Source organism: Mustela putorius, unplaced genomic scaffold (assembly GCF_011764305.1).
Source record: "Mustela putorius furo isolate JIRA1106 unplaced genomic scaffold, ASM1176430v1.1 tig00000166_pilon_pilon_pilon, whole genome shotgun sequence".
Taxonomy (NCBI): domain Eukaryota; kingdom Metazoa; phylum Chordata; class Mammalia; order Carnivora; family Mustelidae; genus Mustela; species Mustela putorius.
In genome coordinates this window covers 4,206,692-4,495,049 of record NW_025421301.1, presented here as the reverse complement: position 1 = coordinate 4,495,049, position 288,358 = coordinate 4,206,692, and the positions used below count along the sequence as shown (strand labels likewise).

The window sequence follows — 288,358 nt, the reverse complement described above, 5'->3', positions numbered from 1 at the left end:
GACTAAATGCAAGACTGTCATTTTCCGCAAGGTGGTGAGAGTCAGCTCTCACCTTTCAGAGGCGATGTTTTTTTGCACTCATTGGTATCTTACACATTTTAATGCAGACAAAAACACTCCAAACTTCAAGGACTTAAAATAACACTTATTATTTCTCATGACTCTGTGGGTTAACTGGGCTGTGTTTTTGGTCCACACTAGCTTGGCTGATCCCTGTTGTTAACTAGTGACTCAGCCGGAACTTGTTGGTCTAGAACAATGGTGGGCAAACTTCATCTATATAGAGCCAGATGTGAATTTGTAGGCTTTGCAAGCTGTTCTCCCTGTCACAACTACTCAGTTCACTGCTGTGGTGTAAAAGCAGCTAAATACAACAAGTGATCAAATGGTTGAGGCAGTGTTCCTTACTGACCCCTCATTCTAGCACAGCCTCATTCATGTGTTTGGCAGTTGGCGGGCTTGTTGGTCTAGAGGATGGTTCTCAAACTTGAGCATGTACTAGGATAACCTAGATAGCACATTAAAACACAGACCACTGAGCCTCCCATTCAGAGTTTCCAATTAAGTGGGACTGGCGTAAAGTTGCAGAATTCACATTTAGAACCTGTTCTAGGTAATGCCTTGTTATTGGTCTGGGGACCACATTTGGGGGACCATTGGCCTAGAACTTCTCTACTAGGATGGCTCATCTCTGCCCAATGGATCTTTCATTCTCCAGAAGCTAGCCTGAGTTTTTTTCTTTACAAGATGGTCTCAGGATTCCAAAGAGTAGCCAAAAAGGCCCAAGGCACAGATGGTATGCAAATGAAGGAGACTACCTAAAGTTGTGGGTAAAAGAAGTTCTAACAAGTTGGATGCCATTATTGCAAAAAACTACCACACTGCACTAAAAGAAGTTATAGAGCAGAAATACATCTTTAGAACAAAATAAATACTGAGCACATGAAGGCTTTGAAAAACATGGAAATAGCTCACATGCACCATGGATGGAAGAATCCTAGAAGATACTACCTTTCTGTCTCTCTCATTTGAAGGATGTTCACAAAGCAAAATATTTTGGGTTCATCCACTCAGGTCATACAATTCAAATTTGTTCCATGTGATAGATCCTCTTATTAGAACCTTCTGTTGTCAAGCAAATCAGTGAATGAGTCTTTGCCTGAAATTATGTCAATACATGACTTCTTCTAACAACATTTATTTAGTGGGCTTTGGAGTGAAAGAGTTGTTATATTGAGAAAAAAAATTGACTGAAAAATAAAAAGTGGCATGACCTTTTAAAAACTGTTTTAGTAAAAGGTTAACTGGTAGTTGTTATGTGAGATGAGTCTGGTTATATTAAACATTTTCACTATTTCTAATGAAGAAAAATGGAAGAAATTTTTTTTGGTCAAACTCACAAAATGCATATTCTAAAGATGACAAATGAAATTAATGTGTCTCACCTTGAAGCACTTTTCAGGGAGCACCCAGGAGAGGAACATGGGCTGGAAGCCTGAGATGCCCTCTTTATGTTATTAAAGTCAGTGTATGGCTCCTCCCCATTGACCTCTTTCTGGATTTCAGAACGCCATAGTTTTGTGACTTAATGGCTTTGATTTATAAAAGGTGTCTTGTCATGGTTCTATTGTTTTTCCGGAATCTGCCTCTAAATGAAACACTAACACTAAAATGAATGATGTCAAATCCAAATGGCTTACAATATGCCTGTGTTGTTTCTTATGAGACACAGAAATATTTATGTATTTCGGTGTAAGCTGAAGCACATTGAACTTTTTTGTGCTTGAGTTTACTTTATTGGGGATTAGAAAAATTGATTTTGTTTACATAACAGTGTGCCTCCAAAAACTGATGACAGACCAGATCACTCTATGGAAAGTATTCTCTCCTAAAACCAGGCACAGAATTGAAATACAAGTTGGAGAGTAAAATATGCTACCTAGAAGGAAACCCTAAAAGGGCCGCAAGACAAACTGATAGTACGCCCCTATTTATGGCTATGAACGCTTGGTTAAATCCAGAATAGAAAAGACATTAACCTTAACCTCAAGAGACTTACATCATAGGTGAGGGTCAGACAGGCAAACATCACATGGGCTAATAAACAAAATATTTATGAGACTGGAAAAGCAGTAGGTTGAAAGCTATGCTGCAGGTTGCAAAAAGGAAAGGGATGAACAAAAAAGCTCCCCAGTTTTCCCCCAGAGACAGAAATGGAGTTGATCCCATCCAGTGTATGTGGTGACTGTGGGGGGTCCCATGGAAGCTACCACCTGGAAATGCCGGTCAGTAGAGCTGACCCTTGAACAGCATGGGTTTGAACCATGTGGTGCCACTTCCATGCAGATTTCTTTTTATAAATACAGGACAGTACTGTAAGTGAATTTTCTCTTTCTTATGATTTTCTTTTTTTTTTTTTTTAAAGATTTTATTTATTTATTTGTCAGAGAGAGAGCGAGTGAGAGTGAGCACAGGCAGACAGAGTGGCAGGCAGAGACAGAGAGAGAAGCAGGCCCCCTGCCGAGCAAGGAGCCCGATGTGGGACTTGATCCCAGTACGCTGGGATCATGACCTGAGCAGAAGGCAGCTGCTTAACCAACTGAGCCACCCAGGCGCCCCTTTCTTATGATTTTCTTAATGACTTTTCTCTAGCTTACTTAATTGTAATAATACAGTGTATAATATATATAACATGCAAAATAAGTGTTAATCAACAGTTTACATTATCAGTAAGGCTTCTAGTCAATAGTAGGCTATTGGTAGTTAAGTCTTTTGGGGGTTAGAAGTTACACGTGGATTTTTGACTGCAGCACCCCTAACCTCTGCATTGTTTGAAGATCAACTATATGGTGGAAAAGAAAGAAGCAAATCAGAATTTGTCCCTAGATAATAAGTCCTCTTCCTCCATAATTATCACCTTCAATGTCTCCATCAGGTACAACTACCATTTTTGTCCTTTCTTCCCTAAAAAGAGCATAACCTCTAGACACCCTGGAGGTTCCCAGAAAGACTAATGAAAAGAGGGTCCCAGCCAAGGTGCTTTACATTCAGCCTCTGAGTCAAAGGCCAGAGAAGAGTACTGGTTTACCCAGCTTTCCTCCCCTTACCAAGTGGCATAAATGATCTACTGAAAGATAAACTAAGACACGTATCAATTTTGAAGAGTTTGCACAAACCATCCATTCTAATTGGGCAGTGCTAAACAAGGAATGGTGAGGAGTGCTCCTCCTACAGGACCTTGGGGCAAGATTTTTATAGAGAAGATTCCAGAAAGAAAGCATAGGCATTTGATTCAGTATAGCTTGAGCAGTTGTCTTATTTGGGAAAGCCTCGTTGGTGCTTTGTGATTGGTTGTTTTTAAGTTTCATTTTCCCCGGATTCTGGGCACTGACTGGCTTAGGTTTCAGTTTGCTTACATAGACTACTAACATATTAGGGTCATTGTGGTCTAATGGCCTCCTGGTTTAACTACCCAGCATCTCTCTTATCCTCTGGATAACTTCTCTCCACCTGAGGCTGTCATGGAGAGCCATGGCTCATTGTGGCACAACTTTCCAGCAAATCACATCAGGGGACATAAACCCTAAGTTGACAACTTGCTGCAATGCATGGCCGTGAGAAGGGGGCTACTTCAGGCAACTTCCCCAATAAGACAGGCTTTCTCTTAAAAATGAACTGTGTTATAGGATTTAAAACAAAATGTTATCTGCCGATGGTCATAAATTAAAAAGTACTATTTCCTCGTGTTTCATTTTGATATGCTGTGACCTTTCAGTACTTAGCTTCTATGGGTTCTTCTTGCCAAGTATTTATTAACAGAAGGGTATTTGGCATAGAGGATAAATTAGGAGACAGAACCCCACAATGAGAATTTATGGGAGATCGGATCTTGCAGCTTGTTTATTCACAAAGTTCTAGAGACTTGTTAACTGCTTTGGGTGTCTCCAGGGTGTCATCAATTAATTGAACTCTGGCCTCGCAAAAGTTGATTGATAGGCAGGTGATTGAAGCAGAGGCTGTGTCTCAATATTAATTACCCTTTCTGAAAACACCGACTTTTTCTCAGCTCCTCCAGAGAAAGGGAAAGCCTGCTTTTTCAAAGATCATGTGTTACCTACTCATCACTTGGGATGTGGCGCTGGTCAAGGATAAAATGGAAAAAGATGTAGGAAGAAAGAAATTTTAACGCGGCAGCACTGTTGAAGACTTGTCATTAACCCATTTCCCTTAAGATTTCGCTTTGTTTAGGAAACCAAGCCTTGTGGGATTTAGCTGGAGCCTGCATATGGGGAAGTGTTGAGGTCTAAATGCAATTTGGTCCCTAACTTCCTTATAATAACGGACCATCATTCATTAAGCACCTTCTCTGTGAGAGGATACACATGTAAAGGTTTTTCTATACATTTCTATACACATTCTATACATATTCTATACATTTCCTATTTATTTCTATACGTTTTCTTAACTACTCTTCACAACAGCCCAGATGTAGCCAGTAAGAAAACTAATGTTCAGAAAGTTTCCCATGATCTCAGAGTGAGGAGGGGCAGAGCCAAGATTTAAACTTAGGTCTGCCCCATTTCAAAGTCAATGGGAGATTCTTGGGAGTTTATTTTATTGCTTCACTTCCTTACCTTTAAAATATGAATGGAAATGGAGAAGAGGCACAGTGAAAGATGAGAGGTGGGAGTTTAATACGTTAATTTTCTTGACAAGATTGTCCTGAGACTTTTATAAAATATAGAGAAAGGTCGAATGTGGGTTTGTGAGTGTATGTATATAGTTTCCGCACTCACCAACTGCAAAAATCCCTCAGGACGAGGATAAAATGGATCAAGACAAAATAGTCCTTAATAGTTTTTGATTCACTCCATGGAAAATACCCAGCTATATTATGATTCAAGCAAGGAGAGGTGGGAGGGGTTACTACAAAGAGAAGAAAACTCAATTTCCCTTTTTATATAAAAAGTTTTAAATCTAAAAAGAAAAGTTTTAAATCTGTGACTTCAAGATTGTTAAAGTACTGTTTGTTGTTGTTTTTGTTTTTGTTTTATGGAAAAAAATCTGCATCACATGAAATCTTCTGTCTTTTCCCCATGACAAGTGGCCTCTGTCCTTTGGAGGTGACACAAACATTTCTTTTGAAAGCTCTGAAGATTGCAAACAATGACCATCACATCCTCTCGCCAGGACTGAAGAGCAGAGGAGACTGGTTGTCTATGCAGAAGCCATTCTTTGTCCTGATCAAGACATTAGGTCCAGCTCTAGAAGAGCGACTTTGGGATTTATCCCATGTGTGGCGTAAACAATTGCACTTAAGAGCATTTTTTAGTAGAGCATTTTACTCAAGAAAATCGACTTTCTTCTAAGGAGCATGAAGATGGTGGGGTCATGTGGTGGTTGAGGGTGGAGCCACCATCACTCAACCATGTGAGTGCTCCCCCATCCCCATCACTTGCTAACTGTGGTGGTCCAAGTGAGTCACCCAATCTCCCTGGGGCTTCTTATTTCTAAAAGAGAGATAATAATTCAAGAGTTGTGAGGATTAAATAAAATATTACCTGAAAAGCATTTATACTTGACCCTCAAAAAATACTACCTATCATTAATATTGGTAAAGAATTCAAGACATATTTTCCTTTCTAATATTTTCCTTATTTCCCCAAAGTTGTTTTCTCTTCCTACTCTTTAATCATCATTCCCTAATTCCCCACTTACCTTCACATCCTGGATGAGTATATGTGACTCTCATGATTTTTCTCTATTTACTCTTGGTCCCAAATTAAGAACATGTATCGGTCCACACCAAAATAAATCATGTACGGTATTGCAATTTTTAAATCCAAGTCAGAGCCAATATTTCCTGTTCCTCCTCCTCCTTCTTCCCCCTCTTCTTCTTCTTCTCCCCTTCCCCTTCTTCCCCTCCCCCTCCTCCTCCTCCTCTTCCTCCTCCTTCCACTTCTTCTTCTCATCACATTCCTCCTCTAAATTTGTCCACGTTGAGTGTGACGTATTAAAGTAACAAGATTATTTAAGGTGAATTGTCAACTGACACCTTATACAGGATCTTTGTTATCTGGTCTTTTTTTCCTCTCCCTCCAGTTCCACACTCTATTCCAGAGTCTGGCAGTACTCTGAAGGAGATGATACTGGGAAACACAACTGCCTACTCCAGTGATGAATGAGGAGGTGGTGGGTTACTCACTGTAGAGTTTACTTTTTCAAGTCTGAAATGTTCAAAGTAGACATGTGTTAAGTCATCCATCAGAAATGTGGAATGCAATGACAGAAATAACCAGATGCCCTGTAACAAGACGCCATTGGGCAAACTTGGAAAAATTAAATAACGACACTTTTCTCTCCTTGTGTAATAAAATCCTGCTTGTGACCCAAAGTTTTACGCATTTGTGTACAGCAATTACTTCCCAAAAGACACCGAAAAAACTCCTGGGAAGCATGGATATTCTCAATGTTCGCAACAGGCCTTAGCTTTATTCTAGTTACTTTTTTAAGGTCTTTATAAAAGAAAGGAAAAAGGATTATTTGGTAAGTCCAAAAATATATATTTGAAAGCAGAATGGTTCTTCGTTGCCATGTGAACACTAATGTTTTCTTGCTTATGGTATTGCCTGGTGGATCTGTGGTGAAAATTATTTTTTCAATGCATAACTTTATGTTAACACATATTGTTGGGCAATGAGGAGAGCGATCAAAGGAACCCAGCCTAGGGAAATCATAACACACAAGGACAAATATAAAATTTAACAATAACGAAAAGAAAAAAATAATTTTTCTCTTGAAAATGACCAACTTGGTACAAATATAATACACTTTTTGAAACCCAATAGTCATTGTCCCCCTTGTTAATATTTGCTGAATTAGAAATGCCTTGTGAAAGTCCTCTGTCAAAGTGAGACCTTTCGTGACCATGGTCAGCAATTACTAATAGGAGTTGCATTACCTGCCATCCACACAACACTCCACTAGAAGCCTTTCAGAACTTATGAGGCTCTCCATTTTGGGAATTTAACTGTAGTGAAATGAACACCTAAAACCCCTGAACCCGCAGGAAGATCCAACTAAGCCTTGGGGTATGAGGAGTGGCTGAGAATCCCCAGTGTGTGAGGTTGAGTAAGGATCCACATTTTATTTCTTTTTGTTTTGGAAAGAAAGCCTCTCTCTCTAATCTTCCCATTTTAAACCTTCTGCAACTTGAAAGCCAGTGTTCTCATAACCTCATGTTGCTATTGACTAGAATGCCTTACCCCTGCCTCAACTTCCCTTTAGCTATTGTGTGATTGCTTATTCACTCAGCAAACTGTTGCTGTCCTTCTCTTGATCGGCCCTTATTCCTGAAAATAGGAAAGTGGAACATATGGTGGCGTATGGACCTTTGTTGTCTTGCTGGGCCCTCAGAAATACTGAGAACAGATTAAGCACTGCAGACAGGTTTGCAAGTATTGAACCCAGGATAAAAGCTGCTTGCCTTTTGCCTCCGTTTGATGTTCCCTGCTTGCTTCCCATTAGTCTGCCCACTGTGCTTTTGCAGTTGGAGGAGTGCACAGATACACAGTGGCTGGTCTACATTGGAGCTGGAGCAGAAATTATTGTTCATTCTCTCTATCTATACAATATGCACCAGGACTTCAATAACCAAGCTGAGCTGCAGTCAGTTTGGTCCTATATTAGGCATCCCTGCCATGATGGTTTCCTAGCAAATGCTGGCAATCCTGATGCCTGTAATGGGAGGGAAAGGGAAAGAGACGTTTCTGTGTGCTTTTGATCTACATATTTGCTATTCCTGTATGTCTTCCTTTACCACATACCTTTATTTTTATAGGAAAAGAATTGTGCCAAAGCCATGAGTTTTATTATAACCAATAAATGACGTCTCTGGAATATCTCCGAGACAGCTAAAAGGTAAGTTTAAGAATGTTGGTTCTTGGAAAATACTCAAATGGATTTGGCAGTTTACTGTCTGAAAAAAATGGCATCTAAATAATGAAATAATTACCTCCTCTTCCTCACTGTAAGATAGCCTGTTTTATGGGTTTAGGAAGGAAGGAAGGAAGGAAGGAAGGAAGGAAGGAAGGAAGGAAGAGAAAGCGAAAGCACAGTTCCGCCACAGGGCAGGAAATGAAGAATAGCTTTATACCAGAAATGATGTGGGAAACTCTTTATGTTGGCAATGCACAATTTCCCAAAATAGAAGCTGGCCAGAACCAGTTTAGCTATTTTGGAATAAATATTGTGGCATTTTTACTAACTCAGAATGGTCAGTGAAGACTCCAGACTATGGAAAACAAATGCCAAAGAGTACTTGTCCAGGCTATGGAGTCTCTTCTTGTTGTCATGCCCCAGAGACAATAGGATTGACACAGAATTGCCAAAGGTTATTTGAAAAATTACTTTCTTCAGATCATTAGAAAAATGAAAAGTATGTCTTTACAGGTGTTAAGTGTTTTACTTCGACAATTTGATTATCTCAATTATGTTGAATTCTTTGGCGTAACATTCCAGATATCTGTAAGAACTTGATATATTTCATCTACTCCCTTTTCCTTCTTTAAAGCAATCCTTTTCCTAATGCTTATAGCATCAACATTAACCCAGATGCTATATATGAAACAGAGAAACTATGGTAATAATCTCTTCCTTTCCATTTTACATGTATTAAGTTGACTTAAAAATCATGTGTGTCAGTTTTTCTCAAAACAAGGCACATACTGAGTTCCCAGAAACACTCAATAATTTCATTTTTCAAGTTTTATCCACATGCACACCTGGATTCTCTTGTGTTTATGAGGGTGGATTTGTGACACTACAGGTCCTGTCCCAGCAGTTTATGGGCAAGTTAACTGCCTGAGGAGGCATCTAATATGTGGCCTGGCTTCCCAGACACCTTCTGGAACCACAGTCCTCACATGCCCTTGACTGTTGAAATGAACATGTTTATTCACTCATTACAAAGTGAGTGCTGGTGAAGGCTAGGAGCTTCAGACCCAATGGACATTGTTGGTGTAATTATCAAAGCTCCTTACCTCAGGGGAAAATGAGCTCAGTGATTCAAAGGACAAAAGAGCACTTAGAATTAAAGGTGAGAATATGTATTGAACATTCACCCCAAGGACAGTTTTTTGAGAAGAACTACAAAAAGCAAAATAATATGTAAAGATATACAAAGCCAAAATGGTATTGTAAGTTACCACTATTCTGGTTGTTACTGAAAACATACCACACTTACTATTTTTTCTAAGACACTTGAATTCAACTATCTTTCAGAATCTCTAAATAATGATAATCTATATCTCTCTCTCTATATATATATATATAGAGAGAGATCTCTATATACATTATCTTTACATGTATACTATACACATGTATATACATGTGTATCTTTTTAATTGCAAGAAACAAAAAGTAATGACCTTGGGCTTGAACTTTGAGAGTAATCCCACTCCTGATATGCCAGCATTTACCAGTTAATTTGAAAGCTTGGGAACAAATCACCCTTTGATTTTTGGTGAAATGTTCACTCCCCGGCCTGTCAACAAACTCCTCATGAGATAGTGTCCTTTTTGTTCTCACATTCAGAGCGGCTCTGTCTCCACGAGGCACATAGCGTGGCCCAGGGCTGTGTGAGGAATCCAGGGAGCTGTGAACGTCAGGCACGTTTAAGCATGATCCTGAGCATAGGAACTTTCAGCTTAGTCTTTTGTGCAGAGATAATGGTTTACGTTAGATTGATTATATGCAGACCGAGAAGTGTATCTTGTGCAGCAACTCCAAGGCGTGCTGAAAGATAAAAATCCCATTTGCTGCATTTTATATTGGTGGTCGATGACGTGGGCAACACTGGACTGCACAGTCCTTGTAAATCACAGATATAATGAGGGCCAGATAACAGCTTGCTTAACTGCTGAATGAAGTAAGTGTTTCTTTACTCCAGACTGAAGGATGCCATATTTGCTATCTAAAACCTTAGGATATCAGGTTGAAAGAAGTCTTTTATTTTTATCTCTGAACGCAGACCAGATAGCTGGTTAGTTCTGTGAACGCTCCTGATGTTGCCCAGGAAAGTTGTAATGGGAGTTTATTTATCTGCTTCTATTTAATTTTTATAATGCTCTCCCTAGTAGGAAGGATAAAGGATGAGCTGCTTTCCTTTTGCCGCCCTCTGGGCAAAGAACAAAGGCAACCCCGCGGGAGCTCATCAGCATAATTCTTTAACTGGCGACCAGCTTCTCAGATGGAAAAGCAGTGTAAGTCCCGGAGCAAGAACAAATCCAGACCCAATAATCCTGCCTGAGTGGGAACATAAGCCTCACGAGTGAAAACACCTTCGCTTCTAATGTTTCATTAATCCCACTTTTATAGGCAACAGTTTACTTTATGTCTAACAGAGCTATTTCCAAGTGTTTTATACGATGATGCATTTCAATATCTACAAGACAAATAGTCATTCCAGGTTTATAAGCAGAGAAACAGGAGCATGGAGCGTTTACAGGGACCTTGTTGTTAGTATCACCGGCAAAGTTTTCTATTTGTGCCATAAACACACACACAGGATATATACGTACACACAGTCACACAAATACATACACATCACACACATATACTCACAGACTTACATACACACTCTCATATAGAAATACCCATACCCTCACACATACGCATTCACACGCTTGCACAGGGACACACACACGAACAGTTACAAGCATGAAACTTAAAAGGAAAAAGCTCTCCGTTGGAAGAAAAGCAATCTGATTTATGAACATTTTGTAACTTAATACTGTTTAATTTTTTCTTTCCAAACATTCAATATTCATTCAATGTATCCAAACATGCCCCCAAAAGTCATTTATCCAATGTATTTATTGCTTAGCAGAAATACTTGGGGGATTTGTTTTATTGAAGACTGAAATATATTGTAAGTGTTAAAAATTTAAGTAGCAGCTCCCAACAAGAGTTTTGCATATAGTAGGCATCTAATAAATGTCCTGGATTTTTTTTAAATGTCTTTTGAAAAATACTAGAGTCTTTAGGTTAAACATAATAGACTGAACATATGTTTACCTTTATTCCCTTCTGAAATTCTAATAAAATGATAGTAAAACAATAAATAGATGAAACACAGATAACACAGATAACTTATAATCCTCAGGGAAGATATCAGAGAAAGAAAAAAAAATATCAGAAAAAATGAAAGCAAACAAAGACATCCACAAGAATTGAAGAAGGAAATCTGAAAGAAGAGTGAAAATGGATTTCGCAGCGTAAAGAACTCAGAAACCTACATGCTTGCAGGAGAGGAAGCCATGAAGACATAAGTAGTTCATGCCACTGAACTGGGACAAGCCCAGGAATTGGAGGTGCAACATTTCTACAGAAGCTAAGGTCAGAGACAGAAATGAAAACAGGATAATTGGTTCAAAATCTGCATTGAGACCTCTCCAAGTCCTTTCCCTAGTCCAGAATGGTGGAAATTTACTCTCCGGAGAAGCCTCTTCCTTGGAAGACAGAGATCTAAGCAAACAAAAGTAAACAGAACTGGAGGAAACAGAACAATGGACAGAGCTGAAATCACTGTAAAATAGTAATATTTGTCAATAAGATAAACTAATGTAGCCATGAAACAATAGAATGTTATTGAAAAGTAATGAGGGCCATTCAGACAAGAATAAACTCATTGAAATGTGAAACACATTAAAATAAAGATTTCAACCGAAAAGATGAAAAGTAAAATTGAGGAAATATCCCCAAATTAGACAAAAAGACAAAGAGATGGAAAACAGGGAGCAAAAGATATGAAAATTAGACATTTTATTTACAAGGTGGTCAATGTGTAAGGAATAGGAGTTCCAGAAAGGACAAACACACCAAAACTAGAGAAAAGTAAATATTCAAAAAAAATTTTAAGAAAACTGCTCCAAAATAGAGAATGCGATCTCTAGATTTAAAAGGATCTCCAAGTGTCCTGGACAATTATGAGAAAGAACTGTATTCAAGCATATCTCCATGAAATACTGCATCATCTAGGCATTGGGGGAAGACACTAAAAAAAGTACCAAAGAAACAAAACAAAGCAAAGCTAGGTGCCTGGGTGGCTTAGTCATTAAGCTTCTGCCTTCAGCTCAGGTCATGATCCAAAGGTCCTAGGATCCAGCCCCGCATTGGGCTCCCTGATCAGCAGGAAGCCTGCTTCTCCCTTTCCCACTCACCCTGTCTGTATTCCCTCTCTCGCTCTCTCTGTCAAATAAATAAATAAAATCTTTAAAAAAAAAAAAAGCAAAACTAAACAGAGACAAAAATACACAAACAAAAATCAGTTTACATACAAAAGAGGGGACGTGGAATAGCATCAGACTTCATGAAAAGAAACTCTAGTCACTGGAAGAAAGTAGAGAAATGCCTTTAGGAGATAGTTCAAGATGATAGCCCAGGACCATCCTAAACTCACCTCCTCCCATGGGCACACAAATCTATAGCTAAATATATGGAAGAGTTCCCTCTGAAAAAGACCTGAAAATTAGCTGAAAGCTCCCTCCAAGACAAAGGATCAAAGGACCACATCAAGACTGGAAGGAGGGGTACCTGGGCAGGTCAGAATAAGTGTGTGACTCTTGGTTTTGGCTCAGGTCATGATCCCAGGGTCCTGGGATCAAGCCCCGGATGAGGCTCTATGCTCGGAGGGGAGCCTGCTTCTTCCTCTCCGTCTGTCTCTCCCTGCCCCACAACCCCTCTCCTTCTCTCTCTCAAATGAATAAATAAAATCTTAAAAAAAAAAATCTTCTTTTGTGTTCTTAATACCTTGAGTTTATTTATTTATTGCTTCAGTCAGGTATGAAAGTCAGCCAGTCTCAGATGAGAATAGACTGAGAAAGGGACATCACGGTCATCAGCGACAGCGACACCCACTCACTTAGAGACCCCGAAAAAAATTGTGGGTTAGGACTAAACTACTGAGAGTGTAGGCGCAAAGTCTGAAAAACTGGGAAGCTGCTTTCCTGGCAGCTACGGACCCAATAAAATCTTGACATGTCGACATTTCTCAAGTCAATAGCAGTCAGGCGGGAGCATGCCAAACAAAAAAAGGCAATAAAACCTGAATAGATCTCTTTGCATATCATCCTCTGTGCCAGTGTCCAATATATAAGGCAACGAAAAGGCAGCAAATAGGCTTTCTCATTCCCAATCAAAACCTTCTCAAAGATTCCTGGACACACATTCCCATTGTATTGTCTAAAGCCCTGGGTGGGCTCCTTCACAAAAGAAGCATTTCACAAGAGAGGGGAAAGACTTGCCAAGGCTCTAAAACTTTCACTTCCTATATTTGTTTTTTAATGTATTTATTCCAATTTTAAGATAGGGTTTCACTCATTCCTTCCTTATCCGCTCCCCCCAAATTTAGTGGAGGAGAAAGAGGAAAGCCAAGGAGACTTGCTCTTTGTACAGACCTCATGTTGCGGGGGGTGGAGGGTTGTTTGGGGGTTCTGTTTGGGTAGTGTCTTGGACAAGGCATAGGATTGGTTATGTACACACAGAGTGGGGAAGTAAAAGCATCACTGATCCTTTAATGGGAAAAGCTTAAAGTAAACAGAGTTTTTCATCCTCGTTATGCCAAGAGCTGGAATAATAAATACAGATAGGAGATAGCCTCATACTTCAAATAATTTGTTGAAACTAGGTTCACAAACTCAGCCCGTTCCTATTTGTGCAGTTGCTAACCATAAGGACAGTTGTAACCCTTGCTGGGCCCTGAACAAGTGCTTGCCAGTCACCATTCACACCATCCCAGCCTTGGAGACTAAAATTAGTTGACACTGCCCAAGTGTCCAAACTATGATCGATCGTCTCAACTTTCAGGGCAGACCCTTGAGTTTGATTGGCAGATCAAAATGGAAACTATCCGGTTGGAGGGTCAAAGGTTATGCCGTGTCTGTATCTTATGATATAAACAATGCCGCCAAGAAAAGAACAGAGAAACCAGAATAAAGATAAACTGGGAAAAAAACACCAGAGTGACAAAAATATTCATTGCTTAAGTTTAACTATGTAAGGTATTTCATAAAACTGCCATTCTGAAGTTTATGTATTAGCAATTCCTCGTGTATTATTAGGGACAAAATAATTCAGAAAGTTTCAAAATTAGGTTTATGTCTTAAGCTTTTGTTGTCAGTCCTTTTGGAAATGAGCTAAGATGTATGCTCTACAAGGCTGGGTCTACCAACAAACAAGTTTTGTAGGGGAAGTAAAATATTGAGTAAATGAAAGAAATAACGACAAATTCCTATATACAGAGTTTTGCGAATAGTGAGATGTTTTGACAGTAGATGGGTCAGAGTATCTGACCCATAAATATATTTCAAAAAAATAATTATTTTTTTTCTAAGCAGAGCCCAGCGTCCTCATCTCTTGGTCTTTCCTTAACCCAGTCCACTTGGGGTTTTATTCTTTCAGTAGAAATGCATTTATCAAAGTCATAAATAAATTATAACATGCCAAAATCAACATCAGTTTATCATTCCTTAGCCTCTAGACAGTATTGGATATAGTTCATCAGTCCATCCTACCCAAAATATTTTGTGTTATAGCCCATAAGATTGTGACTACTGGCTTTCCTCCTTTCTCATAAGTCAACCTGGGAATGCTACTTGGGTCTCTCTTCTACCACCTTCTCTCTATAATTCTCCCTGGGCATTCTTACCTGTCCATGCCTTTCAATAGCACTTCTAAACTGCTGATTCTCAAAATCCTGTTTCTGGCTCAACAAATCTTTTAAGCTCTAGATTCATATATCTAACTACTACTTGACAACTCTGGTTGTCTGATTTTCACTGTATACTTAACATGGACCAAACAGAGCGATCAGTCTCATCCTTCTCCCCTAATTCACTGCTCCCAAGTCTTCTCCATATTGATAAATGAACCATCATCCACCTCGTTGCTCAGGCCCAAAGCCAGGATCCCCCCTGCCTTGCTTTCCACATCCTATTTCCACTTCATCAACGAGTTCAGTTAGCTTCACTTCTAACAGATAGTTTGATTCTGATCACTCTTTGCCCTCTTCAATCCTACCACTTTTGCCCAAGTTAGCCCCAAGTCTCATCACAACATCCTTGTACTCAGTCTTTCTCTTTCCACCTTTCTCTCCTATAGTCCATTCTTCACAGAGATAGTAGTGAACTCTTAGAACATAAACCAGACCTCAGTACTCTTCAGTATTTCTTTGCTGATTATCATATGTCAGGTCTGTGCTTCTATCTGTGAATAGAGAAAAGCCACAATTCAATACAAGAAATAGACATGCACACTGTACCTCGAAACGAGAGTGACAGGTGTTAAACTAACAGTATGAACAAAAATGAAAAGACTAATTTTTACTAGAGTGGTGATAGTTGATATGGAGCCGGTCTGGAGACATTACTGTCTGGTCACTCACTCATTTTTTTTTTTTGAACAAACACTATACCCTGAACTGTGCTTCACAGAGAAAATTGAGTCGAGCAGGATAAGCAGGACCTGAGAGGAATATTCTCTGCCAAGGGACCAACATGTGCAATATACAAAAGCAATTTACATGTACTTTTGAGAATCATGAGTGGCCCAGTGTGCTGGAACCAAGGCCATGGCTGGGAAAAACCACAAGGACAGAAAACAAGAAGGTTGGAAGGGTCCATATAATGTTGGGCCCAGAAAGTCCAGACAGGCCAGAAAGTCTAGAATTAATCCAAGGGGCACTAGCAATCATCAAACGGGCTTTGTTTTGCTCTCTTTTCCTTTAACAGTAGAGTGATACGATCAACTGTGTATTTTAAAATTTCTACTCCGGAGCCAGGATGAAGGATGATTTAGTGGGAATAGGACACAAGACAAGGAGAACAGTTAGGAAGCTGTTGTAGTATTTTAGACAAAAGATGGGACAGACCTAAATTGGAATGGGAACAGTGAGAATGGAGAACAAGGATAGTATTAGGCAAAAACATCACAAACTGGCAGCTTGCGAATCCAATCTTGTCATAAATGTTTTGTTTGAATTATGCAATGTAATTTTGTTTTGCCTGAATTCATCGCCAAGATCTTACAATCCAGACACTTCACATAAAATCGAAATTTCCAACTTCTCTTTTAGAAATCCTACATCTGCAGTCCTGAGCCACGTTCCCTTATCACAACACTGTCCTGCAGGAAGAAGCACAGGCTCTCTTTAGACAGTAGACAGTGCCCTCTCCACCTGGCCACATCCTCTTTGACCTGTTTTATTTGATCTGTCAGATCTCAGATTGACATGATCTGAGAAAATTACCTGACCCAAGGGGTTGCTGCGTGTGGATGATAAGGGAGGAGAAGAGATTCACCTTCAGGCGGTAGAAACTGGAGATGGGACTACCTGAGGTAGGGTGCAGAGGAGAAGGAACAGGTTTGAGGAGTAAGATCATTAGTTCAGTTTAGGACATGCTCAGTGAATATATTATTAATCAGTCTTCCGGTTAAGCATTATTAAAGGAAAAACCATCTTCTATTATAAGCTTTTAAAAACAGATGACTCTCCATTAAAGCAACCTGCTAATTCTCTTCCATTCTGCCAAAAAAAGGTCTTTGATCCAAAACACATAAATGTACTGTGTGCATAAAGAGATGTCATTTTAATCAAATTTACATTTGAAGTGTCATAAGGAATTTTTATTCTTCCTGTCATTATTTATGTAAAGGAAAGTATTGCCAAAATTAAAGGGAAAGGAAATTAGCTTTTCTAGTTAATGTCATAGGACATGAAACATTTTCACTCTGATGGAATGAAGAATTGGAAGATTTTTGAAAAACTGTACAACATTCATTTCATCTTATTAGAAAGGACTATAGAGCAAGATATTGAAAGGCTGATTTTTTTCCCTAATGAGGAAAAATGCCAAGATAAATGAGCTTTAACCCTGAAATGAGAAACAGATTGTTTATGGAGAGTTCATAGGTTATTCCACATTCCGGAATGTTCTCTCTCCTCCTTCCTCCTCATCACTCATAATACTTAAAGGTCCAGCGTCAGCCACACCTAGTTCACTGAGATGTCACAGAATCATCCAATCTACATTCACCTCTTTCTCTAAACCCTTTCTTCTAGTTTCTATAACCAAGAGGTCAGCACCCCCTTTCCCTTTCCCCTAATGGTTTCATCTGTCTTCATTGTACTTCTCCGACAAGTCAGTAACTTCATCAAATAAAGAAAACATAGCTACCATTCCTCTCTGGTACCCAGAACACTGTGCACACACTAAGTGTCTGGTGAATATTTTTGTCTGGTTGAGTGATAAGATTGAAGGCCAATAGAGCACAGGTTCTCCAGACAACCTGAGGGCAGTTCCCTCACTTCCTAGCATGTAATGTGGGGAAGTTGTTCAACCCCTCCCTGCTGCAGTCCCGCCATTTGGTAAATGATGAAACTCGTGTCCCAGGCATGTTGGGTGATAGGAGTAAACATATGGCATGCACCTAATGTCTAGCATGCAGTAAACTCCCAAGAAATGTTGTTATTATAAAGGTAGACTCTGATGCAAACTGTCTGATTTTGGATAAATTATCGCATCTTCCTCTGACACGGTCATTTCTTCTGGAAACTAGGGGTACTAGGAGTCCCTACCCCATAGGGTGAATGAAGTGATACATGGAAAGTGTTCTTTGAATAATGGCTGGCATATAGGAGGAGGTCAACAAACGTCAGCCACTGTAATTATCACTATGAGTATTTGGTATTTATACCAAAGCAACCAGACAAAGGACAGAGGTAGGGGTCTGAAGAGATGGGAGTAAGTGTACGGAAATGGACAAAAAGCAATCAGGATTTCTGGCACCACGTAGAAATCTTGTGCTTTCCAACAGAGATCTCATATATTTTTAAATAACCGTTTTGCCAAGGAAGAACCATCACTTTCTACAATAAATGAAAAGCTGGCTCCATGTGGATAGTCCAATTTAGTAAAGCAGTAAGAGCTTGATGATTTACTATGCCCTCATCAGTAATCATTTGGACAAAGACAAGGCTGAGAATTACCAGTGCAAATCTGGGGAGACAGTTTGCTAAGCAAATCAAATGCATGGAAAATAGCTTTAAAATATCTAATTATTTTATTTTTTAGGTATAATTAACATACAGGATTATGTTACTTTCAGGTAGGCAATGTGATGATTCAACAATTCTATACGTTTCTCAGTGTTTATCAAGATAAGTATATCTACTAACTTTTTAGAATAAACTGAGTTTCCGTATGTTAGACATATATACTCATGCATAGGAAATTGATATGCTAATCCCAATCAATTTCTCAAAGCTTATTATTTGGAAATATTTTTACTATCTAGTTTTAGAGGTCATGCATCTTAAAACTAATGAAACATCTTTTTAAAAAATTTAACAAACACATAACCATTAGTATTATTTTAAATTAATTTTATTAGTTTAATATAAAACCATTTTAATACCAACTATGTGTCAAGTTCTTTCCAAATACTACTTCATTTAACCTAATAATATCCTTGCCAGTATGTATTATTATCCCGGATAACAGAGGTTAAGCAAGCTGCCTTGTGCCATTCAGATTATGCACTTGAACTGGGATCAGAAATCAGGTCTGTTTGTTATAAAATCCGTGTTCTCTTTCTATATCATGTTCCATTTAGAAAATAATTGACCCAAAATATGCTGTCCTCCAAATAAGTATTTGACCAGCTTGTCACCTACTTTATTTAGTATACTAGACTGATTAAATTCTGGCTATTTAAAAACATTTATTCATTTATTTATTTTTATTTACTTGAGAGAGAGAGCACAGAGGGAGAGGGAGGACCCCCGCTAAGCAGGGAGCCCAACTCAGGGCTCAATCCCAAGACCCTGGGATCATGACCTGAGCTGAAAGCAGATGCTTACCCAACTGAGTCACCCAGTGCCCCCTAAAATTTTTTAAATGTATCTTCATGGGGCAACAATTTTCTCCTATAGAACACATACAAAGAATGGACAATACAAGCCCATAGGCTAGATCTCAAAACTACTACACTGAGCAGAAAGAAACAGTACAGGAGCATGGAAAAGAGGATTTCATTTATCTGAAGTTCTAGAATACACAAAACCAATCTATAGTGGAATCAGTCATACTAGTGTTTGCTGAGGGCAGTGTAGTGGTGGAGATAGGCTGGGAAATGGGTGATTACAAAGGAGTAGGAGAGAACTTTTGGGGATGAAAGAAATGTTCTCAACTTTAATTGGGGTTGTCATAACATAAGCATATACATTTTAAAAATCATCAAATAGTACATTAGAATACAGCAAAATCTTTAAATGAAACAGAAAAGGCAGCTTGATATGTAAAAAAATTAGATAGAGAAATTCCTAATATTTAAGCAAATACAATAAATTGTAAGGAACAATATCAGTCCCCCCGAAAGTTGTGTTATTTTGATATAAAAAGCAGAGTTTAAGACAATAAATACCATAAAGTCTAAAGGATACTATATATTATATAGAAAAAATCAGTAATATAAAATATAAAAGATAGCACATATGTATGTATTTAAGAGACAGAACCATGGAAATTAATTAATTAAGGATCTAGAGATTCAGAGGTTTAACACACCTCTCTCAGAATGTGATAGATCAAGCAAATAAAGAAAATGAGATAGAAGTAGCATTACCAATAGGTTAAACAGCTATTAAACAGAGAAACATGTTTCTTTTTAAATTTAATTTTATTTTAATTCCAGTGTTAACATACAGTGTAATATTAGTTTCAGGGGTATAATATAGCAATTCAGCAATTCCATACATTAGTCAGTGCTCATCAAGATAAATGCACTCTCAACCCTCTTCCCCTCTCCCCCATTCCCTATATCCACCTCACCTCTGGTAACTAAAGAGTTTGTTTTTTGTTTTCTTTTTTTCTGCCTTTGTTCATTTTTTGGTTTCTTAATTCCAATATGAGTGAAATTATATGGTATCTGTCTTTCTCTCACTGGCTTATTTCGCTTAGCATCACACCTTCCAGGTCCATCCATGTCATTACAAACAGCAAGATTTCATTCTTTCTTATGGCTGAATAATATTACATTGTATATATACATACCACATCTTCTTTATCCATTCATTGATAGATGGATGTCATTTATGTTTATTTATGTCGCGTCCATAAATTGGCTATCATAACTTATGCTGCTAAAAACAGAGGGTGCCTATATCTCTTCAAATTAGTATTTTTGTATTCTTGGATTAGTACCCAGTATTGTGATTACTGGATCAAGAATAGTGCTATTTTTAATTTTTTAAGGAAACTGTTTATGGTTCCACAGTGGCTGCACCAATTTACATTCCCATCAACAGAGAAGAGATTCCTCTTTCTCCACAACACCTATCTCTTATGTTTTGATTTTAACCATTCTGATAGGTGTGAAGTGATATCTCACTGTAGTTTTGATTTGCATTTCCCTGAGGATGAGTGATGTTGAGCATCTTTTCATATATCTGTTGGCCATCTGTATGTCTTCAGAGAAATGTCTGTTCAAATCTTCTACCCCTTTTTTAATTGGGTTATTTCTTTTGTAGGTGTTGAGGCATATAAGTTCTTTATACATTTTAGATACTAACACTTTATCAGATAAGTTATATACAAATATCTTCTCCCATTCAGTGGGCTGCCTTTCAGTTTCATTGATTGTTTCCTTCCCTGTGCAGAAGATTTTTATTTTGATGTAGTCCTAATACTTTATGTTTATGTTTGCTTTTATTTCCCTTGCCTCAGGAGACATACCTAGGAAAATGTTTCTATATCATTTGTTTCTACTCTAATCTTTATTGTTTCCTTCCTTCTGTTGGTTTGGGGTTTTGTTTGTTCTTTTTCTAGCTGCTTTAGAGCTAGAAAAGCTGTTAATTGGAGATTTGTCTTGCTTCTCCAGGTAGGGCTGTATTTGTATAAACCTCCCTGTTACAACCATTCTTGCTGTATCCAAAAGATTCTAGACTGTTGTATTTTCATTTTAATTTGTCTCCGTGTATGTTTTGATCTCTTTGATTTCTTGCTTGACCCATTCATTGTTTTGTAGCATGTTGTTTGCTTCCATGTATTTGTGCTCTTCCCATATTTTTCCTTGTGGTTCATTTCTAGTTTCATTGCATTGTGGTCAGAAAAGATGCATGGCATAACTTCAATCTTTTTGAGTTTGTTGAGACTTGTTTTTTGCCTTAATATTGATTGCTTCTGGAAAATGTTCCACGTACACTTGAAAAGAATGTGTATTCTGTTTTAGGTACACTTGAAAAGAATGTGTATTCTGTTTTAGGATGGAATATTTTGAATATATTTATTAAATCCATCTGGTCCAGTATGTCATTTAAAGCCATGGTTTCCTTGTTGGTTTTTTGTTTAGATGATCTGTCCACTAATGTAAGTGGGGTGTTAAAGTCTCCTACTATTACTTTATTACTGTTGATTTGTTCCTTTTTATTTGTTATTAACTGTGTCATGTATTTGGGTGCTCCCATGCTGGATGCATAGATATTTACAATTATTATGTCTTCTTTTTGGATTGTGTCCCTTATTATTATATAGAGTCCCTCTTTGTCTCTTGTTAACAGTTTTTGTTTTAAAGTCTATTTTGTCTGATAGAAGTATTGCTACCCTGGCTTTCTTTTCACATCCTTCATGATAAATGTTCCCTCATCCTCTTACTTTTAATCTGCATGTAACTTTAGATCTGAAATGAATCTCTGGTAAGCAACATATAGATAGGTCTTGGTTTTTTTTTGTTTTTTGTTTTACCCACTCTGTCACCCTATGTCTTTTTATTAGAGTATTTAATTCATTTACATTCAAAGTAATTATTGGCAGGTATATATTTATTGTCATTTTGTTATTTTTGTTTTTGTGGATCTTCTCTGTTCCTTTCTTCCTTTGCCCTCTTCTCTTACCATAAGTTGGATTTCTTTAGTGATATACTTAAATTCCTTTCTTTTTATTTTTTTGGATATTATTACGTTTTTTTATTTGTGGTTACCATTATGTTTATATATAACATCTTCTGCATATAGTAGTCTAAGTTTGAGTACATTCTTCACTCCTTGCTCCCCTACCTGTGCTTTTGGTATATGGTGTCATACTTTACATCTTTTTATTTTGTGAAGTTATTGACTGATTTTTATACATATACTTATTTTTATTGCTTTTGTGCTTCTTACCTTTTTTTTTAAAAACTCTTCTTTTTTTTTTTAAAGATTTTATTTATTTATTTGTCAGAGAGAGAGAGATCACAAGTAGGCCAAGAGGCAGGCAGAGGCAGAGGGAGAAGCAGGTTCCCTGCTGAGCAAGGAGCCCTATGTGGGACTCGATCCCACGACACTGGGATCATGACCTGAGCCGAAGGCAGCCGCTTAACTAACTGAGTCACCCAGGCATCCCCTTTTTTTTAAACTCTTACTTATGGTCTTTCCTTCCCACTCAAAGAATCCCCTTTAACATTTCTTGTAGGGCTGGTTTAGTGGTCATGAACTCCTTCAGCTTTTGTTTGTCTGGGAAACTCTCTTTCCTTCTATTTTGAATGACAACCTTGCTAGATAGAGTATTCTTGGCTGCGGATTTTTTTTTTTCCTTTCAGCACTTTAAATATATCATGCCACTCTCTTCAGACCTGCAATGTTTCTGCTGAAAAATCTGCTGATTGTCTTAGGGGGTTTCCTTTATATATAACTGTCTTCTTTTCTTTTCTTGCTTTTAAAATTCTATCACTACGTTTTGCCTTTCTAATTACTATGTGTATTGGTGTAGACATTCTTGGGTTGAGTTTGGGGGTGGGGAGGGAACTCTGTGCCTCCTGGATCTGGATATCTCTTTCTTTCCCCAGATCAGAAAGTTTTAAACTATTATTTCTTCAAATAACTTTTCTGCCCCATTTTCTCCCTCTTTTTTAAAGATCCTTATAATGTGAATGTTATTACACTTGATGAAGTTACTGGGTTCCCTAAGTCAATCCTCATTCTGCATAATTTTTTTCTCTCACCTGCTCATCTTGATTACTTTCCATTACTCTGTTCCCCAGGTTTCTATTTATTCTTCTGCTTCCACTATACTGCCCTTTATTCTATCTAGTGTGTCTTTAATTACATTTATTGTGTTATTAATCTCTAATTGGGTCTTTTTTATGTGTTCTATCTCTTTGTTAAGGATTTCACTGATGTCCTTCACCCTTTTCTCAGATCCAGTGAGTGTATCTTCACTATCATTACTTTAAACTCTCTATCAGGCACATTACTTATATTCATTTCATTTAGGTATTATACTGTGATTTTGTCCTGTTCTTTCATTTGAGACATATTTTTGTGTTTCCTCACTTTATCTAATTCTCTGTGTCTGTTTATGTCTGTTAGAAAAGTCAGTTTGTCTCCTGCTCTTAAAAGCAGTGGGCAGGTCATGCATTTTTAACAAGGTGGTACTGTTCCTTTGCCAGAGGGAGATATGCCTCCACTACCAAGACAGGGCTGGCTGGGGCCACTCTGCAAAGCCTGCACCGGTAAGGTGCACAGTACCTGCAATTTGTGTGTACCAGTCCTCTTGCACAAGGGACACAGAGCTGCCAAGGCCAAGGCCGCCAGAGATGTTCTGCAAAACACACATAGGTGGGCATGCCCTTTGTGGGAAGTGACTGGTCTCAGTGACTACAGTGGCACTAGATAACACATCAATGTAAATAACCTCAAAGACTGGCAGAACAAACTCCACAATTTAATGTAGAGAAGAGGCCACATCAAAGAGGATGGGAAAGGCAGAGACGCAGTTGGGAGGTAATCAGACTTGTGGGCCATCTGCAGGTGGGAGCCACAGGCACAGAGAGGGGAAAGAAATAAACCCTCACATTGGGGAGCCCACACAGGGAAGGCAAACCACCAGAGTATTTGGCTTTGATAACCAGAGGGGGCAAATTTTGTGAGTTCTTACAACCAGCGGGGCTTAAAGCCTCAAACTTTAAATATCAGAGGGCAAAAAGGAACAGAGTCCACACCCTTAAAAAGACAGCACATCAAATAGACCATATATATATAGAGAGGGGGGTGGAGTATAGAAGCAGCAGCTTGAAAAATGCCTGGGATATATAGAAGGAAGAGTTATTTACTGATTGCAGAATCTGTCCCAGAGGGACAGATCTACCTGGGACACTCCTCCAGGAAAAGGAACTGGCAGATGCCATTTCCCTCCCTGACTCTCAGCATAAATATGGTCCCCTATGGCACCAGTAATCACTTTCAACTTGCTTACATCACGCCCCACCCCTTTCAGCCTGGCCTGCCTCAGTCCCAGCAGCTGCAGGCCCCCTCCCCTAGAACACCAGTGCAAAGCTGGCCAACATCACACCCACCAACTGTAGGTTATCTAGTTGTATCTGTGGGACAGGGTGAGCTTGTGGTCCTCCTACTCTGCCACTTTTTCCAGAAGTTAAAATATATTCTTTTTGAGAATAAAACATTCCACAAGATTGTACTAGGAAATATGTAAAGCCTAAATCAATTATGCAGAATTAATTTCATACAGTTCAAACAGAATGTATTCTTTGACACTAATGCAACAAAATCAGAAATCAATAACAAGAGATCACCAAAATAAGCTAGAAACTTATGGGGGGAGAAAAACTACAACATAAATCTTAGGTTAAAAAGGATTTTTCAAGGAAAATATGTAATATGGAGAACTGAAGGACAAGAAAGCACTATATATCAAAACTTCTGAGAAACAGGAAACTTAAATGACCGAAAGCTTTTATCATAAACTAAAACTCAAAACAGTAAGTTCAAACATCAACACAGAACCTAGGAAAAGAACAACAGAGTAGGCCGCCCCCCTCCAAAAAAAGCCATCCTGATTCCCAAGAAAAAAACAAGAAGGAAGAACACAAATAATAATAGTAACTAATGGAATAATCAATAAGTACAAAAGATTAATAAAACTAAAATTGGCTCTTACAAAGATCAAAATGATAAAATTTTGGTAAGACTGACCAATGGCAATAGAAAAATCTGTAAATAAGCAAGTTCATACAAAAAAGAGAAAGATAACTATAGAGATTTTTAAAATCACAAAGAATGTTCTAAATGAACCTATGCTAATAAATATGAAAGGACAGACAAAATGGGATACATTTCTGCAAAAACAAACTATCATAATGAGCACAAAAAGAAATTTAAAATATTGAAAGCCACATAATCTCTACAAACATAAAATGATTTTAAAAACTGTATTTTCCCACCTCTAGTTGAACCAAGCTTAGTTATTTTAAAAGATGAGTTCTGTTAAACTTTTAAGAAACTCCCCGAGAAGCTGGGTGGCACATTTGGTTGGGTGTTCTGACTCTTGGTTTTGGCTCAAGCTGTGATTTTACAGTGGTAGAATCCATCTCCACCTTGGAGAGCAGAGTCTGGTTGAGTTTTTCTCTCCTTTTTTCTCTGCCTCTCCCACCCTTCCCTGCATGCACACTTGCTTTCTCTCTCTGGGATAAATAAATAAATCTTAAAAAAAAAGAGAAAGATACAGAAATCCCTATTTTTTATACAAGTTATTGTGGGAAAAAAAGGAACTCTGCCTGATTTAAACTTAGAAATTTGAATGAAATGCATTGCAAAAGTAAATCTTAACTCTAAAATAACATAAAAGCAAATCAAGAAAATATAGGCTCACTTTACTTGTGAACTTAGGTATAAGAATTCTAAATAAAATATTGTGTAACTAAATCCAATAGAACATTAAAAATAATTTTAAGGATTCAAGGTTTAACATGAGAAAATTTATCCAGGTATTTGGCATATCCCTGGGAAAAAAACAGGAAATCACGTCATTATTTTAATAAATACAGAAAATATTCAATAAAGCTCAGCATATATTTATAGTTTCTTTTTAAAGGTAACTCAAAAATAGGAATAGATGGGAATGTTTTTAACATAACAAAGACAATCTACCCCCCCAAAGTAGATCGAATTACAAAAGTGAGAAGGGAAGTTTTAGAAATACTGCCATGAAAGGCAAGAATAAGTCAAGGATGGCCTGTTATTATTTACCAAAAACATAAAAACAAAGGAAGTCTTCACAAATACAATAAGACAAAGAAGTTATAATAGGTGTTTATAGATGTAGAATATTAACTCTACACACGACTCCAAATAAAATCAATAGGCATATAATTAACATTAGATTCAGTAATGTTGCCAGTTATGAGGTCAATTTAAAAAATTTATTTTATATCAGCAATAACCAACAGGAAAATATCATATTATGCAACAAAACTTCTAAAATGGCTAGAAAATTTAAATTATTTACAGTAAAAAATATATAAACTCTGTTCAAGGACATAAAAGAAATCCAGGAGGAAAGAAAAGATGTTCAAAGGTGAGTTGATTGAGCAGTCAGATCAGTTAATTTTTTCTGAATTAATATAAAGTTTTGTTGCAAAATCAAAGTCATTTCCATACACTGCTGGTGGGAATGTAAAATCGTATAACACTTTTTCCATCTGTCTGGCAGTTTTTAAGAAAGTTACACATACATCCACCATATGCCCTAAGCATTCCACTCTAGTTTTTTACCCAAGAGAAATTAAAGCCTATGTCCACAAAAAGACTTTATTTATAAAAGCCAAAACTTAAAACAGTGGAGATGTCCTTCAACAGGTGGTTGTTCTTCAGCTGGTGGTATATCTATACAAATGAATACTACCCAGCAATAAAAAGGGAATGAACTACTAATACACACAATGAGGAGAAATTCCAAAATAATTTTGCTAAGTGATAGAGCCCATCAAAACAAGAGTGCATACTGGACTTCTTTTACATTTTTTCCCCTTTTCCATTTTTCTAAAACTCTATAAAACACAAACTAACTGATAGGGATAGAAAACAGATCAGTGATTGCCTGAAAGTTGGAGGGGTAGCAGGGAGCGGGGAAAGTGATGATAATGGCATACAAAGAAATGCTGAGGAAAGATGGATACATTTATTATTTTGATTGGGGTCGTGATTATATACTACCCTATATACAAACCCTTGATCCAACTATGTACTTTAAATATGTGCAGCTATTGTATGTCAATTACATCTCAATGCAGCTTTAAAATGAAAAGTCGTGGCTAGGTGTTTTTGCAGGCAAACTTGACAAAGTGATTTTAAAACTTATAGGGAATATTTGAGGCAAAAAAAAGAGATTCATCTTACCAGATATTAAGACACCTTTAAAGTCATTATCCTAAATATACTATTGGCACAAAAACAGATTAATACAAAATTAAACTCAATAAATAACTCAGAAATATATAATTCAACTTTCTGTATAATGGATGTGGCATCGCAAAGAGTGGATGATTCACTATGTGCCGTTGTGGAAACTGGCTTACTATGTGGAGGAAAGTAAAATTGCATCTTTGGTAATTAATGGTGAACTCTACCAAATTAAAAACAAATGTAGAAGAAAAGACCATGAAAAAAATGGCAGATAGTATAGAATAAATGCTTATCTTGGTAAGAAGAAGGGCTATTAAAACAAAATCCTCAAAAAATAAATCACTAGGGAAAAAAATCAACATACTAAAATATATAAAAATTAAGACAAAAAACAGAAATCATTGACAGATGGAGGAAAGATAATTGTATCTTCCAAACCCATGTAAGATCGATTTGGAATATACAAGAAACTTCTATCTATTAGTAAGAAAGTCAAGAAATTATTCTAAAATGGCAGAAGTCTAATATGACTGGTTGACAAATATCAGAATGTCATATTTGATCAGAGAAATTCACAACAGAAACAACAAAATTTACCACTTTACACTGAACAGATTTGCAAAAGCCATACAATCAGACAATACATAGTGTTGGCAAGAGTATGGATGCTGTTGAAGAAAGCTCATACTCTGTGGTAAAACATAAACTAGAACCACCATTCAATTCTCAGTGAGATGTCTATGCAGAACCACCATTCAGTTCTCAGTGAGATGTCTATGCAAATGCCCGGTAACTCAACTATCTTCTTCCTGGATATACTCTTATGACACTCTCACAGGTTCACAGAAAGACATTTATGAAGATCTACACATCACACTGTTTATGGTAACAAGTTGGTAGGAGCAATATACATATATAAAGTAACAATGTGTATTAACTGAAAACCTATTACTTTCAGCAAAGAGCATTATATATTCTTCCAGGATATGTTCATATCCAAGAATATATATGCTAGAACAGCCGCTGATGGTAGAAAGGCAGGAAATAAGAGTAGATTTCATGAATGACTGAATGATGGAGGAAAAGTAGTATTTCAAGAGAGAAGCTTCACACAGACTGATAGACACAGTGTGTCACGAACTAAAGAGTCTAATTAGCTCAAGTTTCTGCATCTGAAGTCCAAATAAATAAGAAAATCATCTATATTCTGCATCAGTGGTCCTCATATGAATGAGTAGATGTAACGGTAACAGCTCTTGCTATCTTTCCTTTAGTTAATGTGCTAATTTGGGAAAGCAATTTCAAAAAAATAGTCTTACAAAATACTTGACACAGGAAAACATTTTTCTTTTAAGATTTTATTTATTTATTTATTTATTTATTTAGAGAGAGAGAACAAAAGTAGGGGGAGCAGCAGATAGAAGGAGAAGCAGGCTCCCCACTAAGTGGGGAGCCTGATAACAAGATTCAATCCCAGGACCCTAGACTCATGACCTGCGCCAAAGGCAGATGCTTAACCAACTGAGCCACCCAGGCATCCCCAGAAAAACATCCTTAAGTTTTACAAAGGCAAGGACCATGACTGTTTTCTATAGCCTTTTTACCTCCTGAGAGCTCACTGACTGGCATAATAGTTAAGTGATTTATAAATACATGGAAATGATAAACAGAACAAAAAGAAATGTACCTGAGTGCTTAATGTGAAGTGTAGTTATAAACTTCAGAAAGAATTCAGCTTGTTGAACATTGAAACCTGGGAAATTTCCAGAGATTCCTGTCTCCTGAGAGACTTAGGAAATAGGAGACAGCTTGGGTCAAATTGTTCTTGACACATCTCCTTGATAGACAATATGGGATTAACCACAATTGCAGACACATTTGCACACATACACAGACACACTATGCCCCACTGCCCTATTTTTGTTATTGTTGTTCTTTTGGCATTTGTTTGTTTTCTCTAAAGAAGCTTAATCCAGATCTCAATGTGAATGGGGTTATGCCAGTTCTACTACATCTGGCACCATGATCCATCCAGAGTAAATGATAAGACGTTGTTCCCTGGGGCATTTCTGTTGTGAGAAGTCACGGAGAGAAGGCTGGGGAAGACCCTGACTCTGAGTTCCTTGAAATAGAGACCCAGTCTTAGCATTTCTTTTCTTTTCTCTCAAAGGCACACAGCTGATGCTCCAAAAATGTTCTGAACATTTTTGAAACATGAGGAACAGCGACTGATGTTTACTACATGAATCTGATGTGGACTACAAAACTATTATCCCCATTGGGCAAACTGTGAAGATCCAGTGTGTGTGGACAGCACCCAGCCTGCTTCTGGGGCCTGTGGCAGGACTGTTTTGTCAACTCAGCAAAGTATAGAGGCCCATAGGCATACATAGTAATGAAATATATGCAGGTTAAAAAGAATTGTGGAGCATAACAAAGAGCATGGAGGACAAGGGGAGTTAGAGAGAAGAAGGGAGTTCGGGGAAATTGGAAGAGGAGGTGAACCATGAGAGACTATGGACTCTGAAAAACAATATGAGGGTTTTGAAGGGGCGGGGGGGGGGTAGGAGGTTGGGGTACCAGGTGGTGGGTATTCCTCATTTTCCACTAGATTTTAACTTCCATGGGAGCCCAGACTTTGTCTTGTGTATTACTGTATCCCCAGAACTAATCTTCTACCTGAAACATTGTGGGCACTTAGGTTAAACAAAAAATTAAAAATTAAGGCTCAGATACTGTGATTTGCACAACATGGGACCACCAGGAAGAGCTTTTTTACTTGACATATTACAATACAGAATAATATTACAGTTGAATGCCTTGTATAGGAACTAAAAAATAAAACTATTTCATTTATTCTACCTGAAACTGATTTGGATAATCTACAACCAAATAGCAAGTAGATAATTCTAAAGGATCTATTAATATTTGTTAATGAAATCACTTTGGGAAGTATACACAGAAACGAATAAGGTTTATCCAGAGATTTTTTTCCTCTCTAAAATATATTTAGAAGACATGGTTTCCAGACTTAATAAACAAAGCCTATCATTTTAACAGTGTTTTAAAAGTTTAAGGTTGGGTGCCTGGGTGGCTCAGTGGGTTAAGCCTCTGCCTTCAGCTCTGGTCACGATCTCAGGGTCCTGGGATCCAGCCCTGCATCGAATCTCTGCTCAGTGGGGAGCCTGCGTCCCCCAGTCTCTCTCTGCCTGCCTCTCTGCCTACTTGTGATCTCTCTCTTTATCAAATAAGTAAATAAAATCTTGATAAATTAAAGTTTAAGGTTTTATTGAAAACAAAAACTCTGAGCTCCCGTTAGGAGACAATGAATAGAAAGAAAGCAAATTGTGACACTGTGGGCTGAGTCCAGATATGTCCTTAAAAAGTAGCTGGGAAATAACAGATTGCATAATATGTGGAGGAAATTTACCAGAGTTTTAGTTTTAAAGCTAAAAGCAGCTTGTGAATAACCTACAAGTAACCTTTTTTTTTTTTTTAAGATTTTATTTATTTATTTGACAGAGATCACAAGTAGGCAGAGAGGCAGGAAGAAAGAGAGGTAGGGAAGCAGGCTCCCTGCTGGGCAGAGAGCCCCATGCGGGGCTTGATCACAGGACCCTGGGATCAGGACCTGAGCCGAAGGCAGAGGCTTTAACTCACTGAGCCACCCAGCACCCCTACGAGTAACCTTTTTGTAGATTGCCAAATCTAGTACTTGTCTTGTAAATATCTTAAGAATAAAAAGAGGAAAGCAGAATAAAGTTAGTTATCATTGCACAGGTTGAATAAGAGTTAATACAGTATGCCTATATTATATTTTTATTTACAAAATTGCTACAGCCTTTCTCTGTGTGCATATCATCTCTTACCAACATATTCTAATTTGTTGGAACATATTAATGAATAGTCTAATTTTTCCAAAAACTAACTGGGCTCATTCATATTTTCAGGTAACTTCTCTTCTCAGTTCCCTCACTGAGAGCTCCGTTAACCACAGTGCAGTGGCTCCTTTGTCCGCCTGGTGGAAATGCCTGGAATTGCAGGAATAGTTTCAGAGACACAAACCTCTCTAATACATAGCTAAAGGAAACCCAGATGTCCATTAATGTGTTTAACAATTATTATGTACTAAAAAACATGAGATGTTAGAACATAAAGATGGATTTCACTGGCAACAAAGATGTAGAAAGTTTAAAAGTATAAACCATAAGAGACTTAATCATAGGAAACAAACTGAGGGTTGTTTGAGGGGAGAGGGGGGTTGGGAGGTTGGGGATAACTGGATGATGGGTATTAAGGAGGGCACATGATGTAATGAGCCCTGGGTGTTATAGAAGAGTGATAAGTCACTGACCTCTACCTCTGAAACTAATAATATAATAGTTAATTAATTGAATTTAAGTAATGAATAATACATTTTTTATTTTAAAAAATTGATTTAAAAATACATTATATATTGATGTAGCAATGGATTTAAAATCAACTGTGAAGTGCCTAGCATATCACTCTTAATTACTAAATTCAAAGTACTACACTCTAATTAATGCTTGCATATCTATCAGCATGTTAATTAAGGCCTTATGTCTGTATATGTGCTGCCGAAGCAAGCACTAAGGCCTTATGTCTGAAAAGAAGATTTCATGAGATGAATTTAGCCCAACACACATCTCACAAAGGTTTCTTGTCTACTCCTGGTTGTGTCAGGCCAGTTTGCATAATGGTTGCAACTGAGAGTTACAAAAAGGAAAAAAAAAAAAGAAGAAGAAGAAGAAAAAAAATTATGTGTTGTGATGAGCAATTTAACACAGGATAAGCATTATTCATTTTTCTTGGATACTGCTCAATTTCATCACTCCTCAGGGGAGGAAAAACCTCAATTTTTTTTTTTTTTTGCAACAACATAATCTAATGCACTCTAACCTGTGAACTGCAATGCTTCTTTTAAAACCTGTTGAAAACTATGATTTTGGTGACTCGTTCAAAACGGTTGCAAATGCATAGTCTATAATTTAGGGCCTGAGCAAATTAAGACTACTTCCTGGCCTGCCCAAGGCCACAGAAGATGCTCTAATAGGCTCTGGAGCCAGTTTGCAAGGAGACTAGTGGATGCATGAAAGTTTTCTTAAAACGCACAATTTCTTTTTGTTTGTTTCTGTATCACTCAGGGATACAGAGTGAACCAAGAGCCCATACACAGAACTTCATCTCTTGATTAAGATCAAAATGCTTGATTCCGAGATGCTGTTCTCTTGGGACCCAACTCTGCTCTTGAAATAGGAGGCACTGATGTGCTTGTCTCTGTGTAACCTGCCTTCTGACGAAGGGGATAAAATGGCCACACCAGAAATCCACTTTCCAAGCAGTCTATTTGAAAAGTCCCAGGCAAACACATCCAGGAAGAACATAGAGACATAGGGAAGATTTAGATCCATATTCATTCATTCAGGATTTTTTTTAATGTTTTACTCAAACATTTACTGAGCATATACCGGGTACCAGAAACTTGGTCAGTTCTTGGGATACAGTGAGGATAAAAATTGCACTCCAAGAGCTTCCTGTCTAGTAACTGAAAGCCAAAGTTTTATTCTTGCTGAGCTTGTTAACACGGACTGTAGAGCCCTTCAGATCTGCCCTCTGAAGCACACTTTCTAGCAATCCTTTGCTTAGCTTCGAAGGGGCGTATAAAAATAATTCAGTGGGAGAATCTTACTTGGAGAAAGGATTTCATTCATTAGATCCTGTTCACTGCCCATCTTTATAGAACAGGAATAGAGGGGAGGCATTAAAAGAAATACACGGAGTGCCTAGAGAAAATCAGCCCCCCCCCCCAAAATGGCATAAAGGGGAAGAATGGACTTGAGAAATTGTTCTTGTCTCAGGGCAAAGCGATCCCACTTCACGAGACAAATCTCCAGGGTACACGTGCTCCAGTTGCCTCAGTACTTGGCGAAGGTTTTAACCCTGCAAAACACCTCTTAGAGCTGAGCGAGGTCCCCAGGTAAAAATGGTGAGTCCCAGCCAATGGATGAGAAAAAAGGAAAAAAAAAATTAAAAGGAAGGAATTATAATGTAGTGAAGTGAAAAAGGAAATGAGGAGAGTGGAAGGGAAGAATAAAAGGAAAAAAGAGCTCAAAAGACAAATTAGAGAATAGCCGTTTGGACGAAAGAGGTCACAAGTGAAAGAATGATGAAGTACTAAGCTTGACGGTCTAGATGCTGGGCCAACCCACCTTTGGATCACCATCCTGTAGTTTATTCTTCTTGCAGTATTGATTTTCTGTTGTTGAGATCAGTCTAAACATAAATGAGATATCCTTGGGCTTTAAAAAGTCACCAGAGAAATATCATCTCCTCCCTGAAGCCCTTCCCAACCTCCAAGGGAAAAGCATGGTTCGCTTTGTGCTCTTATAGCACTGAGTTTAGATCTGCTAGAAGACCGAATTTCTCCTATTGTCCCGTTGTTCCTATTGTAACTACGGTATCTACCCGGGATGCGAGAAGGTCTCAGGTACCCAAATCCTCAATCCAGGAAATCACTAGGAATCAGAAGCAGACACCACACTCCTCTCATGAGAGGCTCCAGAACTGAGCGAACGCCGTCATCAGCACCACCCAATGAATCTAACGGGAACTTGTAAAAAGTGTTCGATATTCACGAAGAGAAGATATTACCCATCCCCAGAAGACAGGAGGATGAAGTCCTCAAAGAACCACTCTGGAAGTTTGGGGATGCTTAGTGGAATTTTGTTTCCTATATTTTGTTTGAATTTTGTTTGAATATAATATCCTGACGTTGTACCACTGGAATGGGGGAAGAGGGAGAAAAAGGAAAGATGGAATGGTAAAGGATTGCTAGCGGGAGGGGGCACAAATAGCATGGTTTGGCATTCTCAGAAGTTACAGACAATCCGTCCTACGGGACCTGGAAGACCCAGCAGTCGGCATTTGTGGGAAAATGAGACAGAAAATAGTCTTTCTGGGGGCACCTGGGTAGCTCAGTTGGTTGGGCCACTGTCTTAGGCTCAGGTCATGATCCCGGCCGGGATTGAGTCCAGCATCGGGCTCCCAGCTCCGTGGGAAGTCTGCTTCTCCCTCTGGCCTTCTCCCCTCTCATGCTCTCTCTCACTCTCTCACTCTCAAATAAATAAATAAAGTCTTTAAAAAAAAGAAAAGAAAATAGTCTTTCTGGGATACCAGAAAGAGGCAAGTGTTGGGGGGGCCAAAAGGACATGCAATAGAAGAACACAGTGGAATTCTACCACCTAGGGCTGGAAGACATAGTGCAATCTCAAAAGGGATCAGCTGATTCACAATATAGAGTTGTGGGAGCTAAAGTGGCACCTCCGCACCACTCCTTTTCCCATCGAGCCCAGAGAACATCAGCTAGAACACTGGTCTCCTCCCATCAATAAAGGGAAGAATGGCAGCCTTGCCCTGCTGACTGATGAAAGGTTTTTCCCTCTTCCTCTTCTGCAGCCCGCCAGGGGAACAAGAGCCCTGAAGCGGGCATGTGCAGGTGTCAGAACCAGACTGCACGTGTCTCTACTTCATGTTGCTGGAACCACAGCTCAAGTCTGCACTGGCCTGGGGGGTAGGGAGCTTCAGCTCAGATAGATGACAATTGTTCTAAAATGCACAGGGCTGAGTATTAAACATCACACATAACTGTTCTGATAACTTAAAGAGGATGCCAAGAGAATCGCCAATTGTTCTTTCAAAAGCAGGTATATTGCAGGAAAGGTAAGTTGGGTAGAGTACGGTTGGGTGGTACACTGTTGAAAGAAATAATTTTATGTTTTTATCTTGAACCAGTTGAGGGTCCTCCCTAAACTGGTTTCTCATGTCCAGGATGGAACTTTTATAAAATCTGACCTGGATATATGCCTAATGGCCCTTACATTGCAATGTAAATTCCTAGAGAGCAAGAACATTTCTTAGTCATCTTTGTATTTGGACTATCATGCCCCGAGGCTGGCACTTAGTAGATATTCAATACCTATGAAGTCACCTAAATTTTAAAATCCATTTTATAACAAGGTGAAATGAGGTTATCTGTGAGTACTTTTCACATCCTGTAATTCAATAGTTTCTCCTATTAGACTCATCTAAGAAAGTCTATGAATGCTGTTGGGACTAAAGGCCCTCATTAACTTGATGACACCACTGTATTATCTTTCACCAGGTATGGCAGATTGGGCCGTAATGATTCCCAATTTGTTTACTCTTCTTTGTATTCACCAGGAGGTAGTCCCCTCCCCCACTGACTCTGGGGTTGGCCGGTTATGATGCTTGCATCATAACTACTGTTGTCCCATAAGCAGGGACTTGAAGAGCACTTGGGAATGGGCTCTCTCTCTCGTTCTCAGAACCCTGCAACCTCCATTAAGAAGCCCGAGGCAGTCTGCTGGATGGTTGGGAAAACAAGATCCAGTCACCACCACCACAGCAACCAACAAAGACCCAACTGTCACATGTGCTTGAGGCCATCCTAGATCATCTAGCTGTCTGCAGAGGCAAGAGTAGGCAGTTTAGCTGAGATTACTTAAGCTACCCAGTAAAACTGTCCAGCTGACCCACAGAAAGATTTTAAAAATACATTTGGAAGCATCTATTCATCTTTCCTAAAGAATTCATTGCTGAAGCAATATGAGTAGGGAAGGACTATAGGAACACAGAGGCCAATTATTATTCTATTATGTCCCAGAAGAAAATCACTTTCAATGGCATATGCAGGAATTGTAACCTCGGATGGATTCAGATCTACCGTGCACCCTATCTTTTGATTCCATTAAACAAGTATTTTTTGAAGGTGTAACAAAAAACTTTCATACCTATTTTTAGGAATCGTCTCTCTTTTTTTGTACTTTTGGCTTTCAACTTCCTCTTAAATTGCCTTACATAGATTTCCTATTTGTTAATTGTTCTTATCTCATTAAATAAAAGAATGTCAAAAAGTTTGATCAGCAGAGAAAAGTTCCTCTCTACAAAAAGACCAAATAACACATGATTCTGAAATCAGAAACTCCCAAATATTTTCCTGCACTGGCCCTGAAGTTAACCATTGCTGGGGCCCAAGTGCCTGGGAGTAAATGAGGACTGAAGGAATCAGAGTTGGCAAGAAAAATGTCTCCCCCTCTGAAGCTTCCAGCTGCACATTCAGTAAAACAGGACATTTAAAGTAAGAGCATAATCTACCTGTCAGAAACATTTTGATTTCACTTAAACACCAGGCAAACTGACAACCACTTTTCCCACAACTGAGAAGAATCTCCTGAAGTGAGAGGCACTTGAAGACGTGTTAAAATTTTTGCAGCCATTAACACATTCCTAAGAAAAATACTGCTGGAGACACAAGAAAGCCAAGGATAACAATCTCCTCTCTCCAATGAAAACGTTTCGTCTGTTTGATTAAAGGAAGATAAATGAAAGGGCCAGGGCAAACTCACCTCACATTCTGGGCTATGGTTTGGTTTGCCTTGAGACCAAGTTGTCTAGAAAAAATGCAGCCTGTCTTCAAGTTCCTGCATTCCTGGAGGACAGGAGCTGAAGAACCACTCAGCATTCATCAGAAGAGACCAACTGGCTCTCAAGGGCCTCATTCTCTAGCCATCTTTGTCAGGGGGGAAGCAGAATAGAGAAGGTAAGACAGAGCCATAAGTGTATGTTCTGCTTATACTGATCCTTATTCCAGGGGAATCAAAGAGAGGTTGCCTTAAGAGAATATAATCCTATACACCAGGAGACCTGAACTCTGGTTCCAGATCTGCAATAACTCCATGACTTGGATAACTCTGTGTCTCTGAGTTTCAGTTTTCCCTTCTAGAAAATGAGAGAATTGGTCTGAAACAGTAGTTCTCAAACTGTGAGTTGTAGTTATTAGGAATATAGAAAATCAATTTAGTGAGCTTCAACAGGTAATTTCTATAAGCATAAAATAGGATAGGATAGAAATAAAAATACACATATTGTTTCATGAAATTTTATTTCAGTTATTTGATTGTGTGTGTGTGTGTGTGTGTGTGTGCGCGTGTATCGTTAAAGTCCTCCATTGGGGTGCCTAGGTGGCTCAATTGTTAAGTGTCTGTCTTTGGCTCAGGTCAAGATCCGAGGGTCCAGGGATCAAGCCCCACATTGGGCTCCCTGCTCAGCAGGAAGCCTACTTCTCCTCTTCAATTCCCCCTGCTTGTGGTCCCTATCTCTTGGTCTCTCTGTCAAATAAATAAATAAAATCTTTGAAAAGAAATAAAGTCCTCCATGTATATTGTGTTTTTGAAAAAGTTTTGATAAGTGCTGGGTTAGGAGATCTCATAAGTTTTCTCTAATTCTAGCCTTTTGGAGTTTGGTGAAATGCACAAGCACCATTTTGATCAGCCTACCTTCTGGGTCCATCCAGATCTTAGTACATTTAGTACTATTCAGTATGAACCCATTTTATGTGCATTGAAACCACCAAAATGCGTATGTGTATTAATTCATATGTGTATTTGTGTTTTCATCTCTCCCCATACAGGACCTATGCACACAGCTAGCACTAAAGTGCAGTGTGACTGACTATGGTAAAACAGAGCAATACAAACCAATGGCCTTCAATACTGAAGGCATCAGTTTTCCAGAAGAGCATCCTGGATGCCCTGTGTCTGTGTTTGCCTGATGCACAGGAGGAAGAGTGGGGGCCAGACACAGACTGCTGTGTTTAGTAACCGGCAGGAATGCTTCTTGGGAAAAAAACCACTATACCATGAAAGTAGTTATTTGTAGAAGCAAGATACATGGTCTTGTGACTTAAAACACATTTAAAACAGGAGTAAAAGCTTACAAAAGCATTAACATGCCTAATTTATTCAGTGTTTCTTCCCTTGTACCTGTCACTGTGCCCAGGATATAGTAGACATTCAGTAGATATTGGTTGGTGTCCTATGTGACTTCACTAGACAGTTGGAATCTTCTATCTCAGGAGCCCTTTGTCCCTCCTAAGGAATGGAGAGCACGAACAGCTGTGATATCATCCTACTGGCCAGATTCCAGTCACAGTGCCTACAGGACATAGAAAAAGCTTGAAATGAACACGGATATTCAGTGAACACTACTGGCCTCTGTTAAAATGAATGCTATCTCCTTCTTCAAATAATTCATTAACTTGACTTCCAGAATACAACTTTCTCTTGGTTTTCCTTTTATCTCACTGGCCTGTCCTAGGTATATTTTGTGATTACTTTTGCTTTAGGTATGTCCTTTATAGATAGCCTATAGCTCAGTTTTTCAGCCCATTTACATTTATTGTCATCATTAATATATTCAAGTATGTTTTAGTCATCTTACTTTTTGGTTTCCATTTGTACCACTTTTTCTATTTCTTTATTCTTCTATTAACTGATTTCACATGAGCTTTTTGGTTATTACCTCCCCCCATTTCATTTTTCTCTCAATATATGGCTTTGGGATTTTATATATTCCATTCAACGATGAGCTCAAGCTAGCTTGCAATAACTCGTGAGAATCAACCGTGCACATCTCTTCCTAACTTCAAGTACAGTGAAATTCACCCTGGTAGCTTAAAATTGGCTATGGAGTATTTGCATCACTGAAATTGGCAAATGCCACAAATCAAGGCTTTGTTTTCAGAGAGAAAATTGTTACACTATTTATCATATGACCACTATATTTTTTTTTAGCAGTTATGCTCAAAAGTTTGGTAAGCATAATTAACTTAACAAAATATAAAATTAAGTCTTGAATTCCTTCTGAACAATAGAAAACTTTAGAACAACTAGTCTTCTCCCATTAAATTTATAAACTATTATTTTCCAATATTTCAGTCCTATCTTCTTTTGCAGAACCATAAATTACATAGTTATTTTTTTATACACTGTCTAAATTTACCTGCCTATCATTTTAATTCCTATCATTCATTTTATACCTTCTGAGATCATTCTCCTTTTTCTTGAAATACATGTTTTATGAGTTCCTTTAGAACAAAATCCTTGGTAGTAAATTCTCTCACATTTTTTTTTATCTGTAAAAAATTTCATTTTACCTTCATTTTTGGAAGATGGATTTTTTTGGGTAAGAGGGCAGAATTATAGTTGTTTTCTATCAACATTGTCTTCCACAGTCTTCTGGTTTCCATTGTTGCTGTTGAGAAGACTGAGGTCATTCCAATTGTTGTCCCTGTATAGATAACCCACATTTTCTCTCTGGCTATTTTTTGTATCTTCTCTTTGTCTTGGTGTTCTGAAGTTTTACTATGATATGATCAGGATAGGTTTCTTTTTTCTACATTCTACATTCTCTTTGAGCTATATGGTGCTCTTTGTAGGTATGCCATCATAATTTTTTATTAGTTCTGGAAAATTTATAGTTATTCCTTGTTATAAATTCCCTCTCCTCCATTCTCTCTAATTTATTTGAAACTCCTACTGAACATGTGTAAGATCTATTTCTATCTTCTGCATTTCTCAATTTTGCTAACACATTTTATGTTACTGTACTTCTGCTGTATTCTAGGTAGATTTTTCACGTAATTCCAGTTTGCTGATTTTTCCTTCAATTCTATTTAACGTGCTCTTTTACTGATCCATCGGGATTTTAGAAACTAATGTACTTTTAAACATTTATCCTTCTTTGGTTGTCTTTTGCTGCATGGTTAACTTTGTAATTTTATTCTTCTTGTCTTTGAATATCTAACAGTAGCCCATGGAGGTCCAAATCTGTTGTTTGTTCCTTCTACCAACTCTCCTTCACAGTAGTCTTCCTTCTTGTGTGTTTAGTAATCTTTGCATGTGGACTCACAGCTTTATATTATTCTTTGAAACTCCTGAAGCCCTAATTTGGGGAAACATTCCTCCAGAGAATGTTCGATTCTGCCTCAACTGGTCATCAGTGAATACATAAAACCTAGAACTACCTCTGCCTTTCTAAAGAGTTTTAGCTCAGAGCTAGAGATCCAGATTCAACTTCTCACTACTATTCCAAAGCTTAGTATCCTTACAAAGTGTTACTATACTAACATAGGCTTTAGGGTATAGGAACTCATTCCTCTCAGCTATCTGCAGAATCTAGCACTCTCCCTACTGCACAGACACCCTGCTTTTCCAACTCACCTATTTTTTTTTTAAACATTTTGTTTTTCTTTTTTTTTTTTAAGATTTTTTTTTTTTTGACAGAGAGAGAGAGGGCTGACAAGTAGGCAGAGAGGCAGGCAGACAGACAGAGGGGAAAGCAGGCTCCCTGCTTCCGAGCAGAGAGCCTGATGCGGGACTTGATCCCAGGACCCTGAGATCATGACCTGATCTGAAGGCAGAGGCTTAACCCACTGAGCCACTCAGGCGTCCCTCTCCAACTCACCTATTACTCTTACTTTAATCCCTACCTCTGCAGTCTTGATCTCAGTCACCTATGCTTGGTCCAGCCTCACCAAGTCTTCTGGCTGCCCTGAACTAAGATCGGGTTGTTCATGCTATGTGTTTCAAGATAGGCAAACAAAATATAATATAAGAAAAAATGCATTAAATTGGACAAAGAGCAACTCCCTCTGCCTATGGTTTCCTGCCCCCACTCCATTCCTGATTCTTATCTACCTGGAAAGCACTGACCATTTTTCAAAACCCAGATTAAACATCTCTTCTAGGAAGGCTCTGATGACTATTGTGTCCCTACCTACCCCAAAGGGATTTAGGACTCACTCTCTCCTCGCTCTGAGGTGGTTTCTTTTCCTTTCCTTTCTTTTTTTTCTTTCTTATTTTTCCCATTATTTCTTCTTTTTACTTTTACTTTGTTTTAGAAGAGGAAATGCTCAAAAAATTATGAGCAACTATACATAACCAATAACAAATTTTAAAAACTGCTCCCATGTGCAACAAAATTACCAATATATTAAAGAGAAGCAATTGGGAATATTAATTTCTGACCAGTTCATTATTTTACTAAATAAGCACTTAATTTGTTTTCAACAAAACTGATTTTGACCAAATTATCACTTACTACTTTGAAACCTACTAAATCCCACATGCATTTTTTCATAGTATTTCCAATCTTTTATTTCTGTAGTTGTTTCCTAGAGTACTAAATTATACATTTCTTGGAGGCAGTAATCATTTCCTTCTATTCCCGGCCCATAATAGAAAGCCTAATATTCATTACTCATTTAAAAAGATTAGAGTAATGAATAAATAACATGCAGTATGATTGCTTTATGTCTAAACAAAGTATGTTAACCCTAAGGTCTTTGTAAGCAAATAGCTTTGTACACTAATGTTTATGGTCTCTAAAGTTGGATGCATGTTTTAATGCTGGATAACTGCTTATGTAAAAAGGTCTTTGGACTACTGTGAAAATGATGATCACAAAATTTAAAACCATGATCATTTGCATAGTTTAGAGTTTTTACAAAAGAGAGCACCCAAGGGTAAGAAAGTTCGTTTCCACTTCACTCAGATTTGCCTTCTCAGTGACTACAATCTACCTAATTATTTATTATAAAAATATACAAACCCGCCAATTACTAGATCCTTGTGGGATGAATCTAAGAATGATCAGTCAAGTTCCAAAACATATCAAAATGAATGTTAAGGCTTGGGATTTATCATGTTGCACCTGCTTTACAAAATCCTCCTTAACTGATTTGTTGCCGGTTTTCTTAAATTAATGCTTTTTTGGGGTGGAAGGAATGGAGGAGATTGTTATTTTTTTCAGGATGTATCTCAATAAATATTTACTAAATTTAATATCAGTCTTTATTTATGCTGATTTTTTGATGTATTGCATGGAAATTTTTAATGTATGCATTCTATTAAAAGCCATTAAAAGCTGAACCTAGTAATTAGGACCCTCCAAATATTATCTATCACTTCCAGTAGTGATGGATTTGGATTTCTAATTCTGCAAACTTTCTATATTTGATGTCAAAATCTTCAGAAGTATGGCTAATGACCATGTCTAGGTATATTTCTTTAAAAGATATGTAACCATTTCTATACTGAAATGTCCAACTCATTGAGTGGAGGAAACTTAATTTCATATTGATCCCATTCTTAAAAATAAGAAAGGAGGCTGAATACATTGTGAAACAGAATCTGAAGTAATCTTTAAAAAAAAAGAAACTGAAGTAATCTTACCAATTTGTTATGTACCAATGTTGGCAAAGATGACGGAATCAAATACAACTCCATTTGGAACATAGGAGCCAAACATTTTTTGGATTAGGTGATTTCCCATTTTTAAAGCTCAATTCCATTTCATGTTTTACAGTGGCAAGTGGAAGTGACAAGTAAAGTAATGAACAGATCTGGTGAGATCTAATGGGCATGTCACCTTTCCCAGGGACTCTCAACTAGAACCAGGAGGAAAGAGTGAGAGATGTTGAGGGAGCAGCCCATCAGATTGAACCATGGAGGTTTTTTCATAATACATCTGCTGGACCCCCCAAGAAATATGACAATGGGGCATGTAAGAAAGATGGTTACTGTTGTATGTTTCTCCACCTCTCATGCTTATGAACCACGTATGTTTAGAATCTAAGCCATCCTAGATAATATTTAGGTACACTCCATATTTGAATGTGCAAATGCAAATTGATACACTAATGAATACTCTTTATAATGAAGATACAATGGCCTCAAATATAATAGTTTCCATACTGTAAACTTTATAGTTGGCATATTGGCAGCTTTCCGCCCTAATTCTAGTTAATCAGATACCCTAGAAAACTTGATAAATAGTTCATGTCTAATGGCACCCAAACCTCTACTTTATGGAAATCCCATTTATCAGCGTATACACTTAAATTAGTAATGCTGTGCTTACATAGTGCTGATTATGTACCGGGCACTGTTTATTTGCTTCACATCTGAGATGATTTAACGTCACAAATCTCTGTGAAGTAGGTACTATTGTTGTCCTCTTCTTACAGATAAAGAAGCTGAAGCTCAGAGTTAGAGAACTTATGTAAAGCCTCAAAACTAGAACACGTCAGGACCTGAATGTGCACTTGAAATTTCAGCACAAAGTTCCTTTCATAAGAATGTGATACAGAAACCAAATGTTTTCCTCTGTACTTACAGAACCAAAAGAACAATCTGAGAATGTCAGATGAAAAAAATGATAATTCAGGTCATTTTAAAGACAGATAAGGAAGTCAAAGCTCAGGAGAATTTAAGTTATAAAGACTATCAACTTTCTTCAATTTTTCTTCTCTTCATGGATTTCTATTCTCTATTTGTAAGAATAGGAAAGCTGAAAGAATCCATGAGAAGTTAAAAACAAAATACACCTTCCTTGTTAAAAGCTAGGGTGGAATCAAGTATCTTCTATCACTGTTACTCTTCCAACAACTATTACAGAATGGATCCTGAGTGACTACATATTAAGTAGCATAGAGTTTCCCCCCAATGGATAATTGTTGGACATCCAGTCTTCACACCCTCATTCTAGATTCTTTCTCTTCATAAAAAGTCACAAGACATGTAATGGGTGAGCAGCTTGAGTTTGCCCAGAAGGTGTCTCTATGCCAGACAGTGATTTTCTCACTCCTCTTGCTGGCATTTTTATTGCCTAAATAGTAGTTTTGTGGTTCACAGTTCAAGAGCCAATGACACAACTGCAGTTATACTTAAGATTTTCAGATATGACAGACTACCTCCACTCAAGTGGACAATAGCTTTCACACACCCGATAAAGCGCTGCCCCATGATAGTTTTATGTAAGAGGAAAGAGGCAGAATGGGTGTGCTTAGGAATAATGCCATGCATTCAAATACCATCAAGATATATTATGTATGTATTTTTCAACTAAATGCAATCATTATTATTGTTAATGTTTTATACTGTCTTGCTTTTTCTTTTCTCATCCCATACAAACATGAATCCTTGACACCCAATCAGGTTGACTGGAAAAGGAAGGCTCAAATCACTATCTTCATAAGTGTAGACCTAGTCTATAAAACAATTAAGTTAGAAGATAATAGTGCAAAAATCAAAATATAAGCAACAAGTATGAACAACGCCTGGTAAACAGTTTATAATGCTGAATTTCTACACCAGATAAAATTTATATTCAAGATGACAAAGCTATTAAAGAAGAAATATTTATGGATCTCAGCCATGGATGGATCATGAGGTAGGGAGGAAGGGCAAATATTCTTTAGACAGGACAGAAAGTAATGGAAAAGCATTTCTACCTCAACAACTTTTTGAGGGAGTTTAGCTCAGGAAACAGATTTCTGATGGACTAGTATTTGGGTCAGCCAAACAATCAACAAGGGGTAATCAGGGGAGGCCATTTCGTCCTTCATTCTGTTGGAGGCAAAACTGTGTTGATGTATAAATGTGCCTCCTGGATTCCAATTGTTGTTCTCACTCAGCAATGAGGCATGAAGCCTGGGAAACCACAGATATTTGGAACTAAGAAGGTATTTTATTTCCCCTCTCCCGGGCTGTAGAGTGGAAAATACACAAGGGCACTCTATCTTAGTCTTGCAAATTCTCACAGACATAAAACCTTCTTCCTCTGAGATTCACCTTCATCAACTTGATCTGTACATAATTCTATTATCAAAAAGATCTCCCTGGTATATACATCCCAGGCCAGGAAGAAGATAGGTGGATTTTGTCCCTTCTCATGGGCCACACATCTCATCCTTTTAGCTGTTTCGGTGCCAGAAGTAGGCCATCTTGAAGTAAAGCAGCAACAATCTCTTTGTCTATTTAGCTTTTATACATGCTTTGTTTGAGGAAGTTTCTCACTGAGAAGAAGTAAAATGGTCCTCATTCCATCTAACACACACACACACACACACACACACACACTTTTTTCCCCCTGAAATCTCCATATCATCTTAATTCTTTCAGGATTGAGTCAATCCCAATCTCTTCGAGGTGAATAGTGGGGGGCAGGGTGAGACCTAGCAATGAAGTTCAGGGTTTCCCAGAATGGTTTTTACTTTCCTGAATCCTTAGAGACCTCCCTCCACAACTTTTTTCCCAGCTGTAGTTGGAAGCTGTAACAGATCCAGAGACCATTTTAGAACCTCATTTGTATTGTCCTGACACTTAGGAATCCAGTTTCTGTTACAGGGATGTCATCAAAGTTGGTGGGCTCAAAACATGACCTACTTTTTAAAACCCATCTGTTAGGAGCCTATAGATTTTCTTGGTTTGTTTGTTTCAGGCTGTCTAGAGAAAGAGCAATAGCAACGTTCTCACTTTCCAAGCCCACCCCCTAATAATGACCAACTGAATGCTCACCAGGAAGGAGTCCAATACCTTCCAAATATGCAGCAGGCAACAAACAAACAAACAAACAAAATTAATACGGAGGGTGAAGAGTGAGGGCAGGAAGTAGTATTCAGTTTAATTTATGCACATCTAGGTTATTTCCCACTCCAGACAAGACAGCAACTTTAGAAAGCAGATCACAGCATCTACCAGTTACCCAGCCAAGCTTTTGCCACTGTGGTCTCACAAGGTTATGCTTCCCTCCAACAATGAGGTTCGCTATACTTTGCAGACCAAGAAGAGAGATTTGGGGACTGCAGGCTAAAGGTAATTAACTCCTCCTTCACATAACCCCCTACGGCCCTGGGATAGTAGCTCTTCAATCGCCCTCTCTGTTGATTCTCCCCTGGCTCAATGGCTAGATGTGTGCATGTGCCAACACACACAAAATGAAACCTCTATGTTCCCCAAAGATGATCATTCCTGAATTGGAGGAAAGCTACAAATAGAGAGAGTGAACAGGAATGAAGGAGGGAGGGAGACAGAGAGGATGGGACAAAGGGGGAGAGGGAAGAACAGAAGGGAGGGGGAAGGCAGGAATTAAAAACAGGATATTCATAGATTATGACTATTTAGCTAAACCCTTCATCTCTACCTAAAAGTCAGATACCAGATTCCATTAACATTCAATTTCATGTCAAGTGGACCCCAGCCCAGTTTTAGATACTGACTCAGTAGTTCACTGTAATATGGTTCAGGAGACTACTTTAGTGTCGTTTAATTAAAGCCCAGCCCCCTTATGTTCTTGCTTCTAATCTGCAAGTCTGTAGAAAATCTTCCTTCTCTACAACTGACCCCACACTCACTTTACTCTTGCCACTCTTACGATTAAAACCTTCCAGGGGCTGGCTCTGCCTGGCCCACTGGAAGAAGTTCAGGGTTTATGGCCTGACATAAAAGGCACTCTTCGCCCGGCTCAGATCTTCCATTTCAAGCTCATGTTTACTGTGCCACAATGTGGACGCTCCCAGAACGGCTCTTCCCCCTCTAGGATTATATCTGCATTCTAAGTGAGAAGGAAAGTGGGAGGGAGTAAGAAATGAAAGGTGGTACCTGGACCAAGAAAACAAAAATGTTGCCAGAAATCCCTGAAGCACATTCATGTATATCTTATTGGCCTCAAGTGTTCACAGGGCCACCAACAGCTACCAAGGCATTCAGGAAGGCAAGTAATTCCCAAAAGACAACTGCAGTTTTGACAGTGAGGAGGAAAGGGAGGATGGTTATTGGGCAGGCGAATTGCAGTGTCTCCCAAAGAGCCCCAAACCAACACTTCCAAAACTACGATGTACTTTGGTGACAGGTTAGACAAATACTAGAGTAGCCTATGAAATTCCAGAGGATTCTGTTATAGCAAGTCAACCCTAGACAGATGGGGCATCAACTATACCAAACCATTTCATCTAAATATAAATATGTTTTGTAATCTTCGTGCTCTCCTTTCGGAGTTCTGAGACCAAATCATGAATGTTAAGAAACAGAAGGTGATACACCAAACGGGTTAAGGTACTAGAACACTGACTACTTAGCTATTCTTTTTAATTAACTTAGTTCAGGGTAAAAAATTAGTATCAAAATTATCCAACATTTTAGCAAACAGCTTAAACCCAGGCACAGTAAGCTGACTGATATTTTTGCGTTGAGTCAAGCAAAAATCACACCAATATTTGCATAGCCTCAGTCTGCAGGCAAAGAATCAGAACTGATATAAATTCCTTTCTACATGAGAAAATGGAAAATAAACGCAAGGGTGGTATTTTTTTTTAAAATTATCTCAGTTGCTTTCAGATAGGTCAACTCTAAAGGTGAGGATGGATGGAAACAATTGTCTTTGTGACCCAGTCCAAGACCTGAGTGAGTCACATTCTCTAAGAACTCTGGTAAATGAAGCTGGACTGTTGCCGGGAGAAGGAAATGGGAGTCTTTTTCATAAGTACACTGAAACACCTGACAGATTCCTTAAAGGAACTAAGGAAAAGTCTCCCCTGGGCTTGGCATCAGCCGAGAAGCTTCCCTTCCTTCTTCCACTTTGTCACCAGTGTCTACCAGTTTGGGCTGGTGCCACTTTTTGGTAACTTTACTTTTGGCTTCTGCACTATCTTCTGTTTAAAATGTGAGCTCCCAGAGTTCTGTGGGGTTTGTTTTAAGTTTAGCATGCTTCTGAGCCAACCCCAAAGATAAGTGTTCCATGCCCATATCTGAAGAAACGGCAGAGCTCAGGCACGGTCCAGGGACTCAGCCTTCCGAGCTGCATCTTGAGACTGACTTGCCGTGTGGGCTTCAAGGCGATTCATCTCTCTCCTTCCATTCATTCATCTCTGAAGTGGGAATAATTGCAGCCGTCCGCACTTACAGCACTGTTTCCTTTGTCATTAAATATTTATTAAGCATCCACATGCATGACACAAAGTTGGAGCTGTACAGGCTCCACCAGATAGACATTGTCTCTGGCTTTAGAGAGCTTTCATGATGCAAAAGACAGGCAGAATCTCGGGACATAAGTACAGGGCCGGAGAGTGAATATTTGTGTGAGTGAGTGACTCTGTGTGTGTGTGTGTGTGTGTGTGTGTATGCACACGCACATGCTGAAGAACAAAAGCTGAAACCATATCTTGTTCGCCATCTTTCTTTGATGTTAGGTTATCTCTGGCCATTAATATAGGAAAATATATTTGAATTTCAAAGCCTTTGAATTTCACACTACAGCATAACCAGATTCCACCTCCTTTTCTACTTCCACAAAGAGCCTTCACTCCCATATGCCCAGAAGGTATTCACATAACAGGTACGGGAGATACGCCCCTCAGAAGAACACAGAGCAAACCTTCACAGCACCAACGAGATTCTCATGTGCTGGTGTTACCTAAGCGTATAATAGCTCTACGGCATTAATGTTGGTGGTAGGGTCAACGTGTGAGACTGAATTATAATTGCTCTTGCTGCTAAGAAAACACTTTCTCTGGGAGAAGAAGGTATTTAGAGAAGTGGTAAGCAAGAGGGCGCCAAATGAAAGTCACCGTGTTATAATCTGTACCCAGCTATGAAACTCCAGACCTTCCCATTAACCTTGTGTCAATCTGTATTATTAAGAGACAGTCAATTATGTGAGGTACATTATAATTTTTTTTTTAAAGTGAGCCATAGTTGGAAGTTTTCATCTGGGCCCTAGCTGTGTTTCCCTTGTTTGCTTAATCTGGGCGTTTGGTCTTCCTGAAAGATGAAAGCCTGCCATTTTAGCCTCCGTGCCTCATAATATGTGCGTTAAACTCAGCACTGCCTCATTATTTATTAATGTCAAGTTATTATACTTCAGGGGAGGATGGGGGCCGGAGCCGCAATGGTGACAGATGTTCCAACAGATCAGCTTATATAATGAGAAGTTGGGCCAAATCTGTCGAAAGAGGTGTTTTTTTAAAAAACACCCTGACTTCAAAGAAATGAGCTGTGGCATCTGTAACATCTATGGAGCCGTGCCAGTGGACGCGAGTGCGTGTGCAGCCGGGGGGCACAAGTCATGCGATTATTGGAGCTTGTAGTGCAGTGACTGGAACAACATCTGGGCTGCAGCAAGCTGGCCAGGACATTTAAAAAGAGCTCCTGCAGTGCCTCAAACTTTGATTTTACAGAGCTGTGGGGAAAGAAACAGGCTGCATTCAGAGCTCATGTGTTTTGGCTCACACATTTCATCCTCGGTCACCGCGGAGGGCCCCACTCAGCCGGGGAACCTGAGGGACACTGTTGGACCGTCATTCTCTGTCCACTCGGGCTCTGAGGATTTGCACTGGGGTCCTGGGCAGGTGAGCCCCCAAAAGAGTATAGAAATAAGAAATACCTCTTGCCAATCCATGAACATGACACTTATTCTTTCTCAGCAAGAAACTCTCAAGAGAGGCATTTGTGCAAGAACTTGACACTTATCAGTTGGTTTTGGGTAGTATGCCATTTGGAAACAAAATAGCATATTGTGTGTGCGGGTGTAGGGAGGGAGTGGGAAGACTGTGTCCTATAGCTGAGCATTAAGACTATCCATTCCTAGTGCCATAGTTTCCCAGTAACAATTTCCAGCACCACGATGTTTCAAAACACTTTTTCCATTTCCCTTCTAGAATATTCATTTGTTCAACAAATATTACTGTGAAACTACCATGTGTGACATAGAACAGACAAGAGTACTGGACAGAGAGAAGGTCTGGGGAATGAACTGGCGGTAAGGGAGCCTCACTTACTGCTCAGATGCCTTGGAAAGCATTTATGAGGCGCTCAGGAAACTCTAAAATTCTCCAGCCTAGTGCAAGAGGCGGAAGAGCAGGATAACGAGGACTGTGGTTTCTGGAGCCAGAACTCTTGGGTGCAAATCCTGACTTTGTCACCCACAGGTTGTATGACCTTGGGTACATTATTTAATCCCTCTTTGATATGCAGTGTCCAGGTGATGGAGGTGATAATAATAGCATTAATAACCTAATACAGAGGTTCCTTGGGAGAAAATGTGTTAAATTATATATCATGCATTTAGAATTCTACTTGGCACACAGAAAGTATTATGTAAGTAACTGCTCCTTTAAAACACATGTTTGCGCGTGTGCACACACACACACATACGCACACTCAAAAGATGTTATTTCAGAGCCGAAGCCATCAAATGTAAAAACCGAAACTTGCCACTCTTATTTCTGCATCATTCTCTTTTCAGCCCTCACTTGGCCAAACTCTTTCCTGGACCCCCTGATTCCAAAGTTGTTTTTCCAACTCTTTGTGTGTAACTTTTAATCAACATAAGATTCCTTTGCCAACCTTTTGTGTATTACAAGGTTTGGAAGCGTTCTACTCTCAAAACACATGCAGCAGCCGAACCCAAAGTGCATGTTGTACCTGTAAAATAGAAAAAGAAAAGGAAGCCTGGGAGCCTGGAGAGAAGTCACTCAGCAGAGAGAAGTGAACTGGGGCGGAGGGTCCTGGCATTAAGGCTCTGACGTCCTAGTGCTAACTAACATTTAAGAACCCTTGATAAAGTGGGTTTGGGCCAAATCATACCTGCTATGAGTTCTGTCCTGAGTACTCACTAGCTGTGTAACTTCAGGAATGACATAAACACCATCATGTAAAGTAAGTAAAGGACTTAATAGAGTATCTGCAACACAGGGAGTGGGTGATAAAGAGCAGTTGTGATTATTAACACTGGCCGCCCAGTCGTTAGGGAGGAGTGTGAGGAAGGAATGGCCCGCACCGGGAAGAAGAAAGAGAAGAAACCTCCCAGCTCTCTGCCTTTCTTCCTTCCAAGCCACAGATGCTTAACAGTGCCTGCAAAGCCTACTCTTCACTGCTTGATAGAAGAGGGGTGGGCTAACAAGAAACCCCAGGCTATTTACTCAGGAAAACAGAGACATACCTATAATGGAATCAACATGAAGACCAAATTTCTAAGAACTTAGGAAGAAAACACTGTTTTCTTACAGGTCCATGAACGCGGTTCTTTGTGCCTGAGAACGACAAGGTAAAGACACCAACAGAGCAGGAGGAATTAAAGAATAACTTTAACAGGACTATAATCCTTACAGGGCTATTGCCTTTGTTCCGATCTCTCAAAATAACACTCATCCTGGTGGAACAGTTCAGTTCACATGTTTCAGGAACTTACAGAATCGTCTCATGGTTCAGGAACTTACAGAATCGTCTCAATGCAGAAGCCCATAAATGAGTCACTTTGGCAACAGCGCATTTTTTTCCTCTTCTTCGAAATTCAGCAACAGCAGAAAGAGATCAGAGTCTCTGGAAACCACAGTGATAATCCTTCTTATCCAACCTATTTTCACTTTGGGAGGAAAGATGGTGTCAGGGCCCAACAGATTTTTCTTGAAGTTTATGGTGGGTCAGCTCAACAGACATGAAGTCCAGCTTCCTCTTTGATAGCTCCCTTTTCCCCTTATCTAATGCCAACTCAACTTTGCTTTTATTGGATTTCCATTACTTCAATGTTCTTCATGGAGACTTGGTTTCTGTAACCATTACAGCTGATGGTAGTTTAGTACTTTGAACATCCTTAATTAACTCGCTCCATCACGCAGACCAGGCACATTTCCATCAGAAGTTGCTATCTTGTCCTTCAGCCTAGAAACTTTGGCACAGTGCCCTCTTGGAAAGCCTGGACTGCATCTAAATCCATGTGGTGGAGAGAGAAGCCAAAGACATCCGTTCTGGGAAGACTCAGGCTGGGAACAAAGCTCTACTGTCCAAGCAACAGGGGACCAGCCACACTCAGAACTGTTCCATGGGCTGCCCACAAGTCTCCACGAGTCAGTTTTACTTGCCCCTATACAACTTGCACCATCAGACCCCCTCCACTTCTCTTACGATGACAAATAAATCCAAAATCCAATTTCAACTGTCTGTTCAAAATACATTCAACTGTAGCACACCAGGTGTACCTAAGGCTTATCATAAACCAATAATCATTTTCATAAAGTATAAAAGAAATTCCTCTTTTCTCCAATAATTATCCAATGGTTGTCTTTATGGAAATCTATCCTGAGTCACACCCATTAGCTGCCCATAAGTATAAATGACTTGTTTTTATCCTTTAGCTGAGGAACTATTATATGGCTACTACAGTGGATATGAGGTACCTGTTAGGTCCCATTCTGTGACTTCAAGGATTTTGATTCATAAGGTCAATATAAAGCTACCAAATTCATAATAATGGCTATTACTTCTTAACTAACTGCTTACAGTGATCCTGTGTTCTGCTTTTCTGAACTTCTCTTTTCAGTCCTTACTTTCTAAAGAAAAAATGCCCTTTTAGCTTGAAGACCCATATAGGTCCTCCTAGGGATCTCAATGCTCATACATCTCATTTTCCCAATAATTCAGGAATAAGACTGAATCCACTCAAGTGTGTAACAGAATTAAATTAAATCCCTAAATCACAGGGCTCTGGCTCTCACTGATTGAGAACTATGCTAATATGGTAGCCAGTAGGCACCCATGGCCATTGAGCACTTGAAATGTAGCTAAATTTATTGCTGAAGTAGATTTTTAATTTTACTCAAACTTAATTAAGTTTAAATTTAAAAACAGAATCAATGTAAAATATTTTCCATTAAATAAGACATTATTGTTTGGGAAGAACTACACTGAAAATTTAGCATCCAAACTGAGAATGTGCTGTTAAGTATAAAATCAACAGCAGAGTTCAAATACTTAGTCCAAAAAAAAAAAAAAATGTAAAATCTCCCATTAATAATTTTAATATTAATTGCATATTTAAATAATAATACTTAGGATATACTGAGTTCAGTAGAATATTTTATTAAAATTAAGTTCACCTGTTTCTTTTCTTTTTTTTTAATTTGGCCACGAGAAAATTTCAACTGACATATGTGGCTCATTTTATGTTCCTATTGGGCAGCAATGCTCTAGAGAATAATTATAAAGAGAATAAAAAGACTAGTTTCTACACTAGTTTCTACTGAAAAGCAGGGAGAGAAAGAGGAGAGAAAAATTTAGTCCATCTAACTACATGAAAGGAAAATAATTTTATCTGAGATCAAATCACTGGCTCACAATTCCCTATAGGTTTCGTTTTCCCGTCTCTGTTCTTAATCCAAACAGTGCACTGGCTACTTCTGAGTGATGAGATTGCTCTGCGAGACCTTGGCTACCCAACGCCCGGGACATGACACACGCACACCCCCTCCCCTTACAAAAGTGCTTGAAATGCTGTAATAAACACACAGCTTACAGCAATGGCACGAAATGCTCCCTTACATGGTATCTGCGTGGAGCTTAATTAGATGGAAAGATTACAGAAAAGTTTGTGTCATAACGATTCTTTAAAGTGAAACCGTAGATCAAAGTTCACTGCTGCCAAATATACAACTTGAGAACAAACTCAAGTGCTGCTATTAATCATGGTTTCTGGGGATTTGATGACACAGATTAAACTGCTGTAAAGAATACTGCTGTGCTTCACATTCTTGCAACTGTCATCAACGCTTCTGCCAAGTGTTCACAGAGCAGGAAGGAAAGCTGTTGAGCATTTACTGGAGGTGCCTCTTTCCCTGAGCTTCGTTAAAAATCTGGGCAACAGGTTTAGGGACATGACAACACCTCTGAGGTATCTGCAAAGCCTCCACTTTCTTAGAAGGCAAGAGAAGTCGTGGAAAGATGGAGAGGCAAAACGGAGGAAGAGCATGGAGGCTGGGGCTGGGGGGCACAAGCAAACTGAGAGCAGACACCACACTGAATTTCATTTCCATTGAACTTTCAGTCAGACAGAAGATTTTCCATAAAGATGCTATAAAATATTTTAAGTAGCTTATAATGTACCATATTTCAAAGATATGGGGATATGTAACTTTTTTGCTTCATAATCTTCATTGGAAGATTAATGTCTTCCAAACCTAGATGTTTCTTAGAGTTGATGGCATCCCAGAGGGAGCTGCTCTATTAAGGTTGCCTGTGAGCTGCATGCCCATTCAGCCATGCTGGTCCGATTTTAATCATTTTCTTTGAGTGCACTGTTGGTACAACAAGGATTGAGTTTAACTGCAAAATATTATGTTCTTAAGAAGAGTACATAAGGATACAATATTGAAACAAAAGGCTATTGTGCATGTAAAAAGGCAGAGGAACAGAAAGGTGTGGGCATAAATTGGTAGTATAAAGTCTTCAGTGGGCGAATGACATCAATTTCATGTGCCTTTACAAAGCAACAACCAAGTGCTTTATGGGACTAAACAAGTAGAAGAAGTCACCTTAGAGTCTGTTGAAGACAGGTTCAAAGGGGCACCTGGGCGGCTCAGTAGGTCAAGTGTCTGACTCTTGATGTCAGGTCATGGTCATGATCTCAGGGCCATTAGATTGAGCCCCGAATCCAGGCTCTGCATTGGGCGCGGAGCCTGTGTGGGATTCTCTTGTTCCCTCTCCCTCTGCTCCTCCCCTACCCCTTCCTCTCCCTCTGAAAAGAAACATAGCCTATCGCATGTCAAACAATGCAATGGGTGACTGAAGAAATTGCAAAGCAACAAGAAACTAGTGTGATTGACTTGTGTGTCGCACAAGACCATGGATAAACCCTTGTGTCACATTTAATTAGTATCATGTTTCGTACTTAGTGATTCCAAAACTGATAACATGTTTGATTCCAAAAAATTACATATCATCATATCTATATATAGACATAGATATAGATAAATATAGATATAGATGATAGAGATAGAGAGAGAGAATGTGGGATATGGAAAGATAGTAAAGAGCTTGTGCCTTCAGTTTATTTTGGGTTCCAATGATATGCTCCTAAGGGACTTCCTTGTCCTTGGTAAATAATAAGTTGTCCCCTGTTCTCCCTTCTAACACAGAGGATGCTTGGATGAAATTTATGTGTTTCCTTATTTAAATAACTGTTTTAAAATATGAATTACTTGGGTTTTTATAGGGGAACCACATTCAGTTACAGAGATGATGAAATCTCCCTGTACCCTCTTCACAGTAAATAAAAGAATCTCCCCTTCTTCCTTACTTAAGGTCTAATGGACCAGAGGGATTTACTAAATAATACTGAGAGGCTGTCATGATTGCCGGGAGAATCAGAGGCTTGCTAGTTTGCAGACAGGCGAGAAGCAAACACACACCAGTTGCATCTGTGTGTCAGTCTCCTTTTCTGAGAAGGCTTGTGTTTTTAATACCACCCTCTGGTCGTTGCACGAGAGATGTTCCCCATCCTTTCCTGGCAAAGCAGTCTCACAAATGTACTTGGTTTACAGAAACAAGAGACATAGGAAGCCCGAACAACCCACACTGTACTAGGGGCAGCAGTACAGTGTGCCCAGGGTACAAGTGTGTGTGTGTGGAAGGTCTAAGCCTAAAACTTAAAATCAAGACCGAGAGTATTCCTTTCTTCAATCGCGCTCTTCCTAGAATATGCTCTCCTAGCACCCCCGATACCCCTTGCATGGAGAACACTTACACTGTGGTGATTTTTATATTTGTTTGAGTTGGTGAATGTCTGTTTTCTCTGTTCAGTCAGACACTGTGTTCAGCACATTCTGTGTCTTATTCACCACAGTGTTCTTAGTGCCCACAAGATGTCCACCCCACAACTGACGGCTGTGAATATTTGTTAATTTGGAAGTTAAAACATGTCAAGGAGACTTGGGATCACAATTCGTGCTATCAGAATTCTAGGCAATGACATCAAACAATCTTAAGATTTACATTTGAAGCTGACAGGGTCTTCCTTCAACTAAGACAGTTCCAAGATCAGAGAACTTCGGCACAAGTAAACTTTTCCTTCAAGAGACAAGTTGGTATCATTCTTCTTCTCTGATTTTTCACTTTCCCAATATATTTTCTACTTCTTTTAAGAAGCGTGGAAAAAAACAATCTTCTCAAATGAAAACCGGACTCTTAGCAATCATTTCCCATAGCATTTAGAAGTTCTGGATACATGTTTCCAGAGAGATCATAGGAGGGACAGCTGACAGTTTCATTTGTCCTCTTTCCAATCTCTAGTAGTAAACTCTGCTGATTAAAGAGGCTATTGGACTGACCTGACCCTAATTCTGTGGCAAACTATACCAGCAGATCAAAATCTGAGCCTGTAAAGCTCTACAGTTAGAAAATCAAAATACTAAGGACAACCAAACACAAACAGCCCCTAGGCTTTAAGCTACATTCAATCAATAATTTCCTTACTTGGCCTCTGCCTCTCATCTGTAAATGTTTGTCTCCAAGTTCCTGTCCACGGAGCGCTCCTAACCATTTCTACTGTCCATCCAGAATTATTTTGCTCAGATAAACTCTTAAGATATTTAATATGCCTCAGTTTATCTTTTTAACTACTCTTAATATAACCGAGACTTTCCCACTGGCTTCTCCTGAGCTCTAAATCCCTCAGTTACCCATTCATGGTGGGGCCTATTCATGGGAAGCAGGTAGAAAGAGGAGGTTGTGTTAGAGGATAGGTTTTGGTGATTGCTCCTGCCAACCAATTGCTTTCTCTGACAGGAGCTTTGTGTTTTAGTTAAAATCAGCAAGAAGCACCTTCTTCCCTTCCTTCCCTTTCTCCCCTCCCAGTAAGGATTGTTCCGCAATCGCTATTACCGCCTTGATCTCTTTTCTTCCACATGCTTTCAGACCCCATTTAAGCATCAGAAGACTAAGGCTGAGGGGCGCCTGGGTGACTCAGTGGGTTAAAGCTTCTGCCTTTGGCTCAGGTCATGGTCCCAGGGTCCTGGGCTCGAGCCCAGCTTCAGGCTCTCTGCTCAGCGGGGAGCCTGCTTCCTCCTCTCTCTCTGCCTGCCTCTCTGCCTACTTGTGATCTCTGTCTGTCAAATAAATAGATAAAATATTTTTTAAAAACCAACAATTAAAAAAAAAAAAAGAAGAAGACTAAGGCTGAGCCCCAGCTGGTCACTTGATGGGGATGACCATGGGTGACTCCTTAACTTTTACAAGCCCCGGTTTCTTCACTTATAAACTGAGGAACAGAACATCTCACAGAATTGTAAAGAAATCATGTATGTTGTAACTGAAATCATATATGTTAATATGCAGTATGTACTAGAAAATGCTGCACAGACTCTAGTTGTTTTTTTATATCTCACATGAGGAAAATTCTGCATTGCTTCATCCCCACCTTTCCCTGAGAGTGCCTTCTTAACTCATTTGATGGGAGCAAAACAGGAGAAAGACTCATAATAAAGGATTACCTGCCTTTTAGTCTGGCTTGACAAGAGGAGATGACGAGATGATATAACACTTTACCCTGTAGTTCAATGGCGGGTAGTGCCCAGAGAGGATGGGGGGGTGGGTAGGGGCAAGAAAGGGTCCAGGGTGGCCGTCACCTTGGAAGGTGATGACTGAGCCCACAAACAACCCTCTCTGCTTGAGACCTAATAAGTGCTCTTCCCAAAGCAAACCTTGTCAAAGGGAATTACAATGTGTACACTCCCCAGAAATTATGGTGTTGGCCCCTCCCCTAAGAGAAGGGGAACAATGGGAGGCCTGGGTCATTGCTGGGTGCTTGTATAAGATGACCAACTGTTTGGAGGACAGAAGGAGAATTGCAAAGGGGTTCATGGATGAGTTGCCTGGCAGAGTCACACAGCATTAGCCAAATTTTAATGACCACAAAGTACTCACAGTAACCCTCCAGAAGCACCTTCTACACAGGAGATGAACTATGTACTGAAAAGCTGTGTTTTTTTAAATATTTTATTTTATTTATTTGACAGAGATAAAGAGCTCGCTAGTAGGCAGAGAGGCAGGCAGAGAGAGAAGGGGAGAAGCAGGCTCCCTGCTGAGCAGAAAGCCCGATGCGGGGCTCAATCCCAGGACCCTGAGATCGTGACCTGAGCCGAAGGCAGAGCCTTAACCCACTGAGCCACCCAGGCATCCCCATGAAAAAGCTGTTCTGTCCATTGCCCATTATCCAGACTTCTTTTAGGACAAGCATTACTTTCTGCCTTGCTGAGTTTCCTGTGTCCAAAATGGTAGCCACTAGCCAAATGTGGCTATTTAAACTTGAAATAATTAATATTAAGTAAAATTTAAAAATCAGCCTGTTATTGTATTTGCCTCATTTGAAGTGCTAGCCACTTGTGACTACTGTATGGGACAATGCAGATGAAGTATTTACGTGGTTGCACAAAGTTCCTTTGGACTATTACCCATTTTTTTTCAAGTTTTTATTTAAATTCAGTTAGTTAACATAGAGTGAAATATTGGTTTCAGGAGAATTTAGTGATTCAGCACTTACATCCTCCATTTTCCCCAGCCTTCCCGACTTTTGTCAAGTAGAACCTTGCCTTCACAGCTTTCCTTGATCCCTCTCTTCCCTGCCATATTATCTTAGTCACATTCTCCAATGTTCCTGGTACTCGGTACTGCCTCTTAGTACTCTTGGTACTACCTCTATTTTAACATTTACTATGTTGTATCTTGACTATGTGTTTGAACACGTGACCCTCTGATAAGGTTCCGAACCAGCCCCAAAAGAACAACTATTTCTTGCTCATCACCACATCTCTTGCAGCAGAATCAGTCATGGGTAAGTGCTCAACCAATTCTAAATCCAGAGATGAATGAATGAGTAGACTTCACGTAATAATCCAACAAATGAGTTAGGAACTCAGGCTGTTGTTCACAACCTTCTCCTGGTGTTCAGAAAGATGCATTACACACTCACAAAGAAAATAGGAAAAAACAGACACAAAATTCTGGGCAGATATCTGGTACCCCCAAAGCAGAGCCAGGTAAGAGATACCCTGTGAACTCAGTAGGGCCTCCTTCTGTATGGATACTCTTTCCCCCCATCCATTCCTATTTTGCCCCCAACCTCTTAGGTGGATCTCACCACTAGAATATGAAAACAAACAAACATGCCGAAATACTCTCTTATATTCCAGAGAAAGAGGAATGGACAGATAAGCAAAAAGGAGCATGTGTGCTCCAATATGCAGTGTCCCACAGTGTCCCACTCATCTAAACTGCCAGCCCCTAAGATGGCACCAGCTGCTGGGTCAATAGCCATTGTTAAGGTTTTTCTCAGAGCAAAGATTTTTTTCTCAAATGTCTTGGGTCTCCACCAAGACAGAAAACATATTTTTTCCTGACACAAACCTCTAATCCATGGGAGATGGAGAGATCTCTAGGTCCTCTTCTGCAATTTTATTTTTTATATTATAAAATAAGGGCTTTTTCTAGATGAAATGATATTTACCACAATATCAACTCACTTGCATAGATATAAAGTAATAGCCTGGAAGTAAGCATGTTAGTAACCCAATACAGCAATCCCTTTGGAGCCACTGGACCCAGGACTCCCAGGATATAATAGGCCCATCTCCTGGGCTTCTCCATCAGCCTGACTATCTTGCTATAATCAACGACACGTCCGTGGTTAGCTCAATGACAGGATGTAGAAAGCCCACTTCCCTCCTGTGATTTCTAGACTAGACTCTAGAAGGTGTCTGTAACAGAAATAGTCAGTTCCTGAAACCACGGCTTCAGCCTCTGAAGCGCCATACGCTGAGTGATCTCCAGGCTGCATGTAACACATTCTTCCCTGAGCCGTAGCTCCCCTTTAATTCACATAACGTCCTAATGGTTTTCAACAATATTCATAATAAAATGCCTACAGTTTGGGGAACACTATCTTAATTAGGTTTTAGCTACAAACCTCTCTTTATAGGATTCAGCTCAAGCAGAGAAAGGAAGGAAACATGGAAAGAAGGAAGGAGGGAGGGAGGGAAGGAAGGAAGGAAGGGAAGAAAGGTGGGAAAAGAAGGAAAGAAAGTGAGAGAAAAGAGGGAGAGAGATCTTCTTCCTCATCTTTTGTGAGGAAGCCGCAGTCCTCTGAATCTCCATTGGGAATGGCAAATGGGCAGCTCACCAAACAAAACCTCTAGAACTACCAATCTACCCAGGCCTACAAAATCCCCAAGTTTATTATTTTATTCATTTATTGACACATGTATTCATGTAGTCATTCCTTCATTAATCACTTTTTATCTTTATTATAGGCTGTGGCCAAAAAAAAAAAAAGAGAGAGAGAGAGAAAGAGAGAGATACAGCTCCTCCTCTTTGTGGCTCCCCCATTGTAGCTGGGCTAGTTGACCTGCATGAAAAGCAGATGTTGTGATATATTCCTGTGCCCCTGAAACAAATAATACATTATATGTTAATAAATAATAAAATAAAATAAAAAGATAAAAGATAAAAGAAGTATGCCCAGAGTGCTGTGAGAATATTTTAGAGGGAGAGTTTATTTTCACTGAGGAAAGGATGATGGAAGGAATGGAAATTAGAAAAGCTCCACTGAATAAAGACTTGAGTAAGTCTTTGAAAAATGAGAATGTAGGTTTGAAGCATATTCAGGACTGAGGGGAAAACATGAAGAAAAGACAAGGAAGTTTGAAAATGTTTGCTGACATTGGAGATGACCACTGAATTTGCTGAATGGCTAGTCCGAAGCTTGTGGGCGGGACAACATGCGTCACCACTGAAGGTCACTGGCTTCTCCACAAACAACTCTCGTACTTGAACTCTCGGGCTCTTCTGGCTCTACGTCTTTATATTTCCTTAAGGTAAAACTGAGCAGACAGAAGATATTTAAACATACACAATTACTAGTTTCTCTCTTCCCCACACAACAAGGTTATCAACTTCAGAAAGACAAAATGAGCAGAAGCTATAAGGGACCTACCTTGATGTTCATTCATTCTGAGCCAACCTTCCCTAAGGCAAGGCACTACTGGAGCCTTGTAACATTCCTTGATGGAAGTTCCTTTAAGATTCTCTTTATTGCTACAGAGTGAAAGCTTCTATTTCATTTGAGAAACATACAGTTTGACTAATTTTTCCTTGAAATTCATTTAGGCAAATTAAGAAAAAGGAATCCACAAATCTCCCTCAATCCATTCCACCAAATGCCTTTAAGAAAAATGTGCAGGAGTTTTCCAAAACCCTAAACAAGCAAGGTTTTCCCTTCCTGCTATTAATAGAGAAATATCTTATTACAGTTCTGTAAACAGAGCCAAATTGAAAAAATTGCATTTAAATGATGTTAGGGTTTCCAAAGAAAACCACAAAACAAACTCAGAGTTAAGGCGATAATGCATCCCTGTTGTACCTTGGCACAGGAGAAAGCATTTTGCAGTGACCATCTGGGATCTGTAACATTGTAATAAAGGCAAGGGCACCAACTCATAGAGGAGCCAAGAGGCAACACTTTTGCTCCTGCCAACTCAGATATGTTCTTGTAAGAAGGTTTTTCCAGGAAACCAGCATTTCAACTTTTACAAGGCATATGAAGACACCAGAAGTTTTTTCACTGCTTTAACCAGCGTCTAATGCTGAGCAAACAGAAGATGTTCAATAAATACTTATTGATGAAAAATTTTTGAAAGCGCAAAACTTTTGCTATGATAATAAAAATTTCCTGATCTTTCACCTTACTCATAAGACACTGAAGGATGAATAATTCTTTACCCAAGAACAACATTTCAGGTAAGTTGAGAGGAGGTGTAATTTATTAAGTACTATTGAATTTGTACACCCAAAAGTGACTACTAAAATGTACTTCTACATCCAGATGGCTAACAGACACATGAAAAGGTGTTCAACTTCACTCATCATCAGGGAAACGCAAATCAAACCCATGATGAGATACCACCTCACACTGGTCAGAATGGCTAAAATCAACAGCATAAGAGACAACAGGTTTTGGCAAGGATACGGAGAAAGGGGAACCTTCTTGCACTGTTGGTGGGAATGCAAACTGGTGCAGTCACTCTGGAAAACAGTATGGAGGTTCCTCAAAAAGCTAAAAATAGAGCTACCCTATGACCCAGCAATTGCATTACCATAGGTATTCACCCAAAGGATACAAAAATACATTCAAAGAAATACATACACCTGGATGTTTATAGCAGGGCATTATTATCAACAATAGCTGAACTATGGAAAAGAACCCAAATCCCCATCAACTGATGAATGGATAAAGAAGATATAGTACACACACACACACACACACACATAATGGACTACTACTCAGCCATAAAAAATAATGGAATTTTGCCATTTGCAATGACGTGGGTGGAGCTAGAGTATATTATGCTAAGTGAAATAAGTCAGTCAGAGGAAGACAAATACCATATGATTTCACTTGTGTAGAATTTAAAAAACAAAATGGATGAGGAATGCCTGGGTGGCTCAGTTAGGTAAGAGCCTGACTCTTATTTTTAGCTCAGGTCATAATCTCAGGGTCATGGGATTGAGCCCCACAAAAGGCTCTGTTCTCAGTGGGGAGCCTGCTGGAGATTCTCTCTCCTTTTCCCTTGACCCCTCCTCTGGCTCATGTTTTTTCTCCCTCGCTCTCTCTAAGTATATTAACAAATCTTGAAAGAAAGAAAGAAAGAAAGAAAGAAAGAAAGAAAGAGAAAGAAACAAACAAAGAAAAAGAAAGAAAACAGATGAACATTTAGGAGTGGGGAGAGAGAGGGGGAAACAAATCATGAGAGACCTTTAACTACAGAGGAAAAACCAGGGTTGATGGGAGGAAGTGGATGGAGGATGGGATAGGAGAGTGATGAGTATTAAGGAGGGCACTTTTTATGATGAGCACTGGGTGTTCTATGATGAACCACTGAACTCTACTCCTGAACTAATATTGAACTGTAGGTAAACTAACTAGAATTTAAATTTAAAATAATATTAATAAAATAAAATAAAAATGAAATTAAATGTAGTTCTATTACTACTACTTCTACTAAGAATGTGAAAAGGCAAATTTTAAAAGTTTTAAAATGTCTTGGCCCTCACTCTAAAAGCACAAGCATCAAAAAAATAAATAAATAGGTAAACTGAATCTCTTCAAAATTAAAAACTTTTGTAAGGCAAAGGACATCATCAGTAAGGCTAAAAGACAGCCCATGGAATGGGAGAAGATACTTGTGAATCACATATCTAATGACACCAGAATCTAGACTATATAAAGAACTCCCATACCTCAATAGTCAGAAGACAAATGGGCAAACGATATGAATAGATACTCCTCCAAAGAAGATAGACAAATGCCAATAAAGCACATGAAAAGGTGCTTAACTCATCAGTCATCAGGGAAATGCAAATCAAAACCACAATGAGATACCATTTCCTACCCACTAGGATGCCTATAATCAAAAAGACTTAACAACTGTTAGTAAGGATGTGGAGAAATCAGAACCCTCACACATTGCTGGTTAGGATGTAGAATGGTGCAACCAGTCAAGCAGAGAGAGTCAATTATCATATGGTTTCACTTATTTGTGGAGCATAACAAATAACATGGTGGACATGGGGAGTTAGAGAGAAGGGAGTTGGGGGAATTGGAAGAAGAGGTGAACCATGAGAGACTATGGAATCTGAAAAACAATCTGAGGGGTTTTAAGTGGTGGGGGGATGGGAGGTTGGGGGAACCAGGAGGTGGGTATTAGAGAGGGCACGGATTGCATGGAGCACTGGGTGTGATACAAAAACAATGAATACTGTTATGCTGAAAATAAATAAAAAATAAATTTAAGAAAAAGTTTGGAAATTCCACAAAACATTACAACAGGATCTAGCATTTCATTCCTAGACATATAACTAAGAGAAAGGAAAACATATGCCCACATATGCCACATACACTTGTACACCAATGTTTTTAACAGCATTATTCATAACAGCCAAAAAAATGAGAACAACCCAAGGTCTATCAGATGAATGGATAAATGAAATGTGGAAATGACCTACAGTGGAATCTTCTTTTTTAAAAATTTAAGCAACTTAAAAAATTTAAATACTGATCCATGCTACAACACAAATTAACTTTGAAAATGTTAAGTGAAAGAAGCCCATCACAGAGGACCACATATTGTATGATTGCACTTACGTGAAATGTCCAGAATAATCTATAGAAGGAAGGTAGATTAGTGGTTGCCTAGGACATTGCAGTAAAGAAGGAGTGGAGGGAAAAGTGGAGTGACTGTTAATGGGTACAGAGGTTTTCGCAGGGTGATAAAAATATTCTAAAATTGTGATGAAAGTTGTGTAACTCTGAATATACAAAAAAATTGAATTTCTCACTTTAAATAGGTGAATTATAAGGTTTGTGAATTATGTCTCAACAAAGCTGTTATTCAGAAAAATGTTTTGGCCTCACTAAATTATTCTAATTAACTGATTAATATAATTTTAAAAAGTAGACACAGAATATGTATGAATACCCAGCCTTGTATAAATTCAATGAATTCCAGAATAACCAACTATTTTACATTATTGTTATCAGAGTCTCAGCATGAATAAAACCCTTCGAAAAAACAAATTCAAGTGTTTTCTGGATGACATTTTAAATGTATTTTGAATGTACCTGGAATGATCTCTAGATATTTTGCTAGATGCCATGTTTATTCCTAAGTGAAATAATTTCATGCCATTCAATAAGCGCATCATGAAAAAGAAATCTTATTAACATCTTTTTTCTGTTCACTATAAAATAGCAAATACATTAAGTTCAGATTCCTCCAACTACTAAAGTATATTCTACATACTATAACTAATATAGCATAGTTCCCTTTAAAAGATAAATTCTAAGAAATCCAATAAATTTAAAATAATCAATAACCCTGATCAAGGTCATGGTATGTTCATTGTAAAAACAGATAAACACATACATATGCTTAGCTATTTATCTATATCATATTCCAAAAGACCTATTTTTATAAAGATATATTTTTGTGAAGCTATTTTCCTAAGCTGAATGATATTTATACAATGTCATATGAATTTTATAACTGAAAGGAATGTAAAATTTTTTATTCCAGCCACTCCTTTCACACATTAAAAAACAAAAAAACAAAAAAACTTGAGACCTAAACTGATTAAGTTTTTGTCCAAAATTATGATTGGGAAGTTGTGGTTTGAAAAAAAGCTGCTTAATTCCCAAGAAAATGATGTTCTCACCATACCAAAAGGGCGAGAAAGAAAGAAAGGAAAGGAATTACTTGGAAGTCTATCAGCGTGTAAATGGATACACGTTTATATACCTCTTGGATGTTTCTCTACTTAAATATATATTATTTGTTCTTTTTCATCACTGATAATAAGCTCCCAGAAGGCCACTTTCATGCATGTCTACTTAACTGTTCACTTACTTACTTACTTCACTTATTTAACTTACTCTCAACTTGTCTCAGCACATATTTTAAAGAATGATTATCAAGGGTATTAAAACAGAGTGGTAATAACTTAATAACATTATATAAGTTCCAGTGGAAGGCTTCAGAAAACCTCCATGTAGATGAGTCAATAAATTCCCCATGACGAAACCCAGCGCGATTGCACTTTGAAAGGATTCTTTACAAAGCTGTCTAATTAGAGAGAGCTTCAGCATAGCATCCACCAACTCTACCATGACTCCTGAAAGAAGCTCATGAAATTATTATTTTTAATGGCTTTACACCAGTTTGCTTAGAGATCCTTCCCCTTGCACCTCCTCCTTCCCATCCAAATTGTCCCAAAATTGCCCTACTCCAAAAATTACTCTTTTCTTCTAATCAAACTACCTCCAAATCTTCTGTTTATCTAATTCATACTAAGCTGTGAGCTGCTGATAGGTTTAAATCTGGGGAGTGATGTCTCCAGAGGAAGAGGTTTTAAAGGTGAGGTTTCTTTTGCTCAAAATTTCACTAATTCATGTGAGGAGTGAGTGTGATCCTTTGCTGCATCAGCAACACTGGGCTTCAGTCTCTTCTGGGGGCCACGAAAGTCTCCTGACCCCCTACATTCCAGAAATCAGGGGTCAGCAAGTGGGTGCCCTGCTTAAGAAAAGCTGTTGACCTCTGGGAAGGAGCTTGTATAGAAGCAAGTGTTAATTTTCAAAATGTGACTGGCTGTGATAGCAACAACCTCACCTCATCACAATGTCCCTTGGAATGTTTTCCAGCCAAGGGGTCTAGAAGTGATCTGTCATCACCGGTCAGTGGTATAAAAGCAGCTCATTCTTGTATCCTTGCCCTTCTCCCCTGGACCAGAAACAAAACATACCACACCGTGGCCTCCTCTTCTTACATTTGAATTTTCATGTGTTCAACATTTGTCAGGGCTTCACCTTCAATGACATGGTCAGGGCCCCAAGAAATTATATTTAACACATGAAAAACGAATGCCAGTCCCATTTCTCCATGCCTTGTAATCGAAAGCCACAAAATCTGTGTTTTGGGTGTTCCTATGTGTGCTTATTCTTAGAACAACATTTATAGACATTTTAAATGATTACCCTCCAAAGTCATAAAAGGGTTTAGTAACACACTTTAATATATAATTTCTTAAGCGCTTTTTAATAAAATACACATATATAATTATAATTATCAATGCATGTATGTCATTTAACATAACGATAAAAGGCTAGTCTTTGAAGTGACATGGTGATTAATATTTACAATATAACCTAAAGGAAACAGCAATTTGTACAATATTGCTAAATCAAAAAAATTAATAAGTTCTATTCATATCTTTGTAACATTTCAAATCACCAACAGCAAAAAGGAAAATGCTCTCCCTAATAATACATATGAGTACAGATCATTACTTTCCATGTTTTCTCAAGATAGACAACTCTTTTGTTCTAGAATTGTAGTAAGCACTCCGGCTGGGATGGACTTTTCCCATGGCTCATGGCTCATAGCTCATGAGGACTTTTCCCAAATCTGTGTCAAGCTATTAATACCATACAAAATCATCTTCTATAGATCGATCTACTAGAAGTATTTTATGTCCCTTTATGCTAATCTTCAATGTAAAGCTCAATACTGATTTGATGAGCTGTTAAAAAATCCACGAGGATATTTATCAATATCCATAAACAAAAGTCACATCCTGCGCCAATACTTTTCAAACAGTTATCTGCCTAAATATCTAACAGCCGTGCTGTTTTAAAGGAAAGCAGTAAATCAGAGCTACACCATTTCCCCTCCTAAACTAGAGATGAGTTAAAGCAACTCTGTTTAGCACTGAAAGGAAATCTCACTTAGCTTGGAAAGGAAGTCTGCTTTAGCTTGACAAATATATGAAAGGTAATGAGTCAACGAACAGACATACAATTTTTTTAATTTCTCAACAGACATATGGTAACGCTCCTTATCACGCATTCTTAGCCTTTCCTAGTCATCTCCTAATGTGCTATCAAAAGTACTTGTTTTGAAATCTTAAACCATGTATACATTATTTTAGGGATTTTTCCAAAAATTAATCCACCTTCCATTTTTTTGGTTTTGAGGCTGAAATGCTGTTGAGGTTAAAAGTTTTATAGACCCTTTATCATAATTAGTATCTTCCTCCTTCATCCTCTAAGAGGGTCTTTATGGTAATGGGCTTTGGCCTTTGCACTACAACCCCCAAAAGACAGATTGCTGCAGATAACCCCCTGAAATTCCTTACAGCGTTATTTAATACCATAAAGGCCTAGAATCTATTTGTTTCAGGAAAGACTCAGACAGAGAAACAAGGTTAGGAGGAGGGGAGATTTCAACTTGTAGGAGTGGGGAGACATAAATAAGTAGCACAAATGCCTTTTTCCTTACAGACCACAGGCCAGGAATCTCAAAACAAAATGTAAAAAATATCCTCAATGAAAAACCACACTATAACAATGTAAGGGAAAGCTGACAATATCATTCCTCTTGATTTAAAAAAGATAGACATTTCTCATTGGAATCAAAGAATTTGAGGTGGATTTATTTTCGTTTTGGCATTCCACTCGTATCATATATTCCCTCCCCGGTGAAAACCGGAATTTAAAAATGTTTACAGAACTCTCTTAAACGGTCTACTTTAACTAAATAAAATGAGCAACACATCCAAAATACTGGACATTTATTCTCTGCAGATGAATAAATACCTCTTACATACCCAGTGGAAAGTGGAAAGAAGGTACAAGGCTCTCTTCCACCTTACCTAAGTAAATAACAATAGGTCAAGAATTTTTACAGAACCAAGATCATCTCATACCTGTGACAGACAAGAGCAAGCAGGAACACAAAAGCTAATCCTTCATGACTACAGATACCTCAGAACTAATACTTAGACTTCAGCTGGCTTTGGCATTTTAGGCTCTCACACTGTGCCCAAGAATAACAGAAATCACAAGACTCTGGGTGCTGGTTACTGTTAGTTATCAACACTCAAGTATGAAACTGTGTAGAGCATTTTTCTGATAAATTAAGTTATAAGCCTTGGTCTGGTTAGTATCACTGCCAAGTTTTAAGTTTGGTGTTTGGTTTTTAAAAGAGTCTGAGAACTTGGGTTAAGCATACTACTTATGCCAATCCTCTGTGCAACTAAATGACATAGGGGGACAAAAGAGGGAGGATGTGGTTTTGCAGGCTGCAAAACTCCACGTGCTCTGTACCGTCTACATATATACCATAGATAATTACAGTCTCACCATGAGAAAGTCAAAACACTCAGGGAGCCTTCACTTCCTACTATATGTAAATCTTACAAGCTACTGATAAGTTTCTTTTCATATTGCTTTCAGAAAAAAAGAAAAAGAAAATACATTAGACCAATCTGAGTATGCTTTAACTTCCAGGATTCATCAGACCATATGTGCAGACACTTGAGATGATGACAGAGTTAAGCTTCCTAGGGTCCTAGAGTCAAAGAAACTCTGCTGACCCCCACTGCTAAGCAGGTGCACTCCTTCCACAGGGGGCAACATCTGCCGATCGGTCATGGTCCCACTCGGTGAGGACCCCAAGAAACTTCCTTGGGAAGAAACAATTTTCTCAGGACTGGCAGCCAGTTTGGGGGATGTGGAGAAATTATATCCATACAAGGCACAGGGGCTGTGTAACCTGAACGTGTTATAGGAACCCTGATGGGTCTGGTTAGCAGCAAAGGCGTTGCTGGAGGGTGAAGGCATGATGTACTGAAGCTGGGGGGACATCCCCGAAATCTGCATGGACAGGCTGGTCTGTGGGCAGCTGAACGTGTCCCCATCTGTGCCACCCATGGACATGTTCACTGAGGCGCTGCCGCTCACGCCCACGTAGGAGGGAGTCCTGGGCGCGGCAAAGGTCTCTCCACTCTGGTTGGTGAGCCTGTTGTAGGTCTCGGCCAAGGATGTGCTGTATCGGTTGAGGGTGAGGCCAGAGCGGGCACAGGCAGAGTAGTCAGCCGGGGCCAGGCTACACAGCTGGCTGGTGTTGGGCCCCAGATGGAAGGCAGGGGAGGAGCAAGGGGAGCCAGACAAAAGATGAGGGTGGGTGGCAGGAACGCCATTCCCAGAGCCTTGGAGCAACGTGGAGGAACTTGTATTTCCTACAAAAGAAGGTGAAATGTAAAGGGCAGCGACCCCACAGCCATGTTCTCCTTTCAGTTTGGTGAACATGAGCTAGACCCAGCCTGTCACAAGGAAGCCCACATTGAACGAGGAAGAGGAGATGGTCTTGGCTCTCAAGGAATTACAATTTAACTGAATCCAGACTGAAATATTTTAGACACAAATCCTCTCAATATTTCCAAGGCATATGACCTCGACCAAGGCAACTACTTTTTTTTTTTTTTAATCACAGAAGGTATCAGGACACTGCCTCATAGATTTTTCACATTTTCTCCCTCCATTAGTTTTCCTCGAGTTTTCTGATTTTCTATAATAAATATTACAAACACTGACTTCCCTCGCATCTTTATAACTTACATCTTACTCTGTACCTTGCTCCAAAAGCATAGCCATTAACTCTCTTCTTTCCGTATTTCACTCCTTCAGCAGACCTTGGTCTGGATCAATATGTTTTCTTACATGAAAATGGAAAGAATTCCAAAGGAAGAGCCAAACTGGTCAAAGACACACGCTGCCTCAAACTTATCTTCAGCTGCCCACTGAAAGCTTATGCGCCTCAATGGCTAGACCATATGGGGCTATTACAAGAAGGCAATAGTCTAGAACTTCAAAACTCTCATTTCCAACCAGAAACAGGTTGGTGAATCACAGGCTCGTGCAAGAGCAGAGGCCTGCCAGATAAACAGTCCTGTGACATGGAGAGGGTGGTTGACCCTGCGTCCAATCAATAATGATGGTCGTGGCTGTCTCCCACTCTCTGGATTCGCTGGCAGATTGATGTCTGCAAACTTGACAGAACTTAGAGGGAGAGGAGAATTCCAACAGACTGGACAGGTTGTAAAGCCTTCATTGCTCCAGCAACTGTGTTTTATACAGCTTCTCAAAATAATCAGAAAGCCCAATCCAGTCAATGATAATTATCTAAAGCCCAGCATGTTAATTGTCACTGGGGTGCTGGGCAGGATCAGGCATAAAAAGCCCGAGTGCAGGGGTGGGCTGAGAGTCCTACCTACTGAGCAGAGGAGGAAGCATCATCCTTCTGCATGCAGCTCCCTCTGAGGAAACACTAGCCTGAGCTTGGGGGACTCACTCAGAGGTGAGCCCAGGAAAGTCTGCCTGAGCGTACCTGACCTCCTCAGCATAAATCCAACAGGCAAACCCTGCCTAGAGGCCATTCTGCTGAAGGAAGTGAAGACAGAAGCTGGCAAGGAAGGGTGAACTGGCACCAGCACGGGCGATTCCCTGTGAGGTGGGCTTGGCACAAAAGCCCACAGTCTGGCTCTAATTCAAACAAGAGGTTTAAGGGTGAGGTAAAAGTCCTGAAATATATCGACAGTCTGAAACATCCAAGACTTAACCTATGACCGCAAGAGCCAGTTTTCTGGTCCCCATCCCCATTCCTCACAGAAAAGAGATGGATCCCATAACAAAAGGATGTTGGTGATGAGGTCACCATTGTGGAAGCCAATGACGTCAAGCGTATTTTTCAGCACCTGAGCTTCCAGTCAAGAACCGCCTGCATCTATGACCCCAGAGACTTTGTGTTTTACCTTGCTTGGGAATTCCAGGGATATCTTCAAAGGTGAGAGTCCGTAGTGAAGGTCTCCAGAATGCATATGACTCCACAAGGGCTTCCAAACCCATTCTAAATGGAAGGATTGGGACGGAGGTGGACAAAAGAAGCCTCATTAGGAGCAGTTGGAGCTTTCGGCAGTAATAAGCAGCTCAGAACACCTCACTGGTGTTCACAGTGTCCCCCCACATTGGTAGGGCAAGACCTCGGCATAGACAGAAAGAAAAGCTTCAGAGATGGGCTACCATTCTGTCACCAGAAGCACAGGATGATGGAAACCACCCACGATATGCTGTTAACATTCTCAGAAAACTAAGCCAACCTCGGAGAAGAAGAAGCTGTCGCTCTGTGCTAAGGAGCTCAGGTGAGGCCCATCCTAGCTGATGGGAGTCCAAGGCTCTGGTGTGATCTGGAATCCACCCTCTCCCCCATAACATTACTTCTCTCTCTGATGCGGAAGGCTTCTCCACAAAAAGACTGACCCTGTAAAGCTGCTTTTTCTTAAGAGACATTTCTGTCCATCATTTGGTCCCTTGGTAGCCAGCTTTAGAAGAGGACTCATCCAAAGAAAACCAGCTTCTCTCTGGGGAGGGGCCCAATCTCCATCACACCCAGTGCTGCCAGGATAGTCTCTCCCTTCAGCAACAGGGAGTCCAGGCGAGTTGGGGGAAAGCACGGACCTCTCAGCCCAACATGCAGGAGGAGCATAGAAAGGTGATCTCATAGGCCGGCACCATGTATGGCTCTGGTATTAGCATCAAACATTCTTTTCTGGTCCCTACATACACTTAGTGAATGGATACTTAAAGAGACAGGATAAGTTGGTTGTAAATTATTTATATGATATATACAGATATATCTATATATCTATCTATAACTATTTATCTATCTATATATATTTGAAAACAAGGGTAAATACTCCACATATATAAATGTATGTGTCTCCTCCTGTAAGTGATCCAGAGTCCCTCTTTCTTTATACCACTATATAATATTTATATATAAATAAAACTAAGTCCTCTAGGTTCTGGAAATGAGGCATTTCACTCAACGAGCCCCATTCTTAAGATCTCATTAGTCTTCCCTCAACTACCAAAGCCCTAAACAATTTGTTAATCTTAATAACATTGTGATTTTCACAAAACATAGAGCTCTGTTGTAGAAAATACCTGCATTCTGAGTATCAAACAATATTCAGACTTCTCTTGTGATTGTTAGAAACAGTTTTATTCGACACAGATAATCTGTTTTTAAGGCAAATGTTCAAGAGCAGATCCTAAGGGGCACCTGGGTGGCTCAGTGAGTTAAGTCACTGCCTTCGGCTAAGGTCATGATCCCAGGGTCCTGGGATTGAGCCTTGTATTGGGCTCTCTGCTTCGCCCCCTCTCTCTCTGCTTGCCTCTCTGCCTACCTGTGATCTCTCTCTTTGTCAGATAAACAAATAAATAATATCTTAAAAAAAGGAAAAAAAGAGCAAGTCCTTAATCTCTTGCACTCAACTTGCTACCTCCTCTGGGTATCTTGCATCCCTAAATCAAGAACTATGAGCCAAGGCTAGAGGAGCCCTCTTGCCTCAGAGTCCTACCACCTACACAGCATGGTGAAAACTCTCCAGACACTCAAAGTAAGTGATATGGCAGGTAAAACCACCTTACACAACTTGGCCCACTGTTCTAAGGTTTTACATGCTGAATCTACTTCCTTAGTGTTCAGAGCGTAGACTCCATTGATGTGCTAATGTCCTTCATGACTCCATGGAGCATCACTACCCCATCTTAGTGCTATAAGGAGACAGCAGTGTATGTGTGTGTGTGTGTGGGGGGGGGTGGTACTGAGGGCACGCCCAAGCTTGTGTGCATACACAGCCCTCGTATGAGTCTATGCATGGACCTGACTCATCTCTCAAGTCACAAGTTCAGGGACTGCTGCTGTGGAAGCACTTGCAAAAGCCATCACCAGGCCCACACATGTGCTAGTACAGGGCTGCCAAAGGGGAGAGCAGGGCACAGAGTGGACCTGCACCTGCCTTCCACCTGGGCTGCATGGAGTGTGAAGTGCAGAGTCTAGCTTTGGATGTAATCAGTGATGTACGAAGAGAGGACTATTCTGTGGTGAAAACACTGGATTGGGTCAGGAGAACTGGGGTGTGGCTCCAACTCCTTAAAATTCACTGTATGACCCTAAGTCAATGTTTTAACCTCCCTGGACTTCAGTCTCCCACAAAGTCAGTAGCAGACTACAAAAGCTCTGCATCCAAGCTCTGCATCCTTTTCTAGCTTTAAAGTTGTCTGCTCCTAAGTGATTTTTCTAAAACCAGACATCATATCTGTGGCTGACTATGAGCCAAATGCAAGCCAGATTGACTCAATAATATATTATGCACATTAAAGTATTGATTTGGGGGCAGTTTGGCCACTTGTTCAGTCCCCAAACCCCATGTTTCCTGCAGGTTATGTTTAATACTCAACTGATGAATGCTGGACACCATCTATCTGATTGTTCTTTATTTAGTTTGTGTCAGGTTTTATGACTTTCTAGAAACACGCTTTTCTAAATGCTATAGAATGTTTTTATTACCACATAGAGAGTTTTAATAATCATAGATTTAAATATTAAGGATACCGAAGGGGTCATGGAGTGCTCTCGAGGGGAGAGGTAATTAATAAGCATCCATTAGACTTAGACACTTATTAACGATGGAGATGAGCATTATTGCATAATGTGTTTTAGCAGTGTAAACTCCAAAGTTTATGCTTCAAAGACAAATCCATACACCCAATTCCTGAGGAGACATTACTGATCACCACAAACATGTAACTTTCAGCTTTAAAGAGAAGTTTCTGAAGATGACATATCTACAAGTGATCTGACTTGGAGCTACTGACAGTTTTCTTGAGGCTGCTGTTTCACACTGCAAGTTCCAGAAAGGATTTCAGATATTTTGCAGGAAACAGTTATAAAATATTTAGTAGCTGAATCTGGTCTTTTTAAAAAAGGCCTTCATTTTCTCCAGTAATAGAGACTTTTCCCATCTAGTTAAAGGAAAGATAAAAGGCACCTCCCGCAGGAGTGCAGCCAAGGCGATAATTTATACAAGATGCCTTTGAACAATTTCCACATTTTATCACCACACTAATTTATGCTATCAAATGGCCAAGTTTATTTAGTAAAATGGTTATGTTTTTCCTGAAGTATTTAAAGCAAAGAAATTTCTGTACCTTCCTGAGTAAAAAATTTTATAGGGTCAAACCTAAGGCCTAACTGAAGAATGAAACTATTCTCAGCACATAAATTCTCTTTCACGTAGCAAATGTCTTGCAGGAGGGCTTTTAAGGGCTGAAGCTACTGATTCCTATAAAACAGGCTGTGGAACCATAAATAACCAGGAAGGGATAATTTTTAATTAAAGCAAATTGTTTTATAAAGTTAAAAAAAATCACAAGTCCATGTTTATTTCTTGTCCTGCTTAATTTGCTTATTTCATACGTGGGGAAAAATAAAAACAGTTTATATTGAAAAGTAGTAACACTAACACAACAGACCAAGGGTATTAAAGAAATAAAATGAACTTTTTCTCATGGGCTTTCTTCTCTATTTATATGGAAAAAAAAAAAAATCACTCCTTTCCCAAGCCCTCAACACCAATGCACCATCCAAGTCTTACATATAACTTAAACTTTTTTTTTAAGGAAAATACATAAGTTAGAAATCTGTAAAGCTGACCAAATTCCCTCTTCTCTATACATGAGTTTTTGAATTTATCAATGGAAAATATGAAAATTAGCTTTCTAAATAGTATTGATATATAAATATTATATAAATATTTAGTCTTCCAAAATGAGCACTGAAGACCTGTCTATCATAAGCAGGAAAACTAACTTTAATGAGACAAAAAGTGAAATTATTCATTTCACTAATAAGAAAACTATATAGAGGCAACATAATTTTCTTGTACTATGATATTGTTTAAACATTTGGAGCAAGACAAAAAATTTAAAATTTAACAAAATTTAAAAAGTGTTAAAACATAATTCCTTATGTTCTGTGTGTCCATTGAAACTTTTAAAAGTTTTAGGGTCAGGAAAAAAATAGTAGCAAGAACCACAGATGCCACACCTTGTAAAACAAACGGAAGGAAAAAGTTCATATCAAACCTAGCATTCTGACCTCATGATACCCAACAAGGGACTTAGTAGTTTATTTTCACCAATCCCACTGATTCTCTTCACTGACCACATTCAAATGCCTTTTCATTATGTTGACATTTCCAGAATTCTTCCTGAAAACTTCTCCTATGCATCTTATCAGCTCACTTCTATTTGTAGGTTTACTCACTATTGGTGTCTAACCAAATACACCTTTTAAAATATTTTTAAACATACTGCTTCAAAACTGAACCCACGGTATCCAAGCAGTTTGATTTCCCCTAGTGTCGAGAGCAGTGAGGTGTCTGCTAGGTCAATCCTACAGGAGAGCCTGGACACAGTTCCTGGCTGTGTATTCCCCAAACCTCGGAGCTGCCTTCATCGAGTTTCAGTGAGTTTTAATAAATGTATTCGCTGCTAAAAAAAAGTAATGAAATGAAAGAAATGCTAGACCCTTAACAAATGCTATACTGCTACCACCAAAACCATAAGAAAATTCCATCAAAGCATTTCTCAAGGTAGAAAAGAAATCATCCCAAAGGCTCCCATTAGTCCCTCAGGAGTGACCTTCTCAGTTACTAAATTATTCAGCTTTTAGAAATGCCTCTGGACAGCAAAGTTAACCAAGGGCCAATGGAACATAGCAAAAGCCACGCAGAGTTGTTCTCACATTAAAAACATCTAAAAAAAACAATGATTTCAATATATCAGACAACAGGTATTATAGGAATACCTGCAAATCTTCCTACAGAATAAAGAATTCCAGAGGGAATTATTAGTGCTATTGTTAATCGTTTTGTTGATGTACCTGCACTAAATTAACGGCTACTCTATTCTCAATGCAGTTCAGCTGCATTTGAGTCCTCATGCTTCGTGGTGTTTAAACAATGTCCCTGCCTACAAGAATATTCTGCAAGCACTTCGCGGTATTCTGAGAAAAGATCTTTGACTGCACCAGCCTTGCCCAAATAATCAGCTAGAAGACTAAAAATCTAGACACCAGCTGACCGTTCTCTCTCTACAATTTTAACTCAAACTGTCCCTAAAACAAAACAACTGGGGCTTTCGACTTCCTGTAGAGGTAGCCTATACCAAGTTCTTGAGAATACCAAATTTTCGAGAAGTCTTAGAATAATTTCTGGAGGAAAGTAATAAAAATTTCTCAAATATTTCTTTCTAAAAGCTTTAAAAACATTTAAGTCAAAGCTTTACCCTGAAAAGGCATCTGGAGAACGTTAGTCTGTTATTACTCTCTATTACTATCAATACTTATCTTAGAAAATATTGCACCAAACTCTATTGGAATAGAATCACATCCATAAATTAAAAACCCATGGCACACAGACAACGGTGATCTGCTTTTTGATAAAAGTAAGAGTGGAATTCATTATGGTTGCTCTCCCTCCTTGTACAAACACCATAAAACACGACACAGAGAAAATAAACAAGTGTATGGCTGTCAGCGCAGCCAAGACAAATTTGGAAACTAAAGAACATCAGCTCCCTTGGTAATGGGGCGTAGTTTCGTATTCTAGTTGGAAATCTGAGGGAACGGAGCCCCATCATATTCCGAAGATAGAATAAATAGATTGTTGTGACATCACTAAGTAAATTAAAGAACAACATCAGGTGTAGCGAGGCTACTGACTTGGAATATTGAAGCCCCAGGGCCTGAAAGACAGGTTTCCTTAAGGTCCCTTCAGACGTAGCATGCACTGTGCACCCTGAGAACTTGCATTTTTCACCCAGCATCCCACATCAAAATTCACCTTAGGAATGGGCAGGCCATGGCACTAAGCTAAAAAATAAGGCACATCCAAGGCCCAGCCATACCAACAAATTTTAATCCTCATCAGAAAATTATTTCAAAACTACGTCAGTGGTTAACTGTTTACCTTGTAATGGAAAATTCACAACAAGAAGTTGAATGTATTTATCAGAACCAGAATGTTCTTCACTAAGTCTTACCTGTTTCGCCCAGAGTCTCGAAAGCCTTTGGCAAATGGATTCCTATCTATCTTCAGACGAGTAATCTGCAGAGTACAAAAAATTCATATCAAATACTGTAAATGTCAAGTAAGGCCATTAAAAACAGAAATGGTGGAAGAACTACAAGTAATTACAAAATTACAAAATTATAAAAGCGTTCCTCTCCCCGATTTCTGAGGTATTTTATTATCTTAGCTGCAAAGCTAGAAGAAAATTTCAGAAATCACCTAGAAAAATCACCTAGAAAAAAATCCCCACCCCTATTTAAACTCTATAATTAAATCTGTTTTGCATTTAATATCACTAGAGAATGAAATTCTGAATCATCTGTTGATAACCTGTCCTTTTTTTGACAATCCCTCTGAACTAAAAGCTCTTCCCTTTAACTCTGTGACATGGTTTAATGCCTGTTCCTCTTGGTAATGGGTAGCAGCTAATAACTTGTCAACTTCTACCTTGTCAAGTTCCTTATAACACCTGAATGCCATTAAGCCCCTGAATGCCATTAAGCATGCCTCTCTTCTTCAACTTTTCTGCCTCTCTATTTTTTTTTGTCTCTCTTTGGATCATCTTTATGGCTCTCATCTGAAAATTTTATTCTTTCCTCTGTTTTCTGTTGAGTCCTGGACCTGGTCAGAGCCCTACAGTGAACGTCTAACCAGAGCTAATGACTACTGGAAGGCACTAATGAGATTAAATTTTATTCAGGTAGTAGAAATAAATGTTTTAATTTAAACAGAAATCTGGCGGTGGGATTTTTACAAGTGGTCTAATCATCTCCATTAAAATATATTTTTAGTTATACCATCTTGTAATTGACACTAATAACATCTCATCTATTTCTTGACAGATCTCCACCTTGCCCCACGGAAGTTACAGCCTGTTCTCCAAGAAGCACATCATGCTTTGTTTTCTATGCTCTTTGGTTTAGTGGAATCTACAAAGTTAATGAACATACTTCCGACAGTGCCATTTTGGCTTAGTACAAATGAACACTGTTGGATAACACTAAGGAAAAGAAAGGGTATCTCTGAAAAGTCATTCATAATCCCCCTCTGCTGTCCTGAAGGAATTCTTGTGAGTTCATTATAGCTTCATTCTTTGTTCATTTAAATAATATTTAAATAACATTAAATACTTTAAGTGTTCATTTAAAATAGGATTTCAAAAAAGAGTAGAGATTTATACAATGGTGCCTTGCCTAAATAGAGATGTGTTACTATTGCCATTATTTTTATTACTGAGTGCATTCTGTGTACGCTGTACTAAGAATTTTATATGCATATTTCATTTAATTCTCATGGCAACTTATATGTAGTTATTATTCCAATCTTATATTTTCTTTCAAACCAAGGCTTAAGTTTCCTGTGATCATAACGTTACTTGTCCATAGACCTAGGCTGGGACCCTGGGCTTCAGAATCCCCATGCTGTTAACCACCACCAAGCTAAGCTGCTTACCAATTTTCCCTGAGTCCTTAAAATAGGAGCCAGGAAGTTAAAAAATGAACATCATTGCATTTGGTCATTATCAATTTCCCTTCTTCTAATTTTTTTACCCTATTAATAATAGATTTGTCAGTTTGTCCATTGGTATTAGTCACCAAAATGTACCAACAAACCCACTGCATCTTGTTTATTATATCGCAGAGGCTAGGAGAAAAATGCACATTTGACATTGTCAATCTGTTTGTGTTTGAGAGACAAAAAAAGAGACAGATAAACTGAGGTTGCTTAAAAGGCACTGAATGTCTCTGCTCTTTTCTCCTCATGTGTTATGTTTTTCCTCAAAGAAAAAAATAGTCATTTTTGCATCTAACATATTTTAAGAATATTTTCCTAATTATCCAATCCTTCTAAAGGTTAACTTCATGCTCCTTCCTCAAAGCCTATATAAAAGAATAACAACGTGAGAGAGAGGACTAGATGGCTTCAGGTGTGGGGCTGGCGGCTGCACATAGACGAGAGCAGATGCGCCTCCCAGCCCCCAAGGAAGATGCAGGAGACTGGATCCAAATCTCCTCATAAGCTTTAAAACAACAAAAACCACAGCCGAGAGATTATAAGCCTTAAATTTTAACTGAGATGTAAATAAATGTAAAGAGAAGTGGAGAACCTAAAATACTTCTTCTGACCACTAAAATTTTAAAAAAAGGAAAAAAAAGTCTACCACAGACCATATCAGCCTCAACTACATCAGTATTTTTTATGAAAACTGGCCTTAATTGCATGGGCTAAATTGCCCTAAATCAGTTTTCCACCTATTTGACTCCGCCTTAAAGAAATACATACACTTACATATATTGGAAAGAAATATTTCACTTTTGAAATTATTATTAATTTTATGAAGAGATTACTCCACCACTGCTGATCTCTCAGGCTATAAACATATGTGTCATCCTCTCATAATTAAAGCATACTTGAAGAAGTAGCCATTTTTGTATATATACCAAAATGACTATGTAAGATAAATGTTTCTGAAATATTTCTTATAATACATGGGTCATAGTTTTAAGACAATGTGAATTATCAAATCTTATGCTCTATGATACAATCCAGGTTTCATATTCTACATATCTATTTCCTAGCAATATACATTTTTTTTTCGGTTTTTTGTTTGTTTGTTTGTTTTTGTAATGAAAGAGAGAGAGAGAGTGAGTGGAGGGGAGGGGCAGAGGGAGAGGGAGAGAGAGAATCTTAAGCAAGCTCCTTCCCCAGTGCAAAATCTGACTCAAGACTCAATCTCAGACCCTGAGATCACGACCTGAGCCAAAATCAAGAGTCAGATACTCAGCCAACAAAGCTACCCAGGAGCCTCCTCATGATTTTTAATCTTAATTATGACATCATGATTCGACATCCCAAAATGGAAAGCAAACCTATACTATTCGTCATGAGACACATTCTTTTCTAAAGAAATTCTCACTAGAAGTAGCCTTACTTGGAGAATCGTGAATAAAAAAAATTGTTTATACACACACACACACACACACACACATCCTGGATGTCTTATATGGCAAATGCTTTACTTTATGACACTTCATAACATTTAGATACAGTGAAAAGGATAGCTAGCTTTCCACTGACACCTGAAACAAAAAGTCTAGAAAGATAGTGATTCTGAGAACAATACCTGCTGATTCTGATAGGCAGTAACCGTTGTGAAGACAGTTTCTGGAAAGGAGAATGCCTTTACTCCCTCTCCAGATGGAACAGGTTTGATGGGAGAAAGATCATCCCCGCAGTCTTTACGGATGACATGGACCCGCGGTTGGTATTTGTGCATAGAATGAAGAATGATCTGTGTCAAGGAAAGAAAACCAAATATATCAACAACTTCTGCCCAATCTCAACACCATGACTAAATATTTAATGTGTAAAATAAATCCCGGTTGGAAATGAAAATTTCCAAGGATGTAAAAGTGTCAATGTAACAAAGTATGTCAAAATTGGAAACAGAGAGCTAAGAAGTTATTTGTAAAATGTGCATGAAAATACAAAAGGAAAAAAATCATTATTTTGGTGGAACACTGTGTACAACCATGAACCCATGAACTTAACATCTAATTTTCTGTTTATGCAAATACAAGAATAAATTCATCAGCATTTTATTTACAGTGAACCACCTGGAACATAGGAGTCCAAACCAGTAAAACTAAAAATGAGATTGAGATGATTATTTAAATTTCATCATACCCATCACCTAAAAACAAGTATTTGTGCACCAAGGGTTTCTTCAGATAACATTTTTCCTCCACTGGTGACAACAACATGTCTATTCAAGGGCAAAAGGAATTCTAAGGATACCCAAGAGTCTGCCTTGCGTGTGGCTTACGACATCCCTGGTTTGCCTGGAGAAGCCCAGTGTCCATGTCTGCATCAGAGGGAAACTTCCAAAACCCAGGCACCTAAGCATGGAAAAACTGCTGCACTCAACTCTTCTAGGGAAATCTGACTACTTTCTACCCCATGATTCCTTTTCTGAGAATTTATCCAAGAATGTATTTCAAATCCAAAAAAAAAAAAAAAAAAAAAAAAAAGCACTCCATGCAGAGAGATGGGCAGCGTACCATCTTACAGCAGTGGAGAAACTATAAACCACTTACATGAGTAGATTGGCTAAGTAACTGAAAATCCACACAATGGGAGAGATGTTATTCAGCCATTACTAAGTGCTGGTTGGGACATTTTTAACCACAAAATAAAATGCTTCTTTTTAAACTTTAAGTGATCCAAGTTGTTTATAAACAATCACAATGACATGAAGACAGTAAAAAGAACCCACAACAAGATACAGTGATCATCTCTAGATAATGGGATAATGGGTGAATATTTTTCTTTTTTTTTTTATATTTTCAAGATATAGGAGATGGAATTAAAAAAAAATATATGCCCTTACCCAGTGAAACTGTCTATTTGCTCCTGGGAGTCCACACTGAGGTATTCATCAATGAGTTTAATTAACAGAGCTGTGACTTCCCTGAGTTACACGACTTGAATTGGGGAGTTGGGAGTGTCGAGGAGAGATCCTTAAACAAAGTCTAAAACACAGTGGTTGAACTACCTCATGTTTTTCAGGATTTGGGCAGTTTCACAAAGCCAAATTCTGAATATTTGGTCAGGCCCAAAACAAATAAACCTATATGTGGAGAATGTGTTTGCGGCCACCAGAGGATGTCTTCTCCCCCATCAGGCAGGTCTGGTGGGCACTGTCATTAGATCTGCTATGCGAGCGTCTCTTCCACTAATAGAAAATTTGAGGGTAAAAGAACAAAACAACAGACCACCATGCTCGATGGGAGACAGCAGAAGTATAAGGGAAGGAAGGATAAGAGAATACAATAGCCCTCCTGGTCACCTGCAGGTACACACATGACTGTGGAACCTCTAGAAGTTTCTTTTCAGGTCTAAAAAAAGGACAGAACTTCACTAAACCATTAGTGGCTCACAAAAATCAATTGAAACGGTTGCAACTGGAAATTTTTTAAATAAACAAAATGATAAAGTAGAAACATAAAGCATGTTCCTTATAGTAAGGATAAGTACTGTTTGTTTGTTTGTTTGAGATTTTTATTTATTTATTTGACAGACGGAGATCACAAGTAGGCAGAGAAGCAGGCAGAGAGAGGGGGGGAAGCAGACTCCTGCTGAACAGACAGCCCCATGCGGGGCTCAATCGCAGGACCCTGGGATCATGACCTGAGCTGAAGGCAGAGGCTTTAACCCACTGAGCCACCCAGGCGCCCCAGGATAAGTACTGTTTTGCAAAACAGGATCTGTTTTCTTTGTGTGTGTTTACACCAGGTCATAACGTAATATGAACATCTGGTTACGTGTGTCAGGTAAAAAGTCTCAAAAACATAGGTGTAAGATTTATTCTGATGATTCTAGTGATCAGCAAATTCCACAGTAGAAGAGAAACTGGAGAAAGCTACTTGATGTCAAACGAAAATAAGTACATAGCTAGTTTCAGAAAACTAGAATAAATTGACTTGGATTGAGGGAAACAAAAACTGACTTGGGTTTCTGTTTACTTGTCAATGAACACAGGTTCTTGTTTTATGAAGTCTTTGTTCTCTCAAGCAGATTTCTCCATATAGCTATATATACTTAAATTTTATTTCTTTCTGTCCTTACAAAATTTCCAAAATGACATAAGTTGGGGTATACTGAGGTAGGGTATAGAAATAGCTGATGTATGCCTACGTCTGCACATTAAAGGGCAACTGCGGACAGTAATCTGGGGATCTTTCCAGCAAAATAACAGGCTTTCAATATTACGTATAGGAACTTATTATACCCCAGATGTTTTCTGGGAATGCTAAGCAAGCTTCAGTTCTCCTGTATAAAATGACATTATTTGCTTTTTAATCATCTATCAAACTTGTAATGATGAGTGGTCAATAACATGTCTAATAAAACAAGTAGAACTAGGAGAACTACAGGCCTTATAAATAAGGAGACCACAATGATAACACTGAAACTCAAATAATTTTTCTGATCTGCTTGCTCCATGCTCTCTGTTCCATTTAAAAGAAGGATTTTTTTTCTTTTTGGCATTACCTCGTAACACAGATAGTCACATAGACTAATGTTTATAAACACAAGAATGCTGTCCCCTGTGCAAGTTAATACATGTTTTATCCACTATAAAGACACCAGTTTTGAGTCAAAAGAAGCATGATATTATTTGTGCTTTTTGGGTTTTGTTTTTTTTTTTTAAGATTTCATTCATTTTTCCGACAGAGAGAGAAATCACAAGGAGGCAGAGAGGCAGGCAGAGAGAGAGAGAAGCAGGCTCCCCAACGAGCAGAGAGCCTGATGCGAGACTCGATCCCAGAACCCCGAGACCATGACCTGAGCTGAAGGCAGAGGCCTTAACCCACTGAGCCACCCAGGTGCCCCTATATTATTTATGTTTAATGTGAAGGGCCTGAAGTTGACAGACAAACCAGCTGTGCCTTACAGAACAGCTCAATAAGGAAACATCACTTCCTGACTCTGGAAATTTTCTAGATGTCCTAAACGCCAGTGTGGGAACAAATCAAGCAAAGGGCCAAGGAGGAGCAACTCCCTGGCTCCCTGTATTCTTGATGACACCTGGTGTTGACTCACTGTAAATGGCAGGGGTCAAGACAGTAACACTGGATCACAAGCTCCGTAGCAAGATGGTCTTGGTTTTGTTTCACATGCACTGTGTGTTAAACACTCCTTATACACATGCATGTTCAAGTTCATCAGCTCACCTGATTCACTCAGAATTCTCTGGTTCTAACACAACACATGAGAAAACCAAGCCTCAGAGACCCAAATTGATATGCTCATAAACATGAACATGTTGGATCTCCAAGCTATTACAAGTTCCTTACATCAAGGAGACCTTGGCAATCCCCCCTGTGATATCAACCCTCCCTACCTGATTCTCAAGGAGAAAGGGGAAGACAGTGAGGAAAAACTTAGAGCTGGGATGACTCTATGACACTGACTCCTCAGCAGCTGAGAAAGTCCCCTGACTGTGGCAGACTGGCCATGCCTCCTTCCGAAGCACCCCAGCACTGTATTTCAACCCTATGAGCCCTGCCAAGGTTTAAAGACACCATTAAATGTCTTCTAATTTTTTTAAAGATTTATTTTTTTTATTTGAGAGACAGAGAGAGAAGGGTGTGGGGGGTGGGGGGAGATAGAGGCCTCAAGAGGGAGACAGAATTCCAAGCAGACTCCCTGCTGAGCATAGAGCACAACATGGGGCTTGACCTCACAACCCTGAGATCATGACCTGAGCCAAAATGAAGAGTCAGATACTTAATTGACTGAGCCACCCTGGTGCCCTTACTAATTTCTTAGGGAAATGCTCATCTAAATGTTTCCCTCCAGACAACAAATTCCAGATGAAAAGGGAAGCATGCTCACGATCAGAAGGAGCTAGCTTATCCAAGCATGCTAACTGTCTGTTCACTGGTAGCCCAAGGACCAGGCTTAGATTATATACAATCCAACAGAAAGCTGACTACAGACTCCCCAAGCAGAGATGTTCAAGTCTTTACAACATTCAGTGGTTAGTTGTGGACTGATAGGACATTCCACTCGAGATTCTCACCAATATTCCTCTCTAAGCAATCCCCGGTATTTGGGAAGATGAAGTCACACTGAGGGAAACGCAATGTCTTATAAGTTCATGTTTCATATAGGTCTAGGTCCAGTCACAGCCCTGTGAGGACTTGATTCCTACATTAAACACATCATGTTTAATAAAAATCCCATGTCTACATGCCATTCTCAGGTCACTATTTTAATGCTTCTGTACCTTTCGCACAACATGGGGCTTGATCTTACAACCCTGAGATCATATCTGAGCCAAAATGAAGAGTCGGATGCTTAACTGACTGAGCCACCCAGGCGCTGAGAACTGGGAACTGAGAGTCCAAAAGAAGTAAGAAAGCAAGTTAGAAAGTAAATTAGAAAATCACTTCTCATTTAAGTCTACAGCTTGATTAATTAGAAATTAGTGGTGATTCCTTTAATATCGGGGGTCAGGAGACCCTCAACCATATGATGGCAGAGGGGTGAGTCCCTGAGAGGTTTCCGCATCAGGAAATGATAAAACTGAATTAGAAAGTCCCACCAGAACAGGACTACCGTCTTCCTAGATGCTGAATCACATCAACAGTGGACTAAGAAACAAATTCCTAATCTCGAATCTAACCTCATTGGGGGTCATCAAATGGAGTAAATAAATACAATAGACACATTCCTCGTGAAACCTTCCCAGTCTCTCCTGACTGGGGTAATGTGGCGTCGGTAATTCTCCGAGCCAACAGCAGGATTATCTGACCGCACATCTTCTCTCCCCATCTAGACTAGATCACTGAAGGCAGAGACTATGGCTTTTTATGTTATACTACCTTTTACAAAGTCTCAAAAAATACATGTTTTAAATAAATAATGGAAAAGAGCATTTTTCCTCCTACATTCTCCTCTAGCATCAACTGATTCATACATTTTTACCAAGTGTAAAAGCAATTTCCTTCCTTCCAAAATGGACAGGTATATATCTGTCTCTCCGTTTCTACACTCATTAATTACCTCCCTGTATTAAAGTATTACAACCTGCACCACAACCTTAAAACAAAAATTTAACTGACAGATGACACATTTCTCTAAATTTTGCCTATTTTCTGCTATGCTTTTTGTTTTTTCTAAAAGCCCAATGCAGGGCTTGATCCCAGGACACTGGGATCATGACCTGAGTGGAAGGCAGATGCTCAACCAACTGGGCCACCCAGGCACCCCAATTTAAATTATTTAAAGACGTGTACCTTATTTATGACAGGTATATTTTTTAGTCCCAGTTACCTCTTTAAAAGATAATGTCCTCAAACTCAGAAAAGTAGAGGATATTTAAGCTTTTGAAAATAAATCACACTTAATGGCATTATTTTTAAATTTTCTACTCCAAAAACAAAAGACCCCCTCAATGAATATGCTGGCAAAATACAGCCAGCTCCCTCAATAAAACAGTAGAAACTAGTGTTCCTTCCCTGAAGTCAAGTGAAAAGCAACTGTTACTACTTGACTATGTACATAAAGAAAAAAAAAAAAGAAATGAAGTAATGTACTAAAATATAGGGCATGGGAATTGGATTCAGAAATGAAATCTACTTTGATACTTCTGTGATTTCATTTTAAATCATAAAAGACAACAGACAAAAGCAATGTAAGATAGATGTATCTTAAAAATCCAGATACTGAATTTGTACCACAATGAAATTCATACTTGGATGTTTTTATTAAGGCCAATTGTTTAAGATACTGTCTAGCAACTTGCAAATCATTTCCCATTGTAACTATATTACTAGTTCATGACAGTTTGCATTTTTGTTTTAAAAGATTTGCTCATAAATATACTATATGTCACCCTTCGGGAAATGAACTAGTTGGCATGTATGACGTGCACTAACTCTACAAAAGGCATTTCAATCCTGCCTCAACCAAAACCCTCTCAAATAACAAAAGCCTAATAGAAATGCTGGCTTACGATGGAAATCAGCGTGTATCCAGAGTTACTTATATTAACATAATAACGTAGAAATTTTGCCTAGGCATAATATTGCAAAACAAAAAGGGGTTAAAAATCACTCTATTATTGGAATGTCTGACTTTGACTTATAAACCATGTTTCTGCAGGTTTAAGACTAAAAGAAATTGTTATTGTAACATAGTTAGACACATCAGATGCCATCACAAAACAGCAGGGAACATGCAGATGAAATACACAAATAGTGTAAGCCTGGGCCATTACTGAGAAGCAATGAGCTTCAACTAGGAAAAGGGCCTAAGGCAGGCAGGACACAATAAACCATCCTTCCTGTTAACCCAACTGTCAAGTATTCACATTTGGAGCATAATAATTAGCACCTCATAGCCTTTCAAACAAATGTTTTGGCTAACAATGTCTGCCTGAGATTCTATGATTTCAATACAAACGCAGTATCTAGTTTTAACCTATCACGCATTTCATAGGAGACCCTTGTGGCAACAGTCATGTCTCTGTTGTGAAGACAACCTTGATTTTGCACAGATTAGACACATGCTGATCAACAAACTTCGGAGAGAAATTCATGCCCTTTGGTCAAACAGGATATAGGTCTGGTGACCCCCCCCCCCCATGGGGGCACATGAGGGAGGCCATCTACTCACATGGCCTTGGTCATCCAGTTCATTGTTGGTGAGCTTCAGCTTGTCAAAGCTGATCACTTGTCTCATCCAAGTCTCTCCTGAGGCAGGTGAGTCTGGATGGATGTACACCCGTGGCGGCACAGGGGAGTCTGCGTTCCCCGCCACCATCCATTTAGAGCTGTGGTAAACATACCTACAAGGCAATGACAAGGCTCAGTGTACAGACTATTGTTTTCTGGTAATTTCCAAGTCCACTGAATCAGACAAACTGTGTATCTTTTCTTTTTAAGTCTGAAAAACAACAATTTGCTCTTTATATCCAATACATATAAAATAAGATTTTAAGTACTCTTCAAAAACTCTCTGAGGCAGCAGTGGCCTTCTGACCTCTCAGGGTAAGTGATGTGTTAAGGATTTATGCACACTATCACCCCCATAAATTCAAGTACCTTAATTCTTATGAATCACTTATTCACATTAGACATTCCATCTGAATTCTGGGATTTTCCATTTTACATCTGGATATTCCATTGACATGAAGAAACTACTGCTGACAAGCTTAAAGTTGTCAACCTCACCTTTAAGTAAATCTCAAAAATACTTGAAAGTCATACCTTTAAGTGCCCCACTTCTTTAAGACCACTTTCCATTTTAGGCAATGTACAAACAAATTAGGTAGATGATAGAATGGCAAGGGGAAATTGTCAAAAGTTCCATAACTTTTTCTTAGAAAAAGAGTTTTAGCTATGATCATTTAGAATATTTTTCTGATTCTATCAAAATAAAAATTGGAGATAATACATTAAGTTTAACTTAAAATTTTTGTATAATCCAAAAATGTAGGTCTTTATCTCCTAAATTTCTCTTTCTCAACACTTACAAGAAAAGTCTTTAGTTTGCAAATATCACTAATCAAATATATATCAAACTTTGAAAATGAAGGTATATCTGATTAATATTATTTTTCTAATTAAGGGACCAAACATCCTCTTCTGTTTGTTTATATGCGTCAAATATATCGACTCTACAAGAATAATACATTTAAATAACAATGTTTCAGGTAATATCGTAATATTTAATTGTATATTCAGGTTATCATTTATTAATTATTAACTTAAAATTCACTAATTCAAAAGCTAGAAACTAGTATATGATGATTCACTTAGAAAAGGGTATAAAATGAAGTTATATACCTAGATGTTTTCCTTCCATTTGTATTTTAAGACATGACATACAATTTAAAGCAATAATCTGTGGATAGTCTCAGAGAATTCTACATATGTCATAGGCAAATTTCTTTTAAAAAACAGCATGAAACATTTTCATAACATCTCTGGTGAGGCCCTCTGTTTCAACTAATGTCACATAGTTCACTCTCTTTTGAGCTCAGTATCCCTTCTATTCTTTAATTCCTTTTCTTGGGGAAAAAATACATAATCACAAAATTGAGAATAATTTTTTAAAAAGCTTCCCTGAATTGCTATGGTGTAATTTCAGTAAATAAGTTCCTAAGTGCACGAGCTCCTGTGAATATTAATTTTGCCTCACAACAAATCACAAGCACTTTTAATTTGACCAAATACCACTCTTTGACAGCAGAGAATAAACCAAAAACTTATTTTTTACTACAGCTAAAAGTTAGAAAATAAAATAAGAATCTTAGAAATGCAAGGAAAAACTGTACTATAGTTATTCCCAAAATAAACAGAGTAAGATGCTCTATCGAAACCTTGAGAAAGTATGCATACTCAACAGTTCGAAAATCCATACCCACCAAGAGAATAAATGCTACATGTTACAGATTCTCTGTGAAACTTTCTAAATACAATTGCTAAAACCAAATTTCTTGGGAAGCATTATAAGTGAAAACAAACTTATGATTTACAGTTTGCTCTTTTAAAATCTGACATCTTAATACCAATACTTGACATTTTTCTTGCATTATGTGAGAATAATAAGAATCAACTATGTAAAATAAACCATCCAAAATACATGAAAGATATTTGGAGAAACCGGAACGAAATTTGGAAGAGAAAGGACTAATGTCTAACCTCATTAAGAATTACATTATCTTTCGCAACACAAAACCCAGATTAGAATAAAGATTTTTAAACCAAGTATATTTCGATATTAAACAGTGCCTTCTAGGTTCTGCCTTGTAATAGATAATTTTAGCAAACTCTCTAATGACTTATTTAATTAAAATAAGCAATACAATACAAAAAAACAATAAAACTGTCTTTTTATTACCCATTTTTTTAGTATTCCATATGTGTCTGTACTAATTAAATCTGTATACTTTTGACACTGGTAAGCCTGTTTCAAACAAGGACCTCCCTAAGTTTTAAAAAGTGATAAAAATCAAATCTGACTTCATTTAAAAACTTACTAAATGCTCTAGCTGTTTATAAAAAGTAAAAAAAAAAAAAAAAAGAAAAAAAAGAAACAAGACCAAAATTTAAAGCAAGCACCTTCTGATCTTCTACTCAAAATTTCCTTTTTTAAATGTCAGCATTCTTAACTCCTCAGGAAAGTAAAAAGCATTGTCCATTGAAAGTTGCTGATTTGCTTACTTGCAAAAGAAAAAGAGCAAAGGTGGGTTTGAAACTGAAGAATGTGTATCTTTTCCAACTTTACTTGATATCCAGATAATACATCCTCTTTCAAAATCTAAATCTGACAATGTTCTTTTTTTTTAATCTACTGTGGTAACAACTAACCAAAAAACCAACAGTAAATTAACAAATTCATGACCAGTTTAAAGATGTCCTAATAGCTAAATGAATTATGAGATTTTATTTTTCTAAATTCAAGAATTTCCCAAAATTAAAGGAAAAAAAACCTGCCAACAGTTATGATTTTTTAACACAACAAGAAAAAGGGAATTTATTTAAAGTTCAAAATAATCACAAAAAAATGAAACATATCATTGAATATTACCTATACCTACAAACTTTTTAACATTTCCTCCAAAATTCTAATTGAAAAGTGAATCATTTTAAAAGACACAGTTTAGCAACCCTAAACCAGCTTCTATTTAAAGTTCTCAATACTTAAAGGATATTTCTGTAACCATTAGAAGCAAAATAATAATTAAGTTTCCACATTTACTGCAAGAGAAGGCACCACGTGGGCTACTGGAACTGTCGGGAGTTGGGTTATAGATCTAGAAATTCTACAGGCTTCTGGAAACAAACATCATGGTTGTCACAGATGAAATAGGCACAGCTTGGAAAATCCTAGCGTATTCTTATGCTGTATCCATCGGATCACTGTACCTGTATCTTTTGTTGTCCACTGGCACTATGTCCATAGCAATGTAATATTGCTGGTGAGGATCTAGTCCTGAGATCTTCACTCTCATTGCTGGAAACATGCGCCTATGCATACAGGGGGGAGGAAACAGGGTATGGGTTTTGTTTTTGTTTGTGATTAAGCAAGGAGAATGAATAAGCAAGCGAAAAAACCTCTGGAAACCTCTCAGTTTTTCATATGGACAAATTTAGAGCATTCACTTTGATAACGTTAATTCAAAGAATCAGAACACAGGATGCATCAAAACTGAGGCTTTTAAATGTAATTTGCTGCACCCTGTCATGCACGGTGTTTACTGAAATGTCAGTACAGCTAAAAAGAATTTTACCCTGAAGGAGTAATAGCATGAAAAAAGCAGTTTGTTTTTTAAATAAAAATCAATGAGCATATTTACTTCAATAATACAAATGATAAAAATGTTCCAAAAGTAGAAATAGAAAATCTGAATTTGTACAAGTGATAAAATATATTATAATGTGAAATTTTAAAAGGGTTATAAAAAACCACAAGGAGCCAATGTGCCATGCTATAACCAAACAATATGTTCTTTATTGAGACAGGACTTCCTGTCTGCAGCATGGTAAAGGTGAAGTGCAAAAGTTGCTCTAAATTTGAAAGGTATAGTAAAACTTCTTTATTGAAAGCAGAAACTAAACACAATGTATATTTACCAAATCATTCCTTCCCCCACTATACCCTGGAAATACTTTCCTATTTAACCACACTTACTCAAAACTTTGCTAATTAAAACAAATAAAAATCTACATTTCTTTAGGCTTCCCAGAGTTGCATATCAAAGGAGATGCTAAAGTACACAGGCTATCTTTTAAAAAAGACTCAGTAGCAAGAATCTAACAGCAAATTATTGTGTATGAAAAACAAATAGAGCAGTTCTTTTTTTCTCTAATTTCTATCTAATGATTTATGTCTAGGACCCTTCCAGTTAATTTAATTTTTGCTAATTTAACCTTATAACACAAATTTTAGCACTGTTATTTATCAAAAACTTTTTCTATAACAATAATGCCACTAAAAACCACTTCCAGAGAAAAGAAAGTCCATTATTCCTAACTAGGCATGAGAACAGTTTAATATGCTGGCTGTTTTAGTGTTATTTCAGTGCACCTGTAAGATAAAGAGTAAAGGTCTTTAACTACATCCTTTATAAGACAACTGTTGCTTTGTGTTGTTGAAGACTGAATTTGGATCATTAATAAAAGCTCTGTGAAAACGTAGAAGGTAGCATATGGATTCAATAAAATATGTTTTTGTAATTTCTAATAAGTTTGGATACTTTTATGCTATCCAGGTTTTTGCCATGTGTACTCCCTGAAAGAGTTGCTGTGCTTTTTTAAAGCTCCTTTTAAGGAAGATTATTATTCATAGATTTCACTGCACTAAACGAACTAAAAACTTTAAAATGCAAAAATTTCTGTGCTTCCTTCAGATTAATAGTATCTGGCCAACAAACCTATTTTTTACTAACTAATGAATGTGCAAATTTCACAATTTCAAAAAATACATATAACTTCCTACAATTTTTCTTAGTATTCTTCAGCAAATTGAGACGAATGTGTTGGATTTCATTTAGAAAAAAATAAATATATATAACCACGTAACTGGATCTACAAATGGAATGTTTTTTTAAAAAACGGGTAATTATTTTTGCAGGGATTATAATGTATTACTGATGATTCCAGTAAGTTTTCATTCTAGTATAATATCAAAATAGCACAAGACATCACGTTCTTACATTGCTAGGAAATCTTTTGATAAAGAACCAGCCTGGAAGTCTGGAATCTAAAAAAAAAACAAACCATAGTTTTCTAAAGAGTAAACTGAGGTTTCTTTCTTTCTTTCTCTCTCTTTTTTTTTTTTTTTTTTAAGGGGTGGGGAAGGTTAAGGGAAGTCATCTGTTCAGTAGTTCCAGAAAAGATAACTAGAGCCTAAACACATGCCTGGACGGACGTATACATAACCACGAATCTGAGACTACCCAGCACACGGAATATCAGCCGCAGCCTCTGGCGCAGCGGCACCGGCGGCCACGCGGATTTCCCCTGACGTCCCAGACTGCGGCGGGGCTGTGCCCCTCGCCGACTGCACTCTGCTGTAGGCGGGCAACGCCAGTCTCAAAGTGAACCACAACCCGGGCCTTGTCTTTTCTATACAAAAATGCTAACCAGAGACTCCACAGCTCTGCAGACCCTTCTCCTCCTAAGCCGTCTGGGGGATAAGGTGAGGCCAGGGCCCGAGCGTTGGCGACAGATCACCCTTTACCTGCCCGCCTTGGTGATGATCATCTCCGTGCCGATCTCGTGAAAGCGCTTCCAGAGCTCTGCTCCCTGCAGATCCACCCGCGGGGCCGGCGGCGAGGGCAGCGGGGTCCCCGGCCGTGCCAGGGGAGGCGCTGGGGACCCCTTCGGGGATCCTCCCGGGGACGCCAACGGAGAAGCGCCCTGCAGGAACCCGTCCTCACAGCCGCCTGGGCAGCAAAGGCAAAGAGGGGGTAACGGTGAGGACTCGTGGAGGAAGTCGGGTGGGGAGACTGACCCCCGAGGGCGGCTGGGGAGACGAAGAAGGACCAGGAGAAAAGGCGAAACTTTCGTGCCTTCGGATTCTTCTAACAAACAGGCCCGGGGTAAACACCCGCTCTGCCAGCCCAAGGGACTCGACGTGCCAGCGAGGCCTCCAAGGACCGTGAACCGCGGAGGCATGAGGGCCACGTCCACCCCTCCCTCCCGGCCTCGGGCGGGTCAAGGCCCCAAATAAGTTTCGCGCCGTCGCCGGCGTCTTGGATACGTGGCCAGCTGAGGCTGAGATGGATTCCCGAGTCCAGAGCCCCACTGCAGACCCCGACACACCGGCCACCCGAAGCGCACGCAGAGAAACCGCCTGGCGTCCGGCTCCCCGTGCGAAGTGCCTGGGCCTCCTTTCCCGTTAGGCGTCCGAGGCCCCTCGCTTTGGGCCCGGGCGGAGGCATCCTCCAGAAAATTCTTCAGCCTCGGCTCGCGCCAAACTCCCCGACAGCCCTTAGCTCCCCAGCCAAGCAACGAAGGGGCGAGCAGAGCGCGAAAAGCAAGCCCACCGGGGCCGACGGCCTCGGCAGCGGGAATCCAGAGGGGAAGGGAAGGGCTCAGCTACCCCTCGGGAAACCACGTTTGCAAATACGCCGCCCTCTTCCTGGTTTGCCCAAACTGTTTAGGGCATTCGTTCCGGTTTCGGGGGGGTTATGCCGTCGCTCCCCCCACCCCCTTGCTTTTAAAAGTTAGGAAAGAAAAAAGAGCACCCATTGGCTGGAACCCCAAGGGAGGCAGATGCGGAAGGCGCAGACCTGCACCGCCGAAAGCCTCAAAGAGCCGCGGCCGAAGGCGCGGGTCGCCGAGGGGGCGGCGGCAGCCCGAAAAGCGGGGCTAGGAGCGGCATTTTAACCGTCTGGAGGGCGACCTGAGTTGAGCGGCGATAGCGGCCAGGGCGGCTGTGAGCTTCGGGCGCGGACACCTAAGGCCAAAGCGCTGGTGCTGCACTGCCTCGGGCACCGAGGGGCACCGCGCGCGCGCGCGCCCTTAACTCGCAGAAGTTCAGGTTCCCCGCGGCCGTGCGGCCCCGCGGGACCGAGAGGGACGCGCCGGGAAGAAGTTAGGCGGGAAAGGGCCGACTCACCCGCGGCTCCGCGGGAGCCGCAGCTCCGTTCCAAGTCGGCGCAGCTCCGGGCTGGCCCGGATGCCGCCCCGGCCGGTGGCGGGAGTGCAGCGCCTTCGTCTCCCTCGGAGGAGCCCTTTTCCCCGGCGCCACCGCCGCGGCTGCAGCCTCCGTCATCTACCGCCACGGCCGCCTCTTCCGCGCCCAGCTTTCGTCGCTTCTTCTGAAGCTGTTGCTGCTTCTCCGCGCCGATCAGCGCCTCCACGGAGAAGGCGTGCGCCTTAAGGCTTAGCATGCTGCACGGCGAGCCCCTCCGCTTCTCGGCCATCCCCGCCGCCTGGCGCCCGCCCGCCCCTCACGCATATACACTCAAGCGGGCACACGTACACACTCGCTCTACTCTCCCACCAAAATCTGAACGACTCTCGGGGCCTCCCGCAGGCCGATCTGCCCCCTTCCCTGCCGCGGGCAAAAACAAATTTGGCGTTTCCTCTTTCTCGCTTGTGTTGGGATCCGAGGAACCAGCGACGCGCCCGCCAAGTTTCCTTCCCTCGGTCTCTCGCGCGCGCTCTCTCACTGATGCACTCCTTCGTTCCCACCCCCTCCACCTCCTCCTGCTGCTCCAAGATCTGCTTCGACTGATGCGCCAGAGAGGACTAACATGGGTAAAAAACACTCTGCGGACACAAATTAGGGATTGTAATTGAAATTTGTTGCCTTGATCTGTCAGCACTTCCAGGCAGGAGAGCGGTGGGAAGAACTTGCTCATTAGTGTCAATAAAGTGGTGAGGGTGGAGTCTGGGTACCTGTCAATCACCTGGAAGTCCAGCCAATCAGGCGGCGCCGACAGCTCACAGTCCGCGCCCACTTCCTTACAAGGTCTCAAAAAAAAAAAAAAAAAAAAAAAAAAGAGAGAGAGAGAGAGAAAAGCGCCGCCGTCTGGCTTGGAAGTGCCAGCCCCGGGCGCTGAACCCGGTCAGTCTCTCTGGCTGCCACATCCCACTCCAGCCCGAGTCTCTAGTTTTCCTCACCCATTCCTAGGAAGGGTGAGGCTCCTGACTTTAAAGCGAGATATCACCAAGTTAGAATATCAAGAATCTTCCAAGAAACTTTAAACTCCAGTCCCACTCCTTTATCACTTAATATTGCTACAACTCAGAACATTTTTGAGTGGGGACCATTTACAGCCACCAGGCCCGTCTTTTCTCATTTAAACATTCCCTCATTTAGTAGCGCCCACTCTGCCAAGAATGGCATTAGACTTGTTTATTTATTTATGTTTCTGTTTTACTTAGTGGCTTTTTCTTGGGAAGGGTGTGGGAATTCACGGTATATTTAAATCCTTTATATTTAAGAGAGCAAAACTTTATATTATCGCTTAGTCCCTCATATTTACTAGTCTGTAAAAGTACACCCTTTTCAGAGCCTCCCTTTCCTTTCAAAGCATGATGATAATTTTAAAACGTTAAATCGTGGGATGTTACTTCTACATGTCTTCAACAATAAAGATTTAGCTTTAAATCTCCTAAAAACTTCGCAAGGTGAAATGTTTTAAGATACAATAAAATTTCTATTGCCCTTTTTTAAAAATAATGTCTCTGTGACTTAACCTAACTCCATACTTGTCCTCCTTTAAACAATTTGCCACTACTTTTCTCAGGCTTTTAAAAAGCCAACTTGTTTCTTTAAAGCAAAATTAAAAAAAAAAGTTTTAATTGAATAACATCAATCATGCATCCATACAGTTTATAGTTTCAACTCGATTTTGGGGGGGGGGAGGTCAGGATTAACCCCCAAAATGGTTTTGGTGTAAATAGAGCAAATATAGTGCAGAAGAAAATTCCTGATACATATTATTCTTAGATTTTTGGTATAAAAGACAGGATAAGGGTTGTCTTTTTCTTGCGCTCAATTCAACCTCCACAACTTGTTACCTCTGACTTCTCGCTAAGCTTTCAATGGAATGATAAGGAGTAGCCTCGCCACTGTGATCTTTTTACCATAGCTCCGGCGGAGCGCGCCGTTGCTCCGAGGTAAGGAGAAGAGCCCGGACCAGAGCAGGAGGTGCCTAGGCGTATATCCACGATCTCGCCTCCCGACCCGGCCCCAGCAGCCTGAGTCAAAAACGCCTGGGTAACACCCTCGAGGAAGACGGCTCTTTTAAACTCTTGAGAAACAGATTCGACTGGAAGGATATGTTTTGCATTTGTAAAAGAAGGCTTTGCAAACAGTTTGGAGCGGGGCAGATCCCGGAGGGCGCCCCAGGCGGGTAACACAGCCTAAAATGTAAGCGCAAACCCGATTTCTGTAGGCTAGCGGAAGGGGAAGCAGGCTTGGGAGAGCAAAGAGGCCACCTGGAGGGCTTGGGCTGGGAGTGGGAGTGGAAGGATGTTGGGCTGGGGGTCGGTTGCAAACTTCGCTGGAGGCTGCAGCTAGAGCTCCGCGTGCTGGGCGTCTGAACCCCGCACCAGCAGCCTGCAAGGTCTCGGCGCCCGGCTGCAGGCCCAGACGCGAAGGAGCGAAGCAAAGAGCCTTGGGATAGCCCTTGAGACCTTGGAGAAGGCAGCGAAGCCAATGGGTGGAGTCACCAGGACCACAGGCCTGTACCGGTCCCGCCGCCCGAGAAGGAGCGGCTCATCCTGAGAAACCTGAGGCCGCCAGGGACGAACGCATTTTCCAGACGTGAAGCTTGCCTCATAGGTGGGTTCTTGTCCATTTATATGCTCTGTAGCTCAAATTGATATACAAGGGACTAGACGGCCTGCAAAGGCGCCCTCAGGATCATGCAGCTCAAAGGTCTCCTCTGTCCCTCTGCCACTTCTTTCACCTTTTCCCAGGGCAGAAGGGACCGCAGATCCCGGAGCTCACAGACACCGAAATACTTATGTCTACATAGACTACAAGCTGGAAAACTGAGCCTCGCAGACACCCAGGATGTCAGATAGAACGTGACCCTTACGAATAATCCAGATGTGTGCTACGTGTTCAGGGCAGAAAGAAGCGTTGGTCCGTTTAGTACAGGTCCAGACCAGGATTTGGGAACCCTAGCGATAGAGCCGCACGGCCGCTCGCCGCCCCGGATTCGCGCTTAATCTGTCCGGGCTTCCGGACCTAACAAGACCAGCTGCACCCGACCCGGCAAAACAGCTAGTCGAAGACCTCACCGCACTAGGACCCTTGCTCCAGGACAGGGGGCGCCCCACCCCTCCCAGAAGCCGGAGGGAAGGAAGGTCAGAGTTTGTAGGCAGGAGGATTCTTGGCCTTAGGTGTGAAGGCGAAGCCAACGCCCTTAGAAGGCGTTTTCTCAAAAGCGTGGCTTGCGCGTGTCGGGGCCATTCCAGGGCCTTGCACTTTACTTGTCGACAGAGCAAAAGAAACGGGACGGGACGCGAATTGGCAGAAGAAAAGCTCGGCGGAATACGTGTGCGCCTGTGCACATGTCTGTGCTTGTGTTCACGTGAGTACCCCCGTGCGCACTTGTCTGCGTGTGCACTTCTCTGTATGGGCCTGTGTGCGCGGATGCGCGTGTGTGCACCTGCGCACGTGTAAACGTGGAGGGGTGCCTATGTACAGAGAGCATGCGCCTCCTGTCACTTTAAGAGAGAAAATGTCTTTTCCCAGGTTGTGCTACATTAAGGAAATGATTAAAACTAAATTAAACTGTCAGCCCTCTGGCAAGACTAGCCAGGCTCTATTTCAAATAAAAGCCACTCAGGGAAGAACATTATCAGAGTAGGTCTGTCTCAGAGACTTGGCGAGAAGGGAAAGGAGAATGGTACCTAGTGGGCTGTATCCAAACAGATAGCAAAGTTAACTCTGGGGTGGGGGGTGGCTGAGAGGGAGGATTAAAAGGCATGTCTGGTTCCTCCTGTTTCTTTCTTTTCTCTCTTTTCTTTCGCAGTTTAAAATTGGATTCTTAGAAAGATTCTTTTTTGAAGCTCATTCTTTCTGTAGACTCTATTATCTATGTTTAGATATAGCTTACCGTTTCTTATCTAGATAACTATTATTTATATTATTGTATTTTGTTTTCTATTTTTTATTTTTGTGTTTTGTTAATAAGCAATTGCTTATTTTTAATTCCAAATTTTAAAGTCCTATGTGCCAGGATTTCATCCTCTAAATAGACTAATTTTTCTTTTTTGTTTTTCTTTTTTCTTTTGCATTTGACAATCGCTGTAAATTTCCAAACTCCTGTTTGATTTCCCAGAATAACAATTCGACGCAGGGAGGTTTACCCTGGCATACAGGAGGGTCTGTGTTTTGCTCCCTGAACTCGAGATGCACCATGTAGTCTCTGAATTTCCAAATAGGCAAGATCTGGACTTCCTTCCCACGCATAGAAAGACATTTTATTATTCACTGAAATACTAGCCTAGCAAGAAATAGAGTAATACATAGGAGAGTCGGGGTGAAGGAAGGCCCAATCCAAGCCCCAAGAGAGATAATTATTTGTCTGTGTTACTTTGTAACTTGATCTGGGAAGGAGCCATATCCTAATTGGGGGCCAGGGATGCCAGAAGCCTCCCCGAATCACAGGACCGCGCCACACACGTGGGCTAGGGCTCGCTGTCTCCTCCCATTCCCTTCCTTCTTGTACATACTCGTCTTCGTGCCTCTCCCTCTGATTTGGGTTAATAAAAATAATAAACTATAATCTGCAAGATTCCAAAGTCTACAGGAATAAATGCAGGCAGGCAGGGTCTGTCTGGCTGCGCTCTCATGGGCTTATCTGCTGCGGGCCTCAGCTGCAAACCCAGGCCCAACGGAGAAAGCGATACAGAACCGCAATTCCTCACTGCAGCTTCTGTCGCAAATAGCACACACAGACAGCACCTTCGCACGGGTTGGAGCCTGTTTACCATCTTCTCTTCAACAACCAGTCTGTTCCATAATTCTGATCATCTGAGACTTGAGTCTGTCTACAAAAGAACTCCACCAGCCTATGGAAGAGCCCTTCAGGGCTCCAGGAAACCCAGAGAGATTCTCCTGTAGTGTTGGTTTTCAAATCAAGGCTCATTTCTCGCTGAGTCTTTGAGGAGGTGCAAGTTTTGGTAAAGCCAAGGGAAAGTGTGCTCTGGGGTTAATCTTGTCTTCATTCCTCCTTCCTCCAACCTCCAAGTTCTCCAGCTTGGAGACGGGAAAGGAAGGAAGAGAAGAGAAGGGGCCTCTGACTTACCAAAACCGGGGTTGAGAGGTGCCCAGAACAAACTCACTGCACTGGGCACATGAGCTTCCCCATTCATGTCCTATTTCCAGCAGCATCTGCTCTGCCTCCAGAATATACTGAAACTATTTTTCACCCTGTGTTGAAAAAAATCACTGCTTCACTTCCTCATTCACTGACCCACACTCCTCCCACAGCCATACAGTTAGGGGTTAGTAACAGAAATGTCCAAGAAGGCCACACTTTTTCTATCACTAAAACCTGATTCAAATATAAGGTGGCTTGAAGGAAGTAATGGAATTAACATCTAGATGTAAATGAATACACAAGGGTAGGTAGTTGGACCTCACTGATATCAACATTGCAACAGATTGATTTAGATATAAATCAAACTGAGACAGTGAGTGGGGAAATTAAATTATATCCTCAGATAGTTAATGGACATTTTAGTAGCTTATGCTATATAAAATTGTGTTTAAATTGATTTTTAAATATGTATCTTCATGTTCTTTGAGTTAAATATGTAATACTATTTCCCCATAAACAAAGATTATCTTAGCCTGATGCTTTACTAAAATGAATTGAAAATGGAACGGAGCGTCCCTAACTCTGTTCCATTTAAGAATTACTAGCTAGAGTTTTTAGCTTTTTATAAAACTTATTACATACTCTAATTGGCTGTAAATTGGCCCTGTTCTCATTTTTCACAACTGTAGATACCAAAGTTCTTAGACAGTGGAAATTTTGTGCACATTTATATAATCTGCTGAAAGTATAAACAATGAAGAATGTGACTGGGATTTATTCATATTTTTGTACTGACAGATGAGACATTTCAATTTCAGGTGAATGAAAAGATTTTTAACAGTAATTTAAAGGTAGCACAGGAACTGCCCCCCAAAGAAGTGGGCTATTGAAAAATAGTATTAGCAGTGGGAATGAACCCTGAATTCAAATACGTGAGCAAAAAATTTGACAACAAACTCTGACGTTTCTGCATGAGTTCTGGTTTTGATTTCTTTTCATTTTTAACTGTGTGGACTCTTTCATCCCTTAAGAAGTATATCATGAACAACTGAGATCAATGAAAAAATTAAGATCCAGTTCTTTTCCCTCTAAAAATAGAGGGAGAAATACAAAAATATTAAACTTTGTCTTAAATAAAATAATCTTCCCGGAATATATTTCCAACCCGGGTTTTCAGGAAGAACCAAATTGAGAATCTTCGAGCAAAAGCCTAAAGAATGGTATTAACAAGAGGAACTCTACCCAAACATTTTGATGTTTCAGAAATGCTGTTTGTAAAGAATCTTTGGCATGTACAATACTGCATTTCCAAATCCAGCCTCATGAAGAAAGAGGGAGGGAAAAAACCCATCTCAGGCCATTTGTAATAGGTGATGTAAATTCAGAATAACTAGCATTTCTAGAAAGACTTCTGCTTTTTTATGTTAACCTTTAGCCTTTGGTGCGGGTTCCTTCTCATATTACATAAAATGTACTTTAAGAAGCACTCACTACCTGCTACAGATGTCCAGGAATAACTGAATTATGAAAGTCGGAAACATATGGCAGTTGCCTATTGCACAAGGAAGGTACATATGAAAGTTATAAATTTTTTTCTTTAAGTCAGCATTGTAAACGCATTTTATAGGGTTCACAGTATGTATTACATCTGTAGATTTAATTTTTGAAATATACGTTTTTGGAGATATTTGTGTTTTGGGATTCTAAGAGAAAGAACTCATCTTGATGAGCGGGGGTGGTTAGAAATAAAGGGAAAACAAAAACCAAAAAATAAACATGTGGAGAAGCAAATACATTTCCTTTAATTTCCCAGCTGGTTATACTGAAAGGACATCAGACCCTCTACTGGCAAAGGATGGCTCACAGCAGGGGTACTGCCCATCAGCAGAGCGTTCTGAATTTACTGACATCCCCCTTCCAAGAAGCAGAGATGTCAACTTGGGGAAATCCGGGTTGGGGCGGATATAAAAACCACCAAATTAAGAACTGGATCACAAATGTCAAAAATGCAGCAGTTCACTTTACTCTTGAGAAAGAAAAAAATGCCCAACAACTTGCTGATCTTTTCCCATCAAAAGCTTAGATTTAATTTAATTTCATTTAATACCTTTAAAGCTACATACATTGATCGCAATCATAATATTATATATTCAGTATTATCCGTGGACACCAAATGCTATCAACTACCAAAGTATCATCCCTTAAGCCTTCAAAGTTATTTTAAAATAATCCCTCCAATTTTCTACCTGTAGCCCCCTGTGGTATCTTTAAATTTAATTTTAATTTGTGAATTTTAAAACTCACTGTTCTCTTGTTCAAGTTTATTTGGAGAAATGTAAAAAGCAAGTTATGAGAAGGACTCGGTCAAAAAAGGAGTTTAAACATACTTGTTTAAATACCCTAAAAGTGGGGCAAGTGCCTACAGGTAAGATCACTGTGGGTCAGGTCAAGAAAACCATCCTCAGAATTTCACTGTGAAAGTGGAAGGCTGATCTACCCTTTGTTGTGCTAGGATGAAATTTACTTGGGTGTAGAGATAATGCAGAATAAAGCAGACGTGCCCTTCCCAGCACAAGTTTTATTTGGTTGTATTTTGAGTTTCCCTTTACGATCAACTGTTGAGTGGTCGCTTGGATTTTCTCTTCTTTTCCAGTTCCTACCTTACCGAAGGCTAGTCCTGCCTAGGTTTTAAACTACTTAGTCTAAGCGGGGGTGGTAAGAAATTGAGCTTTCATTACTAGGGACTTCCCCCTATAGGCCGGCGGGGGGGAGAGGGTAGATCTGGAGGCGCAGAAAAGACTATCAGATTCTTTTCCATCTATTTACAGCATTTTGTGAACAAGGAGAGTGCCAGGGTAATTTCTGATTTCCTTCTTTTCCAAGTGTTGGGTCACTTCTGAGCCCCCACCCAGTCCTTCCCAAACCGTTCTGCTTCCTCCTGTTAACATTTATAATTAGACCTCTTGAAGGAGACCCCCCCCCCCAAACAGCATTTATAATTCATTATTGCTTAGTAACAAAAACAGCAATAACGGTTAAAAGGTATAAAGAAATCATTTCAGTTTCCGGGGCACCCTAGAATTTCTGGGACGGATCCAGCTGGTAAAACATTTAGGAATTCACATTCCCGATGAGGTTCCACGCCTAAAATTAAAATCCAGTCTGGGTTTCTAACGCTCATTTTGCTTTGGTCAATATCTGCGTTTTCTTTCATTTTGTTTGCGTTCCCTTCTGGGTTTGGTGCTTTCCCCCCCGTCTCATTGCCGAAGACAATCTGATTTACAGTTTGACTGAGAGTTGCATTTCTGTTTAGAAGGTGAAACGTCCAAGTCAGTTAGCCAAATTATTCCCCGACGGCTCCAATATTGCGCCAGAGTCCCAGAGTCAGTTATTTTTATGTCTGACTGTATTTCAAATGTGCAGGGTGATAAATAAGACCGGCCTCGAGCTGCAAACTATCTCACTGTGTTGAAGAACAATTGACAAAAATTAACCCAGCCAAAGCGTTGGGGTTTTCGCGAGCCGCTGGAGCATAAATCAGCATCGCCGGCGGCTTCGGGAAGCAGCGCTCTCGGAGCCGCGCGCCCGCAGCATGCCGCGGCGACTTTCAGCAGCCGCTGGGCTCGCCTGGCCCGAGTGAGTGGGCTTGGTCTCGAGGATCCGAGAGGGAACAGGACTCGGTCCCAGGTTCAGAGTCATCCCAGAAGGGACACACTGGCGGAGAAAGGCATGGTTACGCCTTAGCGACCTCCTAATTTACCTTCTCGAATTCTCCAGTGGGGTGTGTGTGTGTGTGTGTGTGTGTGTGTGTCTATTTGTGTATGTAAATATCAAAGAAGACTAAGGGAGGCTAACTTGGCAAGGGTGTGTGGCGGGGAGTAACCTCGACTGTGTCTGGATCCCGGAAGAGCTTCTCTGCTCTAGTCACTTGAAAGGCATATTCGTCTTAGCTATTAACAATTAAACTCTTTCTACGGGAAATCAAGGGTGGAGGAAACTCTGCGGAGGCGCCGTAATTGCTCGGGGTCCAGAGCCCGCCTGCGCATTCACTTCCCAGTGCACACGCCCCATTCCAAAACCCCGGCTCCCGCTGAGCCCGCGCCCTCCTCCTCCGAGCGTGGTGGCAGGCCCTGGCGCACCCCGGACCTGTAGGTCAGGAAGGCAGGGGGCGCCCGGAGCAGGCGCCGCCTCCCCTCGCCACCTGTTGGAATGGTGAAGCCGGAGACCTCGTACTGCGGGTGGCAGCGACGCGCGGCTACGGGCGGACTCGCGCTCAGCAGCCAAAGTGAATCCCAGCCGCGGTTTCTGTTGATAAGTGGAAAGAACAACCCTCTTGGTGATAAGTGCACAGTAAGTGCGAACAATCAATAGATCATTTCCTGGGGCGTCTGTTCTGAAAAGGCCCCCGCTGTTCAGTGGCTCCGGGAGTTACTGATTAGCGTGTGTGACCGTGGCCCCGCGGCGCCTCCCCTTGCTAGAGAGAACGGTGCGCAGCCTCGGCCACCGCCCCGCACGGTGTCGGGCTCCTGGGAGGGAACGAATAATAAGGATCACTAAGCCCCTCTGAAACCTCCCCAGACCCTTAAAGCCGCACCACCCTACCCGGGCAGCCTTGGAGGCAAGGAGGATCCCAGGGTGAACAGCTATGGCTTGTGTGTCTGTGTGCGTGCGCGCGCCCCTGAGCGCGCGCGCGAGCGTGCGTGTGTGGCTTAGTCTCAGGCTCTCCGTCTGGGTAACCGCAGTAGAGCCGAGGAGGGAATGGGGGTGGTAGGGGGAGAAGGCGATTCTTGTCTTCTATTTGAATTAAGAATTCAGTTTAAAAACTGGGTTTCGGAGCAAAATGAGAAAAAAACCTAAACGTCCCACCCACTCCCGCAGGGAGCTTTAATTATGGAGCGGGGCTCCAGAGGAGGCCACTCTTTTCGGCAGACCGCGCCCGGGGGTTGGGCGCCCACCGCACTTGCTGGCGAGGGTCTGCAGCCGTGTCCAGAAGAGCCCGGGCCTAGTGGCTCCGAGGCTCCGCGACGCACGCCCCTTCTCGCGCTCCGCCCCGCGGTCACGGGCCCACGCCGACCTCGGCAGCCGCGCCGCCCACCGCTTCCTCACCCCGGGGCGTAAACCCGAAACCACCGGGTCCTGGGGCATCGGCCTGCGTCCTGGCCGGTGGCCCGCCTTTCCGGAACATTCAGGGACGGGCAGGGGGGTGGCGGCAGACCCAGCTGCGCTCCCGACGCGTTGCCGCCTGTATTTGTTTCGTGACCTTGACCACGTCCCAGCCTTAACCTTCTCAAGGTTACAACTGGGAGAGTAAACCTTGCGGGGTTCGCCCGCTGGGTGGTGGAGTAATATATTCCGGTGGGGAGGAAGGGGGCTTGGCGGAGAGACTGTCAACTATCCCGCTGTATGTCTGTTTTCAGCCCTCCCCCCAATTTTGAGGTAATTCAGGCCCTGGCCTGCGACCTCCTCCAGGAACGGGGCTCATGGGCGTTTAGGCTCCGAGGAGCCGGCCATACTGCAGGCGGGTAGGCGCAGGCGGAGCGCCAGGTGGGGGCACAGGGCGCCCTTGGCAGCGTCGGCTACATCGCCCCATCCCGGCCCGAGGAGGAGCAGCCTCGCCCCGCACGTCCCGGAGGCTCGGGCCCAGCTTCGGCCCCGCGCCCGGTACTCGGCTCCGAGCTGACCCCGCCACCTCGCCGCCGCGGGCAGCGGCCGCGGAACTCCGCAGCCCCAGGCGGGAGCAGAACCTGGGCGCCGGCCGACGCAACTTAGGCTGAGAGGGAAGTCGCGTACGCTGTGCGGATCTGCGGGGCGCGACGAATGCGACCCCGAGTCGCGCAGGAGACCTAGCCTCAGAGAAGGCATTGGCTTCTGAGTCTGTCAAACCTAAACGGAGAGACTGTAAAGGAAGAAGTCTCCCAACCCTTCGCAAAAATATAAACCATCTGGAAAAGAAAGCATCTACTGGATGGAAGGAGACGATTGCAAATGAAAGGTAATTATAAGGAGGAATCTGAAAGGAAGAGCAGCACATGTTTTCTTTGCACTCAAGTGCAGGTAAACCCTAGTTTTAATTATATAAGGCAACCCTCAAACAGAAGGCTTACGTCTCCCCAAGCCCTGGGGCAGCCAGCAGAGATATCTCAGTCAGCTTCCCATTCCCATGACCTCTTACCAGATATAGGTTAAGAACGCACTTCTCCCCCATGGTCATTGCCATTTAAAAGCCCAGAGTACATCACCTAATAACTTTCTTGACTTCGCTCATTAATAAGATTCTCTTTTGTTTTGTTTTGTTATTGCTGTTTAGAAAGTCATATTTCACAAGTTTTTAAGTAGGTCAGCTGTTTCAAACGGCCCCATCTTGAATCCTCGCAGACCAAAAAATGAATGCAACCTAACCTGTATATGGGGTAGTGATCTAAGACGGTTATGGGCTCTCAGTTGCATAGTGAATTCTGAAAAGACTTCATTTAAAAAAATGAAAAACATTTTGGGGCAGTTACAGTTACATTAGTACATATTGTGGAAGTAAGCTTGCAGTTAGAGAAAAACTATTAGAAACAGCTGTGACGTTAATATTTCAAAACCCAGAGTACTCAGTATGCTCAGTATCTACTTTTCATCGTAATTTTTTCTTGGGCATTCACATAATGCACTACTCTCTGTGTATAATATAAGACACTTGTTTAATAAAGCAAGTGATTGTCTGTGTCAGGGAGATTTGGTCCTCTCTCCCTCTCCCAGTCCATGTGCAGAGCAGATCAAAGACCTGAATTACCTCTCTCTTTCCAAAGACAGCCAGATGGTGTCTTGATTTTCTTCTTCTTCTTCTTCTTTTTTTTTTTTCCGATTCGCTAGCAATAGAATTCAAAGGACTGAAGAATCTGTGTGATGCTACAGATGAAAGCTCTATCCAGGTAACATGTTTTAATTAATATCATGCCTACCTTATCTTATTCCACTTAAGTTTTGAGGAGTCTTGAGAATCCATCTAAGAAATAATATGAAAATGATGAATAAGTGATTAGAACAAGATAACATAGAAATCACAATCTTGGGTCAAGAACAGAAGAAAAAAGAACCCTGAGATGTATGTGGAGTACTAGACACGTATTAAAAAGCAACTTTAAATTTGTCTCTGAGCCTCCTAGGAGCAAAGTGAAACATGGTTCTCATTGAGCACAAGGAGAGATCATAGAAGTTCCTTACAATATGCAAGGTATTTTTCTCCAAGGGGGTGGTGGTGATGGTGATCACAATGATACTTGAACTTTCCATTTGTTGTTTTTTTTTTAAAGATTTTATTTATTTGAGGGGCGCCTGGGTGGCTCAGTGGGTTAAAGCCTCTGCTTTCGGCTCAGGTCATGATCCCAGGGTCCTGGGATCGAGCCCCGCATCGGGCTCTCTGCTCAGCGGGGAACCTGCTTCCTCCTCTCTCTCTGCCTGCTTCTCTGCCTGCTTGTGATCTCTGTCAAATAAATAAATAAATAAAATCTTAAAAAAAAAAGATTTTATTTATTTGAGAGAGAGAATGAGAGAGAGAGAGAGAGAGAGAGAGCATGAGAAGTGGAGGGTCAGAGGGAGAAGCAGACTTCCTGCTGAGCAGGGAGCCGGATGGGGGACTTGATCCAGGGACTTCAGGATCATGACCTGAGTCGAAGGCAGGTGCTTAACTAACTGAGCCACCCCAGGCACCCCCCAAATTTTCCACTTGTGAGACCAATTACTCCCCCCCCTCCCACTCAGACACTCGGGATATTTTTATTTTGTTACGGTTAAAATAAAGCTGTTTCTCTATATAGAGGCAGTTTGGTGTCTGGAAGGAACTTGGGAATCAGAAAGACCTGAATTCAGTGCTGGCTTCTGCACTTAGGGTTCTGCTGGAACCCTTGGCAAGGCACTTAATCTCTCTCTCTGAGAGCCTGTGTTCTAGGTTTTATGGAGACAAGTTCTCTGTCCTAGATCCACCAACTAAGATTATCCAGGTAACTGGCCTCTGAGATCTTCTCTTTCTGTCCCTCTTCCTTCTTCCCTCTTTGATCTGCTCAATACCCACGAAACTGTCACACTTCTCCTCCTGCTAAATCTTGCAGGTTGATAATGGGCTAAATATAATCAATCTAGTGTATCTAAGTGTCTGTGTTTTCTGAAGTTAGAAAGTACGGAAATGTACATTATGCGTTTGACCTGCTCTGCTAGATTATAAGCTTGCCAAGCTCATGAACTTCCCCAAGTTGATGCATTGATTGGCTAAATCTAGAACAGCAGGTGATTTGTTTCAGGCAGCCCCTTGACTAAGCTGCCAAGAAGCAGCATGGCACAGCCGGGTGGGCCTATACTCAGATTTGGAAGAAAGGGGCTCAAGGCTTTGTTGGCTCTGTCACTGGCTCTATGAACTTGTGTCATCTTCTAACATCCTTGGCTTTCACCTGAGGTATTTAGATGAAGTACTCTCAATGATGCCACATGACATACTTTATGATTCTAAATCCAACTGCAAATGATTTCATCTTCCTTTGAATGAGCCCTCACAGCATTTTGTTTCTCTACCTTTTGGACACATAACAGCCTTCTTGACATTAAACTTATTAGGAACTATTCCTTATCTCTCTATCATACCATAAGCCAGCTCCATGGGTGCAGGGACAATGTCTACACCAATGTTTCCAAAAGAGCTATTCCAGTGTTTTGCACCACTATACTCGATAAATAATTTTGCATGAATAAGATCTTCCCTTTATGCATAACATCCACTACTTTGGTGTGAAAGAGGGAAAGCCACACCTTTGGAAGGCCGGTGACCATAGGCCTCCTTCTCTGCCAAGTCCTGCTGTCTTACCTTCATGCCAGCCTGGGTGCACAGGGAGCCTTGTGTTTCTCATTTGTGGGGGGACAGGCCAAATGATCTAGAACAAATATCCAGCCCTTGTCCTTGGCAGAAGCACAGACTGCGGCAGAAGGAAAACAAGCTTTATAATGACAAGAGCGAGAGGCATATGAGGAAGAATTTCTCCTCCTCATGATGAGTGTAGGTAGCGGGTATGGAGCAGTGTGGTAGGCAGCCAGCAATGTGGTCTGCCCGTCCCATGAAGTGGGGTGCAGCAAGGCCTGCCTCTTCCTGTGGCATGATTTTCTTGGCCATGTTTGCCAACTCCCTGAAGCTCTCCCAGGGAACGGGAGGTGGGAAGGAGACTGAGAAGACAGCCACCTTCTGCTATTATGTGTGCATCTGGATTCCTCTTCTGGGTTTAACAGATTCCAGAATATGGCTATAGGCAGAACCAGCAAGCTGTCTTCTAGAACAGTCCTAGTAGGAGAAGGATACAGTAAATTCTCACAGTTTCCTTGAAACTTGCACTGTTTGGATCACTGGGCCTGCAGCCCTGCCCCTTCCTCAGTCCTCAATGTTTACCTTAAACTGGAGCTTCTTCAAGCCACCCTTCACGTGGTGACCCTCCCAGAGCCTCAGCCTTCCCTAGCTGGCTCAACATTCCTGCTCTTCCACCTTGGAAGTCTGGTGCTTCTGGAACTTCTGCTGCTATTGCTCACTGCCCTCAAGTTACTGATAGGCTCTCCATGGTCATCCCCTCTTCTCATTGCCAGGCTTGGGTACACTCTTGGGTTTTGCACGTTGGAGGCCCTGCTAATGTTTGCCTTCTTATCTCTATTGAACTGAGCTATCATGGTCCAGATGACTTGCCTTTTCTTCCTGCTGTGAACTCCCCTTCTTCCTTTTCCAGCCCCACCTCCACACAACAGTGAAAGTCCCTTTTCATGAGTTAGTGCACTCTGGCTATTCCTTCTAAAGGCCTCTTCCTTGACTGGCCAGTCTAAGGGTGCAGAATGGTACTTCCTGTGCACCTCTCCTCTTTTGGGCCTTTGCAGCTGCAAGAAGTCCTCATTTACCCACATATAAAGTCTGGAATCTGTTCCCCTTTGGGCCAGTTAGGTTTCCTTGAGCTCATTTGTGTGCATATTCATCGCCATCCATTTGCGGTGCATTTATTATGTAACCTCACACTTACTTATTTTAGAAAATTTCAACATTCTAGAAGTTGTTTATTAGTCCCAGAAATGAACACTAACTGCAGTCTCAGACAATTCTGAATAACAGTGGGATAAGCCAATACTAGTTTACTTCTCACTTACTTAAGATCCCCATGTGGGTGAGGTGACATCTTTCTTCCAATTGTTGACTCAGGGACCTAGGCTGACCCCTTCTTGTAGCTGTGTCATTTAGAACTTGACTTCCAAGTTTGACGTGCAAAGGAAAGAAAGAATGTGTGGGGAAAGCATACCCATTCTTAATTACCTCAGCCTGGAAATGACTCTTGTGACTTCTGGTCACATTCTGTTGGATAGAAATCAATCCCATAACACTGTGTACCTGCAGAGGAATCTGGGAAATGTAGTATTTCCTTTTTTTTTTTTTTTTCCAGGAACGTCTACTTGATCTCTAAGTAGCTTTTTCTCTGTCACAAGTTTTGAAGGGCAACTCCTTTCTTTTCTGGGCAAGAGAACTTCCAGACTAGTATGCTCCATACTCAAAGGACCAGGAAAATAGAAAACACCTTTTAATCAGGTTATAAACACTAAAGATGAATACCATAGGCCAATATTTGGATTTTGCTCTATGGAGCTAGTTCAAGGACAAAGTTCTCTTTGAGGTCAGGGAGAATTACATACTGTGAAATTGAAACCAGGTATCTGGAGGGAGATGGGGATATAAGGAGCCAAAGGATATCCCTTTATTGTGGAAACAGCCGTATCAGTGTGAAAAGCCCTAAATCCATCTATTACAGATTTCCATAGTCTTTTTATTACCAGAGTTGTTTCCAGTGCCTTGGAACTTGGGAAGGTTTAGCCAACAATCTGTAGTGATATTCCAAAGTCCAGGAATTAATCATGTCTTTTCTGGCCTTTTACTTTTAGGCCTAATCCATACTATCAGCACTCTCCCTTCCTTCTCCATCTTGGTTAACATTTTATTTGTATCTTTAATGATTTAACAGATGTCAAACTTTGTTACGGATTTGACAAGGGCTGACATTGCTCAAATGTCTTTGTCCAGGCCTGGCCCATTTATGAGGGGATAACAGACCACTGATGTCATTGTCATGTGCTTTGATGGAAGTTTTAGTGTCCTAACTCCCCTGTGGAAGGAGTTTTACACTTCTAAAGTGGCTGCAGCCTTCTTGTTAAGTTCTTTTCCCAACACGCTTTTGCATTTTACCTTCTCACTGAACAGTTTTTATAATACCATTTTAGGATATTTGGTTCAACACCACTCAGCTCAAATTTTCCAGATGAGACGTATAGTTAAGAGAAGAAAACTTGAAATCTTCAGCTTCTATGGGACATGATGGACATTGTACATTGATCTGTATTTCCAGTCTTTAGAGATTAGAAAAAAAAAAAAAAACCTTTGTGTTGTCTGTTCTTAGAACAGTTGCATTTATTATAGCCTAACATTATTTTCATTCCTGAACTTATATGTGAGCAGGTCTTAGAAGTTCTGCCAGAACCTTAAAGAAACCCCTTGCTTAGTGAGTATTCACCAGCCACGTTTAAAGCACCGAAGAAAGGTCTAGCCAAAGAGAGGAACTAAATGGAGATCCATCTAATACCAGAGTTACGTTGTGAACTAGGCTGACCACAGAGAAGCCCTGGCCTTCACCTTCAAGAGTTTATAGCCACATGAACTGTGTGAAAAATTTAAAAAAAAAAAATAAGTGCCTTAAAAGGGCAGGAAAAGCATGGTCTGAGGTGAACCAATGAAAATACCTGAAGGAAACATAGGTAGAAGTATTTGGCTGATATTCTTTTAGGTGGAAGTATAAAGTATGTGCAATTAGGAGTCAGGGCCAAGCAAAGGAGTAAGAGTTGGGAGGTTGTTTCTGGTGCAGATCCCTTCACTACTGCTTGTGTGACTTCGGGGCAGGGTGAGGGGGTGGTTCTTTAACTTTTATGAGCCTTCTTTGCCTCAGCTGAAAAATAGAGCACGGTGGCCCCTGGCAAAACCATTAACTGATGGTGTGGATCTGATGACACAGCGTATTTGAGAATGCGTTAAAATGGTGAGGTGCTCCTTCAAGTAAGGGCAAAAAGAGACCTTCATTCTGCACTTTCAACTCTCTCTTCTTCATCTGTTCCCCAGCCATCGTGTACACCCAAACTGCGAGGACTCTTTATTGCAGCACAGGAAACAACACTTTTGGGTGGAAGTGGTATGGATGTCATAGTTTTTTGGTGAGCTATTTGGCACCACAAGTATATGTAAAAAGCATAATTTGGGTAAAGACCTTTTTTTCCCTAAAAATTTGCTTCCAGCTGCTGAAATCATTTACTGTGTGAACGGAAACACAATTTAGCTCCAGTAGTATGCGGCACTTGGTGGAGACACTAGATCATTTGTCTAAAAATCAATTTGCCACATTACCAATCTCAGGAAGCCAGCAGGCCTATATCCTTTACCCCGTGGAGGAGCATTGGTAAAGAGACTTTCCACCGGTACAGGTAGAGGCAGGGGCAGACATTCACTTGCAGAAATAGGAAAGGCTGTAGAGTGTGTTTAAAAGGAAGCTCATCCATTCACATCTGAATGTTGAGCTTTAGGGAATTGCTTCAGCCTCTGAGATATGACTCACATGGGAAGTTGACAACTGAGCTACTCTATCAAATCACCTATGAAAACTACTGGTGTGAACAATCACCAAAACTAAACTTTAAAAAAAATTCAGCAGTAGCTCAGTGAATTTAACAACTGGGTCAGACCGGTAGAGGGTGACCATCCATTGGTTTAGAAGAAAGTGGGTTGTGTCTGCACTGCTTTCCTCATTGTGTGTGTGTGTGTGTGTGTGAGAGAGAGAGAGAGAGAAAGAGAGAGAGAGAAAGAACATACTGCAGTCGTGATTTTTAGGCAATGGGGATTTTCAAAGCTGGGTGAAAGTTAAGATCATAGTTTTCAATAGTGTATGCAATTTGGAGCAGGATCCAGAATGGCTTTTAAGGCTAGGACAAGAATGGAGGCAAGTGGTGGGTGTGAATTGGCCCACAGAAGCTAAGTGTGTAGGTTCTATGTCACGAATACTGCGGTCCAAACACAGAGAGGCTGGTCACATTTCAGAAGCACACACAGTAGGTTTAGACCTCTGGTAAGAAGTAGCTCTGGAGCTTCCCAGTTGGTCAGAAATGGGGGTTGATGGCATCAGTGCCAGCATCTGAGAGCAGTGTAGGACCAAGGCAGTTGATGCTGGATCAGAAGCCAGGAACCTCAAGTTCTGGCCCCTGTGCTTCCTTTAAATTGATGTAGACCAGTGCTTCTCAAATTCTATATGAAGGACTCTTTTTTTTTTTTTTTCCATTTCCAATCCATTTAGGACTGACCCATGATTTGGTGTACATGACATACACTCAGCTTGTGCCACTATGACTTACCAAATAAATGACATGATACTTGTACGGGTCTACATTCAATTCAGCAAGATGACTATATCAATCCTGGGTTTGCACATCTCAGAAATGTCAAAGTGTTATAAATCTTAAAGTGTTTATTCTTGATTTTGATCATCTCTCTTTTTGAACTAATAAACAGTTTAGGGACTATCACTAGAATAGGTATTTTCAAACTTGTTTTCTACTTTGACATTTTACTGATGCAGATGTGGGAGGTTAACTCATCTTTCACATACTATGGTGCTTCTTTTATGGGTCACGGTTAGAGGATGAGATTGTGAAACTGCATAATGGGCAATGCTTCAGAAAAGAGAAATTTAAAATGCTGGTTAAGAAGACACTGGTTGTCTTGCCACCTCTATTTGTCCTTCCCCTTTGGTGGCAGAACCACAGTCTCTAGCTCTGGAAGAGAAACTGCATTTCCCAGTTCTTTGCCATGAGGAATGGTCATTTGTTAAGTTCTGGGCAGTAGCATGTAAGCAGAGATGGTGTGACATCTCCTGGGAAGCCTGAAAGGGAAAGAACCAGAATATGGACATAATTGCTAGGGCTCCATCATTGCTATATGTATCTGCCTTGGGATTGGAAGCCCACCAAAAGGACAGCTAGAAACTATGTCCCTTTCTTCACGGACTCCATGTGCCACACTGGGCTGTAAGATCAGAATGGGTATATAGGAAAGAAATAAGATTATGTACCTTTTGTTTTTCTTTAGTTTTATTTGCTATTAATTTTTTAAGATTTTATTTATCTGAGAGAGAGGGCATGAGCAAGGGGAGGGGCAGAGGAAGAGGGACATGCAGACTCCCCACTGATTGGGGAGCCTGACCCGCGGCTAGATCCCAGGACCCTGAGATCATGACATGAGCCAAAGTCAGACACTTAACCAACTGAGCCACCCAGTACCCCAATATTCTGTATATTTAAAGACTATTATTTTGATATTTATTTGCTGAACCCAATCCTAAGCAATGTAAGTACAATTTAAAAGTCCTGATATTTTTATTATTTATTTAACAAACATAGCTTACTTTCTGAATTCTTAAGCTGAGAATTTAAAATGTGATTTAATCTTTGTATGATTAATAAGAATCAGAGCACCTGGCTGGTTCGGTAGGTTTAGCCTCTGCCTTCAGCTCAGGTCATGATCCCAGGACTCTAGGATCAAGTCCTGCATTGGGCTCTCTGCTCACCGGTGTGAGCTCTCTGCTCCCTCTGCCTCTGCCTCTCCTCCTGCTCTTGTTCTCTCTCAAACAAATAAATAAAATCTTAAAAACAAAAACAAAAACAAGAATCACCACAAAAAGCTATGAATATATGTGCCAACATCTAGGAGATCACAACTACCTGCTTATTAGGACAGTGTTTATAAGATTGCTTACCTTGTTGGCTCCACCTCTCCCTGCTTTTGATGGGCCTGCATCTAGAAGGTAGAGCAATCTGTTTCACAACTTTTCCTGCCTCCAGATAGCTGCAACATGGAAATCAAACATATTAAAACTGGGTAGATCAATTCCACATCCATTTATTAAACACTTGCTAATGCGCCGAGCACTGAGCTAGATGCCAGGCATACACCGATAAATCAGTAAAATTCTTGCTCTCGAGTTGTTTAAAATCCAGTGGGACATTGTTAGGGACATCAACAAAGTATTCCAGGAGCATGAAAGAAGGAGCCACTACTTTGTCTGGTGTTGGAGTGGGGCTGTTAGGGGAAGTGGGGAAGGCTTCATGGAGAAGGTGACATTGGACCTGGGTCCTGATGTGGGATACTACCACAGGCAGAAGTGCTGATCAAGTCACTTGTAGGGACGCAGCTCAGGAGAGTCATGGCAGAGTGACTTGGCAGAGCATATTGGGACAGTAGCACAGGGAAGCTGGAACATGTAGCTAGAAAGGGAATCTGAAGCCACATTTAGGAGGACTTCAAATGTTTTATTTGAAGATTTTGGTCTTTGTGGGAAGTTGGAAGCATTGAAGTGTATTATTTGTTTATTTGTGTGATTCTTTTTTGTAATTTTCATTTTAATTAAATTAAATAACATATAATGTGTTATTGATTTCAGAGGTAAAGGTCAGTGATTCATCAGTCTTATTTAACACCCAGTGCTCATTACATCACGTGCCCTCCTTAATGTCCATCCTCCCACCTCCCCGCCCCCCAGCAACCCTCAGTTTCCTGTGATTAAGAGTCCCTTATGGTTATTTGTGTGATTCTAAGCTGGATACTCTAATCTTAGGGAAATAAATCAGACAACACTGTGGAAAGATATATTGAAAGGGAAAGAATCATAGGAATCTACTGCAGTTTATTATATACAATGATTATATACTATAATCTACTACAATATCAATGAGAACAGGACTCAAAACACTGGCCATGAGGGAGAGAGATGCTTTTGAGATACGTTTTTAAAGAAACATGAAAACTTGGTGGGTGTTGGTTGTATGTGTGGGATGAGGGAAAGGGAGGAGTCCGTTCCAATGTGGGGAATGATACTGATATTAGATTCAAAAGGAAAATCAATTTTAGAGAGAAGGGTGACTTTAGTGCATCAGAGCATGTTAGGATAATGCCTAAGAGACATCAAAGTTTAATGTTTTTTTCCTCTGCTATCCTTAGCAAATGGTGATGCTCAGTGGTGCTCAGTATAGTGGCTTCTGCACAGTAACGAAAGTATGCTGAATTAATGACTAAAGAATTTGACTACTAGAAAGGTCTAGGGAAGATATAGGGGTTTGTAGGAGATAGCAACATCTGTGAGGCTTGAACCTGTGGGAGTTGATGGAATGAATAATCAAAAGCATGAACAGAAGTGAAAAGAGAATTTAGGAACCTTAGGAAATCTTACTAAGGAATAAAGAGGAGAGCTAGCGAAGATATCTCAGAAACAGTGATCAGATAAAAATGTGTTCTAGAAAACAGAATAAGACAGTTTTAAGATTAAGATAGTGGTGATTTCTACTAAGTGTCACCAAAGAGGAAAGTTTCATGAGGACTAAGGTCAACAAATTTGAAATTAAGAATGACAGTGATCATATCGATCAACTTCTACAGAGTTATCTCTGTAGAGCAATTTCTATAGCCACATACCCCCACCTTCATTTCTGATTCAGTTGGTGAGGGATATTTACATTTTTAGCAAGTTTGCAGGTAATACTACTGCTGCCAATCCAAGGCATATCAGAGAGAGAAAACAATTGGATTGTTTGAGGATGAAAGAGAAATCATTTCCTCCTAAACTAAAAGTGTCTGAAAAGTGGGAAAAAAGGGGGGGGCATTCTACTCACTAATTAAGACTTCATCACCTCCTGGTGGAGAAGTAACAGAATAGGTTTTCCTTAAATATTTGAAGCTGAAGAATTTTTGTCAAGACACGTGACTTCTTTAAATTTCTGTTTTCTGTTTCGTATATAATAAAAGTAATAATAAACCAACCTCTGTGCATTGTTATTGGGAATAAATGAAATAATATGACAGTGATATGATAGCATTCAGCTCACTGTTTGGTGCTCAAATAAAAAATTGTTGAGTTGGAGCATATACATTATCTTTCCAAAAGCAAGATAGCCCGTAGATACATTAATGTATCTGGTTATAATTAAAATTAACTATACGAATTTCTAGTGGCCCTCCAAAATATATTTCTGTAATTGGCTCTCCATTGCTATCTATAAGTTATAAATAGAGCAAGCATAAGGGGCTTGATGTCTGTTTTCAGGGACAGTGGAATTTAATACTACATATCACAAAACTTTTTCCTTCTTTCTCTTTGACCATGTGCTGTTCCAAAACTTCTGTCTCCCGAAATATTTTCATATGGTCACTTTTTAAAATAAAGCTTTAAGTTAATCATTTAACATTTATTAACTTAAGTGAACTTAAGTGATGAGTGAATATAAATCACTAAAATGTGTTTAGTAAAGACTGTGAAAATCTATATAAATAAAAAATGTGAATGTTTACTGAATAATTTAATAGGAAGCCAAAACAAATACTGTCAATATTCTTTATTAAACAAATGAAGTATTCCTTTAAGTCATACTGTGTTTAAGTAATGAATTCACAAGACCAGGTAAACAAACCAAGATCATGAGAAACAAAATTTAAATATGTCTTATAGATATTCTAAGCTAGTACTTTTCTTTAAGTAGGCAATAGTTATTGAATGTGCTTCTTTTGATTATAGAACAATGATATTTTAAAATTGTATATGCATATTAAGAGAAGGAAAATATCGATGATAATATCAACTTCATATAGTTGTTCTGAAGATTAAATTAAAGGATATTTATAAAATATATACATTACTTGGAACAAAGTAAACATGATAATAACAATGATAAACCTAATAGCTGTTGATATTTTTGTCTGAAGTTATGGTTAAGTCATTACTACATTTGCCTAATTTAATCACTATCACTTTACCATAATACATATATGTATTATCCTTAGTCTCATTTTACAGATGAGGAAAATTAAGACTTAGTGAGGTGAAGTAACATCCTAAGTAACACAACTAGTAAGTAGTGGAACCAGTATTAGAACCCAGAACTTCTAGACTCAGAGCTATCCCCCTCCTACCCATTACCACCACAATATAGCATGTCCATGTGATGGCTGTGTACAGGATGCATGAATCTAATAGAAATGTTAATAAGAGACTAATACTAAATATGTATCCAATGCATTTAATTTGAAGTATTTAATCACAAAGCATGCTTGAAGTTAACCTGAATATAGAAAATGTGTCTAAAAAGAGAAGGTGATCATGTAGATAAATGGTAAAACTGGCCAAATAAAATGATACACACATTTATCAAATCATGTATCTGATAAGAGGCTTGTATCAAGAATAGATAAAGAATTCTAATAACTCAATAACAAAAAGACAATCCAATTAAAACTGGGCAAAGAATCCAAACAGACATATAAATGGCCAGTAAGCACAAGAAAAGGTGCCTAATATCATTAGCCATCAGGAAGATGCAAATCAAAAGCACCATAAGATACCATTTCATATTTACTATGATGGCTAGAATCAAAATGTCAGAAAATAACAAGAGATGGTAAGGATGAAAAAAAATTGGAACTTTTGTAAACAGCTGGCGAGAATGTAAAAGAGCACATAGCCACTTTGGAAAAAAATCTGTCAATTCCTTCAATGACTACACAAGAGTTAACATATGACCCAGCAATTCTACTCCTAGATATGTACCAAAGAGAAATGAAAACATAAGTCATCCAGAAACTTGTATACAAATGTTTATAGCAGCATTATAATGGCCAAAAGGTGGCAATAATCCAAATGTTAATTTATTGATGATTGAATAAAAAGGGTAGATCCACACAGTGGAATATTATTTGGCTGTGAAAAGAAATTAAGTTCTGATACCTGCTACAACATGGATGAAACTTGAAAATACCATATTAAGTGAAAGAAGACACACAAAAATTTGTTTCTATACATGAACAATGAACTATCTGAAAAAGAAATTAAAAGTCCATTCATTGTAGTATCAAAAACAATAAAATACTTAGGGATAAATTTAACCAAGGAGGTGAAAAAATAAATAAATTTAACCAAGGAGTTTTGTGTATGCTGAAATCTGAATGATACTGATGAAAGAAATTGAAGAAGACATCAATAAATGGAAGAGTATCCTGTGTTCATGGATTGGAAGAATTGATATTGTTAAAATGTCCATACTACCCAAAACCACCTATAGATTCAATGCATCCTATCAAAATTCCAGTGACACTTCATACATATAATGGAATATTATTCAGCCACAAAAAAGAAGAGGATCCTTCCATTTATGACCACAAGAATGTACCAGGAGGGCATTAAGCTAAGTGATATAAGTTAGATCTAGAAAGAAACATACTGAATAATTTCACTTGTATGTGGAATCTAAAAAAGCTGAACTCATAGGAAAAAAGAATAGATTGGTGGTTTACAGGGGCTTGTGGAGTAGGAGAAGGGGGGGAAGTGTTAGTCAAAGGGAACAGACTTCCAGGTATAAAATGAGTAAGTTCTGGGGATTTAATGTATAAAATGGTGACTATACTTAACAGTACTATATGGTATACTTGAAAGTTGCAAAGAGAGTAGATCTTAAATATCCTCACTTCTGCCCACACACACAGAGGTAACTATATGAGGTGATTGATGTAATTAACCTTATTGTGGCAATCATTTCATAATATTTACATATATCAAATCATCATGTTGTACACTTTGAACTTACAGAATGTTATATGTCAATATATCTCAGTGAAGCTGGAAAAAAAGAAACCAGTCAAAAAGACCATGTATTACATGCTTCTTTTCATATGAAATGTGCAGAACAGGGGTAACTGTAGTGACTGAAATCAGATTAGTAGTTGACTAGGGTCAGAACGTTGAGGGGTTGGTGACTGGGTAGGGAGATGACAGCTAAGAACATGAGTTTCTTTTTGGAGAGATTAAAAGTTTCTAAAATTGACTCTGATGATACTTTCCCATGTTTGTGAATATGCTAAAACACATTGAGTTGTACAATTTATATGGGTGAGCTATATGCAAACTGTATCTCAGTAAAGTTGTTAAAAAATATTTGAAACACTATTTGTGTAGGTGTATGTATGTGTATATTTAAAAATATGTTGAGCTGGGGCACCTGGGAGGCTCAGTGGGTTAAAGCCTCTGCCTTCGGCTTGGGTCATGATCCCAGATCCTGGGATCCAGCCCTGCATCAGGCTCTCTGCTCAGTGGAGAGCCTGCTTCCTCCTCTCTCTCTCTGCCTGATTCTCTGCCTACATTGATCTCCGTCTGTCAAATAAATAAATAAAATTAAAAAAATATGTTGAGAGTAAGTAGACAGCACTAGACAGTGCCAAACATTTGACCACAATATTATTAAAACACTAAATACTGGTAAAATAATTTTTAGAATAACAGGATAGAGTAAAAAACCAAAACCTGATATTTTTACATATAAAACTTAAAATATACTTCAGTCTTACAAGATAATATTTCATAAAGATAATATTTCATTAATTAAGATTTAGAAGAAGAATTCAGAGCCACACTCGAACAAAATAAACTTCAGGTGGAAAGTAGCACTATAAATGGAAAAATGATCAGCAAATATGGTTATTTATCAGATTTTTAGAAAAATAACTGAAAGCAATAGAATTTAAATTAAAAGCAATAGAATAAATAAAATAAAACATAATGCAATAAATTTGATCTTATAAAATGAAACACTTCCTTAAAATAAACAATTCATTCTTTTTATGGCTGAATAATATTTCACTGTGTATTTTTACCACATCCTCTTTATCCATTCATAAATTAGTGAACACTTTGGCACCTTCCATATCCTGGCTACTGTAAATAATGCTACTATAAAGGTAAGGGTGCATGTATCCCTTTGAATTAGTGTTCTTATATTTCTTGGGTAAACACCCAGTAGTATGATGGCTGGATCATAAGGTAGTTCTACTTTTAACTTTTTTTTTTTAAGATTTATTTAGAAAGGAAATAGAAATATTTCCAGACTCTGCTCCATATTTTAAGATTTTATTTATTTTTAAGATCTATTTATTTGACACAGAGAGATCACAAGTAGGCAGAGAGACCGGCAGACGGAGAAGCAGGCTCCCTGCGGAGCAGAGAGCCCCATGTGCGGCTCGATCCCAGGACCATGAGATCATGACACGAGCCGAAGGCAGAGACTTAACCCACTGAGTCACCCAGGCACCCCCTACTTTTAACTTTCTGAGGAACTTCACTGTTTCTGCAGTGGCTGCACCAGCTTGCATTCCCACCACCAGTGCACGAGGGTTCCCTTTGCTCCCACGTCCTTGCCAACACCTGCTGTTTCTTACGTTGTTGATGTTAGCCATGTTGAAGAGTTCTTGAGCGAGACTAGAGATGGTACGTAAAACTGAAGAAGTGGATAAGCTCATGTGTGGATGCTGAGCCTAGCAAGCCTGGAGATGGGACCAGAGGGCTGTGAAACCAAAGATGCCAAAGTTGGCTGTGGAACCAGAAATAAGGGCAAAGACAAGAAAGCCAGAAGCAACCATCTGGCTTCATAATCATCTGAGATGATTATGTATATGGAGTACATAGAGCAATAGAAAGAGATTCTCTCTCAACCTTACAACAATCAACACACAACATACACATAAAGTTAACATGAAAAAAATCAGTTTTTATGAAGCTATCACAAATCTGAGATCACAGGGCAACCAATTAATCAAAACCCTAAGGAAACACAGGTACCTCTAAGGAGAGACAGCACAGGGGCAATTAGGGTTCACTAATGCAGATCTTAGCAGACACTGCTCAAGCTGGTAAGAAAAAGTCTGCCAAAATCTTTAACAAATGGCTTAAGGCCAAGTATGGGAAAGCAAAGGATGCCTGGAAACAGAAGAAAACAGTGGAAGTAGCATCACTTTCAGACTCTGCTCCATAGACCTCAAGATGTGCTCCCCGAAACAGTGACAGCCAAGTGAAAGTCCTGATAGAAGCCATCCTGGGGCCTGGGGAAGGGGAAGAGCAGCCACAGTAGAAAGGTCATGAGGACCTGGCTGGGTCCTTCTTTTCTATTTCCTTTCTAAGGAACGGAACTCTGAAGCTGCTAGGGAGGGCAGCAACCCTGATTGCATTTTAGGGTATAGTGAAGACCCATTACAGCTGGTAGAAGGGAATGAAGAAATCTCTCTGAGGGAGGGGCAAGAACACTCCTATCCTAGACCATTACAGAGGTCTTCCACAGCTGGGAGCTGGGTCTTCTTCATCACCAAGAAGACCCCACCCTTGCAATCCAGTGACTCAGCTCGTGCCTAAAACTGAGGCTTAATTTTAGAGCAAAAGTAAACATTTCTCTCAACCCCTAAAATGCAGCTAGTAGCAGTGCACTGCCTGAAGAGGGACACGGGTATGCAGAAAGACCTACCTGAGGTACAGGAACAAAGGAAAGACCTATGGTGAGGTTGAGGAAGAGCCTCTGGCAAACTAGCCACCACCCTAAATACAATGTCCTTCTATGGGAATTTGAAACACATGGTGCACTGAGTTGTGACCTTAGCAACAACATCCTCCACAGCTATTTAAATTTCTGACTAAATTCACTCAACGCCCCCCAACACTAAAGGCCTAGCAGAAGAAAAGGTATGCCCATTTCCATGCATACGATCTATTTCCTTAGTTTTCAACAGAAACTACAGGGCCCACAAAGAAGTGAGAGAAAAATACAACATGATTTCAAGAGAAAAATAATGGACAGACTAGACTAAGATATAACAAAGATGTTGGAACAATTGGGCAGGAAATTTAAAATGATGAATATGTCAAAGGATCTAGCGGAAAAGGTGATAATATGCGTGATAAGATGGGTAAATGAGGAGAGAGATGGAAACTAAAAGAACAAAATGGAAATGCTAAGAAAAAAAATCACTTCAAGAGAGATGAAGGATGCCTCCAATGCCTGCTTGAGTCATCAGTAGAATCAATACAGCCATGGGAGAAATCAAGGTACTTGAAGATAGATAGATAAAAATCACCCAAACTGAAAAAGGAGGACAAAGAAGAGGAAAAGAGGAAGCAGAACAGAGCACTTAAGATCTGTGGAACAATAACAAAAGTCTAACATATGTGTAATTGGAATCCCAACAGAGAAGAAAGTGAATAGGACCCAAAATACCTGTTCTTAAGAATAAATAAAGACGAGGGTGCCTGGGTGGCTCAGTCAGTTAAGCATCTGACTTTTAATTTCAGTTCAGATCATGCATGATGTCAGGGTCATGAGATCGAGCCCCAGGTGGGCTCCACGTTCAGCGGGGAGTCTGCTGGAAATTCTCTCTTTAGAAAGAATATTATTAATATTTTATTAATATTATTGCTAATAATCATATATTAAACAAAACTCTCAGTCAAATGGAGGAATAAACCAAATACATTTTCAAACATTCAGGCTCTGAACAATTTTATTCTGCATATGTTCTTTGTCAGGGAGATATGGAAGAATGTGTTCCATCAAACCAAGAAGCACATCATGAAATAGGGAATACTGAATCCAGCTAACAGATCCAATAACAGAGGAAGGGAGGATCCCCTTTTAACCCAGAACAAGAACAGTGCCTAGTAAAGTAACTAGTAAAGATTAGAGCGGGTCAGAAGCCTTTGGGATACAATTCTGGTAGAAAGGGTGATGTGTTTTAATGTATTAAAAGGAGAATTTGACATTTGGGAGCAGATAAGCTCTCTTGAAATAACATTTATACGGTCATAATAATGTAACTGACTATGGATCTAACTAAAATATGATATAAATAGACCGCTTGCTTGCATTCTCTCTCTCTTGAATAAATAAATCTTTTTTAAAAAAAGAAATAATGGCCAATAATTTTCCAAAGTTAATCAAAGACTCCAGTTGACAGATCCAAGAAACTCAGAGGATATCAATCAAGTTAAAAACTAATATACTGAGTGCCTGAGTTGTTCAGTCTGTTGAGCCTCCGACTCTATGATTTTGGCTCAGGTCATGATCTCAGGGTTGTGGGATTGAGCCTGGCATTGGGCTTCCCACTCAGTGTTGGATCTGCTTGTCCCTCTCCCTCTGCTCCTCCCTCAACTTGCATGAGCTCGCTCTCTCTCTCTCTCAAATAAATAAATATTTTTTAAAAACCCACAAAATACCCCAATATAAATACATTATATTCAAACTACTGGAAACCATGGGCAAAGAGAAAATCTAGGCAGCCAGAGAAAAGAAAGATTATCTACAGAGGAACAAATCTAAGAATAACAGCAGATTTTTATCAGAAACTGCAAATCATGAGGTAAAAAGAGTCATATCTTTAAAATGTTGGAAGAAAAAAAAACTATCAGAATCCTGTACACACACAAATATCTTTAAAATATGAAGAAGAATCAATGACTTTTCCAGAAGACAAAAAATAAGAAAATGCGTTGCCAGAGGTCTGTGCTAAAATAAATCCTAAGGAATGCTATTCAAGCAGAAGGAATGTGACACCAGACAAAAATTTGGATATACATAAAGGAGAGTGCTGTAAATGAAATAAATGACGAAAAATATAATTCACTTTTCTTAATTCCTTTAAGACATAAATGATGGCCTAATGCAAGAACAGTGGCAATATACTATATGTATTATTTAAAAGTATTATATAAAATTAAAATGTATGACAAAAAGAACACCAAGGATGGAAGCTTTAGCCAAACAATACTGTTGAGAGTGGACTCTGATTAGCTAAATATCTAAATTTTAAACCCTATGGAAACCATTAAAGCATTTTATACAGAGGTATAAAGAAAAAGTCAATAGTGAAGATGAAAAGGGAATCACAAAAATTGTTCAATTAATATAAAGGAACAGAGAAAAAATGGAAATAAGAACAAATGAAACAAAAAGTGGCTAGTAGGATGGCAGACTATAATCCAACCATAGCAAAGATTGTATAAATATAAGTCATTTAATCATACCAATTAAAATACAGGATTCTCAGATAGGATACAAAGCAAGATTCAGTTCTATGCAGTCTATAAGAAACCTACTTTAAACAGAAAACATAGATTGAGAGTGAAAGAATGAGAAAAGATATACTGCACAAACTCTAATCAAAAGAAAGAGAGTGGGGGCACCTGTGTGGCTCAGTGAGTAACGCATGCAGCTCTTGATTTCTGTGTCATGAGTTTGAGCCCTATGTTGGGGGTAGAGTTTACTTTAAAAAAAAAAAAAGAAGAAGAAGCTGGAATAGTTATATATACATATATTTTTAAAAAGTGATCTCTACAACAAACTTGGGGCTTGAACTCATGACCATGAATTAAGCAGTTGCATGCTTTACCAGCTAAGCCAGTCAGGCACCCCTGGAGTAGCTATTTAATATCAGAGTAGATTTAAGAACAAGTAATATTATCAGGGATAAAGAGAAATAGTTCTTGATAATAAATTAAGGATCACTTCATTAAGAGGACATAATAATGATCAATGTTTATATACTCAATAACAAAGCTTCAAAATCCATACAGCAAAAACTGATAAAACTGAAAGAAGAAGTAAACATTTACAATTATAGTTGAAGACTTGACACTTTTCTTTCAATAATTAACATAACAAGTAGGTAGAAAATCAGTAAGGATATAGATCTGAACAATAGTAAAGACTAACTTATCTTAATTGACTTAAAAAAAAAAAACCACTCCATCAACATCAGCAAAATGCAACCAACTACACTTAGAATATTTACCAATATTGACTATATTCTGGATCAAAAATCAAACCTTAAACAGATTTAACAAAATTGACATTAGGCAAATTATGATCTCAGACCATAAAGAATTAACTAGAAATCAGTAACAAAACCAAATTTTTTAAATGATAATAAATTCTAATCTTTGCTTTGCTTGTTAGGATTTTGTCATTTTACCTCATTCCTACTTCTTTTATATTTTAAAACTATTTGTTGAATAAGGTAGAGTCATCCCCTTTATAATGAGGGAGTCAACAACAGTTGGTTGGAAGGATTCCTTGTGTGGATAGAACAGTCGGTGATCAAGGACAAGCAGTTACATTTGGTCAGATAGAGCAACAGTTCAGATATCCAGACAGAGGAGGAAAGGACTAAAAAGCATCATCAACCAGAGTTCAGAACTAGAAAGTCAGGACTTAAAATGCTAAGACCAAAGCCCATGGCTTTTTAAGGTTAAAAAGCAAGGTCAACCAACAGATCATCTTCAGGCTTAGCAATTGGATTCTGAGGCAGTGATTTAGCACGTGTCCTACTTTTCTTTAGGAAAAAAAAAAAAAAGTGGTCTCAGAGCTTGGTTTATTTGCCATGCAGCAGTTAATATCATTGGAAGGGAGAGAGTTTGCCTTCTTTTATTATAAATGAAAAGATTAGTGCCTTCTGGAAGTTTTGGTCTTAAAGAATAAACTTTGGGTAGAAGCTTGGACACAATAAATTGCAAGGGTAGTGTAAGAGAGAATAGTGTGTTCTTCTTATGGGCAAAGGGTCAAGTTACCCAGAGCAGCTAATGGGTTGATAAAGAGAAAACTGATCCTTGTGGGTTCTCTTCCTCCAAGTAAGTCTTCAGTCCCTCTTCCATTTCATTATATGTGAATCACCTGGGATCGCTACCATTAGGAGACATCTAAACATGCTTAGGATCTTATAATGGCTTCCCCGTGTCTGCAGAATAATGTCCAACCTGTGACCTGTACCCCACATTCCCATGCAAACATCTCATCAATGAAGGCATTCTTCACTAATGCCTGTATCACTGTCACACCAAAACTTAACACTTTGTTACAAAGATTGTGCTCGTTTAAGCCTCTATATCCTTCTGACCTGCTATTCCCTTTAACTCCTATACTTTCAACCACTTTTACCCACCAAACTTGAATTTATCTTCAAATTGTTATCAATTGCAAGTTTTCTATGAATGTCATTGCTGGCCCTTTTCCCCAACAGCAATCATTCACTGTTCCTTAGATCTTTGTCCTTAACTTATTACACTACATGCTTTTTAGATTTCAGATTTTTATATTCCGTTTGAATTTTTATAAAAGTGAGAAAAGCACATGAGTCAAAGATGCAATAGCTCTACAGGATAGTATGAAAATAGCAATTCGCTGTTTTCACTATTTCTAATTCCCCAGTTAAAAAAAAAAATTCAATTTTGGGGCTGATTACTTTGTACTTGCCTTCATCCTGCTAATTCTTTTTTTTTTTTTTTTTTTAAGGCATTACCCTTTGTTCTTCAGAGTGGAAGATGAGAAATTAGGTCTCTTTCATACCTCTCCCTTCTCACACTTGCACACTTTACATCTCCACTCCTCAGAATATAGTTATATCATAATTTTAGTTAGATCCATAGTCAGTTACATTATTATGACCATATAAATGTTATTTTAAGTGAGCTTATCTGTTCCTAAATGTCAAATTCTCCTACATTTTCTGCCAGATTTGTATCCCAGAGCCTTCTGACCTGCTCTGATCTTTACTAGTTATTCTCTAAGCACTGTTCTTATTCTGGGTTAAAAGAGAACCCTTCCTCCCTCTATTATTGGATCTGTTAGCTGGATTCAGTATTCCCTATTTCATGGTGTGCTTCTTGGTTTGATGGAACACCTTCTTCCATATCTCTCCAACAAAGAACATATGCAGAATAAAATTGTTCAGAGCCTGAATGTTTGAAAATGTATCTGGTTTATTCCTTCATTTAACTGAGAGTTTTGCTTAATATATTTCAGACTGGAGGGGCACCTGGTTGGCTCAGTAGTTTAAGTATCCAACTCTTGATTTCCACTAAAGTCATCATCTCAGGGCCCTGGGGTTGAGCCCAGAACTGGGCCCTCCACTGGTTGTGGAGTCTGCTTGAGATTCTCTTTTCTCTCCCTCTGCCTCTCCCCAGCTCTCTCTCTCTCAAATAAATAAATCTTTAAAAAAATATATATGTACTTTTATGTATTTCAGATAGGATACAAATCTTCCTCGAAATCTGTTATACCGATTGTATCCATTATTTATATCCATTTTCTTCTCTTTTCCATGTCACTCTTGATAAATCTAACTTGTTGATTTTTGATCCTTTGGGTGCAATCTATCTTTTCCCACTGGAAATTCTGTAACGTTTTTATTCCCAGTGTTCTGAAATTTCATGGTTACTTTGGTGTAGGTCTTTTTTTTTTTTTTTAAATGTTGAACATTAGATTGACTCTTTCAATGGAGAAGGTCTAGTCCTTTAAATATGAAAATTTTTCTTGATTGCTTTATGGATTTCCCCCTTACCTTTATGTGCTTTTTGGGGGATCATTTTCTGAAATTTTTTTTGTGTGATAGTTGAACCTCCTAAACTGACCTTTTAACTTTTTCTCATCTTTTACTTCAGTTAATCCTTATGCTCTACTTTCTTGGAAATTTTCTAAATTTTCTTTTCCATCTCTCCTATGTGATTTTTATTTCTGCTATCATATTTTAATTGCTAAAAGTTATTTACTTTTTTAAAATTTTTTTCAATTTATTTATTTTCAGAAAAACAGTATTCATTATTTTTTCACCACACAAAAAAAGTTCTTTACTTTTTCTCTAAATATTTCTTTTAAAAATCCTTCTGTTTTGGTGTATGAATTAACCATCTCCTATTTATTATTATTATTTTTAAGATTCCATTTATTTATTTGACAGAGAGATCACAAGTAGGCAGACAGGCAGGCAGAGGGAGAGGGGGAAGCAGGCTTCTGGCTGAGCAGAGAGCCCGATGCGGGGCTCGATCCCATGATCCCAGAGATCATGACATGGGCCGAAGACAGAGGCTTAATCCACTGAGGCACCCAGGCACACCCCCATCTCCTATTTCTTATCTTGTTATAGAATAGTAGTTATGTTCTCTGTGACTGTTAATAATAGATTTTTTTCCTAACATTTTCATCTCACTGTACTATTTCTTCTAAGATGCTTTTTCCTCCCTGGGTTTACATCTGCTATGGAGGGAATTATGTCCCCCTAAAAATTATATTTTGAAGCATTAATCCCCAATGGGACTGTATTTGGCTTTTAGGTAATTAAGGTTAAATGAGGTCATAAGGGTGGGGCTCTAATCCAATAGAACTGATGTTCTTATAACAAGACATGTCAAGAGAGTTTTACTTTCTCTCTGTGCCATGTGAGGACACAGCTAGTAGGTGACTGTCTGCAAGCCGGGAAGAGAGCTCTCACCAGGAACCGAATTGACTAACACTCTGACCTTAGACTTTCCAGCCTCTAGAACTCTGAAAAATACATCTCTATTACTTAAACTACCATTTTATGGTATTTTGTTATGGCAGCCAGAGCAGACTAAGACAGCATGTTTCATAACAGAAATTATTCTTGGGTATTTGGTAATCCTTGACTGCTCCAGCACCCAGATATGGTCTAATGGGACTTGATGCTCTGGCTTCCCAAGTAGCTGCACGGAAGGACCTGATAATATATCCAGAAGTGCTGAAAAGTTAACAGCTCTTAGGGCACTCTCTGACCAATGGAAGACAAGAAACAGAAATGAACCAGCAAATAAATTGCTCACTTTTCTCCCTCCTTCCTCTCAATAACAGACTCTTCCAAGTTGTTATGGTTCCGTGTATACTCTGGAGAAATACCATGTGACCAGTTATCCAGCCTGTACTTTCATGAGAAGTTGTGATGAATTAGCAATGCACCTCCTTGCGCTTGCTTTCTTTCTTCTCTGCCTCTTTCCTCAGTGGGATTATACTCTCTGAAAATGTGGCAGCATAGTAGCTTTGCTTCAGGATCTGTTTCAGGTTAGGACAAAGGTCCTCACATGTTAGTGTTCCTAAGAATTACCTGGGGAATTCAATAAAATTCATTTCTTCAGTATTCTTGGGGTGGGGCCTCAGATTCTGCATTTCTAGCAAGCTCCCCAGTGATGCCAGTACTGCTGGTCCATGACCAGATTTTGAGTCACAAAACCATAGAAAGCACAGGATAAAACACCTGCTTTGAGAAATGTTGTAACAACCTCTGGTATGCTGTGGCATTACAATGATTAAATCTTTCATTTCTTGTTAATTGGGCTAAGGTGCAGGTGGATGACATAGCGTTAGGACATCGTGTCTCCTGTACTTTAACATTATGGGAACAATCCATAATTATAAGGATTGTGGTTTGCGTGGCTGCTTTTGACATCACCAGAAGCCTTGCAAAAAAAATTATAGGCTAAAGACAATTTTTAACCTATGTCGTGCTGTGATAGCTAGAGGACCATATGGCAGCTTTAGAGAAACTTTCATCTCCTGCAGCTGTAGGAGTGACTAGGCTGAAAATTGGACCTTTGATCTGAGTATAAGGGTATCAAGAATGCAAAGAAAACTCAATAGTTCTTCTATATCTAAATCTGAGGCCTGATAGAGAAAGAACTGGGATCCTGAGAACTGGAATGAGAATGTTCATGTGAATGACCCCGAGGACCATTAAGTCCCAATTTCTCTGAATGTCCTGGCCATCAGAAGCAAGTCCTTACTTCTTGCCAGAGGAGCCTCCTCTTCCCTGGACAGTATGTGAAGACCTCACCTTACAGATGACACCTCAGAAGATGATGCTGGTTGTCATTAAGGTCAACCCCCTACCATATTTCATTGCCTCCAGATAAGAATCTGGGCTAGCTCTCAGCACAGCCTGAGCAGGGAAGTACAAGGCTGCTTCAGGAAGAAGCATTCACATGCCAGCTGCACCATAGATAGCCACACATACCAGCAGGAGCATGGGAATACATTAGGATTTCTAGGGGACTAACTAGGAGAAGGTGCAGTAGATATATGGGTAAGACAGAGTTCATTGTCATGGCAATCTCATATATGACTCAGGATTCAGTGTTTTGGTAAGTGTGCCTATCGCTGGTCTTAGTTTGCTGAGATGGCTCCTGAGAGATTTGGGCATGGCAATGGCTTATTGCAAACGAGGTATCAAAAATCATGTCTTAAATCAATGCTCACCAAACTTATTCCATGGAAGGGCCAGATAATAAAGATTTTGTAGGCTATAAGGTCTCTGTTGCAACCGCTCAAGTTTGGTGCTCCAGCAAGAAGCAAAAAAGGTGCTTATTAGCAAAAGCAAACTATAGACTAGATTTTGAGCCCAGGCCTTAGTTTGCTGAACCCTGTATTATAGGAAATTAAAAGCAGTATGTGATAGAAAGAGCTTGAGTTTTACAGAAAAGTAGATCTGATTTGATTCCTAGTTCTATCTACTTGCTACTGTGTAATTGTGCAAGTCATTCTATTTCCCAAGCCTCAATGTTCTCATTTGTTAAAGTGCGCCTTGTAACCTTTTGTATTTTTGTGATAATTAAATGATATGGTGAGATCATTTTTTGCAAAATATTTGACATAGTATAAGTTGAAGAATTATTTTATCTTTTTTTTTCTTTTCTTTCTGAACAGCACCAGGCACATAACCCAGAACATTTTAGATATTCAGTCAGTGCTGTTTAAAGAAAAGAGAAGATCAGCAAACTTCTTTCTGCTCATGAAGGACTTTTCTAATATCTTTCCTCTCCTTCCTATAAATTCACAGATCATCTGTGTACGAACTGTATAGTGTACTTCTAATAGTAAATCATTAATTAGGATGTTGCCATAAATCAGTCTCATGGCTTTCAATCAAGTGAATGAGTTTTCCAAAAGTCTGATCACAAAAGAAGTTGATCACTAACTTTCTGCTTGGAGCTCTGCTGCTCAAAGCTATCAGGCTGCCTGAAGATCTTCCCTAGGTCTTCTCCGAGTTTGGGAGAGTCTGGGCTATTTTTGAAGTTTGTGGTATATTAAACAATAAGGAAATGCCAAATGGAGTTAAAATAATGTGATACATTGTATTTTAAATATTTGCATGGAATAAAGCTTTTAACTCTCAAAATTAAATGTATTACACCCCCTTTTTAGTGTAGACTGTCACGGGTCTGAATATGATGTCCATGAAGACTATGGGACTGGGGCATATCAGCTTCAGGATTCCACTTCCCTGAGCTTGACCCTGCTCAACTTGTAAGACTTCTAACTTGTTGGCACTTCAAAGCATTTTCAACAACTGTTTTATGCTTCTGAGAAATAGTTCCTCACTTCCATAAAGTGCATCTGGAAATATTGGTGCTTTTTGGGTAATAGCTTTCATATTTCAAAATTAGATCTGATAACTTACTCTATGCTGGAATGAGAAAAACAGAAGCTCAGCCAGAAGAAATACTATAAAATGCAGTTCAGGTTGATAGACCTAAAACTATGCATAGATAATAAGTATCATCCCACTTGGAGAAAGATGTTTTAGAAATAAATGCTACTCCTTTTATGAAGTTTGAAGAAATGATATATATACAGGCAGCATTAAAAGAAAATATCAGCGGTATTTTTTTAATGTGGGTTGGCATAAATTATCCTGGGAGTCCTCCAGAACTAAAATGCTTTGCAATAATCTTTATGAGTGTTCATGCCGTCAAAACTGAGTAATAAAGACTATGGGGGCCCAGGCACAGAATCTTGTTATATACAAGGTGTTCAAGAGATGGCCAGGGAATGTGTCTCCCTTATGGTTACATACACTGAACATCCTTCTGGTTATAGAATTCTAATTCTATCAACAACTATTTTTAGAGGATTGTATTGTGTCAGATGCCCTCATGAATGTTCATTTAAGGTCCTTGTCCTTTAGAAGGGTTACTGTTTCTTATTTATCACTGCAGCCATACTGCTGAGGACACAAGTAAGAGCTTGCTAATTATTTGTGGAATGTTTTTGAAGGCATATGCTATTTTATTTGATTCTCACATCAACCCTGTATGAGATACATATTATAAACCCAATTTTATAGAGTAAAGCTGAATTTGCTAGTAAGTAGTGAAGATTTCATTTGGTACGAACTGTACTGAGATGTCAGAAAGGCAGAGTACTGTGATACAAGCATCTGTGAAGCAGGAGAGTGAAGTTCTTGTCTCATGGAGGAGTCGAAGAACAAATCTCAAGGACCAAGAAGAGTGAGTAAAGCCTCCTTTGTACCTCTCCACTGATAATTCTCTGCCCTGTAGAGATCCAGATATGTATAATCTTACATCTCAGACTGATTTCATGTTCAGAGTGGCTCAGTAGGTTTCTAGCTAAATTCAAGGGACCAAATGGAAAGGAGTCTCCAACTCCTCCGCCATCTTGAAACTTTGGGTTTTTATTAAGTGAGGATACAGGAAAAACTCTCAGGAGGGAGAGATCCTTATCTCAGCCCCACAGGCCCCTTACTCATATGGAATTGGCTTGATGGGGCTTTCTTTGCATATAAAAAAGCACAGTATCAACAAGGGGGAGCCTGCCTCATATGAACTCTTCTTGGGCTAGAAGGATGAGTAAGTGGGTAGTTTTGATCCAATTGAATTTAAATGGTCATGATATTGTTATTCCAGCTAGCTATTCTGTATGAGACACTGGGATAGACAGCACTTTTATGTTGTCTCTAACTCTTGTACCTGTGATGTTTTCCTGGAAACTTGGGCCAAGATTTCAATGAGCAACCTGAAATGTTTAGATTGTATTGTAATTATTTGTTTTTCTGTCATATTTTTCCTTTTAGAGCCACATCTTCAAGGGCAAAGACCATGTTTTTTTAATTTTATTTGACAGAGAGAAATCACAAGTTGGCAGAGAGGCAGGCAGAGAGAGAGAAGGAAGCAGGCTCCCCGCAGAGCAGAGAGCCTGATGCGAGGCTTGATCCCAGAACTTTGGGATCATGACCTGAGCCAAAGGCAGAGGCTTTAACCCACTGAGCCACCCAGGCGCCCAAGACCATGTTTTTTAATGAGAAGCAGCATGATATGATCGAAGGAGGTGAGGTTTTGCAGTTAAATACATTGTCCCATTTTATGGGCAATGAAACCTAGGATGAATCAGATGGAGTAATTTGTCTAGTCATACTGCTGTAAAGCGGCAAAGCCTGGATGAGAATCCTGGTTAGTGTAATTCAATAACTCATAGCATTCCCTTCCTACATATTCCTGAGCAATGACAAAGGATCGAAGTATGTGATGGTAATGTTGTTTGGTGCTAATATATAGTTGGATCCTTTCTGCACTGGTCACAACATACATCTAGATTTATTGATGTCTCATATTCTTATACTTCAGATCTGGGAAGAATAAATCAGACAGTGAAGCACATTCAAAAGAATAACCAACAGATTAGTTGCTGTGTACAAATGCTTGAAGGCTCACTCATGTTAATTGTACTGTAAAGCTTGACTTTCTGTAAGTGGTGTGCTCAAATCCCCATTGTAGCTTTGACTGAAGCAGGTCCTTCTTCCAGATGGCAAAATCAGGCTTGTGTAGTTTGAGAAGTCCTGCAAAAATCCGACCTACAATACTTTCTAATCAGGTTGAGCTATAACTGATCATACTATCTGAAAGCTTTCTTTATCTTTTTTTTAAAAATGACTTTATTTATTTATTTATTTATTTATTTGACAATGAGAAAGAGAGAGCACAAGCAGGGGGAGCAGCAAACAGGGAGAGAGAGAAGCAGGCTCCCTGCTGAGCAGGGATTCCCTCTGAGGGCTCAATCCCAGGACCCTGAAATCATGACCTCAGCTGAGCCACCCACACACCTCTGAGAGTTTTCTTTTCTTTTCTTTTCTTTTTTAAGATTATTTATTTTTTGACAGAGAGAGAGAGAGAGAGAGATCACAAGTAGGCAGAGAGGCAGGCAGAAAGAGATGGGGAAGGAATCTCCCTGCTGAGCAGAGAACCCAATGCAGAGCTTGATCCCAGGACCCTGAGATCATGACCTGAGCCAAAGGCAGAGGCTTAACCCTCTGAGCCTCCCAGGCGCTCTCTCTGAGAGCTTCTTTTCTCAGGGACATGGCAGGCACAGTTTTGTGGATCCTGGTAAAGGGATGCTTTAGGCTGACATGGAAGAACCACATCAGCTAAAGGAGACCTTTGGTAGAGTGGGCCCTTCTGTGGCAAGCAAGCCAGGTGTGGGGTACTCCCTGCAAGTACTCTAGATCAGTAATTCTGCTGTTGATTACTTTTCTGAACTTCTGTGGAGATGATGTGTGCAAGAATTCTACCCCGAGCGACAGAAGGCTAATGTTTCAATCTTATTGTGGAGCTCTGATCACAGACCTGGGTCCTTGCTGGGTGATCTGGAGCAGTATTGTTCCAGTTTAAAAGAATGAATTGGATATTTGTCTGCATGCACATTCATGAAGCAGTCTAATGTATTCTGGCAGAACTCACTCATAAAGGGCTGCATTCGGGAAAGCTAGTAGAAAACCCAACATCCAACCAGAATATTTAAATTTATTTAGCCATTTATTCTTTCATTAAATAAGTATTTATGGGCTGGCAACCATGTGCCAGGTGCTATTCTGAACCATCTCAAAGATGAATGAGATACAGTCCCTGTCCTCAAGCTGCTCACAGTTCAGTGAGGAGACAGATGTATTAACAGGCAGTTCTAAATAAGGCAGGATATTATCGGCAAACAGAAAACTGTAGATGTTATTGGAGCACCAAGAAAGGCCCTCTAAACAAGCCTGGTGTGCAGATGGGGTTTCAGGGAGACTTCTTGGAAAAGGTGGCTCTTAATTTGTCTTAAATTTGATGCTGTACTATAGCTAGCCAAATATAAGGGAGAAGACTAGTCCATGTAGAAAAACTGGGAGCAATTAAGCACCAAGCAGCAATGTGCCTTTTTTGAAAATGTCATGGAGTTTATTGTTGCCGGAGCCCAGTTAGGGTGATTATAATATGCTCAGAAGACATAGTATCTTCTTTGTTTAAATTCATAGCCATATCCGTCCCTCTTAAGTTCTAATCTGGTGTGATCTACAGGTATTCATAACTTGAATGATAAATCAGAGTACAAATAATGAAATTTGAGTGTCCAATAATCATTACCACAAAATAACTTGTGCTCTGTTTTTAGATAAAGATGCCTAAAGCTTGGTAGGCCCCATCTGGTTTCTGCAGGGGCCAGAGTGCTGAATTAAAGAGAGATATAACTGAAACCACCATCCCTGCGTCTTTTAGGTTTTAGGGATGGTACTAATTTTCACCATCCGGGCTGGTATGTGATACTGTTTTTGATTTACTATCTTGGTCCACGAAACAAGAGCAGTTTCAAAGGTTTCCATTTGGTTTTCTCCACGATGATAGCACTTGTTCCAAAAGCCAAGAACCCAACATGGGGATTACTCAAACTCCCTAATGTGTCAATTCCAAAGATAAGGTAGGGAACTGAGGAAATGGCTACTTGGTGGGTCCATGGATCTTGAAAGTCAGACTTCGGCCATCACATAGCATTTATTACCTGGCATCTAACATGGGGACCATGATGATGTTCTGAGTCTCCGGGACTCAGTGTCACTTGAGACTCTGAATCCAGTAGCCTTGATAAGTTGCTATTTCCCTCTCCTCTGTGTACTCAGTCATCCAAGTATATGACCATAGATCCCATTGGGGAAGAACTGGGGAAAATCATTACATATGTACTTTTCAGAGTGTTACAGTGTTCTTCCTTGTAGGGGCATGTTCAGGTCATGGGATTCTGGATCTGAAAACTGAGCAAGGAATTGTAGCTTTTCTTCCTGATTGTAGAAGTTAGGCACCACCCATGTTGACTACTGGTCCATTTTGTCCCTAGGGGTGCCATTAACCATCTCCATATAGATCAAGACCCCATGGAAACTCCTTTAGTCTTGCATGTCATTATCATTATGGCAACTTTTTTTTTTTTTTTTTTTTTTAGTGAAGTGTAGTTGACACCTAATGTTACATTAATTTCAGGGGTACAATGTGGTGATTTGAAGACTCTATATGTGATAATATGCTCACTCTAAGTATTACTGCTGATCTGTTACCACAGAATGCTCTTACAATACCATTGACTGTATTCCCTATGCTGTACCTTTTATGTCATGACTTACTCATTCATACCCGGAAGCCTGTATCTCCCAGTTCCCTTAACCCATTCTGCCCATCACCTTCACTCCTCCTCCCCTTTGGCAATCATCAGTTTGTTCTTTGTATTTATGGGTCTGTTTCTTTTTTTTTTATTTGGTTTCTTGTTTTTTTTTAGATTTCAAATATAAGTGAAATCATATGGTATCTGACCTATTTCACTTAGCATAATACCCTCTAGGTCCATCCATGTTGCCACAAATGGCAGTGATCTCATCTTTTTAATGGCTGAATAATAGTCCATCGAATATATATACCACATCTTCTTTATCCATTCATGTCAATGAACACTTGGCTTGCTTCATCATCTTGGCTAAATAATGCTGCAGTAAACGTTATGGTATGCATTTCATTTTGAATTAGTGTTTTTGTTTTCTTTTGGTAAATACCCAGTAGTGGAATTACTGGATCATATAGTGTTTCTGTCTTTAATTTTTTAAGGAAACTCCACACAGTTTTCCACAGTAGTTGTACCAATTTACAGTCCCACCAGCAGTGCATAAGACTTCCTTTTTCTTTTTGACCTTGTCAGTACTTGTTATTTCTTGTCTTCCTGTTTCTAGCCATTCTCACAGGTATAAGGTGATAGCTCATGTAGTTTTGATTTGCATTTTCCTGAGTGTTAGTGATGTTGAGCATCTTTTCATGTGTTTATATGTCTTCTTTGAAGAAAATTTTTAGATTATTTATTTATTTATTTATTTATTTTTGGTGTTGAGTTATATAAGTTCTTTTTATTTTTTGGATATTAAGCCTTATCAGATATATTGTTTGCAAATATGTTTCCCCGTTCAGTAGGTTGCCTTTTTGTTTTGTTGATGATTTCCTTCACTATGCAAAAGCTTTTTTATTTTGATGTAGTCCCGATGTTTATTTTTGCTTTTGTTTCCCTTGCCTCAGGAGACATATCTAGAAAGACATTGCTCAGGCTAATGTCAGAGCCTGTCTATGTTTTCTGTCTATGTTTTCTTCTAAGAATTTTATGGCTCCAGGTCTCTCATTTAGGTCTTTTTTAAATTTTTTTATTTATTTTATTTGACAGAGAGAAATCACAAGAAGATGGAGAGGCAGGCAGAGAGAGAGAGAGGGAAGCAGGCTCCCTGCTGAGCAGAGAGCCCTATGCGGGACTCGATCCCAGGACTTCGAGATCATGACCTGAGCCGAAGGCAGCAGCTTAACCCACTGAGCCACCCAGGCGCCCCTCTCATTTAGGTCTTTAATCAATCCATTTTGAGTTTATTTTTGTATATGGTGTAAAAAAGTGGTCTAGTTTCATTCTTTTACATATAGCTGTCCTGTTTCCCAGAATCATTTATTGAAAAGACTGTCTTTCCTCCATTGTATATTCTTGCCTCCTTTGTCATAATTGATTGACCATATATGCATGGGTTTATTTCTGGGCTCTCTATTGTGTTCTATTGATCGATGTGTCTGTTTTTGTACCAGTACTATGCTGTCTTGTTTATTATACCTTTGTAGTATGTCTTGAAATCTGGGATTTTGACACCTCCTGCTTTGTTCTTCTTTTTCAATATTGCTTTGGCTATTTGGAATCTTCATTGTGGTAATTTTAACATTTTGGTTTTTGATGGTTAAATACCTAGCCTCCAGTACTTTAAAGCTCCATTATCTCCCATAAATAATGAGCTCAGTTCTGTGATTACCTCTTCTTCAATCAGCCGCAGCATACAGAGGAGAGCTACCATGAATTCCTAGTAATGGTCATGCCCCTTCAAGCACACGTTTTCAATGGCCTTAGTAAATGATATGTTCTCTAGAATACTGTCTTCTGGCCTTCTGATATATTCATTCTAGCATGCTTACTTCCCCAAAATGAGAAGACACACAGTTCCAACAGTCTCAAGAGGGCGCTGCAGAGGCAGTATCCTCAGATGCATCCATCCAGATGGCTCTAACCTATATTTCAGGGTCTCAGTTTTTCCCAAGCACGGTCATTAGCATAACAGACGTGTCCCGGGTAAGCATTCAAGCCATCTCCGAAATTCTGATACTCAATTATCAGAGCTCCAGGATGCTGCTCAGCTGTGTCTGCTCTTCCACTCCGGGAAATAAGGGCCTCTTGGTAAGCTACCAGAGATATGTTCTGGCTCTCATACTTGACTTTTAACTGTCTTCTAATGGATCCCAGTTTCTCATCATCCCTCTCTAGGACATCAAAACAACCTAGCAGTAAGTGATCACCTCCGTAATTCTTGTAGTTACTGCTACCTCACGTCTTTCAAACGCCTGGATTGTTTCCTCTGCAGGGTGTTTACTTCCACTCATTTTCCCAGATAACCACTAGTTATCTGGGAAACCACTAGTTGAGCTGCTAACTGGTTCAGGGACTATCTGTTCCCTATTTATTAAAGAGGGCATTTGTTGTGATGAGCACAGGGTATTGCATATAAGTGATGAGTCACTGAATTCTACTCTAGAAACCAGTATCAAACTGAAATTTACATTAAAAAAAGAAAAGGATGGCATCCTCTTTGCCCCCAGGTGATGAATTAAGCCAGGCTCCTGTTCTCATCTCACCACCTGTTTTCTCAGACCCCCCCCAATACCATTTACATTAGTTCATGCCTATTGAAAGCAGATGCCAGGATGGAATTAGACATGCAAGAGATTGATTGGGAGAAACTGGAGAAGGTGGAGAGAGGCTTCAGACCACATGCAAGTCTGACATCTATGGAATGAAAGAAGGAAAAGAGAGAAGAAAATTGGACTGGAAAAGAGTAGTCTTGAACTAATGAAGCTAATGAGGAGTCCTCAAGCAACATCACCCGTGGGGAATCCCTACCTCTTTCTGGGTTGGGCTTGCTTGAGTACCCCCACTGTGTTCAGTCATCATCAGGGAGGAACCCATGGGAAGTGTGTAAAAACAGCCCAAAGAGCCAACAGTGGAAGGAAGGGCATCAGCCAGTCATGCTCCCAACAGTAGTAGGTTTGAACAGTGCATTTTTGTTCCTACCTTGGGGAATCTGTACCACAAAGCAAACTTCCAGCAGTCATCAAGGGGGTGGCTGATGAATCAGAGCATTAAGAGTTTGGGGAGACACTAGCTGTTTGGGTTTGAAGTAGCTCAAGTGGCAGGCAAGATAAAGAAGGGATGGGGCTCAGCAGGATCGCAGGACTAATGGTGTCCTGATTTACCTCGGCAGAACTACAGCAGACGTTAGTGGTGGTTGATGAGCCATCAAAGGTGGGCTTAAAGGCCCAGTACCATCAGGTTTGCCGAGATTTGCATTTTGCCTTCACCCAATGATGAGTAGTTGTATGTCCTGAATAAGTTACCGTGCTGCATAAACACCAATTGCCCCTCCAATCTATTCTGCATTCCACCCTGCTCTGTATCCTAGAGGCTGGCCTCTAGGGACTATATCACCAAGTGCCCTTGCCCTCTGGTTTTCCTTTTGGGTCAGCCAAAGGAAAATGCTTTAGGAGATCAGAGAGAGGGAGGAGAGAGGTCAGGGTATTTATTTCCAGCCACTTGCCTGCCAGGTCACAGATTGAGCATGATTGTGTCTTTCTATCAAAGGCTTTAGTTTCTACTGGCTGGCCTTGTAATATTCCAGCCAGGGGTAGTAAAAACTTCCTGATAGGGTTAGGCCCTTACTATTATTTAACTTTGCTCACAATTTTGTCAGTAACCTCTTTATTAAGCTCTATTCGCCCCTTTTGAGGATGCCATCTTTCCCTGCTTGGAAGGATCTTAACTGGTACAATCCTTTTTTATCTCTAAATCTATTTCCTCATTTATAAAACAGTGATAATAATAGCACCTATATCACAGAAGTTAAGTGAGGTAATGTAGGTAAAATTCTTGGCAAAGCGCAAAGTGCTCGATGAATGTTAGCTGTCTTTATCATTATATTATCATTGTAATTATTGTTTTTATTCAGGACCCAGTCATTGGGACCAAGATAAGAATGCTGAAAGTTGGAGTTTCCCACCCAAAGCTCCACTCGAGTCAGGATACTTGGCAACGTATAAGTGCAACAAAAGTTTGGGTCCCGTTAGACCCATTATGCGATAAATCCTTCTTTGCCAATATCTCTGTGACTGATAAAACTCCCAGCAGGATCGTTCTGATCATTATTTCTGAGTGCATTTGTAAGGCCAAAGGTTAGTATTCCTTCCATTTATTAATCCCTTGCTGCAGATTAAGCTAATTTAGAGAAGGAATTCTTTTTTTTTTTTTTTTTAAAGATTTTATCCATTTATTTGACAGACAGCGATCACAAGTGGGCAGGGAGGCAGGCAGAGAAAGAGAGGGAAGCAGTCTACCTGCTGAGCAGAGAGCCCAATGCGGGGCTTGGTCCCTGGGATCATGACCTGAGCCAAAGGCAGAGGCTTAACCCACTGAGCCACCCAGGTGCCCTTAGAGAAGGAATTCTTAATCAATAGCAAGAGATAGAGGAAAAAACTCCTAAAGATATAAAAAGGCACTACTGCAACTTAGGGAAGCAAGGCTTATTTCATCCTAAATACTTTATAATTCCCAAATATGGAATATATGACAGTGGAAAGAAAGCACTATTTAAAAGAAATGCTGCAATTTGTATGATTATTCTCATAGCCTCACTGTGGCTTAGATCAGTTAATTTATTTGGTCATTTAAGAGATAACAGCCTTCATGAAGCTGGGTTACAGATTATATCTCCACATCAGCCTCATAGCACAGAGGAGCATTCTTTGGCATGACTGAAATCTGTACTCATTGCCTGATGTTCCAACTTGCACGTGAATGATGATGATCACAAGAACAATGGAAGGTGGGGGAATGTTTGGTACCAATCACTTCACACGAGGAGAAGAAAAATCCAAGTGCATGGTTTGTCTGAGTGGGTAAATAGTACTTTTTCCTATGCAAAAGGCTGTTTTTTAAAATGTGATTGGACTAAATTGTCATGTGAAGAAAGAGCGATTTAACAAACATAAAAGTTCTAGTGATGTACCATTAGTGTTTGTATTAGTTTCTTAGAGCTACCCCAAACTGGGTGGCTTAAAACAACAAAACCCTATTATCCCACAGTTTTGGAGGCTTGAAGTCCAAAATCAAGGTGTCAGCAAGACTATGCTCTCCCTGAAGTTTCCAGTGGAGCATCCTTCCTTGTCTTTTCTTAGCTTCCACTGGTTGCCAGCAATCTTTGCCTTTCCTTGGTTGTGTCTATCTAAATCCAGTCTCTGCCTCTGTCTTCATGTGGCCATCATCTCTGTATGTCTGTGTCCAAATTTCCCTCTTTTTATAAGGACACCAGTCATTGGATATGGGCTCACCTTACTCTCTATGACCTCATCTTCCTTGATTCTATCTGCAAAGACTCTGTTTCCAAATAAGGTCATATTCATAGGGTTCTGGTGGACATGGATTTTTTTTTTAAAGATTTTATTTATTTATTTGACAGAGAGAGATCACAAGTAGGCAGAGAGGCAGGCAGAGAGAGAGGAAGGAAAGCAGGCTTCCTGCTGAGCAGAGAGCCCGATGTGGGGCTCGATCCTAGGACCCTGGGACCATGACCTGAGCCGAAGGCAGAGGCTTTAACCCACTGAGCCACCCAGGTGCCCCTGGGTGGACATGAATTTTAGGGGGACACTATTCAATCTATTGCAGTGTCTGTTGTGCTAACTACTCAAGAGTTGGTTCACATCTAAGTGGCTGTTTTAAGCTATTTTTTTTTTCTTTTCTTCTTTGATAGTTAATTTCTATCTTTTTTAGCCTCTCTTCTTTTCCTTATTTGACTTGCTCATCTGGGGACAGAAATTTAAGTTACATCATTTTGGCCATTATACAGCAGACAGGCTTTGTCTGTGGGACAAGTGGTTTGTCACTCCCCACCCCTTCCCCATGTGGTATAAAGTGATATTTTCACTATCTCTTTGCTACATGGGGGATATGGGTTGTTGAGGAGAGGAGATTGCTGTGAATGATGAGCCATCAGCAGTCTTCTCCACTTAGTGTTTTATAGTCCATAGACCTCAATGAGATGCCCTGCCCAGTAATTCCCAGTTCTTTGCTGCCTACCCCACAACTACCTCCTTCCTTGCATTCTCTTCCTTGAAGTTCCTCCTCAGAGGACATCCTTGAAGTTACTCCTCAGAGGACATCCTTGAAGTTCCTCCTCAGAGGACATCCTTGGCAAACAGACTTCCTTTCAGCCCCACCTAATATATCACTTTAAAAGAATCCCCCAGTTCTTTCCCATTTCCCAGCATATGTATTTACCATAAATGAACATGTAGGATGGATGGTTTATTGGGCAGAGAGGAAACATGGAAGCAGGAGCAGTAGAATCTTACACATTTCCAGCCCTAGAAATGTATAAGGCTGTCTGCTTAGCCTCGTCCCCACCTTTCCCCAAGTAAGGAAGAGTTGCTCAGCTGATTGTTTGGTCTGGGGTGAGTAACTGGTGGTCTAATGATCAGAGTTCTCGTGTTCAGGCTCACACACTCATAGGCTCTCTTCTTTGGTCCTCCATTGTGCTGCTGGTTGCAGTGAGAAGTCCAGATGCTCTTTTGTTGCTCCATCAAATCATGCCTCTGCTTGTCAGACATTATTTCGATTTCTGGACCAGATGACTGGCCAGAAGATGCTATGAGCCTAATGTGGATTGGGGGTTGGAGCTAAGAAGAAGCTCTACTTAGTTGCTCAGAGGATGCTGCATACACCATCCAACCTAAGTGTATCTTCACTTTGCACTGGAGGTAATTGGCTAAGCTAATGAAAACCAACACTCCTAGCGTTTTGCACTTGGCTTCCCTGTTACATATGTGCATGCTAGCACTCGTGTCTCAGCAGGAGGAGTGATTGTTGGAGAAGAATATGCATATTTTGGATCCTTTAGCCAAGTATCCCGAACAACCCAGCAACACCTCTCTAACAAGTCTGTTATAGACAATGTCTAAAATAAGAGAGCTGTATTGTTGAGTTAATGTACCTAGGCTATTTATTAGTTCGAATGATTGGGAACTGGCCACATTGTGGAAGCCTACGCGTGTTCACAGGTAGGCCATTGCAAAGGTGAAACTGTGTTCGTCAGTTATTGAAGATATGCAGCATGTACTTTGGAAGCGGTTTTGCACTAATCTATTGCATGGATGTACAGCAAAAGAGAATATCATTCTTCATGGCTCAGGCTAATGTGTTACTAAGTGGTTATTAGACACTAGTGCTTATGTCTCTGTATAAAAACTTCCATTTTTACAGGATACCATAAGTTTTTATTAAACTTATTCAGTGAGAAGCTTGGAAATTGTGGCAATATTTTAGATCCTGTCATTAATTGACTATATATAGGGATCTAGTTCTTTGTCTTATCAAAGAGAAAGGTTATTATAATTGTGAAGACTATCATTTATGAAAGGTCTGTTACAGGATCATTGGCTAAATCAGAATTTAGAAATGAGGCTCACTTTTTTTTTTTTTTAAAGATTTATTTATTTATTTGACAGACAGAGATCACTGGTAGGCAGAGAGGCAGACGGTGGGGGTGTGCTGAGCAGGGAGCCCAGTGCGGGGCTTGATCCCAGGACCCAGAGATCATGACCTAAGCCAAAGGCAGAGGCTTAACCTACTGGGCCACCCAGGCCCCAGAAATGAGGCCACTTTAATTTAAGCTAAAATATATATTTAACTGCAGAAGCCATTAAAACCAGCAGGATTCTTAACCGTCTTAAATGGATTGGCTGAACAAACCTAAATTTAAAAATCTTATGGCGCCTGGGGGCTCAGTGGGTTAAACCCTCTGCCTTCAGCTCAGGTCATGATCCCAGGGTCCTGGGATGGAGCCCCACATCGGACTCTCTGCTCAGTGGGGAGCCTGCTTCCCCCGCCCCCGCCTGCCTCTCTGCCTACTTCTGATCTCTGTCTGTCAAATAAATTTTAAAAATCTTTAAATTTAAAAATCTCTATATACAGCTTTGGCCTAATAAAATAATTGTTTGCTCTATTTAGTAAGAATAAGAGTATTATATATATATATATATGGTTTTTTAAAATTCTATTTATTTATTTGACACAGAGAGAGACATCATAAGTAGGCTGAGAGGCAGGCAGAGAGAAGGGGGAAGCAGGCTCCCTGCCGAGCAGAAAGCCTGATGCAGGGCTCAATCCCAGGATCCTGAGATCATGACCTGGGCCAAAGGCAGAGGCTTAACCCACTGAGCCACCCAGGTGCCCCAAGAGTATAATATTTTTAAAAAATTAAAATTTTACTTATATCTAAGTTAGCCAGTTGGTTACTCATTTAACATTTCTTTTGTTCCAAAGGAAGCCAGAGTGATATAAATAAAGATTAAAAAAATATATGAACAAAACTATTAGAAATATTTTGTTACAGATAACATACAGTTTTTATTATTATCATGGCTGACAGACACAATATAGGTAAAAATTTTCAGTAAATTCAGAAGGAAGAGATAACTGTGATTTTGTGGGGCCATTGTTCCAGAACTTAAGCGTACTCTTTGATGGGACAAACTGCTACTTGTTTTTACCTACAGGACATGAAGATTCGTTGCTCTGATAATTGTTAGTAAAAGTGCATTAGTAATTGCTCATCTATAAAGTTATCTTTGCTGCGACAGGTGGCAAAGTTCTTATGTAGCTTTTATTTACAAATATACACGCAACTCCCATAATGTGTCAAAGGCAGCATATCTTTAAGTATATTTTGCTTCTTTATGACTTTGTCAGTGAACTTGCAGGAAATGACAGAGTAGCTTCCTTTTGAGCCCGAGGAAGCAATGTCTATAACCAGAGGCCAAAGAGAGTCCACTGGAGGGAAACTAAAGCCCACAAAAATTAAATACTTATCCATAGCGACCCAGAAAATCATTAAGCACAAATTCTCTGACTCCCGAGACAAGCTCTTTTTTGACCCTCATTTATGACGTCACATGCCTCCCTGTGGCACCTTCTGGGCACGCCTCTCCTGGTGTATGCTTTGGCACAGCTAGCTTTATTGAGGCTGATAACCAGGCCTTGAAATGCGCGTTCCACTTGGCGGTGTTAGGCAGTTTCAGATGTAGGATCTGAACCAGGTCCTTACCACCACATAGCGACTTCAGTCCTTTTGGACAACTTCAGTGGAACAACACTAGAAATTCCTTGCACAGATCATGAGCTACGTGTGACCCCCCAGCTTCTTCTCAGTTCATGTAATCTTTCATCTCTTCTAGGGTATCTGGCCTGGATTGTTGTTCCCATTTATGCTGCCTCATCTCTCAGTGTTTTAAAGAAATAGTTAACTATGCAAACATGAGGATTGCAACAGAGAAATATTCAAAAAGTGTTTGTACCGCTTGCTTTAAAAAAAATTTTTTTTTGGCTTAATTGCTCAAGGTGAATTAACGAGATGGCTACGAACTCATTGCGAATGAGATCGTGTGAAATCTGTCAACCTAGTCCAGTCTTGCTTCCGGATCCTGTGTTCTTCCCATGGCCGAGGCATCATTCTTCCTTGTATCCATGGCTGTGTCTGTTAAGACCTTTCATACAATAGCCTCAGAACTCTGGTTGCAATTAGGGTTTTGATTAGCTGTCAGTGATGTCATAGCCATGGTTATTTTAAATCCACTGTGCTAAGTGTTTTCCTTTTCTTAATGTACTGTAGAAATTCCATTGCTTGACAGCAATAAGACACTTCAGGCACTACATTTCAGGGCCAATATTGCACTTCTCATGGAGTTAAGACATTTGGCCTTCAGCCTCGTGACTTATAACACAATCTGAGTTATGCTATAATCACCCAGATATATACATGGCCTGTTGTGTTTTATGGCTTAAATGGAACCTGTCCCAGCGCCTCATCAACTGACAAGGTGGGAATATAGCCCCGAATGACTGTTCAGATTCCCACTGGGAGTTGCTTTTGGTCAGATCTCCTTTTGCTGTTCAGGGGTTACATTGAAACTCTGGAGGTCGGTATATTTACCACACAACAGAAATCAAAACTTCCAGCATCTCAGGTCTCCCTGCCAGACTGCCCAACTTAGGTTGCCAAATATCTCCCTCTCAACACATTTATTGAACTTTAAAACGGCAGAACAGCATTGAATGAAGTCCAGTAATTTTTATAGGATATATTTAAGTCACTAAACTTTGAAGACTATTCCAACATTAATTATAAAGTTTCTGTGTCTGGATAACATATTGTTAACAGTTATTTTGCAAGTGCTAATGGCAAGATGGAAGATTTCCAATAATTTTATTGAGGAAGTAGCAATTAAAATGTTGAGCACTACAGGGTACATACAAAATAAAAATAATTTTGCAAACATGGCATTGTACATCATGACAGAGATGGAGATGTACTCTTTCTTTTCACATAGATATAATGATTTTGCCTTTCCACCTGTTTTTATTCAGAGAAGATCAAGAGGTCTCTTTTTTGTTTGTTTGTTAATATTTAAAGGCAGTGTGAAATGCCAGCGCTCCAGGCTGGCTTGATATTATTTACCACAACATCATGAAATGATTTTAAGACAAGTTGTTATCCATATTTCTTTCAATAACAAATATCATTAAAATGAGATCATTGGCTTTGTGTGACAATTTATGACTCTGGAAACGCATGAGCTGTCTTTTCTAAAGACTTTCAAAGACCTCATCTAGCATGGTTTTCCTCCAGAGCTCTCTTGGGTGACCACCCAGCTTCCAGACTCACCCTACCACAGTCAGCCAGCATCTTCAGGTCATTAGCCTGTCAGAATCCTGACAGCAGAATGATGGACAGCAGGACATGGCAGGTGGGAGGGAGAGCCCTCGAGTACATATGGTGTCGGGCAAGACCTAGAGGATTAAAAGGACTTGCCCATGGTCACACAGCTGGGGAGCATTAGACAGTGCATGTGGACTTGGTCCAGGAGTGTGTCATCTTTACCATTGATTGCTTCCAATCATTTTAAATTTAGAGTGAGAATTGTCAATTGTACAATCAAGACAGAATAAAAACAAACTAATTTTCTGTCAGTTTGGTGACATTATATTTTGAAAGGGATTTTAGACCAAGAGCACAGCTGCTTTCCAACTTTACTTGATCACCACTTTCTTTTTTAGGCATATTCTGATTGCTGTATAACTTGGGCCCAGGTTTCCCTCATTCATTTGGTAAAATAATTCTTTTACCTGTATTTTTAATTTTGGTTTAGATCTATAGTTGGAATGCTTATCAGGACTGGCTGATGATATCAACACTATGCTATAATATCACTAAAGGAATTTTTCTGCTAAAATATTTTATTAAGGTTCTGCTTTTGGGGGATTGATATGTACTTCCCTTGGTTTTCCTTTGTGGATCATTTGTTTAAAAACACCTTTTCTCTGAAGGATCACACAAGAGCAGTAGGATCAGGAATGCGTTTTTCTTTTTTCATTCAAGAAAAATAAGCATACAGAAACCGAAGTTATCTAGGAATTTTTCACCCATTTTTGCTAAATCAGAGGGATTTTTGGACGCATTTTTATGGGTCAGTCCTCGGAAAGAGAGTAGTTCTTATTAATGGGGTTTCCTCTGTTTTAGCTTATATACTTATGGAATTAATTCTTATATTCTCATATTACCTTATTTACTCAGTCTTATGAATTCTAAATATTAAAGTAGATTATTAGATTTATAATTAATTTTCTTAACTATTTTGTTTAATAACCTATCAATATCAAGGGCATATGAATATCAGTTGAGTAATGCCTTCCTAGAGATTCATAATCCAAACTAAAATACTAAAATACAACCTAAAATACTTCTTTAAGTTGCCATCCTATTAAAAGATTGATCATTAGTTGCTTTATTGCCTCTTATGAGAGGATTTACTATTTGTTATTTATTCCTAGTAGTTATTCTTTGTTCATAGTGAGTGAATATATGACCACCCCACCTTAGTCTCACAAGGGGCAAATATGTCCTTTCTTCTTATGCTCAATGTGTTATGATCTCTTCACTTAATGGATGTTCAAAAAACTTCTCACAGTCAGGTGGGCAGCTGAAGATATGTATTTAATTCATATATTTTTTCTTCAAGAAAATTAATCCCGATTTTTGAGTCACAGAAACCCTTGCGTTTAGAAAAAAAAATTATTATTGATTATACGTAGATGACATTGAATATTTTTCTGATTTTTCCAAGTGATTTTTGAAATTTCCAGACCATGAAAGAGAGTGAGGCTTCTGCTTAAGAACCAATATCAGGGATAGATAGTAAATGTTAAGTGAATTTCAGCATAAAAATATCACTCTTCTATTTTGCTAATATACCTCAAAGAACATGTACAAAATTGATTTTGAAAGATAAGTTTTTAATGCTAGAAATAAAACTTATATAAATAGAATTTGGTTACAAAGGTGACCCTAGAAAATAAATAACCTTCCTGTTAATGGTTGGGCCCCCTGGGAGCCAATTAGTGAAATCTTAGTGAAAATTTTGTGTCAGGTTCTGAAACAGTTAATGTCTGAAAGGTGTACATTTTTCCCCAGGATGGATGTAAGTGCATCTGATGGGATGAGTGTCGTTAAAAAGAACTTGGAATAACTATTACCTTTACAAGAATTACTGGAAAAAACACAAGTTACCTGTAACTGAAAGCTTTTATCACCAATACTCCGGAATTCTTGCTTCTTTCCTCTTGATTTTGTTTCATGGCCTCATGATGCTGTGGCTGTTCTATCAGATATTAAGCACCAGGGTTTGGACTAGACCCAGTGTAGCCAATGAGAGGCAGTATCCTCTAGAGTTCGATGGTCTGGGCTTTGAAGACTGACTGATGTGGGTTTGGTTACTGTTTCTGCTTTCCATCTGTGTGAAGTTGGAAAATCCAGGTGTATATGACTTCCTCTTACTATATTGCTTCTAACCAGAATGGTAAGACAATTACAGGGACTGAAAGGGCAAACACTTTCAGAATATATTAAAAATATGCATTTTTTTAATGGAAAGGACTCTTTATTTCAATAACCCAACAGTCTTGTGAACTTGTCAAATTATCTATGAAGACAGTTTTTGATGATGTTCTTATTGAAAGAAGGCTAGCAGTGGTGAAGACTTCTAGATGATCAACCAAAGCTTTTCTTCCCTTTCCAGGGCACACAGCCAGATGACGCTTCCCAGACTATCTTATACTGAACTGTAGCCAGGTGACTGGGCTTTAGTCAGTGGATGGAATAGCAGTGATCTGTAGTATTTCTGAGCTTGGTGCATAAAAAACCTCCCATGATAGATTCTCTGTGCTCTTTTCCTTCACAGAAATTGAAGTAGAGGAGTATGGCAACATCAGAAGTTGTGTGTTAAAGCTGGTGGAGCCACAATATGGAAGGAGCCTAGGATCCTGAATCAGTGCCCAGAGGTGAGCCACGGTTAATCAGGAATACTCATTTTGACTGTGCATGAATGAGAAATAAGTGCATGAGGCATTAGAAGCTTTGTTTTTGTTTTTTTTTCTTAATACTAGTGTGTATTACCTTAACTAATATTCTGTATAATTAGTATCTCACATAGAATTTATTTTCTTTCATAATTTATTACATGTTAATATTAGGAGTTCTGCTTATCAGCTTTCAATGATGTCATTGCAAATGAGTGAAACAGTTCACATTGAATAACTATGTTTATCCATTGGACGATATCATCACTATACTTATTTTTACTGTTTTTTTTTTATCATCCCTGAATTTACCAAAATACATGAGAAGCTTGTCCAATTTCAGTTTTTCTTTTACTGAGGCCATGGATCCCTCCATCCCCACCTTGACACTGGAATTCTGCCTAAAATGAAACAGCAACAGAACAGAGGTCAAGAACTTGGAAGGATTCATGTGGAAGAAACCAGGTACAGCTTGATTTAATATCAGTATTTCATGTGTTCAGAGAGTGGAGTTTCAGGCTACAAGATAACAGCCCATCATTTTTATGCCCTTCCATCTGTGAAAAGCTGTTCCTCAATGCACAGCGTATGAACAACCTAGCAGCTTTTCATTTTAGGCACTATATTCTGAAAAAAAGAGAGAGAGAGAGAGAGAGAGAGTAAGAGAGATCTTTTGATGCATAACCAAGAACACTTGAAATCTATGGAGTTTTAGAGCCAGACTCATAAAGAATTCAGACTTGCCCCTGAAACATATTGCTAGAGAAAGGTACAGAACACAAATCTTTAAAACGCTGCCTGCTGCATATACAAAACAAAGGTTACGCCCTATACCATCCACCAGTGAAGAAACAAGTGTGTGCATTAAGAGATAATAGAATAGGAGGAGGCACAGGAATAGAATAAGCATTTTAAAGGAGGGGTTTGGCAGGGGGAGGGATAAATAGATGGAACATAAGATTTTTAAGGCAGTGAAAATACTCCGTATGATATTACAACAAGGAATACGTGCCATTGTAGATTTGTCCAGACCCGTAGACATAACACCAAGACTGAATCCCAATGTAAGCTATGGACTTTTGGTGATTATGTGCCAATGTAGGCTTCATCACTTATAATAAATGTACCACTCTGGTTGGGGAGACTGTTAATGGTATAGGCTATGCATGTGTGGGTGTAGGGAGTAGATGGGAAACTTCTGTACCTTTTCTTAATTGAACATAAAATTGCTCTTTAAAAAAGTCTTTAAAATTTTTAAAGAAAAATCCAAGATGTAATATATTAACATTTACAGGGTGAGGTTTTGTTTAAAAAGTATGAATAATAATAATAATAATAATAATGCAGATAAATCCCATTAAAACAAGTCCCATTGTAAAACAGCAAAGCATAAAATAAGAGGGACCCATATTCTCATATTTCTCACAGAACTCCTGGAATAATGCAAGGCAATAGAAAAACCAGAGGTTTCTATCCCATTCTGTCTTCCTCTCATTCCTGTGGTATTGTATACATCAGTGCAAACCTTGAACTAGGGTTTCTTAGGTACCATCCCAGGTTAGGGACTCATTAAGCAGGGACCTAGCCTCCCATTAAGGTATCCACTAGTACCCATAAGCTATAAAACACTGAAGGACCCTGTGGCAACAAAAAGACCAATTAGTCTGAGGATGGCTCTCTCTCTCTCTTTTTTTAAAGATTTTATTTATTCATTTATTTGAGTGAAAGAGAGCACGAACAGTGGGGAAGGGGCAGAGGGAGAGGAGAAGCAGACTCCCCGCTGAGCAGGGAGCCCAAAGTGGGACTGGATCCCAGGATCCTGGGATCATGACCTGAGTTGAAGGCAGACGCCTAACTGACTGAGCCACCCAGCTTCCCCCGATGGCTCTAATAGCTCCAAGCCTAAAGACAGGATTGTTGCCCCTTTTAATGTACTTTTTTTTTAAATTTTTTATTTTTTATAAACATATATTTTTATCCCCAGGGGTACAGGTCTGTGAATCACCAGGTTTACACACTTCACAGCACTCACCAAAGCACATACCCTCCCCAATGTCCATAATCCCACCCCCTTCTCCCAAACCCCCTCCCCCCAGCAACCCTCAGTTTGTTTTGTGGGATTTAGAGTCACTTATGGTTTGTGTGATCATCTTTTCAATGGGAAGGCCTTTCTCTGTGAACTCTTTAGGAGTCATAGGAGCGACTTTTCAGAAAAGTAGCACTTTTGTTGAGTCATACCTAAATCATAACAACATGAAAATTTCAACAAGTATAGCTTTTTAAGTGAACCACCTTTCTCCCAAAGATGATTCTATCACATCTCTTCTGTCCCATCTCTCAGTGTAGGAATTGCAAGCCTCTTCAACATGTGATTCAAGTGAATCATGATATGTATCTTTAAAAAAACTCTTAAAATGTAAAGAGATGTATCTTTGAGATGGTCTTTTGAGCTGCCATTCATTCATTCATTCATTCATTCCACTTTAACTAAACACCTGCTATGTTCTAGGCCCTAAGTACTGTAAAGCCCTAAGGAATACATAAACAAAAAACCAATCAAATAAAAACCAAAGCATCCTACAGTTCTTGGATGAAGAAATGAAGTGTTGAATGTCCATCATTTTACTTCATCCTACAAAGGAGGTACTAGTAGGATCCTTATTTTTCAGATGAGCAAACAGGTATAGAGTTGTTAAGTTGCCCATCCAAACTGGGAAAGGGCAAGAGCCCAGTTTGTTCTACCCTAGCATGTGTGCTTCAATCTCCAAATAATAGTGTCTCCCATGGACTCTACTCTGGGATACTATTGTGTATTCTACTGATGGGGATACATGTGCAAGCAAGTAATTTTAACACATCAAGGATATACAATGTGATACCAGAGCACAGCAGGGAAAGAGAATAAATGTGCACTGGGGAAGTGGGAAAAAGAAGTGCAACGACATGGGAGTTGCAGGATGAAGATTCCGGGACAGATACTCTAAGCAGAGGGGAATTGTGTTCAAACCCAAAAAGGCATGAGCTGGTTGAACGCAGATGAGATTATCAGCATGGAGGTTAGGCTGAGCAGGTAGAGGCCAGAGGCCAGATTATTAAGAATTCTAATTGTACCAATAAGCACTGGGTGATGTATGGAATTGTTGAGTCATTATATTGCATTCTTAAAACTAATATAACACTGTATGTTAACTATACTGGAATTGATATTTAAAAAAAGAATCTAAATGCATAGTATGTTGAAAAGGTCCTTAAGCAGAAATATTAGGTGGATGGCCTCCCTCACTGCCCCTGTCCCCTGCAAACTTTCTGTACTGCTGGAAATGGACAGAATAGGGCAGTGCTGATGGGTGGACAGAAAGATGACCTTTGTACTTTCATTTTTTGTTTTCATTTCTGAGGCTTTATTTTAGATCAAGGAGTGAGATTTATGTCTTGTAGAAGGAGTCATATATACATAAATCCTGATGACATCTTCCATGGCTTCCTTGGGATTCTATGATTTAGTTGCTATGTTGGAAACTTTGTATATATTATTTTATTAATCCTCAAAAACATTTTTTTAAAGATTTTATTTATTTGTTTGACTGAGAGAGAGATCACAAGTAGGCAGAGAGGCAGGCAGAGAGAGAGGGGAAGCAGGCTCCCCACTGAGCAGAGAGCCTGATGTGGGGTTTGATCCCAGGACCCTGAGATCATGACCTGAGCCGAAGACAGAGGCTTAATCCCCTGAGCCACCCAGGTGCCCCAATCCTCAAAAAGATTCTTGAAATGATGCTGCATTTGCATTCTACTGGTAGATATCTATGGGACAAATCTCCATTTCATTAATGGGAAAATGGAGGCTCTGAGACTTTAAAATACTTGCCCAAAATAATAGGACTACATGTAGCAAGGAAAAAGAAAAAGGAGTACCAGTTATATTCTCAGCAAGGAAAATAGAGTTAGATGATATTTGCAACCTTCTAAAAGGCTTCATTGAGATGTGTAAGTCATGGCATATCTGTGTTCTTTCTTAGAAAATTTTAGTACTTCTGTAATCACACTTAATATTTTCAGTCTCCTCACTAAAGAAAAATAATGAGCTCTAAGGGAAAAATACCATGGGCAAACACAAAACAACTCTCTTGGATTAATAGCAATTTACATAGCAAATCTAAAGAGATTGTGCAGTGCTATCACATAATTTTTTTTCTTTTTTTTTTTTTTTTTTTTTTGTATTGTTGTCTGGAACCATACACTGACTGCTTGCCATTCTCTGCAGTGGGAGTTCAGGCAGCATCCAGCCAAAGTAAAATAGATTTTATAAAATCAAATTGATTTTTTTTTTAATTTTTGCTGTTTGCCCTCAACATAGCACCATTTCTCATATACTTGAGGCTGACCTAAGGTTGGGAAATTTGCCAATCAATTGTTCAGACTTCTTTCTTTATTTTATAATCCATAGGATACTATTGACCAACACAGGAAAACATCTGTTATAAAGAAAGCCAAAAGCTACTAAGAACTTAATAATAGATGGTCACCTTGTCCTTTTTGTAGGCACTCCAGAGTTGGATATTAATTTCAATCAACCCAGTTATCTTTAATTAATTACATTCTTCTAGAGGTTGATGCCTCACGTTGTTCAACTTTTTACAAGGCAAATAGGATAATTTGCCTAACGATTCCAGCATTTGGAGTAGAGCTGGGAGGGAGTTAGCAGATACAGCACCACTCATTTTCACTCCTTAGCAGAGGGTTGAAGTTCAGCCAGAGGTCTTGTAGAATAGGAGTTTTTAGAGGATATTTAGTGAGGTCCCCATTGGAACATTATCTATATCGCAAACAACCGTACATCATTTGGTAATCATGGGCAAGTTTCAGCTTGGGAAAGACCTCATGTTCATTAGCTTTATGTAAAATGGAGAGGTCCCAATTTTGAGAATGCCAGCATACTTCTAGTCTATCAAATCCCTCATGTCAGGCAGGATTATCTAGTGGAGGAGTAGAGAGGTAGGGGAAAGGGAAAGAAGCTCTTGGGCCATGCCTGGACACCAGGAAGTTTTCACACACCCTTCTTGGCAAGGATATCAAATGAAGGTTCCATGGCTTCCAAAATCTCTTAAAGCTTTAACACACTCTGCTCCTAAGCTCTGTCATTTGCTTTCTCAGTTGAAAGCAGGGATTTAGCTGTCCAACCTGCATGGTGGGGGAGAAAGAGGTCCCAAAGAGCTACCTGCTGCTGTTGTCATGAATTCTCCCTGCTCCATACATTCGGGTGTGGCCAATGGGAGCTCAGGAAGCAGTCACGTGTTCAGCTAGCCAGAGAACTTTTGTAAAAAAAAATATTTTTTTAATTTATTTATTTATTTGTCAGAGAGAAAGAGAGAGAGAGGGAGAGGGAGAAGGAGAGAGACCACAAGTAGGGGGAAACAGCAGGCAGAGGTAGAAGCAGGCTCCCCAAGGAGCAGGAAGCCCCATGTGGGACTCGGTCCCAGGATCCTGGGATCATGACCTGAGCTGAAGGCAGACACTTAACCGACTGAGCCACCCAGGCATCCCCAGAACACTTGTACAAATGGCCTGACCTTCCAAGCTTGGCTGTAACTATCCATTTCTATTACTTCAGATCTTGTAGCAAATCCTCCTTGCCCTGCTCATTCACTGGCTTTCAAACTCCTGGGGACACAAACCCATAGTAAAAGCCAAAAGATATTTGATACGTAACTACATACAAACATACAACTTATACAAAAATTTCATTAATAAAAGTCAGGCAGGAACAGACAATAGTCTTAGCCACAGTTTTCTTGTAAATCTGCGTATCATTAGCAGAGGAATGTACATTGACAGGTAGCTTTGTCCAATGAGAATGCAACAATATAGAAGAGAAAGGGATTTGGAGAGAGAGGGGTTGAGGAACACATGAGAAAACTGGATCCTAGCTTAACTCACAGATTTGAATGACACCCACTGTGGAGAAGCAATGCTCAGAAACTGTACTTTCTGGAGGGGTTGCTTCAAGGGTTCAATCATTAAAACAAACTTCATTTTACCAATGGCTCTTGAAGCATTGAAAACAGGGCAGATGAAGTCTTGCTGGAATTTCATGCAAGTTACCGTCTGACCTCTCTGGTGCTGTCTCAGTATAACAATGAGATGACAGAGAGAAACAGAAAACATTCACACAGATCCTGCTGGAAGAATGCTCACCCAGCTAAAAGACTGATTCACTGGGAGCTCAAATAGCCAGCCCAGGATGCTATGCAGAAATAAATCTCCGTGGGGAAATGGAAACTGGCTATCTGACACATTTACAGTGTACAATTCGGTCTCTTTATTGGAAGAAATTCATAAAACTCCATTAGAAGGCTCAGAAATAGGGATCTACTTTAGCTTAAATCTTAAACAATATCAGTAACATGGAGAGTTATTAAAGAATGTTTACCTTCCAAAGAAAATAAATAGGTTGCTCAACACTAAAGTCAAACGCCTGAAACAATATGAAGAAACTCAAATTTTGTAGTAATAAAAATTTTAATTTCCAGTAACAGCTAGCAGCCACTCTCTAGCTTAATAGGATTATTATTATTACCACGAAGACCAGTTTGAGTGGAGACTGAGGGACATGGATATTCATGCTTATCTTGCTTTTTCATGGGTGAGCCAATGACTTGTACCTACATAAAGATGTTTATTCCCATTCTTGCAGCATTTCAGCTTCTAAGAATGTATTTAACCCAAGCATATAACCATAAATGTGTTCAAACATTGATCTATATAGATGTTTCTTGCAGCATGGCTTGTAATAGAAATAGTACAAAAAAGAAGCAGAACAAATTTTACTTTGGAAGGGGCTTATATGGCTACTCTCACACCTTTACCTGGTGGATACCAGCCCAGTGCATCCACCTTAGCTCTGAGGTGCTCCCCACCATCATCTCTTACCTGAACTACTGTCACACACCCTAACTGGTATTGGGGCTTCCACAGTTGTCCTTCTCCAAGACATTTTTCAACAGCAGCAACACGGATCTTAAACCATAAGTCAGATCAATGTCATTCCACTGCTTAAATGGTCTTGGGGGCTTTCTGCTGTGCTTGAAATAAAATCTAAACTTGTACCATGTCTTCAAGGTCCCTGCAGGAAATGGTCCCATCTGTTCTCACTTGTTTGTGCCCCCTTTGTTGTTTGGTTTTCATTTCATATTGAAATATAACTTAGAGTAAATGCACAGACAGGTGTGGATAACTTGAATTTTTTTTCATACTTTTTAAATTTTTCAGCATAACAGTATTCATTATTTTTTCACCACACCCAGTGCTCCATGCAATCCGTGCCCTCTAGAATACCCACCACCTGGTACCCTAACCTCCCACCCCCCCCCGCCACTTCAAACCCCTCAGATTGTTTTTCAGAGTCCATAGTCTCTCATGGTTCACCTCCCCTTCCAATTTCCCCCAACTCCCTTCTCTTCTCTAACTCTCCTTGTCCTCCATGCTATTTGTTATGCTCCACAAATAAGTGAAACCATATGATAATTGACTCTCTCTGCTTGGCTTATTTCACTCAGCATAATCTCTTCCGGTCCCAACCATGTTGCTACAAAAGTTGGGTATTCATCCTTTCTGATGGAGGCATAATACTCCATAGTGTATATGGACCACATCTTCCTTATCCATTCGTCCGTTGAAGGGCATCTTGGTTCTTTCCACAGTTTGGCGACCGTGGCCATTGCTGCTATAAACATTGGGGTACAGATGGCCCTTCTTTTCACGACATCTGAACTCCTCAAACTCAACACACACAAAACAGACAATCATATCAAAAAATGGGCAGAAGATATGAACAGACACTTCTGCAATGAAGACATATAATATAATTATATAATTATATAATTATAATATAATGAAGACATGGCTATCAGGCACATGAAAAAATGTTCATCATCACTAGCCATCAGGGAGATTCAAATTATAACCACATTGAGATATCACCTTACACACCAGTTAGAATGGCCAAAATTAACAAGACAGGAAACAACATGTGTTGGAGGGGATGTGGAGAAAGGGGAACCCTCTTCCACTGTTGGTGGAAATGCAAGTTGGTGCAGCCTCTTTGGAGAACAGTGTGGAGATTCCTCAAGAAATTAAAAATAGAACTTCCCTATGACCCTGCAATTGCACTCCTGGGTATTTACCCCAAAGATACAGAGGTCGTGAAAAGAAGGGTAACTTGAATTTTGACAAATGTATTCACACCTGTATCATGATATAGAACAATTCTGATACCCCAGAAAAAAATACCTTTCTTATTTAAGGGACTATTATCAAGATTTCTATCAAGATAGATGAATTTTGTCTATGCTAGAATTTCATATAAGTAGAAGTGTATGGAATCATCTTTTTTGTGTCTGGTTTCTTGCAAACCACATAATGATTTTGAGATTCATGTATGTTCTTAGTTCTAGGAGTCCGTTCTTTTTTATTGTTGAGTAGTATTTCATTATATACCCCAAGGTGTTAATTTCCTGGCTACCTTTGATAATAGTCTATAATACTCTTGCCTGTACTCATCCATCTCCAGCCATGCTGATCTTTGCTCTCTTGAACAAGCTTCTTTTGAATCATTAGGGTCTTTGCATCAGGCGTTCCTTGTGCATGGAATGCTCTTCCCTCATTCTTGGCATGGCTGTTTTCTTCTCATTTCAGGTCTCAGCTAAAGTCCTCCCTTCCCAGAGAGGCTTTCTCTGGCTGACCTTTATAAAGCACCTCATGTGAGTTTTTCCTATTACTCCTTTTTTTTCTGGTATAACACTGATCATAATTTGCAAGTGTTTTATTTATTTTTCTAGTCACTAGTTCTTTGTTTTCCCTTCCAAAATTTAAGCTCTCTAAAAGCAGATACAAGGTCTCTTCTTCATTACTTGTCCCCAGCACTTATTGGAGTATCTGACATATGGAAAGAATTCAATAAATTTTGGGTAAGACCAACTTGATTCAAATAAATATTAATTATTTAAATTTGAATTATTATTTCAATAGCCACTAATACCCTTGAGGAAAAATATATTTTATAGAATATTTAGGTTAGAAGGCAGTTCAATAGGTAAGTTACATAACAGTATGCATTGCATAAACTCATTTTGATAAAAGTAAAATTTATATGTGTCCGTCTATAATTAAAACATTTACTCTTTCTCTCTAAAAAAATAAATAAATCTTGAATAAAGGGGCACTCTGGATGACTCAGTTGGTTGAGCTATGGACTCTTGGTTTTGGCTCAGGTCATGATCTCGGGGTCCTGAGAGTGAGCCCCACATAGGGCTCTGTGCTCAGCAGAGTGACTGCTTGAGATTCTCTCTCTCCTTCTCCCTCTGCTCCTCCCCCAACACTAGAGTGCACTCTCTCTCTCTAAAAATAAATAAACAATCTTTTTAAAAAAATACCTAGTGGTGTAATTTTTATCTTCTTCATCACGCTTTTTATATTTTCTGGAGTCTATGCAATGAATATGAATGATTTCAATACTTGCAATAAACAATTTATCTTTTTTTTTTAAGATTTTATTTATTTATTTGACAGAAAGAGATCACAAGTAAGCAGAGAGGCAGGCAGAGAGAGAGAGAGGAGGAAGCAGGCTCCCCACTGAGCAGAGAACCCGATGTGGGACTTGATCCCAGGACCCTGAGATCATGACCTGATCCGAAGGCAGAGGCTTTAACCCACTGAGCCACCCAGGCGTCCCAACAATTTATCTTTAATCAGCGGCTTTCATCTCTAGTTCAGTGCCCTGTTGACCCCTGTGTCTTCCTGGGCCTGGATTGCATTAGGCAGGCACAGGTTGAGTCCTGATTAGAAGGAGTTCATTCTGGGTATTTCGTGAGAGTAGAGGGTGGCCTTTTCAGAAACAGAGAAGTCTGAAAGAAACAGAGAAGTCTCCTGTCTAGTGAAGGGGGTCACCACTTTTATGGAAAAGACCAGACAGTAAATATTTTAGGCTTTGTGGGACATTCAGTCCCTGTTGCAATGAGTCTGTTGTGCCTTAGTGTGAAAACAGCCAGAGAAAAAAATGTAATTGAATGGGTGTGGCTGTGTTTCAATATAACTTTATTTACAAAAACAGCTAGATTTGGCCCAGAGGTCCTGGTTGGCTGACACCTGATCTAGTGTAACATCTTAAACTTCATCGGTTCTGTCTGGCAGAGTCCAACCATCGGGCTGTGCTATTCGCAGGCACGAGCTCAGCTGAGCATATTACTTAGGTTTCATGTAAGTTTCGGTTTTCATGTTATAAAAACAAGGATAACACTGGTACCTATCTCAGAGAAGCTTTTGGATACTTAGATAAAATAATCCACCTAAAGCACCTAGCCCAGAGCCTGGCATACAGGAGGTGCTGGTTCTGTTACTGTTCACCCCCATGTCCATCCTCAGGCCTGCTCTGCCCGGTGCCTGCTGCTGGCATCTCCCAACCCCTCTCGCTGCCTGGCCCCCACGTGAGTAGCCCAATGGGAGGTACTGGCCAGAGATTGCAGAGCAGGAGGAAAGAGAAGGTTTGAGGTATGCTTTCCCTCTCCCTCCTTATTTCAACACTGCTTTTCTGTCCGCAGCTGGGTTTCTCCCCATGCATGGCTCCCATGGCCCCAGCTCTTTCTCAGTGAGCTCCAGCAACACTATTTCCTTCCCTTGACCTTTCAGACTTCCCACTGTTGCTAGTCTCTGGACGCCTTCACATCCTTTGCTTATTCCCAGTGTCTAGATAAAAAGTACCTTCGCGAAAGTGTGTTTATTTAAACCTTGCAAGTGAATTGTCATTTGAACCAGTTCTGTTCTCAGCTGACACCCTAAAATCCTGCTTTTGGTTAGGAACAAGGAGGGGAGTGTTAACAATGGTGATTACTGTGGCATTCTTATAATTATCGACTACTTCAAAACTCTTTTCAAGTCCTAGTCTTTGAATTTCTGGCTTTCAGTATACTATCCATTGTCCTGCTTCTGAGTCTTCCCAGTGTATCTTTTGCCAACTAACACTGTGATGCTTGGTACTTGGTTCCTGAGGCTCGGAGAAACCCTGAGAGGTTGACTAGTTTATTTTCTTGCTTCAAGGTATGAAACCTGTTTCAAGGGTAGACAGGAATCTACATTGCTATGCCTTTCATCCGCTTCATGTAGGGCGAAAATACAGTAACATAAGCCCAAAAGTCAGTTTTCCAGCAGTATGAAAATCACTCATCATGTACAGTGGCGTACCTATTCTCATGTCACTCTTCTTCCAAGTGATGGACAGGAATAGGGTAATGGGCAAGGGTAGGATAACAAATCCTTGTAATGCAAGACTTTTTAGAGCTAGAAGTCCCTGACCAGGTTGTTTAAGGAAGTAGTCACAGGTCTGGGGCAGCTAACCTATTTGTGGAATGGGCCGGCTATAGAGGCTCTGAACTTGGATTATCTAGGAGGCTTCTCCCTGCTACCTTCCTGAAACTGGGCTGACTACCATAGTGGCTCCTTGGGGCTATCTATATTTGACTTCTCTTAATTAGCTCCAGATATTTTGAGTTGGGTGTTTTACCACTGTCTTGCTTCTATTTTTCAAAGTAAGTCTAAGAGAAACTATATTTTCAATACTATGCATTTAAGTAACAGAATATAGGACATAACCGAATTTGACTTTTGCTTCAAATCACACTGTTGACCACATCTGCGAACTGGCCAATAGGTGTCAAGAAAATCATAGTATTTTAAGGTTATAAAATGAAACCTACATGATCATATATATGCCCACATACATATTCACACACACACATATTTATTTTGTCAGCTGCGTTTTCTTGGAAAGGATTGTCCTTTACTCTCAGATACCTTCTGCTTCTTTGGTGTTAAAATGATCTTTCTTTTATGAAGTTATAATAATGAGTATAATAACCACACGTGCTAGGCACTGTGCTAAGTGCTTTGCCTGCAGCGTAGCCGGTAATTCATCTGTAATTTTTAGGAGAAGCCTCTGAGAGGAGTACAGCTGTCATCCCCATTGTAAAGAGACTCTAGATGAAGCATAGAGTAGAGAATTGTCTTGTGCACGTGTTGTTAAATGGCTATTTTGGTTACAACATAGATGGTGTGGCTCTAAGGTACTGTTTTCTGATACTGAGTTGCAGTTGTTTTTTGTTAATGCTCTTATTTGGGAAAGCTTACTTGTCTTGAAAAACTCAAAGTCTAGGAGCCACTAGACTCTCCTCTCCATTCACCAATACGGGCTCCAGTACCACTTTGTACGTAGCCCTGGCAGAAGGGGATAATGTTGGCGGACGCTGGGGAAGCCACGTCTGGATCTCCGCTTTTCCCAAGGGGTCAGCACAAGGAATGCAAAGCTAGGTGAGATTCTGATAAGACCACAGAGCTGCGGGAACAAAAGGGCTGACGAGACAGGCTTTGTGGCTTTCATGATACCATGGTGGGGTGTTTTACCTTGGGCTGTCACCACCCCCATTGCAAAGAACACCACCATCACCATAAGAAAGCAAACCTTACTGAAGCAGCACATGCTGAGAAAATGTGGCTATGGTCCAGGAAGCTGTTTCTAGAAACCACACCCAGCTGAGAGCCCTCACCCCAGCTGGAAAGTCTGGTTATTGTTTGGATCAGCTCATAAGGTCCCTGTGGGACTCCTCTGCTCTGTCTCATGGTAGCCGGAGAACACAGGCTTTGGGAAGTGGGGTCTCTCATGTTGCTACGTCCCTCACCTACTATGGTGCAATGTACTCTTGCCAGGTGTGATGTTGTGAGTATGAAAGGTTACATTGTCTCAATTTATCTGGGCATACCCCTAGAGTTTACCCTAATAGAGGAAAGATATTCTTTTTTTTTTTTTTTTTTTTTTTTTTTTTTTTTTTTTTATTTTTATAAACATATATTTTTATCCCCAGGGGTACAGGTCTGTGAATCACCAGGTTTACACACTTCACAGCACTCACCAAATCACATACCCTCCCCAATGTCCATAATCCCACCCCCTTCTCCCAAACCCCCTCCCCCCGGCAACCCTCAGTTTGTTTTGTGAGATTAAGAGTCACTTATGGTTTGTCTCCCTCCCAATCCCATCTTGTTTCATTTATTCTTCTACCCACTTAAGCCTCCATGTTGCATCACCACTTCCTCATATCAGGGAGATCATATGATAGTTGTCTTTCTCTGCTTGACTTATTTCGCTAAGCATGATACGCTCTAGTTCCATCCATGTTGTTGCAAATGGCAAGATTTCATTTCTTTTGATGGCTGCATAGTATTCCATTGTGTATATATACCACATCTTCTTGATCCATTCATCTGTTGATGGACATCTAGGTTCTTTCCATAGTTTGGCTATTGTGGACATTGCTGCTATAAAACATTCGGGTGCATGTGTCCCTTTGGATCACTACATTTGTATCTTTAGGGTAAATACCCAATAGTGCAATTGCTGGGTCATAGGGCAGTTCTATTTTCAACATTTTGAGGAACCTCCATGCTGTTTTCCAGAGTGGCTGGACCAGCTTGCATTCCCACCAACAGTGGAGGAGGGTTCCCCTTTCTCCGCATCCTCGCCAGCATCTGTCATTTCCTGACTTGTTGATTTTAGCCATTCTGACTGGTGTGAGGTGATATCTCATTGTGGTTTTGATTTGTATTTCCCTGATGCCGAGTGATATGGAGCACTTTTTCATGTGTCTGTTGGCCATCTGGATGTCTTCTTTGCAGAAATGTCTGTTCATGTCTTCTGCCCATTTCTTGATTGGATTATTTGTTCTTTGGGTGTTGAGTTTGCTAAGTTCTTTATAGATTCTGGACACTAGTCCTTTATCTGATATGTCGTTTGCAAATATCTTCTCCCATTCTGTCAGTTGTCTTTTGATTTTGTTAACTGTTTCCTTTGCTGTGCAAAAGCTTTTGATCTTGATGAAATCCCAGTAGTTCATTTTTTCCCTTGCTTCCCTTGCCTTTTGCGTTGTTCCTAGGAGGATGTTGCTGCGGCAGAGGTCGAAGAGGTTGCTGCCCGTGTTCTCAAGGATTTTGATGGATTCCTTTCGTACATTGAGGTCCTTCATCCATTTTGAGTCTATTTTTGTGTGTGGTGTAAGGAAATGGTCCAATTTCATTTTTCTGCATGTGGCTGTCCAATTTTCCCAGCACCATTTATTGAAAAGGCTGTCTTTTTTTTCCATTGGACATTCTTTCCTGCTTTGTCGAAGATTAGTTGACCATAGATTTGAGGGTCTATTTCTGGGCTCTCTATTCTGTTCCATTGATCTATGTGTCTGTTTTTGTGCCAGTACCATGCTGTCTTGATGATGACAGCTTTGTAATAGAGCTTGAAGTCCGGAATTGTGATGCCACCAACGTTGGCTTTCTTTTTCAATATCCCTTTGGCTATTCGAGGTCTTTTCTGGTTCCATATAAATTTTAGAATTATTTGTTCCATTTCTTTGAAAAAGATGGATGGTACTTTGATAGGAATTGCATTAAATGCGTAGATTGCTTTAGGTAGCATAGACATTTTCACAATATTTATTCTTCCAATCCAGGAGCATGGAACATTTTTCCATTTCTTTGTGTCTTCCTCAATTTCTTTCATGAGTACTTTATAGTTTTCTGAGTATAGATTCTGTGTCTCTTTGGTTAGGTTTATTCCTAGGTATCTTATGGTTTTGGATGCAATTGTAAATGGGATTGACTCCTTAATATCTCTTTCTTCTGTCTTGCTGTTGGTGTAGAGAAATGCAACTGATTTCTGTGCATTGATTTTATATCCTGACACTTTACTGAATTCCTGTATAAGTTCTAGCAGTTTTGGAGTGCATTCTTTTGGGTTTTCCACATATAGTATCATATCATCTGCGAAGAGTGATAATTTGACTTCTTCTTTGCCGATTTGGATGCCTTTAATTTCCTTTTGTTGTCTGATTGCTGAGGCTAGGACCTCTAGTACAATGTTGAATAGCAGTGGTGATAATGGACATCCCTGCCGTGTTCCTGACCTTAGCGGAAAAGCTTTCAGTTTTTCTCCATTGAGAATGATATTTGCGGTGGGTTTTTCATAGATGGCTTTGATGATATTGAGGTATGTGCCCTCTATCCCTACACTTTGAAGAGTTTTGATCAGGAAGGGATGTTGTACTTTGTCAAATGCTTTTTCAGCATCTATTGAGAGTATCATATGGTTCTTGTTCTTTCTTTTATTGATGTGTTGTATCACATTGACTGATTTGCGGATGTTGAACCAACCTTGCAGCCCTGGAATAAATCCCACTTGGTCGTGGTGAATAATCTTTTTAATGTACTGTTGAATCCTATTGGCTAGTATTTTGTTGAGTATTTTCGCATCTGTGTTCATCAAGGATATCGGTCTATAGCTCTCTTTTTTGGTGGGATCCTTGTCTGGTTTGGGGATCAAGGTGATGCTGGCCTCATAAAATGAGTTTGGAAGTTTTCCTTCCATTTCTATTTTTGGGAACAGTTTCAGGAGAATAGGAATTAGTTCTTCTTTAAATGTTTGGTAGAATTCCCCCGGAAAGCCGTCTGGCCCTGGGCTTTTGTTTGTTTGGAGATTTTTAATGACTGTTTCAATCTCCTTACTGGTTATGGGTCTGTTCAGGCTTTCTATTTCTTCCTGGTTCAGTTGTGGTAGTTTATATGTTTCTAGGAATGCATCCATTTCTTCCAGATTGTCAAATTTATTGCCGTAGAGTTGCTCATAGTATGTTCTTATAATAGTTTGTATTTCTTTGGTGTTAGTTGTGATCTCTCCTCTTTCATTCATGATTTTATTTATTTGGGTCCTTTCTCTTTTCTTTTTGATAAGTCGGGCCAGGGGTTTATCAATTTTATTAATTCTTTCAAAGAACCAGCTCCTAGTTTCGTTGATTTGTTCTATTGTTTTTTTGGTTTCTATTTCATTGATTTCTGCTCTGATCTTTATGATTTCTCTTCTCCTGCTGGGCTTAGGGTTTCTTTCTTGTTCTTTCTCCAGCTCCTTTAGGTGTAGGGTTAGGTTGTGTACCTGAGACCTTTCTTGTTTCTTGAGAAAGGCTTGTACCGCTATATATTTTCCTCTCAGGACTGCCTTTGTTGTGTCCCACAGATTTTGAACCGTTGTGTTTTTCATTATCATTTGTTTCCATGATTTTTTTTTTCAATTCTTCTTTAATTTCCCGGTTGACCCATTCATTCTTTAGAAGGATACTGTTTAGTCTCCATGTATTTGGGTTCTTTCCAAACTTCCTTTTGTGGTTGAGTTCTAGCTTTAGAGCATTGTGGTCTGAAAATATGCAGGGAATGATCCCAATCTTTTGATACCGGTTGAGTCCTGATTTAGGACCGAGGATGTGATCTATTCTGGAGAATGTTCCATGTGCACTAGAGAAGAATGTGTATTCTGTTGCTTTGGGATGAAATATTCTGAATATATCTGTGATGTCCATCTGGTCCAGTGTGTCATTTAAGGCCTTTATATCCTTGCTGATCTTTTGCTTGGATGACCTGTCCATTTCAGTGAGGGGAGTGTTAAAGTCCCCTACTATCATTGTATTATTGTTGATGTGTTTCTTTGATTTTGTTATTAATTGGTTTATATAGTTGGCTGCTCCCACATTGGGGGCATAGATATTTAAAATTGTTAAATCTTCTTGTTGGACAGACCCTTTGAGTATGATATAGTGTCCTGAGGAAAGATATTCTAAGTAAAGCTTTTCCTAGAGTTGGGGATCGAGGGGAATTTGGAAGCCACCTCCTCCACCCTGCCAGAACAGAGAAGTACATCTACACTAAACCACAAATAAATGAACTAAAATCCAGGCAGAATGTTGGTTCTCTAGTTACATAGAAACATGAATCATCAGACCAAACAGTATAATACATAGCGCAGAAAATTCTGCTTTTCAGTCATCGTCCACGTGGGTCACTAAAAGGGCAAATATATACATTGAGCAAATGCCTACATTGTATGTGAAGACAGCTCTTGGGTTTCCAGCGCTGCACTCTCACCCGGGAACATACATCCCTTATTCAGATCTAGCCATGCTCTTTTTATTGGCGTACCAATAATGCACTGCTCAGAGCTATTCTTTGGTGTTTGCTTTTATTCCACACCAATAATGCAATGCTTGAAGCTGTTCTTTAATGGACCTTTTTTATTAATAGTAGCTGCCATTGACCAAGCTCCTGCTTTGTGCCAGCACCATTCCGAGGAATTTACACTCACTATCACATTTATTTATTATAACAGCTCCAGGCTGCAGGAACTGTATTCCCATTTTAAAATAAAGAAATGAAGCTGAGAAGTTATAATTTCTCTAAGGTCGTGAGGTCAGGACCACAGCTGGAATTTAAACTAAGCAGGTCTTGCTTAGCTCCACTCTCTTTCTACTACACGAAGCCGCTCTCTTTTCAAGCCATTATTCTCCAGTCTGTGTGAAATGCTTTTCTTTTCTTCACAGTGCAGCTATGAAGGTATCCTGAGATGTCCCTGCCCCACGAGTCCTGTGCAGCATACGGGCTGGGTCACAGGACTAAGCCTGGACTCTGGCTGCTCAGCAGACATTGGTTAAGATTCCAGATCCAAAGCCTTAGAGATCTGGTTCTGCCAGTTAGTGACAAGTAGGTGTTGGCAAAATTGTTCTTATGATTGCTTAAAGAAACGCGTTTTCTCATTTCTCAACCGAGGAGAAAGTTAGTTGATAGAACTTTGGTTTGAGAACAACTATGTCACATGGAAAGCATCTTGATTTTGATGCTTTAGTTTCATGTCAGTTCCCTATTGGGAAGGCTGATCTTACAATAGTGGAGTTGGGCTCCAGATCTAAACCAAAGGAAAATTGGGATGTGTGATGGGTTTCAGTGAGTCAGGTTGGTCTTGGTCTCCTTCCACAGTACAAATTTGTTTTTCTGAAACAATCCATGCCTTTGGTCAACAGCAGATAATCTAGATAATAGGCTTGAGAATCTTTGATGATGCTTATGTCATGCTTAAATGGAAGATTTTACTTTAATTTGGAAATATAACCTAAAAGCAGACAGGGGACAAAATTGATAATAGTTCCTATGCTCATGGAGTCTATAGCCTGTTGCAGGAAGATAGACAATAAGCAAATACTTAAAATACATGGTATTATCCAATGGTGCAAATACTATGAAGAAAAGGAAAGCAGGAAAATGTGGAGAGGAGCGATGGGGTGGAAGGGATATTGCAATTTTTTAGTGGGTTATCAGTGAAGGCCTCACTGAGAGGGTGACCCTCGAGCCAAGACATGCAAGAGCTGAAGGAGTGAGCCGTGTGGATATTGGAAGGGTATTCCAGACAGAAAGCACAAAAGTACCCAGGCCCAGAGAGGGTGGCTGGCATGTTGGACAGTTGACGGCCAGGATAAACTGGGCAATGAGAGAGTAATAGGTCAGTGAGAGAGGCAATGGGGGGTCTATGTGGCTTTGTGAACCATGGTCTAAACTTTGGCTTTTGCTTTGTGCTGAGGAAGCCACTGAAGGGTTTTAAAGAGAGAAAGTACTTAAATATTAACAGGATTCTCTGGCTGCTGTGTTGAGAACAGATATTATGGGGAATAGAGGGCAATCAGTGTATTAATTTAATAGGCTGTGTAACAAATTACCACCAAGTTACTGGCTTGGAGTAACATGTATTTATGATCTTATCTGTGAGTCAGGAGAGGGCAAGTCCAGCTGGGTCCTCTCCAGGCTACAGTAAGATGGCAGCCAAGGCTAGCTTCCCATGTGGAGGCTCTGCTAGGGAAGAGTCTGTTTTCAAGCTCCCTCAGGTTGTTGAAAGAATTCACTCTCAGCTGTAGGATTCATGTAGTTGTCTTCTTCAAAGCCAGTCATGGAGGAAAAAAGAGGGAGTGAGCAAGGTAGACAGACAGACAGACTCTAGAGCAAAGTCCACTAGCAGTATAGAGTCTTATATAACATAATAAGAACATGGCCGTGACATCCCCTTAGCATGTAAAATTCACTGGTCAGGAGCAAATCATAGGCCCTGCCTATACTCAGGAGGAGATTACACAAAAGTTGAGTGCCAGGAAGTAGGGGAAAATGGAAGCTACCTTATAGTCTGTCATCACAATTAAGAAAAACCAATTAGGAGCCTCTGTGAACAACCCAGGCAAGAAATGTAAGAATTTGACTAGATTAACTAAAGGATCCATTATATAATCTTTACTGATTCCTCTGGTGCTGATAATGGCTTGGACTGAACAAGACTTATTTGGTTGTGATAAGGTTTAATTAGATACTTCTGCAGTGTTGATAAATGAAACAGAGTCCTTTCTCATTCCCAACCCCCCCCCCCCATGTCTTCTGAATTCATCTTCATGCTAAATCACATCATTTTTCTACACTCTGGTCTAAAGTTCCATTGTAAATCTGAGGGTGCTTATTTGATTAGGTCACTTAATAGCACAACACAAAAACTTTGGGCCGAACCTTGCCTGTAGACGTGTGAGGTAACTGGAATATCTCTATCCGTACGTTTGTCAGGGCCAGAATTGTTACGAAGCCACCTGGCTTTTTTCTCTGTAGCCTCTTGCCTTTCCACATAAAATGAGTGGTGATTTTAGTGTTTCTGGAATTTTGTGGTATTTCTACAGGGCTCTCTTTCTTGGGGAAATATACATGACTCTATTCATTAGCACTTCTGGTCAAGACATTTTAGTTAGTCAGCCAGCAAGTCTGTCAGATCCGTTTACCCTCTCTCTTCTGTCTGTCTTCTCAAATTCTTCACACCTTTAAAGTTTCTTAGAAATATTTTTTGATTCACCTCATCCACAGATCTAATTGCTTCATGCCCACACAGCCTAGAATGTTTGCATGGAAACGGCTCTCTCTTATAAAATCTTCCCACAGCTTGTAGCTCCTTATGTTCTGTAGTCAAGAAAATCCCTCTGACCCCACACTTTTATATCCCCCAGCTCTCAGTCTGTTATCCCCAATCACCAATCAAATGATTATTTAATATTTCCCATAAACATACAAGGCTCAGTGGAATAGACTGTGCCAAAGCCTCTATGAAATCTGTGTCCTGAAGATTTCCCATTCTGATGTCTCTCTGGTTGTTATAAACACATTAGGACAATAACTCCACGTTGGTGCCACAGAAAAGTACCATCCAAGAGGGCAGCTTTGCTTCCAGACTTTTTAGAAGGGGCTGTTTTAGTCATGTAGCTCATGTGAGTCAGAATTCAGACCCTTCATGGAACAGTCTGCACCAAGCAGATCTGCCCCGACACACTGCAGCTCTCCTTTAAGCCAACGAGCGCCTCTGGGCTGTGTGAGTCATTCTTTTCCAGGTTCTTAAGGCTTAGATAGAGATTTGATAAAAGACAGTCTAAGTTGCTATAGCTGGTTCACTTAACCCTTCATTTGGAAGTCTATCACTGCAGAGTTTTCTAGCTCTTGCCAGAAAGACATCCCAGCAAAGCACATGGATGTCTTACTGGAGATGTAACGAGGCATTTAAATAGTACTGGATGAGAAAAGGGAAATTTTGCAATTGTTTCCTCAAGTAGCTTGAGAGAAAGAATAAAATAAAAGGTGTGAGCTTTTGGGGTTCCTGGGTAGCTCAGTTAAGCATCTGCCTTCGGCTCCAGTCATGATCTCAGGGTCTTGAGATCGATCCCCGCATCAGGCTCCCTGATCGGCAGGAAGGCTGCTTTTCCCTCTTCCACTCCCCCTGCTTGTGTTCCCTCCCTCACTGTGTTTCTCTCTGTCAAATAAATAAATAAAATCTTTAAAAAAAAAAAAAAAAGAGTGTGAGCTTTCTAGACAGTCAGATTGACATTGGAATCATAGGTTACTATGGGCAAGTTTCTCATTTTCTCTAAGTCTCCATTTTGTTTGTGTAAAATGGGGATAATAATACACCACTTATCATTCTTTTTTTTTTTTAAAGATTTTATTTATTTATTTGACACACACAGAGAGAGAGAGAGATCACAAGTAGTCAGAGAGGCAGGCAGAGAGAGAGAGAGGAGGAAGCAGGCTCCCTGCTTAGCAGAGAGCCCGATGCGGGGCTCGATCCCAGGACTCTGAGATCATGACCTGAGCCAAAGGCAGAGGCTTAACCTACTGAGCCACTCAGGTGCCCCCCCCCCCGCCTATCATTCTTGATAGAACTAAATATGAAACACACCCTCACAGAGTCCAGAAACCTCAGAAAGCATTTGCCACTTGTGACGTAGGCGATGATACTTCTATAATCAGAACTCATCTGCTAGACTGCTTACATGAATGCTTCATATTTGAGCGGAGTCAACATGCTTGTGTCAGTGGCCTTGCTTCTGGGAGTAATACAAATTCAGAATTTGTCCTGCTGTGTTTTGCTTCCTCCAATCTTGGATAAAGGAAAGCAATAATACTTAAAATCAGTTTTAAGCCTGCTCATAAAATGTGGAAACATTCAGGAACTGGAAGATTCTTAAATCTGCTGGGAACTAAGACGGAGGCAGCAAAGAGAATTAAAAAAAAAAAAAAAAGAAAAAAAAAAGATGCACAACTTAGCTTAGAAGCCACCAATATGGTCAAACCTGACTCATTCATTCTTTTATAAGAAGATTCCTACAGATAATGTCCAGGAAGGCATGGCAGGATATGGGGCTATATATTTCAGGTTTTCTGGGCCATGCCAGTCTTCTCAGTTTTCTCTCTATATATTTTCATGTGTTGAGAAGCTGATGTCAGGAAGTGTGTGGTGTGTGTGTGTGTGTTGGGGGGGCTGTGGCCGGCAGTGTATTTCATTTAAGAAACAGTAAGGTGTAAGACAGAATTAATGATTCATTGCTTTGTATCTTATTCAGTGCTTAAGCAGTCCATATTTTCTGCATTATTGTCTTGTTATCTTGGAATTATAATCTAAAGAACTTGAATTGTGCCCCATATACAATATCTTTAGGTAACTAAATGTTATATGACCAACTACAAGAGAAATATGGAAAATCGCTGGTATTGATTGTTGATTTTTTTTGAACCAAGAAGTAAACAAACAATCTTAAAATAATCTGAACTGTGTCTGAATCTCACTTTGGTTTACAAGTATTTTTTAACACGTTATTTAAAGGCAGCTATCAACTGGGTGGTCTTTTTATTGTATTTTCTTTTCCAAAGTTAATTGGCTATAAATTTACTTTTAAAATTCTTGCTATATGTTTAGCCTTAGCATAGGAAAAAGAAAAAAAAAAGAACCTGCTATCTGACATTATGTCACATTATTAAGATTCATGACTGGTCAAACTCTACTCATATCTGAAACTTATAAGTCCTACTGTCATTTCTAAACAGTTGCACATGAATGTACAAGATTAGCAGCTTGCTATTAAAAGGAGAGAGCTTTCCAAAGAAGACACTTAGGTGGCCAAGAGACACATGAATAGATGTTCAACATCATTAATCCTCAGGGAAAAGCAAATCAAAACCACAGTGAGATATCACCTTGCACCAGTTAGAATGGTCAGAATCAAAAGGCAAGAAATAACAAGTGTTGATGGGGACGTGAAGAAAACCCTAGTGCGCCATTGGTGGGAATGTAAATTGGTGCAGCTACTGTAGGAACCAGTAGAGACATTCCTCAAAAAATTGAAAATTAAAAATTAAATTAATTAAAAATAGGAATATCACATGATCCAGTAATTCCACTACTTGGTATTTACCCAAAGGAAATGAAAATACTAATACAAAAAAAAAAGCACCCCTACCTTTATTGCAGCATTATTTACAGCCACCAAGATATGGATGCAGCCCAAGTGCCCATCGATAAATCGATAGATAAATGGGTAAAGAAGATGTATGATAGTGTATATATATAGTATATATATATACTATCTATCTAGATACTACCTATCTAGATAGATAGTATATATATATACTATATATATGTGCATATATATACTATATGTATGAGACATATATACATACATAAATATTAGATAGTTTATATATAGTATATATATAAAAAACCTGAATAATAAATATATATATAATATATAATGTAAGCAGTCTAGCAGATGAACTCTGATTGTATATATATAGAGATAGATAGATAGTATCTATAGTATCTATTAGATAGTTAGATACTATCTATCTCTATATATATACTATATAGATATATCTATATAGATATAGTATAGTATAGATACTATATATAGTAACTATAACTATATAGATACTATAACTATAGTAAATATATAGATACTATAGTATAGTTATAACTATATTATAGTATACATATGGTATAGTTATAGTATCTATAGTATCTATATAGTTATAGTTATAGTATCTATATATTATATACTATATAATATATCTATATCTATAGTATATACTATATCTATATATCTATATAGTATGTGTAGTATCTATAGTATCTATATATAGATACTATCTATCTATATATACACAATCAGAGCTCATCTGCTAGACTGCTTACATGAATGCTTCACATCTGAGCAGAGTCAGCATGCTTGTGTCAGTGGCCTTGCTTCTGGGAGTAATACAAATTCAGAATTTGTCCTGCTGTCTTCTGCTTCCTCCAGTCTTGGATAAAGGAAAGCAATAATACTTAAAATCAGTTTTAAGCCTGCTCATAAAATGTGGAAACATTCAGGAACTGGAAGATTCTTAAATCTGCTGGGAACAAAGATGGAGGCAGCAAAAAAAATTTTTTAAAAGAAAAAAAAGATGCACAACTTAGCTTAGAAGCCACCAATATGGTCAAACCTGACTCATTCATTCTTATATAAGAAGAATTCTACAGATAATGTCCAGGAAGGCAGGGCAGGATTTGGGGCTGGATATTTCAGGTTTTATATATATATTTTTTTAAAATATATTTTTATACATATTTATATATAAATATATATATATTTATTATTCAGGTTTTATATATATACTATCTAATATTTATGTATGTATATATGTATCATACATATAGTATATTTATATGCATATATATACACACATAATGGGTATATTCATAAATAATGTATATATGTGTGTCTGTGTATAGATACAATGGAATATTACTCAGCCATAAAATGGAATGGAATCTTGCCATTTGTGACAGCACAGATGGACCTGGAGAGCATTATGATAAATGAAATAAGTCAGGCAGAGAAAAACAAATATATGATTTCACTTTTATGTAAATTCTAACAAAACAAAACAAATGCATAAACACATAAATTAAAAAAATAAAAAACAGATTCTTATGTACAGAAAACAAACTGGTGACTGCCAGAGGGGAGATGGGTTGGGGGAGGGTGAAATAGTCAAACTTCCAATTTTAAAATAAATAAGTGATGGAGATGAAAAGTACAGCATATATAGTCAATAACATGGTATGGTGACAGATGGTGACTACACTTATTATAGCGAGCACTGAGTAATATACAGAATTGTTGAATCGATATGTTGTACACCTGAAACTAATATAGCGTTGCATGTTAATTATACCTCAATGAAAAAAGAGCGAAAGAGCTTCATACTGATTCTGTTTTATTGTTAAGCATCTAAATGACACATGAGGTATAAGACAAATTCCACAATATTTGTAACAGCTTCAGATATTAAATGAGCTAACATTTTGGGTGGTTCTAACTACTGATGTACGTTTTTGACTCAATAAGAAAAGTATTGCTATTTCTATTTTAAAGAATGTGTCATTAGAATTGATTTTTTAAATGGGGTCACTCTTAATCTCACAAAACAAACTGAGGGTTGCTGGGGGGAGGGGGTTTGGGAGAAGGGGGTGGTATTATGGACATTGGGGAGGGTATGTGTTTTGGTGAGTGCTGTGAAGTGTGTAAACCTGGTGATTCACAGACCTGTACCCCTGGGGATAAAAATATATGTTTATAAAAAATAAAATATTATATTAAAAAAAATGGGGTCACAGATGATGACTCTTTAGTTACAATGAATGTAAACCCAGACAACAGCCAAGAGCAAACAGATTACCAGCTCGTGCCCCCCAAGTGGTTGTTCTCTTTAAGACCGTCTTGAAAAATCTAGTGTTGAGGGTCAGAAATGTTAGAATTGGGAAAAAATAAATTCATCAGGTGAAGGAACAAACTAGAAACCTGAAACCTAGAATCTAGAACAAACTAAAAACCTGAAACCAAATACCTAGGTATTTGGAGGATTGTGATTTTAAAATAGCAGACAATATATTTTTTTAAAGTTTAGAATAAAAACCTGGAGTAGGTGTGTGGCCATTCTGTGTTCAGCCTAAAAATTCATCATTAAAGAAAGGAATAAGAGAGGATGGAAGGGCAATCTGGCTGTAACATCTGTCACCCCATTGATGGCCAGGGTTGACTTGGCTGATCTGGCTGGCTAGGCGGGTGTCTCCTCCCTCCCTCACCACTCCATGTACATCCCTCCCGAGGCTGTATGCTCAGTGGAAGGGGATGACCTTTCTGGATAGAGGAGGACTATTCCTCAGTCAAGGGTACAGGAGTAGCTGCGCAGCCCTGCTAGAATCTCTAAACAAGCTCTCCAAGTCCGTGTGTAGGAGAACATAGGGTAGTCAGGCTTCCAACACTCCAGACACATCCAAATGAGCTACTGCATGTCTACCTTTCTTAAAAAGGAAGAAGAAAAAAAAAAGCCAAAAACAAACAAACAAAAAGGAGAAGAGAATCATAGGAAGAAGCCATGAAAAATGATCCCAAATTCATCTCAAGCCTCACACCAGGAACAACGCTGTAGACATTGTCCCCATTTAAATCCTCCTGGGTAGCAAGTCACAATAACTCTTTAAGTTGCTCCCTGCAATATTAAGCAACTATTACTGTCAGAAAGTTCTTCCTTATAGCTAGCCTCCTTTCTCATGGTGTGTGTTAGAAACCATTTTCTCTTGCGTAGTTTTCAGTGGAAATAAAATAGGCCAGATTGTAACCTCCATGACACAAGGAGAAAGGACTGAAGGGGAAACAAAGTTTAAATGTTGTTGAGAAGGGTGCCTGGGTGACTCAGTGGGTTAAGCCTCTGCTTTCAGCTCGGGTCATGATCTCAGGGTTCTGGGATGGAGCCCCGCATCAGGATCTCTGCTCAGCGGGAAGCCTGCTTCCCCCTCTCCCTCTGGCTGCCTTTCTGCCTACTTGAGATCTCCCTCTCTGTGTCAAATAAATAAATAAAGTCTTTTAAAAATAAATAAATAAATAAGTGTTGTTGAGAGTGTATTTCCATATGTGATGAGCTTATTGGTAGTGTCCTTCATAATGGTAGTGTCCTTCATAATGGATTCAGAGCAAAGATAATGACTTTGGACCATAGGATTTAGTCCTGTATCTCAAGAATTACCTGGGTGTCTGACAATCACTTAGTGTACTTGTGTACAAGCTGGCAAATTCAAGGCTGTGCAGTAAGCAACACCTTCATAGATTTTATTCAATCAATGTGAACTTTTATTTATTTGATGCCTACAACCAAGTGAGAATGTTTAACTGGAAGCATGTGATTATTCAGATGCTCAACCTTAGTTTAAATATATATATATATATATATGAAGTAGGTATGTGCTAAGAAGGTAGGCTTGGGGTTCTTTGGTTAACTGGGGGAGATACCATAAATCAAAGGGAAAAAATAAAGTACTTATGGGTGGCTTCAGGGTCCTGTGTTCTGGAATGGCCTTGACTATATGCTAACATTATACTGGGATAAATGCTTTACATCTGCTGCTACCTCGCTGTCATATTCAGAAGAGGAACAGTGCTTTCTATAAAGTATTTCAGTTCCTGCAGAAAACACCACATAAATATATGGTAATGTATTATTATCATTATATAGAGCAGAGGCCAAAAATATCTTGCCAAAGTGATCCTCTAAAATTTTACACCTATTTCATGCATTAAAAAAAGAAATGTGCAGCATATGCTTTCACTTATTTTACGATTAGCTCATCAAATTTGTGTTCTGTGAGAACACAAAGCCAAAAAGCCTGTGTCTCTCAAGACCTTCCCCAGCCCCTATGCTTGCCTCCTCATCCAGCATTGTTTTTTTTTAAAAGATCCGGTCTCACAGGTCCTCAGAAGCAAAATTAAATTCAAACAAAATAATAATAACCTGCATTTGTGTTGATCTTTAAAGTTTACAAAGAGCTTTCGCATAATCTCATTTGATGCTCACAACTGCTCTCTGGGGATTGCAGGGCAGGAAATAATAGTCCCATTTTATAATTGTGGAAACTGATATGGAGAAGAAAGCCTCATGGCTTCCTTCAAATTATGCAGTTAATAACCAGCAGAACTGCGTCTTAAACCCAAGTCATCTGGACAAATCAGTATTACCTTCTCTGCTCTGACCAGGCTGCTGTGGTAGATGGACCCTTAATGGGGCGCCTGACTGGCTCAGTTGCTTAAGGGTCTGTCTCTTGATTCTGGCTCACCGCATGAGCTCAGGTTGTGAGACAGAGCCCTGCATCAGGCCCCATTACAGCATGGAGATTCTCTCTTTCTTGAAAAAGTAAATAAATAAAAATAAATGAAATGAAATGATCTTTAATGGCCCTCACCTTTATAAAGTCCCCTCTCCTAGAGCATTCATAGAACCTGGAAATAATATTGCTCCAGTGACTATGTTACTTTATATGCAAAAGGGGTTTTGCAGTTGTAATAAAATCCCAAATCAGCTGACAGCAAGATATGGAAATTGTCCGGGTGGGCCTGACTTAAACATAGGAGCCCTTGAGATATGGATCTAGAGGTAAGAGATGGAAAAAGTCAGAGAGATTTGTAGCATAAAAATGATCTGATGGGGCGCCTGGGTGGCTCAGTGGGTTAAGTCTCTGCCTTCGGCTCAGGTCATGATCTCAGAGTCCTGGGATCCAGCCCTGCATCGGGCTCTCTGCTCAGCAGGGAGCCTGCTTCCCCCTCTCTCTCTGCCTGTCTCTCTCCTATTTGTTATCTCTCTTTGTCTGTCTCAAATAAATAAATAAAATATTTTTAAAAATATTGTTAAAAATAAAAAAGAAGATCTGATGCATGGGAGATTCTCTGTTGCCGGCTTTGAAGAAACTTTCCTCCATGAGCTGGAATTCTAGCAGCTTCCAGGAGCTAAGAGACCCCGCTGATAGCTAGCATGAAAATGGGGACCTCAGGAAGGTCCTGGAAGGACCTGAACTAAAGGAACTGAACTCCATCAATAGCCTAAATGAGCTTGGCAGTGAATTCTCTGAAGCCACTAGATGAGAAACCAGGCTGGCCAACATCATGATTTTAGCCTCATATGCCATGAACAGAGAACCCAGTTACACCAGGCTGAACTTCGGATCTACAGAACTGACATCAGATCTACGTCAGATCTACAGAACTACAGACATCAGAAATGGGTATGGTTTTAAGCTGCTAAACATATGCTAATTTGTTACACAGCAATAGAAAACTAATAACCCGCCACTCATAAGTATTTACTGAATACTTATTACATGCAAAGCAGTCATTTTTATTTCAGATTTATTTTATGTCTCTGTCGAGAGCTCAGTTTAGACAAAACCAAACAAACAAAAATCCCAGACTTGCTGTGGTAATATTAATATTTCTCCTTACTTGTGGAATATCAAGAATTGCAGTCCTCTTGAGGGTAAGCAGGACTGTGTCCCTTATTCTGTCCATGGAGGAAAATGGACATAGATATCTCTTCCAGAACAATGGCTTCAATTCTCCATGTTCTCTTTCCCTGCTGCAGCAAACCCAGAAGCTCTGGATGAGCAGGAAGTGTTCTATGACGAGGATCCCCTGTCTGCCTGGGTCTGGGGAACAGAACTTCCCACCAATCTGCTCTGAGCATATGGAGCAGCTGAGATATAAACGTTTGTTCTTTCCAGCCTCTGTGATGGCTTCATTGTTTGCTTGTGTAACACAACCTCTCCTATCCTGATTGACACATTTGCCTTGACGGTACTGGACGAACCTGCAATACTGAACCTCACAAACCCTGACGACCATCTTGCTACATTAGCAATGGAAACCAAGTCAGCCGTTCTCAGGACCTTCTGTTGAATATATTTTGGGTAAAGAAAAAATAGAGCTGTATATACCACCGTTTTACCCTCCATGTAGGTGAGAAATGAGGAAAGGGAAGGGAGAAGTGGGATAAGACCCAGGAGAAAAGGAAATCAAGAAACAGCTTGTGGCTCTCTGACCAAGCAACTATGTATGACTGACTGGCTACGGTTAAACTCTCTGAGGTCCCTCAATATCCGTAAAGACAGACCCACTTTCCATAAGTCATTGAAACAAGTCAGCCATTAGTGTAGCAATGGGTTAAAATGAAGAAATCATTTTGTTGATTAAATGAAGAAATATTTTCAGGTAGATTTGTTCTCTAGATTTGCCGGAACACACTATCCTGCGTTGGGAGAAAGAAAGCAGGACTGTAAGCAATCTTTTATGTGGGTGTTCATACTTCACATTTCTAGGTTTTATTTTTGCAGAAGCCCCACAGTATAGGTCTGTACAATAGCTAAGTTGAAGAAGCAGCTTTTATATTCCTATCAGAACACAGTCACTAACAAAGGTAACAAAAGTCTTATCATTTTGTTTGCAACTATTCTTATAATCATTCATCAGCTATCTTTGTTTTTTAAGCAAAAGGGTTAGATAAAATATTTCCTTCTTGTTAAGCTGATCATTAACGTTTAAGAATTTTAAGTGAAGAAGTTGGTCTTCTTAACCATACACAACAAAGTTATTTTGAAAATAACTTTTTTGGGGGTAAATTCCATATGACTGCTAATAAGTAAAGGTCAGAGTAAGCATCTGTCAAAAACATTATTTCAAGAAGTTTTGATATGAAGCAGGAAAACTCTACATAATGTTTAAGCTCTTGGTTTCCAGGCTCATTTCATTATCACTATTTCCCATTTATTCACTAAACAGATTAATCAACTCTGTAAGGAGTTTTTTCATCTGTTTGTGAAGTTTTTCTTTTTTTAAGATTTTATTTGTTTATTTGGCAGACAGAGATCACAAGTAGGCAGAGAGGCAGGCAAAGAGAAAGAGAGATGGAAGCAGGCTCCCTGCTGAGCAGAGAGCCTGATGTGGGACTCGATCACAGGACCCTGTGATCATGACCTGAGCCAAAGGCAGAGGCTCTAACCCACTGAACCACCCAGACACCCCTGTTTGTCAAGTTTTTAAAATAGATTTTTCTTTTTTCTTTCTTTCTTTTCTTTTTTTTTTTTTTTTTAAAGATTGTATGTATTTATTTATCTGGGAGAGAATGAGAGAGAGAGAGCACGAGAGGGGGAAGGCCAGAAGGAGAAGCAGATTCCCTGCTAAGCAGGGAGCCTGATGTTGGTAGGACTCGATCCCTGGACTCCAGGATCATGACCTGAGGCAAAGTCAGTCACGTAACCAACTGCGCCACCCAGGCACCCCTCAAATAGATTTTTCAAACTAAAAGAGAGTTTCTTTAGAGACTTGAGAAACTCTTTTAAAACTGTTGATTCTAGGAACCCAAAACAAATAGACTTTTTTCTTTTAGTTACTTTTTTTTTTTTTTAAGATTATTTATTTATTTATTTGACAGAGAACACAAGTAGGCAGAGAGGCAGGCAGAGAGAGAGAGAGAGAGAAGCAGGCTCTGCACTGAGCAGAGAGCCTGATGCGGGGCTCGATCCCAGGACCCTGGGATCATGACCTGGGCCGAAGGCAGAGGCTTTAACCCGCTGAGCCACCCAGGCGCCCCTAGTTACTTTTTTTTCTTAAGGTAGAAAAAAGATAAAGATAGTCTCAAAAGCATGGTTTTATTTTCCATACCTTTGTGAATCAATTTTTTATATATCAATGTAATTCTGAAAAAATTAAAAATTGAATATCCTTCAAGATCTCTCTCTCTAATATTACAAAACTAGAATCTGCAATGGAAGATATGACTTCCATGGTATAATACATGGGTATAGATTTTGAATTCTGAGGACACCCTCAACTCCAAATGCAGAGAACATTTGGAGTAAGAAATGAGCCTTACCAAATCCAGTTTTTGGCCTGAGGAGGGGAAGGGTACTTCAGAAGGATAAAGGAGAGCAAGACTGCATACATTGAGTATCTGGTACCTTATGAAGTTTCCCATACTTTCCCTACTGCAATGTTCAAGTTCTTCATTAGCATAGGAATTTCAAACTAACAGATGATTTTTCCTTAAATGATCAAAATTTCCATTCGGAAAATACGTGCAATAACTAACCCTAATCTGGCCACGAAACAGAGTACCATAGAAGGCATAAAGGGCCAAGCTTTTAAGTGTGAGTTTTTTTTCCTTTCCTCCACAAAAGAAACATACATTTAGTATTTCTTTATTTAAAGACATGCCCGCCCACAAACATCTGAGAAACATCTGTAGACAGAATGCCAAAATGCATAGTCGAATTTTGACTCACACCTCACCACCCACCAAGACCCCTGTCAACTCACAATAAACACCTTTCTAGCATCTGCCCCAGAGAAAGAAACGCCACATTACCCAAAGGTCAGAGCAAACAGATGTCACTTATTGCAGACCCTAATCATATCCATATCCAACCTTAGGAGGTCTGTAGTGAAAGCCGACTTCAGGAGCAGAGGTTCCTTCAGCTCGAGGCACTCATCCCTCTGTCTTCCCTCCCTCCCTCTCTCTGGAGCAGGGGGGCCTTCGAAGCGATTGTCTCTGGGGCTGTCCCGCACCCTGATGATGCATCCCATGATTGAGCACAGAGGTAAGAGAAGCAGCAGGAAATTCTTCATGGTTGGCCAGCGCCTCAGCAGTCTTCCTGCTTCTCATTTGGACATCTCTGGAATACTCTTTCGGGGGAAGGTCCTGCATCAATCTCTTTGATTCCCTGTGGCAGACTTAGGACGGCTCTTCACTGTTCTCACAGCCTTTTGTATACATCTCTATACCTCCATTTAAAGACTTCATCTTATGAATAGCATCAGTTTACATCTCTGACCCCCCCCATGAGACTGAGTCTCAGTTGAAGGAAGAAAGAAGGGAAGGAAGGAAGCAAGCAAGCTAAGGGAGGATAAAGGACTTCTATGAAGAGGCTTAATGAAGAGACAATGTCGGCAGTACAGTTTAGCGGAGGTTTTTTGTTTTGTCTTTATAAACCAGTAAAGCATAAAGCTCAATTCAATAATGATACGTGTAGTATCTGTAAGAGACATTTATTTATCTATGTATTTATTTCAAGATTTTATTTTTTAAATTAAGCTCCACACCCATGATGGGACTTGAACTCACAACCCCAAGTTCCAGAGTCACATGCTCCACCCACTGAGCCAGGTGGATGTCCTCTGTAAGATATTTTTAAAAGAAGACAAATGTGGATATTTTTTTTTCTCCTTTGTCTTCTGGTTTCTGGTTGAATTTAGCCAATGAGAGACAATGGGAGGAAGTTAGAGGGTAGAAGGCATGGAGGAAATGAGATCAGGATATAGCTTCCGCTTTAGTTGCTTGCAAACCTCTACTGAAGGCCACAGTCTCTATCAGATGACCCCTACTCTCTCCTTCCCTTGTCTCTTTAGCCCTATGGGTGGAACCAGCTTCCCAACATTGCTAGTCCCCAAATACTGACACTGTCCCTTATTGGTTTTCCTCAACCTTGCTCATATCTTTGTAAATAGCCCTTTATTTCATTTGACTCCTATATTTGCTTGGGAGTGCCATTTGCTTTCTTATGGGACCCTGACTGAGATAGTAAGACACATTCTCTACCCTAAGAGTTATTTGAGTAGTCCAGTGAAGTTAAATGCACAAGTCAGGATCTTCAAGCAGAAATATAGTGAGGAATCATAAATAATTTAGAAATTAGAAGACATGGAAGTTCAGATCTCATTATATAAGCCTGTACTTGAAAGAACTGAAGAATTCCATCTCGTGACTGCAAGTAAGAATCTGGAAAAGGTTTATCGTTGAATGTGATACAAAGATAAAGCAAAAAAATTGAGAAACATAGCTCACTTTTCGCAACAACTTTCAGTCTGCCAGTCTCAAGCTCAAGTAGATGCAGAAACAATATGGCTATAGCCTGGAGAGTCAGCTCTTCCCAGTTTTTTATCTGTCCATACACCAGGGGCTCCATTCTAGTGACTAAGATCTGGAGGCAGTTATGCTGTCATAAACCTAGTACCTGGTGATCCTGGACTGGCTTCTGTGCTCCCGGAAATCTTCTCTCTATCCTTATGACTGAACATCTGTTTTCTGTGTTTTTGTACCAGCTTTTCCCTACTTGGACTAAAACCTGAGTCTGACCCTTAGACCAAAGATTGGGACCTTCCAACAAAGTCTTGTCGACTTCCCTCCCCGTGAGACAGAATAGTGCTCTAACAATGGGCTGTGCTCCCACAATGAGAGCAACCACTTCTACTTATTATCTATTTTTGCCAGGGGGTCCTTTTATATTATTGGTAAGTCTCACCAAAACCATCCAAGGTAGGTGGCATCTTTCTGTTTTGCAGATAAATCACAATTCAGAATTAGAGATATCTAATGACTTATGATATGACTAATGACTAATGATATGACTAATGATATGATATGACTAATGACTAATGACTTAACCAAAGCTAAATGGCTAACAAGTAGAAAAGGCAGGTGTCTCTTATTCTAGAATTTATGATATTCCCACTCTATTTCACTGCCTCCTGTCTGGAACTTTGACACTATTCACTCACCACCACATGGGATAGTCAGAGAGTCAGAGATCAATGCCAGAACAGACTGGACCTGGACTGGGACAACAGGGGAAGAAGCAGACTTTGCTCCATTGTCCCAACTCCAACTAGAGCAGCTTTATTCTCCTTGCAGACATTAAGATTTCACTTTAGATCATACAGTATTTTTATGACAATCCAATAAAGCTCCAGCATTATCCCAAGGGCTTCTTTAAATACATTTTAAAATAGATGCACAAAAATGTAGGTAATTAGGGATGTTTTTTCATACAAACATAAGTACTCTGAAAGTCATTAATGTTGATTTTTAGAGAAGTTTAATTTCATGCCTGATCACCAGAATTTATAAAAGTGAAGTATAATATCCCTAAGAGCTTGAAAATTTTATTTAATTGTAAGCAACTCTTGTTTGCTTGAATTAAATGATCCCATTGAGGGATCATGGGGCTCTTGCTTTCTTTCCCTTGCCTTCTGAGTTTTTCAGTAAAATCTATCAAATAAAAATAATTATCCAGGGGCACCTGGCTGGCACAGTCAGTTAAGCATCTGCCTTCAGCTCAGGTCATGTGGGATCAAGCCCCATGTCGGGCTTCCTATTCCCCCTCCCTGCTGGAGTTCCCTCCTTAGCTGTCTCTCCGTCAAATAAGTAAATAAAATCTTAAAAAAAATAATTATCCAAGGGGGGGGAGAGTTGGAAAAAAATCCCTGTGACATAGTGTTTCTATGTACATAGAAATATGTACATAGTATTGGTCTTCACACAGTATATCCAATTTTCCAAATATCCAATAGTTGTTTTTATGACTCTTGAGATATTTGTTGATTATTTGGAAAAATAAGAGATGTCTTTTCTGAATGCAAGTTTCTTTAAAAGAGTTGATGAAAAGTCTCCTTGTTCCTTCACATCTCTTTTCTTCAGGTTCCTATGTAAAAGTGATTTCCAGGTCTGCCCATTTGTAAGGACTTCTCTGAGTCCTTTCAGTATGAGGAAAGACCTATTACCACCATATATAGGCAATACTGTATACAGGCAAAGCAATGCTAGCGGCTATAACAAAGAGCCAACATGTATGAGGTTCAAATACAACAGAAGCTTATTTCTCACTGACATAAATTCCAAAATAGATGTGTCTGACTGGCAGATGCCTTTCTTTTTTTTTTTTCAAGGGGCAACATAGGGGCCCAGGACCATTTTTTTCTGGGCCTCCGTCATGTCATATTCAACATCAAAGGTGTCCACGCATATTTGCCTCAAAGCAATGGAAGGGGCATAGTGTAAAAGAGGGTACTGCAAGGAAATGGTAAAATCCTCTGTTTACATCCCAGTGCCTGGAACTTGGTCCTAAGGCCATATCTAAATACCAGGGAGGCTGGGAAATATAGTCTAGCTGTGGGTCCAGAAAGAAGGGGAAATGGGTTTATTGAGTCTATAATGTAGATTCAGAGTCAGACAGACCCGGATGAAAATTCTAGCTCTGCAAATACTTCTTAATGTAAGTCTTCATGCTTCAATTTCCTTACCTTTTAAGGGATAATAAAACCTATTTCAGCAATTGTTGCTAAGCTTAAATAAAATAATACATCTACAATGATTAGCACATAGTATTTTTAGTGGCATCTGAAAGGCCAAGACATGTTTTGTATTATGGTGATACAGATCTGTAAGTTTATGGACTTTTACCTGGTCCCCAACAAGCTTTGTGATATCAAAAGGCCCTCCTTAATATTTTGAAAATTCAGCAATATGTTACAAATGCATCCATGTTACCTAGTAACCTCTAATTAAGTACTAAAGAAATGCCATAAATTATTGGTAATGTATCTTGTATTGATTATCCATATTTCAAGTTACCCCTACAATATTTTATAAATTAAGCTAAGAAATTGACTTTTTTTCTATTTCACCATAGTTGTTTTGGTGAATGGATATAGTTTGGGGGAAATACAAATAATGGTCACAATTTAGTTCAATCATGATGATGGCTTTTAAACCCTGTGACCACAGTAAGGGGATAACCTTTTAAAATTCTCTTCAAAGGTGAAAAGTTTGCCAGTCTTACATGTTAAACTGTCACATATAATCCAGGTTCAGAAAAGCATTCTGCCATTTCAAAATCAGAAATCACCCAAAAACCAAAACTTTAGCATAAATGGAAAGAATTATCAGGATTACTTTTCGATAGGCTGCTCAAATCATATATATTCACCCCCCCTTTATTCCCTAGATAAATTTTATTTTTTGTGTTTCTTTATCTTATAATTTCTTTTCTTCTCCTCCTCCTTCTACTTTTTTTTTTTTTTTTTTTTTTTGGTACCAGCAGCAGTGGGATTTTTGCCAGAATTGAACTCAGCCGCTTCTCTGGGAATGTTGTCCAGTTGCTAATTTCACTACCGGAACTGTGTTCCTTTGCGTCCTGGCCTATTTCCATGCATGCCTCCACTGGAATAAAGGGTCTGACAGTTCTGTGGATAATGGTAAACATATGTAGCCAATGCTGTGCAGTTCTTTTAGAGCCAGAAAGCATTAGTAGGTATTTCAGTTGCTGGCAACAACAACAACAACAAAAAAACCAATGTAAAGCACTTCATCAAACACCAGAACCCAAAGAAAACTACACATCAATGATTTTAATACACAGCAAGTTTCTTCTTTCATTCTTTCTTTTCTAAATAACTAGTTAATTAAAAATGAAAGTCAGACTATTATGACAACCTAATTCCAAACTTTAAAACTATAGGGGGAAAGGCTGGTTTGAGGGGGAAAGAGAATATTACAACTTATTTATTTTGGATACTATTCCCATTTCAAGTTAGGCTTTTTGATTCTTTAAGTGTACAAGAGAACTTTGACTTTCCTGAATACACAAGGGAAAAATCACATATTGTGATGTCATTGCCTTGAGGATTTCCCATACCACTGAGTACATTAGTCACACTGTCAATGTCAAAGAGATATAAAAGCAAAAGGGAAAAAAATATCTTCCTATGAGAATCAGTAATATTTTTTCTTTGGATACATTTATTCCAAATTGTTTCCTAAATTCCAGTGGAATTTAAGAGAGCTATCTTAAAATACATTATGACATCTGTAGTAGGTCATCTCGTGGTGTTATTTTACCAGCTTGATAAAAACATTACTATGTGATGGTAAATAAGAATTAAAGGAAGAATGGGGCGCCTGGGTGGCTCAGTGGGTTAAGCCGCTGCCTTCGGCTCAGGTCATGATCTCAGAGTCCTGGGATCGAGCCCCGCATCGGGCTCTCTGCTGAGCAGGGAGCCTGCTTCCTCCTCTCTCTCTGCCTGCCTCTCTGCCTACTTGTGATCTCTGTCTGTCAAATAAATAAATAAAATCTTAAAAAAAAAAAAAAAAAAAAGAATTAAAGGAAGACTGCTTCTTATTTGCTATATAGCTCTGACCCTTTGAGTTGTTTTATTATTCTATATTGTATATTGGTGATTGGAGGAAGACATATTCTTCTAATTATACTAAAAAATGGTAATCCTCCAGGGTGCCTGGGTGGCTCAGTGGGTTAAAGCCTCTGCCTTCAGCTCAGGTCATGATCCCAGGGTCCTGGGATGGAGCCCCGCATCGGGCTCTCTGCTCAGCAGGGAGCCTGCTTCCCTTTCTCTCTCTCTGCCTGCCTCTCTGACTGCTTGTGATCTCTGTCTGTCCAATAAATAGATAAAATCTTAAAAAAAAAAAAAAAGGTAATCCTTCAAGGTTCTTATCTATGGTATTAAATGGATATGTGTGTCCCTGGCCCCTTGATTATTTGCTCTTGTCAATCCAGCTTAGCAGCTGCCTCCTCATTTGCCTAGAAAACCATCTGAGCCCCTCACTGTCTGCTTTGTTTCCTGACTCCCGGCTGATTAGAGTCCCTTCCAATATAATGGAGGACCTGTCTGCCCAAATGGTTTTAAGAGATGGGGTTTTAAGAGATGGGGTATGGTGATTCAACCTTAAGCATGAGCTTTTCTAAACTTAGAACAAATCACCCGAATCAGAACAAGAGGTGAAGAACCAGTTGTAGAGACCCAATGAAAAGAAAAGAGGTATTTATTTGACCAAGAAGAATTCCACTTGGCTGCAGTTGAATCTAACATTAAAATGTTCAGTTGGCTCAATTCCCTGGAGACCGACAGAGTGTAAATAGAGAGACTTACATATACCTATTCAAACTTTTTGATACAATGGTGTAAAGCAAGTCAGAAACTTGAATTTCATTCTAATCACCAGTTAACCCTAGATACATGAGTAGGATAGAGAATAAGCTTCAAAAGAGTTGAGCCATTTCACAGTTGCCCAATATTGAGTTAGATGGGGGTTTCTCAATCTTGGCACTATTGATATCGAGGCCAGATAATTCTTTGTTGTTGGGGATGAAGAGCTGCCCTGCGCATTGTAGGGTGTTGAGCAGCAACCCTGGCCTTGTCCCACAAGCTGACGGTAGGACCTCCGCCCTCATTGTGACAATCAAAAATATCTCCAGATAATGCCACGTGTCGCCTGGAGAAGGAGAACAAAATGGGCCGTGGTTGAGAAACACTGGATTGGACATGTCTGTGTCTGGAGTCTTTGAACGGAGTGGCCAGGAACTGGCCTTTCGCTTAAGCCATAGTTTCAGACTGTAGGAGTACTGACCAGAATGCTTGACCATTGGGAAAAGAGAGAGAGGCTGTGAACTCCTTAGAATGGGCCCACTCACAAAATAAACAAGCAAACCAACTGTTTCCCTGACTCCTTTCGACCTCCCTCTTCCCCAAAATAAAATGACTGGTTTTCCCTGGAGTAGAAATATTCTGGCGATAATAAGCGCATCTATTTAATTCTTACACATTCCATCTCTCTAGAGCCGCAGTCACAGAGATACAGGTATAGGTCAGCAGACACAAACAGTTCCTGAAGCACTTTCCTCCACAACCTTAAGCGATTCTCTCAACTACCTATAAAGTCAGACTGGCTGGTGTTCTGGTGACTCTCATTTCTCCTCCAAGGAAACCAAGTGTTAGAGAGTTTAGGTAAGTTCTTCTAGATTGTAGAGAAGAGTTTGTTTCAAATCCCTGATTTCTACTGTTCCTCCTTCTTTAAAAAATGAAGGTTAAATAGAAACAGGGGGCATATATTTACGGGCATAAATATATCTAGTTATGTATCCCACGACCAGAGGAAGAAAAGCATCTCTTAACCTGTGAGGGAGGAAGAAGTTTCAGTGTGTATTGCCTAAGGTGACCCTTGGATTATGTACTTGGTGGAATTCACATCAACTATTTATCCATGGGGCTCTGGGAGAATGTTCTACCAGAAATAAATAAGATAATACCTAATTCTCTCTCCCTCAGCATCCAGATTTTGGATCGAATTTGAAGAAAAGGAATCATTTTCTCAACTGTGACAATGCTTGAAACAACTTCTTGAACTCATTTAGCTGCCGCTGCCACTGATCCTATTGTTTTGTTTTTTACATCATCAGAATTTGATCAAAGGGTTCACAAAAATTAGAAATACAGAGAGCAGAACACGCTGTGCGTCAGCTGCTGTAGAGAACAGATGAAACAAACCCCGGGGTTTATCGGGGGCCTGGGACTAACCCAGCCAGCAGCTTCCAATAGAGCAGAGTTGCAAATAATTTCAAATCCTTTTTTATGAGCTTTTGTGAAAATAAATCTGGGTGCACACTAGATCAACAAGCACTCTCCAAGATGCAGGACAACCCAAAGAAGATCCTGTGATCTGGCTACATCAAATGCTGCTGCTTCAACATTAGATTGTATAATAAATGTAAGTGACAAAATAAGGAATGAACTTTTTCATGAGTTCTGAAATGATTCTACTTGTGTCATTTTCTACCATGATTATCAAGGAGTGTTGTCATCTCATTTGTGGAGGCTTTACAAGTGTTTTTTGTACAACTAATGCTTGTTCTTTTTTTTTTCTTTTGAAAACGGACAGTACAGAGAAGCAATTAGAAACCGTCAATGACCTTTGTCTCTAAGAATGTATATTGCTAATTTTGAGATATTTTATTCTGGTATTTTCACTATAGATTGTCATATACAGTTAATGTTAAATGTAAGTGTGTACTATCTGATATATAAAAAGCATGTAAGCCATGAGGTGTAATAATAAAGTGCATCCCTGAAAATAAACCAGGGACCAAAGAGTCATTGCTAACTTGGCACTTTCCCCTGGATTCCTCCCCTACTATTTGCCTGCTTTGCTCCCTAGTCCCAAACCTAAGGGTAACCTTTATCCAGAGGTTCCCATTTGGTGACAATTTTCTCTCTCAAGAGACTTTCTGCAATTTTGGACACATTTTTGGTTTTCGAAAGAGGGGTGGGGTTTACAACCTGTGTCTAATGAGTAGAGACCTGGGCTATCGCTGAACATCCAACAAGGCGTAGGTCAATCACTGACAGCTAGGTGTTACCACTTCCAATGTCAATGGGACTAACGTGGAGAAACCCTGTCTCTTCCTGTGTGTTGGATTTATCACGACCCTGCTTAAAATGATCTAAGTAATTTGTCATTTAATTTTGCTGGTTTGGGGGGCACCTGGGTGGCTCAGTCAGTTAAGTGTCTGCCTTTGGCTCAGGTCATGATCCCAGGGTCCTGGGATCAAGCCCCACATCAGCTTCCCTGCTCAATGGGAAGCCTGCTTCTCCCTCTGCCCCTCCCGCTCCTTGGGCGCTCTCACGCATGTGCTCTCTCTCTCTCTCTCTGTCAAATAAATAAAAAAATCTTAAAAAAATTTTTTTTTTGCTGGTTTGGGATTTTATAAAAATAGTATCATACTGTATGTAGTATTCTGTGACTTGCTTTTTTTCTCCTTAACACTTTTCTTTTAGTTTTCATTTATAATTTTACCCATTTATTTTCACTGGTGTATACTACTTCATTGTGTGAAGATGTCATAATGTATTTTTTATTCTGTCATCAATGAGTATGTTGTTTTGTTTGTTCATTGCATATATGAGCAATGCTTCTAAAACATTTTTACGCAAATCTCCTTAAGCATATATGGAACAATTTCAGTGAAGTATGTATCTAGGATTCAAAACTCTAGGTTGTAGGGGATGTAACCATTAAATGTAAAGGATAATGCAAATTTCGATGGACTATTCTGATTTATATTCTCAGCGGCAAGGTTCATGATTTTGCCTTGCTCTACATTTCTCCAATATTTGTTATGTTTTGCTAGTTTTTGCCAATCTAAGGAGTATTGAAAGGTAAATCAATGTGGCCTCAATTTACATCTCCTGAATTACTGGCAAGATTGAACATCTCTTTATATGTGTATTCACCATGTCTGTTTCTTCTCTGAGGATCTTGCTTTTCTCTGAAGTTTATTAGTGTTTTCCATCTTATTTGTCAGATGAAAAAGCCTTCCCCATTGGTTTGTGACATTTCCTTTATTGTGGAATATGTTCTTCTATAAACTAGTCTGTTTTAAAGTTATCCATTTTGTTTCATTTATCTGTCACTTCTTTGCCAATATCATATGGTTTTAATCACCAGAATTCTATATTACATTTTATTATATGGTAGTGTGAGTGTGACTTCAATATTTCCTTTTTCAGGATTTTATAACCCATTGTTATATCTCTACTTTTATGGCCTAGTTTAATATTAAAATCATTTTTGATAAGCTAAAAATATTTATACATTTTTATTGGTAAGTAATTTATCTTGAATATTTAGTCTCATTCAGAAACATGGCATATCTTTCTCTTCTTTCATATCTTTTGAATTACTTCTGTGGTTTACTTCATAAAAGTCACACTTTTTGCTAGTTTTTTTCCCTAGCTATTTAATGTTGTAGGTTACTATCATGAATGGAATTTTCTAACTGGTTATTACTCATAAAGAAAATGTATTTTGGATATTTATCTCATACTTCACCACTATGCTGAATTGTCTTCCTTATTTTAAGAATTTTAGGTGTGCCTGGATGACTCAGTCAGTTAAGATTCCTACTATTGATTTCTGCTCAGGTCATGATCTCCTGAGATCGAGCCCCGCATCTGCGTGGGATTCCCTTCCTCTCCCTCTGACCCTCTGCCCCTCATGTGTGTTCTCTTGCTCTCTCTCTCTCTTTCGCTCTCTCAAAATAAATCAACAGCATCTTTTTTAAAAAAAGAGTTTTTAGCTAAGTCCCTTTAGTTCTAAGCCTAAAACAATCGACACGCATATGATAATTTTTCTCTTCTCTTTAGGCATGCCTTCTATTTCTCAGAATTGTCTTACTGCATCAGCCAGAAACTTAAACCCAAGTTTACCAGTAGTAACAGGGAGCAGGGTCTGGTTTGTTCTGGTGATTCTTGGGCCCCTGCCATTGTTTCACCATTAAGTATGGTATTAGCTATAGAACTAATGTAGATATTTTTTTATCTTGTTGATATTTCTATCCCATTTGTAGTTCTCTAATTAGGAACGAGTGAAGAACGTGATTGGTTACTTTCTTTATGTCAATGGTTCTGGTATAATTTAACAGAAATGACTCAACAACTCTACAGCGGGTCAAGTAAGAGAGAATATTTAAGTTACGGTATAGCAAAAGCAGATATGTGTATTTCCAATCTGCTAAAAGACATTTCCGTTTCTCTGGAAACTACCTGCAACGCCTGCATGCTCCACTTTTCTAGCTTAGCACTCGGGATGTCCTCGGGACTTTCTGATATTGACCTTGGCTAGCCAACAGCCACTCCCTCTTCTTCCAGTCCTACCTCATGGTTACTTGATTGTACTTGGTGTTATCCAGGACTAATCCTGCATATTCATAGTCTCAAAAAAATCTCAGCCAGAAATAACATGATACAATAGTCCAAAACAATTCAAACAGAGATAAAAAGCTGAGGTTTAAAAAATTATTTCTATAACACCATTTCAGTTTGAAGTGCTGAATCTATCTGGTTCATGTAATTCACCATTTACTTCCCTTAAAAATATATATATATATAAAGGCAGGTTTTTCCTTATGCCCTATAACGCAGCCTTTTATATTATTATTTAATAAAAGAAATAAAGAATAATGCTTGTTGTATATCATACTGTTTCTACTTCTTATTTAAGTCTCATTCCATGCAACAATCTTATTAAATCTATCATAAATTGAATTATAGGGAAAAGATGCCCATATTATGTTAGATACATTAGTAGGATATTAATATGTATCTCATAATAATTGCTCTTCATCGAAAGATACATTATTTGGGGGGCACCTGGGTTGCCCAGTAAGTTAAGCATCTATATTCGGCTCAAGTTATGGTTCCCGGATCCTGGGATTGAGCCCATGTCGGGCTCCCTGCTCAGCTGGAAGCCTGCTTCTCCCTCTCCCTCTGCCACTCTCCCTGCTTGTTCTCTCTCTCTCTCTCTCTCTGTCAAATAAATAAATAAATAAATAAATAAATAAAATCTTAAAAGCAAACAGAAAGATTCATTATTTTTAGACAAGAAGTACATTTTTTGCATCATTCTTTTTGCACAAGGTCTCATCTTCTGTGTCGCGTGGGTATCTAATTTTCTCCCTTAAATGAGAGAAGAGATGTCCAGCCTAGGAATTTACTGTATCCAATTATAACTTTATTCAACCTTCTTTTTAGTTTTGAAAATTCAACCTGTGTTTGACCACCAATTTTCAATTTCTAAATCCTGAGACTATGCACAAGGGGCTCAAACATGATATTTTCATTTTGCATTTAATAAGTGACATTTAAAAGAAAATTTCCCCTTTTTTATGATTTCCTCCCTCCGCCCTCCAAACAAAACTTCTTACCATCCATTCTCATTTCTTGTTCTCTCTCCCTCGCTTCCTCTCTCTCTCTCTGTCTCGCGCACCGCCCCCATGCACACACTTGCATGCGTACTTACTGAATAGTTCCAAACCCTGTTGACCAGTTTTGACTTTAGACAGCAGTTAAGAATACAGCATATGAGGGACATGGGGGGGTGGTGTCTGGAAAGAGGCGCAACTGTGTGTTCAAGCCCGAAAGACTATAGTAGAATTTACGTGAAAGTAGGCAGGTTTTCGGGGCGCCTGGGTGGCTCAGTGGGTTAATGCCTCTCCCTTCGGCTCAGGTCATGATCTCGAGGTCCTGGGATCGAGCCCCGCATCGGGCTCTCTGCTCCGCAGGGAGCCTACTTACTCCTCTCTCTCTACCTGCCCCTCTGCCTGCTGGTGATCTGTCTGTCAAATAAATAAATAAAATCTTAAAAAAAAAAAAAAAAAGAATACAGCGCATGAGTCATGTTCAGAAGGCACTGGGTCAGAGCACCAGATGGCAAATCCTAGCTCCTCCCCCTACAATGCTTCCTAACCCCTCTGTGCTTTATTTCCATAAAATACTTAAAATGGAGCCTCGATTTTGTTAAATATTTGTAAGAGGAATCACTCTGAATAATTTTTCTGATGATCAGGTAAATTGACTTGCTAAATATTCAAAACATTGATCAGTATGGCAAATGCCTAATGAGTGTGGTTCATTTGCATGCTAACGTCATACTAAAGAAATGCCTTTGAAGGAAAGAAGGACAGGGATAGTTTCGTCTTTCGAATGTCTTTAAGACAAGTGCCTGGCACTGGAAGCTTATCAACCATGTATCCTAACTGTGGCAGAAATAAAGTGCTGACAGACACAATCTCTTGAAACTACCACTATTGAGAATGGTTACATTAATGTCCATCCCTAGAAAACCAGCAACATGTATGGATAGAGATAAAATGTACAGTCATCCCACTGATACATTTTGTTGTTAGGAACCCCATACCAAACGTAGAAACAACATTGGTGTAGTCTCCGCTTAGTTGGGGGGAATTTATCTGCCACTCATTAATGGTTCTTACCAGCCATCTGGCTGTAAGGTAAGTTAAGGATGACATTCACCTCTGTGTAACATAAACCCCAAATATAGTAGCTTGGCCACTGAAGGATTTATCTTTTCCTCAGATGATAAGCAAGATGGTCTTATTGCCAAACGGGCGACAGGCAGTCTGGCAATAGACCATCCTGGGCTGGGCTGGGGTGGGGCTCCACTGGGCAGCAGCGTCCTTAGCTTCATATTTTTTCTCTCCCGTCCTTAGCATACAGCTTTCATCCTCATGGTTGCAATATGGTGGCTTCCCCTCCAAACTCACACTGAAGTTCCAGGCAGGAGGAAGGACAGACAGCTACCAGTAGCAAGAGAGCCAAAATTCGCTCAGACATCCTGACAGACTTCTGCTGAGATTTTTTTCTTTTAAGTCAGAGCTACGCTATGCCACAGGACACCCTTCATTGTGGGGGCATCTGAAAATGTATTTGGCCAGGCATAGTGCCCCTTTTAACAAAATGGGGTATCTGTTAAGGAGGGGGAAGGAGAGAATGAACACTGGGTATATTCCTAGATGGAGTGGCTGCCCGTGTCTTCCCTTTCACATAGTTGTCAACATCCCAAGGTCACGGTTAAGAAAACTGAGGCTTAGAGGGTCGTACAAATATAAAACCATAGACATACGCTGGAATTTAGGTCTGATTGATGCTAAAAGTAATGCTCTGGAAAAAGTGGGTCTTGCCATGCCTCAGCAATGAGCTCACATGGACTCAGGTCCCATGGCAGCCCCTCAATTACCATTGTGGAGGCAATGCCAGCCCAGGAGCTTGGGCCACCCCAGTGTGAACGAAGGAGCTGACCCACCAGGAGAGGCAAAGGTCCTGCCTTTTTATCCTTAGTCATAGTGTCAAGAACCAAGCCCCCAAGAGCTATAGACTTTACATTGTGCTAGAGCAAAATTTGTTTAAAGGAGCTCCTCTTTTCAGATTTATGACTTAGGTATCATGTTTTCTCTATCATCCTTTCTTTACCCTCCTCTCTCTTTTTGGTTAGCGGAAGACATCGTGGAACCACTGAATAGTGTCTAGGCTCTAGGGTCGTGTTACTTGGGTTCAAACCCTAGCCCTGCACTGGCTCACTGTGCAACTTCGGGCAAGTTTCTTCCACTACAGGCCTCACGGTCTGTATTTGTAAAAGTGATGCAATAAAATCTCCTTGAGATACCATAAGGACTGAATTCATTTGTAAGTATAAAGTTCTAAAAAGTGCCTGGAACACAAAGTTTTATTGTTATTTAAATCAAATTTTAAAATGCACATTTTTGTGCATTTTTGAACATTTATGAACACGACGAAGTTGTTACATTAAAAAGTGTACAGAGTAGAAGTGTTCAGATTGGTGAGTTTGCCCACTTAGAGGTATTACTTCAAACAACACAGAAAGTTTCTGTCTTCCCTGGGGTTTCCCTCCTGTGCCTTTTCTGTCATGCTCTCACTCCTCTCCCAGAGGGGACCACTGACACCGGAGATGACTAGAGTAGCTTCGCCTGTCCTTAGACTCCAGATAAAAAGAATGATACACAGTGTACAAATCTTCTGCGTCTAGGATCTGTAGCTCAACACAAGTTTGCAGGCTTCATCCATGGTGTTGAGTATACTGGTTTTCCATTCTTTTTTTTTTTTTTTTTAAAGATTTTATTTATTTATTTGACAGACGGAGATCACAAGCAGGCAGAGAAGCAGACAGAGAGAGAGGAGGAAGCAGGCTCCCTGTTGAGCAGAGAGCCCGATGTGGGGCTCGATCCCAGAACCCTGGGATCATGACCTGAGCCGAAGGCAGAGGCCTCAACCCACTGAGCCACCCAGGCGCCCCATCCATTCTTTTTTATTACTGAGTACTCTGCTACTGTGTGGTCACATTGCAGGGTTTCTTGTTTTGTTTTGTTTTTATTCTCCTACGAATGGAAATTCAGAATGTTTCCAGCTTTTAGAAAGTCTGAATAAGATAGTTAGGAACATTGCTGTGTCAATCACTTTGTGGAGGACCACTTCCATTTTTTTCCTGGACAAGTGGCTGGGGATGGAATTGGTAGGTGATGGGATAAATGTAAATGTCCCTTTCCAACTGTTCTCCAAAGTGGTCATACGATTTCATACTTCCACCAGCTGTGTCTGAGAGTTCTGGTTATCCAGTAACCTCACCACTCCTTAGTTTTGCCAGTCTTGGAGGTTTTAACCATTCTCAGGAGCAGGAAATGGTGTCTATTAATTTAAAACTTTGAAACTCTGGATTCAGCTGGCTTCACTTGTAGACTCTATCAAACATGCAAGGAACATCCCGCCCCCTCCACTTTTTATTTAGAGAGAGGAGGAGCAATGCGAGGACAGGGCAGAGGGAGAGAGAGACAGACAGAATCGTAAGCCGGCTCTACGTCTAGCCCACAAAGCCTGACACAGGTCTTGATCTCATGACCCTGAGATCATAACCTGAGCTGAAATCAAGAGTCAGAACCTTTTCTTTTCTTCTTCTTCTTCTTCTTTTTCTTTTTTTCTTTTTTTTTTTTTTTAAGATTTATTTATTTAGTTGAGAGAGAGGACGAGTAGGAAGGGCAGAGGGAGAGGAAGAGAGAATCTCTGACTCCATGCTAAGCACAGAGCCCGAGGCTGGGCTCGATCTCACGACCCTGAGATCAGGACCCGAGCTGAAACCAAGATTCCTAGGCTTAACCAACTGCTACCCAGGCACCCCAAACATGCAAGGAACTCTTAACTATTCAGGAAAATAGAGAGAGATAACGCTGGTGGGGCACAGCGGGGATCTGAGCATCTGTTTCTCAGTAGAATTCACCCCACCCTCCCTCCCTCACTCCCTACCCAGAGATTCCTGGTGAAATCCTGAGACTTTGGACCTTTCTGGGGTGTTAATTAGTTGTCAGTAGGTTCCCCAGTGTTAGCTTAGGGTGCAGCGTTCTGGAAGAGCCCAGAATGCTCAGTCCCCACTCATCCTTTCGCTTTCCTGCTTCCTCAATTTTGTTGCTGTCGTTTCATTTCCCATTTCCCCCTCTTTCTGGCTTTGTCTTTAAGAGAAATCCCTTTACAGCTGTTTTTATTGGGATGGAGGTGGAGAGTGAAGGTAGTTACTTGATTCTGCCTTTGCCCAGACATCTCTCCCTTGGTCTTCTGCGGCCTCTGCAGCCCTGCCCAGCGGTGAGATTCTGAACTTGTCAGAGAGGCTCCAACACGCGCTCTGCGGGAGGACCGGCTTCACACTTCCCTGACCACTTATAGAGGGTGTGGTTTGGGGTGAGTTCCTTTCCTCCTGTTTGTTTCTTCATATGTGAAATAGAGACAAGAACAGTACGTACTGCACGTAACTGAAGGAGTCACTGGCACGTACATGAACCCAGAACAATGGGCAACGCAGTGTGTCCTTCATCGATAGGAGACATCACATCTGCTGTTCCGATTAGTGTGTGAGAAGGTGAGTTTCCCTTAGAGGATAAATAGGGGCAGTGATGAATGTAACCCAGGTCGAGCTTTTAAAAACTGTTTGCAGGTCTGTGTATGAAAATATGTATTGCAAGATTCGTTTATTAATTCTGTGTGTGCTTATTGAAAACAAGTTTATCTTTATCCTACATTTAAGTAAGGATTTAACAAACGATATTGCGAAGATTGCTTATTCATTTCATTTGTGGTTGATCCTTATGCCTCTGACAAGTAAATATTTTGCAAACAATTTAACAGCATAGGAAAAGATTTCAAAGGGCCCCTGTTTAGCTTTAGAGAACACAGTGCTACTGATTTGCTTTATGTTTTAGCACAGCAATTATATGGAAACAGATGAACTTAGCTGCCTTTTTTAGACTGCTTAGCAAACGGTACAGCTTAGTGTATGTGTGAGTGTGTACAAGGGGTGTTTAACAAGGTGAGAAACAATATGGCAAAACTCAGGTCAGCAGCAAGTGAGAAGGATATGAGCTGTTGGAGGGGACCTGGGCAGGAATACCCTTGAGGTCAGGTAGAGGAAGAAGAGTTTCAAGGTCAAGAACCCTGCATCAGCTGGTGAGTAGCTACTTTTACACAGGGAGTATACAGGGGTCATCAAGCTGAAATCAAGGTCTAAAGGATGGGCAAAGGGAGGGAGACTGGGAACCAAGAGAAAACTGTGTTCTGCTTTGTTCAGATGTATTCTGAATCTCTGTGGCCTGGCCCCAACATTGTTGCTTCTGCCGATCAGAGCAGATAGCATTTGGCACCTGGGAACAAGAACCTGATGTAAGCAATATTGTCACTTGTGATTCTGTGGGCTTCATCGTGGTCTTTCAGCTGTGGCCACGAGAGGAGACATGGGAGAGAGCCAGGGAAACAGAACCTACTAGACTTATAAGTCCGAGAGTCAGGAGGCAAGCCACACGGGACCACACCGGGAAACATCAGTGGTGGTCAGGAGGCCGGGGGTGGCCAGAGAGAGAAGAGAGTCTAAGCCACAGCCTTTGTAGGAATTTCTGTGGTAAAGACAAGGCAGGTCAGGGTAAATAGTTTAGGATTGGCTAGTTTAACTAATTTCTGCAGGCTCTAAATTCTAGGTTGCCTGGCACCTGGCCCTGGGATGATGAAGGTAAAGGAATATTGCCTCCAGGAGTACACAGGCCAGGTACAGGACGGATGACTTTTGAGTGATTTGTTTGTACATCAAAAGCATATTCCCAGCTGGCCTTATGCTATTTCTAAGAACTGGCTAGCCCTAGAGGGGCATTTTCTTCCCAGACAGGTTTTTCAAATATCAAAACATCACAACATACAGAGAATTAAAAATAAATAAATAAAGTTTACACAATCAACTCTTCCGCTAACACAGGATTGTTCCCTTGCAAAGAATTACATGAATAAATGTGGGAATTGTCTTCAACTGTAAAAATTAACTCTTGTTCAATCAAGAGTTAGGGCATCTATATAATTATAAAGGGCACAGCTGGTTACAAACTTGCTTATGTATCACCCCATTTTATCACTGTGTACTCATGTATAAAATGAACTGATGACCATAAACAGTTTTAAGATCACTTTCTGGGGAAATTTGGTCATGACCATTTTTGTAAGCTTCAAGCTGGTATTTCCTGCCTCGTCTCTCTGGAGATTATGGGGTGTTTCACATGTTCCATCCTTTCCTTAAAAAAAAAAAAAAAAGTGTTTTCAAAACTCAAAATACTCTAGTCTTATGTATTTTTTTCTAAAGGAAAATAAATTGTCTGGGAAACAAACCAGCGTTGTGATAAATAGATTCTATTTCTGTAAAGAGTTGTACCCCAAAGCTACTTCTTGCATTTTATGAGACTTGGATTTTGATTTTTTGGTAAAATTTTACCCAAACTGGAAAAAAAAAAAGATATGAGTATAGTTTCTGGGCAATGAATCTGCACCTGGAGCCCACGTCCCAGATGGTGGGGGATTGCTGTAGTCTCCAGTCAGCCTATGACTGGGCTCCACAGTGAAGACCCAACAGCTAGACAAGTATATGCCAAAAGAGTCCAGTGTGATTAAAACAGAACAGAGGCAAAAAATTCCATACCTGATTGACTTTTTGGATTATGAGGGTGGGGTGGGGTGGCGGAGGGCTGTATCCCTTTTCTCACAATATGCAAGAGTCATTTGGTCTCTATGAAGTGTCTTCTATTTCCCACATCCTATGACCATTCACCAACTCTTTTCCCTGAACTCAGTGTTTCAAAGGAAGTGGAAGAGTTCATATTGGAGTGATCAAACCCACAGCACATCTTAAAGCTCCCTAAATTGTTTTTAGTGTAATGTGGTGTGAACCCCGGTTGTTCCATTGTCCTTCCTCACAGCTTCTCGCTCCACCAGCCGTGTCCCCACGGATGGGCATGGGGGCATGACGTTGCACTGGTACTTCTGAATGTACATTTACTAATAAAAAATAAAATAATAAAAATAAAAACAACTATCATTTCTGGGGCACCCAAGACGTGCCTGGGATTTTACCTTTGTTAACGCTCCCTCTGCCAATGATCCTATTGGTAAGTAAATAATATGAGAATGTGAATGATACTCATGAAGAGACATTGCAGTAAAACTGTTTTAAAAAATCAGTCCTTTTTTTTTTGTGCTAAAACTTTTAAATACATAATCCCAATATAGTCTCACAATGAGTGCACAATGAGCTCTCAATGAGCATGAATTTTGTTTCCATTGCACTAGTGTTGACAATGAGATTGAGAGAGGCTAAGCAACTTGCCCATGGTCACAACCCGTGGTCTGGGGGAGCCAGGCCTCCAACCCAGACTCCTAAACACCATACTGGGTCATCTGGATCTGCCCTTCCACCCATGAGCAGAGCCACAGACCAAAGTTCCCACCTACACCCTAAATTTCTTAAAGGTAAGGACTCTCTATTATTTAACTCTGTATCCTCCAGGGAGTCCAGTAATGCATATTAGGAGAAATAAGTTCTGAGAAAGCTCAAGATACTGGCCAAGACACAATGATTAAGTCTGGGCACACTGCCTTTGAACCTCAGCACCATCCCTCACCAGCTGTGTGCCTTTATAGAGGTAATGTCTCTAGAATTTTTATCATGAAAAGCTTGTTCACAGGGAGTAAAGATGTTTGGGAGTTTGTCTCACATGGTGTAGCAAGCACAGAGGAGGTCCAGTGGGCAGTCATATTAATGTTCCTTTAAGCAATCCTCTGATGCCATCTTGGCTGCAGGTCTCTCCCCGAGCCTCAGTCTGGCAACCGTCGAAGCTGGATAATCACACCAACCTCACGGGCTCACTGTGAGGGCTCAGCACTTTAATGGGTACAAAACAGCACAACTAGTGTTGAATCCCTTCTCCCAAGACGTTGCCCACTGTGGCTAAGCATTTGAAGACTATGCTATCTACCTCCCAGCACAGACAGAAATGATGAGGAGCCATACTTTTCAAACTTCAGTGAGTATCAGAATTCCCTCAAGGACTTGTTCAAACAATGATTACTGAATCTCATTTAACATACTGCAAGTCTGGGATGAGGTCTGAGAATCTGCACTTCTAACCGGTTCCCAGGTGTTGTTGATATTGCTGGTCCAGGGACCACCCATAGAGAATCACCAGGTTAGGGGACAGAAGAGAGGAGGGAGAAAGTACATGGCCAAATATAATGGAAGTTTATCTGAATATCCTCATAGTAGGCATGGAAAGTATAAAAATGGGAAGCATGAAAAATTCCAGGACAAGTTATTAGGACAGAGAGTCACGTATAAGAGGGTCAGAGAAAATCTGATCAAAAGGCATGGTATAGGGGTACTCTTCAGATGTCCCATTTACAAATGGACCCAGAAAATGTCGCCCGTGTGGAAGAGGTAAAATTATCATCCGTGAGTAAATACATAAACACACACACACACACGCACGCACACACACTATGCCTGTGCGCTCTTAAACCTACTTCTAAAATAAAGGTCATTGGTGCAGAAGCCAATGCTTCTGCTCTTTCGAATGTGAACAGCATCTCTGCCAGCTCCAGTTGAAGTCCATGCCATCCTCTTCTCCAACAATGCTTCTACTGTTTCCTTTGGAAGGAAATCCAACTGGTTGGCCACCAGATCTTGGGCTGTGCCTGGAGCCATGTGAAAGGTTTTGCACATTAAAAGCAAAACTGGCAAACCTAGGCTTTTTGACAGCTTTGTGAAGTGTGAAAAAAAATCATATTTTACTGGCACAGTTTTATGAATTTTGTCTTGAGCAAGAGGGAAGCTTTGCTTGTGAAAATGGAAAAAGGGTCAGACCAATGACCTAAGCACTGGCAACCCAACTGGAGATCCAATGAACTCTGAAACTGAAAAATTTCACCAAAATTCTCAGATTTTCTGTGCAACTTCAGAGGCACTGCTCTGTGCCCTGAAGCACCGAATCCCACTCTTTGCTCTATTACTTGCAGCATACAGCCCCGAAAACCCACTTCTAGGGGTCTGCCTAAAATGCTGCTGAAAACAGTAGCCAACTATGACTAATTACTATACAGGGCAGGGTAGTCTTCCTGGCAAAGATTCTTCCAGAAGGTACTATATGCGTGCAAAAAGATCATGTAGCTAGACAGAAAACATAACCTAACGGCCTGAGGGAGGCTCATGAGAAAGAAACAGTGTCTACAGATTGCAGTAGTGGAGTTAACAAGAGGATGGGAAGACAGAAAATCTAACCAGATAGGTATCCATTCTTTCTCTATTATTTTAGTCAGGCCTTTTCACACACAGTCAATCTCATGTAAGCCTCAGCACCCCGACCTACTGGGCCCTCCAGTGAGGCCTGACCCATGTGGAATTTGTCACCCATTTACAGTTTTAAAATGTGTTGTGATCGCTTGTCTTTTTCTGTAAATATTCACTTTCTTACCTCTTCTTTTTTCTGAAGAAAACTCTCCAAAATTATATCCACCTCAGACCTTTCAAAACCTGAATCTTCTTCTCCATTCTGTCTATTTCTGACAAAGTTCCCTGAGTTAAAAAAAAAATAAGTAGAGTTAGAAAATAATATTTCCTGGCCTAGGTGAATATATGAGTCTGCTAGGGCTGCCATAGAAAATACCACAGACTGGGTGGCTTGAACAACAGAAACTTATTTCTCACAGTTCTGGAGGTTGGAAATTCAATATCAAGGTGTTGGCAGGATGGGTTTCTTCTGAGGCCTCTCTCCTTGGCTTGTGGATGGTACCTTCATGCCGTGTCCTCATGTGGTCTTTCTTCTGTGTGTGCACAGGTCTGTGTCCTAGTCTCCTCTTCTTATAAGGACACTGGTCAAATTGGATTAGGGCCAACCTCTGTAAAGGCCCTATCTCCAAATACAGTCACATTCTGGGGTACTGGAGGTTAGGATTTTAGCATGTGAAATTTGGGGGACACAGTTCAACCCATAACACTCTACCCTCTAGCTCACCAAAAATCATGGAGTTTTCACATACAAATATATTCACCCCATCCCAACTGTCCAAAAGTCTTAACCAATTCTGTCATCAACTGGAAGTCAAAGATATTACTTGTCTTGTCACTATGAGTTCGGCTTTGCCTTTGCGATAGTAAAACTCAGGGCACAAGCCTTGCTACTTCCATTCACCCAGTCCCCCAAGCCTGGAGCTGCTCCTTGCTGCTGACCTAACAGGAAGAGGCGGGCTCAGGAGCTGTTGGCAGTTAAAAGAGTAACTCACTGCCGATCAGTTCAACTCAACATTTGAAGCTTACACAATTATACTTTCCTCTAAGAATTTAATTGGCTTGGTTTATGACTCTATGCCAGCCCCAGAGGGCCGATTTCACAAGCTGGGTCATTACTTAGTCCCTACCCCACATCAGCAGGAATCTTAGACATGCCAGTTCATTTTCCACCAGAGAGTCTCCACATGCCTAAGGACCCTGAGGGTCCTTCATGTTTATCCAGCTTAGTCTCTACCTCCAACATCGCTATGTTTAATGTCCAACAGCCCAACCTACAGACTGCCCCCGAAGATCAAGGAAACCAAAAGAGACTTTTGGGTGAGGCAATTAAAATGGCAAATCTCACTTTGAGTTGGCTAGATGAGTCACCAAAACATGAGTGGAGACTTTGATGTTTCCATATTTCTGTATTTTAGCTCCCATTCTTATGACTTGACTTTAGAGGTGGTATGTTTGTGGAGGGGGCAGCAAGTGAATTATGGTAAAAGAACAGAAAATTGTGAGTGGGTATAATAAAGGTAGAAAAGTAAGACCTAACTAGAATTTCCAGGTGACAGTGAAGGCTATCTCATCATTAGACCACCCACCCCACATATATATGGAGTCACATATTTACACATACACACACACACACACACACACGCACAATTTGTTGCAAGCCAAAGCAAAACAAACAAAAAAAACCCTTCATTTCCAACATCATAAGCCCGCTGTGACTCATGAATCCTAAAGAATATACCTGTGCAAAACTGTGACCCATGGTTACTGTTCGGCTATTTTGTTTTTTAATTTACATCGTGGATCCTAGGGCCTTGGTGTCTGTTCATTCATTCAACAAACATGTATTGAGCAATATTCATGTGCCAAGAATCCTGCGAAGTATCAAGTATTCAAAGATGAGTAAGAATGGAAGACGGCCATAACTGTGTCACCTGAGGACCAGGCGGTTACAGAGGTTATTTTAGAACATACGATTGAGAGAGGGCACAGGAAGGACCCTAGTGAAGCCTGGCCTGAAGGAATCAGGAAAATGGGGTGGCACTAGAGTTGGGAGCTAGAGGGGTTTCGGGAGAGAGTAGCTAAGGGACTCATCCTGAAAGCAGCAAGGCTATATACAAAGGTACCAAGTCAAAGCGGAAATTAGAGGAGAGATTTGGGCTTCAGGGTAGAAGCTGAGTACAGAGGAAAACTGGGCTCACAATCCTTCCAGGAGTTGGGGTGACATTTAGGTAAACCTTTCCCTCCCATTTTTGTTATCTTCCTAAAGGAATTGAAAAGCCTTTTGGGCTGATCTGAGTATGGTTCACCCTAAAAATAAGATCAGAAACCACAAATCACTTGGGGACTATTTCTGACAGAACTGAATTTGAAAGGAAATTCTTATAGCAAGTCTATATTTCGGATGTGGCTTATTTCACCAACTGCAGGTGAACAAACTTGGACACAGACATCCTGTGTGTTGTGTTTATGTATATATAGGTTTAAGCTTTAAAGAATTTTTTTACACTGCTGATACTAACATGGTCACTGGTCAGATGAGGAAAGATAATCTCTTATCCTGTCCAGGTAACTTAGGTAACGTGCACACAGGAACTCCAGACTTTGGGGAGGCAGCAGGCCCAACCAGTGGGACACAGTTAGTACCAAGGATATTTTGTGGTTACTTCTTACATCCACACAAAAATTTAGCATCTTTTATCCAGAAACACTTCAAGAGGAGAGTTCTGAGTAGTCCAGTATGTCGAGTAGTCCAAATTTTGTGAGTATGGGCTGAAATGATGTCCATAAGGCCACCCGAGGCCTGGCAAATGGCACAGACTTAATAATGGGCTTAACATAGGTATTTGATTCATGACTTGATTCCAGGTACCCATGTACCTATTTTCATAAAAGGTAAAGTGATTCCTCTAAAGCCCGTTTCTGAGCATGAAGTTAAATTCAAGTGCTGGTCTTCTCTTAGAAGGCTCTAAACCACATATGTACATTGACATTTTGAATTAACGGAGTTAGATTTCAGGGATGGAACACAAAGAGTTCTTGAGGGCCCTTCTAACCACATTGCATTTAGATTGGATTTTTATTTTAGATTGGATTTTTAGATTTCATTTAATTGGATTTTTATTTGGCCCCACACAGCACATATATTTCAGGCGGTCCCCTTCTGTTTTCCTGCAGAGAACATGTCAATTCTGTTTCCATGCTTTTGTTCAATTGAGTCCCTCATCTGAAAGGCCTTTCCTGGCTTCTCTCTGAATAATGAAAGCCTATTCATTCTCCCAGGCCTGGCTCAGTTCTGGACGCCTCAGTGCCTCTGTTTCCCCCCCGGCCCCAAGGGCATCCAACTATATGACTTCTGGATGGCTATACCAATCTATAAACTGGGATCCAGACACCCTTCAAGATAGACAGAACTTCCCAAGGGACACACAGTTGAGGATAGCTTTAATGAAATCAATTTCCAGGTCCTTGGTTTCCATGTGTTCTCCTGCATAGCACTGATCAGCATGAGAACTCATCCAGCATAAAGGTGTTCCTTTAACAACCAGCCCTCTCCCAGTTTGCAGAAGTATGGCACACCTCTTGCTCAACCAAAATCCTACAAAACTGTAAAAACGCTCACAGTGCCATATCTAGGAAGAATTCAAAATATTGATGTAAATGCAAAGAAAGTGAAATGAAAAGCTTTTGCAAGTCAAGTTGTTTTAAATTTTTTGCTTTCATAAAAATTGAGAGAAGGCCCCATTGGGTTTAGGTCTCTGAAGGAATTGGAAGATCTGAGCTATATTGTTTATGTAACTATCTTATACTCCATCTTGTGATTTATTCAAAAAAAGCTAGCTGGTACTTTATAAAAACAAAAAATTGGACAGAAATGATCGAATTTTGTCTCATTTGGCAATGAATAATTAGAAAAGAAACAACTAAATGAAAAAAGAAACTGCTCCATCTAGTTCATCACATTATGCATGTCTAATAAATGTTCATTTTTTAGTTTATTTATAAAATTTATTGCATTTTAATATTGCCTTTGATCAATTTGTGCTACTTATGATAATAATCAATACAGAAGAAACGTTTTACTATTTAGAGCCTTATGTCATAGAATATAGAACATATTTAAATTTAAATTTATATATACATATTTGTTGCAAAGAAAACAACAAAAGACTTTGAATCTTGAAAATATACTATCCTAGGATGGGATTCTGTGGAGGAAGTAGGATAAAAAAACAGATCAAAGGAAGAAAAGGAACAATGTAAAATTTCCAATGAGTCTGTTTTTTAACAACACTTTTTTTTAAAAGATTTTATTTATTTGAGAGAGAGGGAGAGCCTGTGCCTGTTTGCACATACATGTGCACACGTGAACTGGGGGAGGGGCAGAGGGAGGAGGACAGGGAATCTCAGGTAGACTCCGCACTGAACACGGAGGCCCATGCAGGGCTCGGTCTCACAACCCCGAGATCCTGACCTAAGCAAAATCAAGAGTGGGACGCTTAACCGACTGAACCAACCAGGCGCCCTTTAACAGCTTTTTTGAGATAGAATTTATATGCCATAAAATTCACCCATTGTAATTGTGCAATTACAGATTTTTGTAAGTTTATGCAATTGCGCAGTATCCCCACAATTCCACTTCAGACCATTTCCATCATCCCAGAGGTACTCTGGAGCCTATTTGCAATTTGTTTGCATATTTTTAAAATAGACGATGATGGTATCAAATAGCTACGGTATTTAGATTTTATTAAAGATGTCTAAAAGAGTGAAAATGTTGATATTTACAATGCACCAGAGATTGCATCTTACGTAACTGTGTAAAACAATAATAAAAATTTTAGAAAATAACATAAGAATTTGGGGGGTCATATTAAAAAATTTAGGGGTTACCCAAGCAAAAATGAGTGAGGATCAATAACCTGTGCCATATCACTGACCATTAATTATACAATAGTTTACTCTGTCGTGTTGAGTTTCTATTTCTATTATATTTGATAAAATAGACACATTCCGATCACTTATACTTGTTGGGTTGATTGAAGAAGTTCATTGTAGTTTTGATTTTGATCCAAACAAGTAGGTTCCAAACACATTTTTCTTCCAAAAAGGTGCAACACCTTAGTCTGTATCACAGAAAGAGCAATAAAATACTTCTGCCATATTTAGAATGACACAGGAGAGATTTACCAAGTTGTAAGATAATGCCACTTAATCTTTGGATAACAACAGAGAGAGAAAAAAAAAATGCCCGAACAATAGCTAATGCCGTGTTTATACTTTAAATCTTTTGGCAATATTTCTATTGACATAGGTGTCCCAGGATTCTCTTGGGTTTTTCTTTCTTTTTTTTTTCTCCTTTTTTTTCTTTTTTTTTTTTTTTTTTTTTTTTTTGGTCCCTTCATTCTTTTGATCCAGTGATTTCTGATGGTAACAAATTTTCGCTGGATAAAAGTCTTAGACTTTCTTTCTTTTTTTTTTAAATTTTTTTATTTTTTAAAAGATTTTATTTATTTATTTGACAGAGAGATCACAAGTAGGCAGAGAGGCTGGCAGAGAAAGAGGGGGAAGCAGGCTCTCCACTGAGCAAAGAGCCTGATCCCAGGACCCTGAGATCATGACCTGAGCCGAAGGCAGAGGCTTTAACCCACTGAGCCACCCAGGGGCCCCAGTCTTAGACTTTCTTACTACCAAGTAAATAATATACATTACTTCTCTCTTTGATTTAATAAATTAGACTTCAAATCTTATTTTTAAATTAAGTTTCATATAAATGCTTTATGTACACATACATACATATATATGTATACAGACACACATACACACATAAATGCACTCTAATGGACACATAGGTGTGTGTAAAAGTAGATTTTTAAAGGATAGTTTTGGGCTCCATCCTCACAGAGATCTTTCTCTGAGAGCATGAATAAATACATTTTTTTAAAAAAATCAGGAACAAAACTTGCTTTTATGCATAAAAACAAAAGGTGGATTTGTTTTATTTCTCACTGACTTGCCCCCTCCGTATTCGTCACAAAAAAATAAAGAAGTCCTTTAATTACCAACGAGAGTCATCTGTAAGGGTCTGCGTCAGCATGATAAAGGTTTCTAACTGTGATTAAGGTTCCAATCTCATGACACGTGGAATAATCTATGTAATTATATTCCCCTTAGTGCTGCAGAAAAGTCCAAGTGACTGTAATACATGCTAACTTAATCTTAGCCACAGAAAATGTGTTTCTAATTTTCAAATTCGGCAATTTTTCAATAAAAGTTGTTGCACTTCGTCTGATCTATTCTCAAAATACGGAAGTGCTTGAAGCCCGACCACCTGCAATAACAGATTACTGGCTCTCTAAAATATTACCATACACCTACAATGTGGAGGCGCAAAGCTTTGCTAAAAAAGATCTTTGTTGTTTTTTCTAAAAGAAAGAAGCGATCCCAAAGCAAAGCTGGTTTTCAGCAGCCTCTCTGCTCCCAAATGCGACTGGCATCAAAGTCTAATGAAAACCTGTTTGCGGACACTGGACCCAATCCAAGGTACACCATTGGCATATTCTAGACCCCTTGGGACATGACTCATATAAAAAACACAGGGCTGTCATCGGACGGCTGGTGGCTCAAATAAATCAAATTTACTTTGAAAACTGAGGCATACCAAAATTTTATTAGGTGAAACTTTGGCATTTCTTATAGCCAACTTGCACATATATATTTTTATTACTTACAGCAGTTAAAAGGTATGCTACCAATCATATGCAAAACAAGAAAAGATTGCAGAGTACATTTTTTACTGGGTGGTAGTAGGAACTACTTTTTTTTTTTTTTCTAAGAAGGAAAAAAAGGAACTCCAAATAATAAGTTAGTAATAGGTGGCGTCAAAGAATGCAGCCCAGTGTTTGTGTGATTCACAAGCCCTATGGTGCAAACCTCTCCTCTGTACTTTCATCTAGCACACCCCATCGCTGGTCTGCAAGAATGACTTTTACCCCAAAGTGATTTCTTGCTCACTAAAACTATCAACTGTACCACACTTCATGGGATGATGACAGATAGTGTTTATAATGTGCATTTATGAGAAACAGACACGAACATATTCAGGTTCCTGATGATCTAAAAGGGATTAAACTTTAAGCTTCAAAGGCCTACTACTGCTTATACTCCAACTTATGCACCAAGTTAGTTTCAAATTCCGGATTAGCGAAGTTTAGTTTTTTCTTCAGTTAAATATTAGAAAAGTCTTTTTTTTTTTTTTTCAAGTCTCATATATACTTACCCTTTAAACATGTTAATTGGTAATCAAAGGCATATCAGAAAAAAAGGCCCTTGTCCAATGAGTAACATCTTTCCAAATCAATATTTACTTTTAAGGCCAGATCTATCACATTTTTAAAAAGTGGTGGCAGTTTATTTTCCTTAAGTGGCAACTGCTTCGAGAGCTTTATGTGGTGACATGTGTACTGATGTGTGTATAGTTTCATACTGCCTTCCCCCTCACACAAATACCAATTTTACCAGGTAGGACGTTGATTTCCACCAGCAAACCTGGACCAGAATCTCTCAAAAGATTTTAGTGCACCTACAATATTCACTTTTAAAAGAGCGAGTTTTGGATAGAATTCATATTGCTGTTTCAAAAGTACAAAACGATGATAGGTCACATACCATTGTAAATAAATTCAGAAGATGTATTTCATCTGTTAAAATTGTAATATTGTGTGCCTTTTACAAGATGTTTTAGAAGCATTTTTGGATGTATCCTCGCATGTTGCTTCTTTGGGTATTTTAGTATTCTTCTGGGAGAGACCTCCTGCCCTTTTTCCTCACAGTTCCCTAGGCAAGCAGTGGCTGGCATCACAGGAAAACCCAGGTTTCTCTGGGTTGTAGTGTGCTCTAACTGACACAGAACACACTAGGTCAACTCGAAGGCTCGAAGCAACCATTTTGACTGAACCTACCCATCACTTAAGGAAGTCACTTACTCCGAATACAGGTTTGATGAGTAATTTGTCAGAACAGAAATCATTTTATTTAAAATGGCTCAGTAACTTTCACACATAGATATAGTCACAATAAAATCTGTGAGAAAGGAACAACAGAGAAATCTGGCCATGGAAGGCCAAGAAGGAGCACATCTGTACTCAATGAACAAGTAATTGTTCAAGGCTTATTACCTGCTGAGCATGGTGCTAGAACCATGAAGAATGGAAAAGAAACATAAAAAGTGTTCCTGTCCTTAAATTGCTTGCAGTCTGGTTGAGAATTCATGAACAATTACAGGAATTAGGCCAGGAGCAGCACAAGACAGTCCATTGATCCACGCCAAGTGGTGGAGTAAGATACGTATTTCATGGAAATGGGCTCAGTTCAGAGCTTGGAAGGACAGGGTCTTGATGTGGAGAGAAGACAGGAGTGGCCGAGGCCAGCCCTGCAGGAACGAGCCTCACTCATGACTACAGATGATTACTCTTCTTTTCTTCCTAGGCCTGAAGAGAATTTTCCCACTGAATAGGTGACTGGCATTGAATTTATAATTTACTTTTTAATTTTCTTTAGAAAAAAAATTAAAGGAAAGTCACACACTGGGAAAAAGATGTGCCCCATCTCTGAAAAAAGGTTAAGATCTTAAGAGCAATTAGTGGGGCGCCTGGGTGGCTCAGTGGGTTGGGCCTCTTGCCTTCGGCTCAGGTCGTGGTCTTAGGGTCCTGGAATTGAACCCCACATCGGGGGTCTCTGCTCGGCAGAGAACCTGCTTCTTCCTCTCTCTCTGCCTGCTTCTCTGCCTACTTGTGATCTCTGTCTGTTAAATAAATAAATAAAATCTTAAAAAAAAAAAGAGCAATTAGCCATCAGGATGTTCAGACTAACACACTGATAGAAATATGAATGAGCAGAAGACCAAAAGGAGGCAACCAGACAGAAGAGGTGCCATGAGCCAGCTACAAATGTGACAAAATATTTAACTTTATTGATAATTAAAGCAGTGCACATTAAAATCATAAAAGAATACATTTTTTGCCAATTTAATTGCCAAAGAGTAATTAAAAATTGTAACACTTGAGATTGCTAAAGACTGGGAGAAATGGAGAAAAGGAAAAATGGGGACGTTTGTTCACAGACAATGAGAGGATATGTTGTATAACAATTTTGGAAGGCACTTTGGTGATATGTATTAGAAGCCTTAAAATATGTAATCATCTTTGACCCCCAAATTCCATTTCTGGGACATTTTCTTAAGGGAAGAGTTATGGATGTGTTCAAAGTCTTACAGATAAGGATCAATTACAGCATTGTTTGAGATAACAAAACAGGGAAAACAAAAACTTGAAAATGACACAAAGATCCAATAACAGAGGACTGACTGTTCACAGCAAGTAAAGTCTAAAACTACCTTGTAAAATAATATTTAGTGACACTGAAATATGTTTTTTAGAAGACACAAAACATTATATAGAATACATTTCACATTTTAGGATATATTGGGAAAAAAACATCTGGAAAGAGACACATTACTACATAACTAGTGTAATAGTAATTCTCTGGATGATGGGAATACAGGTTACCTTATCTTAGTTTATTTTTTAATTAAAAAAATACTATTTTTGCTATTTGAGGAAGTCTATTCACAAAACAGTACTACAAGGAAGAGTTTGAGGTTAAAGCTACTTGTATGTATTGAAAATGGTTTTCTTAGGCTATGGTACTGAGGCTTGTTCTGCAGTGCTTAGAAATTCTTCTGGAATTTCTAAAAATATGCATTTCCAACAGGGATTTATGATCATGTCATTTTCTTTTCACTGCCGCTTCAGCAAGAGGGAGCATTTAATAATCGTATAGGGTAATGTTAATGTACTTTTAAAGTCATCTTTCAGAATTTCTTTTTTAAAATGCTCCATTTGCACTGGTTTCATCGAAATGACAACTAGCAGTTAAATTTTTAGAATTGTGACCAATAGATATAAAAATGAAACATTTAAAATGTGTATAATTGCATAAGGTTTTATAGATGTTTATTGATGGATTTAAGAGACTTTTTCTCTAAAATGTTCTTGGGTTTGGAAAACTGGAATCAAGAAGATATTTGCTTAATGTTCTTCCTGTAGGACTTACCTCATCAGAATTGAAGGGCAACACAAAACGCCAAGATTTCACCAAACTTTGCTTCATGGCTTTATGGCTTTACATACAACTTATTCTTGACTACCTTAATTAACAGAAGAATTAGTAGAGATGATCACATACAGTAAATAGTAAGAAACTTTCTATTATTACCTTTGCAACTTGCAACACATGATGTAATTTTCCATATATGGCACATTTGTTGAAAAATTACATATATATATAAATATCATATATATATCATATATATATATATATCATATATATGATATATATATATATAATTGTTTTTGACCATTGAAAATAGGATGAGTTTGTGGGGGGCATATAGAAATATGTTGGATATCTGAGGGAAGTCCATTTGAATTTTTAATGATTCTGAGGAGAAATAAGATAGACCATAGATCAAAAAAAGTTTGTGCCATGTTGGCCTTGCCAGTTTGGCTCCCAACTTTAACTTGAAACATAAGGATATGATTAACTTGCAGAAACTATTTCTTCTGGAAGAGTGAAAGTTTATTCTCACCCATACTTATTCTGGAAATAGAAGGGCTTTCCCAGACTGTTTCAGTGTGACAGATTTTCTTTAGGTTGAATCGGACCTTTGGGCCAAAGTCCTTTATCAACCAGTCAACAGTAAATCTTTTCTCAGTCATGAAAAATGATTTTTTTCTTTTTTATAACCATTCCCAGGAACAGCGGGAGTTTTCTTCGGGTTGAATTTATAAGTTAGAGGAACATGGCTTCCATGAATAGAATGGTTTTGTTTGTTTTCCATACATTAAAAACAATACCACAAACATTCTCTAAGGTTTTTAATGAAGGAGCTGAGGAAGAATAACCTGAGTTGCGTTGACTCAAGGAAACAGGACCCAGTGGTGATAAAACGGGATCTTTTGCCGAGGGAATTCTCCTTTGTAAAGTAGACTCAACATCAAGTGATTCCAAATCCTGATCCCAAACTTGTCGCCAACTTGACCCCACATCCAAACTCATGAGTCAAGCAAAACTCCTTCTGGTGATAACTTGGAGCAAACTGTTTAAGTACAAGAACTGGGTATTAGAAGGCTTTTGCTCTGTAGCCTGACTTGCAACTACAATTCTCTGTAAACCTCACACAGCTTCTTTTTCTGATGGTTCTCTGGTATTAATCTTTGCTCCTCCTCCACAGCTGCTTTCCCCTCCTCATTAAAGATTTAAGAGCAGCTAACTATGGAGAAGTGTTCATATGGCTGAGGTTTTATTAGTTTTTTAAAAGACAGTGTGGCATACTCATGCTCCCAAGGATTACAAATACAACTAGAATGCCACTAGCAAAATTAAAGAAAGAAAGGTGTGGAAAAAACACTATCCCAGGCATCAGGACACCTACATTCTTCCATCTTCTCATCCATGAGTCTGGTCATTAAACTGGTGATTTAAAGAAAATTTTTTGTCCAGCCATTTCCTTCTCTGACAGAAATAAAACAGTTGTGCTAGGTGTGCTCTTTCAACCTTTAGTGGTCTACAAATCTAAATATGTTCACAAAAAGGTCTTTAAAAAGTATTATTTTTCTTCTTCACTAAAATAATTTTTTTTGTCAGTGATATCAATATCATTTGCCATGAGACTTGTCATTAAATCTCTTCATAAAAATATTCTTGAAGACGACTTCACAAAGCCTACATGCTAGTACTTTTGACTGCCTTCTGCACAGGAAGGAAAACCAAATTTCTCCAAATGTAAGGATGTGTTTATTTTATTTTATTTATTTATTTTTTATGTATTTTTCCAGGGGGCTCATATTATAGAACTGAGTACTAAGCAGTGGTAAATTCATTTCCAACCTCCTAAGAAGGTAAAATCGAAGTTGAAATCATACATCTAGTGTTGTTACAATAAAACACCACACACTCACTCTATCTGTTTGGCTTTCCTGCTCCTTAGAATAAGCAACTTATCTGACATGGTTGTCAAGTCGAATATGGTATTTACAACCACTGTTTTTCAAAATCAATATTAAATATCAGGAGTAAAACAATTATTAGTTTCTGATAAAATCCAGAGTGCAATTCTTTTACCTTCTTCATGGAAAATTTTTGAGCATTTGGGTTGTGATTCAGAATCTACCTTTGATGACCAACAATTTCACAAATGTTTTCTCAAACTTGATATGTGTAAAATTGGTTGGCATGCAAACTATGATCTTTCTGAAGTTTGAACTAATTTTGTAGCAGACAATTTTAATTGTCATTAAATAGATTCACATTTTATTTTGAGAATAAAGATTTTCTGCTTTTTCTCTAAATTGTTATCATTATTGTTATTAAACTTGTGGAATACCAGATATTTTCTCCAAAAAAGGAAGTAAATTTCCCCTCTTATGGTTGTTAAGAAGTCCCAGTTGCTTTAAATACCATTTTCTTTACAGATAAACTGACCAAAATATGTTTGGCTATTTTAATAAAACACATAAAAATTTGGTTTAATTAAGTTTTACAAACAAATTTTATTTGATTCAATAAGTATGTATAGTAAGGCTCTTATTATGAAAAAAATTGTATCAGGGACTAGGTGACATATGAAAAACAATTCATTAAGGGTTCTACCTTGGTATAACAAAAAAAAAAAAAAACATAGTTGGATATAAACCACATAGTTGGATATAAACCAAAATAGGTATAGCACAAGCAGAATTCAATAAATGCCAAAATACAACATCCTGGGAATCAAAGAAAGAAGTACAATATCTGGCTGGTCGATTAGGTAGGACTCCCTGGAAGAAGTTATTTGAAATTAACTGTTAATACTTCTTTTCAGAGGTTGCTATGGGGACAAAGTATTCCAAATGTCTGAAGTCTGGCTAAGTAAGGATGTATTAGAAACATTGAAATTGACCCAAATTCTGCCAGTCTTTAGAATTCTTTTTCCCCATATCACTTGCTACTAGGGATACTCTTCCTACAAGGATTCAAACAAAAATTACTGAGCTTACCTATGTGAAGAGCAGATATGGAGGAACAACAAGAAGCCAGGCTAGCGAGGTAAATTGGACCCACACTACAGAGGGCCCAGGCTAAGTGCAGCACTAACGCTACGGACAAAAGAGAAGCCTCTGAACCATCTGGAGTTGCCCTGTGATCAGCTTTTTGTTTGTTTATTTATTTATTTATGTGTAAGATTCTACTGATTTATTTATTTATTTATCTGAGAGAGAGAGCATGAGCAGGACCGAGAAAGAGGGAGAAGCAGACTCTCTGCTAAGCCGGGAGTGGGGCTGGATCCCAGGACGCTGGGATCATGACCGGAGCTGAAGGCAGACAGCCAACTGACTGAGCAACCCAGGCACCCCTGCCCTATGATCAGCTTTAACACCAGACTGACAGACACACGTAGGATGGTGTGACCCTGGGAGTCTTCTTGGGATTCAGGAACAACATGGGAGACTTTGAATACTTGACCTTAGGTGATAGTGGTGGGAAGAGGAGAGAAGGAGGAGACAAAGAAGACAAATGAGACAAAGAAGGAGAAAATCAGTAACTTCAAATATGTAAGAAACACTTCTCAATTACTTAATACATAATGGCTCTTGGAATTTTCTATTTATGAAAAATAGAACCAATAAATTCTCTATAGCTCAGGGGTAATGGAGGAGAAGGCCAAGGAAAGGATTAAGTGATTTTGTTAATTTTCTCAGTTCTTTTTCTTTAACTTTTTCATTGGCTTTTGGTGTTAACAATTGGCTGAGAACTTATTTTTTAAATGGATTTCACAATGAATTATTTTCTGCTCTTAAAAATAAAAAATGTTTATTTCTTTAAAAAATGTTAAAAATCATTCTATCAAATCAATTTAAGGGGACTCTAGAATTTACAGTTTCAGAAAAATCAAGCTTTCAAAAGTGTTCTGTTCTATATTAGAGTGACAATTGTACTTTTTTTAACTTTTAGAATTTTAATTACAGAATTAAATGAAATTAATGTTTTACTACTTGAAATTTTCTTCATTTTCATGTGATATTTTACAAATTTCCTAAAAATGTAGATAATCTTAAAATGTATTTTGAGAAATCAAACATGAATCATAAAGACACATAGTCAAGAATTTTATATTTAAATCGATTTACATTTTACAGCTATATTTATTTTCATATCAAATGCACAGCTAGTCAAACATATCATCACATGCATAAAACAAACCAAGTAGTCCAAGTAAAAGTTTAAGTTACTAAATCAACAAGAAAGTTATTATTTTAAATATAGATTCATACACTTTGGTAAATTTTCTTTCTCAGCCTAAATATTTTGTTTACCTAGAAAAATTACCAAATGGAATGACAGAGCCAATATAGCAAAACTCTAACACCTTAGTGTAAGAGATTCATCCTGACACAGAAAACAAATTGAACTTTTCAAGATGAAAATGAGACACATGATTTATAAAAAGAGATTAATTATAAGAGTAGCAACAAGCTGAACTCAAAAACCCACTTACAAGGTGGCACCATTAGCAACCAAAGTCCGATTTTCTCACACAATCACAGAATTATCATTCGTTTTACCACAATGCTTGAGACATAACTGCGCTGTGTGTGTGGAGCCAATAAGAAAAGGAACCCAGAGGGGTCTACATTTGAACAATAACAATTTGTAGACTCATTGATAGCATGTTAGGTGACTTAGAGGCAACACTGTCCCGCAAGATTGTAAATCAAGAAAGTTCTCCTGCTGAGTAACATCAATAGTAATGAAACCTGTTGGAACACTGAAGAAAAATAATTGGAAGGACAGTATTTACTCTGGAGTTGCAATAGTCATTAGAAGTAAGTAATACATTGGGATAGCACTGTAGGAAGACTTTACATCAAGAATTCCTACTGAATATGTAGAGATTTAGTGATACATTGTTTTACTCAGAAAGATGCTTTCAAGTATAAATGTCAATCTATAAATCTGAATTACACATATTATCAAAATAGCAATCTAAAAAAAAAAATCCAAGCCTCCACAATCCTATCTATTTTCAGATCTTTGTAAAAAAGACAGTAAGAAGACCCCTTTCTTCTGTTCCATATCTAATTACCCTGGCTGTCCAAAGAAAGAGCTTTGTCAAGAGTTTATAAACTAAAAGAAAAGTTGAAAAAAATGGTTCTTCTTCACTTTGCAAATTTGTTGAAATATAGTTTTTGTCTTCAAAATGGCTTACTTAATGAAATTTGCAAGGATTATGGGAAAATCCATTAATATGTAATGACAGCACAATTTTCAGTTTTAGAAAATTAAGGTTAAAATAATTTGTTAGTGATGTTGATCAATGTAATGATTTGGATATTAAAAAAAACAAAACTTACTGGACGTCTGGGTGACTTAGTCAGTTAAGCGTCTGCCTTTGGTTCAGATCACGATTCCAGGGTCCTGGGTTTGAGCCCGACATCGTATTCCCTGCTCATGGGGGAGCCTGCTTCTCCCTCTCATCCCCACTTGTGTTCTCTCTCACTCTCTCTCTCTCTCAAATAAATGAACAAAATATTTAAGAAAATAAAGTGAAATAAACTTTATTAAGATCAAGTAGCATCTGTGTATCGTTGAGGAAAATCTTCACTATTTTGAAGTACTTGATTTAAAAAAATATATCACTTGGAAACTTCTGTTGTATAACAAGAAATTCAAATCTATTTTTCAGTGAATGAAAGGGAAGAGCTGTTAGATATTAAATATGAATGTACTATTTATGTTTAATTTAGAGTTTGAATTATTTGAGTTCTGTTTGATGGATATGAAGGAGTCTGTCAAATAGAGAAAAAGTGATACATTTTTACTATTTACTACCTCCTACTCATGTGACCAAGTTTTCTCACAGATGATTTCTATCCAGACTGTGACAAGATCATCAATAAAGAAATCTTGATTGGGATTAATTATAAGAGTATAATAAAATGTTATGTACTAAAGCAAATTTTCCCACTTAAAAATTTAAAACTTTACTCAGAAGTTGTGTATAAATTCAGTATGTAATATCTTCCCGAACATTTGTGTTTTATGTTTCTTAACATACTATATAAAGTAAAGAAAATATAATAATTTTTTTCACCAAGACCCCAAGCTTAGGAACTCCAAAATCCTCTCCAGTTTAGTCTGGTATGCTATACAAATAAAATCATTTTATGTGTGACTTGATATGATATGAAAGAGTTTGGGAATAACCACTGCCTGTGAGAAATGAATTTAACTGACTGCTAAGCAAAGTACAGGGAAGCAGTGAGAAATACATCCAAGGTTACTCAAAAGTCAAAAATATCACCAAGGAGAAAAATCTGTTAACGTTCGTTCCAGTTTTTTCTTATGTATGAGATTTAAAGAAGCTATGAGAGGAAACATGTTGTCTCCTCAGACGTTAGAGCATAGAGATATTCCAAAAGGCGAAGCAGTGACCCCCTCTGAGTTTCTCGGAAGGAACTCCTTACGTGCTAATGACAGAAACGTGTATGGGTGTCAGTTGTGGTTTCTCGTTAAGACCACATACAGATTCTCTGAAGCTATAGTCAGTGACTACATCTTACACAACTTGAAAGAGTTTTGATATTTGGGAAAAGAGCTTCAAAGCTTCACTCTTCTGGGGACTATCTGGGAACAGGAAGGGAAAAAGCATGTATATCCTCTTAAAATAACGTACATCAATAAATCAACATTTGTATTAAATTCCTCAGCTGAGTGGTGATGCCTATCAGAATTTCTGTTTTAACTGTAGAGACACAAAGAATCTTTGTAAAAATACACTATTTTAAAATCCCATACAGGAATAGGTCTGGAGTTTTAAATATGTGGTCCAATAAGTCATATTTCTTAGGGATACTGTACTTTTTATCTCATCTCCCATTTGAGGATTTTCCACGTTCAATACCGTTTGCATCAAATTACTCCATATTCCTGTATATTTCAGAAAGTCTGAAGAGACAAAATAAAATAGTTTCCTTTTGATCCAAAATGGCATTTCCTATATAACAACAAAAAACCACAAGAAAGTCTTAAGGCTCCTACAATTAATGTATTCAAAACCTGTGCGGCTTAAAAATGAGCACGATTTCCAGTGAGAGATTCCTAAGCCTACTGGAAAAGGCTGAGTCAAGAGGCATGTCTATGTGCTTACAAAGAGAAGCACGAGTCTATGCTGGACTATGAATAAAAATGCAAGAGTTATTGAAGGCATGAGAATAACTTGTAAAAGGCAACTGTAAACCATTTTGTAAAATATTATTGCCAATCAAATGTTAAATGATGACAACAGAAGTTCTTCAGGGACAGCTAAAAAGCGAACCCCGTTGGAAGAGGAACTGTAAGGGAAAAGGAAAGGAAACAGAGCGGATATAAAGACCTCGTAAATTTAAGAGAGAAAAAAAGACAACTGTGAATGATAAAAGGAAAAGGCTTACCAATTTTATGTCCAATTCCATCAGAATAAATAGCTCATCTTTACTTTCAGGGGACTCAGGCCCAATGGGAGAGGCAAAGTGAATCTCTTAAATGTTTATAGAGACAGTTTTCACACATAGAAGCAAATAGAGATGAAATGGGTACCAGTGTGCTCTAATACAAGCGTTATACTATAACTGAATTACTTTTAGAGAAAGTAAGAAAGATTTCTGCACAGTCTTAATAAAATAACCACAACAAAGCAGCTTTTATGAAAGACAGAAAGAAAAGATGTTCTGCGATCTTTTCTGTTCACTCGGGATCTTTGGAAAAATGCCCTGATAATCAAATCCTGTTTCCCAAGAACTGAACTTTATAATAATAATAATAATAATAATAATAAGAAGAAGAAGAAGAAGAAGAAGAAGAAGAAGAAGGCAGATGAGGAGGAGGAGGAGGACGAAGAAGAGGAGGGAAAGAGGAAGAGGAAAAAGAAGTACCCAGTAGAGTACATTTAATTCTTGCACTTTCCTTTTAGAGCTGTAAAACCAGTTTCATGGGGAATGCTTTCTGAAACTGGTATATTTAATCAAAATGAGGAATAAAGAGAACGTCCTTATGTAAACCAAGTGCAGGTTTTCCCCATTCTGCAGGATGGATTCCTGACTCTTTCACTGCCCTATTTGACACTTATATGTTCTTAATTATTGCTGCACGGTTTCTCGGGGGAGGAGGGGTAAGACGTGAATGACGGTGGAGAGTTTTCTGACTTTCTAACAATAATGAGTAGGTTTTTAAAAAAATATATTAAAGGGGAGTTAGAGAGGAGAAGGGAGTTGAGGGAAATTGGAAGGGGAGGGGAACCATGAGAGACTATGGACTCTAAAAAACAATCTGAGGGTTTTTGAAGGGGCAGGGAGTGGGAGGTTGGGGGAACCAGGTGGTGGGTATTGGAGAGGGCACGGACTGCATGGAGCACTGGGTGCGGTGCAAAAACAATGAATACTGTTACGCTGAAAATTAAAAATATATATATTAAAGTAATAGGACTAGGGTTAAAAAATAATTTGAGTGTCCCTGTTTTGCAGGATGCATTTTACAGTGATCATCCTCCAGGAAGCAAGACTTACAGCCCGTAGCTCAAGCGAGTCAGTTTCTGCGGAATCGGGGGCTCACCCAGTGGTTAGGTCGTGAATTCAATTTCTTCAGGTTTCAGCCGGCTCACTTTTGTCTCCTCTGTCAGGCCTGGGTTCTCTTGTTTGGCTTTGTATTGGTTACATTTAAGGGTGACTACCAAGTCGTCATTTCCCACCTGCTATGAAGAAAGAGTGATAAGAAGTAATAGAAGGGAAAATGAAAGCGGCAGATGAACGTAAGAGAGAGAACCATAAAGAAAAGAATCAAAAGAGATTTCCTCCTACACAGTCTGCCCCTGAAGAAAACATCTGCCTGAGTGCTTTACTCTGGAATGACCTGTTAACATAATCCAAACTTAGAGGGAGTGGGGAGGAAGTAAGGGCGTACCTTCTGAAAATTGAGAACAAAAGTGAATGGATGGAATTATTGTACTTAAAAAGTACACTAGGTAAATGTTTTCACTAGCAAAGTGAAAAACAAACTCACATAAGCAGCACTTAAAAGATCAGGGTTCAGATTTAAAGAAATGTGTACTAACTGAAACGCCATCAGTCCGTGTTGGGGAGCACCAGGGAAGAGGCAGGCACAAAGCAAATAAGGAAAGTCTGATGTGTCAGCACCATTATCCCATGGAGTACTTTTGTTTGATTCAGTTCAGAGATAATCTCAGCCCATTTTCTTGGACTTACTAGGACAACGATTTGTAGAATTACAAATGAAGTCCTGCCTTAGTATTCGTGGACCTTTCCTGGCTCTGGCGCTCTTCATCTCCAGAGCGATGTCTGAGGACCTGAAGCTTGGACCGTGCCGCCTAGGAAGGCTCCCCCACAAGCCCTGCCTTGTGACAGGATGACGCCTAAGTCACCCCCGGTGTGGCTCTGGGACTTGAGGAGGTGCTCTGGAGCCAAGGCCATACCATACCAAGGCAACTCCTTTAGGGCTTAACAACCAATGGCCCTTTCAATCTGGATGACTATTTTTCATAAAAGAAAAATATTCATCTGATTTCTGAGGAGAAAAATGGATCCATTCAGTGAATGAGTGCTAAGGAGAACATGGATTCATGAGTCAGAGGGAATCCTTGATGAACTGAAAATGGCCAAATAAATTATAAATTAGCAAAGGAGAGTTAATATATCAGAGAGGATTTCAGGCTGCCTTTAGGCCAGGTAGCAGGGACAATGACCACAGAAGAGTTTATTTAACTCACAAGATGCAATTCCAGCTAAAAAAAGGATAATGTTGTTCAAGAATAGATAAACTGAAGGAAAAAATGGGGATGGGGAACAAATTACTATCTCAAAAAACCAATAATCTCCACTACATCCAAGGAAAACCCTTCTGGAACCATCTAATCTTCCCTCAGCCTGAGGCTGAGCCCACTAAACCTCTCCAGCAGAGAGGCTACCCTGGTGACCTTAGAAATCTGCTTCAAACCTTGCAGTTAAAATTGTAGCTATTATATCCAAATGCACCTTCTCTGCTGCCTTTTCTCTCAGCATTCTCAATGAAAACAGAACTGTGGGTTCACCAAGACTTTCAGGACAACACATCTTACCCAGACCCACCAAGTCAAACATTTGTCTAGAAAATATTGTCTTAGTTTATACTTTATAGGAATAATAACATTTCAAAAGACAATGGCCTCCTTCTACTAGGAGAACTGACACGGAGGATATTGGGAGATGGAGAGGAAAAGTAAGCTGGGGAAAATCGGAGGGGGAGACAAACCATGAGAGACTGTGGGCTCTGAGAAACAAACTGAGGGTTTTAGAGGGGAGGGGGTGAAGGTGTTGGGTGAGCCTGGTGGTGGGTATTAAGGAGGGTGTGTATTGCATGGAGCACTGGGTGTGGTACATAAACAATGAATTTGGAACACTAAAAAAAAATTAAATTAAATTAAAAAAAATACTAGAAGAATTGTTTCTTCCACAACTATTTATTGAACCAAGCACATTCATTCAAAAAGGCTACTCACAGGGCTCAGAGTTCACAGAGCTTCAATTTCTGTGTTTGCAGAGTAGACTATCCATTCTGTTCTCAAAGAGCTGGAGTACCCTCCTGTTTCTGAAGGTTTCAAAAATATAACAGTAGCTGTTGTGTTCTTTACCTTCCAGGTCAAGAAAGTGGGAATTAAAACCAAAGGCAGAAAAGTCTTTATATACAGGAATCTTGGTGATTTCTAGTAGGGGAGGATGGCCAGTGAATTCATTTGAGGATGAAAGAAAACCCTGGAGCTAACTTGATGATAAAATTAATCTTTTACTCTTTTTTTTTTTTTCAAAGTAATTTGGGACGGATGTGTGGAAACAATCTAAGGTAGTTTTTAAGAGTCACCTAAGTCTACTCACTTTTTATTGATTAACCCCACCACTTGTGTTTCACCCAGAAGTTTACAACCCAGCCAAGGTACCCAATGAGCCTACACTCTTGTTGGGGAGTCTGAACTTAGTATTGGGATACGATGAAAGAAGAATCCAGGAAGATAATTTAATCAAACGTGTGTGAGTGGTATTAAGATTTAATATGTGTGATGTCTCTGTGCTTTTTTTTTTTTAAGATTTTATTTATTTGATAGCGATCACAAATAAACAGAGAGGCAAGCAGAGAGAGAGAGAAGAGGAAGCAGGCTCCTTGCCGAGCAGAGAGCCCGATGCGGGACTCGATTCCAGAACCCTGAGATCATGACCCGAGTGGAAGGTAGAGACTTAACCCACTGAGCCACCCAGGCGCCCCTCTCTGTGCTTTCTTATCCAGAAAAGAACTCCTTCAACTTTTCCTCTGAGATCAAAGCTCATATGCCCTGAAATACTTTTGAGACGCCTGTGGGTTTTTTTTTTTTTTTCCACTTCCAGCACTTTTAGATTATATTGATTTACATTATACGAAATGAGGGCTCACTTACGCTACATTAGAGATCTTCCATACTAATAATTAGTATTAATATTCATTAAGCATGTAGTCCATGCAAAGCACTGTTTTGAAAAATGTGCAATTAAGCAAAATCCTATCTTTTAGGTATTAAGATCATTCCCATTTTGTAGATGAAAAGTGGAGGCAATTCAGTCACCTGTCCACATTCACAGAGCAAGTTGAGCTGGGGAGCTAATGTAGGCAGAAAACCTCCTAAGCCCACTAGCTTAATCACAATACTGTACTGCTGACCTTTGTGTAATGATGATAGCCCAGTCATTTGAAATGATCTGTAAGGAACGAAGGAGATTGGTAGTGCCTAAGTTTTACCAGACCTGATCATTCTTTTCAGTGTAAGTGTTGATGAGGTGCCAGGCATTTGATCAGATACTGGACATACAGAAAGAACAAAATGCAGTCAGTCACTATTCTTCTGAACCTCAAAGCCCTGAAAGATCCTCCCACCTGGAATGAGAACACGGATGAGTGTAGGCACAAGGTTGTGTGACAGGGAGTGTGCAGTGGTGAAGTCCTCAGATACCCAACAATGGCGTGTTTCCAGGGAAATCTGCCTCAGCCTTCTCCCTGCAAGTAGACGGTCTAAATCTTGCAATCATGTAGGCAGTCCCCGCAGATGAGAACTACCCCTCTCTTTACGAGCTTGCTGATCATTCCAGAGCTAAAATACAACCTCTCAAGAATGTTTCAGATTTATACATAGACCAATTTGACCAGTCAGAAAAAAAGCAGCGGCATCTGTATTCAGTCAACCCAGATGGAATTTACTGGAAGTATGAAAATGTTAGGAAAACTTTCTACCAATGATGAACAAACATTTCAGCAGAATAAAAATTTATGAACAAAGCATTGGGAGCGTAGGGATCAGGAGGTGAGGTGGAGATTAAAGTCAATCCAAAGTATGGATGGGTCTTTGTATTAGAAGTAAAGAAAATCAGCGTGACGTAGTTCTTGGAGAGACAGTGAAAACAAAATCATCCCTTCTGTTATCTACTTTTGAATTTTCTGTTCTTTATTGCTATCTGGTGATTTACAACCAGAGAGAGGCAATGGAGAAACTGAGAATCATTAGGATGTAATGATGTGTTTCAAAGACAGCCTTAATGAAAAGCAGAAAATTTAGAAAATAAAAAACCCCAAATCACATTTGTTTAAAATCTCTAATGATTCCCTGATTCTTTTGAAGTCCACGGAGTTACAGTATATGCTGCTGGATTGGCTGCATACACTGGCTTACCTCGGCCGCTGGATTATAACTTAAAGTTATGCAGTATTTAAGAGGTAAATATTTGTTAATTTATATGGAAAAAATTAATTGTGCAATAGAAAAATGGAAACACAAAATAGTCTTCATTATAATTTACTGTATTGCTACATGAGAAAAAGAATATACATATAGCTTCATTTATTCAACTTGGATAAAACATATATGAACAAAATACACCAAAATGTCAAGAGAGTTATCTTTGTGATGTGACTGTAGGCATTTTTTTCTTTTTTTCTCTATACTTTGCTCTGTCTTACATATACAGTTTGTACGGTGAGGTGGCACAACTTTTGTAATTCGAAAAATTAGAAAAATTATTTTAAAATAAATTTGCATCTATGTGTTAGAAAAAATTGGGTTATTATATGATGTTAAATTTACCACCTATCAGACACCAAGTTATCAGCTGCATCTAAACAGGGTTCACAAAACAAAACAAAACAAACAACAAAATTAATAGCTTCTTTTTGGCTTGAGCTAGAAGACCCAGCAGATGTTATACTGGAATTTTAGTAAAGGACATGATATGGTCTCCTGAGGTTTGACTGACAAAATGAATTTAAATCTGTTAGGATCAGAGAAACTGAACTTGGTTAAAAACTAGGGCTGATGGTCTGTAAACAAAAGGAAATAATGACTTGAAGAAGGGAGATGCTAAGGGAAGCCCTAGTGTCCGTCAGCGGAGGGCCTGAGGGAATAAGGCAGAGTCCAGAGAGCACATGGAATATTTAAAACAGAAAAAGGCACCGGTGGGAAGTAAAAATGGGAATGATAGTGGGGGGGGGTGCTAAAAATTCAGCACCTACGTAGTGCAAAGTGTTACACGCGAGGCTCTCCCATGTGTCGTTTTCTAGGCCCACAATAACGGTACAAGGTAGGAATTATTTCCAATTAACAAATGAGGAAATTAAGAACAACAAAAGACACTAAATAGGAATGCTGACAAATACATCGACTTATTTGTTTGGTTAAATACTATTTGAAAAAAAAAAAAAAAAGCTTTTGACTGGTATCTGATAGAACCAACCAATGAACTAATCAGCAAACCCCAGAAATTTGTTTGCTAAACGTTGACAGACATGTGAATGGAAAAACAAAGAAACAAACAAACATTTTTTTTTAAGCCTAAGTTCCACATTTTACACGTAATAACAAAGACACAAGGCCAGCGAGCCCCTTTCTCTACTGATATGGTACAGTGTATCTCATTACAAGATTTATTCTAGTAAAGAGAGTAAGATGCATAAAAATACTGACGTTGTGCACGTGGAAAGCCTGACCCAACGCTGATTTGGATGAGTCATAACATATAGGAAAAGCATAAGCTCTTGGGGAAAACGATGGGGCCAAATCTAAACAGGATAAGTGGTATAAGTGGGATAAAAGTAAGGGAAAAAAATAGGTCAAATATCAACAAAAACTTTCCAATAGCAAAAACTATCAAAACCAGAAGATTTGTTCCCAAAGGAAACTCATGATTGTGGAAGATTTAATACTTGAGTGAATAAACATGAAAGAATAACTAATCGAGAACAGTTCTAAATTTCATGCTCCTATAGATTCATTTGTAAATAAACTATTGAGCAAGGATGCCTCATTTATTCATTAGCTTCAGGGAACAAGCTGTTCCAGAGAAGTCAGTTCCCCAGATAATGCAAGCCACGCAACAGACACAGATTTCTTTTATTTTTTTAACTTCAACCTTTTTAATGGAGAATGATTTAAATGGCATTACTCCAACCCTTGTCTTCTTAACATCTCAGTACAGAATTGTGATAGGAGCTGCAGAACTGTGTATGGAAAGACTTCTGAATGACAGGGTCAGGACAACCAGAGGTCCAGCCTGGCTCGCAGAAAGTAGCAGTGAAAGGTTTTAACCACCCTGGTCCTTAGTTTTTGCTTTGTTTTGTTTTGAATACACATTTGTAAACAAGGGTCCAGGAGAAGATGCTCTTGAACATGTCTTCACCTAAATGTTCTAACGCTCATCGTCTGCTACCTTATTGCACTGTAATATTATTTGTCTCTAAGTTAAGTATTTTAGACGCCTTTTCAGCCAATGGACTTGAGCGAAGGCTTTACCCGACGTGCTCCGTCCTGTCAGTGAATAAGAGGCGTGGACTGGATAACAACACTTTTCCCTGATACTCAAAAACTGTGTCACGCTGTTTTTTGAACTACTTTCACGTTCACAGGTAGATGGTACCTAAAACTGAGGCTGCTGAAGTCTGATTTCCAGGTCACCGGCAAGAGACTCTATTCCTATTTTGGGGAAGATGAAGGAGACAGTAACTATGAAGCACTTCCTATGTATTGGGCTCTACTGAACACTTTCCATCCACATCTTCTTTACCCTTTATAATATTCTACAGGACAGACACTGTTACTACTTCCATTTTATGGATAAAGAAACAGAGGTTTGGTGAGATTGAGTGACTAACACAATCATATCACTAATAGTCTAGTACCTGGAATTTGAACCAGGCAGTCTAATATCAGAACCAGTGTTCTTTAAGAACAAAAAACAAAACGAGTTGGGGTGAATCATGAGAGACTATGGACTCTGAAAACAATCTGAGGGGTCTGAAGTGGCGGGGGGGTGGGAGGTTGGAGTACCAGGTGGTGGGTATTATAGAGGGGACGGATTGCATGGAGCACTGGGTGTGGTGAAAAAATAATGAATACTGTTTTTCTGAAAATAAATAAATTGAAAAAATTAAAAACAAAAACAAAAACACAACAACAACAAAAAAAACCCCGTTGATTATGAGATCAAGACCTAAGCTGAGATCCAGAAGCAGATAGAGGCTTAGTAACCGACTGAGCCACCCAGGGGCCTCCAGGACTATTCTCCTTCTCCTTCTCCTCCTCCCCCTTCTTCTTTTTTAAAGATTTTATATATTTGAGAGACAGAAAGCGAGAGAGCAGAGAAGGAGAGAAGAAAGAGAGCTGCAGAGGGGGAGGAAGAAGCAGACTCCCCACTGACCAGGGAGCCTACTGTGGGCCTCGATCCCAGGACCCTGGGATCATGACCTGAGCCAAAGGCAGATGCTTAACCCACTGAGCTACCCCAAGTGCCCCTGGGACTCATGTTATTAATCACTAAGCAATCCTTCCTCTACAAATGCAAAAACATAAGGGCCTTAAGTTAGAATTTGTGAATTAAATGAATTTCCAATTTTTTGTAATTTCATACAAGACTCAATTAGTCTTCTCATATGTGTCTTCTCAGTTGCACATGCAAATGTTTTTCCAAGACAGTTAAAGAGGAGCTGGATAAAGGCTAAAGGGGATTTCAGTATTCTAGAGTTATATTTATGATAACCGGAATTGATTCGTTCATTTCTTGTGGACTAAAAGTTTACTGAGGTATAATTAATGTGTGGTAAGCTGTGCAATTTAATAACTTTGGGCATATGTATAGATTTATAATACCACCACCATATTCAAGATAGTCAACATATCTATCAGTCCCAGAAATTTTCTTCTAGTCTAGTACAATTCCTGCTTGTCACCCACCTTGCCTTTCCAGACTAGATAAACACTGATTAGATTTCGGTCACTGTAGATTAGCTTATATTTTCTAGAATTTTAAATAAATGGAATTGAACTATCTGGATCTTTTTTGGTCTAGATCCTTTCACTCAACATTATTTTGAAATCCACCCATGTTACTGTGTTTATCAATAGTTCATTAATTTTTTATGACTAAGTAACATTTTACTGTGTGGATCTACCAGTTAAACATTCACCTGTTGATGAATATTAGGTTTGCATCCGTCTTTGGCTATTTCAAATAAAGCTACTATGAACATTTACTTACAGGTCTTTGTATGGATAAATATTTTCATTTCTCCTGGGCAAATACTTGGAGTTAAATGGCTAGTTTCTAAGACATATGGATAGATAGATAGAGCTATAGTCATATATATTCACATAGATCTATAGGCTTTTCATTAAAAATAAATAAATCTGCTGGGCAGTTTGGGGAGGAAAAAGGCAGTTTGTAACCTGAGTTCTTAAGTTTATTTATAATAATATAATATAATAATATAATAAAAGTGTCTGAAATATAAAGGATTAGAAGTTAAAAAAAGAGAGAGAGAACGTCATATATATACATATGAAGCTGTCAAACTCTTTTCTAAAATGATTGTGCCACTTCATAATCCCAGCAGCAGTATATGGAAGTTCCCATTTTTCACATCTTCAACTGTACTGAGTATGGTCAATGTTTTTAATTTTATCAATTCTAATGAGAATGTAGTAATATCTCATCGTGATTTCAACTTGCATTTCCCTAATGGCTACCATGTTTTTCTATTCTTTATTGCCTTCAGTATAGCTTTAATGGAAACAAATCTGTTCAAACATTTTTCCATTTTTCAAAACTTTAAGTTGGTTTATTTCATTGAGTTTTGAGAATTCCTTATGTACTTTATATAGAAGTCCTATATCAAATACATGGTTTGCAAATATTTCTTCTAATTTGTGGCTTATGTTCTCATTCTCTTAATACTATTTTTGAAAGCAGAATTTTATAATTTTGATGAAGCTCTGTTTATCATTTTTATTTTATATGGATGGTGTTTTTTGGTGTTAGATGCAAGAAATTTTGCCTAACTCAAGGTCACAGGGACTTTCTGCCATGTTTTTCTCTAGAAGATTTTTAGCTTTAGGTATTGCATTTTGGTCCACAAGTTTCCTGTACATGGTATGAGATATGGTTTGAAATTCATTTTTTAACATGAATTTAACATGGATATCCAATTGTTGGAGTATCATTTGCTGAAAAACTATCTTTTATTGACTAAAGTGTCTTTGCACTTTTAAAAATTTCTCTGTTTGCTTCCATTGGTTTATTTATCTGTCTTTACACCAGTGTCTCACTGTCTTGATAACAATAGCTTTATAATAAATCTTGAAATGGGTAGTGTTGGTACTCCAACTTTTTTTTTCTGTTTCCAAGTTGTTTGGGCTCTTACATGTCCTTTGCATTTCTATATAAATTTTAGAATAAGCTTGTCATTTTTATTTAAAAAAAAAGGCTGCTGGAATTTCGATTGAGACTGTATTCAATATATAAGTCAACTTGGTAAGAGTGGATGTTGGATTTTTATCTAACAGTTTTTCTGTGTCTTTTGACATGATCATGTGGCTTTTCTTTGTTTAGCTTGTTAATATAATGGATTATATTGATTTTGAATGCTAAATCTACTTTGCATTCCTGGGATAAATTGTACTTAATTCTGAAAGTATTCTTTATATATTATTGTACTCAATATGTTAAAATTTTGTTAAGAGTGTTGATATTTGTGTATATGAGGAATATTAGTTTGTAGTTTTCTTTATGATTTCTTTGCTTTTGGTATCAAGGTAATGCTAGTCTCACAGAATAAATTGGGAAGTGGCTCCTTCAAAATCTTGTGGAAGAGTTTATATAGAATTTATATTAATTCTTTTTTTGAAGATTTATTTTATTTGAAGATTTTATTTTATTAGAGGAAGAGAGAGAGAGAGTGAAAGCATGAGTGGGCTGGAGGTAGAGGGAGAAAATCTCAAGCAGACTTCCCACCAAGCAGACTCCTGGTGAAGTATGGAGCAGAAGCGGGATTCGATCCCATACCCCTGAGATCAGGATCTGAAACCAAGAATCAGGTGCTTAACTGACTAAGCCACCCAGGTGCCTCTAGAATTAATATTAATTCTCGATTAAATGTTTGGCAGAATTCAGTAGTAAAGTGATCTGGGCTTGGGGTTTTCTTTGTGGAAAAGTTAAGTATGAAGTCAATTATTTTAATATACATACACGGCTGTTCAGGTTATTTCTTCTTGAGTAAACTTTGGTAATTTTGTTTTTCAGAGAGTATGACAAATCATGTAAGTTGTCAAATACATTGGCACAAAGGTGTTCATAATATTTCATGATAATCTTTCTAATACCTGTGACATCTATAGTATTGACAACTCCTCCATTCCTGATACTGATAACTTCTACTTTCTCTTTTTTTTTCTGATAGATCTATCTAGACTGGGTTATTAACTGCGAAGATCTTTTTAAAGAATCAGCTTTTGGGTGCCTGGGTGGCTCAGTTGGTTAAGCAACTGCCTTCAGCTCAGGTCATGATCCTGGAGGCCCGGGATCAAGTCCTGCATTGGACTCCCTGCTCAGCAGAGAGTCTGCTTCTTCCTCTGACCCTCTCCCCTCTCACACTCTCTCTCTCTCACTCTCTCTCTCAAGCAAATAAATAAAATCTTTAAAATTTTTTTTTTAAAAATTAAAGACTCGCTTTTGGTTTCAATATTTTTCTCTATTTGTTTTCTGATTTTTATCACATCATTTTTTACTTTGAATTTAATGTTTTTCTTTTTCTTTTTTTCTTAGTTTTTTGAAGTGGAAACTAGGTCGTTGTTTTGAGATCTCTCTTATCCAATATAGTCATACTGTTCTGTTTCCTTTCATGCCTTGAAATTTGGACTGGATGTTAGGCATTGTGAATTTACCTTGTTGGAGGCTGGATATTTTTGAATCTTGAAGTACTCGAGTTTTGCTATGGGAGGTAGTTAAGTTACTTGCAAACAGCTTGATCCTTTAAAGTCTCACTTTTAAGATTTGTTGTGGGGCCACAGTGGCATTTATTCTAGAGTTAACAATTCTGCCTTACTGAGGCAAGAACCTTCTGACTACTCTAACCCAATATGCTATAAATTATTGGCTTTTCCAGTCTGATGCATGGAAGCAGACACTCCCCCTGGTCCTAGAAGAGCTCCAGGCACCGTTCCCTTTAATTCTTTAGGGCAATTCTTTCCCTGGCCTCTGGAAGTTTCCTCACAAGCATGTGTTGCTCAGTACATTGCTCAGTTGTCAAGTGCAATCCTCTGAAGACCTATGGAATTCCCTTTCTTTTCCATTACTCTGCCCCCTGAACTGTAGACCCCTTTTCTTTCCATATACTGAACTCCATTTCCTCAACTCAGGAAGTCTGCCAGGCTCTGGATGAGTTCTCTCCTCATGCATCACAGCCTAGAAACTTTTTTAAGCCAGAAAGCTAGGGCAATCATGGGACTCATCTAATTTTTTACCTGTATCAAAAGAATCATTCTCCCTGCTTTCCTGATGTTCAGTATCTTGAAAATATTGTTCGATATAAAATTAGCTCATGCTAAAGATGAGTATTCATTGTATAGTAGATCTTATTACTATTTCTCTGTATTTGGTCCCCTCTTTCTGAGAGGATTTTAATTCCTCCTTATTGAACTCAGCTGTGTCCTTGTGACAAGTGCCCATGAAATATGAATGGAAGTGTTATTGTCACTTTTGTGTAAAATTTTTAAGAGTCAGCATATGGTTTACTATGTTTTCTTTTGCTTCTGCCAAAATGACTGCCCCTGTCCCAAATTTAGGTGACTCCTTCAGCTTGGGTCCCAGTGTGAAATAGAACATCAGATAACCCAGGGTAGACTTGAACCTTTCTATTGCAAGCTGTGTAGTTGATACTATTTGATACATCCTATACGGAAGAGATTGGTTTTAGTTTCCAGACCATCAAATAGTTAATTCTAATTCTTAGTCTTATTCCATGCTCATGTAACTAAGAGAATGTTAGGATTTCTTCACGTAAGAACTATTCATTGAGTGTCATTCCAAGCCAAGACTGTGACAGGCTTTGAGAACACAAAGACAAAAGACAAACAATATATTCTGTTTCCTCAGTGATCCACAATCTAGGGCTGGGTGTGAGTGAACAGACATTTAAATGAATGAAATAGGCTTTCACTGGGTGAACAAGGCTTGCTGTGGAAGCGCATAGGGAGCTTTCTTCATCCAGTCTGTGATGATCAGTTCAAGACCTCCAGGGGATGAAATGCTGGGACGAGTCTAAAGAAAAATGGGGAGTTGGCCTTGTAGAGAAGGGAGAGAAAAACATTCCTGGTAGAGGAAGTAGTAATGGGAGGGTCTCCCTGGCATGTGCAGGCTTGGTGTATCTGAGGAACTTCACACTTTTCCAGAGACCAAATAAGAAATGAAGCCAGAAGAATACTTCTCCCCTTGAGGCATCTTATCAATTCATTTCACTTCTGTGAATTTTATTAATTCACAGACCTACTATAGTCGACTGAGATGAGACTGCTCTTTTCCAGAGTCTTGAAGTCTAGACCCCCTAAAAGCAACAAAATGGAAGTGCTACAGAGCTCTATCTGCCAATCTGTAAGGGTGTAAGAGATGTTCATATGTAGAAAAGGCAGAAACAAAGGAAGGGCCAATCCCACCTGGAGAGAAGAAGTGGTATCAGAAAAGGTTCCATCTAGGGGATACATTAGCTTGCTAGGGCTGCCATAACAAAGTGCCACGAGCTTAAATGACAGAAATGTATGTCTCATGGTTTTGGAGGGTAGGCATTCAAAATCAGTTGGCTAGGCATCTTCTAAGAACTCTCTCCTGGCTTACAGATGGCTGCCTTCTCACTGTGCCCTCACAAGGTCTTCCCTCCGTATGTGTGCATCCCTGCCATCTCTCTGTGTGTCCAAATTTTGTCTGTTTATAAGGACTCCAGGGAAATTAGACCAGGGCCCACCCTAATGGCCTCATTCCAATGTATTCACCTGTTTTAAGGATCTTATCTCCAAATATAGTCACATTCTGAGGTCCCGCAGGTTAGGGCTTCCACATACAAATCTGAAGGGATATAATTAAGCCCACAGCAGGGAACACGACTAGAGTCTTCAGTTGATGAGGAAGTGTTCTCAGGCACAGAGGTCATGCAAAGTAGTTCTGGACAGAGAAACAATGTCCGCAGCGGCTGGTGGGGAGGGGTACTGCCCCGTTCTCTACGGTTGTGCACAGAGGGGATGGGAACATGGAGCGATGAATAGGGCTTTGTGTGTCTAAATGACGGCCTCTTGGTTTTATTCCGTAGAACACTTGTTCTTCTTTTTGACTTTACAATAGAATCCCTTGAGGTACCAGAGGAAGATCTAGTTTAGGAAGCTCACTCTGACTGCAAGAAGAAGAGAGGGCTGGAAGGGTGTGAGCCCGGGAGGCTGAGAGCAGTTTGGACAGACTGTGGCAAAAGCAGGAGGGATGTGAAGACGCAGCGGTGGGAATGGAGGAGGGACAGTAAGCGATGTTCATATGTAGAAAAGAAGGAATCCGATTCCTAACTCCGTGTGGGAAATGAGAAAATGGAGGGGTTTGTGGAGATTCTTACACTTTTGCCTCGAGGTATTAAGGGAAATTCAGTTTAGTAACAACAACAAAAATGCAGGAGAAAGATAACTTTTTAGGGGAATGATATCAGGCTTAATTTTGGATTTGTGGGGCTTGAGTTTCCTATAATGAAGTACAGGGGGCACTGGGTTCTAGGAGTCTGGGCATCGGACAGAAAGCTGAGTAAAAGGCAGACTCTCTGGGGTCATCAGAGTACAAACCATAGTTGAAGCGATGGGAGTGACGAGAGGATGGCAAGAAGAGAGGGTGGAAGACAGTCTTCTGGGAACATAACTGTGTGAAGAAGACTGGGAAGACAAAGCCAGGGACAATGGTGACGAAAAAAACCAAGACAAGGGTCAGTGGAGGCAAATACCACAGAAAGATGAGGAAGTATCAGGACTGACAAGAGCCCACTGGATTCGTTAGTCAAGAAGGGATTTGTTGGGTTGCCTGGGTGGCTCAGTGGGTTAAAGCCTCTGCCTTCGGCTCAGATCACGATCCCAGGGTGCTGGGATCGAGCCCTAAGTTGGGCTCTCTGCTCAGTGGGAAGCCTCCCTGCCTCCCCACCTCCCCTTGACCCCCCCCCCCGCCCCGCTGCCTGCCTCTCTGCCTACTTGTGATCTCTGGCTGTCAAATGAATAAACAAAATCTTAAAAGAAAAAAAAAAAAGAAGAAGGGATTGGTTGGATTTGCTCCATGATTTTAGTGAAGCAATGGGGGCCTAATTTTAAAGTTTATTTATTTATTTTCAGTAATTTCTACAACCTATGTGGGGCTTGAACTCATGACCCTGAGATCAATATTCTCATGCCCTTCCTATTGAGCCAGCCAATGGAGGCCTAATTTCAATTGCAGGTTGGTGGACAAATGAATTGTGGGAGTGGATTCAGTGAGTATAAAATATCTTTGGTGGAGGAGTATGCAAATTTGGCGTGGGGGCGTAGATTATTAGGAAAATTGCCACCAAAGTAATTAGACGTTTTAAGAAAAGAGAGTAGAAGTAATGAGAGTGAGGGAATGAATGCGTCAAAGGAGTTGAAGGTTTTGTTTGGAGACTGATACAACAAAGTTTAAGATTTTAGAGCGGGGTGAGGTCCCGGTAATGAAGCATCTTAGTAACGTGTTGCTGAAATGGATGGGGCCAGTGAATTCTGAAGCTAAAATTATTGAATAGATCAACCATACAGAGTCACTGTGACCATAGGAAAATCAGAGACGGGGAAGCAGAAGACAGCCAGGAGCTAATGCCATCTCTTGAGCTGGTATCAGTGGGGAAGGGCAAGACGGAGGAGGACCCAGGTTGCTGCGGGAGACTCACTTGGCCCAAGAGGAGGGCTGCAGGGGGAGGTTCTGAAAGTCCAGGATGAGGGAATAGTGATCAGCTAGGTGGAGACAGGATCATGGGCTTTCAGGATGGAAACAACTAACAGCAACAGCAAAGCAGGTCCCAAGTTCCATTAGGAGACCTGGCTCACGTGTGTGAGCAGTTCTGAGTTGCTGCGGTAAATGGAAGGAAGACGGAAAACGAGATTGGAGAGGTGGAAAGGGTGGGAAGCTGCCGGGCTTTGTAGGCCAAGGCCAAGTTTAGCCTTTTACCTTAGGTCATGAGGACCATCATTTGGTTCAGGAAGATGAGATGGGCAGGCTGAGTTTCAGCAAGCTCTTCTGGGGACTCTGCTGAAGATGTATTTTGAGGGCTGGTGTGATGGATACTGAGTTATGGACAAATTGCCCAAACCCAGTAAGATCTAGAATAAAACAGTGGTGCTGCTGGGGAAGAGGCAACAGCCTTGGCAACAAACTATAATGATTTGGTTATGAGGAGAGAGATCTCAACAGAAGCCAAGCTTCCTCCTGTGCCTGCCAGTCATCGGCTATAAATCCTATTCAGAGAACAGACAGGGAACTTCTATTCTGAGCACCAAACTAGAGCCAGACAGGTTCACCAAGAAGCATATGGAGAAAGAGCAGAAGAAGGAGGGGAGAGAAGGGGGGAAAGGAGAAGAAGCCTCTTTCCTCAGGAAACATGATATAATTGTCCTGATATAATATAGATAGTAAGATGAACATTATTTTTTTTTAAATTCTGTCTTTTGGATAGTCTTCAAATTTCTTCAAACCATTGAAAATAAGTAAGTGTTTAGGTAATCTTTGGCAGACAAGATTTAAAAAAAACGTTTTTTTTAATTCAATTTAGTTAACATATAATGAATTATTCGTTTCAGGGGTAGAGTTTAGCGAGGCATCATTGTATGTAACACCCAGTGCTTGTCACATGACGTGCCCTCTTTCATATCCATCACCCGGTTACCCCATCCCCCCACCCCTCTCCCCTCCAGCAACCCTCAGTTTATTTCCTAGAGTTAAGAGTCTCTTACAGTTTGCCTCCTTCTCTGTTTTTAATCTTTATTTTTCGTTCTCTTCCCCTGTGTTCATCTGTTTGGCTGGCAAGTTTCGATGAGTAATGTATCCCTGACATGATCACTCATGTTGCTGTTGTTTACTACAAATTTAGTCAAATGGAAGTATAACTATAAACAATAGAAAGTCCAGAACAAAAAGTTTTATAGAGATTCCTTCAAGGGCTTATCACGCACGGAAGAAACCAAAAAGCTGAGTGTGATCTATTGGTACCATGAATAATCCTGATTCTGGCCTTACTTGGGAAAACAAAACATCAAGTGTCTTATTGATCACATGAAAGATTAAACACAACTTAGACACAGATCAGGCTTGAAAGGAATTTCTGAAACCTAATAAAATAAGAAAGGAGATAGAAAACATGTAACGTTGATGGATTTTTATGTAGACTTCCTTACAAATACAGAAATCTTTCCTTGAAGTAATATGATCAGGACTTGCAAATCATTTAGAGGAAGAAAACAATTTGAAATGGAGCCCTCTTTTAGGACTCAACAATGTTCCAACTCAGAAACTAAATTAAAAACTTGAACAGAATATTTGTTCAAGAAAATCCTCTCCCTTCTTAGTGTTCACCCTTTCCGCACATTAAAATGATGAAGAACCATTTCTCCTATCAGGGAAACTTAAGTCGTGTTCCTACGTCTTTCTTAAAGCATGAACTCATGGTAGTTCAGCTACTTCGTGATATGATGGGTTCCTGTAATAGAGAGCTTCCCACAAACGCCAGAGTTCAAGGTAACAGGAGCATCAAGAAGGGCATTCACAAGCTGGGTTGCAAGTTAGGGCAGGAGGCTCTGCAAGGTAATTTTTATCTCTGACAAACTTGGTATTTTATACTTTCCAATTGTTCAGTATTATGTGACTGCCACAATCCTCATAATAGTTTTGAAAACAAAAAGCATTCAGACTTACCAACCATAACATGGATGAATTTCACATTGTTCAGTAGAAGTAGCCAGACAAGAGACAAAGCGTGGCACGTAACTTCATTTCCAGGGAGTCTAGCCCAGTCAAGAGGAATCTAAAGCGATCGCCATCAGAAAGCAGTTGCTCGAGGTGGAAATTGAGTGTAGGAGGCCACATGGACATTTTACAGGGTATCAGGAATGCCCTATAACTTGTTTTGGGTGGAGGTTTACACAGATGGATATAATTGTCCAATTGTCTTCCAACTGGAAACAAATTCCGTACATTTTATTGTGTGTAAAGTAAGCCTAATTCTAAAAAATTCTTGCTTCTCAAAAAGTCATCAATCTTAAAGCGTTCTGAAAATATTTTGTCTCAGGCTAATAGTATAACAAAGCAGATTAAGATTTTAAAGACGTATCGCATTAACGCCTCTTTCCTAAAATTCTAAAAAAACGCGTTGATGAAATGATTTTTTCCTACCTCCACGCTTATATCCAAAATCAAGTAGCAAGCATGATGTCATACATTCTCTGTAGCATTTTATAAGTGCTCACTACCCATTCATACATTATCCTTCAACGAAATGAGAAAGGACTTAGTTTTTAGTGTCTGATATCAGCTTCCTTATACTTTATATCAGCTTTCTTACTCAGGAGATATTTTTATACTATGAGAATCAAATATTTCTACTTTGAATGCATCTTTCTCATAAATTTGTGAACTCTGGTCATGCGCATAAGCAAAATACTAATCTACCTTCCCTGATACACCCAGTGTTGACCCGGAGCAGAGAGTTTCTTTGTAATATGTATCTATGCAGCAAGGAAAGAGGAGAAACAGCCAAAGAGATAGACATTGAAATAACAGGACAGAGTCTCTCAGGCACTCCTTAGTCCCAAATGTATCCTAATTCCATCCAAAAATCAAAGAAAGAGCTTTAGACAACTCCTCCCGGCACAGTGCAGAGGAAAGATCCTTTCACACAACATAGCAGAGAGAGTGAAGGGGCAGGGGGTCATGTTGCCTGCCCTGCCTCCCTTGCTTACCCTTGCAGCTAGGAACTGGGCACCAAAATAAAAATGACGGAAGCATGCAGACCAGAACCTTGTGTATTTGGGGTAGGATCCCTACTCTTTAAACCCTGAACGTGCAGTGATGGTGGCTCATAAGACTTCCCGTGTAGTCAGAAATAATTCTGCTGCCAGATGGAACACAGAATGGACCCGAGTGGGACACACATGTACATAACACAGAGAAGTCCCAAAGGTGGGTCAGTCTAAGAATGCAAAGATACCAGTTGGGGCAGGCAGGAAATTAGCTTCTAGCTATTAAGAATTGGTCATTAAGACCAGGCTAACACTTGCAGATTACACTTGGAAGTTTATTTGTTACTGTACATAATTTATTCCATAGCGGGAATTTCTTTCTTCTTGTTTAGTTAATTTCTTATCCTTGTAATGTGCCTTGAACTAATAAAACCACTAGAACTGCTGTCAGAGAGATGACCTCCTTTGAAAGCAATTTGCATTTACTATTTTGGGGCCCTAAGTAAGAACCCCTTAAAAGAGAATATAGGACAAAACTAGACCCTATGAGGCTCTGTTAATAACAATTTGTTTATTCTTGGTTTTCTGAGTGGAGGCAGGAGGATACTCAAAGGTAAGCTCATAAATATTTCCACTAGCAGGTTGTTGACCACTTTTATATTCTTATCTTGGTCGGGAGATAAAGGAAACATAGTTCAGAAACATGCAACACTCATTTTCCTAGCTAACGCTGAATGTTGTTTTGCAAGCGTGCATCTCTAAATGATTGTTTATCTTAGCCATGAAGTATAGGTATTTCTACCTCTACAGGTCTGCCTGTCTTTCCAAGCAGAGGCTAACAGTCTTACGTTGTATCAAGACACACAGTGGAAACAGGATGGCATATAAAGTGTGATACAATATACAGAGGACAAAGTATGTATGGAGGGTAGCTGATTAATAAAACATGGCTGGCCTTGATTTAGTTTATAAGAAACTTAAGACATTTATCAACATCTGTCTGAACCCAGTTCCAGTCTCTTGGACTCTGTTGTGGATAAGCTGATTAATAAAAGATGATGCCTTAGGAAGGAAGCTTAGAACTCTGTAAGCAATGACAAAGGGAAAAGCAGGGCTGAATCTACATATGAAAGGAAATTCGGAAAGTGAACTAGTTTACTACTATATGCCTGGTTGCCACTTCCCTATAACATTTCATCTCCCTCCTATTGGCTCAAGTCTGGAAAAATAAGAAGGAATTTCAAAAATTAAGTGTGGAATTAATTTACAAGACATATTGTAGGTTTTTGGTGTTGGTTTTTTTTGTTTTTTTTTTTAAACTCTGAAATACAATCCGGTTCCCTTGTGGCTTCCTCCTCTCGGTGTTCTTAACTTTGCAGCTCCCTGTGTTTGTTTTTCATTTGTATCCTTGATCTTTTAGTCTTTCCTTTCCTCTTGGCTAGAATAAAGCTCCGACGCTGAACAAGTGTCTCCCTTTGCCAGCCCATAGACAGTTGCCTGATAAATGCTGCCCTTTGGAAACAATCAGTCCCCTGTGTGCCATGGTCCCCTTGCTCATTCCTTCAACCACCTTCCACCTAACACATGTAAACAGTATCTAGTCACTTTGGGGCTTTGCTCCAGTCAACATCCATGACCAAGGGCTCGGAGGTAAAACAGAGTGGTAAATGCACTGGTAATAAACATTCATTAAAGCACCCCTTTATTTCCTAAATGACCAGGAAAAATCATTAATTTACACACAGGAGGAAGGAGCTTGACCTTTCAGGAGGAGTTTCCCTAGGTTAGGGGAGAAATTAGTATCATCACTTTTCTTATGATCGAAAAATAAATGCTTTCCTAAATACTAAATAAGGAAGCACAAAACTAAGATGGCAGGAGTGGCATGTTCCCTTCATAATGGACAAATGATAAACATGAGAACATTTTTAACTCTTTGGATGTTACACTGTTGCTCTGAGGGTCATCTTCACTGCCTACAACTCAGTCCTATGGTTGTGGCCAGAAATCTAGGTTGGATATTTGATGAGGTAAAAGTGATCATCTAAAGAGGAAAACTGGTGTGTATGTCGGGGGTGAGGGGGGGCAGGGGCGGGCTCATGTCGCCTGTGGACCCACTGAAGACCCAGTGTGCTCCTAGATCACGTTGAACATATGTATTCATCTAACCGAAAATTTCCACCATTACAGCTCTTCTCTGTGCACCACAAAGCTAGCTGGGTCAGATTCACTGTGTATCAGTAAAAAACAGGAGCAACCAGCAGGAAGAAAAGAAAAATATTCTGGTCTACTGTTAGAAACCGAGGTCTGAGAACATATGGTGTTCTGATTATCATGTTGTGGGTCTCATCCCACAAAATCGAAGACTTTATATATATATAAACAAATTTAAAGGATATGAAGATGAAGCAGCCTAAGTCTCACCAGGGGAATTGTAGGAATCACTGTTGCGAAACCGATTTATAAATCACTGTAGAGAGTCAAACAACCCCAGAGCCAGAGGAGGACGGAAAGCCAGGCTGCCAATGTCCATGTTGGGGGAGTTTCTACAATTTTTTTTTTTTTAGAGATTTTATTTATTTATTTGACAGAGAGAGAGACAGTGAAAGAGGAAACACAAGCAGGGGTAGTGGGAGAGGGAGAAGCAGGCTTCCCGCAGAGCAGGGAGCCTGATGGGGGGCTGGATCCCAGGACCCTGGGATCATGACCTGAGCAGAAGGCAGACGCTTAACAACTGAGCCACCCAGGCGCCCCAGTTTCAGCTATTTTTGATATCCTTATTCCCCTGTTAAGTGCAAGTTGTCCAAGAATTCTTTTTTAAGACTTTTTTTTTTTTTTTTGGTCATCTACATGGTCATTCACATAAATCAGCAAGTTGCCATGCCAATCATGAGAACAGGGTCCATATTAAGTCATTAAAATGAAGTAAGTAAGACAGGCTTGGCCCCTTCAATCTGTGTGCCTGGACGCTCGCTCAGACCCCGGAGAAGAAAACTCTGAGCCCGGTTCAGCCGGTGGTACCTGGGCTGGGCGGCACGGCCGTGCGCTCCTGCTCTCTCTGCCGTGGCCATCTGTGTGTGTTCTTGTCTGAGCAGCTGCTGACAGGAGCCGGGGACCGGAGACTGATAAAGCCGCAGGAGGGCTGTGCAGGCATAACCTTCCCTTCATGCAGGCAAACCCGCTATAAAAAGGGAACGGGCCGGGCTGGGCCGAGCTGCCGCGCGACTGTCCGGTCAGGGCCGACAGATGGTGTTATTTAAGGCCCAGGCCCCCAGGGCCCGGGAGTGGTCCTGCCTCTGGAATATTGCGATCTCACGTGATTGCCCCAGTGCGGGTGGGTCAGAGCAGGGGGACCACACTCTGGTGGGGGAGAGGTCAGATTTCGCCTGCGGGGAGGGGCCCGGGGACTGCCTGCGGCCTGGTAAGGGTTGGCTCCTGGGTCAGGAGATGTGCCCCGGGAAGAAGGTCTTAAATGGGGTATTCCTTGAAGGCCGGATGCCCCAGCGATGCGTCTGTGGGCATTGCTGGTGCGGCGGCAGAAGCAGTTTTGACATCCCACATTGGGGACACACAAATCACAGTCATGTCAAACTTTCCTCACTCCTCAGAGGTCCTGCCTCAGGTCTGGCTTTACGAGAGCATCATGGAGGTGGTGGACACAAGCATTAATTTAGGAAGGCCTTGGGTTCTAGTTCTTCCTCACATCACTTAACGTGGTACCCCTTATCCACCATCTTCCTTTCTGGGGTTTTGCCTATCCTGGGGCCCAACCTCAACTTGGGAGCAGATGAGCCTCCTCTGGGTGCATGGGCAGGTTAGTCACAGCCTAATCGGATGTCACAAGGCCTGCCATTCACCTCGCTTCATCAGGAAGGCCTTTTATCATCTCACCTCCTCACAAGAACAAGAGTGAAGACAGCACCATGAGATATCTTGAGAGGGAAAGACCACATTCACATAACTTTTTTCACAGAATTGTTCTGTTTTATCCTTAGTTATTGTTGTTAATCTCTCACTGTGCCTAATTTATAAATTAAACTTTGTCATACATATGTATGTTTAGGAAAAAACAGTGTACATAAGATCCATAATTTCTGTTATGTGCTAAGAGTCTTAGAACGTATCCTTCTGCAAACAAGCGGGAGAAACTACCAATTCAGCATTTCTTGACCAAATCACTGTTGTTCCCTCCATTTATTCATTGGTAAAAGAAAACCAAAAATATTCATCTTTTCTATTTTCCAAGGATTTAGTGGGGATGACATAAGAGGAAGGATATGAAAGTGATCAATAAACCATAAAATAATGTATTCACACACTCTTCTGCCTCAGGCCCTTTGCACTAGCTTTTCCTCTGCCTGGAACACTCTTCACCTAGCTATCCTAATGGTCGTTCCCCTTACTTTCTTCAAGTGTTTGCCAAATGTCACTTTAACAGAGAGGGCTTCTCTGGCTTTCTAGTGTACAAGAGCAAAAGCTTCCCAACTCCCCTGCTCTGGCTGTTTCTCTAACCCTACTTTATTTTTCTACAGTCTTACCACCATCATATATATATATATATATATATATATATATATTCCACAAGGAAGGAGATTGGGGGTTATTTTATTCACTACCATAACCCCAGTGGCTAGAACAGTGCCTGACACATCGTAGGCACTTAATAAATATTGTTGAATGAATGGATTGAATAATTCATTGTAAGATATTTTTTGAGTTCTCTGAGTCTCTACGACATAAATATATCCTCAAACTAAAGAGGAATCATTTGCCCACTACTCTTATCCAAATGCTGACATCGTTACACACTACTGATAGGCTCAGGATGAAAATCAGAAGTATCTCTAGGCTCTCAGACATCTCCCAGCCTGGCTAATTTCGAAGTGTGACTGTGAGAGCCTCCAATTTATGTTTGGCTTTTGCTCTAGTTTTGAAGCCATTAGACCTCAAGGATAGAAACTTCATCGACAGGCAACTACACAAGGCTCCCTACGAACAAAGTTTTCCTTCAGGGCTGATAAAAAGATAACAGAAGCGGTGTATTAAATTTCTCTCTCCACTGCCTTGTTTCCTTTAAACTTGCTGCCTGAGTTTCTCTTTCTCCAGACTGTTTTGGGAATCTTGAGCGTTCTAATAAACTGCAGTGTATTTTTCAAAACAACATTCTGAGCCTTCATAAACTTAATTTTCATGAAAAAAATACATTGACCTTTTGCTCTGATCCCCTGCACTCCCCCTGCACTCCCTGCCACACAGGCCTCCTTGAACATACCAACACATTCCTACCTCAGGGCCTTTGAACTGGCTGCCTTCCTCTGCCTGGAACTCTCTTCCTACAGATATGCACTTGGCTCCCTCCATCACTTTTTTCAAATGTTTGTTAAATCTTATCTCCCAATGAGGCCAGTGTTGACTACCTTACTTAATCTAACAAACTGCTTCTCCTCTAGCCTCAGAGCCCTAACACCAGCAGCCCTAGACTCCTAACGATTTTCTCTGCCTTCTCTTTTCTTCCATAGCATTTATCATCTTCCAACATTATATAATTTACTTTTAATTTACATTTATTGTTTATTGTCTTGATTGTCTTGTTCCTCCTTCCAAGAAAGTAGGGATTGCCTTTGTTTTTTTTCTCACTTCTGTACTCCAAGGACCTAAAGCAGGTGAAGAAGCCTAATATGTCCTCTATTTCTAGGCATAGAGAAGGTAGTCAACAACATTGTTGAATAAAATGAGATGACTTTAAAGATGAGTGAGAGTTTTGCACATTGCTGGCATTCCCTGTCTTGATTTGTAATTTTAGGCATTCTGAAATCCAACTCTTTGTAAAATAGATGGTATCTAATTTCTCTTTCCTTCATATGAACCTTGTGTGACTTGAGCCATACTTCAATTCCACAAGCGTGAACTGAAAACTTATGAGGAATCAGGCAGTCCTAGTGCCAAGCCCTAGGGATGCAGAACAAATAAGATATAGTCCCTAACTTCAAGAAGGCAGACAGAAATGTGAACAAATAAATCGTAATTCAGTATCATAAGAACAATAGTAGAAGCAGATTCTAAGTAAAGAGATAGCCTGGTGGGAAGACATCTCCACATGGGATGGGAGAAAGGTATCAAGGAGGCCTTCCCAGAAGAGGTGATCTTTAAGCTGAACAGACTGTTTCAAGATGAGTTAAGTTTTGGATAGACACACAGAGTAAAGAAGTTCATTCAGTCCGAGGGCATAGCCATTAATGAAGCCACCAAGCACTGTGGTACCAACAGGGACCTATAAAGCTCAGTATTAGCATATAGCCAAATTCAAGATCACTGGTTCCTGGTGGGAAGATAACAATAATAGTGATAGCTTATATACAGAGTACTTACCATGTGCCAAGCGGGGCTCTGAGTCTTCACACATTCACACATTGAGTTTCCTCCACCATCTGCTGACATAGGCACTCTTCTCATTCCTACTTTATAGGAATAATATGAGAAAAATGAGGCTCAGAGCAATTACTATGTAAGAAGATCAATACACACAGGTTCTAAGAAAAGAGAATATATTTTGTTTTTATTAAGCATTTTTTGTTTTCACTAAGGCAGCTAAATCATGAAGTCTGATCTAGCTCAATCCAGGCCTGATATATTCAGAGGAGAGCCAGAAAGAGTGATTGGTGGTTAAAGAAAGATTTTTTTTTTTTTAAAGTCTTTGAAAGTAGTATCTCTTAAAGAGAATGACAGAGTTGTTGTCTTAGCACCATAAGGATTTTTAGCACATGTAAACAGGAAGGATAAGTATTTCTTATGTGACCGGTAAGCAAGAAAGAGTATGGAAAGTGGAGATAAGTATAGCTTTTTAATATTTTACAGAAAGTTACATAAAAACTTTATAAAGGCCCACTGGATATTTATTTTCCCTCCTCTGGTAACAGTCTTAAATAAATATAATTACTTTTGGACAATAAAGTTCTTCAACATCGTATACTGAAAACCAATAAAAAATACCAGCCACTTGGAAGAGTTCCTGTCTGGAGACTGACCTCGTCCTTACACAGCCAAGTCAGAAGGTGAAAGGTTAAAAGTGCGTCTGTGATTTTAGACTGAACATAAAGTGTAGACTTGGTGGAGTTTGGGAGTTTTGTTTTTTTTTTTTTCCTTAAAGCCAAACCTAGATTTCTTTCTTTCTTTCTTTTTCTTTTTTTTTTTTTAAAGTTAATTAGCCACTAATGTGGACAGTCTCAAGGATCCAAGTCAATTAGGACACTCTGTGCAGAACTTTCCAAGCTGAAGGCCGCATGCCCTTTGCATTTATAGGTCGTGGACTCTGGAAAAAATCTCTTTGCAAGGAACAATAAACGGCTGAAGAATGGAGACCATGAGCTTAGAGTTGATGTCATAAAAAAAGTTCTCAATATTTTGGCACTTCCCTTCTGATGTCAAGTGTGTTATTCTCATTTAGCGGGTGATGGCCAAGTGAAATAAGAGAAGTGCGTGTTAATCCACTGCCGTTCTAAAGTGACAGTAAAAAGCATTTGCTGCATTTCCCATTTGGATTCTTTAGCCCCTTTGATTCACACCTATTTTTTCCAGATTAGATCTCGGCCATTTTATTTAGGTGTCCCGTTTGACACACACATCACAGCCAGCTGCAAGGGGAGCTTTTCTGATCCCTGAAGATGCGAGTGACACTGTTCGATACTTGTATTTTTAACAGTCTTTAGAATTGGCCAACCCACCAGGAACATTTCTTCTTTCTTCTTAGACCACTTTCTTGAGGTATGATTGGCACACGAGAAGTTGTGCATGTTTAATGTGTACAACCTGATGAGCTTGGAGAAAAAGATATACCTGTGAGGCCATGGCCCCAGTCTGTGCCATAAACATACCAGTCACCTCCAAAAGTTCACTCCTGCCCTCTTTATTTACTATTATTAATTATTATTGTTTGTCACAAGAACAATTAACATAAGATCTACTCTTCCAGAAAATGTCTAAGTATATAACACAATATCGTTAACTATAGGCTCCATGCTATGCAGGAGTTCTCTAGGACTTATTTCTCTTATATAAGCGAGACTTTAGAGCCCTTAACTAATACCACCCCTTTCCTCTTCCCTGGTAATCAGAGGATCTTTTCTTAAGGAATGCATACTTCTCAGGGTGCTTGGGTGGCTCAGTTAGGTGCTTGCCTTCAGCTCGGGTCTAACCTCAGAATCCTGGGGTCTGAGAGTCTGGGGATCGAGCCCCACACTGGGCTCCCCACTCAGTGAAGAGCCCACTTCTCCCTCTCCTTATGCCCCTCCTCCTGCTCATGCTCTCTCTCACTCTCTCAAATAAACAAAAAATGGAGTGCTCGTTTATTTTTAATACTGCCAACATTTCCATTTAAAAGAGAAATCAGCTTCTTTTGATAGGACAAAATTCCCTACATCTCTAAGTTTTATCTATACTTCTATAAATAAAAATAAATAAATATAATAAGATTTTAATGTAAAAATATAAGATTTATTTATATAAAATATATAAAGATTTCGTTATATAAAAATAGAAATCAGACTTGTTTGTATAAATAAATATAAAAAAAGATTTACTTATATAAATAAATATAAATAAGATTTGTCAGGGGAATAACCGACAAATCTTAATATATCATTGGATATAGTTGAGGAAAGAAAGGGAGACTTAAAGAACAATTCTGAATGTCTAGCTCGGGCAAATTTGTGAAGCGATACCTTTTCAAAACCCAGATTGGAAAAAAAAAAAAAACAACCCAGATGGAATGGGTTGTAGAGGAAGACGATGGTGCACATTTGAACACGCTGGGCTTGAAATATCTGTGGGAAGCCCAGGTGGAGAAAGCCAGTGTGGCTTTGATGCTCAGCGGGGTCTGGACTGAAGGTTAAGACACGGGGGTCAGGAACATCAGGGAAACTGTGAAAGCCAAAGGTGCCAGGGACCCCATCTATGCAGAGTGAGTTAAAGGAGATGAGAAGACAACATCCCAAGGAGCCCTGACTTATTGAGGAACTCCAGCGGAAGGGAAGCCACAGAAAGCCTAAGAAGAGCGTCCAAGGAGGCAAAAGGAGAATAAAGTATGGGGACCAGAAGTAAAAGGGAAATCGGGTTTTGAGCCAAGAGGGCTCAACAGCAGAGAGTTATAACCTCATAACTGCTTTGGAATTTGGAAATGATGGTATGAGGGAGCTCGATAGAATCACTTGTAGTAGTGATCAGTTTGGTAATTATGCGAATAGAGTCACAGAAATAATTATCTTAAATTGATGTGGGTCTTCACAAATTTACAAAGAGCATTTAACATAATGCCTCATTTCATTCTCACCACTCTTGTTAATTAGATGTAACTGCTTCCACTATATAGATGAGGAGAAAGCCTGGAAAGTCCAATGAATTGAATGATGATGATGATGACGACGACGACTACAATGATTAAAGACGACGACTACAATGATTAAAAAAAAAAAAGGTCTTTTTAGAACATTTACTATGTGCAAGACACCATGCTAAGCATTTACGTTGCTCGAGATTATAAGTAAGTCTCATTAAGTCAATTTTTAAGAAAGATTTTATTTATTTCTTTGAGAGAGGTAACGAGGAAGGGAGCGCAAGAGCAGCGGGGAGACGGAGAAGGCGGCTCCCCGCGGAGCAGGGAGCCCAGTGCAGGGATCGTGACCAGAGCTGAAGGGGGATGCTTCAGTGTCTCCAGCACCCAGGCGCCCCTGATTAACTCAATTTAAAGAAGGTCTGGAAAACTAAGGTAACTTCCACAGGCTCACACAGTCAGGAGGTGTCAGAATGGGCCTCAAACGCTGTTCTGTTTGATGAAGTCTGTGCTCTCTCTGGTCTTCAAGTCTGCTTCACCAGCTCTTCAGCGTTCTTGACAAACAGCATTTTAGAAATTTTTAAAAAGCAGGAGCTTGGGTGGCTCTGTTGGTTGGGCATCTGCCTTTGGCTGGGGTCAGGATCCCGGGGTTCTGGGATGGAGTCCCACATCGGGCTCCTTGCTCAGCGGGGAGCCTGCTTCTCCCTTTACTCTCCTCCCACTGTTCGTGATCACTCTCTCTCTCTCTCAAACAAATTAATAAGGTCTTTAAAAAAATTTTTTAAGGGACGCCTGGGTGGCTCAGTTGGTTAAGCAGCTGCCTTCGGCTCGGGTTATGATCCCAGAGTCCTGGGATCGTGTCCCACATCGGGCTCCTTGCTTGCAGGGAGCCTTCTTCTCCCTCTGCCTCTGCCTGCCGCTCTGTCTGCCTGTGCTCACTCTCAATCTCTCTGACAAATAAATAAATAAAATCTTCTAAAAAACATTTTTTTTAAAAAGCAACATGTATTCTTGAAAAAATTGTATTTTTGAAAAATACATGTATTTTTGAAAAAATTGAAAAAATTCCAATATTGCCAACTGATTTCTTGCCTTCCTGTTTATGTTGTAATTGAAGAGATATGTCCTCCATGAGAAGAAAACATCTCTTTAGTCCTCCTAGTGAAGCTGCCAGTGACTAGCATTCAATTCCCACCATATTTGTGGTAAAAATAAACTATGTTTTAGATGAAAAAAGAAAGAAATATACATATATAATTTTTTTCTTCTTATAAATGATCAGTTGGACCAATAATGAGAAGGTATAACTAAGAAACTAAGTTGAGACTTCGGTAGTGGGTGTAATAGGATTCATTGTATAATTCTTCAATCTTACCATATATTTTAAAATTTTCCAAATAAAACGTTAGTAAAAAAAATTCAGAAAGAAAAAAAGGAAAAGCACCAAAGTACCAGTAATATAATAAGCTCCAGATCCAGGAAAGAAAGTTAACTCTGTGAATGTAGCTGAATTACTCCCCCACTCAATGTACTCAATTAATGCCTTCATTTCAACTGTTAATATTGAGTTATTTTATGAGAAAGTTTAAATCTACATGGAACCAAAATAGAGCTAATTCTTGCCCACTAATTTGTCTTTATAACTAAGTTACCAATGTTTTCACATTTCTCTAATTTTATTTCCATTTCCAGGAAACCATGAAAAGTATGGCACTGGTTTTTAATCATTTTAGAATGTAAATTGAATTTACAGTTAGTAAATGAGTTATGATATAAGCTAATTATAAAGCAAACTGATTTTATAATTTTATTTTTAATCAGGAAGTAGTATAATCTTATAACCTAAAGTTTGGAGAAAAGAGAAAGTAAAGAAAATCAAATCTTCCTCCCTAAATGCAGCGATTACAACATTTACATTTTTCCCGTTCTTTCTGTTTCTTAAGGGTATTTTCAAATGGTTGTGACAGGTTTAGACTCTGTTTTTTCACTTAGTGTTAGATATTAAGTGTCTTTCTACATATACATATTTAACATATTAAAGATTGCATAACCTTTTACTACTATAAACAGTGCTGTGATGAATCTTCAGCTCTATGGCTTATTTTACATTTTGGCTTAGACTGCTGGAAGCCGGATTACTGGGCCAAAGAGCACAAGCTTCTAATGGTTCTGTGTATTAACGAATTGCTTTCCAAAAGTGTTGCGCTAATTTAAATTGTAACTGTAATGTAGAAACTATCTTTGCCAGTACTGAGTATTATAACTTTCCAAAGTTGGCAAATTTAACATGCAGGCGATTGCATTTCATTGTTTGCATTTGCATCTCTATAAAATATTTGAAAGCAGCCTCCTTCTGCCCACCATGTGAGTTGACAGTAGAAAGAATGACAGTGAGTAGACTTCACGAACCTTCTGGTTATAATTATAATTCCCATTGCCCACCATAGCAAATTAAAATCCTAGCTCTTGTCTTCAAAGCCCTGGACAACTTCTTTGTCTCATCTCCTGTCTCAACGGCTCTCTTCCAATGAGTCCCAAGTTTCCCTGAGAAGGATCCATCTGGGGTCCTTGGTAAACACACAGGATGTGTGTTTACTCACAGGATGAATTAGTTTCTCCAGGTGGGCCTCACAATGCCCTGAGTTTACCCTCTGCATCTGTATCTTCATGAGTCCTCTTGGCTTCCTCTGTTTTAAGGGCTCTGATGCCAGGAACAGTCAGATGAAATTCAAAGCTCATTTAAGAGTTATTTTCCCCAGGAATTCTGCATCAATTAGACCAGAAGTTCATTCAATATTATTACTAAAATGATAAAACACAGCAAAAAGTGAAAGAGGATAGTCTCCTTCACCTACAAACACATTTCACACTTCACTTTGGAAGAAACAGAGCTTTTCAGGTCGGGGGATGTGAGTTGGTTAGGTGCTCCTACTCCAACCAGACTGACTCACCTCCTTGAGGGGGTGGGGAGAACCAAAAAGTCCTTGCAGAGAGAGTGGTTAGACACTCTCTAAGAGACCATGGAGTGGAGTGGCCCTGGGGTCCATCTCTGAGTAAATCAAGAAAGCTTGATGGGAAAGTGGGAACTTACTGGGTCTAGCAAGGTTTCTGAATTCTGATCAATCTAAAAAAATATTTCCCTCATTTTTGTTGTGATGACTATTTTAGTCTCAGGCTGATGAAGCCAAGAAAAAAAACCTGTCATATAGCATAATAATTGCAATGCTAACAATGCCACATGTAATATTTTTAAAGTATTTATAATGTGCCTGGCATGGTGTTAAGTTCTTTACATCATGCATGATTTTATTATAACCCTCATGCCACCGCTCCACGAAGTAGGCCCTAATATGATTCTCATGTTTTACAGATTAATAAATTATCCTTAAATCAAGCTGAAAACATCTTGGTTCTTACTTAGCTGTTTTCTTATAGGGTAGTAAGCTCCCCAAGTTCAGCAACCCTTTCTTCTATGGGGTCAGGAACGCACAGGAGGCACGGCCAAATCAAGTAGCTGCTGAATAAATGAATTGAAATATAATGAGAGAAAAAGAATGAATAAAGGATCTCTTGGGATTCTTTTAAAAAGGTTTTTCTTAAACAAAAAAATACGATTCTTTAAAAACCACTGTAATTCTCTATGACCCCCCTCCTGTTCGTTCCCCCCCACCCACCTCCTCTCTAACATACACTTGGAAGGTCCTCTTCATTTGGGGTCCAGGTTTTAATTTAAATCACAAACCACTGGGCTTTAAATTTTCCAGACAGTTGTCCAATGCCTCAGAGTCACTAAATGATACTGTTTTTATTCCACTGAGATAAGTACATTTTTTAAAATGCTAACTTGACACTACATCAAAAACTAATGATGTACTGTATGGTGACTAACATAACATAATTAAAAAATAAAAATAAAATAAAATGCTAACTTGGGTGCATTTTCTCTAGGTCAATTCTTGGTCAGAATGATTGAATGGCTCGATGCACACCTCTGGTGATGAGGCATGGAGGCACATCTTTGATCTAAAACATCACACATGCTCAGGTCTTAAAAGTAACCCTGGGCAGGACCAGTGTGGTGTTTACACAACACACGTTTTCTCAGCTTGAATTATGTGGTTGGGCTTAGATTCGTATTTCCTAAAAAAGCTTCTGTCCACCCTGGAGGAGGCCTACTGACATAACTCCTCTGAGCTAGCAGGGTGCTGGCCTGTTTTGCACCGATCATGGAAAGCCTCCATTTTTCAGGTCCTGAACCAGGCTGTGGAAGAAAACCAGTGAGGTCTTCATGGCTCTGCTTGCATGTCAGAAACTTGGGGAAAAGACTAAGAAAGGCCACACTATGCACACTTCTGAGAGCATGAGGCATTGACTACTGAGAGGCAGCCAAGGAGACCTTCTACACAATTTGATGTCAACCCTGTCCCTCTCACAGGACCAGGATGCTGAAGGAGGACTTAAAACACCGAGGAGTCAGAGTTTCCTTTCATGGACAATAAAATAGGTGTCTTTAAGAAAATGTAAATGAAACAAGAGGAAATTTAAGCCCAGCAGGATGATATAAAGCATTCTTTTCCAACTCCCATGGAACCCTGTAAAGTTTTGTTTTGTTTTAAAAGATTTTATTTATTTATTTGACAGACAGAGATCACAAATAGGCAGAGAGTCAGGGAGAGAGAGAGAGAGAGAGAGAAGCAGGCTCCCTGCTGAGCAGAGAACCCGATGCGGGACTCGATCCCAGGACCCTGAGATCATGACCTGAACCAAAGGCAGCGGCCCAACCCACTGAGCCACCCAGGCACCCCAACCCTGTAAAGTTTTTAAGACAGACTCCTTCATATGTGTTTGTTAAAAATTTCTCTTCTTCCAGATTCCCTCCTACTGCTTGAAACTGAAATGCCTTCTTCCCATGACAAAACATTGAGCTTCCAGTTCTAAAAAAATGTCCAAAGAGAGCTTTGTCTCTTTCTGTTGTTACTAACCAGGGATGTAGTGGTTGACATAATGCTGCTGACTTTTCTTGCCAAGTTCAGCTTAAAATGTATTTCAAGGGCAATTGATTATATAGCATTGATAGGGATAAAGAAAAAAGACAAAGCTGATTCTTTTTTTAATTGAAAAAGAGGTCCATTATTTTGGGAGCTAGTCAAGTCCTTGGAAGTCTTACAAACACACACCCAGGAGCAGCCATGACTCCTTCTACTTGGCTCGCTCCCTTGTTCTCCCTGGCTTCTTATCAATCCTTTACCTACCCCCAATTTGTGATTGTTTCATCTCCAGTAAAGAAACCATACACTTCCACATGTTATACTGTGGAAATGACCCATATCTCGATCCTCTTCATAACAGCCAAAGAAGAAAGCAACTCTCTAGAGACTGGAATATACATAGTAGAAGGAAAAAACAGAGCCAGAAAAATTAAATCACACGTGTAAGGTATGTGATGTGCCCGCGTGTATGACCACACGGGCTGTGTAGTGTGCCAATGGCATCTGTGAGCATCTTCTTGAAATTCTTTTCAAACATCCTCTAAATTTCAATAAGAAAAAAATAAACTCTCTAAATTCCAAATGCTAATTTTATTTTTAAACATTTTTTTCTAGTTCATTGTTTTTTTTCTGTTTAATTTCTTTGAATTTTGGTGGTGAAAGGATCTTAAAAGGCCATTATCCTCTTCCACTCCATGAATGAGGAAACCAAGCCACCAAACATTGTCCTGCCAGGAGCCACAGAACTTATTCATGTCAGGGCTACAACTCAAAGGGCCAGGGCTTTGCTAATTACTATTTTTAATTTTTTTAAACAACACCAGAAAGTCTCCTTGACTCGTCTTTCAATATGTAGTATGTTTAATTTTTTAATAAACTTATATTCCTGAGGGACGCCTGGGTGGCTCAGTTGGTTAAGCAGCTGCCTTCGGCTCGGGTCATGATCCCGGCGTCCTGGGATCGAGTCCCACATCGGGCTCCTTGCTCCGCAGGGAGCCTGCTTCTCCCTCTGACTCTGCCTTCCACTCTGTCTGCCTGTGCTCGCTCTCGCTCGCTCTCTCTCTTACAAATAAATAAATAAAATCTTAAAAAAAAAAAACTTATATTCCTGAATTTTGTATTTCTAAACCCCCTTTTTTCCGTGCATCTTTTTTCTTCCACATTTTTCTCTATCTCCTAATATGTTTAGACTGTTCAGCCTTTTAAGTCTTCTGATTTCTTCCTGCATTTGGTCATTCTTCCCTCAGGTTCTCTCTCTCTCATGAATTGTAGAATCCATTTGTGTCTCTATCCTTCTCTTCCCTCAACATCTTCTTAACTCACTCCTATTTTCTCTTGATTCTTTATAGACTCTTTCCATAACTTCAGTTTCTCCCCCCTTGTTTTTATCTGTATTTTTTTCTTCTTGAATGTTGTTTCTGTCAGACCACTTTTAGCCTTTTTTTACTGTGTACCTCTCCGTTTTCTGTCCGGTCTCAGCACGGCCCCTTTGTTTCAACGCCCTCAGAACACAGCAGTGAGGTGTGTGGGCGCGGTGGGTGGGGGTGTGTGGGTGCATGCGCCTGCGCAGAGGCTTGCATTTAGATTTACTTGGTAATTACTTGGGGGTAAAATATCGAGGGAGACACCAAAGAATGTGCTCATAGAAGGAGAAATGCTTTGCTTATTTTCATCCCTGGGGATGTTAATCAGAAAGTTTCTTTTCTAATGCCTATTTAACAAATACAATTCATGTACATGTGTTTCCTATATAAAAGTATCCTGAATCAGTATTGTATGTGTGAAATGTTTCAATTTTCTTAAAACATTCTAAAACTTATTCCAGAGCCATTGTGCAAAGAGTCAAGGAAGAATGGGATTGGTTTCTGAGTTTCATTGGGACATATTTCAAGTATAATAAACACGTGTTAAGATTGTGTTTTGAACATCACTAAAATGTTTATCAACTATTTCTGAGACAACTATAAAATTACCACAGTAGCATGAAAGTAAAGTTGCTTGCTAAATTACTTACAAGAAAAATCTAAATATCTAAACATGGTATCACTTTAAAAATTAGTTTTTCTGACTGTAGACTGAATGAATGGGTTGATGTGTATTATTAGCATTTTTTATTAATTAAAGTGAAATAATAAAAATACTTTGGGTGTGTATAGCCTAAAGTATTTATAAAGATTTAGCCTATCTATACCATTAAGCAAAAAGGTTTCCTTTATTCCGTAATCACCATGTCTTACCAAGTTCAATGGCTGAGTAATTCAGAGTTGGAAAGGAGCCCATGTTTAATTGCATACATCTAAGAATCAGATTTTAACAATTACTGAGGACAATAATGGCACAAAAAGAACTTAGATCAGGAATAATTCAGACAACTCTCATTAATTCTTTCAGTCTGAAAATTATAAAGCATCCTTAAATACTAATGAACAAATAAATAAATACACAAATAATAGCATTAAATTTTAATTATATGATCTCCACTTAAAATCCTTTATAAGGATCTTTTCTCATAGACTGTTTCCCAGTCATTCTATATTGGTGAGTTTGCCTGGTGTTCTCCCAAATGACCTGGGTTCAACATCTGCTCTGAGGAAAGATTCTTCTGGCTCAATAATTAAAATATAATGATCTTATTACAGTTGGAAAAATGATTTATTCATCTTTATTATACTTTGATTTTTTGGCATAGCAGAAAACAGGGGAGAGATATTAAATGTAATTCCATGGGGCCGGAGATGGGTGTAATATTACCTAATATCTTCAGAAATGACCAGATCAAGTCAGACAGTAACCCAGAGTTAGAGAGGCCGACTCATTCTGTGAAGGGGGGGGGGTGCCGACGAGGGTAGTGAACACTTGATAAATCAGTGGGGTCAGACGGCATGGAGGAGGAGCCCTGTTGCACATGCCTGGGGAGCAGGAATAAAATACATGAACGGTAAAAGGACAATTGAGAGGAATCCACAGATACAGAGAGGAAAGATCATAAATGAGATGACACATACTCAAAAGGAACAGAACTGACCTGAAATACAACAACAGAATGACCATGTGAAACTATTCCTTTTCTCCTTGGACACAACAGTGGCCACTATTTTTAAGTCACAGAATGGGAAACTAATCAGGCTGATTTTCTCCCCGCAGAATGAATGTGAGCATACTGGGCCACCTTTAATTCACCAGCATTGTTTCTTCACAGGTAAATTGGCTTCTTAGGTCCCCACTGTCTTCTAACACCAAATTCCAGATTGATGCATTTAATTCCTCTCCATTTTACCCTTTCACCTATATGTAATTAGTTGTATGTAATCTCTGAAATAAGTCAGCATTTCTGACCATAGCCTGAGTGTCTAAGTTAACAGTACAGAACCCAGCACAACATTGTGTACAGATTAGCAATGATTTTAATACAAGTGACAATAAAATAAGAAAAAAATGACAAAAAAAATCAGTAATGAGAAATGTTGAGTAGAAAGTTCCGTTTCTTTACATGCTAATTCATCATTCTGCTAAACTCATTCAGACTTATTCTGTTTGGAATAAAATTCATCGTGCCATTAATATTTTTCTTTTTGAGAATTATTTTGGATAGCCTTTGGTTTTTTGCTTCCACAAAAATTTTACTAATAACATGAATTTCTACAGAATTTATGTTGGGATTTTCATTGGAAGTGTGTTGAATCTGTAGATCAATTTTGGGAGAATTGATAGTTTAACAATAGTGAATCTTCTGGTCCTCAAGTATGGTACCAGTCTTACACATGTTTTGTTAAATAGTTCCCTACCTATTTAATATTTTGATGCTGTTGTTAATTTGTATTTTTAAAATTTCAATTTCTAATTGTTTATTGTTAATACATAGAAATATGATTCTGTACATTTACCTGTTATTGTGTGCCTTTGATATACTCACTTACTCTCATAGAATGTTTATAGATTGTTAAGCATATTCTATATGGACCATTATGTCATCTATAAATCAAGACAGTTTTATGGTCTCCTTTCAAAAAGAGAAAGAAAAGGAAGGAAGAGAGGGAGGGAAGGAGGGAAAGAAAAGAAAAGAAAGGAGAAAAGAAGAGAAAAATGACACTGATCACTTAAAAAAAACGGATTGGAGAATGACATTCTTGACAAACATGACATTTACATGCTTAAAAAATAATTCTTGAGTCTATTTATAGTAGGGACATTTTGGAGAAGAGTGGCAGGAAAGAAAGCTATCCATATTTGTTTCACAATGAAATTTTAACATTTTTCCTGAGGAATGGTTTTGTGTCTTAGAAAAAACCACAACGGCTTCTGCTGCTGTTAATAACTTAAACATGGGGAGAGGAGTATGTTAAGAAAGAAGTAAAAATAGGTCCACTTGTTTTTATAGCTTTATAAATCATGAAATCATGGTCATGAAAAATGAGGGGAAAAAAATAAGGGGGGGAAAGTCAAGACACGGAAGGAAAGATTGAAAGGGAATATGAAGAATTGCTTTTTGAAATCAATACATCAATTACTTATTAGCTCAGAACATTTCTTGGTTCTTTCAAAAAATGCAGATCCTATGAGACTAAAACTGAATTTATCAACGGCTCTCCCAAACCAGTTTCCCCTCTCTCTCTCTCTCCTCGGTGGTACCACCTTTTCCAGTAACCCAGACTGGAAATGAGTTAGTCACCTTTGACATCCCATCAAACCCCAAGCCATGTGCATTCTGCCACGCAACCATCCCGGCACACACTGCCACTCTTTGCTCCTACCACCTGCTCCCCAGTCCTCCCACAGTCATCTGAATGTCAATTACTTACCCACATGCAGATGGGGAGGACAAGGCCATGCCTAGTACTGTTACTAGTCAATAGCACATACCTCCTCTTCCATCATCTTATCTTCTCCAGTTCATCTGAACCAAGCACCTTTTCTTTTTTAAACACCTCAACTACACCATGCCCATAGACAGCGTCCACCAGGCTCAAACATGCTGCACCTACTGGCCAGTGCTCTGTCTCCTGTGCTAGTCCTCCTGCTCACTCACAGGACCTCCAGATCCTGCCTTATCCTGTCCAGAGGCATTACTCAGACTCCAGCCTTCTGTGAGTTCCCCTCCTTTTCATCCATGTGTGTGAGTACCTTTCCTGTTGTCATGCATGCATGTATTAGTTAATTAATTAATTAAAGAGTTTTATTTATTTCTTTATCAGAGAGAGCACAAGCGAGGGGAATGGCAGGCAGAGGGGGAAGCAGGCTCCCCACTGAGCAGGGAGCCAGATGCGGGACTCGATCCCAAGATCATGGGATCATGACCTGAGCCAAAGGCAGACGCTTAACTGACTGAGCCACCCAGGTAGCTCTCCTGTTGGCATTTACATTTGTATTGTTATGTACAACTTTAGAAGTTTCATGGGTATAAGTCAGAGGCTGCAAGGTTACCATAATCTTTTTCTATCTCCTGAAGTGTCTAGGAGGGCTCATTAAATGGTTATCCAGTAGGGTTTTTTTAGTGTTATGTTTGGGCTCCTTTCCCTTTGTTTTTTGTTTGTTTGTTTGGTGTGTGTGTGTGTGTGTGTGCGCACGCGCGCATGTCTATTGTAAGTTTTTGATTTGTGATTGCTGTGAGGTTCATGTATGTCAATCTCTATAGAGACTAGTCTCTTCTAAGTCAGCAAGTCAGTAAACAGTCTCTTTAACACACATCATGGCTTTTTCTTTTTTCTGGGCTTTTGGTATTTGCCAAAACAGGATTCTATTAAAATTAAAGGCTTTAATTTTATTTACCAAAGTAGGATTCTATTAGGGTTTAAAAAAAAATCCACTTATTTACTGTTTTATATTCCTTTGGAGAGGGAGAAAGGCTTTTGTAACATTTTCATATAATAAGTGACACTAGTTGTTGACTAGTGATCACTTACTATGTAATAGTCACTGTAAGTGCATCAGTTTATCTAATCTTTACAACATTCCTATGAAGAATTACCATTACTCCTACTTTGCAGATTAGAAGTCTGAGAATCAGAGAGTGGAAGCAACTTGCCTAGTATCACACAGCGAGCATGTTTCAGGGCTAGACTTAGGACCTAGGTAGCTCTGGCTCTGTCTTGTCTGTCCAGGTTACCATAAAAAAAAAAAATGACATAGATTGGGTAGTTTAAACAACAGAAATGAACTTTCTCACAGTTCTAGAGGCTGGAAATAAAGATTAGAGTGTTCATGGTCAGGTTCTGGTGCGAGCTCTCTTCCTGGTTTACAGGCATCTCCCCTCTCTCCATCTTCATATATACAGCACAGAGACTGCTCTCTTCTTAATCTCCTTCAGTCCTATATGATTAGGACCCACCCTTATGACTTCATTTAACCTTAATTACCTTCTAAAATTCCTATCTCCAAATATAATCACTTTAGGATTAGGACTTTAACATATGCACCTGGGAGGGGCACATTCAGTCCATAACAGGCTCCAAAAAGATGTGGAGATATGCACTGGGCCTTATAAAATGAGATCCAAGAAATCTCCCAGAGATAGTTTGTCCAAACCCCAGTTCATCACAACTTCCCAGTCCCAGACTTAGTTTCCAGTAATTCAGTATGCCAGGACCAAATGCCCACCTTCTCGGCAGCCAAGAAATTCCAGGGTTTTTTTTTTGTTTGTTTTTTGGTTTTTTTAGTGCGTAAAACAGTTTTATTTTTTGCAAAAGTTTTAAATTTGAATTTAAATGCAAAATAAAAATAATACAACTTTTTAACAATCTCAACTGATTTTTGTTTTTTACTCTTAGAACATAACATTTAGTATTTACATGGAATGGAGAAAATTTAATTCAGAAAAATTCATTTAACAAAGACATATATATTTTTTTAATCTAACATATTTTTATTGTTCTTTTTAAAAAAAAAAATTTTTTTTTATTTTCAGCATAACAGTATTCATTATTTTTGCACCACACCCAGTGCTCCATGAAATCCGTGCCCTCTATAATACCCACCACCTGGTACCCCAACCTCCCACCCCCTGCCCCTTCAAAACCCTCAGATTGTTTTTCAGAGTCCATAGTCTCTCATGATTCTTATACTCGTTTGGTTTTGTTTGTTTGTTTGTTTGTTTTAAATTTTTAAAATTTATTTATTTTCAGAAAAACAGTATTCATTATTTTTTCACCACACCCAGTGCTCAATGCAATTATAGAGGGCACGGATTGCAAGAAATTCCAGTTTTTTAAAGTAGATTGATAATTTTTAAAAAAATCCAATCCACACTGTTCTGGATTTGCTGGCGATTTCAGGATGTGAATTTCAAGGGGCTTCTCGTCTGACACTGAAGGACACAGTTGGGGGAGGCCACAGAGACTGGGATGCCCATGTTTTGCAGGTAGAAAAAAAATCCCAACTTGCCTGTGTTAGCTGGGTCCTGCTTTGCTAGGACGAAGGCAGTGGGGTGACAAATCATAAGGGTTTACCTAGTTCTGGGTGGCCGTAGTCACAAAACGCCAGTGTCCCAAAATGGTGTGCGAGCAGACTAATTTGCTAAAAGGCAGCTGAAGTTCAAGCACCAGGCTTCCCTGCAAGAAGGAATCCACTGTGCTCAGATGCCTCATGAAAAGAGTATTGGCACTCTGTTTCTGCGTTAGAGAATCGCGTCCAGTGCCAAGCAGGATCCAGACATTCCTGCATTTTTACTCTTCCCTGCTGTCATCTCTCAAAGGTGATTGATATTTCAGAAAAGGGAGGAATTTCTGCAATTCTCATTTTCGTTAAAAACACATTTTACAAATATTTTTGTCCTTTAAAAATGTTTCTTTTTTATCGTCTTGTTTGTTCCTAAAATGTCCTTGTTATAATTTGTTTGGCTGTTGTTAGATTTCAGTGTATTCATTTCTTAATCTGTATCTTCCCTCCCATGGAGATCATTTGCAGGGGTGGGGTCTTTCTGTTGTGTTCTGGTCAAAGTTCTCTTGTCTCTGCTTCTCTCTCAGACTTCTTCCCTCCTTTCTGTTCTGCATGAAATATAACAGTATGAACCCATCATAAGGGTCTTACCGAAGCAAATTTCTGCTGTTGTTTAAAAAAAAAAGTATATTAGGGGAGCCTGGGTGGCTCAATGGGTTAAAGCCTCTGCCTTTGGCTCGGGTTGTGATCCCAGAGTGCTGGGATCGAGCCCCACATTGGGCTCTCTGCTCCGCCGGTTGCCGGCTATCTCCTCTTTGCCTGCCTCTCTGCCTACTTGTGAGCTCTGTCTGTCACATAAATAAATAAATAAATAAATAAATAGATAGATAGATAAATAAATAAATAAATCTTTTTTTTTTTTTTAAAGTGTATTATAGAGCTGCAGGAGGTAAATCCGTCTTTCCCTTAGTGAAAAGTGGCAGGGAGATTATTTCATCTACATTGGAGGCAGCTGTAATTCTTCAAAAGTGATGAGTTAAGGTTCACCTCAGTTCATACTCAGTCCATCTAGAGAGAAAATGGAGGTGATACTTCTCAGGCATACAATAACTTAAATTCTCACAGCACAAAAATTTGTGTAAAAATGACATTAAAATACTGGTAGTCAAGAAAAGCACCTGAAATTAATAGTTCCAAAATTTGAGAGGGGTGGGGGGATGGGATGGGGTAACCAGGTGATGGGCCTGAAGGAAGGTACATGTGGTGATGAGCACTGGGTGTTACGCGGTGTTCAATGACTTATTGAACACCACATCAAAAACTAATGATGTACTTATTGTATGCTGGCGAATTGAACATGATAATAAAAAATAATAATACCCAAACTTGTGTTCTGCTCTAATTTTTATAGTTGACAAGATTGAGACCCATAAATGAACTAATAATATCAAATTCACAGACATTACCTGAAAATGGATGTATCGTGTATTTTCTATTGCTATATTGCTGATTAAGCAAGACTTTGAGAGGCACCCTTTTTATACTCAAGACCTCCCATGGATGTTATATATCCTTACATGTGACAGTTATCTCTGCCAGGAAACACTTCTTTGTCAACTTAAAATCCTCATGAAATAACCTTGGTCCACTGGTTTTATTTCCAACCTCTATTCCAATGGAGAAGAGCTAGTCATGAAGAAAAACATCTATTTTCCTACATTCCAGACTAAACCAGAAAACCTCTTACGTCGTCACCCTGGAAGATCTATGGCACAACCCTATCCAGCCATCAACTTTTCGTCTCTGCTGACCTACTTTCCAAGCCTTTTAAAAGTCCTAATTTCAGACCTGTATATAGTTCCAGTTTTTCCTCTGTGAAGCCATAAACTCCTTGAAGACAAGGACTGTGTCTTAGGTGTTTTGGCATCCTTATGGTCCCCAAAGATGTGGTTTAAATCTAGTAGTAATAAGTGAATGTTGAATGAATATGTTTAATTTAACACATACTTTTTTAACCTATTTTTTAAAATTAACATATAATGTATTATTTGTTGCAGGGGTACAGATGTGTGATTCAGCAGTCTTACACAATTCACAGCACTCACCATAGCACATACCCTCCCCAATGCCCATCAGCCAGCCACCACATCCTCTCACCCCCCCTTCCCTCCAGCAAACCTCAGTTTGTTTCCTGAGATTAAGAGTCTCTTACAGTTTGTCTCCCTCCCCTGTCCCATCTTGTTTCATTTTTCCCTATCTTCCCCTATGATCCTCTGCCTTGTTTCTCAAATTCCTCATATCAGTGGTATCATATGATAATTGTCTTTCTCTGATTGACTTACTTTGCTTAGCATAATACCCTCTAGTTCTATCCATGTTGTTGCAAATGGCAAGATTTGGGGGGGGGGGGGTTTTGATGGGGTTGCATAATATTTCATCATATATCTATCTATTTATCTATCTATATTTATATATACCTCACATCTTCTTTATCCATTCATCCATTGATGGAGGTCTAGGCTCTTTCCATAATTTGACTATTGTGGATACTGCTGCTATAAACATTCAGGTGCACATGCCCCTTCGGATCACTACATTTGTATCTTCAGGGTAAATACCCACTAGTGCAATTGCTGTGTCATAGGATAGTTCTATCCTATTTTCAACTTTTTGAGGACCTTCCATACTGTTTTCCAGAGTGGTTGCACCAGCTTGAATTCCCACCAATAGCATAGGAGCGCTTTCCTTTCTCTACATCCTTGCCAACACCTGTCATTTCCTGACTGGTTAATTTTAGCCATTCTGACGGGTGTGAGGTGGTATCTCACTGTGGTTTTGATTTGTATTTCCTTGATGCCGAGTGGTGTTGAGCAATTTTTCATGTGTCTGTTGGCCATTTGGATATCTTCATTGGAGAAATGTCTGTTCATGTCTTCTGTCCATTTTTTTGATTGAATTATTTGTTCTTTGGATGTTGAGTTTGGTAAGTTCTTTATAGAACTTTTGATAAGTACTTTATAGATTTTGGATAATAGCCTTTTATCTGGTATGTCATTTGCAAATACCTTCTTCCATTCTGTCACTTGTCTTTTGGTTTTGTTGACTATTTCCTTTACTTCTATAGAGCTCTATAAAATTTATATTTATATAAATATAAACTCCATTAAATGTTATAACTACAAAATTATTATTTTCATCCCTATTCACAAATAAGGAAATTGAGGGACAGAGAGGTTAAGAAATCAGCCCAAGCTCACATTGGTAATAAATATCCTGAGCCAAGATTCAAACCCTTGGCAGTGTGACTCCAAGAGTTGTATGGATTCTGTCTGAATGAGTAAATACAGGAAAGCATGGACAGGTCATCCTCTGATAAATTGTTCATAGTATTAAACCTGTTCTGATAAGGGCAGTTATTCTTTGTGAACTTGTTGTAGTAACACATTGTTTTCTACTCTGAGTACACTGCAAATAAATGATGCCCAGTTTTTATGCACACAGATTCTTGCTTTCAATCTCTCTCTGCCTTTTTCTTCTATGCTGATTCTCTTTCACATCTAGGTAAGTATGAGGACTTAGCACTCCTTTTCCAGTTTATCACAGTCATGATATATTTTCGTGCTGTAGCTTTTAGCAGATTCTACTTTCAAAAATTATACTGACTGTAAACTCAATGTTGCACAAAAAATTTCACCACCTGAATGAATGACAAAAATTCTTCTCTGGGGACTACGATTCAGGCTACTGGTTGGATATGTAAAGTAGTTTTCTACTTGACTAAGATATCAAGAAATTAAAAATTTCCTTTAAAAATAAGCACTTTCTCAATAGGTGTACAGCATGAGTAGTATTTCTACAATTCAAAGCCACCACTAGGAATTTATCTAACTACAAAAATTCTTAGTTAGCAGGTACAATATTATTGTATCAACTCAAATGTGATGAGGAAATAGCATAGTAACTAGTATGAAACCCTCATTTGGTCGAGCTTGTGGGAAACTATCTTGATCATCTTGGAGTTCCTTCCCCTTCTCCAAGAGTCTCATGAAAATTTGTAGTCTTTTTTTTTTTTAGATATTTATTTATTTATTTATTTGACAGAGAGAGAGAGAGATCACAAGTAGGCAGGTAGGCAGGCAGAGAGAGAGAAGGGGGTGGGGAATCCGGCTCCCCGCTGAGCAGAGAGCCCGATGTGGGGCTTGATCCCAGGACCCTAAGATCATTACCTGAGCTGAAGGCAGAGGCCCAATCCATTGAGCCACCCAGACACCCTGAAAATTTGTAGTCTTAAGTGATACTTAGCAGATAAGGAACAGTGTCTAAGTCCTCAGTCCATTGTCATCATGGATATAAATAACTATCCGAGACTCAAGTGCAGTTTGCTTTAGGACTACAGCTGAGCACAGCAATGTTTGCCATGACTGTTCTTCCATGAGTGAGATCTAGCTTCCCTAGAAGCATCCTGGGTTTCCCTCTGAGGTTCTGCCATCCCCAGGAGTTCTTGGAATCAAATCTTCTTACTAGCTGAAGTACCTGTGTGCCCCTCTACCTTTTCCAAGCTAGGAAATGCCTTTATCTTGTCATTCTTCCTATCCTTGAGCACATCCCTCCCTTCTTTTCCCTTCTCCTCAAGAGATATTCAGCATAATTCCTCTGTGAGTTCAGTTGTTTACAGAAGACAAAGAGAGCAAATGACTGGGAGCAAGTTTGCTCTCCAAAGTAACACTTGCTTTGGGCAAGGGGCTGGGGGAAGGGGAGACAACAGGAGAAGTAAAACTGAATTAGTGTCTGCATGAACTGTTCTGTCATACATGGTGACACGTATGCTGTGTTTGCTGTGTTTGCTCCCAGTTTTAGCCAAGGAAAAAAGACATTGTGCTATGCAAAGGTACCAACCTATGATTTGCCAAGTGAGTACTATCAATACAAGCCTTGAAAATTTATAGAACAAAGTTTATCTGTTATACATAGAACTCCTTTCTGGGACTGGCTAGAAAGAGATCTCACTTATGGAGACAGTTGTTCAAAATAAAAACGAGACAGGGCTCCTGGGTGACTCAGTTGGTTAAGCAACTGACTTTGGTTCAGGTCATGATCCTGGAGTCCCGGAATCAAGTCCTACACTGGGATCCCTGCTGGGTTGGGAGTCTGTTTTTCCTTCTGACCTGTCACCTCTCTCTCTCTCTCTCTCTCAAATGAATAAATAAGAAATCTTAAAAAAGAAAGATAAAAATGAGACAAATTTGAACAAAGAGAGTAGACGTGTTCAGGCATTTTATGAAAGACTCATGGAAGGGAAAGGCTATAGGAACACAAGGGATAAAAAAAATCCAACACAATCTCAGAATTGGTGCTTTTTTTCCACTCTTGGGGTAGGAAAAAAAAAACAAACCATGAATGTGAAATGAGAATGTGCAGGTGTAGTCCCTAGGGTAAGTGTGAGAATTAGAGTGTTGCTGATGCTACTTTACAGTGTAAGCTCCAAGTGTGAAACATCTAATAGATGCTAATCCATGAAACTGTCCAGCCCTGGCCTCAGTCTGGAATTTCTTACACTGCAGATAGTGGGAAAAAAAAGTAACATTTTAATGCCTCAAACTAACTGATATCCAGTTTTTTATTATACCATTAATCACTCCACTAAATCTGATGTTCTTACTTATCCTTACCCACTTAAAAGTGGAATGATTTTCATCCAGGAGGAAGGGAATTTTTGTCTGGAGGTGAGCATATTATAATGTATCACTATCACCAAACCTTTCTTAAACTTTGGATGAATCAATGTTTGCAACTCTCAAGGGCATTACAGTAATTTGTTTGAGGTCTGTTTGTGATTTGTATGCCATGTTTATTAAAGCTGATATAAAAGGTTATGTTAGGGATTTAATCCCTGGGGTTTTGGCAAATAACCACTATCATTTAGTGGGAAGTGGGTGGCATGTCAGTTGTCAGCTCTAATTTCTCCTAACACATACTTTTCTTATTATACCTTTCTTATATCCACAAGACTTTCTGACACAACATGTTGGGGGTTCTGAAGGAGGGGAAAGCTAAAGAGCTACCTGGTGAGAGAGAGAGTATTTTAATAGGATATATAAAATCTGGTACTTTAATTGGAAAGAAACCATAATGGGATGTTGAGGTTATTTTTTTCCACCGAGTTTCTAAGGACTTCAGTCCAGTTTCTGTGAAAATTGGTGTCGATCTTTGTCTCCTACTTCCTTCAAAGATGGGTGAGAAGACATGTAGGATTACAGCTAGATTTCATTACATCTAAGTTGCATCATTATTTTATGTCCCATTACAGAGAAAAAACAGCACCAATTAAACTGACACAATATTTTCTTATCACTTAACATTCATATATGATTGAAAAATATTTTCAGACCCATTTTAGATAGACTTTTATTACATATCCCACTTTTCTGTTTCTGTGCCTTTCTACATCCATAATAAAAATCTCAGTGCCAACTCTTGGTGCCAGACCTTCATCTTTAAGATGATGCAATTGTCCATCATGAACTTAGAGTTGTTTTTCTAGTTGAGGGAGTGCAACAGTGATTTACTGACACTCCACACCCAGTTAGTCCCCTTGCATAGAAATGGCCTTGACTATAGTCAAGTGGCATATAGGTTTCACACAGGACAGTATTAGCGCTCAGCCAGAAGGTGGGACAATGAGCAGATATGATGAAGGCAAAGGAATGCAGGACTTGAGCCCAGCCAAGAGACAAGTCAACTACCAAGGATCTGGAAGGGTCCGAGGGTCCTTGCCTCCTTCATCAGAGTCTGAAGGTCTAAAAGCTAATACCTCAAAGCACAATATGTGCTCCAGGTAGGGGTCATCATTCATATGAAAGCTCATAAATCCACTCTTTAAAAAGTCTTCTTGATAATTTTATTTTGTCACCTTCCTGTCTGATCTTACTAGTTTGTTTTTGGTTTTCCTTCCCAAGGGGACCAATGAAGGACTGGCGCTTGCCCCTGGCATGGGATCAGTGTCAGACCTGCTAGTGCTCATGTTATTAGTGCTATCTTCATTTTATTGTGCCTTCTCAAGAATCTTTCAAGCCACTTGACCATTTTGTGAGAACTGGTTTTGGTTTCAACTTTATAATAAAAGTGGACACCCCATTCCCTCAGGAAACCCTGTTCATGGCAGCATGGCAGACTGAGCAAGGTGCCAATCAACATGGGCACTAAATACTAGCAATACTTCGTTCTTTCTTAAATTTTAGATAAAAGAGTAGAAGTCCTAACATTTTCTTCCCATGTCCTTCTGGGTAGTTTCTTTAACCCACTCGCACGTTGCCCCCATCTTTGGAGACTGTCATCTCAATAAGCGTATTAACCTAATAGTGTAAACATGTCAGGAATTGAAAAAACTCAAATTTAAAGAGGCTACCCCCCTTTTTTTACTCTCAATTTAATGTGGGTGTGAGGCAGGGTGGGGTGAAAGTTCTTCTGGAAATAACCAAAATTATGCTCGTATATATTTTTAAATCCTTTAAAAGTGTACTATGTGTTCATTCCAGTAATTCTGGTGTTGCCCAGTTTTAGACCGAAGACTACGTGAATTCTTTACACAGGAACAAAATAATAATTGGCAGCTGTGCACAACAAGGCAATCAAGGGCCATGTGTTGTATCATAAACCCTGAGAGCAAAGAAATGTGCCTGATGTTGGATAATGAAGTGTATCCAAGAAAACAAATAAAATGGACTGTGTTATTTTTTTTTTTTTTTTTTAATTTTTTATTTTTTATAAACATATATTTTTATCCCCAGGGGTACAGGTCTGTGAATCACCAGGTTTACACACTTCACAGCACTCACCAAATCACATACCCTCCCCAATGTCCATAATCCCACCCCCTTCTCCCAAACCCCCTCCCCCCGGCAACCCTCAGTTTGTTGTGAGATTAAGAGTCACTTATGGTTTGTCTCCCTCCCAATCCCATCTTGTTTCATTTATTCTTCTACCCACTTAAGCCTCCATGTTGCATCACCACTTCCTCATATCAGGGAGATCATATGATAGTTGTCTTTCTCTGCTTGACTTATTTCGCTAAGCATGATACGCTCTAGTTCCATCCATGTTGTTGCAAATGGCAAGATTTCATTTCTTTTGATGGCTGCATAGTATTCCATTGTGTATATATACCACATCTTCTTGATCCATTCATCTGTTGATGGACATCTAGGTTCTTTCCATAGTTTGGCTATTGTGGACATTGCTGCTATAAACATTCGGGTGCATGTGTCCCTTTGGATCACTACATTTGTATCTTTAGGGTAAATACCCAATAGTGCAATTGCTGGGTCATAGGGCAGTTCTATTTTCAACATTTTGAGGAACCTCCATGCTGTTTTCCAGAGTGGCTGCACCAGCTTGCATTCCCACCAACAGTGTAGGAGGGTTCCCCTTTCTCCGCATCCTCGCCAGCATCTGTCATTTCCTGACTTGTTGATTTTAGCCATTCTGACTGGTGTGAGGTGATATCTCATTGTGGTTTTGATTTGTATTTCCCTGATGCCGAGTGATATGGAGCACTTTTTCATGTGTCTGTTGGCCATCTGGATGTCTTCTTTGCAGAAATGTCTGTTCATGTCTTCTGCCCATTTCTTGATTGGATTATTTGTTCTTTGGGTGTTGAGTTTGCTAAGTTCTTTATAGATTCTGGACACTAGTCCTTTATCTGATATGTCGTTTGCAAATATCTTCTCCCATTCTGTCAGTTGTCTTTTGATTTTGTAAACTGTTTCCTTTGCTGTGCAAAAGCTTTTGATCTTGATGAAATCCCAATAGTTCATTTTTGCCCTTGCTTCCCTTGCCTTTTGCGTTGTTCCTAGGAAGATGTTGCTGCGGCAGAGGTCGAAGAGGTTGCTGCCCGTGTTCTCCTCAAGGATTTTGATGGATTCCTTTCGTACATTGAGGTCCTTCATCCATTTTGAGTCTATTTTTGTGTGTGGTGTAAGGAAATGGTCCAATTTCATTTTTCTGCATGTGGCTGTCCAATTTTCCCAGCACCATTTATTGAAAAGGCTGTCTTTTTTCCATTGGACATTCTTTCCTGCTTTGTCGAAGATTAGTTGACCATAGATTTGAGGGTCTATTTCTGGGCTCTCTATTCTGTTCCATTGATCTATGTGTCTGTTTTTGTGCCAGTACCATGCTGTCTTGATGATGACAGCTTTGTAATAGAGCCTGAAGTCCGGAATTGTGATGCCACCAACGTTGGCTTTCTTTTTCAATATCCCTTTGGCTATTCGAGGTCTTTTCTGGTTCCATATAAATTTTAGAATTATTTGTTCCATTTCTTTGAAAAAGATGGATGGTACTTTGATAGGAATTGCATTAAATGTGTAGATTGCTTTAGGTAGCATAGACATTTTCACAATATTTATTCTTCCAATCCAGGAGCATGGAACATTTTTCCATTTCTTTGTGTCATCCTCAATTTCTTTCATGAGTACTTTATAGTTTTCTGAGTATAGATTCTGTGTCTCTTTGGTTAGGTTTATTCCTAGGTATCTTATGGTTTTGGATGCAATTGTAAATGGGATTGACTCCTTAATATCTCTTTCTTCTGTCTTGCTGTTGGTGTAGAGAAATGCAACTGATTTCTGTGCATTGATTTTATATCCTGACACTTTACTGAATTCCTGTATAAGTTCTAGCAGTTTTGGAGTGCAGTCTTTTGGGTTTTCCACATATAGTATCATATCATCTGCGAAGAGTGATAATTTGACTTCTTCTTTGCCGATTTGGATGCCTTTAATTTCCTTTTGTTTGTCTGATTGCTGAGGCTAGGACCTCTAGTACGATGTTGAATAGCAGTGGTGATAATGGACATCCCTGCCGTGTTCCTGACCTTAGCGGAAAAGCTTTCAGTTTTTCTCCATTGAGAATGATATTTGCGGTGGGTTTTTCATAGATGGCTTTGATGATATTGAGGTATGTGCCCTCTATCCCTACACTTTGAAGAGTTTTGATCAGGAAGGGATGTTGTACTTTGTCAAATGCTTTTTCAGCATCTATTGAGAGTATCATATGGTTCTTGTTCTTACTTTTATTGATGTGTTGTATCACATTGACTGATTTGCGGATGTTGAACCAACCTTGCAGCCCTGGAATAAATCCCACTTGGTCGTGGTGAATAATCTTTTTAATGTACTGTTGAATCCTATTGGCTAGTATTTTGTTGAGTATTTTCGCATCTGTGTTCATCAAGGATATCGGTCTATAGCTCTCTCTTTTTTGGTGGGATCCTTGTCTGGTTTTGGGATCAAGGTGATGCTGGCCTCATAAAATGAGTTTGGAAGTTTTCCTTCCATTTCTATTTTTTGGAACAGTTTCAGGAGAATAGGAATTAGTTCTTCTTTAAATGTTTGGTAGAATTCCCCCGGGAAGCCGTCTGGCCCTGGGCTTTTGTTTGTTTGGAGATTTTTAAATGACTGTTTCAATCTCCTTACTGGTTATGGGTCTGTTCAGGCTTTCTATTTCTTCCTGGTTCAGTTGTGGTAGTTTATATGTTTCTAGGAATGCATCCATTTCTTCCAGATTGTCAAATTTATTGCCGTAGAGTTGCTCATAGTACGTTCTTATAATAGTTTGTATTTCTTTGGTGTTAGTTGTGATCTCTCCTCTTTCATTCATGATTTTATTTATTTGGGTCCTTTCTCTTTTCTTTTTGATAAGTCGGGCCAGGGGTTTATCAATTTTATTAATTCTTTCAAAGAACCAGCTCCTAGTTTCGTTGATTTGTTCTATTGTTTTTTTGGTTTCTATTTCATTGATTTCTGCTCTGATCTTTATGATTTCTCTTCTCCTGCTGGGCTTAGGGTTTCTTTCTTGTTCTTTCTCCAGCTCCTTTAGGTGTAGGGTTAGGTTGTGTACCTGAGACCTTTCTTGTTTCTTGAGAAAGGCTTGTACCGCTATATATTTTCCTCTCAGGACTGCCTTTGTTGTGTCCCACAGATTTTGAACCGTTGTGTTTTCATTATCATTTGTTTCCATGATTTTTTTCAATTCTTCTTTAATTTCCCGGTTGACCCATTCATTCTTTAGAAGGATACTGTTTAGTCTCCATGTATTTGGGTTCTTTCCAAACTTCCTTTTGTGGTTGAGTTCTAGCTTTAGAGCATTGTGGTCTGAAAATATGCAGGGAATGATCCCAATCTTTTGATACCGGTTGAGTCCTGATTTAGGACCGAGGATGTGATCTATTCTGGAGAATGTTCCATGTGCACTAGAGAAGAATGTGTATTCTGTTGCTTTGGGATGAAATATTCTGAATATATCTGTGATGTCCATCTGGTCCAGTGTGTCATTTAAGGCCTTTATATCCTTGCTGATCTTTTGCTTGGATGACCTGTCCATTTCAGTGAGGGGAGTGTTAAAGTCCCCTACTATCATTGTATTATTGTTGATGTGTTTCTTTGATTTTGTTATTAATTGGTTTATATAGTTGGCTGCTCCCACATTGGGGGCATAGATATTTAAAATTGTTAAATCTTCTTGTTGGACAGACCCTTTGAGTATGATATAGTGTCCTTCCTCATCTCTTATTATAGTCTTTGGCTTAAAATCTAATTGATCTGATATAAGGATTGCCACTCCTGCTTTCTTCTGATGTCCATTAGCATGGTAAATTCTTTTCCACCCCCTCACTTTAAATCTGGAGGTGTCTTCGGGCTTAAAATGTGTTTCTTGGAGGCAACATATAGATGGGTTTTGTTTTTTTATCCATTCTGATACCCTGTGTCTTTTGACAGGGGCATTTAGCCCATTCACATTCAGGGTAACTATTGAGAGATATGAATTTAGTGCCATTGTATTGCCTGTAAGGTGACTGTTACTGTATATGGTCTCTGTTCCTTTCTGATCTACCACTTGTAGGCTCTCTCTTTGCTTAGAGGACCCCTTTCAAGATTTCCTGTAGAGCTGGTTTGGTATTTGCAAATTCTTTCAGTTGTTGTTTGTCCTGCAAGCTTTTAATCTCTCCTTCTATTTTCAATGATAGCCTAGCTGGATATAGTATTCTTGGCTGCATGTTTTTCTCGTTTAGTGCTCTGAAAATATCATGCCAGCTCTTTCTGGCCTGCCAGGTCTCTGTGGATAAGTCAGCTGCCAATCTAATATTTTTACCATTGTATGTTACAGACTTCTTTTCCCGGGCTGCTTTCAGGATTTTCTCTTTGTCATTGAGACTTGTAAATTTTACTATTAGGTGACGGGGTGTAGGCCTATTCTTATTGATTTTGAGGGGCATTCTCTGAACCTCCTGAATTTTGATGCTCGTTCCCTTTGCCATATTGGGGAAATTCTCCCCAATAATTCTCTCCAGTATACCTTCTGCTCCCCTCTCACTTTCTTCTTCTTCTGGAATCCCAATTATTCTAATGTTGTTTCGTCTTATGGTGTCACTTATCTCTCGAATTCTCCCCTCGTGGTCCAGTAGCTGTTTGTCCCTCTTTTGATCAGCTTCTTTATTCTCTGTCATTTGGTCTTCTATATCACTAATTCTTTCTTCTGCCTCATTTATCCTAGCAGTGAGAGCCTCCATTTTTGATTGCACCTCATTAATAGCTTTTTTGATTTCAACTTGGTTAGATTTTAGTTCTTTTATTTCTCCAGAAAGGGCTTTTAGATCTCTCGAGAGGGTTTCTCTAATATCTTCCATGCCTTTTTCGAGCCCGGCTAGAACCTTGAGAATTGTCATTCTGAACTCTAGATCTGACATATTACCGATGTCTGTATTGATTAGGTCCCTAGCCTTCGGTACTGCCTCTTGTTCTTTTTTTTGTGTTGAATTTTTACGTCTTGTCATTTTGTCCAGATAAGAGTAAATGAAGGGGCAAGTAAAATACTAAAAGGGTGGCAACAACCCCCGGAAAATATGCTTTAACCCAAATTAGAAGAGATCCAAAATCGTGAGTGGGGAGAAAGGGGATAAAAAGAGGTTCAAAAAGGAAGAGAGAAAAAAAGAAAAAAAAAAAAAAAAAAAAAAAAGAAAAGAAAAGAAAAGAATTTTAAAAAAAGAAAACACCTAAGAAAAATGTAAAAAAAAAAAAAATATATATATATATATATTAGGTAAACTAGTAAAAAATCGTTAAAAAAGAAAAAGGTAACAGTTAAAAAAAAGAAAAATTTTACCCGAAGGCGAGAAAAAAAAAAAAAAAAAAAAAAATGAAAACGAAAAAATTAAATTAACTGCAAGACTAAAAAAAATCACAGGAAAAAAGCCATGAGTTCCGTGCTTGGCTTTCTCCTCCTCTGGAATTCTGCTGCTCTCCTTGGTATTGAAACCGCACTCCTTGGTAGGTGAACTTGGTCTCGGCTGGATTTCTTGTTAATCTTCTGGGGGAGGGGCCTGTTGTAGTGATTCTCAAGTGTCTTTGCCCCAGGCGGAATTACACCGCCCTTACCCGGGGCCGGGGTGAGTAATCCGCTCGGGTTTGCTTTCAGGAGCTTTTGTTCCCTGAGCGCTTTCCGTAGAGTTCCGGAGGACGGGAATACAAATGGCGGCCTCCTGGTCTCCGGCCCGGAGGAGCCGAGAGCCCAGGGCCCCACTCCTCAGTGCGCCCTCAGAGAACAGCGCCCAGTCACTCCCGTCTGCCTGACCTCCGGCCGCGCTCCGAGCTCACCGAGCCTGCGACCGGTTCAAGGTAACACGGAGCTGCGAGCTTACTGTCGGCTCTGTCTCTGTAGCCGGCTTTCCCGTTCCAATACCCGCAAGCTCTGCGACACTCAGACACCCCCGATCCTTCTGTGACCCTGCGGGACCTGAGGCCACGCTGACCCCGCGTGGGCTTCGCCCCGGTTTAGCCTCTGGAGCGACGTCCCTCAGCGGAACAGACTTTTAAAAGTCCTGATTTTGTGCGCGGTTGCTCCGCCGCTTGCCGGGAGCCGGCCCCTCCCCCCGGGGTCTATCTTCCCGTCGCTTTGGATTCACTTCTCCGCCGGTTCTACCTTTCAGAAAGTGGTTGATTTTCTGTTTCCAGAATTGCTGTTCTTCTTCTCTTCGATCTGCCGATGGATTTTCAGGTGTTTGCAATCTTTAGATAAGCTATCTAGCTGATCTCCGGCTAGCTGAAGCAGTCTCAGCTTGCTACTTCTCCGCCATCTTGACTCCCTGGACTGTGTTATTTTAAGGGTAAGACTGTTATTCCCCCCTGTCAGAAATAGATAAAATTTTATTTCTTAACATAGTACAACTTACTCAGAAACCTTTTGGGCTGCATACGCACTGGGATAAAATGCAGAACAAGTAACTGCTCACATGTGATCACACCTCCTTACTCCTAACATCTCGATTCTTAGTAGAATAAAGATAATATCTCTAAAGAGGGTATGCCTTATCTGTGCCTAAGGTAGAGCATTATAAATATAATATGTTTATTAAAGTCCAAGCAGATTCTTTCCTCTTGTTGGCTTCTACAGAAGGCTGGAAACCACTAACCTGATTCCGCAAGAGTGACGACTTCAGACAGCATAGTAGAGCCCTTCCTTGAAAGCAGAAATTCACTACTTTTGTTCCTCCCCGAATCTTAGTACAATTCAATAAAGATTTCCTAGACTGGAAGAAACCTTTGCAAGTAATACATTTCCTATACAACCCATGTGTCAAGTTTTGGTTGAGATTTTGTAAGGCAAGAACACCTTGTTGTTATATTGTCTTGTTGTTGGATCTTTCAACCTCTGGGTCAGGATGTGATGTTTGCACATGGTACATTCCTTAAGTCAATAATGAGAATGGACCCCCACTGTCCCTCTGCCTCATAGCTGTGTCGAGGGGTGTAGAGGACATGACAAAGTGAGGATATTTGCAATAACCAGTTTGAGAATCTTCCAGAGAAGAGCAAATGTTAATATTAATCACACTCCCACCCACATTCAAATGGCTGGTACTCATAATCATGGGAACACAACCTGATTGTGACGGGAGCTATAAAGTGTGTCCTTTCCATTCGTCTAGAAAAAGGGAACTGTGTGGTGAATACAACAGTGTCTCTCTCAAGTGTATAATAGATATTCAACAGAGAATGAAAATCCAGACAGCAATAAGATACTATTTCCCCCCAGCAACTTGTTAAGAAGTAAAAAGCCAAAGAATATAAAGGTGTGTGAAATTAGAAACCATCATGGGCTGCTGGTGGATGTCTGAACTCATTTCACGGTGAAATCTCATAGCAGGAAGTGCCCTACTATATGCAGATACCCTGAGACTCAGCAATTCTATTCCTGAGTAAGTTATCTTGTGACAACTTCATGCAGATACCCATGGAGACTTGCATAAAGATATTCTCTGTAGGGTTATGGATGAAAACCAAGATAACCTAAAGATCCATCAATAAGGAAATGAGTAAACAAAATGGAGGCCATATGCAATGAACAGAATACTATGTAGTGTTCAGAAGCAATGAGATACATTTTTTCCTTTCCTGTTTTTAATTTTGCACTATAGAAAACAATAACAACCAGCAACATACCGCTTTATTTCACATTTGCATGAAATTATTGCTTTTCCCCCAGAGAAATAACCTGCAGACAAAAAAAAAAAAAAAAAAAGTAGTACCACATTGCAAAATCTGCAAATCCCAGAAGTGAGCTGCTTAAAAACAATTTCCAGGGACTGGGAAGAAAACAAATGTCCTAAGAGATGAGACAAGAAAATGCAAGTGTGGCAAGCTGGGAAAATGACCATTTTCGATGCCATTGACCCAGACTGAGATACCTTTCTCTTTTTTTTGCTTTTTCTCTTTTTCACCCACTGCCACCACCCCAAAGGAATGATTTTTGGTCTGTGGTCTGAAGAACTCTCTTTAACTGAAACAAGGGTTGCTTTGAGGAGAAGTACGTATGCATATGTATACCCTTGATGCATGTATTAGCAGACACAGATCTCAAAAACACAAGTGAAGTAAAACAGATTTGTTAGCAAAGATTCCTTAGGTGAAAATTGAAAAACATAGTAATACTATATGTTTTTCAAGGATACACATTTTATAGAACCAAATGAAAGTTGGATTGCAGGGACCCCCTCCCCCCATAAGAATGGGTGCTTATGAAATATGTGGGTTGGGTGGATGGTGGGGAACAAAAAGACAAAAATAACATAATCTGAAGGAGCTCAATACTTCACAGTGTGTCATCAACTGAAAAGTTTGATCAACCAGATTCTGGCCCTCTGAGGTTCGGCTCCATCACCTCTATGGACACAGCCCCAGGAGGGAACACAGGAGAAATCTGGAGTAGAAGTTCTATTGTATCATCATTCCTTCTATTTCTAAATCCCATTTGAAATCACATGTGTTTGGCCTTAGCTCCTGTACATTCTTCCAATACTATTTCAATAATAGTCCACGAAGCTGGAGAGGTAGGGGAGCCCAGGGTCATCTGATCCAAACTTTGTTTCACTGATAAGGGACCCGAGGTCACAAGCAGTCCTGGAAACTTCCAGACCTCCTTTTATTTTCTCGGTTTTTTATTGTATGTGAATTTTGTTTCAGCTCACTTGAAGAATAGGTTTCCTTTTCTAAATACTATCTTCCCTCTCTGCAGGGTTGTTTCAAATTCAGCAAAAGCAGGGAAATGGAGAGGATTCAAACCAAAACTATTTTAAGTGTAAGAATCTAGGCAGATAATAAAAAGATGTTTTTTTTAACTTATTTCAATTGTGCGCATCTGCATTTATTTGTTTTCAGATTTTGTAGGTTCCGTGGGTGGTAGCCCGGGAAAAAACACACAGAGACATTGGCTCCAGGACTAAGCAGCATAACCATGACCACGGCAGATCGGAATGCGAGAGCCGAAAACCAACAAGGGGTCAGGATGCAGCCCCGGAGGCCGCCTATGCTCTTGCAGTGTCTGTAACTTTCTTGTACCATCTTCCCTGTTGAAGAACACGTGCTTCTGCAAAAGATACAAGGATCTTTATTCGCACTTCAATTAACTTCTGCTCCGTGTCCTGGTCGCAGCCACCTACTGCCAAGTTGCTGTTTTAGGCAACAGTTAATTATCAGCTGTCTGGACTAGCTCACCGTAAACATATTACAGTGTTTCATCGCTCATGTTTTATTTAATTTCCCTTGTCATCAAGGTCCTTGATTGGAGCTCTGTGATTTAGATTGAACAGAGGTGGTTTTTCCTCCTGTTGAAATCTGCTTATCACTCACTCCATGCTCTGCTCCAAAGTCAAAGGACCAGCCTCTCTCACCCACCAGGGCAAGGTCTGGTGTCTCTCTAGGCTCTGAGAAAGAGCTGGGCCATTTATCCCAACTGTGATGCTGTTGCAAGAAGCTAAATGAGAGACACGTGCAGTGTTTGGGCTGTGTAATCTGTCTTCAGTTAATAATGGTGTTTCCAGTGTGGGATTCCTAATGAGAAGACCCTAGGACCGCAGCCCAAACTTCAGATGTGAAGAATCAATGAACTCCCACATAGGTTTTGTGAACCATGAAGGAAACTTCAGAGATGAGATACAGTTTTCCATGGAGATGGTTGTGTTTTGCCGGATGCTCTGGCGAGGACACAGAGCCCTCATATTCAACATCCAGAAACACATGTGAACACACACAAACACTGACATGCTGAATGACTCTCTCAGCACCAACCTGAGGCCCCCTGGTCAGCACCATTGCAAAGCCACGGGAGAACCATGAACGAACCCCAGCTCTGATGCTCAGGTAAGTGGGGGCAGGTGTAAGGAAGTTTCTCCATGGCGAGCATGTCAGGCAGTCAAACACACCCTCGCACGTCTGTTCCTCTCTAATATGGCCAAGCCATGTGTAAATATGCTCCCTTCAAAGGGAGAACATGCCCTCCAGTGCCCTCTCAGTCCCAGCTGGGGGCAGGCTTCCCAGCCAGAAACGGTAGGTTTCACCACTGACTGTATTAAAGGAGCTCAGGGAGGGGCTTCCCACTGAAGTCCTTGCCTGACCATAAGGTCTATCCATACAATGTGAGGGTTTCCTTTTTCAGTGGGAGCGAAAACTAACAACACAGTAGGTAAAAGTGAACAATGGGACAAAAATGGCATAAAGTCAGTAAATATACCATGTTTTCAACACATCAAGTTTCCCAAAGTCTTAACATCGATCATTCTTTCCCCTGCCCACACACACATTCAAATATTAGCCATCACAAACAAACATTATTTGGAACTGATCCTAACTTTCTAAGAGTGTCAGAAACAACCCCTCACTACTAAGCCCATGATTATCTGCTTTTGTACATAAGCAAGAAGGAAAGAATTCCAGTTCCAAAACTGTTAATCAAAAGACTTCCTATTATCAATGTAACAGCATAACATTAGCAGTAACTGTGCCTTTCATTTGTCAATGCATACTTTTGTAATTAATAATCCACAAAATAAACTCTGATATTGTTCCATAAGACTACAGTCATTTTAGAGGCACTGAGCCATTCTTAGCAACTGAGCAAAAGTGGGAAAGGAAAAGAAGATAAGTTAGACGTGGTTCTGGCCCTCAAGACATTCAGGGTGTGCTTTAGGAGTAACAGCACACACAAAATATTGGCATAGTGACAGCAGCATGATAAATGGGGAAAAGGTCAAAGGCCTGCAGAATCCCAGATGACGGGACATGTCATCTATGTACATATATACAGGTTCCAAATACGGGTGTTGACACGATGGCAGAAACCCAGTGGAAGAAGCAGTTTCTATAATCTAATACTTCACCTCCTATTAAATGGCCTTGTGCAATGTGACCGTAGACACTGAAGTTGATTATAAGCATCATGAGGGTGAGACTGACGCTCTCTTTTTCACTGCCATGTGTCCACCTCAAATAATAATGCCAACCCAAAATAACTTTAAGAGAAATTGCCTAGGAAGAGGAAAAGATATGGGGTATGAGTGAAACTTTGAGAGAGACCCCAAAAGAATATAGAGGCATCCAGCCAGTCCTGAGCTGCCCTGCCTAGGATGGGAGGGATGTGGCTTGGCCACATGGTGTAAGTGGGGGATAGAGGAAGAAGTGACATGGGTCAGGATAAGGGGGCAGCAGAGGAAGCAGGATTCCTTTTAGTCCCTCCTTTCCCCCCGCCAGAGTTCTGGGTGTCCAGGAAGGCAGGCCCTGTCCTTGAGATGGAGGCAAATGATATCAGGAGGGAAAATCAAGTCCCAAGTCCTTTTCATACTCAGAAAATGTTCTTACAATAAAGGACCCAAGAGCAGGGGGTGGTGGGTGGGGCAAGGCAGCACTGTCTAGGGGAACTGGGAGATTGGGTAGGAGTGGGGTGTGTGTGTGTCAGAAGATGGCAGAAGTGGGGGGCGGCCTGGCTTTGATGGAGATAGCAGGAAGCTGCTCTGATGACCAGTCCCTGTCGATCCCTGGGAGGCCCCCAATTGGGTCCCCATTCCTCAAAGCCAAGAGAGCTGGACCTTATTTTTGGAGGTCTGTGTTCCTCTGCAAAGCTTCGTCTGGCCCACCCTAGGAATTCATGCCTCAATTCCACCGTCTTCTGGTTATAAGAGAATCTCTTAAGTCCAACCGAGATTCATAGGAAGGGAATTACATTGTACTTCCTGAAGGGCACACACCAAGATTACATTGTACAAGAGTGTGGTGACCACCTTAGAACATTCAATCCTTGCACACCCTTCCTATGGTGAAAGCAGACTTTTTTTTTTTTTTTTTTTTTTTGCCAATTTCTCAACCTCCATGAGTAAATAAAACCACCTCTCCCCAATGGCTCAAAACTCCAAATTTAAGGATAATCCTTACCTCCTCTCTTTCCTGCACTCCTCAGGTTTAATGCTCCTCACCAGATCCTTTTGACTGTACTTCCAAAAACCACTTGGCAACATTAACCTCTCTGGATCTGTGCTGCTCCACCACCATCTCTCACCTAAAACACAATGGTAGCCCAGGAACTGCTCTCCGGGCCTCCCTTCCGGCCACCTGTGATCTACCTCCTACAACAGAGAGAGGAATACATTTAACGCCCACATGTAAGATTGACCACTCTCATGCTTAAAAACCTCTGACAGCTCCACAGGCAGTTGGGAATCAATCTGAATGCTGTCTCCTGGCTTCTAGAGCCTTCCAGGCTCCTGCCTCCAGTCTTCACACCACCCTCTTCGGGTCGCCCTCAACACCTTGTCTGCTCTGCTTCACACATGTTCGCTGCTTTCTTTCACTTTTTCAAAATCCTCTGTAGCGAGTGTCTTATTTTGCCTTCTGGAATATTCTCAGTTCTGTGCATACTGCTGCCTTGTTGTTTTTTTCTCATGGTTTTTCCAACCTTCTCGTATAAGAGTAGCCCCTTGGATCACTGTCCTATTCCCTGATTTAATTCACGAATTGAAACTCTGTAAGACATAGGGATGTGACAGGTGACTTTGCGGGCCATGAGAACAAATAAAAAAAGCTGTGGTTGTATTCAGAAATGTTTCCCATTTTCTTAGTCATTTATCTCCTTCTGACTGGACACACCTCCCAGCTGGCCTAAAACGGCACCTCCATAAGGAGCAGAGGACTTCTCTGAAGAAGTCCTCTCCTCTTTTTCCCTCCTGGAAAAACAGCTAACTTACGGTAGGAGTACAGTCTTCACCAAAGGATTTAGTACTTGGAAGTGCTTGGTAACTTAACACAGTACACAGTAAGCGATTCACACATGTCTTTTATAATAATAATTATTTCATTAATCTAAGCATCTTAATTTGCTAAGAGACAAAGCCAGAATTAGCATCACAAGGTCAGATGGGAACAGCTTCATGACTAAGCTTTGTTGTTAAAATCAAGAGTCCCATGTTTTTACTAAGAAAGGAATTTTTCAAACCCCCAACATCTCTTACTTGTATTGAGCATCTGCTCCAGGCATGAGCTTGAACTGTATGATCTGAACTGTGACCCTGACTAGCAGTGTGGCATTGAGCAAGAAATGGTCAGATTTCCCATAGGCACTAGGGCTTTAAGGTCGCCATGACACCACATGGAAGCATTGACTCCCTCACAGGGGAAGCTAAGCAGATTCCAAGAGTGTAAATCCCCTCCCTTACCTTTGTCCTTCTTCTTTTGTCATTATATCCCTTTGGTCTAGAAAGCTGATTCTTGACTCAGCTCACCCTTCAGAGGTGAATGCCCAAGACTGGAAACACAGCCTAGAACACCATTTTCTACAAACTGTTCCTTGGAACACACTTGACCCCTTGAAGAAGAGATCAAATAAGATTAGGAAATGCACAAACCATTGCAGGCACACAAACATATGAAAAGATTTGAGAGGTTTTAGGGCAACATGTCTCCTGCCCCTTTTTTTACACAGATTTTTCCTAATCCACAATATTGCCTTAGAGATTGTGATCCATACATAGTAAGGTACATCCAGATTATTCTTGGAGACAAATTAATTCATGTGAAAGGTTCATAAAATTCAATAAGGCATAAGGATATGAAAGATTGCTTTCTAGACCATGGTAAAAAATAAAAAGGATGCGATTGCAAAAATAGCTCCATTTTTTTCACTCTGCCCTGCATCCATACTTTTCCTGTGTACAGGGTGGAGTCTGTTTCCTTACTTCTTGAACCTGAAATGGTCTTATGACTTGCTGTGGCCAAGAGAACACAGCAGAAGGGACTATGTGCCAGCTGTCAGCTGAGGCCTTAGACAGTCTTGCATGTTGTTACTGGCTTCCTTGGAAACCTGTTGTCGTTCTTCAAATGAGCCTGGGCTAGCGTTCCGGATGATGAGAGATGATGTGGCCCAGTCACCCTCATCGCTCCCACCAAGAGTCAACCAACCACTGGACATGGAAGTGAGACCCCCCACCAGACCAGGTCAGTCCCCACTGAGCCACCAGCTGACCACAGATGAGAGTGTAAGTCCTGCCACGGATATCTGAGCTGGCCAGATCAGCAGAACACTCAAGTTGACCTGTATACTTGTGAGCATTAACAAATGGTACTTGTTTTCAGCCATTATTTTGGGAGTGGTTTGTTACTTAGCAATTCAATAATGGAAACACAGAGCAAAACCCCCGTTTACTCCTGACAAAAATGGAACCCCCCAAAATACAGGACGATGGTACAATATAACATATCATTAAAGCAGAAAAGAAAAACTGATTGCAGCACTATGATAAGCATTTCCAAGGCAGAAGTTAGATCCTACGTTTCTATTCCTCACACCAAGCACAATGCTGTGCACATGGGGTGTTCGATGAATGTTTTTGAGGAATAAGAGGTTAGTAAGTTGCCATTTTACCTCAAGCCAACTGTACACGACGACCAATGAATTATGTGTTCTGGCTTGGGAAAGAGATAAAACAAGAAGCAGCCCAAAGAACAAGGAGAAAGGACAGTGATAGCCACTAGAAATTAACAGTTTTCCTGATCTGAACTCCTGATTCTCATGCTCCTGGGATTCGAGGTGGGCGGCCCTTTCAACATCTGCCCCCCAGGATTAACATCTGTGTGAACGTGGAAGTGGAAAAAGGCAGAGAGGATGAATTCCTGAATTGTTCTTACTGACATTCGCGGATATGGTTCCTTGGATGATTCCAGCTCACAGGTGCACTGGCCACACACTAATTGAAAGAATTATTTTCTTAACATTCAGTGTCATCTGCAAAGGCTTTTGTGAAGAGCATAATTGTTTCAACCAGCTGCTAGGAGCTGTTTTTATTAATTTTTTTTTTAAATCAAACAATGCCTAAGTAGAGGGTGTTTGTAATATTTCCCCTCCACATTCTTTCAGGGGACTAAATGAAAAACAACAACCTACAGCTCAATGAGGCCAAGACCTTTGAAGACCAAAGCACTGGGTTCTGCAAACAGCAACAACAGAAATGTTTCCTTTTTCTCTCTATTTTTACCCTCTCCCCAGGATCGGCTGTCCTGTGTGTGGTGTGTCTGAGGGACACCTGCTGGGCCTGGTGAATCCCAGAGCGACCACATCCAGAAGAATCCAGAAACATCCAGAACTGTTGCACTCATAATGCCTGACAGAGTTCATCCCAGACTTTCATTGCTGCCTTAGACTCGACAAGTTACCTCAAGTTCTATGAGCTCTGTCTTTAGGTCACTGCCAGACCCATCTGCAAGGGACTCACTCTATGAGTGAGTCTATGATTTTTCACTCTATGAAAAATCTCCTCATGAGGCAAATCTCTAATATATATGAATTTCCAAGCTTTCCCAAAGACAGTCTGTAAGTGCCTCTAAACCTAAACGTCACCTCAGCATCATGCTACTTTATTCTAATTATTTGCTTTCTTTCTCCTTTTTAAAAAATTTTAATTTAATTTTTAATTTATTATTATTATTATTATTATTTTTTGAAAGAGTGTGTGTGAGCAGGGTGGGGGTAGAGAGAGAGAGAGAGAATCTTAAGCTGGCTCCACACTCAGAGTGGAGCTGGATTCAGGGCTTGATCTCACGACCCTGAGATCATGACCTGAGCTGAAATAAATCAGACACTCAACTGACTGAGAGATGCCCAGGTGCCATTCCTTCCCTCCCTTTTTTATTTTAAGTTCTTCAAAGTGGCAAGTGAAAAAAAAAAAAAAAAAGGACAACAGGACAAAAGAGACAAGTGAGACCAAAGGAAAACTCATGCATGTGATCATTCCCATCATGAGGGGGAAGCCAGCAGGGATTTAGAAAAATGATCATAAGAACTAAGGTTGAAAGTGGTAGACTGTAGTTCTAAATAATGGAAGAAGATACAGGTCAAGATAGAGTACTGTGTTTTAAGACAGCATGGGGCTCTGTGACTATCTGGACTCTGGAAATTCTTTAAGGTCAAAATGAAATGCTCTGAGTGGGGGGGTACACACACTTCCCTGATATTACACGTCTGTTACAACACACAATTGAAAAAGTCAGCCTAGTCCTCAAAATGTAATGCATTCATCCTGGAGCATGATTTCCTTACCTTTACATTTTTTTCCCTTTTTTTCACATTAAAATCAACAGCAAATTAAATGCAAATGTCTAGAGAAATGAAACACTTGTGCTACAAATTTACACACACCAAATCAGAAAAAGAGAAAGTTATAGTCCTCTCGCGGATTGTAAATCCCCAGACTTCTAAATGTGTACACTCAATGTATTAAAGAGCAACTTAACCTTGCTTGGAGGACTTTGACTTTTGCAATTCCCAACATATGCTTATTCTTCAGACTAAAAAATTGCATTTCCATTGGGTTTAATATTAATATGCCAGTTTCTGCTAGTGCTTAAGCTACTTGTTGGAAATAAGTCTGGTGGCTTTTAAACATTACCTAGAGCCTTTTAGATAGTTGGAACCCCATATAAAGGAATATCATCAAAGGGGAATGCCAAATTGTAATTAAATGCCAGATTGTTTTAAACAGACAAAACATAAAGGAGCAATCACATATTCAAAGTCACACAGGGGCAGACTCAGCCATCGAATTCCAATGGGTTTTGCCATCACTCATAGACACCTCTCCTGGCAGGCAATCTTTACAGCTAGGTTATTGCAGAGTGTACCATTTGCTCAACATTAATGCATCACCAAAAGTCACCGCCCCCCCTCTACCCCATCAACTGAGCTTCACGTCATCCTTTCCCAGATGTTGGATGTATTAGATAAAATGGGGAAATGGTACACTTCCACTTTTTAACATTTCTTTGTAATTGCTTCACCTAATGTAGCTCTCAATCACCCCCATCCTTAGTGATCTTCCCAGACCAGAAACAGATGTGCAATGTCATTGTATACTCACCGCTTAATGATTAAAAACAAGGGAACCCAATACGGCAGGACATGTAGATATTGGATTTCCCTCTGAATTCAGAGGAACTGTATGAAAAACCCACAGAGGGAAGGTAGAAGTCGAGCAAGAATCAAAGCTGCCTTTTGCTGAAATTACTTATATAATAGGAGAACTCGGAAGCACACACTTAGATCTCCCAACAGCACCCTACTCTGGATTCTCCACTTTAAAACACTGTACAAGGACTACAGTCCAATGGTTGCTTTCACATACGAGGAAATGAGGAAGATTCCAGCCCCTCCAAAGTGTGGTTTAGTGGTCAGCCTGAACATCACAGAATGTTTTAAGGTTCAATGTTTTAATCAATAGTTAAAACCTTCACTCTAAAAGATTCCATTACTTCGGAGAGGAGGCCACCCCCAGAAATGTCCTGTGGAAGCCAAAGCCACAGGGGCCTGATGGGTTAGCAGCAGGTGATCCAGATGTGCACATCTGCTGCTAACCGCCCCCCCCCCCAGGCAATGGCTGGGCTGCATTCTGTCAACTGGGGATAGCCAGCACAATGGGGAGGCAGAAGAACAAGGTAAAATGACATTTGGAGGGTTTGTTGAGTTATGATGATATTCTTTGAAATTCCCAAGCGTTGTGAAGGGTCTTCAAAGGGATTCTCAACTCCAGGATTTAGTGCTCTGGGCAGCCGCCCAGGTACCACAAAATCCCCATGTGTGCAACGTCTCCTTTGTTACCCATGTATAGACTCCCTCCCTGACGTCAAAGCCATGTTTGCTCAGCTTGTTGAAAATGTGTTCCTTGCTGGCCACATTCTTCCGTTTTCTGAGTCAGGGAGGTTTCTGCAGAGCTGATGGCATTGAGGCTGCTCCCTTTGTAGAAGGGACAAGGAGGACAGTTGTTTCTGCATCAAACCACATGCTAACCAGGCAAGGCTTGTTTGCCCAAGAAACTTTGTGTTTATTTTTTGTTTCTGCTTGTCTGGCATCGAACTAGCATTCTAGTAAAATATCCATCCTTCAGCTTTGTGAATGGGAGACGTCCCTATTCAGTGTCTCTTGGTGGGGACTTGTCAAGATGGTCTTGAACATAGCTGAGCCCAGCAGATGGCCAACTTCTCTCTCCACCGTGAAGGGGAACAAATGTAAGGAGGAGGATGGTAGCTTATTGCTGTTGTGCAAGTGAGGGTGATCATCACGGGCCCATCTAAAGTCTAAAACCTTCTGAATGCTTGCCAAAGTGTTAGTTGAATTTTATGTACCATAAGAAACTATTTTTAAAAAAGTAAGGATGAAAACCATCTTGATCATTGGTAACCTTGTTTTAGCTATTTGGAGACGTAGTCATTTACTCTAAGTGGTATGCCAAAGCCCTCTTCATCATTTTTGTAGGTTATAATTTTACTGTAGAGCCTAGAAAGAAGGATCTCTGACTAATAACCTGGTCTGTCCCATGTAATTTATTGGTTTGAGAACATAGTGTTTGTTATGTGTCTGTGATAGGGCAGAATTTCAACATTTATTATCTAACTTTAATTTTTAATTTTAATTTTATGAAGTAGCTATTCCCATTTTACAGCTAGGAAACTGAGGTAGAGAGAGCTTGTATAACTCATTCAAATGCACACAGCTGAAAGCTGATAGAGTCAGAATTTAATCATAGGCCAGAATGACTCTAGAAAACTTTCCCTACAACAGAGTGCTGACACTATTTCCTTACAGAAAGATCTCAAAACTTCATGGCTGGCCCCCGACAGATCTGGTGGTCTTGTCATGATCACAGATGTCAGATGAAAGCAAGAAGTACTGAAAGCTTCTAATGATCCACTTTGTGACTAACTATTCCTCCAGAGTGTCTTGACCATTTTATCTTCATACTCATCCTAGTGACATTTTCCCTCACCTCTAGGACTAAAGTAACTAAAAATGCACTTATTTTCAGAATTGAGGTTTTTTTTAAAGAATTATTTACTTATTTGAGAGAGAGAGAGAGAGAGAGCTTGAGCTTGCAGGGGGGAGGTGCAGAAGGAGAGGGAGAGAGAATCTCAAGCAGACTCTGGACTCAGCACAGAGCCCAACTTGGGGCTCAATCTCATGACCCTGAGATCACGACCTCAGCTAAAACCAAGAGTCAAAGGCTTAACTGACTGACCACCCAGGTGCCCCTCGGAATTGAGAATTTAAAGAAACTCTGCACTCACTGACAAAATCTCACTCCTACCCACATAACATAACCATTCTCAATATGGAAGCCCTGAAATCACAAGGGTATATATGAGTTATTTAGTTATTTCAATGTTGAAGAGTTATCAAAATATTTAATCAGAGTAAATGGAAACCATACCATTACTTGAGAAATCTTTTATTGGCTAATTAAAACATCAAGGTCCATTGTGTTTTTACTAGAATTATAGTGAAATATGTCTTTCATTCATTCAAATGGGAAAAAATAATTACTAGATTTTTAAAAAACAGTGTATAAAGTAGGGGAGAAAAGTCTTTCCACAATAACAGTGATACTACTGAGGGAGGAGCTAATAAAGTAACTGCTTGGTGGCAAAAAGAAAAAAGAAAGGAAAAAAAAAAGTTGAAAATAATTGACATTAATTGCTTCAACTCAGCACTGGCAGGAAGGCAGCTTAGAGATTACACACCAGGCTTTAGAAACAGGAGATGAAAGTGATTAACCCAAGATTGCCCAAAACATCTGTCAACATAAGAAACACTCCCAGATCTTCTGATTTCAAGCTCTTGATATCCCCTAGAATATGCTAGCTCACTCATTTTGTGCACAGCAGCTCTTCCCTAGAAAATTATTCCAAGTTCTGAGAACCTGGTTAAATTTCTAACACTTCTGTGATTAGATAGGCATGTATTATACTGTAGGCTTTTAAATAAATAGTGAAGTGCCAAGGGAAACAAAACTCACTCAAATGAATTGTATATTACAGGAAAATGTTTGGGTCTAGACCTCCTACACAATTGGGCAAAGCACCCTTTCCATTGGCCACATAACTTAGATCGGAGATAGATAGAGACACAGCCCCCAAAGATATCTGTCAATGAGTAGTTAAGAAGCAACATCTCATTTTCTTTTCTTTTTTTTT

The 288,358-nt window shown here is 39.6% G+C and overlaps 1 protein-coding gene and 1 long non-coding RNA gene across 5 annotated transcripts; one reads left to right on the top strand and one right to left on the bottom strand.

Annotated features, from left to right (window-relative positions):
• Window positions 1–66,340: 66,340 nt before the first annotated feature.
• TBX18 (T-box transcription factor 18) lies at window positions 66,341–94,956 on the bottom strand. Its single transcript, XM_004773585.3, has 8 exons — window positions 94,225–94,956; window positions 92,842–93,046; window positions 90,525–90,626; window positions 87,268–87,439; window positions 80,204–80,371; window positions 77,051–77,115; window positions 70,915–71,009; window positions 66,341–69,342 (listed from the first exon to the last, which is right to left on the bottom strand). The coding sequence occupies exons 1-8, from the start codon at window positions 94,529–94,531 to the stop codon at window positions 68,618–68,620; spliced, it is 1,839 nt and encodes a 612-aa protein (XP_004773642.1). The 5' UTR covers window positions 94,532–94,956; the 3' UTR covers window positions 66,341–68,617.
• Window positions 94,957–103,491: 8,535 nt separating this feature from the next.
• On the top strand, window positions 103,492–189,978 carry LOC106003837. Of its 4 annotated transcripts, none has more exons than XR_006605531.1 (6): window positions 103,492–105,389; window positions 106,256–106,314; window positions 149,608–149,707; window positions 150,085–150,190; window positions 188,242–188,409; window positions 188,731–189,978. It is a non-coding gene; the product is annotated as an uncharacterized LOC106003837 (long non-coding RNA). The 4 variants fall into 4 exon arrangements; XR_006605529.1 differs by having other exon boundaries at window positions 104,062–105,389; window positions 150,069–150,190; XR_006605528.1 differs by having other exon boundaries at window positions 104,062–105,389; window positions 150,054–150,190.
• The last annotated feature ends 98,380 nt before the right edge of the window (window positions 189,979–288,358 follow it).

What these genes read in the sequence shown, in the direction of transcription:
- TBX18 (XM_004773585.3), bottom strand. Translation starts at nt 94,531, where the DNA reads ATGGCCGAGAAGCGGAGGGGCTCGCCGTGCAGCATGCTAAGCCTTAAG. An exon ending in ATCATCACCAAGGCGGGCAG is followed by an intron (nt 90,627 to 92,841) that starts GTAAAGGGTGAT and finishes CTGTATGCATAG; the next exon opens with GCGCATGTTTCCAGCAATGA. An exon ending in AACTGGATGACCAAGGCCAT is followed by an intron (nt 80,372 to 87,267) that starts GTGAGTAGATGG and finishes TCCTTGACACAG; the next exon opens with ATCATTCTTCATTCTATGCA.